This window comes from Hyperolius riggenbachi, chromosome 3, assembly GCF_040937935.1.
Source record: "Hyperolius riggenbachi isolate aHypRig1 chromosome 3, aHypRig1.pri, whole genome shotgun sequence".
Lineage (NCBI taxonomy): Eukaryota > Metazoa > Chordata > Amphibia > Anura > Hyperoliidae > Hyperolius > Hyperolius riggenbachi.
Genome location: NC_090648.1, coordinates 463011575 through 463299932, shown reverse-complemented (window position 1 = coordinate 463299932; position 288358 = coordinate 463011575). Strand labels below are relative to the sequence as shown.

General features: G+C 41.7%; 1 protein-coding gene across 2 annotated transcripts; it reads right to left on the bottom strand.

Annotated features, from left to right (window-relative positions):
* Positions 1 to 127068: 127068 nt before the first annotated feature.
* Positions 127069 to 285777, bottom strand: PCBD2 (pterin-4 alpha-carbinolamine dehydratase 2). Of its 2 annotated transcripts, XM_068273021.1 has the most exons (4): positions 285514 to 285777; positions 270565 to 270696; positions 139040 to 139120; positions 127069 to 127444 (listed from the first exon to the last, which is right to left on the bottom strand). In XM_068273021.1, exons 1-4 carry the CDS (start codon positions 285622 to 285624, stop codon positions 127352 to 127354), a joined length of 417 nt encoding a protein of 138 aa, XP_068129122.1. In that variant the 5' UTR covers positions 285625 to 285777; the 3' UTR covers positions 127069 to 127351. The 2 variants fall into 2 exon arrangements, with proteins under 2 accessions (XP_068129122.1, XP_068129123.1); XM_068273022.1 differs by lacking the exon at positions 139040 to 139120.
* Between the last annotated feature and the right edge of the window lie 2581 nt (positions 285778 to 288358).

Below are 288358 nucleotides of genomic sequence, written 5' to 3'. Positions count from 1 at the left end.
ATTTTAAAAAATTAAATAAATCAGTGTACAATTTTGTGCAACTCCTATCAGTGCTGGTGCAACACTACGGAACATGTCAGTGTTTTAAATGATTAAATGTGCATACATTTTATTGCAACAACTATATGTTGTGATCAGTGTGGGTGCAATTCTATGTAACATGTCAGTGTCTTCAAAAAATTAAAAACTGAATGATCTATACTGGAACAATAAGAATGATAATCATTACAATCAAAAAAAAGTATATAGTGAAACACCTATTAAGTGCAATCAGTGCCGATGCAATGCTATGTAACATGTCAGTGTCTTAAAGATTAAATAAATAATGGTAACAAATAAATGAAGGAGCGTACAATTTTTTGCAACAACTATCTGTTGTGATCAGTGTGGGTGCAATGCTATGTAACATGTCAGTGTCTTAAACCATTACATAAATCATTGTACATTTTTTTAATACCTATCTGGTGTGATCAATGCTGCTGCAATGCCATGCAACACCCTAGTGTCTTAAACAAATAATTAAATGAGCATACAAATTTTTGCAACAACTATCTGTTGTGATCAGTGCTGGTGCAATGCTGTGCAACACTTCAGAATCTTAAACTATTGAATAACTGAACATACAATTTTTTGCAACACCTATCTGGTATGATTAGTACTAGTGCAATATGCAACATGACGCAACATGTCAGTGTTAATTATATAAATGAGTGTGCAATTTTTGCAACACCCTTCTGGAGCAATGCTATAAAACAAGTTTTTTAAACAATTGAATAAATTAGCATACCATTTTTTAATCCCTGTCATAGATATAATGTATGGGGTGCAACTTTGTGGAACGCTAAACGCCCCAAAATGTAAAGGTGGCCATACATCTATCAACATCTGATTATCGAATCCGATGAAAATCAGTGCCACCACAAGCATGCCCAATTGACATTTCAACTGATTTTGGTCTGAAATTGGTTGAATGTATAGATCAGACATGCTAGGAAATCTTGGTGGGTTGTGGTTGATCGAGTGCGTGGCAGTAACAGCGTGTGATAATTGCCAACAACGAACGCAAAGAAAATCCCCGGCTACTGTCCCCATAAATGTTTTATGCACCCCCTAGTGTCCCTGAATTTATTCTTTACCTGTCAAGCCATCCCATCCCTTGATTGTCTACGCTATATTTCTGCATTTGGGTCCCAGATGACTATCTGCATATAGTACATGGGGTGCATGAGGGTGCCACACATGCGCCCCATGTGCTATAATGCCGGTTGCAACATGGGACACCAATGCAGAAATACAGTACGTACACTTGGGGACAGCATGGGCACCGGTGAGCACATAAAACATTTCGGGAGACGTGGTCGGGGGCAGTGAGGCTGCGCCACAAGACCAATTCCCAAAAGTTTTCATGCCAAAATCAATTGGGATTTGGCCTGCGGTGTATGAGCAGCCAACAGATCACTCTCTGGCTAAATTCGATTAGAGACAGATCTGTCTCTTGGTTGAACCTGCCCATCATCATTAGATGTATGGACACCTTTACAGTCAGTAATCTTGAGTGAAAATGTCAAAATAGAATGAAATGAAGATAATTTTCATTGGGTTTGGACAATCATGACACGGTATAACACAACTGATTGCTTGGACTTGTACATTAAGTAAATATGTACTAAAGCAGCATTCAATAGCCCCTAATAATGACAGTTCATGTAGGTAGTACAATACAGCTAGTTAAGGGGCAGTGTGACCCTGCAGTAGTAGTGCAGTATGTAAATAGTTGCACATACAGTTCTAACTAAGTTACTCAGTACTGAAGGAAAGCTATAGCTGAAAGTTCTTCTAATGGTATTAGGTGTAGTACAGCTAGCAAACAAGGTGGAAGACTACAAGTACCTTGCTGTACACATAGTTCTAACCTATGTAAATCTGCACTGTTATAAATCCTGTAGCTGACAGTTTTCACACTTTTATCTATCTACTTCAACACACAATTAATCCTACAAATAGCAGCTAAATCCTGTCAATCACAGTTCTCAGTGGGTTAAAATAATCCTTACTACCTGCTCTTCCTGAAGCATACATTTCTCTCCCTGTTTCTCTCTCTAGCTTCTCACACAGACAATGCAAGATGGAACGAAAAAACGCTCCCTCCACCCCCTGTGGTGAGAACTGTTCTCACTGGCTGCTGATGTTTTCTGTGCATCATTGGAGCAAGTGATTTGCCCAGCAGACTTTCATTCCACGCTTCCTGATAAAATGTTGGCACCATACCGCCCCCAAAGATTTGCCTGTGAATGTTCAGGAAGAGAGGGACTGCATGGCGAATCACTGTACCTTTCTCGCTGAAATGCCCAATTCACTGTGAGAACAAACCTTGAATTCTTGCTCACTCATCCCTACCCCACACTTCATTTACCGCAATGTTCTATCAAGAGAATATTAAAAACGAAGTTTTATAAAAAAAAAAATATTTAGTATTTAACAGGTAACTCCACCCTATTTTTTTAACACTTTAAATTAGAGATATATTCAAACTGGTCCATTGAACTGACCTACCTGCCGAAGCTTCTTATTAGTCAGGTTGATGGACCAACAGGAAACTCCTGCTATTACTGGGGTTCCCATACAGTTCCCCATGGTGGCAGTGTGCAGACTAAAGGAAGCCCTAGCATAAACCATCTTTGAATTTATTGCAGTGTGCCAGTGAGAATACCACTCAGGGAGGATTCTCATTGGTCCAGAACAGTTGGCAAATGGGCAAATTTGGGGGGCAAGTTGTGTGCATATGTTGTGTTGAAGATGCTTTTGCCAAGGCTCCCTTCAGTAAAGTATTGCGGCAGTACTGTAACAGAGCAAAGTTTGTTGAGGGTCTTTAATTAGGATTTTAAGAAGTCACCAAAGAATTACAAGGACTGGGACAATTAATTGTACATGAACTGCAGGCATGTTAAAGCGGAATATAACCCTGCATTTCAACTTTGCTCTAAAACATTATTTACAGCATATTATATGCAACCAGCATTTTTTTTTACTAGACCAGCATTGGAAGGGTTACACACAGAGCTTTAAAGTTCCGTGGAGAGAACTGCTCCCTGCAGCCGAAGTTTAGATAGATACATTTAAGTCAACAGAATGTAACAAGTGAGGAATGTTACACACTCTTTGGCTGTCCTCCAGCTCCTGCACAGTCAGAGAGAGTGAGTCACATTCCTCACTTGTTACATTTAAGTAAACAGAATGTATCTATCTAAACTTCGGCTGCGGGAGCAGTTGTCTCCAGGAACTTTAACGCTCTGTGTGTAACCCTTCCAATGCTGGTCTAGTAACAAAATAAAATGCTGATTGCATATAATATGCTGTAAATAATGTTTTAGAGCAAAGTTGAAATGCAGGGTTATATTTCGCTTTAAAGAGAATCTTTAAAAAAAAAGAGCCTCTGAGGGTACTTACCTTGAAAGAGGGAAGCCTCTGGATCCTGAAGAGGCTTCCTCCCTCCTCCTTGGTAGAAGAGATCCAGTGCTGGCTCCCCCCAAACACAGAGGAGCAATAATATTTACTATTGCCGCTGCGTACATGCAGAGTAGTGTCTCTCCGCTAAAGCTGGAAATAGCTGAGCCTGACTGGGTCGGCTCTACTGCGCAGTCACATACGGCTTGTGCTTGCGAGATGAGTGGACCCATTCGGGCTCAGCTGTTTCCGTCAGAGGGAAGGGTTTCGAGGGAAGCCTCTGGATAGACTCTTGAGGAGCTGGGACCAACAAGTGCTTGTTAGATTTTCTGGTCGCATGCTGCACTAGCATGGAGCTTCATGTGCATGGCTGTTACCTCCGTACATGAAAGGCTTTGTGCCAGTGTGGAGATGCCATGAGGAAGAAGAGAGTCATGGCTAGAAGCAGAAGTCTGAGGAGGACAAGGCAAGCCCCGGTATCGTCCAGAGGTTTTACTCTACCTCTGTAAGTACCTAGTGTTTTTTCACCACAGGTTTTTCACCACAAATATCCTGAGCGATACAGTGGAGATGCTAGGCAATGACTGAGCAAGATATTGTGGTTTGGAGTTGTCTTCAGCACCACACTGCTACTTTTTTAACCTTAAGTTAAACATTTAAAAAAAATAATAATATAGCTTTCCCCATGCATTTTAACCCCTTGTGCCCCATGCAGGCTGGCATGGCCACGGTGGTTGAGTCAGACAGCATGGGGCACTACTATACTAAACCATACCAGTCGGCATAGAAATGACTCAACAGAGAGGGGTATAAATACTTTCCCTCTCCTAAAAATCAGCCATACATGTCTAAAGTTACGTGCACACCTGCGATTAATGTCCGGGATCAGGACCTGATCCTCTTAAGTGTCATTGTTGGCCAGGGGTGCACAGACACATGTCAACTGTGTAGTTGATGATGAGCTGTGTTGTTATGCAGGAGGACAATGGAGTGTCATGCAGCGGGCGGGGGAGCAGCATGAACAATAGAATCAACCATCACTGGTGGTGACAAGAAGATCTGCCGGGTGGTCTGGCGCTGCTGTACACATGCCTGGTTATCAGCTGAAACGGATGTTATTGGCCACCCCAGCTGACTTGAGTCAGCAGTGTGTACGAGGCTTAAGACAAGGGGCTCATCCCCACCTCAAGCTCAGGGAGGTAAGGTTAACTATTCCCACACATTTAGGGGTAGGTCATAGGGTAAACGTATGTTAAAATCTGGTAGCCCCTTTAAAGGGATGGTTCAGGGAAACGTTTAAAAAAATAAAAATCCATATCCACTTACCTGGGGCTTCCTCCAGCCCGTGGCAGGCAGGAGGTGCCCTCGCCGCCGCTCCAGAGGCTTCCGGTCGTCTTCGGTGGCCGACCCGACCTTGCCAGGCCGGCTGCCAGGTCGGGCTCTTCTGCGCTCCAAGGACGGGCTCTTCTGCGTCCCACGCGGGCGCGCTGACGTCATCGGACGTCCTCCGGGCTTTACTGCACAGGCGCCGAACTACTGCGCCTGCGCAGTACAGCCCGGAGGACGTCCGATGACGTCAGCGCGCCCGCGTGGGACGCAGAAGAGCCCGTCCTTGGAGCGCAGAAGAGCCCGACCTGGCAGCCGGCCTGGCCAGGTCGGGTCGGCCACCGAAGACGACCGGAAGCCTCTGTAGCGGCGGCGAGGGCACCTCCTGCCTGCCACGGGCTGGAGGAAGCCCCAGGTAAGTGGATATGGATTTTTATTTTTTTAAACGTTTCCCTGAACCTTCCCTTTAACAATAAGGAGTTCCAGGTAAATAAGGACAAAAGGATCAATGGGAAGTGTTGACAGCTGATTCAAAAATGCTTTATGCTGGGGCTCCCCACACTGTAATAATGTAGCAGTAACAGGAACCCCCAAGAAAAAGAATCTTTGAAATTGTGAGAGTGGTTTCCTATTGGTCAATATACCAACAAAAGGTATTCTTTCCTTCTATAGTACAGGATTGGGTTGCTGTGCCGTTGGGAGGTCTGTCAGAGGTTCGGTGGTAGGCCAGTGGGGAGTGGTGGCCCCAGGGGTAGGAGTAAAATCAATCATAACTCAACCCCTCTGTTAATGCTTAACCCCTCCACCCATCTAAAGCCTAACCATAACCCCTGGTAAGTGCCTAAAACTAACCTGGAAAACCCGGCGCTCAACCAACCCGATAATTGTAGCCAGGTCATCTAAAACTGGCTACAACCATTGGCTACAATCATAGCCAATTGCCTACTAGCCGCATTGGACACCCACATTGCCACATGGGTGTCCGATTGATGATAATTAGCACAGGCTTCTATAAGACTCCTGCTAATCGTGGCACCCAATTGACCTGATCTGGTAAAATCAGACCAGCCTCAAAGCATCTGATCTGCATGCTCATTCTGGGTCAGGGCTTGTTCACACTACAAGAGCTTTTTAAGCGCTAGTGATTTTGCAATGCTAATGCAATGCTATGAGGGATTTTTACAAAATCACATTGCTCCAGTGAGAACACACACATTGGGTAACATTAGCAAGAGCTTTTAAAATCACAAAGCTCTTAGAAAAGCTCTTGTAATGTGAACAAGCCCTTTAAGGGCAACTAGCATGGCAAGGTGGTGGGGTGGCCATCCCATGCATTTTTTTATTCTTAGATTCGTTTTGTGTTATGTAATGCAATATCCAATAAGTTATACATTGAATACGTTTTGATGAGATTCTTATAGTTTATTCATTATCACCATATAAGTCAACCTACTTCCATCCACTTCTTACAATTAATAAAATCTAGCTTTACTTACCTGGTTCTTCTTTCAGCCCAGTTGGCAGCCTCGGACAGCCCGGTGGGTCGACGTCTTCTGCGCCTGTGCGGAAATGTGTCTGCACCATGTGCAGCCACGCCCATGTCATCGCGCCCGCGTCATCTGCCTATGCAGGGATCACCACTGGTGCTGGAATCTTCAAGACACGTTAAAAGTGGGTTATTCAACTTGAAAATGAAATTCCTTTTGTGTGTCCTTTACCTTTCACATCATTGTTCTGTTTTTTTTCTTTCACAGATGTATGAATCACTGCTGTTTGCTTTACATGAATGTGAACCACAAGCCTACTAATGTCGGAGACTTGTCCTGTAGAGGATAAGCCTGTAAACATGAGAACAACATGAGAAATTTCAGTAAACATCAGATGTCAGAAATAAGATTACTCATCAGCTGAATTCTTTGTCTCTATAAAGCATAAAAGGTGCACACAAACAGCTCGGGTTCAAAAGACAGCGGTCACAAAAAACTTCTGTTTATTTTACTACACTGTATTGTTATATTTACCGTCAGTGATAAATATGTTCCGTTGTGTAACAGATGCAGTTCTGGCCTCAGTTCACAAAAGCTGTATTTATCACAACTGTTCATTCCTTATTCTGAGTTGTGAGTTTTGACTTACCGGTATTGATTCATTTGGTATATGTTTTGTAATTCACAACAAATTAAACACCAAAATAGTATTTGCTTTATATAATATCGCAAGCAAAAATTGTACAATTTAAAATGCATATAAAACTTACATTTCCCTCCAGAGTCAAATTCACTACATTTTTTCTATGCTTCTGGCACTTACAATGGGCACTAAGGAAATGACAGATCTGACAGATTTTGGACTATTCCATCTCCTCATAGGTAATTCACAGCATTACCTTTATTCTATACAACAACATTCCCTGCAAATGATCCATACAAAGATGTCAGCCAGCTTCCCTATTCGTTTGTACTCTATTTTGGCAGTAAGACTGAGCAACTATAGTTCAGTAAGTGTTTTTGTAAATAAAAAAAAAACTGAGAACCCCCTATGAGGTGATGAACTAGTGCAAAACCTGTCAGATCTGTCAGATTTTTACTGCCCACTGTAAGTGACAGTGACATAGGAACAAAAATGTATAGTGCATTTTACTCTGGGAGAAATTTACATTTATATGTATGTATTTTAAATTAAATTAAAAATGTTTATGATAGTTGACTTTTAAGTTTTTCAGAATTTATCTTAAAAAAAGTCTTACTTATTTCAGTGGTGTTTTATCAATTTCAGAAATGTAAAATGTAAACTATACAGTACATATATACAGTACATAAAAGCTTATACCATTTCTGGTATTGGTATTACTGGTATTACAGGATTGTAGCCCGACGAAGGCTGCAAAGCCGAAAGCTTGCTTATTCTTATTCTTTTGAGTTAGCCAATAAATGGTATCATCCTGATTTAAAACTTATTACCATTCCTGGCAGTGCATGTCTTCTTTGAGTGTTTAATTCTACAGTATTGTTATTATTTGGTGTTTATATACCACTGACATCTTCTACAATGCTTTTAAGAGCATACTATATAGTCTTGTCACTAAAGGTTCCCATACATCAGAAGATGAGATTCAATTGAGAGAGATCTGTTGCCTTCCCATACACCACAGTCCAATTCCTGTTCAATTTCAGCAGAGCCAGGACAAGGTCCTCCAGCACACAAGGCTGAGACACCAAATTGCGCCCCTCCATCCCTCCCACCCCAGCCATCACACACTAAAGGCCCGTACTCACGGGCTGCAAAACTCGCCTGTCGCCAGCACACGTGAGCGTGTGGGCGACAGGCCGGCGACAGCTTCTCGCCAGGTCCCTCCGCGTACACATGCGGAAGAGGGACCAGCGGCAAGGCGGAAGCTGTCGCTGACGTTCCTCCTCCCCCCGCCGGAAGGTCTGTGAACCTCAATGGAGGTTGCTGTCGCTAGTCCGCGTACTCACGCGGACTAGCGACAGTTGCGGCGGGGGGGCAGCGGCGACTGTCGCCATGCGATTGAAAGTTTCAATCGCATGGCGACATAGCGACGGGCGACAGTTCGGGGGCGCGCGGGCGTGCGACGGCCCATACTCACGGGCGACCTGTCGCCGCAACACGCGCGCGCCGCGTGTTGAGGCGACAAAAGTCCCTCGTGAGTATGGGCCATTAATCTCTAGTTATCTGGCTTGCAGCCACTGCCATGTATCCCTTTTTCTTATTTCTCTATGCTTCAAACACAATAGGGAAATGATAGCTGAGTGAGTTGTGCGCCTCTCCTACACCGCGCCCTGAGGCTGGAGCCTCTTCCGCCTCTGCCTCGACCAACCCTGAATTTCAGCATGAAGTCTCTTTGGAATCAGCCTTGTGACACTGCATCCGCTGCCTTGCTGCCCTCCATGTTGTGCCCCTTAAAGTAAAATGTTGCCTCACCCCCTCCCCCCGGTATTAAGTGCAATATACTTTACTTGTCCGTTGTTGGCTCCAGGTTTCTCCATATACATGCCCCCCATATGGTTACTAGGTTGCCAGCATATACGTAGGCACATGTGTGTTACTCATCCCGATATTGTACGCCGTTACAACCGCGCACCCAATTGAACAAGTTGGCCCTACATCTTGCAGCGTGTCCGATCGATACATGCGACCAATTTTGGCCCAAAATTGGTCGCATCGTCGATTGGGCATGCTCTTGAAGGCACCTATTTTCATCTGAATCGGATGGTCGATCAACAAGTCACCTAATGTATGGCCACCTTAACTGTTCCTCAGAGGGGGCTCACAATTCGAATCCCTACCATAGATATATATCCATCGTAGTCTAGGGACAGTTTATTAGGGGGAAGCCAATTAACTTATCTGTTTGTTTTAAGGATGTGAGGAGAAAACCAATATTTCCAGAGGAAACCCACACAGACTCAGGGAGAATATACAAACTCTGTGCAGGTAGTGGCACCCTAGCTGGTAACCCAGTGATGCAAGGCAAGAGTGCTATCCACCATGCCACCGTGTCACTTATGCAACAGGTTTAAAGGGATCCTTAACCTGCTGGGCGGTCTGGACGAGCTCAGCTCGTCCAGTACCGCCGGAGGCTGCCGCTCAGGCCCTGCTGGGCCGATTTGGGTGAAATAAAAAGCAGCACACGCAGCCGGCACTTTGCCAGCCGCGTGTGCTGCCTGATCGCCGCCGCTCTGCGGCGATTCGCCGCGAGCAGCGGCGAAAGAGGGCCCCCCTAGCCGCCTGAGCCCTGCGCAGCCGGAACAAAAAGTTCCGGCCAGCGCTAAGGGCTGGATCGGAGGCGGCTGACGTCACGACGTCGGCTGACGTCGATGACGTCACTCCGCTCGTCGCTATGGCGACGATATAAGCAAAACAAGGAAGGCCGCTCATTGCGGCCTTCCTTGTTTATTCTGGGCGCCGGAGGCGATCGGAAGATCGCCTCCGGAGCGCCCTCTAGTGGGCTTTCATGCAGCCAACTTTCAGTTGGCTGCATGAAATAGTTTTTTTTTTATTAAAAAAAAACCCTCCCGCAGCCTGCCTGGCGATCTTAATAGAACGCCAGGCAGGTTAAGTCAGAAAAAAAAATGACTTTTACTCACCTGGGGCTTCCAATAGCCCCCTGCAGCTGTCCGGTGCCCTCGCTGTGTCCCTTCGATCCTCGTGTCCCCGCCGACAGCCACTTCCGGTTTCGCTGTCAGGAGCAGACAGGCTGGGAACGCGAGTGATTCTTCATGTTCCCAGCCACAATTGCCCCCTCTATGCTGCTATATGCTTCATGCTATATGCTATAGCAGCATAGAGGGCACAATTGTGGCTGGGAACGCGAAGAATCACTCGCGTTCCCAGCCTGTCTGCTCCTGACGGCGAAACCGGAAGTGGCTGCCGGCAGGGACACGAGGATCGAAGGGACGCGGCGAGGGCACCGGACAGCTGCAGGGGGCTATTGGAAGCTCCAGGTGAGTAAAAGTCATTTTTTTTCTGACTTAAGTTCGCTTTAAGTTTCAATTTCAGAGTTATCCTTAGGCACACTGGTGGAGAATGAAAATGACATAAAAAATAAAATGATTCTACTACCCTACCTTGCCTTCCTTTAAATAAGGCAATGCTCAACTAAAAGGCTCTTAAATAGTTCCATTATTACTATAAACGTTCCAACATTTCTTCTGCTATGTGATCTCTGACTACCAAGAGAAAAATGACTGTACCAGGCAATAAATACTTGTATCAGTAACACAGAGGTGCCAAAAGGATAAAAGAATGTTTGAATTAAAAATAGGGGAAGCGGTACTCACCTCCCCATAGAAGATTCTACAAGATAAATGTTTCAAAAATATTCAGGAAGTGCCTTAGACGTGGCACTTCCCGGCGGAGGCGCCACTCTCGCTTAGATAACGGATCAGTGGCTCCTGTTCTACTGCCTGAGGAAGTGGGCTGGAATGTGTTGCATTTATTGGAGTACATTAATAAAGAATATTTTTGAAACGTTTATCTTTTGGAATCTTCTATGGGGAGGTGAGTACCTCTTCCTCTATTTTTAATTCAAACGTTGTTTTATCCTTTTGGTGCCTCTGTGTTTCTGAAACAAGTATTGCTATTCCACCTTTGGTGGAGGGGTCGACTCCTGTTCTTCCTGCCTACAGAGAGCAAAATCTTAATCTACTCTGATGGGATGGGTCAAGTTCCCCTAACACCTTGAATGTAGTTGCTTGTCAGCATCCTACCTTTGAAGGTATATCTTATATTGTTTTCTTTTTACTATATTACATGAAAATATTGCATTATAGTGGGCTCTCGATTTCTCTATTGTTTTTACACGCAATAAATAGTTACTGTTTCCTTTTTTTGTGTGGATTGTCTTTAACCACTTCCCCTCCCCTGGACGAGTATCTACATCCCTGCAAAACACCACTTTACCTTCCAGGGATGTAGATACTTGTCCCTTGCCGCCACGCACTCCTGCTCACTCCCTCGCACGCTTCCGCGTTCGTTCTCGCTGCCAATCGTTAGAGGGGAGATGAATGAATAGGAACACAGTTTTCCATTCAGTCCCTGTGTCAATGATCACCTGCATCAATGAGATCATTTGCATAATTTGTAACTTCCACAGTAACACATCCACGCATTACTTCCTATTTGCGTACTTATAGTACACTAATAAGAAATAATGTGCGAGGACATCTTGTGGTAAATTAGTAAAAATACACCTACATACATTCATTTTAATAAAAAGACCCACACATTCATTTAAAACTAACCCGTTACCTCCCACACTCTACCATATTTACCCAAATAAAGTATATGCATATTACTAAAAAAAAAAGACATAAAAAAATACATAAACAGTTACCTTAAATTATGGGCTTGTAATTACAGTAGTGATGGACGCAAAACTGAAAAAAATGCACCTTTATTTCCAAATAAACTATTGGCGCCATACTTTGTACTAGGGAAATATTTTAAACGTTGCAATAGCTGAGACAAATGGGCAAATAAAATGTGTGGGTGTTAATTACGGTAACATGTATTATTTTAAAATTATAATTGCCGAAAACTGAGAAATAATGAATTTTTTCCAATATTTTTCTTATTTTTCCTGTTAAAATGCAGTTAGAATAAGATAATTCTTAGCAAACAGTATCACCCAAAGAAAGCCTAATTGGTGGTGAAAAAAACAACAATATATATATTGTTTTATTGTGAAAATTGCTCTGGTTTTTAAGAGGAGAAACCCTTGGAGGTGAACTGGATAACGTACATTTCACTATCTCCTTTCGTATGTATGGCAAGCGCCATTTCTGAATAGCATTTTGGTGTTATTTAAGGATTTCATTTGATAAAGGATTTCATATTTGACAATGGCTTTGTGAATTAACGCCACTGTGTTTTCAAAGTAAGCATATCATTTTTCTGTTTTTCGTAGTACTAAACAAAAGTGACAAGTTACCTGATTTACTGAACAAAATCATTTGCAACAACTGAGAGGGCCCTTTTCCACTGCACAGCTGAATCGCAAAATAGCAAATCACTAGATTGTTAATTCTGCATATCTAATCAGTCTAGGCCAAGCATCACTGGGAGGGTGGGGGTACATACCAATATACAGCAATATATAGATATAGGAAGTGTTTGTGATGCTACAACCAGTAAAATTACTGTGAAAGTGGATATCCTGAATAATTTACTGCATTCTGGGATATGTTCCTGTAGTACCTGTATAACCACTTCCCAACCACAGTTTTTTTTTCCCTTAAAAACCAGAGCAATTTTGACATCCCGCTCCTCCTATTCATTCGCCAATAACTTTATTGTTACTTATCACACAGAAATAATCTATATTTTTTTCTTTGCCACAAATTAGGCTTTCTTTGGGTGGTACTTTTTGCAAAGAATTATTTATTTCATATGCATTTTAAAGGTAAAAATAAGAAAAAAATTAGAAAATGATTATTTCTTAGTTTTCGGCCATTATAATTTTAAAATAAAACTTGCTGCTGTGAATAAAACCCTCTCATTTTATGTCCCGGTTATTGCAATGTTTAAATTGTGTCCCTAGTACGATGTATGGTGATATTAGTTTATATGGAAAAAAAGCTGTATTTTTTCCGTTTACTCATTTTTAATATTATAACATTAATTACGAGCATTTATTTGCAAAATTAACAGTAATATACCCTCATGACATACATATTAAAAAGTCCATAAGGTAACTATGTATGTTGTTTTGTTTTGTTTTTAAATTGTGTCCTTAATTTTTTTATTTTTACAAGTGTTTTACTTTGGTAACTATAAGGCAGGTGTGTAAGGGGTTAAAATGTAATAAAAATTTACATTATGTATTTCTATACATAAAGCGTATGTGTGGGTGCATTTTTACTTTTTGGCCACAAGATGGTGCTACACTTAATGGCCGTGTACAGTAAACAGTACACGGAACTAGTAAAAGTAATTGTTTACTTTCAGTTTTGTGAATGAAAGCCTGCGTCTCGGTGACGTCGGCCTTATATTCATCACAGGGACTGTGATTGGGTTTGGGAACTAGCTTTTCCCAGTCACCAATCATGGAATGGTGGGATTGCGGCAGAAACGAATGACAGTGGCATGGCGATTGGGAACAGCGAGGTAAATAAACAAATATGTGTATCTACAGGGGCAAGGATACATGATACAGCAATCGGGGACAGGTTAAAAATTAAAAAAAAAAATGTCAACAGCAACAGATGATCTGATTCTCTTTCTTGCTGCACAAATTAAGACTTTTACATTTTCACTATCACGGTAAGCATAGAAGTGGTAGGCTGACTTCACTCTAAATAGATCCACAACAACCGTAAAACCTGAATTTCTTAGATGCATTGACTGTATTGACTGTAACACTATCCAGGTCAATGCCTAATGCTTGCTAAGAAGGTCATTATAATTGTGCTTTGTGAAAGATGACTGGACATTATTGAAATGTGGGGAGTTCTGTCTCTATATAGTGTTCACTACTGCAGAAAATACACATAAACATATATTCAAGTGCAGCTGTACTTCAAGCAGCAACTCAGAAATATAAGTTTTCCAGGAAGTTATGAGGTCTGACGTAAACGACACACAAGACATCCGAATGAACCTGAGTGATTGTATTTCATGTTATTTCTTACATTTTCTCGTACGGCAAGTGAACAAGAACAGGACAAGCAAGCTGCCATTATGGAATTCTAATGACATTTTTCCATAGAAAGAGTCAAACGTTATTTATGAACTCAAGACGGTGACCTTTATTTAAAAAAAGAGATTGCATGCTACTAAATCCATCTCTCTACAATAGCAATGTAAATGCACATGAGGGTTCTACTTCAGAAATAATCAGACACTCGAAGAATGTCCATCTAATGACCAAATTCCACCCGAGGAAGGAGGTAACTTGGGCACCTGAGGCGCGAAGGAAGTTTGGAGGCCAGCTTAGGCACCCATGTTACTTGGAAATTTAAGTGCCAAGATAGGTGTCTATGGTGGCACTCAAACTTCCCGGAGAGTATTTAGCGGTGAATTGGCACAGATATCAGCAGGGATGGTTAGAGCTACGCATTGTTTGAGGGGTCGTTTGGGTTAGGGTTAGGCATTTTGCGGTGGGGGTATCGTTTGGGGTTAGGCATTGGAAGAGGAAGGAGTCATGTGAGAGTAGGTTAGGCTTAAATTACAGGGGCGTAATTACAGGGGAGCAGCCACTACAGAGGGGGGCCAGATCTGTAAGGGGGCCCCAATCACTACTTCATTTTCTCTGATAAAGCGACCCATTCTTCAGATCAGGTGTTTTTGAGGCTATACTTGTTATGGGTGTGATGGTGATGATGTCCACACTTGTTTTATGACCCTGGCAAGATGGCCTATCAGGCTGTGGGTGTCACCAAGGGTAGGCAAGAAAAAGGGTGTAAACATTGGGGGTCCCACCAAAGTTTTGCTGGCTGGGCCCCATCATTTGTAGCGATGCCCTTGCTTAAATATCAGCTAATTTTGCGGTGGGGGATCGGTTAGGCATCGGTAGAGGGAGTGCTCATCAGAGAACAAGGTTAGATTAGGTGTTAGTAATAGTTACTATTGGAATTAAGTTGTGGACTATCCGATAGGTAAGTTTACTGATATTTCACTAGCGGCTTTCTCTGGCACCCAAATTACTTTGGCGCCCTTTTTAAATGTACACCTGCCCAAAACATTTTGTGTGTCTTGTGACGGAGCAGAGTGGTCTGTACAAGCAGATAGACAGCCAGTATAACAAGTTAGAACTCTTTACTGAAGAAAAACATGCAGAGATAAAACAAACATTACCTTCGGGTAATGCAGCTTAATTATGACACAGAGAGGAACACAGAGAGAATACAGGAAATCACAATACCATAGAGATCATTACCTCATTTTGCAAACAGTGACATCTTGCGGTTTCTTTACTATACTGCAGTTTAAAATAATCCTGTTGATACAACCAACATCTTGTACCTCCATTACAGCAGATCGCTAAAGCCAATGCGGTGCCGTCTCCTTCTTTGTTCTGCTTGATGGCGTAGTAGATTTTTAGACCAGAGGTTCACTTTAAGCCCATTTTGCAACCTTGGTGAGGCTTGTTTTGTTCTTTTATTTCACCCCCACCTCCTAATCAAAATGTATTTGTTTTGCTGGTACCATTAACACATCGATAAATTATATACAGTCAAAAATGATGTTATTTCTCAAAATAAGTCTACACAGGATACATAAATTATTACCAGGCCAGATACACCTCACCAACCTCACCAACCCAAACTCATTGAACCTACATACAAACCCTTCCTATAATTGTTATGAGGGGTGTGTAGCCACTTTATAATTATAGTGTTTATGTGCAGCCTGGGTCTTCATAGGTCAGAAATGCAAAAATCAATACAAACCAAGCTTCACACAATTACTGCTTAATTAGCAGCACCTGTCATATCATTGCTATGCTCACAAGCTGTGCCAATTTATGTGTTAGAATAACCATTCACACACTTTTTAATTGAACTAGAAGTGTGTATAAGAATTTCATCTTGCACAGTGTTCTAAAAATAGCTCTGTGGTGCCCCCTCCTGCAGGTGTCGCTCCAGGCATCTGCCTGGTTTGTCTATGCCTGAAAAACGGCCCTGCCTTGTTGCTCGTTCTCTTTGAAACTTTTTTGCTTTCTCTGCAAACCTTGTCAGACAGACATGCAGTTATATGGATTGTTTGCTAATTAAGATTTGTAAATGAATTATGCTGGGTCAGTCATAGACATTTATTCTGTATACACAACAACAAAGTGAACAACCTTTGCTCAGCCCTGCAAATATTTACCAGTTTGCTATAAATCTATGCATGTGGCAATAAACAGTTCCGATGTTAGGAGGTGCTCCACATCTCTCAGATGTGAGGATCTACAACCCCACATAGACTTCCCTTTTGCAAATGCTGGGTCATATATTGCCCCGCCCTTTGACAGGTGATTTCAAGTGATGACTTTTGTAAATATTTGAAGTGCTTCACACGATTGCCAGAAAGAGCAACAATTTGGTAATTTCAGTGTTATGTTTTATGGACTTCACATCCTACAAAGCACAGATGTCAGAAAACTGTCTCCCAGTTCAAAGCATTTTAGGAGGCAATTTGGGAAGGAAAAAGTCAAGGGAAGACAGACATTACAACTGCCAGCTTCCTTTTTAAAAATGATACTAATGTGGATATTTCGCTGATACTTTTGCATCTAACACTTTCTGCATCACTGGCAAAAAAATGGCAAAAAAAGTGATCTATTTGGTCTCTATTTCCTCATCTGTTTCCAGCATGGAGAAGCAATGCTTGGCCACAGACTCTGTCCTGCCAAAAAGGAGGCCATATATATTGCTATACACTGTGCCAGATCAACAGATCAATCTCTCTTTGATTGATTGGAGAAGAATTGGCTATTAGGCACCCAAAGCAGAAATTGTGGTGCACGATAATTATTGTTTTGAAAAATTACGTTATAGTTTTTTTTTTAACTATATCATTTTGAAAATTAGAACTTTATAGTTTTGGACATTTTTAATATTTTGCATTTACAAATTATTAATTTGTGAACATTAGCATTTTGAAATGTATTATTTTGAACATTATAATGTTAGGAAGGGGGGTTTTAGAGTTAGGCATTTAGAAGGGGGTTTAGGGCCCTTTTCCACTAGCAATCGCTAGCGTTCACGCTAATCGCTAGCGATTGCTGAATCACAATTACCGGCGATTCCCCGACGTTCGCCGACGCGATTTTGCTATGCTATGCACTGCATAGCAAAATCGCGGCAAATATTGCTCCGCCGCGCGTTCGCGTTCCTGACAAAAACGAATCGCGGTAGTGGAAATGACCTACCGCGATTCCTATGTTAAAAAGCAAACCGTAGCGATTGTAAAATCGCTAGCGGTTCGCGTTTTTGCGATTCAGCCAGCGCAAACGCGCTGGTGGAAAAGGGCCCTTAGGGTTAGGCATTAGGAAGGGGGTTTAAGGATTCGGCATCCAGAAGGGGGTTTTAGGGTTAGGTGTCAAGAAGGGGGTTTTAGGGTTAGGCATCAATAAGGAGGGTTTTAGAGTTAGGTATCAGAAAGGGGGGGTTTCAGGGTTAGGCGTCAAGATGGGGGGTTTTAGGGTTAGGCATCAGGAAGTTGGTTTTACGCTTAGGAGTTGGAGGGGGAGGGTTCTGTGTAAGACTTGGGTTAGGTTAAGTTGTAGTCAAATATTGTTAATATATATCAATATTTCATTACGATTTACACTTTAAAAATTAAAAATATTGGTAGATATTAATGATAATTTTATTAACAGAAATAGGAAATGGGATTTTTCCGCGGCTGATTCCCTCTATATAGAACACACTGCAATAGAGTTCAGTGATGCACTGTTAAATACAGTGCAATGCTATGTGCCATTGGTCTATTGCTGCTCCACCACTGCGTCAGATCTCCCAAAACGTACCGCCTGGTCCAATCATTATTTTGATTGATTTTTGCCATGAATCGATCGTAATCACGAGCGATGCAACTCATTGCATCACAGATTACCAGCAGATTTGATCACAGTGATCGGTAAAAATCGGCACATGTATGGCCAGCTTAATCCTGCTGATTGGCAAATGAAGGGCAGCAGTATGGTTATCAACTTATCATCCAGACCTTACTTCATGTTATCAAGTTTTCACTACAGAAATTTTTGATATGCTAAAACTGAATTGGTTTACAGTAGAAGCAGATATACAATATAAACATAATCAGGATTATTTTTGGTGGGTGTTTTGGTAAGGTTTTCTCAGGTGTTTTTTTATACTGCAAGTGGAAGTTCGAACCTCATTGAGTTTTTTTCTTTAACTTGTGTCCCCCACTGGGGAAATTTTCTCTCCCTTCTGTTTCTTATGACAGACTTGTAACCAAGGCAGGGAGTGAATTCCAAAATATTATAGTTGTCATCAAAACAACAGTTGGGGAATGGGGATCAGTTTATACACTATGGACACTTACCACCTTGAAGAACTATCATCAACATATTTACCTTTTAGAAGGTTAGCTCGCCTAATTCCGTGTTCTGCCTCTGGTACAATAAAAACAAAAATACAAACAGCAATAAAAATGTTTTTGTCAGACTTTAAGTTTCAGTTTTGTTAGTATCCTAATTTGAGTTACTTTATTTCAATTTTTATTACCTCCTAGGGAGGCCATGAACCTCCCCTCCAGTATATCAAATTGGAAGGGTTTTGGCGAGAGAAGTGCAGGAATAAGGGCATTCCAATGTTGGCATGATGCAGAGGTTCTTGGGAAGTGGCAGGAGGTTGTGTGATGAGATGTATTGGGACAGAACCAATCACAGAAAAAGCTGCTCAGAATATTCGTGGCTACATGGACTTATATTAGGATCACTTGATTCAGTTGAGGAATGAGGAGATAAAGATCCTCAGAGGTGAACATTTTTGGGGGGAGGGGAATTCGGGAACATAAATAAGCTGGGTAGCAGGCAGGGAGAGGGCATAGTTTAAAAAAAATCCTGGACAAGGGCTTTAAAGGGGTTCTGTGGGGTATAAAAAAAGACAAAAAGCATCACTTAATTGGGGCTTCTATTGGCCCCCTGCAGCTATTAAGTCCCACGCCATTATTGAAGCCCCCTCCATTCGTCACCGCCAGTGACCTACTAATTTGTCATCTAAGTAGACGAATAGCACTGCGGCTGCATGGCCGTGGCGCCGCGCGTCCTCGCGCGCATCTTCCGGAGTTTACTGCACAACCGCATTACAAAGTTTTCTTGTACTGCGCCTGCGCAGTAAGCTCTAGATGCCATGCGCAGGAGTGAGGACGCGCGCGGCCACGTCTATAATTACCGAAGCAGATGGTCAATCGGCCATCAAGTCACCTGATGTATGGGTACCTTTAGAAAAGATAGATAGATAGATATAGACAGATTTATGTTGCTACATCTCGTCACACCTACATTATCTTGCTTTGATGAGCATAGAAGACTGAATGCATTCCCAGACACAAAGTAACGAGGCCATGTGGAATATGATTTCCATTGTTATAGTGAAACTGGAGGGATTTTTTCTTTGCCGCTTGTTCTGACCTCACAGTTTGGAGAATTCCACAGACTGCATTGCAGAGCCTTTCTCATTGTTAACTTGCTATAATTGCAAAAATAATTCAGCAGTAACTCATTTCAGAACGCCAAGGCTTGTCAAGAGCACTGCAAATCTCACACATTACAGTATGCTTAGCTCCAGATTTACTGCTATATAGAGAATTAGTATCTCATACAGATACCGTTAGCATTTGGAAACTATTCTTAGCTCGTACTTTAATAAAAATTACTTTTAAGGACAAAATAATCTTGGAAAGTCTATATCATTGCCATTTCTCAAGTCAAGTCAAAGAAGTGCAATGAATATTGTGACAATTTTGGCACTCAGACATTACACTTAAAACACGCCTGACCATACATAACTCTTTATCCGTTCAAGTTGGGTGTCCATGCCACATAGATTTATAAGGGGTTGTTGAAAAGTTCTAGGCCTGGCCAAGCAGGGGATTGCCTAAGGCCATGAAACTTGCATGCTATTCCCCATATGTATCCCAAAGTCCAACACTCTTGACAGAGGAATTTTGTTTGTTTTAAAGACACCCAAGGCAAACAAAAATGTTTAGACTCAGGGTTGAAACTACAGGGGAGCAGCATTTGTGACTGCAGGGGGCCCAGAGCTGTAAGGCATGCATGAAAATGGGGTGCGACATGAAAAAATATATTGGTAGGTGAACAGAGGCGCCAGAAGGATAAAAGTCCATAACATTTTAAAAAAATTGCTGGGAGGAAGTGGTGGACTCGCCTCCGTTAAAGCAGACACCGAGGACTGTAAATATATAGATATACACATTTATTGAAAATACCCCAAAGATGCAACGCGTTTCGCGGGCACAGCCCACTTCTTCAGGCAATAAGCAGGGGATAAACAACAGCAATTCCGTTATAGCAAGCAGAGCACCTCTGAAAAAAATGGCTGTCCATTTTCATTAAAGGGACCCTGAGCTGTAGCTTAAAACACAACCTATGCGAAGTCCCCAGCATCCTCCGTGGTCCTGCTAATGGCTCCGGTATCACGCTGACTTTGGATGAAGTCGCATATGCTCACCCCCGCTGCGTACCCATCACATCCTGCAAGCTTGCAAATGCTGCAATGCAGGGAGATCAGGAGAGTGTCTGACTGTGGTACTCAGCTGATAGCCACCTGTGCAGCAGCCGCCCCGCTCTCTGTGCATGTTTGCATTGTGGCCGGCGGCAGTGGATTTGGGCAGCATTGGAGACGGAAAAGAAGAGGAAGCTTCTGCATTGGAGATGAGTGGAGAAATGATTAACACTGATGGCTGCTGCAGTATGAAGGTGAGCTGGCTACCTATACTGAAAGGGGGGTGGGAAAAGGAGGGATTAAGTGAGTCATATGGCTACCTATACTGGGGGAGGGGGTCATCAAGCTACCTATACTAGAGGGAAGGGGGGAGAGGAAATCTCGCTACCTATACTGAAGGGGAGCAGCTGATGACAGTGGCCTTGGGAGGTAAAGAGTACAAATCCGGCCCTGCATGGCCATGCATGAATGCATACTTACTGGGCTTGCTCATGTTCAGGACCATGCACGCCCAGTTAAAAAATATAAGTGTAAACTGCATACAAAAGAAAATAGAGGTGTGTGCTCAAACCAGGTATCACCTGACATATACTAGCTGCCTAATGTCTATTGACTAATTAAAATGGCATAGCAAATGCATGTTGCATCTGCTTGCCTGAATGTGCATATCTAAGGTAGAAAGCTTTTTTCCCCACTTTGATAGCGAAGAACACCATAGTAAAGAGTGGAAATGTCTAAGAAACATGCACCAGGCAAACAGAATAATGCACTTATATGTTACTGTATAGCCAATGTAATATTTAGATGGAAAATGTATTTCGTATAGTAGATGGTGAAGATGATTGTTGCTTATAAAATAGAAAGGAACCCCCTTTTTCGAAAGTAATTTTGGAGTTTGGTAAAACATTTTGATTTTACATGTATTATGTGGATCTATATATTTGGAGCACAGTAAACCCCAAAGAAACATCTAAAAGGTGTGCTGCAAATACATTATATCCAGGCCTCTTGCATTTTTTATATCCAGGACTATTTTGAATTTTATCCTATTATCCCTCTAATCGTGGCTATACCTTTCATTTATAGGGGTACCATAGTGTGTTGTAGTTAAAATCAGTATTGTAGACGGAATACCAAGAGTCAGATAATGGGCCATATCCTATTCCCGATTCTAAAAGTCAGGCAACAATAATGTTGTCTGATTCACTTAAAGTTAACACTCGGAAGGCACCAGCCAACTGAACAACCAACTCATTTACATACCGCGCATGCAAGCAAAACGACAGACTGCACAACATGGCTGCATTCAAAACAAGTACATCCTTTAAACGATGTTGTATGCACTTGGCCAACTGCACTATATCAGTCCAACAGTCCGTGAGTTGATCTGCCAGATGGATCGGGCAAAGTGCCTGTTATCAGCCGCTCGGCTAGTCGTTTGCCACCTGTACACACGCCTGATTGTTGTCCAACACACCAAAATCAGACGACAAACAGGGAGTGTGGTTGAACGTGTGTAACGGCCTAAGCTGACTCACATAACCTCCTTCAACCCCATCTACTAACTCTGTAAAATAGAGCCAAACTCATCTCTAACCCTGATCAATACCTGTTTCTACCAATGTTATTTCCTGGTGTTTCCAACGACAATGCAAGACACTGGGGCCTAGCACACATAAAGCGATGTAGAGAGGGAGGCGAGGTATAGCCAGCACTGCGATTCAAATATTTGTTTATTGAGACAAAAAGATGGTGGAGCACTTACAGTTAAGTCAGTTGATTCAGGTGGGATGCGATGCGGGTGTGGTGGGCGCCAGGTCTAGATGATCTAGATCTGGCGCCCACCACACCCGCATCGCATCCCACCTGAATCAACTGACTTAACTGTAAGTGCTCCACCATCTTTTTGTCTCAATAAACAAATATTTGAATCACAGTGCTGGCTATACCTCGCCTCCCTCTCTACATTGATTTGTTGTCCTTCACCTAGCCTGTGCACGCCCTTCTAAGAGACTGCACTTATACACTATACAGCTCATCAGGTCTGAGTCTTATCTCCTACTGCAGTCGTGAGAGTGCTGGAACTTTCCTTTTCTTGGCTTACCGACTAGCACACATAAAGTGTCGCATTGTGCCAGAAGTGCCTACACCGCCGCAAAGTCAACAACGCATTGTTGCCGTTGGCGGTGTAGTACACTTGCGCAAAACAATGAAAATACGACGGGGAAACACGGGGATCCCAGTAACGTACTTCCTGTCCAGCAGCAAGTGCCGGTGAGGGTCGTGTGGGGGCGGTGCTATACATAAGACCATGCCGGTGCACTCTGACGCAGGGTCACATGAATTACTTTTTTGTGTTGCGTTGCAATGTGATGGGGCGGAGCATCACGAGACAAACGCAATGGTCAGGTTTAAAACTGGCCTTAATATCATTGCTCAGCTGCTGTGTAACCAAGCACCGACCCTTCTCACAAACTGCTAGGAAAATAACATTAACCCAAAAGCCCAAAATCATTCTGGCTATTGACAAATCGCTGCCTAGTCATGTATTTCTAGTTGTTATTTTATTCATATATTAATTCATAAATTGATTCCTCTCAATTAAATTAAGAGCTACATTTCCCCACTATAGCTAATATTAAAGTGAACCTCCGGACTAAAAATCTACTCAGCAGAACTGAAAAGGCTTGGTGTTTCTTTAACAGTTTCACAGCATCAGAACTTTGTTTTTCTTACCAAAGCATCATTTTTAGCTGCATTTTTAACTAAGCTCCACCCATCAAAGAAAAAAAGCCCAGGCTTTTTTTCCCTGATGCTGTGCAAAGCATGATGGGATTTCCTATGTTGTTATTCACGTTGCCTAGCAACTGGGAGAGGTGCTCAGGACACAGGACAGTTGGAACTGTGTCTCATGCTCCCTGTCACTTCCTTTCAACCAAAAAGATGGCTGCCCTCATGAAATCAAACATTTGCCTGTTCTTTGAAAACAGTGCGGGTAAGAGATTATATTACCCATCTATTTTAATTAACATAACTAATGTAACTTAATGACAGTATGTTTGTTTAGGCTGGAGTTCCTCTTTAGCTTAACACATTGGATCAATTGAATGCAAAAAAGAAAAAAAAGAAAATACCAAACTTGCTAGTTATGATTAGTAAGCTCGCTATAAGCGTACCATATAAAAGGCAGTCAACTTTCTGCTAAATCAAATTAACAAAACACGCTTGAGCAAAACAATGGCGCTAGCTCACCTCCTATAGAACGTTTTAGGGAAGTAATTAAGAGGTGTTTTATAAGTACAGGTTCCTGCTGTTCAACAGACCAGTAAAAGTTAACTTTCGGGTTTTTTTTGATTGAGGTGTGTAAGGATGCTTAATGCAGGTGGTCAGATAAGTGTGTTTAAGTTATTACCTGTTGAAGGATTTCATTGTAAAAATTTCATCTCATTTTCAGTGTCACTGGAAAGAGAAAGGGCTTGAGACAACTGTACTTAAGAGCCTTGGCTTGCTATTTTTCAAAACTCGGAAGGCACTGGAGCATGCAATGCAACCGTTCAGCGTAGCATGACGGCGGCAGCTGTCCTCGATGTTTTAATAGTGCAACGGCAGCTTGTAAAAGGACTGAGTGACTTTCCCATGCATAAGCAATCATATACCAAACACTCTGCTGGAATGCAGTCATTTTATTCACTCAGATTAATACGTTGCTCATGCAAAGGATTCATTTAAAAGTGAATTTTATTTTTGATCATTTGTCCTTTCATAGGCCAAGCAGCAGGATGAGAAAACAGGCTCTGTGTAAGCACCTACCAGTCATCAGGAATATGTGATGATCTGTCGGGGTTGACATAAAACTGTTAGGCTACGTTCACAGTGGTCTGTTGCAGTGCGACTTTATTGGGCATCTTAACGTTGCAGTGATGTGAACATGTCCGGATTTCAGGCAAGGCCACATAGGCCATGGCCTGGGGCACCAGGAAGCAAGGGGCGGGCAGTGGGCTGGCACATTCATGTAGTCAAGCTGCCAAACAAGTGAACTGCAGCAGTTGGGCATGTGTCTGGGCTTCGGGGCAGCAAACAGGGGCAGCTTACCGTCTGTGATCTGAGCTGTCATTTACCACCACCGTGGCCACTCTTTGAGTCTGACTCCGCCCTCCACCCAGCTCCAACCTATCAGAGCTATGGAGGGGTGGGAGAATTTGATACATCAAACTATACGTGACTGGGGGATGGCTGGGGAGGTCATGAAATGCTGTTGAGGCTGTCGAATAGGTCAAAGAACCCCCACTAGGATATCGGCAGTAGTGCAATAGATGCAGACAGTGGTACTTGATAAGTAACAGCAGCCATCGGTTAGTATTTGTAAGGTGGTGCCGGGCATTGGCAAGTAATTGGCAAGCAGTGGAAGTGCTTGGCAAGTGGGAGAGAAATATCGAAAAGTAGCTCCAGATTCGGTAGGAAAGTTAGTGTTAGAGAATAGTGTAGGGGAGGTTAGAAGGCTACTTTTGCCACACAGGTAAACACAAGCCAAAATAGTAAGAAGGGATTCCAGCAATAGCATTTTTAAATCTTTTGCCAAGACTTCATGTTGGCCATTTTATTGGACCAATGAGAATCCTCTTTAAAGGGGAACTTCAGCCTAAACAAACATACTGGCATTAAGTTACATTAGTTATGTTAATTAAAATAGATAGGTAATATAATGTCTTACCCACCCTGTTTAAAAGAACAGGCAAATGTTTGTGATTTCATAGGGGCAGCCATCTTTTTCATGGTGGCAGCCATCTTTTTGGTTGAAAGGAGGTGACAGGGAGCATGAGGCACAGTTCCAACTGTCCTGTGTGATCACCCCTCCCAGCTGTGCACACTAGGCTTCAAATCTCAAATTTAAAATTAAAAAAAAAATTGCACCAAAGCAGCAAAACGAGAACAACATCAGAAATCCCATCATGCTTTGCACAACATCAGGGGAAAAATGCCAGGGCAATTTTCTTCTGTACAGCTAAAAATGAGGCTTGGGTAAGAAAAACAAAGTTCTGATGCTGTGAAACTGTTAAAGAAACACCAAGCCTTTTCAGTGCTGCTGAGTAGATTTTTAGCCTGGAGGTTCACTTTAACCACTTGAAGACCACAGTGTAAACCCCCCTAACGACCAGGCTGTTTTTAGCTCAGCTGTGCTGTGCAGTGTCTTCAGCCTCCTGCACAGCCCAGCTATGGAGCCCAGCGATTGGACTCACCTCTTTTTTTTGTCCCTAAGGGGACATGCCGCCGGATGTGTCCGATCGCTGTGGCCGTTGTTTTTTTTTTCCCTCAGCCTGTATCAGGCTGTTTCTCCTTTCCTCCCTCCTCCCTCCTCTTCCCTCCTCCCCTCCATTCACAGAATTGAACAGGACGGCGATCCGTCCTGTTCCACCTCTAATAGGCATCAGCCTATGAGAGAACGGCAATACCTGGCCAATCAGAGGCCGTGGGTCGTCGATCGTGTACAACGCTGCCGGAGACCGCAGCGCTGTACAGTTGTAAACAAAGGGGATTTCTTTACCCTTTCATTTACAAACAGCCTGCTAGCCGCGATCGGCGGCTAGCAGGCTAATCACGGAGATCCGCACCGGGAACTGACAGGGAACGATCGCGCATGCGCACGTCCGTTCCCTGCCAAACTGCAGCTCCAGGACTTGACGCCAATTGGCGTTAGGCGGTCCTGGGGCTGCCACGGTGGCTACGCCCATTGGCGTGGAGCGGTCGTCATGTAGTTAAAGTGAAACTAAACTCAGAATTTCCTCTCTGCACTTAAATATTCACAGCATAATAACCTTAATGGATAATATTACATCATCATCATTACAATTTGTGGAAATCCTAAAAAAACTCTGAAGTTTAACCTGGTGTTACTTTTGCAGAGGGTATTGATGAGCACACATTTCACATAGACATAATTTTGCATTGAAATTCTCAATTACGATGTGAAATCGTAAAGTGAAATTTCAGTAAAAATCATAATTAATGTAATCTGTAAATGTAATCATTAAACATTTTGTGTAATTTTCACGTCATTTTCTGCCAACTTTAGCGGTTAATAGCAAATCCCTATACATCCTATTGCCACATATGTCAAGGAGAACAGTGGGTACAAGTCAAAAAGCATGTGTGGGGTAAATTCAGCACTAAATTACACAAAAATTACATGAAAATGTATGCAAAATTACAAATGATTACATGAAATCAATTTAATTTACAAATCGTAATTACATATGGGTGTAATTGTGAAAATGTATGTGAAATTAGCGTAATTGTAATTAGTTGATTACGATCATCACTAGCAGAGGGCACTGAAATGGTTAAGCCTCAGTGCTTACTGTATGAGAGCTGGCTTGGCAGAGCTCTCCCGCAGTCTATTCACAACTGCTGAAAGACAGTTTGATCTGGCTAAACAAATACAAATTAATTAATTTCTTTGGCAGCTATATGTGGGATAAACACTTTTCCATATATGTGGAATAAACACTTTTGTCTGCTTTAAAGGATACCCGAACTGACATGTGACATGATGAGATAGATATGTGTATGTACAGTGCCTAGCACACAAATGACTATGCTGTGTTCCGTTCCGAATTTTTAATCCACACAGAGGCGCTCAGTACAGACCCGGACAGCCAATGCTATATACTCCTATCTGAATTGCCTGAAGAAGTGGGGTCAACCCTTGAAACATGTTGTATTTTTGTGGAGTGTATAAATAAACTTTTTGTTGCTTTACTTGAAAAAGTACTTATTTCATTGTCCTTTGGAGTGGCTAGGTTTCACCTCTACCACATCCATGATTTAAAACTTTTAGCATATTGTTTTATCCTGTTGGCGCCCCTGTTCGTCTGCATCTATTATCTGTCCATCCTGGGTGGAAGGGTGGAAAATGTTCTACATTTCCTTTCTACAGAGAGCGGCTTCTTAGTCCTGAGTGGGGACAGGCTTGTTCTCCCCACCTGCCGTCACAGTGGTTGCCTGTGAGGTAACCCTGGTGTGTGAGTATCCTATACTTACCTTTCACCTATCCTCCTTTGATCCATACATAATACACTATATTGGGCTCTCGGTGTCCCTGTGTTCTTTTTGTTCAACGACACTGGGAGGGTTGGCGACTTTTTTCAACTAATAGCAGACTATTTTTTTTAATTCAGTCTGGGTTCTCTTGTTCACTTATCTACTACAATTTTCTCCATTAATAACTGGTGGATTAATAACTGGTGTGATTACCGGTAAAACCTGTTTAAAATGGAGAGACATGTTTGGCTTACCTCTCCGTTATAACTAAAAACAGCCACTACAACTCAACAATAGTCCAACAGTTTTGTGTCACACAAAGCATTTTGTAGGTACTAAGTGCTTAATCAGGTCAGTAAAAAACAAAAATCTGCCACTGGCCACGGAGTAATCAAATTCGATCACCTCAGTAGGTAATTTGGACTATAAGTCAAAGTGGCTGTTTCAAGTTCTAAAAGAGAGGTAAGCCAACCATACCTCTCCTTTTTACTATCAAAAATGTTAATAAAATGTTTAACTTTACATGGTGTTGTATAACACATTCTCAAAACATATGACACATAGGCATACCTCTCCTTTTTAAACTGCATTTAATAGTTTCATACATGCCATCCACAAGTTATTTATGTTTACACCTCTGTTGGGAGGTTGTATTTTTAGTGTAGCTCTATTTTATGGACCCTACCTCACTATCAGGAGAACAACCTATTGAGGACCCTCGCAAGCCCGAACAGAGGCAGGAATATCTCTGTAAGCATTATTGGTGGATGCATTTTTATTGCAAGCAGAAAATTGTGAGTAAGTCTCTTTACTTCATACATCTGGTGCTCCAGCATATTGTAAAATTGGCTTCTGGCTTTGGTCTCATTTTGTGTTTTCTCGGCCCACGTATTACCTTGGTCCATTGTAGCAAATTTTCTGCAGTGTTCCCCTGCCTTAGTTAATCACTCCCTACCCCCTGAATACTACATTGATTGCATAACATAAAAATCAAGAGTCTCATCTCAAAACAATGGTGTCTTCTTGCTTCTTAGAACAACGGGGACAATTAGTTATATTCCAGATCCTTTTAATGAGTTTCACTGCACACAGGTATATTCTCGCTAGACCTCCCATCTTAGTGGGCCCAAGAAAATTGGCCTTTTATCCTTTATTAACATTGCCTCTTCCCCAAGGTTCTGTAGATTTTTTGTTTTATAAATTAGTAAATGCATTATGCATTTCCTGTCTACGTTTTATAGACAGCTTGTTTTCTACGTGTAAAAGTCATCTGGACTATTTAGTTAAACAAACACACAGGGAGAAGCAGCATGAGATGAAATGGTTCACTAACATTCTTGTCAGAGTCTTCAGAAAAGCTTCAGGCGGTGTGTAAAGAAATCCAAGGTACAAGCATTAAAGTCATTTATTAGGTTTTGGAACAAAAACCTGCTAAGATTAGAGGCAAGATGTTGTCTGCGGGTGCACAAGGCTGTAATACAACAGGTAAAACAGTAGCTGCCTCCGAGCTTAGCACCTAAAGGTTTTGATATTGAATGTCTGCCTCTTTTACAGCAAACATTTCAGTCTAGAATGACTAAATCTCCTTGCTAAGTTGATCCGGTTTTCCTCAACATTGCTAAAACATGTTACACGGTAAACAAAATAACATGCGCAAAGTCTTAAAGTACAACTGAAGCAAGAGGGATATGGTATGTATCGCCAGCGGAGGGTGAGTTGTAACAGCTATGCCTGCTTCCCCCGCTTCAGCGGGGCAGCTACCTATCTAACCTATACTGCGGACACCTATCTATCTAACCTATACTCAGGACACCTACCTATCTAACTTATACTGCAGGCACCTACCTATCTAACCTATACTGCGGGCACCTTCCTATCTTACCTATGCTGGAGGCACCTACCTATCTAACCTATATGGGGCACCTACCTATCTGACCTATATTCAGGGCACCTACCTGTCTAACCTATACTGAGGGGTACCTACCTATCTAACCTATACTGTGGGCACCTACCTATCTAACCTATACTGGGGGTAACTGTACTGGCTACCTATATTGGAGGCAACTATGCCTCCGCTGTGCAATTGGGTGTGACTTGCAGGTGTACGGCGCCCCACAATCTTCTATTGCCCATGAGTGGTCAGTCCGCCCCTGGTCATAAATCAACCAAAAACCTCTCAAGACCCCATTTAGATGTTCTGATTCATTTAAGGCCTCTTAATGGCATGTATTTATGCTTGCAAAAAAATCTATGCTTCCCTTTAGATGCTGCATGTACAGTGGCTTGCAAAAGTATTCGGCCCCCTTAAAGTTTTCCACATTTTGTCACATTACTGCCACAAACATGAATCAATTTTATTGGAATTCCACATGAAAGACCAATACAAAGTGGTGTACACGTGAGAAGTGGAACGAAAATCATACATGATTCCAAACATTTTTTACAAATCAATAACTGCAAAGTGGGGTGTGCGTAATTATTCAGCCCCCTTTGGTCTGAGTGCAGTCAGTTGCCCATAGACATTGCCTGATGAGTGCTAATGACTAAATAGAGTGCACCTGTGTGTAATCTAATGTCAGTACAAATACAGCTGCTCTGTGACGGCCTCAGAGGTTGTCTAAGAGAATATTGGGAGCAACAACACCATGAAGTCCAAAGAACACACCAGACAGGTCAGGGATAAAGTTATTGAGGAATTTAAAGCAGGCTTAGGCTACAAAAAGATTTCCAAAGCCTTGAACATCCCACGGAGCACTGTTCAAGTGATCATTCAGAAATGGAAGGAATATGGCACAACTGTAAACCTACCAAGACAAGGCCATCCACCTAAACTCACAGGCCAAACAAGGAGAGCGCTGATCAGAAATGCAGTCAAGAGGCCCATGGTGACTCTGGACGAGCTGCAGAGATCTACAGCTCAGGTGGGGGAATCTGTCCATAGAACAACTATTAGTCGTGCACTGCACAAAGTTGGTCTTTATGGAAGAGTGGCAAGAAGAAAGCCATTGTTAACAGAAAAGCATAAGAAGTCCCATTTGCAGTTTGCCACGTCATGTGGGGGACACAGCAAACATGTGGAAGAAGGTGCACTGGTCAGATGAGACCAAAATGGAACTTTTTGGCCAAAATGCAAAACGCTATGTGTGGCATAAAACTAATACTGCACATAACTCTGAATACACCATCCCCACTGTCAAATATGATGGTGGCAATATCATGCTCTAGAGGTGCGTCTCTTCAGCAGGGACAGGGAAGCTGGTCAGAATTGATGGGAAGATGGATGGAGCCAAATACAGGGCAATCTTGGAAGAAAACCTCTAGGGCGGAGGTTCACCTTCCAGCAGGACAACAACCCTAAACATAAAGCCAGGGCGACAATGAAATGGTTTAAAACAAAACATATCCATGTGTTAGAATGGCCCAGTCAAAGTCCAGATCTAAATCCAATCGAGAATCTATGGCTGAAAACTGCTGTTCACAAGCACTGTCCATCTAATCTGACTGAGCTGGAGCTGTTTTGCAAAGAAAAATGGCAAGGATTTCAGTCTCTAGATGTGCAAAGCTGGTAGATACATACCCTAAAAGACTGGCAGCTGTAATTGCAGCAAAAGGTGGTTCTACAAAGTATTGACTCAGGGGGCTGGATAATTATGCACACCCCACTTTGCAGTTATTGATTTGTAAAAAAAAATGTTTGGAATCATGTATGATTTTTGTTCCACTTTCTCACGTGTACACCACTTTGTATTGGTCTTTCACATGGAATTCCAATAAAATTGATTCATGTTTGTGGCAGTAATGTGACAAAATGTGGAAAACTTCAAAGGGGCCGAATACTTTTGCAACCCACTGTATATAGCTGTCTGCTCCAACATCTTGTAAGCAAACAGGATTGAATCTGACGCAGACGGCACAGCCGGAAGCTTACTCAAATTCTTTTAAGTTAGCCAATAAAGGGTATCATTCTGATTCAAAACTTCTTGCTTATATTGCTTTAAGACAGATAAGAACCACTAGTTACTTAACTTTTCTCCTGATTTTTGCCAATGAGATACATTTTTATCTTATTTATACAAAATGTATTTTTTTAGCACATGGCAACTAAAAAAAAAAAAAAGTAAGTAAAACAAAAGTATCAAACATATTCAGACTATTGTCTTGGTTGCTGGGGGCTTACAATATGTTTTATTGATCAGGTATGAAAACATCTTCAGTGGGAAAACTCAGAAGAAATGTTAATTGAATTCACCAAACAGCAGTAAGATTGCTGCCCAAAGGCAGCACACAGCAATTTTACAGGTACCGGTACTAATGCCAGAAATGCACTGTCCATTAGCCAAGGCCCGGATTTACCTCACAGGAGCCTATAGGCACAGAGGTCCTGGCACCCTAGACTTCATCCTCCAATAACCTACAAACACCCACTGAACCACACTGCAAATGTGCTGACTGGCCAAGTTGTCACTACTCCCTTACTCCCTTTGCCCATCACAGGTAGCCAGGGCCGGGCCGAGGCAGAGGCGAGAGAGGCTCCAGCCTCAGGGTGCAGTGTAGGAGGGGGCGCACAACTCACTCAGCTATCATTCCCCTGTTGTGTTTGAAGCAGAGCGAGATGAGGGATACATGGCAGTGACTGCAAGCCAGATAACTAGAGATTAAGGAGTTTGGGGAGTGTGGTTGGGGGCCCTGGGGAGGCTCTTATTCTAATAGCAATCAGTGTGTGACGGCAGGGAGGGATGGAGGGGTACACTTTAATGTCTCAGCCTTGGGTGCTGGAGGACCTTGTCCCTCCTCAGCAGGTAGCTACAGGTGTCCCTTAGTATTATGTAGCCAAAGCTATTCTCAGTATAAAGTAGCTAGAGGTGCCCCCAAGTATAGGTAGCAAGAGGTGCCCCCGACCGAAGGGAGATCTGGACAGTGGAATGCCGAGATCCAGGTGAGTAACCTTTCATTTACACTCTGCTCGGGACTCTGCATAAGTAAGGAGGGAGGACGGCACTTGGGGAGGGGCATGAGCTGCCTTTCCATCATCAGGCGCCTGTAGGCACGCACCTACAGTGCCTACAGTGCCTTATGTTAAATCTGGCCCTGCATTAACCTATTTAAGCCCAAAATAATGTTGGAAAAACATTTCTGAGTAGTAATGGAGTCGTCCTAAAAAGTTTATTTGGGTAAAAATATACTTGCGATGGTCTTACCCAGAATGTGGTTGATGCAGAAAACCTATCTCCTGAATTATCTGCCCTTGGACTGTATAAATATGGTGATGGTAAGGTTTACGTGCACCGATAGTGCACAGGAAGTTTACAGGGAGTTATGCACACTACAGTGTATAACTGCCACAATCTCACCTTATCCTGGTTCCAGCGACGAGTCAGCTGCTTCCAGGAACTGTCACTGGTGATTGTGTAGCTCACAATGTGCAGATAGCATTTCTGAAAGTCCTGCGAGCTTGCATGGATGGGTTTCCACCAATGTTGCCAAGCAACAACAGCATGTAAGACGCTCGGCGTACGCTCTTCGGCATCATTGCTAATCAGGAAGTGATTGGCTCTTAGCTTCAGAGTCAATCACTATTGGGCAAACTGTACTTTCTATTGGCTGGCTGTTTGGGTGTCTTCTTCTCATTGGCTGATGTCAATATTTAAGCCAGGTTGTCAGACCTGTGGTATCATAAGTCGCTAGATCTAGCTGCTGGGTGAATCTCTGTATCTCCTATTACCTTGTCTGTGCATCTGATTATCCTTCTGACCGGACCGATCCTTTCTAAATTAGACCACTCTATTGTCTCACTCCTTGTACCTAATATTGTCTGTTTGTAAACAACCTCTGGCTTGTTGACTACGGTATTGCTTACTCCCTTGATTCACTGCCATCTGATTACTGTGTATGTGATTACTGTGTGTGACTCTGGACTGTTATGACAATGATCTTTACTTGTATCACAGTCTTTGTGGCACTCCAGTTTTCCCGACCATTCTGCCTAACTTTTGAGGGGCACTGCCTAATTGTAGGGGACTCTACCTAACACTTTGGGGTTACTTTGCCTAATATTTGGGGGCTACTGCCTAATATTTGAGGGGATTCTGCATAAGATTTAGGAATCACTGTGTCTAATTGGGAAGAATATTTCAGGATCACCCTGGCTAGCTTGGGGAATCTATAGCAAGTTTTTTTTTTGAGGATCATTGTGCCTAACATTCTGGGGTCTGCATATTGCCATTTAGGCCATTCTGCATATTATTGTTTGGAGGGGAGGGGGGGGGGGGCATTTTGTCTAAATATGTTTTGATGAGGCACCCTGCCTAATTATGCTGTTTGGGTAAACACACTGCTTAATTATATTGTTTGGGGGAGATACTTTCTGTAATTCTGCTATTTAAGAGGTGCAGACACTAGTTATGTTGTCTATTGCTAAAATGGTATTTGCGGACATGTAGAATTCTTCCTCTGTGCCACAATTTACCGATCAACCAATTACTGGTCTGAGCCATGCTTATGCACTTTGAGTCCTACTGGAGAAAAGTGCTTTACAAATGTTGTTTGTTGTTGTTGTTGTATTTGACATTTGATATCTGCCTGGCATTGTTGGTGTTATATACACGTTGGGATTTCCTGTCATTTTGTAATATCTACTTGTCATTAATAACTCTTTCTTATTAGCATTATTTACATGTTATGACAATTTGCCCAAATACAAAATAGACCATTTTTTGGGAGTAATTAAAGAGACACTGAAGCGAAAAAAAATATATGATATAATGAATTGGTTGTGTACTATGCATAATTACTAGAAGATTAGCAGCAAAGAAAATATTCTCATATTTTTATTTTCAGGTATATAGTGTTTTTTCTAACATTGCATTATCCTATAATATGTGCAGATTACACAACACTCAGCATTCAAAATGAGTCTTTCAGAGCAGTCTGTGAAGTAATGAACTCTCCTCTAGCAGAGGAAAAGTAAACAGTTCAATTACAGTTGAGATAATAAAAGTCAGATAACAGCCCTCTCCACGACTAATGCTGGGAATACACGTTGCGTTTTTGCCTTCGTTTTAGCCTTCGATTCGTTCGGTAAACGAATCGAGTGTTGAAAACGTATGTGAAAATAGTCATAATCTCATTATAGTTTCGATTAATAGACCCCAAAAACGAACGACTAGTGATCGAACATGTTTGATATTATCTCTCTTTATCCATCTAATCGAGCCATTGGTAGGCTTGATGGCTGTTCAGATCGATTATATATTCGTTTATGCTAGTCCGTCCCTGTAAAAAGGGATTTTCGTTTCGTTTCTTTGCAGCCTTCGATCATTGGAAAAACGAAACCATCAGAATCGAAAAAAAAAAACTAAACCGTGGGTGGTGATATTAACCGTATGATCGATTATTTCGGGATCGAAAAGGACAAAAGGCACAATCGAAACGAAGGTTTAAACGAAGGCAAAAACGAACCGTGTATTCCCAGCATAAGTTAGTCGGAGAGCTTAATAGCTTTTTTGCATAGAGATAACAACTGGAGTTTCTCAACTCTTCCTGTACTGGAAACAATTAGACTGATGTATCTGATCTTGATGTTTTTTTTCTTAGCTGTACTACACATACAAATCATAATATCATCATTTTTTTTCCGCTTCAGTGTCTCTTTAAGTACTTTAAAGAGAATCTGTATTGTTAAAATCGCACAAAAGTAAACATACCAGTTCGTTAGGGGACATCTCCTATTACCCTCTGTCACAATTTTGCCGCTCCCCGCCGCATTAAAAGTGGTTAAAAACAGTTTTAAAAAGTTTTTTATAAACAAACAAAATGGCCACCAAAACAGGAAGTAGGTTGATGTACAGTATGTCCACACATAGAAAATGCATCCATACACGAGCAGGCTGTATACACCCTTCCTTTTGAATCTCAAGAGATCATTGTGTGTTTCTTTCCACCTGCATCTCTCATGCACTGAAGTTTCAGGCTGCTCTTTTCTTCCTGCAAACAGCTTTGCCCTTGTCTGTAATTCCTCAGTATGTGAAAGCCCAGCCAGCTCAGAGGACGATTTATCCAGCTTGTAAAAGATAAGAGAGAAGAGAGAAGCTGCTCTAATCCTAAATAACACACAGAAAGTGTGCATACAGAGGCCTGGAAGGGGGAGTTCATAGCAGAACCACAACACTGAAGAACTTGGCAGCCTTCCAGACACAGGCCGACAAGTCTGACAGGGGAAAGATACATTGATTTATTACAGAGACTGTGATAGCAGAAAGTGCTGCAGTAAGCCAGAACAGATTAGAATAGCTTTTGGAACTTGTAGGATGATAAAAAACAGGGTGCAATTTTTGTTACGGAGTCTCTTTAATGTTATTCTCAGCTGCACTGGGAACATGATGACTGCACCTATTAAATGGCACATGCAGGGGTGTAACAACAGACACAGCAAGGGATGCAGCTGCACGGAGGCCCAGAAGCTGCAGGGGGCCCCTTTGGGGAGAAGTTTCTTTTTCCTGTCCAGAGAGACTGACAACTTAGGGCACAGAGAGAAAAACACTTTCTGCTCTCTGCACAATTGTTATAATCACTGAAACTGCTCAGCCACTGATAACCAATCATACAAAGGTTTGTAGACAAAGATTTGTAGACAGTCCTTATTTAGTGTGCAGCAGGCTCTTCTGCATGAGGAAAACACATTAAAGTGTGCACTAGCTAACTGAATAACATTGGTTCTCAGTTTACCTGTGCAGAAAGCAAGGGGGCGGGGGCCACATCCAAGTTTCGCAGGGGGGCGCAGTGATCTCTAGTTTCACCTCTGGGCACATGGTTTATTCCATGTGGGATATGTTTTATGTGACTAAATATAATAGGAGTAGTGTACCTAAGGGCAGTCAGCAAAAGCTGTGTTTGATTTCACCATTTCAGCCCCTCAACTGTCTCAATGGTGAACCTTCCTTTGGTCTAAAAATTGTGAATACCCGAGATGTAAACAAACCCTCCCTTATGGAAAGTAACCTAGTTTATTTTTACAGACTTGGAAAAATCAAAACGTAACATTTAATCAAGAGCACAGTCTTTGATGTTTTTTTTTAGTCTGAGTTGATGTTCTTTGACTTTGGCAGTAGTGTGATTCATCTCTGGCCTAACATTTGCATAAGAGTAACCAATAGCCAAACAACTCGTTTTTTTTCTTTTACCTTTGGCCACATGAAGTTAAATTTTGGTTGATGTAGTAATGTTGGGTGACAATTACGATCCTGGACTTCAGCGGCTTGATGACGTTCTCTAAGTTACTTACATAAATTACTCAAGTAAAATGAATATGCAATATTTTCAGATTCTTGTCTATGGTTAAATGTAGTGTTAATAGGAAAATGTTTGAACATAGTTTTCCATGGATTAGCGTATTTGCCGCTGTGTAAGACGCTCTAGAATATAAGACGCAGTTAGGTTTAGAGGGCAAAAACCATCGTCCAAGAGTGTCTTGTCCATGTTTTCCCACAATTATTGTGTCCTCCTGTGTCCCCCTCTGTCCCCAGTGTGTCCCTTTCTGTCCCCAGTGTCGCCTCCATTGTTCCTCGTTTTGCCTCCTCTTTCCCCCTGTTTTTCCACCTATGTCCCCCTGTTTTGCCACCTCTGTCCCCTATTTTGCCTCCTGTGTCCCCGTTTTGCCTCAGATGTCCCCAGTTATGCCTCCTGTGTTCCAGTTTTCCCTTCTCTGTCCCCAGTGTGGCCTCCTGTGTCCCTGTTTTGCCTTCTGTGTCCCCTGTTTTGCCTCCTTTGTCCCCCGTTATGCCTCCTGTGTTCCAGTTTTTCCTTCTGTGTCCCCCATTTTGCATCCTCTGTTCCCCCATGTGTCCTCCAAGCCCCCGTGCAACCTGCTCCTACCCCACGTGTGGGTATGAGAAGCAGCAGCATGTCTCACCTCATCAATGACTTCAGCGGGAACACAGACCTCTCCACTCCTGTGCGGCTCCCCTAGTGATGGCTTCTGCTGATGAAGTACAGGGAATCCGCGATGGGTCGGCAGTTTGTATCAGTTTTCCATTTTTGGGGAGAAAAAAGCGTGTCTTATACGTCGGCAAATATGGTACATTTTATATTGAGGAACAATAGGTAATACTTCTTCTGAAGGCTGCCACTTTTATTCCATATTAACCTGTTAATGGATTCAGTACAGTATATCTACACCCATTGAGACTGCATCTTAACCTCAGGGGCGTAGATATACATACCTCACTGTGATCGCCCACTGCTCGTGCACGCTCCCACGTTCTCACATACACTCCCATGTGCGCCACCCGTTAGTACACTTATCGGTGAATGGTAACATATGTTCACTCCTCGATACCTTGTATACAAGGTATCGAGGAGTGAATTGTTAAACGCTTGTTGCTGTCTGTTGGCCAGGGCAGCCTGGGAAGAAGGTGAGCATGCCACCCCAGATATTTTGAGCACCTGGTGACGGGGGTGACCCTAAAAGTGTGCCTTCCCTCACAGTGGAAACCATCCCCAGGGTACTGGCCCCCCATTCAGCAAGTTTTGCAGACTAGGCTATGATCGCTTGTTTTTTTCTGTTTTCCGGTCTTCTGTCCTGTGATCTTAGTTATGCAACCCATTCCCCAGCTTGGAGGCCCTGTCAGATGGTCCAGTCCAGAGATTCAGAGGTGTGGGGATTAAGCTGGGGAACGCTGCCTGGTGCTCTGCAAGGGATACAGGAGACAGCAGAGGCAAGAGATGGACAGCTGGCTGTGTTTCATGGCTGCCACAGGTGACTGTCGTGTTTTAATTTTAGTCCCTGACTTTGCTGCCTAAGGTGGAACAGCCAGACAGGACTCCCAGAGGTGCCGATGATTGACCGAAAAGAGACTTCCAGTGCACAGCAGAGGTGGTGAAAGGGCACCAATGACGGACTGGGGGTGAGGATGGAGGAAGATATCCAGGAAGTATGGAAGACTGGAGGAGAAAAGGAGTGCACCACCTGGATCAGATGAGAGCTACCATAGTTGTAATGTAGTGCAGTGTAGCTTGGAGCTCAGCACGGGTTTGTGTAGTGTAGCCGGGGAGTCAGCAGTGGTTAGTGTAGTGTAGTGCAGCTGGGGGGGGGGGGCAGCAGGGGTAAGTGTATTATAGTCTAGCTGGTGGGTTCAGTTGGAGTTAGCATAGAGTAGTGTAGCTGGGGGTCAGCAGGATTTAGTGTAGTGTAGTGCCGTGCAGTGTAGCTGGGTGCTCAGCAGAGGTTAGTGTAGCGCAGGCACGTGCACAGGGGGGTGCTCTGGGTGCCCAGGCACCCCCCTTTTTAAAATCTTCAAAAAAGGCCCCTCTCGCCTGCGCAAAATAAGCCCCGCCCCCGACCGCGATAAGCCCCGCCCACCCGCGGGAAGCTCTGCCTCCGCCTGGGACACTTTCAAGTGAAGAGGCCCAGACAGTAATCCTAGTGTGGCATACTGACCTCTCCCTCCACCTAGGACCCATACTGACCTCTACCTCCCCCAGCACCCATAGTGACCTCTCCCTCCACCTAGTACCCCGTGACCACTCCCTACCCAGTACCCACAGTGACATCTCCCTTCACCTAGCACCCACAGGGACCTCTCTCTTACCCAGCACCCACAGTGACCTCTCCCTCCACCTGGGACCCATAGTGACCTCTCCCTCCCCAGCACCCACAGTGACCTCTCCCTCCACCTAGCACCCACAGTGACCTCTCCCTCCACCTGGGACTCATAGTGACCTCTCCCTCCCCAGCACCCACAGTGACCTCTCCCTCCCCCAGCACCCACAGTGACCTCTCCCTCCACCTAGCACCCACAGTGACCTCTCTCTTACCCAGGACCCACAGTGACCTCTCCCTCCACCTGGGACCCATAGTGACCTCTCCCTCCCCAGCACCCACAGTGACCTCTCCCTTCCCCAGCACCCACAGTGACCTCTCCCTCCCCAGCACCCACAGTGACCTCTCCCTCCTCCAGCACCCACAGTGACCTCTCCCTCCACCTAGCACCCACAGTGATCTCTACCTCCACCTAGGACCCATAGTGACATCTCCCTCCACCTAGCACCCACAGTGACCTCTCCCTCCCCAGCTCTAGCAGTGATCCTGCCTACCCCAGAACCCACACTGACCTATCACTCCCCCAGCACCCACAGTGATTTTTCCCTCCCCCAGTGGCAACCCTCCTGTCCCCTGCAGCACCCACAAGGACCTCCCATCCCAAAAGCAGCACCTACAGTGACCTCTCCCATTGCCAGCGCCCACAGTGGCTTCTCCCAACACCCAGCATCCACTCCCTCCTCCAGTAACCACACTGACTTCTCCCAGCACCCACAGTGGCCTACCCTTCCCCCAGCACCCACACTGACCTCTACCTCCCTTAGCAGCAACTATGCCATTCATAGCAGCACCCATAGTGACCTCCCACCCCCTGCACCCACAATGGCCTCTACCTCCCGAGACCCACAGTGATCTCCCCCAAAGGACCCACAGTGACCTCCCTTTCCTCCAGCATCCATACTGACCTCTACTTTCCACAGCACCCACAGTTACTTATCCCCCCAGCACCCACAGTGACATACCCTTCCCCATCAACCACACTTACCTTTACCTCCCTTAGCAGCAACTATGCCATTCATAGCAGCACCCATAGTGACCTCCCACCCCCTGCACCCATAATGACCTCTACCCCCCGAGACCCACAGTGATCTCCCCCCAAAGGACCCACAGTGACCTCCCTTTCCTCCAGCATCCATACTGACCTCTACCTTCCACAGCACCCACAGTTACTTCTCCCCCCAGCACCCACAGTGACCTACCCTTCCCCATCAACCACACTGACCTCAAGCTCCCCTAGCAGCAACTATGTCATTCATAGCAGTACCCACAGTGACCTCAAACTCCCTGCACCCACAGCAATCCCACCAATATTCAGCACCCACATTACACTCAACCAGTAACCCCCACTATAGCAAGCACCCAGTACTTGCACCAAGCACCCTGCACCCAATACTCACATCCGGCCTCAATATGGCACTTAGTACTTGCATCAAACAGCCACATGATACCCAATACCTGCACCCCTTTACCCTATAGCTGGCACCCAGTACTCAAACCTACATGGCACAGTACTTGCACCCAGCTCTGACATGTCACTCACTACTCACACCTGCACAAAGCCTCCACATGGCACCCACTCACATAACCAGTACTAGCACCCGAAGTACCTGCACTCAGAACCCACGTGACACACAACACCCACCCAGAGCTAGCACCCAGTACAGGCATGGCACCAAGTATTTGCACCTATGTGATACTCAGTACCTGCACCCAACACCCACATGCTTAATCTGCAGTAGTTCCAGTTGCACTAAGCCTCCACTTAGTGCCCAGCACAAACACCAAGCACTCACAATATGACATCCATTACTTGCACCCAGAACTCAAAAGGGACTGAGTACCTGCAATCAACACCTACATGATGGTTGATACACACCCATACAGCCAGAATCCACACGACACCCTGTGCCAGCACCTAGAACTCACATGGCACCCAGCATCTTCCTTTAGCACCCACATGACAACAAATACCCCAGTAGCCAGCACCCATCACCCATATGTCACCATGTACTCACTCCCAGTACCCACTTGGCACTCAGTATTTGCACCTAAGACCCACATACCCCCATAATCAACACCCACATGGCACAGTACTCGCACGTCACCAAGTTCCAAAGTCATTATATACACCTAGTACCCGTCCATGGCCAGCACCCAAATAGTACCCAGTACCCATCCTTGGTCCGAACCCATATGAGACTCGGTACTCTCCCATGGCACACATCCAGACCACGCATGGCACTCCCTACTCACTCATGTACAACACTCACATGGCTCCCTGTACCAATTAGCACTCACATGGCACCCACTATTGTTTATCACCATCTGCTACTCATTCAGCACTCAATACTGCATAGCACCCACTGCAAATATACACCCAATACAAACTGGACCTTGGTACCCAAAGCAGCTTGACACAGACTTTACGTTGGCATCTCGGCACCCACTGCAACTTACCACAAAGTGAACCTTTGTGTCTTACCATCCACTGCATCTGGGCACCCGCTGCACCTTGGCACTTACTGCAGTTTTGCATCTACCAATGCTTAGTAACCACTGCATATTGGTAACCACTTGTTTGCCTGAAAAGAGGTTTGGGTGCTGATCAAGAGGGACAGAGGTCCCAGTAATGAAAGGTGAGTCTGTGCCTCCACTGTGGGCTCCACTGTGCCCACTCTGACCCACTAACAGTGGGCACCTATCACTGCTGATTTGAGGGTGGTAGCACCAAAAGAGTTGGAAGGAGACACAAAGTCTGCCTGATACTGCTATAAAGGTGTGTGTGTGTGTGTGTGTGTGGGGGGGGGGGTTAAGACTGCCTTATTGCTTTCTGGAGAGGGGGTATTACATACACAATTTAACACGATTTATCGATTTCAAATTTGAGCACGACACCCTTGAGGATCTTCTGCATGGCCCTGCCCCTTCCTGAAGCACCCACACTGACCTCTACTTTTCCCATCAGCCACCCCTTCCCCTCATAGCTGGCAACCAGTACTCACATTCACATGACAAGTATCTGCACCCAGGCCTAAAATTGCACCCAGTACTCACACCTGCACACAGCTTCCACATGGCACCCACTATCTGCACCAAGTATCCACTTAACCCGTACCTGCACCCAAAGTACCTGCATTCAAAACCAATGTGATGCCCAAAGCCCACCCATAGCCAGCACCCAGTACAGGCATGTCACCAAGTATTCGCACCCATGTCACACCCGGTACCTGCACCCAGCACCCACATGACATCCAGTACATGCACCCAGACCTTACATGGCACTAAGTTCTTGCAATCAACACCCGCATGACACTCGATATCCAACCATAGCCAGAACCCACATGACACTCAGTTCTTACACACAGAACCCACATGGCACCCATCATCTGCATTCAGCAGCATGACAATCAATACCCCCCTATCCAGAAACGAGGAAGGGGGGGGGGGCATGCGGGGGAAGGCATTGACAGGCCCCTTTTTTAAATTTGAGCACCCCCCACTTAAGGACCCTCTGCACGGCCCTGGTGTAGTGCAGCTTAGATAGATATGCCTGACTTGTTTGGAGAGCTCCTTGGCCTTTGTGGTGTGATGAAGCTTGCGAAGAGGTGTCGGGGCTTTTCTAAATAGTTGTGTTTATACTGACATATCAGGCTTGATTCACAAAAGCGTGATCGCACGCAAATGTTAGTTTATCACGTGACAACCCTTTACGCGCGCAAACCTTTGCGTGTGGCAGATCGCTTGATAACTGCAGTGATAGCGGTTATCGCGCTTTTGTGAATCAAGCCCATCATGTGACACTTAGATTGCACACAGGTGGACTTCATTTCATGAATTATGTGACATTTGAAGGTAATTGGCTACACCAGGATTTTTAGGGGCTTCATAACAAAGGGGGTGAATACATATGCAAATGACAATTATCAGTTTATTATTTTTTTAAATTCATTTTTATATATAATTTTCTCAGTTCACTTTTGTGCAGGTCCATCATGTAAAACAATTAAATAGCAATAAGATTGAAGGTTGAAATTTAATAAAAATAAGTACAAAGCCAACTTAGAGGTGGATACTTTTGCAAGACACCTTGGGCAATATGCAATCAACTGTGTATTAAAAAAGAAAACTGGACTTACCTGGGGCTTCCTCTAGCCCACCGTAGCCCACAAGGTCCCCCGGCATCCTCCTGGCCCCCAACGCTGTCCCGCTGGTGGCTCCGGGAAGTCGCTGGTGGCTCCGGGAAGTCGCGAGTGAAGCCGCGTTTGCTCACCCCCGCTGCCTAGCTGTCGTGTCATCACAACGGCCACCATAAGAGCCATGCACATGTGTGGTTCAGTATTTAGAGAACTGTGCATGCACAGGGCTGTTACGCATTACCGGAGGTGTCAGCGGGACAGTGGAGGGGGCAAGGAGGATGCCGGGGACCTCGCGGGCTATGGTGGCCTGAATGAAGCCCCAGGTAAGTCCAATTTACATTAATACACAGCTCAGGGTCCCTTTAAAAGGCATTTTACTGACAATTTGAAAATATTACCTAGGAAAAAAAGGAGAAAAAGTTAATTGCATATGGGCCTGTATATCCTCTCTTTGGGTATTCGAGAGAAGAAGACATTCCAAAAAGTAAAGAATGTTCAGCAATTATCCTAAGCTGTGAGCAATCACTGTTAGGTGGATACTAGACATGTTTTCTTTGCTATAACCCTGAAATCAAAACCTCTGCCTTCAGGCAAGTCTATCAGACATGGGTGTGATTCGCAGCTCATAATGGGCTGGTACACTGGAGAAAAATATTCACAAACGTTGGCAGTTGACACAACCAGCCCTGATTGGCTATTACCACTTATATCATATAAAAGGATTAGAGGATTGTGCAAAGGACTGTGGGGCAGCAAATGTCACATTTGGCAAGAAGAGACTGTCACTATGACTTTCAATAATCAAAAATGTAAAAGAAACTTTGGATGAGAGAAATAGGCAGTCTGTCATCTTTATTTCACCTTCTGTATTACCCGTTGGAACGTTTCAGGGATAGTGGCTCCAGGTTTTTAAGTCAGAGGTTCAGAATAATAGTGAAGCAGCTAAAAATTTTGACAGACAGACGACAATCTCACCAGGAGGAAGCAAAGCCTCGGAGGAGAAAAAGAAGAATGGCATCCCCCGGGAGGTGAGTTAAAACACTTTCTGCACGCATTGCTATGCACAGACCTCTCGTCGGCTACCAGGAGCAGATTCAGGGTTACTGCTCCTGGCATGTTTTTTCCACCCCAAGATGAACTTGTGATTACCACTAAGGCCTCAATTCACAAAGCTTTATCAAACACTTTATCAAACGTTTGATAATTTACCTCATGGGTAAAATCTCATTTTGAATTCACTAAGGTGTTATAGATTGATTGAACATTTTATCGCTAAAACATTCGATAAATCTATAACACTTTAGTGAATTCAAAATTAGATTTTAGCCATGAGGTAAATTATCAAACGTTTGATAAAGTGTTTGATAAAGCTCCGTGAATTGAGGCCTAAGGAAGTTAAAGAAAGCTGCTGTAAACTATTCATTATGATGAACACTAGCCTTGTACACATGCATAAGTTCTATCACCAACAGGGATTGGGACTTGATCCATTTGGTGAACTTCAGGGCTGAGTGCTATACCTAAAAAAGCTGGTGTAACTATAGGGGGTCCAGTGGGAAGGAGTGGCCCAGACTTCCTCCTCTTCCACCTGATACTCCTCCTCTGCTCCCCTGGTTGTGTCCTTTCATCTAGACCTACAGATCAGTGTGGCGCCAGTGACAGGGCTTACCTCTGCCCTGTCGGGTCTCTCCAGTTTCTCTACTGCAGCCACTAGGTGTCCCTGTCCTCCACAGTCCTAGCCTTCTTCTTGGCTTGCAACATAAAAAATTCAGACTGAGAGGAATGCAAAGAAGACAGTGACACCAAGTGGCTGCAGCAGAAGCACTGGAGAAACCCGATTAAGGAAGAGGTAAGCCCCGTCACTGCTGCCACACTGATCTGTAGAGCCAGGGGGAGCATGGGGGGGGGTGTCCCTGTGGAGGAAGGGATAATCCAGGCTCCTCCTTCCCACAAAGCAAAGGGGTAAGGGCAGGTCTGGATGTAGGAAGGAAGCCCTCCTAGAAGTTTCAATGGGGGGATCCGTCAAGCGTAGTTATGAGACATAGTTACGAGACTGCCTAGAAGATAGTGAACCATTTGTTGCTACAGAAAGAGAAGGAGGGGCGATGTGCACTCAATGACAGAGCAGCTTCTTTCAGGCAGGACGAGGAGGAGAACAATGCACTCAGGAGTCAATCAGGACCCTTAGGTTATCTCGGGGGGAGGAGGAGGGGGGACCCTGCACACACCCAAGATTCTAGGCTGAGGCAGTCTTTAACATCTGCTTCGGCCAAGTGTCATTTTAGCATGTGTGTCTAGCTTAAGCTAATCATATAAGTTAAATCAAAGTTCAAAAGGCTATCCTCTGATCTCATAAAATGAGTTTACCGCTGTTGGTCAAGAAACACCAATGCCTATGTTTTGTCTTATTTTCTTAGAAGTTATTCAAAGACAAAAGAGGCCTATAATTCACTTTTGGCAGCATCGTCAAGAGCTATTAGCCCCGCAGTGTCTCTTTCTCAGTCACACTCAAAATCGCGCATGAAAATTAAAAACTGTAAAAACATATGCGTTATATATACTGTAACTATAGAGGGTCAGGTGATTTTTATGCCACAAATCACAGTTAAGCAGCAAATAAAGACAGTTTTATAATCTAGAGCATGTGGTGGAAACAAATAATTACTCTAAGCCATATGTTTAGATCCACTTGAAATTTGGACTTGGATTTCAGCTTTGTTTCTGCCTGTAAACTTTCCTCTGCATGTACATCTACCAGCACTTAACCTCTTCTCTGCTTTCACAGCCATTTGTACTTAACCCTTTCTTAGATTGTACAGCTACCCTGTGCTTAAAGTGAACCTGAACCGAGTAAAATTATTTAAAAAAAAACACATGATGTACCTTCTAATGAATATTACATACTTCCCTCGCCGTCGATTCCTCTCAGATGTTCACCATTTTCTTCTAACATTGATTCCTTCCAGTCCTGACTTGTCTCTCTGGAAGCTGATAGCCTTAAGCTCCATATTCGCCACCCAACGGGTCCAGAGACGTCCCCTTGACGACGGTCATTCAGAGATGCCTCTTCCTCCCGGCAGGTATACACGATGTCACGTGACGTTACACATCAGTAGCGAACGAGACTTCAAGTGATCAATGTACTTTGCACAGGTGTCATCGGGGATCTTAAAGATCATATCTGCTGTGATGGTCGTTATTGCGGCGCAACGATAAGCGATGTTTGCGTGGTCGCGCATCTGTACCCACGTCATGATGAAAAAAAATGCCAGTCGAGGGAAAATTGTTGGGAAAATCGCGATGTGGGTACATAGATTTAGGGGCTTTTTTTACTAAATCATTTTTTTACAGCGTTTTTACAGCGATTAGCGTTTTGCGATTTATAGTTCAATTCAAATACTTTTATTAAATCGCTAATCGCTCCAGAATCGCTCAGAAAACGCTGCATGCAACGCGTTTGCCTTTCAGCAAATCGCTAAACGCTTAGATGAGAATACTTCCATACACTTTCACTGTGCACACGTTTTTCAAATCGCTAGCGATTTTCAGCAAAGCTGAAATCGCTCTGAAAACGCACAAGTGTAAATGGGCCCCAAGGGCCCGTTCACACTTACAATAGCAGAATTGCGGGAGTGATTTTCCCGCGATTAGCGCGGAAAAATCACTGGACACTGCGGCGGTTTTTGAGCAATCGCGATCGCTAATCGTGGAACGCTCGTCGCCAGCAAACCGCTGCATGCAGCGCGTTGCGGTTATCGCTAACCACAACCGCGGCAGGGAGAACACTGCCACTCGCTACATTGTGTAGCGTTTTTTGCTAAACCGCTAGCGGTTTGCCGATTCCCGCTCAGGTGAGAACGGGCCCTAAGGGCAGATATCACATCACGACTGGCTTCAAAATAGCCACAGTAAATATGGAAACTTTAAAAAGGTGGAGAGGCGCTTAGGTGATATGGGAGTACAGATGGGGATAGTGTGGTTCTTTTCACCCGCTGCTGTTCACTGGCCAGGGGTTCCCAACCACCTCTGGTTGTGTTATAAATGGAGTCTATGTAGGTATGAACAGCGCTGAGAGTAGTAGTTGGATAATATAAGCTTTAATGGATTGTTATGGTCTGTATATATTCAGGATAGATTTCAAAGCACAAGGTCAAATGTTAAAAATACAAAATTTGAAATCTGTAAAAAGTCTCACAGCATATAGCTAGAGTGCATATATTGCATACACGTACCCTGTATGTGTTTAGGATTAATATTCAATCAAAAAAATCCCTATTCAAAGGTACAAAAAATATATAAAATCGCATAGCATGTAATTCAAATCCATATATTGCATACAGTTGTGTTATAAATGGAGTCTAGATAGGTATGAACAACTCTGAGAGTAGTAGTTGGATAATATAAGCTTTAATAGATTGTTATGGCTTGTGTATATTCAGAATAGATTTCAAGGCACAAGGTCAAATGCTAAAAATACAGAATTTAAAATCTATAAAAAGTTGCACCGCATATAGCTAGAGTGCGTATAATGCATACACATACCCTGCGTATGTTTAGGATTAATATTCAATCAAAAAAAGATCACTATTCAAAAGTTCAAAATATTTAAAATCGCATAGTACGTAATTCAAATGCATATATTGCATACAGCTAACTGGGTTGTTATAAAAGTTGTAAAAGTTCACACCGCATTGGGAGTATTCACCATAAATTCTGTGACAAAGAATGCAATATTCAGTCTACATTCAACAATCAACCCCCATTCACTCCTGAGCCACCCGATGCTGTTTATGCACAAAAATGTGCTAAGAAAAAAAAAAAAAAAAAAAAAAAAAAAAAAAAAAAAAAAAAAAAAAAAAAAATTGGTCAGATAATTCTAGGACCAAAATGTCCGAAAGCAGGGGGGGAGGGGGGGGGGGGATGATAAATGATGGATGTTCTAGCAGTAGAGACTGAGCTTAGAGTACTTCTCGTGGTTGCGCTTCAATTGCGCTTGCGGAATTCCGCCGGATGTAGATAATGGTGGATCACAAACTTGATGAACGGATCTTTTCCCCGATCAGCGGGGGTACTTACGCTCCTGCAGCTATCCAGGTGTACAGCGGTTGGTGTCGTCCTGTGCGGGGCTCCGAATGTCCTTGTCCGCAATCCAGGTGCGTATCTTCCGCTGGTTGCAGCGCTCCAGTTCCAGTGTAAGTGCTCCCTGACAGCGTGAGAGCTGTGCAGTGTGACAAGAGTCCTTCCGGATCTGCCTAGACGCCGGTGGTATGCTTCCGGGTATGGATGGTGACGTCACCCTTCTAGCGTGTTCGCAAGCGTTGGGTCTTCTGGTCTGCAGTACCTGATGGCCCTGCTCACACGCTATATCCCTCCAGCTGACGCGTTTCTGCGGTCCCGGCCGCCTTTATCAAAGCTTAATGGAAGTATACCAGTGTCTCAGCAAATCCTGGATATATTGTCTTTTCTGGTCACATGTCTTTCCCATAATGCACTCCAGTCTTAAAGAGACAGTAGTCCTTTCTCTTCCTCAATCCCTTTGTATTAGTTACATAGTTCTTTGTTTATGGAGGTAACTTAAACACCACTCAAAACGTGATTTTGACACCATGCATAGGGGCATGAGGCCAGGTTATCACACATGTTGTAAGTTCAACCGAAGATGGGACAAAGTACAAGCAAGGGGGGGGGGAATTGAACTTACAACATGTGTGATAACCTGGCCTCATGCCCCTATGCATGGTGTCAAAATCACGTTTGTGTGATAACCTGGCCTCATGCCCCTATGCATGGTGTCAAAATCACGCTTGCGAACACGCTAGAAGGGTGACGTCACCATCCATACCCGGAAGCATACCACCGGCGTCTAGGCAGATCCGGAAGGACTCTTGTCACACTGCACAGCTCTCACGCTGTCAGGGAGCACTTACACTGGAACTGGAGCGCTGCAACCAGCGGAAGATACGCACCTGGATTGCGGACAAGGACATTCGGAGCCCCGCACAGGACGACACCAACCGCTGTACACCTGGATAGCTGCAGGAGCGTAAGTACCCCCGCTGATCGGGGAAAAGATCCGTTCATCAAGTTTGTGATCCACCATTATCTACATCCGGCGGAATTCCGCAAGCGCAATTGAAGCGCAACCACGAGAAGTACTCTAAGCTCAGTCTCTACTGCTAGAACATCCATCATTTATCATCCCCCCCCCCCCCTCCCCCCCTGCTTTCGGACATTTTGGTCCTAGAATTATCTGACCAATTTTTTTTTTTTTCTTAGCACATTTTTGTGCATAAACAGCATCGGGTGGCTCAGGAGTGAATGGGGGTTGATTGTTGAATGTAGACTGAATATTGCATTCTTTGTCACAGAATTTATGGTGAATACTCCCAATGCGGTGTGAACTTTTACAACTTTTATAACAACCCAGTTAGCTGTATGCAATATATGCATTTGAATTACGTACTATGCGATTTTAAATATTTTGAACTTTTGAATAGTGATCTTTTTTTGATTGAATATTAATCCTAAACATACGCAGGGTATGTGTATGCATTATACGCACTCTAGCTATATGCGGTGCAACTTTTTATAGATTTTAAATTCTGTATTTTTAGCATTTGACCTTGTGCCTTGAAATCTATTCTGAATATACACAAGCCATAACAATCTATTAAAGCTTATATTATCCAACTACTACTCTCAGAGTTGTTCATACCTATCTAGACTCCATTTATAACACAACTGTATGCAATATATGGATTTGAATTACATGCTATGCGATTTTATATATTTTTTGTACCTTTGAATAGGGATTTTTTTGATTGAATATTAATCCTAAACACATACAGGGTACGTGTATGCAATATATGCACTCTAGCTATATGCTGTGAGACTTTTTACAGATTTCAAATTTTGTATTTTTAACATTTGACCTTGTGCTTTGAAATCTATCCTGAATATATACAGACCATAACAATCCATTAAAGCTTATATTATCCAACTACTACTCTCAGCGCTGTTCATACCTACATAGACTCCAAATATGGAAACTGTCTAGAGTAGGATTCTATACTTCTCCTTTATAAAATTCACAGGAATCATAACGTGCACAGTGCAATACATGTGTTATGTAAGTAGAGCAAGTATTTATCTACTCATATTTATTTTTTTCTGAGATAGTATGGCTGACAGCTCCTCTTTAAAGCTGAACTCTGAGCCCAACTAAAAAAGCCTGTATTTTATGACACTCCATGTTTCAATTAAATATAAAAATCTCATGAGGTACATCATAATATAGACAATGGTTTACACAAAATACAGAATTGGTAGATATAGTAATTACAGCAACAAATGTAACATGATAAACAAAATGTATAACAAATTCCAAAACAAAAAAGTGTACGAGGGCCCTGCCCTTGTGAGCTTACAATCTAAATGAATAGGGAGGAAACAAAAAGTGGGGTGGTATGCAATATGCATAAGATGCAGTGTGTTTATAGGTTACATTTAGTAAATGGTACAACTAGGCCAGAGGTTGAAGGGTAATGGCCTAAAGTAGACAATATGCTTGTCTTAAAACGTGAGTTTTAAAGGAAGCGCTTAAAGAGAAACCGTGACCAAGAATTGAACTTCATCCCAATCAGTAGCTAATACCCCCTTTTACATGAAAAATCTATTCCTTTTCACAAACGGATCATCAGGGAGGTCTGTACAGCTGATATTGTGGTGAAACCCCTCCCACAAGAGGCATTCTGGGAAATAGCTGTTTACAGCTGTTTCCAACTGCCAAAAAAGCAAGCAGCAGCTACTTCCACTGACATCATCTGCCAGCAGTAAAAATGTCGCCATGTGATAAATGTCAGAATGTAAATCAGGGAGAGGAAAGATTTTACAATGGGCAAATACTGACTAAATCATTTATACATAATTAATGTAAAAATTAAGCACTTACATTATTTTCACTGGAGTTCCTCTTTAAAGGGATACTGTAGGGGGGTCAGGGGAAAATGAGTTGAACTTACCCGGGGCTTCTAACAGTCCCCCGCAGACATCATGTGTTGGCGCAGCCACTCACCGATGCTCCGGCCCCGCCTCCGGTTCACTTCTGCAATTTCAGACTTTAAAGTCTGAAAACCACTGCGCCTGCGTTGCCGTGTCCTCGATCCCGCTGATGTCATCAAGAGCGCACAGCGCAGGCCCAGTATGGTCTGTGTCTGCGCAGTACACTCCTGGTGACATCAGCGGGAGCGAGGACACGGGCATGCAGGCGCAGTGGTTTTCTGACTTTAAAGTCAGAAATTCCAGAAGTGAACTGGAGGCGGGGCCGGAGCATCGGTGAACAGCTGCGCCAACACAGGATGTCTGCGGGGGACCATTAGAAGCCCCGGGTTCAGCTCATTTTCCCCCGACCCCCCTACAGTATCCCTTTAAAGATGTCAAAGGCTGGAGAATGATGGATGTGTTTTGGAAATTAATTTCAAAGATGGGTGAAATCTTGTATCTGTGAATGCAAGAAGGTGATTCTAGAGGAGGACAATGCTGTACAATAAATTAGTAAGGGGATATAAGTAAAAAGCACAAGATGAACATTTACGAAAATATGACACAATGTTCACAACATGGTGGTTTGAAGGCTTCAGATGTGTCAGCTGTGTCTGGCCCGATGCAGGGGGCTTCATAGGTCATTGCATCCCCTGGGCCGCTACATGCTGGCAATGAATCAGGAAGGGGGCTTTTCCAAATGTAGAAAACAGAAATGGAACAATGACATCATCACTAGCATTTCCAGGTTACATTCATGGTGTTTTAGGTAATTGTTTTTTTTAAATAACATATATATTAAAGAGACACTGAAGCAAAAAAACATGATATAATAAATTGTATGTGTAATACAGCTAAGAAATACATATTAGTAGCAAAGAAAAGCGTTTCATATTTAGATTTTTCAGTTATATAGCTTTTTTTTTTATTACATTTGACCATTTTCTAATATTTGCAGTTTACAAACTTTTGTATTTTAAACTATTATTATTATTTTTTAGTATTTATATAGCGCCGACATATTACGCAGCGCTGGACAGTGTATATATATATATATATATATATATATATCTTGTCACTAACTGTCCCTCAAAGGAGCTCACAATCTAATCCCTACCATTGCCATATGTCTATATTATGTAGTGTAAGTACTGTAGTCTAGGGCCAATTTTTTTAGGGGGAGCCAATTAACTTATCCATATGTTTTTGGAATGTGGGAGGAAACCGGAGTGCCCACGCAGACACGGAGAGAACATACAAACTCTTTGCAGATAGTGCCCTGTCTGGGATTCGAACCAGGGACCCAGCGCTGCAAGGCGAGAGAGCTAACCACTATGCCACCGTGCTGCCCAAACTATGAAACAGAGCCTTTGAACTTCCCTGCAGTAAAACCTTATCTGAAGATGTCTTTCCCAGTTTGTTTGATGTATAAGTGCTTCAGAAAATAGCACTGTAGCCGACCAAGTTTGGTGGGAGAGTTCAGAGAAGCTTTTTTGCATAGATAACAAGTCAAGTTTCTTAACTCTTCCTGCTACTAATGTTCTATTTCTGAGCTGTACTGCACATACAATTACTTGGCTTATATACAATAACTTTTTCACCTGCGTTTTCTCGTAGGAGAATATTTTTAATTTTCTATTTAAAATGATTTTCTGGCACTTATCAGCTGAAAAAGTACCGAAAAGTAGGTGAAAAGATACTATCAGAATTACCGTATTTTTTGGACTGTAAGACGCCCCTGACCATAAGACGCACCTAGGTTTAGAGGACAAAAACCAGGGGAGAAATATACTAAACCTGGTACATCCATGGTGAAGGCATCTTGTAGATTATGCCTCCTTCGTACCTCATGTCCCCTTGTCTTGTGTCTCCCTGTGTCCTCCTCTATGCCCCTTTGTGTCCCCTATGTGTCCTCCTCTATGCCCCTTTGTGTCCCCCTGTGTCTTCCTCTGCATGGTCACACTACAGGAAGTCCCGACATTGCAGCGGGTCGGAGGTTCGTACTGGCAGGTGTACACAAGTCAGGAACTCCCGGCATTTGGACTATAAGACCCAGTGACTTTTCCGTTAACTTTTGGGAGAGAAAAAGTGAGTCTTATAGTCCAAAAAATACAGTACTTTTAGTATGTTCTTGCTTGCTGGTATCTTAAAAGGTATTTTATTGACAAGTTTAAAAATATCAGCCAGGAAAGAACTCTGGAGAAAAAGTGCACCTTTATATCATAAGTTTATTTTCACTTAAGATTCCCTTTAACAAGAAAAGGCAACTGACAGCATAGGCTTACAGCTACTGACACTGCTATGCAGCGTTTTTATGCTTTCAGTGTCCATACTGCCAATTAGTACTTACCCCTGTTCAATGACTTAAAATGTTGAGTCAACAAAAGCCTATCTAATGCTGGGATACACGGTTCGTTGTTAAAGAGAACCTGTACTGAGTAAAAATATTTAAAATAAACACATGAGGTAACTTCAAATGAACATTACATAGTTACCTTGCCATCACTTCCTCTCAGAAGCGCACCATTTTCTTCTGATAATGATCCCTTCCAGTTCTGACAACATTTTGTCAGATCTGAAATATATCAGTTGCTGTCAGTAAAACATCAGTTGCTGTCAGTTATAGCTGAGACGAAAACTGATGTACCCGGTAATGTCCATGTTTCACTATGGCTCAAGTGGGCGATGTTACAGTTTAACTGTGTGCTGACCAGAAAGCTGTGATGGGTAATGGCCATTTTCAAAATGGAGGACGGGAAATTGCCTTGATCACAGTGAACAAACAGGACGCGGGACAAGAGAAAGACACTGAGGAGTAGACTACATGGAAGGTAAGTATGACTTGTGTATGCTTATTTTGACTTTTAATGTTCAGTTCAGGTTTTCTTTAAGCTGATAAGATGGTTCGATAGATAATTTCTGACATTTCCGATCTCACTTTTGATTCTTTGGCTGCTCGTTTTCTGATAGAAGTGAATGGAAAAAGATAAGAAAAACGAGCGGAAGATAAGAATCGAGAGCTGAATCGAGAGCTGAATCGAGCAGCAAAAACGATCGAGAGCAGAAACGCAGGGCAGAAACGAACTGTGTATTCCCAGCATAAGGTGTTATTCTTTATTTATTTTATTACCACCCCCAAACAGTAAGAAGAGTAAAAGCTGGTTCACACGGGCAACTGCTGGCTTTTGGGGACATCATTAATCATTGGGATTAACCGACAACCACATTGCGATAAATGGAAGCGTTCATCTCAATGTGTTTACCTTTGTTTGCCAGCAATCGCACAAATATCATGGACAATCGAAATTCCTGAGATGCTGCATGTAGCGTTCTGCGGCAGATGTGTTTGCCAGTTCCGTGCTCCTCATGAGGCTCAAAACGTGACGAGACAACGGAAGCATGGGAACCATATCAAATGCTTTTCTGTTCAGTTGTAGGAAAGCATTTAACTTTGGCTGCAGAAGCCTGTGTAAACCAGCCCTAACCCTCACCTCAAAATGCCCCCTTGTACTGACCAAAACCTTTGAAAGTTTCAGTGATGACATCAGGCAGTGATGACATTAGGCAGCTGCCTCCTCCCGGCTGTCCTTCAATTCCTTGAGATAGGCCTCAAAAGCATCCTCACAGCATTCTGGACTCCCACAGTTACTTTGAGAGGGGTTTGGTGCTTACGTCACCCAGGTCCTCCCGCCTTCACTACTAACTTGAGGTGAGGGGTGGTTGCTACAGCTTCTAACCTCCCAAAATATATCAATAAGCAGAGGGAGTGGTTTCAGTAAGTGCTGCATTGTGGGGATTGCAGGAGGGGGAGGACTCAGGGCAGTACCCAATGATTTTGGTTGTCTTAAAGTTATCTCACTGTCCACCAGGATGGTGGGGTCATGTGATCCTCCTGAAGTTGAAGCTCCTCAAAGGTGAGATGGGGGAATTTGGAGGGTGGAAAGGGTGGAAAGTATGTAGTTAGTAAGAGGAGGAAGTTGTGTAGTAGTGTATAAAAACTTATTTCCACCTCTTCTCTACATAAACTTGGCTACATTAGCTAACTTCATAGCTCAGCCAAGTCTATTCCCAAGCTGCTAGTGAAGCAAAGCAGTTTAAAAAGGATTAACCTCCTCTAAAGATAAAAGACTGGAAGCAACATGTGAGAAGCCATCGATCAACAAGACAAGAACCATACTCTCGTTATAGCTGCTGACGAAAACAAATGGCAATTGAGTTTTTCTCCTGGTGGACTCAAAGCACTTGAGCTGCAGCCACTAGGGCACGCTCAGTAGACAGCAGCTGTTTTAGGGAGTCTAGCCCAAAGACTCCTTGCTGAATAGGTGCTGGCTTACTGAACAGGAAGTTGAACAGGAAGTTGAACAGGAAGCCAAGTTTTGAAGCCCGGTTTCCTGTGTCAGAGGCAAAACTCTTAACCATTACACTATCCAGCCACAGGGGTCTGGAGAAGAACTTCAGAATAAAACATGGCTGAGCCAGGTAAGTATATGAACCGATGAGGAGTTGATGGCAAATTATGAAGTATAAAGAAGAGTTTGAACAGAATAAACTTTCTACGGGCATTCTTCAGGCGATGCTATATAGCAGCGGGTGGCCACTGTCCCTGGCTATCACTGCAGCTGAAGAAGAGGAATGTGTTGCTGGGACCCGGAGCCAGTAGGAGAGGATTGCTGCAGATGAACAAGAGGAGCGCCTTGCCAGGATCCGGGCCAAGGGGAGAGGATCATAGCGGCGGCAGCAGCCGGTATAGTATTAAAGTAAAAGTGTAGTGTAGTGCAGTGTAGTGCTAGTGAAGTATAGTTAAGTTTAGAGTAGTGCATTGCTGTGTAGCTTAGTTGGTAGGGTAGCAGGGATAAGTGTAGTGTAGTGTTTTTTTTCAGATTTTTGCCCTCTAAACCTAGATCTTATACGCCAGTGCATCTTATATTCCCAAAAATATGGTAAATCTCTCCAAAGGGTACTATTCTCTAAAACTAGACTGCATACACAAACTACGGTATATACTGTATATAATTTGGGTATTTACGTATTATCTTGTCACCTGAGTTTAGCAGCCTACTGTTTAAATTATATTTACTCTCCTGGTAACAGCAAAGCATCGTTGAAAAGTCACGAGTCTTGAAGTTTGTTTGCATCAGGTTCTGGGTCAGTGTGATGCACTGTTCCTGAGTGTTGAAGAAGGGGTGTCCCCTGCAACTGGCTGCAGAGAGCGCGTTTAGAGGAGTATTGGGTGAACCCGACATGATCATCCCGGACGAGCATGATATGATGATCAACAAAACACCCAGGAGGCCATCTTCCTCATCCTCAGCATGAATCAGTGCCTTCACAAGTCTTGAGTACCCAAGGTCACTCATCACAACAGAAGAGGGAGCAGCCCAACTATGCACCCTCATCTCCTCTTTTTGCTTGTCTTACTGGACAGGGCTGGAGACTCAATTCCGCTAAATGTGCTCTCTGCAGCCAACTGCAGGGGACATGCTTCCTTCAAAAATCCCTAACTTTGGATCAGGATATCGCATCAACTCAGGACCTGAAACAATGGAAAACCAGGGCTCTCAGATTTCCAAAAATTCTGTTAATAGAAAAATAATTTTAACGGGGCGCTGCCAAACTCAGTGGATGGGATAATACTGTAATTTGTAAATATGTAATGTCTCTCAATCTCCTGGGTCCAGAATCTGGCAAATCCACAGCCCCATCAAAAAAGCTTCCACCGTCAGAAGTTGGACATAACTTCTACCGCAAAACTATTTAAGGCTCATGGCCTCGGTGACATGTCGGCTACCTAAGAAGAGTTTCTGAGAAACTTTATAATCTGACCCTACCTAAGGTAAAATATTTAATTGCAAGACTCTTCTGAGCATCTGAATCACAGTTAAGTGTGAGGAAAAATGAAATGATTTGAAGGTGCAGATAATGCATGTCTTCCTATAGGAAAGAAAAAATGGGCTATAGGTCATTTGAGTAAGGAGGATGAAAATAGTAAACCAGTCACACAACCTTTATGCTCTGAAGGACATGTGTACAATGGCAGTGAGCTGCCAAAACCTCTACTTGTGTTTGTTGGGGGAAAAATTGGCAATCACGTTCAATTATGTGTAATGTCTCTAATTATATCATCACAGCTCTTTTCAAGGAAGTTCTTTGCACTCTGTAGCAAGGAGTAATTGAACACAGATTCGTTAGGGGAACATCGGGTCATTACCAGACTTCGGCAAAAAAATAACAGAACTTACCAAAAATGAAAAATAAAAATTAACCGGAAATCGTGTTCTGTTCAGTGTAGCAGTTCTCAATCACATCTATAACACTTTGCATGTGTGGAACGTAAATAGCTACTCATGCTGAGAAAACATTACCTTCAAATGAAAGGGACACTGAAGTGAAAAAAGCGTATGAAACAATGAATTGTATGTGTAGTATGGCCAATTCATAGACCATTAGTAGCAAATAAAAGAATCTCATATTTTTATTTGCAGTTTTTATAGCTTTTTTTTTATAACATTGAATCGTTCTGTAATTTTTGCAGTTTACAAACTACACTCTGTATTTTAAACTATGAAACAGAGCTTAGCTAATGACCCTTTGAACGTTCCAGCAGTAAAACCTTAAACAAAACAAGAAATAGTGAGAGACAGGTTGAGATAAGTGCTTCTGAAAAAAAGCACTGTAGCTGACCAAGCTTGGTCGGAGAGCTCGGAGAAGCTTTTGCATAGATAACAACTGAAGTTTCCTAAAGAGAACATGAGGTAGTTTTTACTAAAGATAATAGAACACAGAGGCATGTTCTCTGCACAGTGATATGCCTCTGCGTCCTTCTTGTGCCGCTGCCAGTCCCCCCTGGGCTCTACTGTCCCCCCTGAATAATAGTGCTGATTGTCGCTAGCCTGCTGTTTACCTGGCATGTGTCAATCTCTGCTCCTACGCCTCCCCCTGCATTGCCTTCCCCTGCCTCCTCCATTGCATTGCTCCCCGCCTCTATCAGCTTCCTCCAATCGGAAGCTAAGCCGCGATGCAGAAGTACTTCCTGGGTCACAGCTTAGCTTCCAATTGGAGGAAGCTGGCAGATTCGGGAGCCATGCAATGGAGGAGGTGGGAAGGCGGAGGAGCACAGAGATTGACACATGCCAAGTACACAGCATGCTAGTGACAATCAGATTGTCTCTAGCCTGGCGCTATTTTTCAGGGGGGGGGCAGCAGAGCCCAGGGGGGACTGGCGGCAGCACCAGAAGGACAGGCATGTCATTGTGCAAAGAACATGCCTCTGTGTCCTATTATCTTTAGTAAAAACCACCTCGGGTTTTCTTTAACCCTCTGGGGGATAATCCCGAGCTGAGCTCGGGGTAAGCCGCCACAGAGGTTTTCTCAGGCCCTGGTGGGCCGATTTGCATAATTTTTTTTTTGTTGCACGCAGCTAGCACTTTGCTAGCTGCGTGTATATACCGATCGCTGCCGCTCCGCGCTGATTCGCCGCTACTCGCCGTGCCGTGCCGCTCCCCCCCCCCCAAGACCCCCTGCGCAGCCTGGCCAATCAGTGCCAGGCAGCGCTGAGGGGTGGATCGAGACTCCCTCTGACGTCACGACGTCGTTGACGTCGATGACGTCATCCCGATCGTCGCCATGGCGACGGGGGAAGCCAAACAGGAAATCCCGTTCTGAACGGGATTTCCTGTTTGCTTTGTATGCCGGAGGCGATCGGAGGGGGTGGGGGGATGCCGCTGCACAGCGCCTATCATGTAGCGAGCCCTGGGCTCGCTACATGATTTAAAAAATAAATTTTTTTTAAAAATAGTGCTGCGCCACCTCCTGGGCGATATAATTGTATCCCCCAGGAGGTTAACGCTTCCTGTACTGGAAACAATATGCGACTCATATCTTTGCTACTCATGCTCTATTTGTTAGCTGTACTACACATACAAATAATTATAATTTAAGTTTATTTTCACTTCAGATTCCCTTTAAACTCTTGTTCATTTACCATTATTTTTATTCTGCTTGGGGCTATAAGTGAATGACATCCAAACCTTGACTCACTCTACTAGTTCTTGCTCTATCTCCACCAACTTCATGTGTCTTAAAGTAATGGCACCACGTTATATTGTAAGCAAAGGAAATGTCGATTTCTTCCATCAGCAAAGCACATAAACAGCCTCTGAGACAAATAAAGGTTTTGAGAGCCTTATTGGATGACATCTGTTATTGTGGCTTCATTTACAAAAGACATCAGAAATTTAAAACAGAACTTCAGGGGGATATAAAAAACCCTTTGTCTGATTAGGTTTCCATTCAATATACATTAAATGTATTTTATATATTGCTCATAAAACCGCCCAACATCTGTCTTCTTATTAGCTTTCCATGATCACTGTGAGCTGGAGCTCATGGAGGACCTCAACTTCTCGGTGATGCTCATTTATGGTCAAGCATTGGATGACACGGGAAAGTCAAAAGCTGAAAGAGGAAATAGGGGAGCCACCGATAAGATTGTATAGTACGGTTTGCCACAAGTAAAGTGGCTTAACATAGTTACAAATACTTTGGAAGATAAAAAAGTTTACAAATATTTTACCTCTGTATTTAAATGTTTGCCTGAAGATTTATTTTTACCCGTTAGCAACTTCAATAGAGCTATCGCATTTGAGATAAGTGCACTGCTTTTGACTTCAGTCGGTAGAACATGTTGTGCTGTAAATTCTTAGAATGCTTTGACTTATCTCTTTACTAGCAGAAAATATAGAAACTTAAAGCAGAAGTCCTCTGTTATAGTATCGCACTGCCCCTAGTGACAAGTGGCCATAACTACACATTACAGCGGTACTAATTAGAAGGAGGGAAATGTAACTAATAAGACATTTTAAAAAATGTACTAAAATAAATAGTTTTGGAACACTTGCAAGCCGCTAAATAAATTGGCTGCTCAAGGGTATTTAGATACTTAAGGCCACAGTTACACTTGGAGCATTGCTAAGCAGTGTACACTACCTAATAACAGACCTGAAATCCTTCCCTCATCAGTTCCCACTGCAGGATTAAGGTGGCCATACATCAGATGATGGGCACCAGATTGACCAGAGAGATCCCTCTCTGATCAAATCTGAGAGGGATCTATTGCCTGCCTACACACCGCAGACCATTTCCAATAGATTTCAGCATCAAGCCTCTTCCGGTGTCTAGCATCTTTTTGAATTCCCCCCACGAGCACGTGTAGCAGTGCCTCGTGGTACAGCATGCCCGATTGATTGTTTTGATCGATTTCTGCCAGAATGTGATTGAAATGGTCAGTCAGGTGGCTATATTGGGGCATCGATCTCTGTCAGATTCAATCATTATGATCGAATCAGTCATGTGTAGGCACCCTTAAGGCAACTAAATCAGCTTATCTTAGGGTTAACAAGTGACCAAGAGATAGGTTAGGAATCATCACCAGCATTAATATAAGGTTTAAAGAAAATTTGAAGAGTAAATAAAAAACAAAAAAAACAAACAGATATCACTGGGAGGGAGAAGGCGCCCCAAAAAATAACTGCCTGGACCCTGGAGCTTTTAGGCGCTCCAAGCTCTGCACCTTGGCTACCCAGACACTGTTTTAGTTGATCTGAGGAAGCAGACTGTGCTCCGCGGACCGCGATATCATTTTTGTGTCTCATTATTAAAATTTCTTTCCTATATTGGTGTTGCCCCTTCTTCTAAAAGGTAAGCCATTTTATATTTATTACATCCATGGTTATTTTTTGGGGCACCTTCTCCCTCCAAGTGATATTGTTTACAGCCCCCTAGCTATTAGAGGTTGCTGTAAATTGTTTGTTTTGTGTACCCAAACAATACCCAGGTAACATAAATTGCACTAATTGGGCAATGTGCTTTGCATAGTAATTTTGCTGAAAGTTAGTGCATCAGGCATATCATGTCTTAAGGCCCGTACCCATGGTGCCATTTTCCCAATTAATTTTCCAAAGACCGGTGATACTTTGAGTGATGAGCAATTGCTTCCACAATCTTGCAATGACATTTGCGAGATTGCGTGCCTGCGTAATCACACGAATTTCATTTAGCGTGGTGGCGGCGACCAGATCTTTAAGATGATGACTCCCACAAAGCATCGCTATCGCTTGACTTCTTGTTTGTCCCTGCTGTGTGCCGTCGTGTGGTGTCCTGTGTACCCGCCAGCCAAAAAATGAATCATGGAATGGTTGTCGTGAGGAGACGTTGCTGGAACCATCTTCAGTGGTGAGTATTCAACTTTAAGGTTAAAATTAAGTGTTAAGTAGAGATGGCCCGAACGGTTCGCATGCGCGAACTTTATGGCGGTCCGACTCGCCTCCTATACTACATCAATAGGGTCAAGTTTGACCCTATACATCACAGTCAGCAGGCACAGGGTAGCCAATCATGCTACACTCCCTCCTGGAGCACCACCTCCCCTTATAAAAGGCAAGCAGTGTCAGCCATTTCACTCACTCGTTTGGCTGTAGTAAGGGAGAGCTTGCTGCAGAAACATTAGGGAAAGCTTAGTTAGGCTTGTTAGGTTGCTGATCCTTATTGCTAAAAAGCACTCCTCATCCTCAACAGCTCTTTTGAGAGCTAATGTTGTTCTTGTGATCTATTTTTTTTGTGTTGCATATACAGTCCTGTCAGTCTGTCTTAGCTGCTGGACCTTGGCACCTTGGTAAATCCTGCTGTTTTCTACTGTGCCACAGCCAGGCCCAGCACATTCATTGACTACCTGTGTGTGTGACAGGCAGCTGCACATTTGTAATACCCATCACTGCATATACCTACCTGTTGTTCACAGTGCACCCACCTACCTACGTAAGCGCACGCAGTGTGATATTTAATACCACCAGTCACTGTACCTGTTCACGGTACCTGTGTGTGTGTGACAGCTGCACATTTGTAATAACAATCACTGCATACCTACCTCTTCAGTGCACCTACCTACGTGAGTGCACACAGTGTTATATACCACCAGTCACTGCACCTGTTCACGGTACCTGTGTGTGTGACAGCTGCACATTGTATTGATACCAGTCACTGCATACCTGTTCACTGCACCTGTGTGACTGCACATTGTATTAGTCAAGTCAGTGCATACCTTTCTCTTCATCCCCCCCCCAGTATGGGCAAAACAGGCAGAGGCAGAGGCAGGCCACCCGGAAGGTCTGTTCGAGGTCGTGCTGTTGTGATTTCCTGTGGCCATGGACCAAAGTACAGTGTTCAGAAGGCGCGTGCCATCAACCCCCAAGATTGTCAGGATGTAGTTGACTATTTAACACAGAACACCTCATCTTCCTCAGCTTCCGCACGGAAGCGTGACATATCTTCCTCCTCCTGCTCTGATTCTGGCACCCCACTTAACACTCAGTTAGCCGCCACCACCAAAGTGCCATCACCCCAGGGCTCAGCGGTGTGGAAATTTTTGTGTGTGTCTGCCTCAGATGAGAGCAATGCCATCTGTACTCTCTGCCACCAAAAATGTAGCCGTGGAAAGACCAAGACCCGCGTAGGGACAACTTCCTTACATAGGCACATGATGACAAAGCACAAACTGCAATGGGATGAGCACCTGAGGAAAAGCAGCACACAAAAGCACAGCCACACACCGCAGTGGAAGATACAAGGCCGCAATTATTTCTCAAATAAGGCGATACCCAAACTGTACCGTTATGTTGAAAGGCAAGTGGTGTCATCTCTGGTACACAGCGTTGGGTCAAGGGTCCATCTGACCATGTGGTCTGCAAAGCACGGTCAGGCCTGCCCAAAGACTAAGTCAGTCCCCACACACAGCATCTCTGCCTGCATGCCGTGTGACTGCCTGCTCCAAGACTAAGTCGCTCCCTACACAGTATCTCTGCCTGCAGGCCGCTTGACTGCCTTCTCCGCCACCACCAACAGGGTCCAGGACTCCAGGTGGATTCCTGAATTTGTAAGGCCGCTGCTAGCTAGCTAGTAATTTTTCTGGTGCGTGTACATGCCTGCCTAATTTTTCTGGCTGCACTGCAGCTGCAACAACAAAACAAAAGGCATGTACATGTGCCAATTCCCCTTCTTGATCGTTACCTTGCCGCAGTGAAGGGGCTTGTGTATCACAATGAAGCAATGACTGCCGGCTATATGAGTGTCTCGGGGGGGGCACACCCAAGATAATAAGGGCGTTGCTTCATTGTGGACAGACCAAATTCGATCAGCTGGACACTCACTGTTGTTCTATCATTGAGCTACCACAGCCCGGCGACCATATGGGCTTGAAAACTGCCACGGCCTGCACTCTCGCCATGGTGCACACCAGTCCAACACGGCCGTCACTACACAAACAGCTGTTTGCGGTGAATTACACAGTGAGTTTGGTGTGTCAATGTGAAGCAGTACACTAATTACACTACCTGATTGATGAATACACATGCAAGATGTTTTAAAGCACTTTAGGCCTCCAATTTAGCATGCAATCTGATTTCTGCCCTTAAAACCCTGCTGTGCGTCAAATCTAGATTTTTCCCCAGGACTTTTGGCGTTTATCCCACTCATCCATGCAAAAACTCAGATGTTAGACCCCTTGATACATCTTTTCCATCACTTTTGTGGGCAGCATAAATGTTTCTAGTTTTCAAAGTTTGTCTCCCCATTGAAGTCTATTGTGGTTCGCGAAAGTCTGCGCGAACCAAACTTTTGCGGAAGTCACGTTCGAGGTTCGTGAACCAAAAATCGGAGGTTCGAGCCATCTCTAGTGTCAAGGTTCAAGCAGTTTAGTTACTTTTACTGAATTATTTAGGTGAGTTTTATTTTACCTAAACAGTGAAGAGAGAGAGGGCGGGAGAGAAAGGTGAGGTCCCAGGACAAATTAAAATAATATCAGGACCAGCTTTCTGTAAATTGGTCCTCCAGAGGTTCCGTAGCCACGAGCACAACATACCAGCCCTACATATGGGTGTGTCTGAAGCAAAGCAAATAGCACTGCCAAATGTAACACATCATTTTCATTCATCTGCAAGACTGCAGGAATCAAATCACTGATCAAGTGGACAAGTAAAATAGAAAGGTTTTCATAGTATTATCCACAGTGATGTATATCATGTCAAAGCTTGTATTTTGTGCTTTTTTTCTAGTTTCAGCCCAGAAACATATATGGATTTTTTCTCCTTTTGCTATATTCACACACAGTGACTGAGCAATAGGTTATGCAGAGGTTGTGACTGCACTGAAGCACTAGACCAGAGGGGCTCTACAAAGGCCATTCTTCAACCACTGTATATGCTTTCTATTGGTGCTGTGCTGATTGGCAATTTTCACTCAATATGTGCTTTGAATAGTGGTAATCATTAACAAATTGTTCCCCTCCCCTGCTTAACCACTTGACCACTGAGGGGTTTGTACCCCTTTAGGACCAGAGCAATTTTCACGTGTCAGCACTCCTCCCATTCTTTCGCCAATAACGTAATCACTACTGATCACAATGAAATGCTCTATATCTTGTTTTTTGTTTGCCACCAATTAGGCTTTCTTTGGGAGGTGCATCATGCTAAGAATTATGTTATTCTAAATGCATTATAATTGGAATAATAAGAAAAAAATGGCAAAAATTATTTTTTTCTCATTTCTCGGCCATTATAGTGTTAAAATAAAACGTTCTACTGTGGATAAAACCCACACATTTTACTTGCCCATTGGTCCCGGTTATTGCAACGTTTAAAATATTTCCCTAGTACAATGTATGTTGCCAATATTTTATTTGGAAATAAAGATACATTTTTTCAGTTTTGCATCCATCACTAATTATAAGCCCGCAAAAATTAAAAAATAACGGTAAGATACTCTCTTGACATAACTATTCAAAAAGTTCAGTCCCTAAGGCAGCTATTTATGTATTTTTTTATGTACATTTTTTTTTCTATATAAAAAAAGTTTGGGTACTATGGGGGAGTGTGAGAGAGAAATAGTTAATTTTAGAACTAAGTGTTGGTATTTTTATTCAATAAAATGTGTTTAGACCTAGTTTTACTATTTGGCCACAAGATGTCCTCCCTCAATATTTCCAATTCTCATACGTAGGTATGTGAATCAGAAGTAATGCGTGGCATTGTAACGTCAGAAAGATACAATGATGCAGGCATCTGATGATGATGATGCCAGCGTTCATTTCCACAGGGACTTAGATTAATGAATGGGACCTGCATTCCCATTAATTCATCTTCCCGCCAATGGGTGATGATGGGAGCGTGGGCAGGTGCATGGGACCGCACAGCATCTGCCCACCCATGAAGACGCGTATTAACGGCCCTGGGACTTCAAGAGAATTTTTCCCAGGCCGTGATTATACTGCACCAGGTGCAGTAAGTAGTTAAAACTCTCTGACACAGTGGCTGTCCTTTTGGTGCTACATATTAATAATGAAGTGCTAGAGGAGGCCCAGTCTGAAATTCGCACTGCATCCCATGGATCCTTAGTTACCCCACTGAGCACTTCATATTAGATGATCATAATCTGCTAAAATTACAATTATGCAAATTTTTTTTTAATTTTTGGCAATTATTGTCATACATAATAAGGATTTGGACATTCAATAGATTTTGCGTTATTAATTCATAATTTCCTGTAATTATGCAAAATGTGTGTAAATTTGTGCTGACTTTAGTGGTTAATAGCAAAGCTCCCATATATGCTATCATCACCAAAAATGCAACATACTGTATGTTAAAAGGAATATTGGGAACAAATCAAAAAAGGAATTTTTCAAAAATAACTTGTAGTTTACATATATAAAAAAAAAAAAAAAAAGGGGAAGGCGTCTGCAACACAAGCATGAAAATAACCAACCAGGTGTGCTAGGGCTCAGATACATATGACACAAAGGGGAAGGTAAAGAAAGCCCATATAGACAGCACCACTTGGGAACGTACAAAAAAGTATATATTTTATTATAATTCAAAAGGTAAGTATATTGACACACTGAGATTCAACATGATAAAAACAGTTAAAACATACGGCACAAATGAATCACTGCTGCAACAATATCAATAGCATATTTAGTATGAAAAATAGTAGCATCACAAATATATATATATATATAAATATAACTCAAGCATTCAATGGATGGCTTGATGATTAAATGATTAAACACAGTGGGCATCTGAAATAGAGCCCAACAGTGTTATGAACCCGGGTTCAGTAAGAAAGTGCAAGGTACAATCACATGAATATATAACTGAAAAACATCTGTGCAAAAAAGCTGAAAACCATCTGTGCAAATAAGCAAATATATAAACACACTTGGTGATGCAAATGGCTGCAAACACTCAATATCGGAGCAGCCTCTAGATAGAGTGCATAGAGAAAATGAAGAAGTGTAAAAGTAGAAGATACTTATCCCCGGAAGGTGATGCAGGCAGCAGGAAAAAGACGGGTGCCCCCGGACAGCCCCGCTAGCTCCGCGGGCGTCACCCCGCTTTGAAGGAAAGGACACCGCAGTAATTGCACGCCAGAATGGCGTTTAAATGGAGAGGAGGAGGAGGGCGTGCACAACTCACCCAGCGACGCGCAGGCCGGATGCGCGTCACCGACTGAAGGAGGCCGGAAGGAGGAAGAAGAAAAGAACCACAGTGGAACGCAGCGGCAGAGTCCGGAAGCCGCTAGGTGCATAGTTTACTGGCCCGGAGGGAGGAGGAGAAGAGCACAGAAGAGCTGCATAGCAGTACAATCCCAACCAGCACAAAGACCAATATGCTGGAAGGGGAGAGAGGACATAAAGTCCTATGCCACATATCTATAGTATTATAATAATAAAGCGCATATACACATACATTGAGCCCCAAGGAGGAATGACTACAATCACATTGTCAAAGTCACAATACACCATGCAAAAAACTTTCCACAATATAAATAAAAATGAAAAAAAAATAATAAAAATAAAAATAATAATAATAATAAAGTCCCAAATTACATGCAGTCCTTGTGACGTCCCATGAGAAACGGAATGTATCAATTAAGGCACATGTACAACGACGCACAGCGGCCGCAAATGTTCTCCCAAACTGAAGCAAATCCAGGTCCCAGATCACATGCAGCCCTTGTGACATCCCATAGGAGACGGAATGTATCAATCAGGCACACATACGACGCACAGCGGCCGCAAACCGAACTTCCAAATTGAAGTAAATCCAGGTCCAGAACAGCAAATATGTAGATAGGGTCCAAGAAGTCCACAATGCAACATCCATATCTTAAAGGAGTCCACATCCAATACCCACAAGTTATGCACATATATCACACTGTACAATCAATTGGCTGGTTGTTCTGGACGTTTGATGGAGGAGACTCGGTCTTTCAGTGGATCTAGCCCTCTGGTAGGCCCTTGATATCACTTTTTTGGGGTAACCCCTGTCTTTTTATCATGTTGAATCTCAGTGTGTCAATATACTTACCTTTTGAATTATAATAAAATATATACTTTTTTGTACGTTCCCAAGTGGTGCTGTCTATTGTAGTTTACATATGCAAAGTAAAATGGTTTTTAAAATAAGAAAAGTTGCAATTTTAAAAACATTTTTCCTTTGCATTTTCAAAATCGATTATCTCAAAAACTACAGGGTCTTTTTAAAAAATTCCCTTTTTGACTTGTACCCAGTACTCTACTTAACATATGTTGCAATTTTGGTGAAAATAGCATGTATAAATTCGGCACAAAATTACACAAAATTTATGTGAAATGGCAAAATTACGATTCCTGATTATGTTTACATATGAAATTAACTAAAATTTTTCCCGAAATTTGACATTACAATTTTGCATTGTGATTGCGAATTAGGATGTGAAATTACAATTGTGTAAAATGTGTGCTCATCACTATTTCATACATACCACAGTTAGCTGTTGCCATCATTGGTCAATCTGTTCAGTGTACAGTGTACATGATCAGGAAACCTTATCACAATATATGAAAGCAAAATTGTTTCACCAAGCAACAGGATAAATGAATGAACAGAATAAGGCTGCTTTCACACATGACAAAGTTCCTATGCCAATTGCATTTCTGCGAACTTGCGTTTGATGCAGATCAAATACAAGTCAATGGTATCACATTTGTTGTGCATTTTAATTTAAAAAAAATTGCATCTGAATTTTTTGCTGAAAAAAAAGGCCTTCATGTACGCATTTTTTCTTTGTGAATCGTGTACAATGCAAGTCAAAGAGAATGTAAATGAATTGCTACAGACAATGGACTGATGAAGGAGCACCCATTCAGTAGGTCAGCGTGCCCAGACCCCCACCCCAGTGACTCCAAGGGTACAGCAATGGTAGTCAAGAGATGGGTTGGCACCACCAGAAGTGGGTATTAAAGCTCTTTTATTGTGACAAGCAGTGCTGCAGTCCTACTTCTCACAATAAAAGAGCTTTAATACCTACTTCTGGTGGTGCCGTCCCATTTCTTAACTTAGAGAGGAACTCCAGTGAAAATTATTGTAATGAAAAAAGTGCTTACATTTTACAATAATTCTCAATTCACTAAGATCATGCTGGAGATAATAATGCAAGAGAAAACTTACCTCCACACAGTGAGAGAGTTATCTTAGCTCTTCTTCCTTAATTTACCTCCTCTAGTTAATTTACCTCCTCTGTAGTTATTTTCACACGCAGTTAATAAACAGCCTGTCTTTAACTCTGGAGTTATTTTAGGGATTGGAGAGTTAACTTAAAGACAGAAAAGTTAACTTTAGGTTTGCCTGAGGTAAAATGTTTCCTGAATACTACATGCCTCATCACCATGTTAACAACTCTAGATACGTTATTAAAGACAAGAGATAAGCTTAGTGAATTGAGGCCATTGCCTTGGTGAAAATGTCAAGGTCTCCCTCACAAGAGTTTGGAGATTGGTGTCTTTTGTGACATATTATGGACCTGTTTCAATAATTCTTTTTCCTAACAGGATATGTTTTCACTCTGCAATAATTATCTTTTCCCCCACAGGCCCAACATGCAAATTGTTAGAGATGTAATGTAATGTATATAACGTCGTATCTGTCCTCATTACAGGCTCTGTCTATTTCAACATAAGTACTCTTTAAGTTTGTGTAGTACAGGATAGATTCGGTGCTGTTTTCTGTCATTATCGCCCAAGTAATATCTCTCTAATCTACATATTTATTTGTTGCATGGAAATAATTTTAACAATAGCTATGAAGTCTTTTTGACAAAACACGTCCATAATGGAATAATGTCAAAAAAAGATGAATGACACAGGAACGGTAACAGCATAATAATTGAGTGCTAGATTGTTTTTTCTTGTGTTATTTTTGGTCTTGCTGCAAGATATTTATCTTCCATAATGCATCCAAAAACAATAACTGTTAGCGTTGGACAAGACAGACTGGACCCATGGCTATCATTCCACGGGCCAAAGATTGATCCAATAATTACAACACATTAAAAGTGAATTAACGTTTTAGCTCATAAGACTCCGTGGGATGGATTTACTAAGCCGAAGGATAGCTATTTGCGATCCTCTGGCTTAGCACACCTCGTGGGGCCGTGATCATCAGGTGGGATGCCCAGGTGTCAATATGGCTAAGGTGTGGCGCCCCACGGCACTTTGCACATCAGGAGCCACAACTGGCTCCACTGAAATGATTAGAAAAAGTGCACTCTTGTATGTTTCCATTTTATTGTCAGGCATTATATTCTCTTGCTGACTGGCCCCAGGTACACATTATTCATGACATAAATATGCTGCACCCCAGTAGTGCAATGCCCAGAAAACACTTTTTTCAAATAAAAAAAGATATTATTTAAAAAAAAAACCCACTCCTATTTCCCAAGCCTTCAGTTTCAGAACAGAAGGGGAAGCCAGCACATGTGGTGTGACAATAATCAAATGTGAGTACCTAAAGGCTCATACACACGCTCAACAAAAGTCTTTTAAATGCACAATTATCAAACAACTTTTGTTATTGAAACAAACCAAAAAAAGTTGTTTGCTATTGTTCAAACTAATAAGATGCAGTTTAAATCAATCCAACAGTTGGATTGACTTGAGCTGCGTCTTATCAGTTGTTTGAACAATAGCAAACAACTTTTTTTGGTTTGTTTCAACAACAAAAGTTGTTTGATAATTGTGTATTTAAAAGACTTTTGTTGAGCGTGTGTTTGAGGATTAACTTAGTCAGAAATAGTACAGTGCTATGTAAGGCATTTTTATGCTTACAGGTCCACTATCACAAAAAATTGCAGAATTCAAAATGCACAATTTTGCATATTTATAAAATGTTCCCTTGTTCTTGAGTAAAGTACACTTTAAAGAGGAAATCCAGCCTAAACAAACATACTGTCATTAAGTTACTTTAGTTATGTTATTTAAAATAGATAAGTAATATAATGTCTTACCCACCCTGTTTTAAAAGAACAGGACAATGTTTAATTTCATGATGGCAGCCATCTTTTTGGTTGAAAGGAGGTGACAGGGAGCTGTGTGCTGATCACCCCTCCCAGTTGCTAGGCAACATGAATAACAACATAGGAAATCCCATCATGCTTTGCACAGCATCAGGGAAAAACCGCCCAGCAGTTTTCTTTGTTAGGTGCAGCTTAGCTAAAAATGCAGCTAAAAATGATGCTTTGGTAAGAAAAACAAAGTTCTGATGCTGCGAAACTGTTAAAGAAACACCAAGCCTTTTCAGTTCTGCTGAGTAGATTTTTAATCCGGAGGTTCACTTTAAATTACCCTTTTCCTATTTTGCTGTCACTTACAATAAATTGTAAAAATGTGACCAATCTGACAGTTTTTGGATCAATCCATTTCCTCTATGGGGAATTCTCAGGGATTTCTTTATTTTCAAAAGCACTTTCTGAACAGCAGTTACTCAGAACAAATAGGGAGGCCGACCAGCATCTTTGTATAGATCCTTTTCAATGAGTGATTTTGTAATGTGTATAGAAAATATTGAGAATCCCCATGAGGTGATGGACTAGTCCAAAACTTGCTAGATCTGTCAGATTTTTAGTGCCTACTACAAGCAACAGCAACATAGAAAAAAGTGGTTCATAGTGCATTTTACATTGTGGGAGAAAAGTCCTTCTTTAAAGTATGCACTGTATTTTAAACTGAAAAATGTTCACGATAGTGGTCCTTTAAATTCATGAACATCCATTGAAGAACTATAAGGCCTCTTGCACACTTCAAGCGATTCCGATTCAGATTCCGCTTTTTAATCAGTTTTTACATCCGATTCCGATTCCGATTTGCAGTTTGCTCCCTGCACACTGCAAATCTGAATCTGAATCGGATGTAAAAACTGATTAAAAAGCGGAATCTCAGTGTGCAAGAGGCCTAAGAGAGAAAAATGCAAATTTTAGCCCCTTATCAGTGCACTAAGGTGAAAATATAAAAACAAAAACAAAAATAATGAATACAATTTTAAACCTGTCATGTAAATAAAATTTATATTGTAAAAATAATTAATGCCCATTTTTTTTTAATAAGCAAAATAAAGTTCCCAATGGACATCTGGAGCAGCACATTATGCTATAGGACAGTGATGGCTAACCTTGGCATGCCAGCTGTGATAAAACTACAAATCCTGTCATGCCTCTGCCTCCCTGAGTTAAGCTAAATACACACGGGCTACAACTGTCGCCGCAACCACGTGGCACGCGCGTGTTGCGGCGACAGGTCGCCCGTGTGTATGGCGCGTGCGCCCCGAACTGTCGCCACTCAGAGCTGTTGCCGGGCGATTGGCGCGGCCAATCTCCTGGCAAACTTCACCGCAACTGTCGCTAGTCCGCGTGTGTATGCGGACTAGCGACAGCAACCCGTAGGCAATACATGGAGCTTCCGGCAGGGGGGGAGGAACGTTGGCGACAGCTTCCGTCGCATCACTAATCCCTCTTCCGCCGTATGTGTGCGGAGGGACCTGGCGACGATCTGTCGTCGATCTGTCGCGCACACGCTCCTGTGTGCTAGCGACCAGCTACATTTGTAGCTCGTGTGTACCCACCATTATGCTTAGAGCTGTCAGTGTATTGCAATGTCTCATGGGACTTGTAGTTCCACCACAGCTGGCGCTCCAAGGTTAGCTATCACTGTTATAGTAGAAGCAGAGCAGGATTAAAGCAGTAATTTTGTGTATTGTAAAATATTCCTCTATGAGGCTGTGTATAGTTGTTATTATTATTATTATGCATCAATATAGCACTAACATCTTCTGGGGTGCTTTACATAGTCTATAGCTATATTACTAAATGTTTCTTAGTAGAGCTTTCAATCTAAACCCTATCATAGTCTAAGGCCAATTCTGGAGGAATTAATTTACCAGTATGTTTCTGGAAGGTGGGAGGAAACTAGAGTACCCAGAGAAAACCCATCAAGCGTGGGGAAACATACAATCTCAATGCAGATAGTGTCTTGGTGGTGATTTTAACCTGGGAGGTTAGAGTGCTATCCACTACAATGTCATGCTACCCTAGAACCATTTTGAAATCTTTACCCCTTATGCTAACACAGAGAAAATGAACACAGTGGGAGTGCTAGTCAACCATAAGGGCCAGTTCACACCTATTGTAAAAACATATCCGTGGATCCGTTTTTGGGCCCAGACCAAAACAGAAGCCACGGATACCAATGTTAAAAATAGCAGCTGCCTTCACCCAATTCAATAATTAATCCATGGGCGATCCAGGGGATCAATTTTGAAAAACTAAACCGAGAGTCAGGACTTCACGGACCCCGGATGGGACTTCACGGAGCCCGGATGCATAGACGGAAAGGCTACACAAAAACTGATCTCCCTCTACACAGAGAACTTTTGCACACAAAACAGAGGCAAAAAACGGATTGCCTACTGCCTGCTCCCTCCTCCCCTCAACATCATCTCTTATCCAATAGAAACACACATGAACAAAGGACATACGTTTAAACGGACTGGAAACGTATGCTACAAAAGGACAACATTTTGAAAAACATCAGTTTTGCATCAGTTTTTAGAAAAATGGATCCGTTTGAAACGCATCCGATCTGCAACTGGACAAGTGTGGACCGAGCCTAAAGGATGCTCAAATCTAAATAAACTCAATGTCCCTGATTCAATTAGCGTTTCTCAAGAGTTTTCTCCCAGGAGGTGTTTTTTAATTTTTACTGATTCAATATTTTTTCATCTAACAAGTGACAACGTATTTCAAAGTAGGTAAAAAAAAAAGTTATTTGAAATTCCGATACAACTTATTTTAAAGAAATCCTAAACTCAATGTTTTTTTTTCTTATTAAATAATAATTTAATGTGTTTATAGAAGTCTCTGAAAACCCTTAACCCTCGTACACATGCTAGCTGAAACTTGGCTGAGGTGATGGATAATAGCCGTTTCTGCAGAGAATCCAGAAAGTATACAGCAGCCGCCGACACCCGTCAGCTGCACGAACAGTGATAAGCCTGGTGGATTGTTTCGGCAAGTGACATCTAAGAGTATTGTTCCCCCCACTCACCCAGCTCCCTTATGACATCACTGCACCATTCAATTGTCACTTTATCCCCCCCCCCCAAATAGCAATAGGAACACATTGCTAGCCTGAACACTAGTGACACACCTGCACAGTCATGGTCCCACAATGTCGCCCAAGGTATTGGGTCTCGATCCCCACTGGGCAACATGCCTGCTACATGTGTACAATGCTTAACACCTTGTGGTGGCTTCTCTGTCTGACAGATTTAATTGATTCTGTATACCAGAATACCAATGAATGAGGACCCCTGTCCTTGCATGAGTTCACAATCTACGCATGCCCAGTAAAAAGGATCCCTTGCGCACGAAAGACAGGAGATGTGCTCAGTCATGGCCAAGGATTCTCTCAAATATAAAGGATATCATTGTCCAAAGAGAGTCCATACACTTCTACAGACACCCCTAGGTATGCAACTGAAAAATCAGGCCAGGTATGCTTTTAGTGCTTTTTTTTTGCTGGCTTGGGGGTAAAAAATGATTTTATTGATTAGGTGCAAAAATTTTCCAATGAGAAAACTAAGCAGAATATCAGAACCTACTACACAGCAAAATAAGACCCTCCTTGAACTTATAAAATGTGCCCTCTAATATTAATACACATTTATGAACATTTACAATTTTTATAGAATTTTTTTTTAATACAAGTACTTAATTACAGTAATAAGTATTACCTTGCAATATTTTTGCTATATTTTAGTAATCTATCAATATTCATAGGATATCACAGGAAAATAAGAAAATGAAAGATAATAATGATTTTGTTAACACATTTTTAACTCCATTAGCTGAGCCAGTTCCTAGGATTTCTGAGAAAGACAAATGACATAAATATTTTATATAATTTTTTCAGTGAACGTTTAGCTTTAAATAAAACAAAAAAAAAATCAGTTTATTGCAAAAAACCTTTTGAGTAATTAAAAATTAATTTTAATTAGATGATGCAACCATTTTAATATACAATATTATTTTTGATTGAACAAGCGTTGATTTTAAAATAGATGTAGCAGTTAACTAAAATTTCTTTAAGGATACATGAGGTGACATGTGACTTAACCACTTGAGGACCTAGGGCTTTCTACCCCTTAAGGACCGGCCACTTTTTTTCCATTCAGACCACTGCAGCTTTCACGGTTTATTGCTCGCTCATACAACCTACCACCTAAATGAATTTTGGCTCCTTTTCTTGTCACTAATAAAGCTTTCTTTTGATGCTATTTGATTGCTCCTGCGATTTTTACTTTTTATTATATTCATCAAAAAAGACATGAATTTTGGCAAAAAAAGGATTTTTTTAACTTTCTGTGCTGACAGTTTTCAAATAAAGTAAAATTTCTGTATACATGCAGCGCGAAAAATGTGGACAAACATGTTTTTGATAAAAAAAAACCCATTCAGTGTATATTTATTGGTTTGGGTAAAAGTTATAGCGTTTACAAACTATGGTGCCAAAAGTGAATTTTCCCATTTTCAAGCATCTCTGACTTTTCTGACCCCCTGTCATGTTTCATGAGGGGCTAGAATTCCAGGATAGTATAAATACCCCCCAAATGACCCCATTTTGGAAAGAAGACATCCCAAAGTATTCACTGAGAGGCATAGTGAGTTCATAGAAGATATTATTTTTTGTCACAAGTAAGCGGAAAATGACACTTTGTGAGAAAAAAAAAAAAAAAAAAAAGTTTCCATTTCTTCTAACTTGCGACAAAAAATAATGAAATCTGCCACGGACTCACCATGCCCCTCTCTGAATACCTTGAAGGGTCTACTTTCCAAAATGGGATCATTTGTGGGGTGTGTTTACTGTCCTGACATTTTGGGGGGTGCTAAATTGTAAGCACCCCTGTAAAGCCTAAAGGTGCTCATTGGACTTTGGACCCCTTAGCGCAGTTAGGCTGCAAAAAAGTGCCACACATGTGGTATTGCCGTACTCAGGAGAAGTAGTATAATGTGTTTTGGGGTGTATTTTTACACATACCCATGCTGGGTGGGAGAAATATCTCTGTAAATGACAATTTGTTAATTTTTTTTACACACAATTGTCCATTTACAGAGATATTTCTCCCACTCAGCATGGGTATGTGTAAAAATACACCACAAAACACATTATACTACTTCTCCTGAGTACGGCGATACCACATGTGTGGCACTTTTTTGCACCCTAACTGCGCTAAAGGGCCCAAAGTCCAATGAGTACCTTTAGGATTTCACAGGTCATTTTGAGAAATTTCGTTTCAAGACTACTCCTCACGGTTTAGGGCCCCTAAAATGCCAGGGCAGTATAGGAACCCCACAAATGACCCCATTTTAGAAAGAAGACACCCCAAGGTATTCCGTTAGTAGTATGGCGAGTTCATAGAAGATTTTATTTTTTGTCACAAGTTAGCGGAAAATGACACTTTGTGAAAAAACACAATTAAAATCAATTTCCGCTAACTCTGTAAATGGACAATTGTGTGTAAAAAAATCAAAAGATTGTCATTTACAGAGGTATTTCTCCCACCCAGCATGGGTATGTGTAAAAATACACCCCAAAACACATTGTACTACTTCTCCCGAGTACGGCGATACCACATGTGTGGCACTTTTTTGCACCCTAACTGCACTAAGGGGCCCAAAGTCCAATGAGTACCTTTAGGATTTCACAGGTCATTTTTGTTTCAAGACTACTCCTCACGGTTTAGGGCCCCTAAAATGCCAGGGCAGTATAGGAACCCCACTAATGACCCCATTTTAGAAAGAAGACACCCCAAGGTATTCCGTTAGGAGTATGGTGAGTTCATAGAAGTTTTTATTTTTTTGTCACAAGTTAGCGGAAATTGATTTTAATAGTTTTTTTTCACAAAGTGTCATTTTCCGCTAACTTGTGACAAAAAATAAAATCTTCTATGAACTCACCATACTCCGTACGGAATACCTTTGGGTGTCTTCTTTCTAGAATGGGGTCATTTGTGGGGTTCCTATACTGCCCTGGCATTTTAGGGGCCCTAAACCGTGAGGAGTAGTCTTGAAACCAAATGTCGCAAAATGACCTGTGAAATCCTAAAGGTACTCATTGGACTTTGGGCCCCTTAGCGTACTTAGGGTGTAAAAAAGTGCCACACATGTGGTACCGCTGTACTCAGGAGAAGTAGTATAATGCGTTTTGGGGTGTATTTTTACACATACCCATGCTAAGTGGGAGAAATATCTCTGTAAATGACAATTGTTTGATTTTTTTACACACAATTGTCCATTTACATAGAAATTTCTCCCACCCAGCATGGGTATGTGTAAAAATACACCCCAAAACACATTATACTACTTTTCCTGAGTACGGCGGTACCACATGTGTGACACTTTTTTGCAGCCTAGGTGCGCTAAGGGGCCCAACGTCCTATTCACAGGTCATTTTGAAGCATTTGTTTTCTAGACTACTCCTCGCGATTTAGGGCCCCTAAAATGCCAGGGCAGTATAGGAACCCCACAAGTGACCCCATTTTAGAAAGAAGACACCCCAAGGTATTCCGTTAGGTGTATGGCGAGTTCATAGAAGATTTTATTTTTTGTCACAAGTTAGTGAAAAATGACACTTTGTGAAAAAAAACCAATAAAAATTAATTTCCGCTAACTTTTGACAAAAAATTAAATCTTCTATGAACTCGTCATACACCTAACATAATACCTTGGGGTGTCTTTTTTTTCTAAAATGGGGTCACTTGTGGGGTTCCTATACCGCCCTGGCATTTTACAGGCCCAAAACCGTGAGTAGTCTGGAAACCAAATGTCTCAAAATGACTGTTCAGGGGTATAAGCATCTGCAAATTTTGATGACAGGTGGTCTATGAGGGGGCGAATTTTGTGGAACCGGTCATAAGCAGGGTGGCCTTTTAGATGACAGGTTGTATTGGGCCTGATCTGATGGATAGGAGTGCTAGGGGGTGACAGGAGGTGATTGATGGGTGTCTCAGGGGGTGGTTAGAGGGGAAAATAGATGCAATCCATGCACTGGGGAGGTGATCGGAAGGGGGTCTGAGGGTTTGGCCGAGTGATCAGGAGCCCACACGGGGCAAATTGGGGCCTGATCTGATGGGTAGGTGTGCTAGGGGGTGACAGGAGGTGATTGATGGGTGTCTCAAGGTGTGATTAGAGGGGGGAATGGATGCAAGCAATGCACTGGCGAGGTGATCAGGGCTGGGGTCTGAGGGCATTCTGAGGGTGTGGGCGGGTGATTGAGTGCCCTAGGGGCAGATAGGGGTCTAATCTGATAGGTAGCAGTGACAGGGGGTGATTGATGGGTAATTAGTGGGTGTTTAGGGTAGAGAATAGATGGAAACACTGCGCTTGGGTGGTGATCTGATGTCGGATCTGCAGGCGATCTATTGGTGTGGGTGGGTGATCAGTTTGCCCGCAAGGGGCAGGTTAGGGGCTGATTGATGGGTGGCAGTGACAGCGGGTGATTGATGGGTGGCAGTGACAGGGGGTGATTGATGGGTGGCAGTGACAGGGGGTGATTGATGGGTGATTGATAGGTGATTGACAGGTAATCAGTGGGTTATTACAGGGGAGAACAGATGTAAATATTGCACTGGCGAATTGATAAGGGGGGGTCTGAGGGCAATCTGAGCGTGTAGGCGGTCGATTGGGTGCCCGCAAGGGGCAGATTAGGGTCTGATCTGATAGGTAACAGTGACAGGTGGTGATAGGGAGTGATTGATGGGTGATTGATGGGTAATTAGTGGGTGTTTAGAGGAGAGAATAGATGGAAACACTGCGCTTGGGTGGTGATCTGATGTCGGATCTGCGGGCGATCTATTGGTGTGGGTGGGTGATCAGATTGCCCGCAAGGGGCAGGTTAGGGGCTGATTGTTGGGTGGCAGTGACAGGGGGTGATTGATGGGTGATAGGTGATTGGCAGGTGATTGACAGGTGATCAGTGGGTTATTACAGGGAAGGACAGATGTAATTAATGCACTGGCGAATTGATAAGGGGGGGGGGGGTCTGAGGGCAATCTGAGCGTGTGGGCGGGTGATTGGGTGCCCGCAAGGGGCAGATTAGGGTCTGATCTGATAGGTAACAGTGACAGGTGGTGATAGGGGGTGATTGATGGGTAATTAGTGGGTGTTTAGAGAAGATAAAAGATGTAAACGATACATTTGGGAGGTAATCTGACGGCGGGTTTGCGGGCGATCTAATGGTGTGGGTGGGTGATCAGATTGCCCGCAAGGGGCAGGTTAGGGGCTGATTGATGGGTGGCAGTGACAGGGGGTGACAGGGGGTGATTGATGGGTGATAGGTGATTGGCAGGTGATTGACAGGTGATCAGTGGGTTATTACAGGGAAGAACAGATGTAATTAATGCACTGGTGAATTGATAAGGGGGGGTCAGAGGGCAATCTGAGCGTGTGGGCGGGTGATTGGGTGCCTGCAAGGGGCAGATTAGGGTCTGATCTGATAGGTAAAAGTGACAAGTGGTGATAGGGGGTGATTGATGGGTGATTGATGGGTAATTAGTGGGTGTTTAGAGGAGAGAATAGATGTAAACAATGGATTTGGGAGGTGATCTGATGTCGGATCTGTGGGCGATCTATTGGTGTGGGGGGGTGATCAGATTGCCCGCAAGGGGCAGGTTAGGGGCTGATTGATGGGTGGCAGTGACAGGGGGTGATTGACGGGTGATTGATGGGTGATTGAGGGGTGATTGACAGGTGATTGACAGGTGATTGACAGGTGATCAGGGGGATAGATGCATACAGTAAACAGGGGGGGGGTGGTCTGGGGGGGGGTCTGGGGAGAATCTGAGGGGTGGGGGGTGATCAGGAGGGGGCAGGGAGCAGGGGGGGGATAAAAAAAAAAATAGCGTTGACAGATAGTGACAGGGAGTGATTGATGGGTGATTAGGGGGGTGATTGGGTGCAAACAGGGGTCTGGGGGGTGGGCAGGGGGGGGGGTCTGATGGGTGCTGTGGGCGATCTGGGGCAGGGGGGGAGAAATCAGTGTGCTTGGGTGCAGACTAGGGTGGCTGCAGCCTGCCCTGGTGGTCCCTCGGACACTGGGACCACCAGGGCAGGAGGCAGCCTGTATAATACACTTTGTAAACATTACAAAGTGTATTATACACTTTGTATGCGGCGATCGCGGGGTTAACATCCCGCCGGCGCTTCCGTATAGCCGGCGGGATGTTGCGGCGAACGAGCGGTGACAGGCGCCGGCGGAGGATCGCGTCACGGATGACGCGATCGCTCCGCCCATGCCCTTAAATGGACCGCCGCCTCTGTGGGTGAGGCCGTCCTGCAGGGCTCCACTTCCCCGCCGCCCCTGTGTAGTGGGCGGTCGGGAAGTGGTTAAAGAGATATTAGACTTGATTCTACATTGCCAAGCACTGCAGATATGTTGTGTTCCTTTTTTTCTTTCTCTACCTTCAAGGACAGTTTCTGTCCAGGTCAGGTCTTGGACTATAGCATAGCCCTTACTGATAAGGAATTACAGCCATAAAACATTTTTCTAGCAGATAATGGCTTCTGAGAGCAGGAAAGAGATACAAAGGTTCAATAGTTCATAGATTTTAGCTCAGGCATACTTCAATGAATGTAGGACATCTAAAAAAGTAATTTTTAGGAAAAGGAGGATAGATAAAACTGTTGCCTTGTGGAAGGGCATAAAGAGGCGCCCAATGGAGTATACAAGAGTTAAAAACACTAAAACTAAAAGGTTGAGGTGGCTTACCTCATAGATGACAACTCACTTTGAGTAGAAATGTTTATTAATAAGCACAGGCAACGCGTTTCGTGGGATCCAGCCCACTTCCTCAGGCCAAACAAAGTGCCTACAAACATCAGAAAAGAGAGGCGCTCAGTGCTCCATAAAATTTGGATGAGTATACATACACATATACTATACAATACAATTCAAAAAATTGTTGTAGTCACACACAATATAACATATATCTCACAATACCATATAATATAATATAATAGCTACACACATGTATATAAAAATATATATCAAAATCACTATACGCTCCAGCACAATGCAAATCTATCTATCCATAAAAGGAAGTACATTAAAATAAATAAATACATAAATGCACAAATGAATGCAGCTGCACCTGCAGACCCATCTGGTATGTACGTATCCGCGAGTATTCCCTTTTCAAACACTTTATTTATCCATCTACCTGTGATATACTGCACAATTTGGGCTCCCGTTGTCTGTGTTTTTTCCCAGTACTTTTTTTCCCAGTACTCTATATTTTTACCTTGTGTTTCCTTGAAATCTAAGATTTGGTTCAGGTAACGTAGATATCCAGCATTCTTTTCACTGCTGTCATCCTATTAGATTTCAATCTCTATTATAGGTTCAGTTTACTAACACACTGAATATTTACATCTTTTTAAAAAGAAAAAAAATCTTTGTTTGTAAACATGCTACTGTTAGAAAAAAAAAGGTAAACCTCTAAATGACATCACTAGTTGAGAAAGAGAATAACTGATCGTGAGTGAAACATGACAGGGAACACCTGGTGAACCTAGCAACCAGCGAATAGCATCTGAGTTCTTGTTCGCTTCATGCTGTTCATGTAATTGAGTATTTTCTCTGGCTCAGGTTCATTCTTGGCTTCTGATGCCAAACGTAGAACTTCTGGCTCTGCTCTCTCTTTGAGTTTTACAATTTGCCGCAACTAATAAGACTTAAAGCAGCAACTGTGTCTTTTTTTTTTTTGGCATGAACCTTGTTTGCTGCCAGAGAGATCTACAGGTTGCTTCATGGCAATAACTAAGTAAAAACAAAATAAAATCTATGAACTCATAAAGTTCATGCCATTTACTGATATTTACATGGCCTGTATACATCTGATAAGCATCTGGGTCAGGCTGACAAAAGTGATATTTCTATTTCAGCTATTTGGCATCTTGTCCTCCTAAGTCATACAGATGTAAAATTCTTGTGTTAGTATAATATCAAAACTGTATTATGTGTCAGTCATAAAAAGACATAATCCTATTTATATTTCAACACACCGCAATATTACGGAGTGTAATGTTTTGACTCCAATATAGTACAGATTTATAAAACTAAAAGCCTTATTAATGCTGCAGCTTACAGAGGTTCACTGGCCAAAGTGTTTTTTTTTCTCACTCTGAGTTGTCAGTAAAACGGTCTAGGTGGGACAATTTTCTGTCACTATTTATGTCCTTTTGCCTCATATTTCCTGTGATGTCATTAGAAACAGGAAGTGAGGTAATCTCTCTAAAGAAGACGCAGAAAACAACACATTTTACTTTCCTAGTGTGGGGAAGAGAACCTCTTGTCAGTTTTAAAAAAATTATTTTAAATGTTTATTAGCAATTTTTCAACATTTAACAGCACAAAAAGTTATTTTTTTTCTCAACAAAAGATTTTTATTGTGCAAGTTATAAATACAACCCATAATAGATCTAACACTATCAGCATACAAAAAATACACAGAAAAGCACAAAAAGTTCTGACGTAATATTCAGATAAGAAAAGATCAGAACAAGACCATATTTCTATAAAATTATAAGAATATAATTCGGTACTACCACGTATCAGATCTGAGGGCAAAAAACCTCAGATCTGTCTCTTGACCATTTGAACAATCACCGTCCCAAAACAGCAGAACCACAAAGTTATTGTCTTGCAGAAAATAAAGCACACAAAAAAGAGAAAGAAAAGGAAGAAAAAAGTCTAATAAAAGATAAGGGAAGCAGGGCCTAATGCTGGGAATACATGGGTCATTTCTGGCACTCGATTCTGCACCCGATCGTTTTGCCGCTCGATTCCCACTCGGTTCTCTTATCTTTCACTCATTTATCTTATCTTTCTTCAATTCACTTCAATGACAAATCAAGCGGCAAAATTGTGATCGGACATGTCGGAAATGATCTATCTAACCATCTAATCAGCTAAAAATCGAACCGTGTATTCCCATCATTACAGGAGTGCCTTCCTCCCTCTCCTTACACTGCACCCAGATCCCCAGAGAATCAGATAACCTGCCTCTCAAAAAAGGAAAGGCCTCAACCCTTCAAGCTAACAAAAGTTTCCCTTCTTCTGAAATATTCCCAATCTCATCCAGGTGGCATGGTAAATAATTTTTTGAGGTGCTCCCAGTCCATGCATGTAGCTGAATAAGACACTGTACTGTAGACCTGAAGAAGCTGGCAGGTTCTGGAAAACGCATTGTCTTTTCCTGTGTCCAATAAAATTATTTTTGTTAAACCTTCCATCTGAGGTAAGATTGATTCATCACCCACATTTACCCATTGCATACTACACTGGGGTGCCTCTTCCCATTTTGTGTTTAAAGAGTATGCATATATCAGATATATCCTATGATAGTGTGTTAAATAGTTTTTTAACCACTTGAGGACCCAGCCTTTACCCCCCCTTAAGGACCAGCGCTGATTACGGAGATCTGTGCTGGGTGGGCTCTACAGCCCCCAGCACAGATCAAACATTAGGCAGAGTGACCAGATCGCCCCCCTTTTTTCCCCACTAGGGGGATGATGTGCTGGGTGGGTCTGATCGCTCCTGCCTGCGAGTGGCTGGCGGGGGGGGGGGGCACCTCAAAGCCCCCTCCACTGCAGGATTCCCCCTCTCCTCCCTCCCTTCCCCGGAGATCGGAGGCTGCACAGGAACGGATCTGTCCTGTGCAGCCTCTAACAGGCTCCTGCCTGTCATGTGACAGCGATCCCCGGCCGCTGATTGGCCGGGGATCGCTGATCTGGTACAACGCTGCTACTGTTAGCAGTGTTGTACAAATGTAAACAAAGCGTATTATTTCCGCTTGTGCTTACATTTAGCCTGCAAGCCGCGATCAGCGGCCCGCAGGCTATTCACGGAGCCCCCCGCCGTGAATTGACAGGAAGCAGCCGCTCGCGCGAGCGGCTGTTTCCTGATTAATTAGCCTGCAGCCGGCGACGCAAATATGCGTCGCTGGTCCTGCAGCAACCACTTTGCCTACGCGCGTTATGAGTGCGCGGTCGGCAAGTGGTTAAAAAATCCTTTTCAAAGTAGAAATTATGGTTCTGCTGTATTTGTTGGTGACTGCACTGTACTGGGATCATGATTATTTAGTAATTCTAGGAATTGTAATCAGCTCAAAATTAATCAACAGTTTTAGAAAAAGAGGTCCTGACAAATAATCATTCAACGGTGTATTTTTTTAAACCTGACTTACACAGATAGAGCTGACATTTGAATGTGTTGCGTAAATAATTCTATTTGCATTAACTATCCAACCCAGGAGGACCATTATTAGCTCTGCTTCTTCTTAATTGAAGCTTGAAAAATATTTCCCCGGCATAAGCAGATACTGAGTGTAGTGTGTGATAATTAGCAATGTACTATCAAAAGCGTAATTTGCCATTATGCTGTAGGTCCTGATAACCAAAGTAATCAATTTGGGTACCGGAGGCACCGCGGTAATTTGGCTATGTCATAGGCACTTATGTAAATGGCTGTGATTAGTGGCTATAAGTAGTCATTTGGATGCCGGGGTCGCCCACTGTAAATTGCGGCTTCATATAGCAGGCGATTCATCCACACCCGCTATAAACGGTGGCTACATGTGGCAGGCACTAGGTATGGCAATGCTTAGGAGAACTCATGGAAAAGCATGTGATCAGGTTGATCAGCTGATAAATTTATAATGTTCTGATTTGCTGTGATGACTTCCTGGTTTAACATATGATCATGACCAGCAAATCTGAAGCTTAGAAATCTATCAGCTGATCAAACTGATCACATGCTTCTCTATGAGTTATCCTTAGCATTGCCTTTCCTAGCGAGCACTTCAACCATGCTCAAACATACCTATTTGTAGCTGCAGTCAAGCCCGGTCCGCCCATGATGCCAAGTGAGGCGACTTCCTAAGGTCCCTGGTCCGCCTATACTGGGGGGGCAACTGTACCTGGCTAACCTACACTGGGGGCAACTGTACCTGGCTACCAACACACCAATACTCGGGGCACCTATACCTGGCTACGTACCTATACTGAGGGTGTTTGGGGAGAGGGGGGGGCTCACCACAGTTAGAACGTGCGGTGTGCAAATTGTCAAGTGCTGTGTAATCATTCCAATTCGGGGGGGGGGGGGGGGGCACATCCTCACAGGCTTGCCTTAGGCAGCAAAAAGTCTAGAACCGTCTCTGGCTGCATTTAGATAGTTAGGATTAGGTATGGGTTTGGATGGGTCAGTTAGGGTTAGACATAGGTTTGGGGGTTGTTTAGTGTAAGGCGCAAGTAAGGGCAGGGGCCAGTCTGACTGCACAGTGAACAGAATGCTGAGAGTAGCATCAATGAATATAGCAGGAGGCTGGAGATAAACAGCCTTCTGCAGCCATTCTTACTGATGTCACCTGGTGTCTGTAATTTGTAATGCAGCAGAATTTCTGTCTGTATGGACACCAGGTGGCAGCAGTGAGGATGACTGGGATGCTCTGGCCCCTTGACTGCCACAGAGTTCCATCTGCATGAGATAAGGTAAGCAGCTGATGCTGAAAGTTAGTGTGGGAAAAATGGAAAGCTGAAAGTGTTGGAAAGGGTAAAGTGAGTGTGGGAGAAGGGAAAGGTAAAAGTGAGTGAGGAAGCAGATGAGGGCAAGGAAAGCTAGAGGTAACTGTGCCAGTAGAAAAGCCGAAGCAGTAACGGCAGGAACGGCAGATGCGAGCAAATGCAGAAGTTGAAATCTACGCCCTGGCAGGAATAAGCGGCCACAAACAGGGTGTAGATTTCAACTGTGGCAGTCCGGAAGAGATACAGTTATTAGGTTCCTCTTTAAACAACAAAAAGAGACGAAACTGGTAAGATTCCACTGACTAATTCAATTTTGTCCTAGAACCGTAAAAGTAATTGTTCACATTGCCACATTGATTGACCTCAACACAGAGCTGGGCTGCAAGTTTGTATGTGCTATTTTCGCTTAGATTATTGACGAGCACATTAAATAAGGTTTCCCAAGAGAGACCGTACAAGAAAACAAATTTGCTGTTGACAGAAAACATCATTCCAAGAGAGTTTTCACAAAGGATCCAGGCCACCAAGTTAAGAACTGAGGGCAGGAAAAAGAGGCGTTTAGGACAAATTAATGTTTTCGTGATGAAGTCAATGGAATAGACACATTCAAAGCTTTTTAATAAAAATGATAATATACAAGATTGCTGCCAATTGTCCTTTCAGTGGGTAATAGGAAGAGAAAGGATGAGATTCCCAGACAATTGTTTAGCTTGATTATACATCAGAATACAGAGTGAAAGTAAAATACAAATATATCGAAGCAGTTCATTTTGGCATGTGGTGCTGAGGGCCGAAGCTGGGCGCCGTCACAGCAGCAATGCCATGCTGCGCGCACCATGCAGCGGTAATTCTGGCTGTTGCCAGACCTCAAATTACATCTCCTTCCAAGTTGTGACAACTTGGAGGAGGAATCATATTTGACGCCACCTCCGAGTTTAGCAGCAGCAGGGAGAGCTGTCATTCGGCTTGCCCTGTGCGGACTACCCGGCGCCCGGATGACTTGCACTCCAAATATAGGGCTTGATTTGCAAAGCTGTGATAACTCATATCACGGTCGCGCTATTTGCATGCACCATAACACACGTAATGGTTTTCATGCGCAATCGTGAATTTTCACACGCAATCGGGAATTTTCAAGCGCTAACACAAATTTTCGTGCAAAAACGAGTGCATTTTCATGTAAATTCATGTTAGCGCATGCAAATTCACGATTGCGTGTGAAAACCGTTACGCACCTTATAGCGCGCGAAAACCGCTAGCGCGACCATAATATGAGTTATCACGGCTTTGTGAATCAAGCCCTTATGTCTATGATCACTATTATTTGAGTTCTCAACATGTAGTACACATACCCCAATGGGTGCTTTCAATGGGCATAGTGGGTATTTGAGCTTGATACACTTATTTAAAGGACTATCACAAAAAAATAAACCATTTAAATGCATACATATAAAATGTACATGTAACCCAGGGTGAAATGCACTATAAATTACTTTCTTCCTATGTTGCTGTCACTTACAGTAGGCGGTAAAAAGCTGACAGATCTGACAGGTTTTGACAGATCTGACCAGTTTTGGACTAGTCCATCTCTTCATGGGAGATTACCAGTCTTACTTTTATTCTATACAAAGGACTCCCTGAAAAGGATCTATATAAAGATGATGGCCAGCTCCCCTACTTATTTTCACACTATTTTTCCAGTTACATAGTTATTTGAGTTGAAAAAAGACATACGTCCATCGAGTTCAACCAGAGAACAAAGTACAACACCTGCCTGCTCCCTCACATATCCCTGTTGATCCAGAGGAAGGCGAAAAACCCTTACAAGGCATGGTCCAATTTGCCCGAAAAGGGAAAAAAATCCCTTTTGGGGCACTGTCAGAAACACTGCTATTCAGGCTTTTGTAAAGCAAAAAAAAAATCCTGAGAATCCCTCATGAGAAAATAAACTAGTCCAAAACCTGTTCAATCTGTCATATTTTTACTACCTATTGTAAGTGACAGTGACATAGGAAAATAGTAATTTATGTTGCATTTTACTCTGGAAGAAAGCTATATTTGTTATGTATGTATTTTAAAATTTACAATTTTTGTGAAAGTTTTTCCTATAAATATTGAAAACTTTAAGATTTAGAAAAACATCATATAAACAAAACAGGATACATGTTTTAGTTTTCTTAAACCAATTTTTATTAGGTTTTCCATAAACAAAAAAATAAAGGAACACTGTCCCCAGGGGAAAAAGAAATTATACAGGATTATAAAAGTCACATTGTACCAATAAATTAGGAGTTGAAGACCATGCCCATTTCCTTTCCCCTCCTCCCTGCCCCCCCCCCCCACCTTGCCCCCCAAATCAACCTCCAAGTTCCACTGTGCTTGAAGAGAAAGAAAAAAACCATCAAGTTCTACACTTGTCCATTTATGACCTGGGAGTAACCTTCAGCTTTCCCAGGGTGTCTCCGATAGTACCATGAGGTGAGTGGGAAGTCACTCATAATTACCTTCATCCGTTGCTGAGAAAACTTTGGATTTGGTCCTTTTTTCCTTAGCCTGTAGTGTATTCAGTTTTTTCATCGTGAAAACATAAGACAGTTACTTTTGAACTATTCCAGTATCTGGCCCAAAAGGTTCCAGCCATTTACACGGAATAGCTCTCCTAGCGCTATCAAAATTATATGGTATAGAGGTGATGGATTTCCAAAAGTAGGAGCAGAAGAAACATCATAATAATTGAACAACAGAAGAAGCTGCAGCTTGGTGATTATTTTCTTTCAAATCTTATTGCCATATTTAACCACTTTGACCCAGAAGAATTGGATCTTGGGACATTCCCACATACAGTATACTAGGTCCGCACTTGGCAGTCGTCTTATATTTAATATTGAAGGCATATTTGCCTCTGTGGATGAAAAGCAATCGGGAAAATGTCCATTTCTCATCCTTAATAACCTCTTTAACCTTCATATTGCCTGCAAATGTATCTGCCTGTGTGACCTCCATCCCTATTGACCATTCTGAACCCAGTTGACCATAGTTTAAAGGACATATTAGGCATTATGGGAAAAAAGGTCACCTTTGGTGAACATGTCCAATAGTTTGCGTTCATGTGCAAACATGCAAACTTAATCTATATTTCCAAATCCCCACAGTCAAAATAAAAAATCTAGCAGCGTCCCTGTAATAAAAAGTTATATTCACCTGCACAGCCTTGCCCCGCAAAGCCGTCCTGAAGAGCCTGCATCACGCCACTTCCTGGTCCCGCCTCCTCTCTCTCCTCTGGGAAAAACGACAAGCTTTTTACCATTGTAAAGAGCTTGGCGTTTTTCTCAGAGGGGAGAGAGGAGGCGGGGCAAGGCGCCGGAAGTGGAGTGATGTGTGGTCTTCAGGGTGGCTTTTCAGGACAAGGCTGTGCAGGTAAATATAACTTTTTATAACAGGAACGTTGCTAGATTTTTATTTTTACTGTGGAGGTTCTCTTTAAGAATATTTCTGTTGGGTTTTCTTTTTTTATATATTGATTAGGGATGATGGAGACATATACTTATTGTCTAAAGCTCAGCAAGGACAGAATATATACCAAAAAATATTTGTTTTGTGCTTTAAAGTGGACCAGAACTCTTGCACATCCCACAATGAAAAATCTTTATTCCACCAAAGTTCAGAAAGATATGGGGTAGCGCTCTTTTGCAAAAAGTGCACAAATATAAGCATACACTTGTTGCCTTACTCAGCTAATAGATATATATTATTACTAAATTCTTAGAAAAGCCTTCTTACCTCCACTCTTGGCCCTATAAGATAAAATCTGGTGGCTTTACCATATGGAGCATATCTCCTACTAATTGCAGTCCAGACTCGATGACCCATATGCAATTCACTTTCTCATCCAAGTTTTCTCCTAGGAGATAATCGCCATCTTCTGTTTAAAAATAACTTTTCAGCATTCTGCAATTGAAAAAATACTAAAATTAGGTGAAAAAGTGCTGTCATCATTTATTCGAAGTATTTGCTTGTCTGCTGGTGGCACTGGCTTAAAGGGCATTTTATTGATGTGAAAATATCACCCAGGAGAAAACATGAATTGCATATGCAATTAACTTTTTCTCCTGGGTTTTCTCCTAGGTGATATTTTCCCACCTGGAAAAAAAATGTTATTTTAACCCCAGCAAGCAAATACGCCAAATTAATTTTTAATAGTACTTTTTTTTAAATACTTTTTAGTACTTTTTCAATTGCAAAGTGATGACAATGTATTTTAAAGAGAAGATGACAAAATATTCCCTAGGAGAAAACTCAGGAGAAAATGTTAATCACTGAATTATGAAATTCCCCTTAGTCCAACCGGTTCACTTATGATATGTCACGCTTTGTTGCCTACCAGCAAACCAGCTTGTTGCTCCTTGGTTACAATGTTGCTATTATTAGCTGCATTCCTACAATTGTATATGCGATTTTGCTCTGGTCATATTGTACTGGATTATAACATTTTTATTTGTCTGTTGTAAAACTGTTATTTTCCTGTTTTGAAAAATCTCAAATAAAAAAAAATCAAAGTAAAAACAAAAATAAAGTCTTTATTCCACATATACAGTAGTTGCAGAAGAAATTCATTTCTATTTGTTCTGTGTTTGTTTAGCCAGATCAAGTGCCTTATTAGTTCTTATCAGCAAAAGTGAATAGATTGCAGGAGAGCTCTGTCTAGGCAGCTCTCCATACAGTTAACACTGAGGCTTAAAGGGACTCTGACCACCTCTCATAGGCATGCCTTTAAGCCAGACAACTTCCAACAAAGTTGTGCTATGACCCCTCTGGAGGAGCTTCTTGCAATGGCTATGCGTGTCACTTCCTCTTCCTGCTTCATTCAGTGATGCATTTCTCTAACAGAGAAGACAGGGGTGCCCTAGAAGTTATAACATAGCCAAGATGGCAGCCACGATTTTAAATTGAAATCAAATGAAAACTATTTGGTGTAGAATTAAATTAAAGAGGAGAGCACAAGCTACAGAAAGGTATGCATCTTTAAGTACTTTGCAGTACTGGTCAGAGTCTTAAAGGCATACCCATGAGAGGTGCTCAGAGTCCCTTTAGGGCTCGTTTCCACTGTTGCGGTGCGGAATCGCCTGCATTCCACCGTGGACGAAATCGCATGCGGGTGCGATTCCGCATGCGGTTTTTGCCGCGATTTCGCATGCGATTCCGCATAGGTAAGGGTATGTGCGCATTTAACTATGTCACTGCCTGTGTAAATTAACATTATACCTATGCAAAATCGCATGCGACTTCGCGGCAAAAACCACATGCTCAACCCGCATGCGGTTTCCCTATTTAAAAGCATTAGCGGCGATTCGCATGCATTCCTCTCACACGCGAAATCATTGCCTATGCGAATCCGCATGCGGACACCGCATGCAGATTCGCTATAGTGGAAACGAGCCCTTAACAATTTCAATGCTCATTGCAAAAGTGACCACATTAAACGGCAGGCTTTTTTGGGGGGATTTTTACAAATTGTAATGGGAAAATGTTTTTCCCATAAAGAGTTATCATGCTCTGGCTAATCTTTTAGACCAGAGAGGAAGTCCAGAGTTCAGTTCCACTTTAAGCAGTTTTAGGACCCTAGTTTCAGGATGCAATAAAATCAATTTAAGTGATTTTACACTACCTGGAACTCAGCCTGGTCACATTGTAATATCTGACTTGAGATACTTTAAAATCCTTTCATACTTTTCCCTTTTTTTCCAAAGTCAACACCCTAAACTTAACTTAGGAAAACTTACTTTTCCTCACTTTTATATCAGTACTGGCATACTCCCCGTTTCCATGGAGCCTGCATCAGTGACACAGACGTTTTGGAGGCTGTGTTTAAACAGCAGTGATTTCACTTACAGCTGTAAAAGGGCTGCTCACATAGTAAATCAAGATGTTACACCGTGTTTCTCATTTGGCAACTTAAATGAATCGAATAGAAAAAAAAAGCACCACCTGTATTTTCTTCGGGACTCTTTTAAACAATCTTCTCTACTACAGCCGAGGGGGGAAGAAAAAGCAAATATCCCTACTGCCCTCTCTGCAGTCCTACATCCTTGACCCCACACATAAGTCAGCCTCTTTGCAAGTATGTTAAACTGCTGCCAAAATTATACGTTTCTGATTTCATCTGGCAATTGGCTCCATCTGTCGAAAGGGAAACGCCTCACAGTTTTGGATAGTGTAGGAACATTTTTTTCTTAAACAGTGGAGTGATTTTCTTGAGCGCCTGGTCTCACATCTTTTAGCACAACTTTTATTGATGTTTCCCTAACTTTACAGTCTTTAGCAAAGCAGAATGTGTCTGATATACAGTGTGCATGAATACAGAAAGATTTCTAGGTTCACAGTGGGACGTTGCGCTGTGGTGCGCCGTTAACGGCGCAATGCAAAATTACAACACAGTGCAAAGTTGCACATAATATATTGCTTGGACACACGTTAATGATAACACGTCTTTTATCACACATGCACCATTAAAACCATGGAGGTAATGTATGAGTACTCAAGAGTAATTAGAGGTTCCAGTGATTGCCAGACCCCAAATTACATCTCCGGAGGGGGGATAGCATTTAATGCTGCCAGGGTTGAGTGGCAGCAGGGTGAGCCATCATACGGATTGCCCTGCACCCAGCTCACTGGCGGCTCAAACATATATACACGGTTTAACACACTGCATGCACTACTTTAGCCTAATGCAGCACGTTACAACTCAACACAACGTGTGCACTGTGAACAGAACATAGGTTTTTCATTGAAGTGTGCTGTTCTGCGTTATATATGTTTATAGCCATATCGTCCCAATGTGAAACTAGCCTTAAAGCCAAAACACAGGGTGCAAAGGGACCACCATTTTTCAAAGGCATAAAACACCTTATTGCTGCTGCTTCAATGTATCTTTATAGCAAGCCACCTCTTTGGTATACTTAGTTATTTATTTAATCAGTACTTGTGTATTATCCCGTCTAGCAGAACGGGCTTGGCAGTTAGACAGGCTGGAAAAGTGTGCACTGTGCTTCTTGAGCAGCTGATTCACCACAGATCAGCTGCTACGTTCCACACAGCTTTCCTCACTGCGCTGTGTTGGCTTTTCCGTCAGCGATCAGACCGCAGAACAATAGAGAGCAATAATGAAAGAGGCATGAAGCCTTCCAGCCTGGAGGAGGGGAATTACAAGTTATTCTAGCGGCATACCAACTCGGCCTAATCACATTACAGGGAATAGGACTTGCTGAGCACCAGCACAAGGTGATCCACCTCACACCTCCTGCTATGTACAGCGCTGTGCCCTGCAGCAATCTGCCCGCTATCATACAGCTTGTCTATAAAAGGGTCTCGCCCCTAACCACAGCCCACCAGGGGAGAGCTGACCTAAGCGGGGATCAGTGGCTGCTGTCTATGGAGCGGAGGTCACTGCATTCAGTTTGCTGTACAGCCCCTCTACTCACATCTTACACAGATAAGTGCTGTGACTTCGGGACGGACTACAACACTGCGCAGTGAGGAAAGCTGAATGGAACGGAGCAGCTGATCTGTGGTGAATCAGCTGCTCAAGAAGCACAGTGCACACTTTTCCAGCCTGTCTAACTGCTGAGCCCGTTCTGCTAGACGGGATAATACACAAGTACCATTTAATCTTTTTCTATCGTGCTGTAATTTATGCAGATTTTTTACAGAGTATTGAGAATGAGAAATTCATGTTATTCCAATTCACAAAAAGATACTCAGAGTTTAATGTCCTTGCCATGCTCTGAGGCCAATTTTGGTGGCAAGTCAAAAAACCTACCCCCATGTTCTTGGAACTGGGGATGAAATTGGAGCTACCAAAGAAAATCCATGCAAACACAGAGGTTTATAGTCTAGTTGGGAATCAAAATCGAGACTGAAGAGTTGCCAGGCAAGAGTGCTTACGTGCTTACCACATTTCCAGTGCTGGCTATCCTTTTGTGTGCTCTTATTCTTGTTTCCAAAGAAAATAAACTCTAGTGTAGTTCCTTAGAAGTACCATATAGTGTCTATTTTAGTTCCTACCAGGTGGCATGCCGTCATAGAACTAGTGCTATGCTGTGCGCCCCACTCAAGAGTAATTAGAGGTTCCGGTGATTGCCAGACCGCAAATTACATCTCCAGAGGGGGAATAGCATTTAATTCTGCAGGTGTTTCGAACGGCAGCAGGGTGAGCCATCATACGGCTTGCACTGCACCCAGATTACTGGCGGCTCAAACATATATACACGGTTTAACACACTGCATGCGCTACTTTAGCCTAACGCAGCACGTTACAACTCAACACAACATGTGCACTGTGAACGGAGGATATGTTTTTCATTGAAATGCGCTGTTCTGCGTTATCTATGTTTATAACGTGCAACCATATCGTCCCACTGTGAGCCTAGCCTTAAAGCCAAAAAACAGGGTGCAAAGTGACCACCATTTTTCAAAAGGCGTAACACACCTTATTGCTGCTGCTTCAATGCATGACATTTATAACAAACCATCTCTTTTGTATACTTAGTTATTTATTTAATATTTTTAAATCATTCTGCCTTTTATGCAGATTTGTTACACAGTATTGAGAATGAGAAATTCCTGTTATTCCAATTCACAAAAAGATACTCAGAGTTTAATGTCCTTTCCATGCTCTGAGGCCAATTTTGGTGGCAAGTCGAAAAAACCTACCACCATGTTCTTGGAACAGGGCAGGAAATTAGAGCTCCCAAAGAAAATCCATGCAAACACGGAGGTTTATAGTCTAGGTGGGAATCAAAATCGAGACTGAAGAGTTGCCAGGCGAGAGTGCTTACCACATAGCCAGTGCTAGCTATCCTTTTGTGTGTTGTCTTATATTCTCATTTCCTAAGAAAATACACTTTAGTGTAGTTTGTTAGAAGTACCAAATAGTGTCTAGATTAGTCCTTACCAGGTGGCATGTGAGGAGCATGGGCAAAGGTACAGTCAAGCATAAAATCAGGCAGTCTGAATAACACCAATGGGCAGACACATAGAGCTATTTAGGTTTAAAGCCTATGTTTGGGCAATTATCTAAAACCACCATTTAATAAGCTGTAAGCAGAGTGTTCGCTTTTTTTAAGGGGAAAAAAAGCATTCTGCTGCTGAAAATCCCAACTCTACATTTTTGTCACATGACCTGAAAATTTTATGAGAAAGAGTCATTTTTTAGTCCCTGTGGGTGTGGGTGTGGCTGCTCCTGGTGTTGTATCATTTCCACAGTTTAGACTAGAAAGGACTGGCACAGTCCAAATCTGACTCAGTGGATTGCAGCTTAAAGCACTGACAGTTAGTGGTGCATGTGGTGGTATGATGAGGGCTTTCAGTATAACTATTCAGAACACTATTTTAACATTATTACCTAAGAGGATTAACAACAACAGTACATACCTACAGCCAACAAACTTGAAACATTAACATTTGTATAACTAGTCTCATGGAGCAAATGTACAAGTACGATTATGGAGCATGGAGATAACCTCCTCTCATGTACAGGAACATCATGTTAAGGCTAGATGCTTTGGAGCCTGAAGTTTTTGACTAAATTAGTCATGCAAATAAATGTCTGGTTATTCCTAAACCTCACTAAAACGAGGAATCCACATAGTTAATAGAAATTATAGCATCTCATAAAAAAACACCTCAGCATCCTTAAAGGATACCCGAGGTGACATGTGACATGATGAGATAGGCATGGTTATGTACAGTGCCAAACACACAAATAACTATGCTGTGTTCCTTTTTTTTTCTTTATCTGCCTGAAAGAGTTAAATATCAGGTCTGTAAGTGGCTGACTCAGTCCTGACTCAGACAGGAAGTGACTACAGTGTAACCCTCACTGATAAGAAATTGCAACTACAAAACACTGTCCTAGCAGAAAATGGCTTCTGAGAGCAGGAAAGAGATAAAAAGGGTCAATAGTTTACAGATTTTAGCTCTGGCATACTTCAATGAATGTGTCATTGAGCAAAAACTATAAAACGGTTACAACTTAAAAAGTAGATTTAAAGATAAAATAAAACTGTGGAATATTTTAAAAACTCATTTTTAGGAGAAGAAAGATAGATACAATCATTTATTTAATTCATTTATTTTTTTGCAATACAAGCTTAACCAAAGATCCATTGTGCAGTGTTAGAGTAAACCCAAGGTGAACCTAATTTAAAAAAATATACAGGTCCTTCTCAAAAAATTTGCATATTGTGATAAAGTTCATTATTTTCTGTAATGTACTGATAAACATTAGACTTTCATATATTTTAGATTCATTACACACAACCGAAGTAGTTCAAGCCTTTTATTGTTTTAATATTGATGATTTTTGGCATACAGCTCATGAAATCCCAAAATTCCTATCTAAAAAAATTAGCATATTTCATCCGACCAATAAAAGAAAAGTGTTTTTAAAACAGAAAAAAGTCAACCTTCAAATAATTATGTTCAGTTATGCACTTAATACTTGGTCGGGAATCCTTTTGCAGAAATGACTGCTTCAATGCGGCGTAGCATGGAGGCAATCAGCTTGTGGCACTGCTCAGGTGTTATGGGGGCCCAGGATGCTTTAATAGCGGCCTTAAGCTCATCCAGAGTGTTGGGTCTTGCGTCTCTCAACTTTCTCTTCACAATATTCAACAGAATCTCTATGGGGTTCAGGTCAGGAGAGTTGGCAGGCCAATTGAGCACAGTAATACTATGGTCAGTAAACCATTTACTAGTAGTTTTGGCACTGTGAGCAGGTGCCAGGTCGTGCTGAAAAATGAAATCTTCATCTCCATAAAGATTTTCAGCAGATGGAAGCATGAAGTGCTCCAAAATCTCCTGATAGCTAACTGCATTGACCCTGCCCTTGATAAAACACAGTGGACCAACACCAGCAGCTGACATGGCACCCCAGACCATCACTGACTGTGGGTACTTGACACTGGAGTTCAGGCATTTTGGCATTTCCCTCTCCCCAGTCTTCCCCCAGACTCTGGCACCTTGATTTCCGAATGGTATGCAAAAGTTGCTTTCAACAGTCCAGTGCTGCTTCTCTGTAGCCCAGGTCAGGCGCTTCTGCCGCTGTTTCTGGTTCAAAAGTGGCTTGACCTGGGGAATGCGTCACCTGTAGCCCATTTCCTGCACACGCCTGTACACGGTGGCTCTAGATATTTCTACTCCAGACTCAGTCCACTGCTTCCGCAGATCCCCCAAGGTCTGGAATCGGTCCTTCTCCACAATCTTCCTCAGGGTCCGGTCACCTCTTCTCGTTGTGCAGCGTTTTCTGTCACACTTTTTCCTTCCCACAGACTTCCCACAGAGGTGCCTTGATACAGCACTCTGGGAACAGCCTATTCGTTCAGAAATTTCTTTCTGTGTCTTACCTTCTTGCTTGAAGGTGTCAATGATGGCCTTCTGGACAGCAGTCAGGTCGGCAGACTTACCTATGATTGCAGTTTTGAGTATTGAACCAGGCTGGGACTTTTGCAGGTGTTTAGAGTTAATTAGTTGATTCAGATGATTAGGTTAATAGCTCGTTTAGAGAACCTTTTCATGATATGCTAATTTTTTGAGATAGGAATTTGGCGTTTTCATGAGCTGTATGCCAAAATCAATATTCAAACAATAAAAGGCTCCAACTACTTCAGTTGTGTGTAATGAATCTAAAATATATGAAAGTCTAATGTTTATTAGTACATTACAGAAAATAATGAACTTTATCACAATGTGCTAATTTTTTGAGACTGTACTTACCCAAGAAGATGGTTTTCGTGTCCTCCTGGAGACAACCACTACTGCCTGGGACCTGGGCTCCTCTTCATGCACATGATCGGCCATGCTGCTCCCCCACAAGCATGGGCACACCTGCGCATTAGCACAGAGCCACTTATCACAAATCTGACAAGCTCTTCAGGGTCTGAGCGCAGCAATGGTGGGGGCCAGGACATGGGAAACTTCTGCCGGATCCAGAGGCTTTCCTCTTCCTATGTAAAAGTATCTATTTTTTTTACATTAAATTCACCTCGGGTAGACTTTGACTACAAGAGAAATCCTTAATATGCAGTCCGCAAACGAAGTATGAAAAAAGATAAGTCTGGTAGCTCCTTTTATAATAAGACAGCCCCACATGTATGCCCTTGCTCAAGTTAAAAATGTACAAAAAATAAAAAAACACCCAAACAATATGAATAAAAACATGTGTAATGACATCTTCATTTTTAATTTTTCTGTTGTGCCTCTGTGTACTTCTACTTTTCATCTATAAATCTTTATTTTTCAATCTATAATTCTTCACTTTCGATATGCATCTCTACGGTCTTTGTGATTCTTCCTCTGTACTTCTTCAGTCTTGCCTCCAATGCCCACGGCCCACCTGACCATCTGTGCCCATTACTTGGGATGAAGCTTCAAGTCTGTGAGCTCCTACTCCCCACTTTCATAGTCAATTTGAGGGATGAGGCCACCAAATATACATATATATATATATATATACGGTATATAGATAGATAGATAGACATATGCAATAAACTATTTCTCCTGAGTTATCTTCTAGGAGATAAGTTCATTTCATGTTCTCTTTAAAATAACTTTTAAGCATTTACAATTGAAAAAGTGCCTAAAAGTTGGTGAAAAAAATACTATCAAATTTATTTTGAGTATTTTCTTGCTTGCTGGTGGTTTAAATGGCATTTTATGACAAGGGGCCATATGCAATTGACTTTTTAACCTGCGTTTTCTCCTAGGTGATATTTTCACAACTTGTAAACAAAATACTTTTTAAACCACCAGCAAGCAAACAGATACACAAAATAATTTTCACTTAATTTCACTTGCTTGTTGGTACTTTGTTAAAAAGTTATTTTAAACCGAAGATGAAAAATTATCTCCTAGGAGAAAACTTATGCGAAAAAGTGAATTGCATATGGCCCCTTGTAAAAAAAAAAACTTTTTCCATCACTAGCAAGCAAGAAAATGCTCAAAATAAATTTGATAGTACTTTTCCACCAACTTTTGGGTACTTTTTCAATTGTAAAATGCTCAAAAGTTAGTTTAAAGAGAATGTGAAAATGATCTCCTAGGAGATATTGTAACTCAGGAGAAAAAGTGAATTGCATATGGGCCAGAGAGAGAGAGAGCTTGTGTTTATAAAATTCCCATTTTTAAAATCAGAGACTAAGGCCCATATGCAATTCACTTTTTCTCCTGAGTTTTCTCCAAGATGATATTTCAAACTTGTCTATAAAATGCCTTTCAAACCACCAGCAAGCGAGAAAATACTTCAAAAAAAATGATAGTACTTTTTCAGCTAATTTTTGTTTGTTTTTTCAATTGCAAAGTACTGGAAAGTTATTTTAAATAGACAATGAAAAATTATCTCTTAGGAGAAAATGAAGGAGAAAAAGTGAATTGCATATGGGTCTAAGTGTTGTCACCCCCAGCTTGTTTGTCAACTATCCTGATTGCTGCAAGTCCTGACCCTAGATTGTCTACTTGTTATCCCTATGGCTCTCTACTGTGACCCATTGTCCAACCATGATCTCACAGTCTGCCATTCTTGTACTGTGCACTCAGTCCTGGTACCTTCAGCCGTCACCATGACCTTGCCAGCCAGGTAGATGATCTGAACAGGCTCCACCTCCACTGCACAATCCAGATACTCAGAGATCAACATCAGCCAGGTTTATTTCCAGTCTTATACGTGCTTTTTAAAAGGTCCCCAAAAGTGTTTACAGCAGAGCAGCAGTGATGGAGTAAGCCAAACCCAGCATATTAGCTCTGTAAATTGCTTACTGATAATTAAAAGACAAGACAAGAAAATTACATTTATATTGCGCTTTTCTCCTGGCGGACTCAAAGCGCTTGAGCTGCAGCCACTAGGCCCGCTCAGTAGGCAGTGGCAGTGTTAGTGAGTCTTGTCCAAGGACTCTTTACTTATGAGGTGCTGGTTTATTGAATAGGAAGAGCCGAGATTTGAACCCAGGTCTCATATAGGCAGAGCCCATAACCATTACACTATCCAGCCACTCAACAATAGTGTCTCCAATGTATCGATGTTTGCCTTCCCTTTTGACTTTTCAAAAAGTCTCTGAAAAATAAAAAGTAAAGCAGAAATGGAGAGGGAAAATAAAGTATCCCTGTAGCGCTTGTTTATAAGACTGGTATGCGGAAAGCAGCGAGCAGTTTGTAAAACACACAAATGTTTCAGTTTCCCGGTGGCTAACAGTTTGTGGTATGGGAAATGACTGCACCAAAACAAATATTATCCAAAGATAGTCCAATGCCTGCCTCGAACATATGTGTGAATAGTTCATATTTTTTCTTTCCTTCGACCTTTCTTCTTAAATATTTGCTGACTCCGACAATGTTTATGACTTCAATCATTTTCTTACGTTTAATTTCGATAATTACGCTGCTATAGAGAACTATTTGTTTAAATGTCCTTATTTTTGCTTATTTGTAATGATGATACTCTGTAAACCCAAAAAGTGGTTTTGCATTTCCATTCTCGTGCCCAGACACAGTTCCCGATATTTATACTGGGCACAGACAGGTTCTCCATGGGGGGGGGGAGGGAGTGAAATTCTCTCTTAAAATGAAAATACATGGTACCACCATAGATGCCAAGAACAACACTGAAAAAGGAAATAGCTGATGCCTTGCCTACACGGGACTGTGGCGGTATATGTTTCCAGAATATGATGAACTGGATTCTGTTACAAAAGAGGGTTTTAGTGCTTGAGAACATGTAGACTGTGAATGCTTTTTAAGAATATTTTACAATGTCATCAAAGAATGTGGCGCAAAGAGGCGTGTTCCGATTTTCCCGTTTCTTCTCAGCACAATACCATAAAGACTCAACCACAGACCATCATGGGAAAAAGAAAGCTTAATAAAAATAGTAATACTAGTTAGTGGCAATCGCCACGCTTCATGGAAGACTGTGAACATTACTGATGAAATAATTGCAAATTCATTATTTGAGTTTTATATTCCATGAGCCCATTTGTTATGTATAGTACTCAGAGGTTTCTATGCTCATATCCATCAAAGTAATTTGATATCCGGCTAATAACAGATTTGGGGATCAATTCAAAAACTTTGAATATCCTGTGGTACCCAGAGTACAAATGACTGGCTTGCCAAATGAAAAAAAAAATTGTGAGGGTTCCCATACAATTTAGTGCATTATGACTACACACTGCACAATATGTGGCAGCTGACCTAACTCACTCAATGACCTTAAAGCGGATCCGAGATGAAAAACTAACTATAACAAATAAATTGTCTATATATCTTATCTAAAGTTTAGATAGTTTACACAGCATATCTAGCTGCAAACAGCTTCAAAAGTTTATGATTATTTATTCCTGTGATACAATGAGGGCAGACATGTTCTGTTTGACACACTGTCACAGGCTGAGGGCTGGAGATGCTATCAGCTTGCCTGTGTAAAAATTCAGTCCCCTCTCCTCCTCCCCTCTGCCTCTGAAATCAATGGCTAGTAACCTACTCCTCCTCCTGCCTAGACTGAGCTCCCATAACCCCTTGCTACAGTGCCAAGGCACAAAAGGAGCTGTGGGCGAGGCTTGTTTAGTTTATAGGGAATTAGAGTATTAAAACAAAGCAAAAAAAGTATTTGGCTTGAGAAATGCCCTATAAACTATATGAAAGGAACACAATTATGCAATGAGTAAAAGTTTATCTTGGATCCACTTTAACTTAAGAAGCTTCCCATGGTGCTAAATGTGTTCAGCTCTGTGGAAAGCTAAAAAATGAGTGTGGCCCCTCTCTCTTAAAGAGCCCCAAGCCCATCAAAAGTACAAAAATGGGCACAGTTTCTCTGTTTGTTGGCCGGTGTCTTTTTGAATGCCACTGGGAGAGACATCACTACATGCAACAGAGTCACATGGTAAAGGCACCTCTAGTATGAAATTCACCAAGGCCCTGGCAGGCACACATACTCTTGGAAGGGGGGGGGGGAGAAACCATCCAGTGGACCACCGGTCATTGGGAAACTGAACGCTGTTAACATTGCAGAACCTTGCGAGCGAAATTTTCCACTATGCACGATCAATCATTTGTACCGATTTCGGCCAGAAAGCAATAAAAATGACCAATCGAGTTGCCATGTTGCAGCATCAATCTCTGCCACATTCAATCATTATTATCAATATTGATGCTAAAAATGGGGTAATGTATGGGCACCCTAACTGTTTGCACAGAAAGCATTTGAATCCACCATTGGCATGGGAACCACAGAGTGAGACTGGCATTGCTTCAGCTCCAATGTTTGCCCTCATATCTATGGTTGTGTAGAACCAATAATATCTATTTTGTGGAAGTGTCAGGTGTATCTGCTGTCTTCAGGTATGCAGGGCCTGGGCTGTCACACTTTTGCTGGACGCTACAATAAATTGTAATTAAGTTAAGAATTGGTGATACCAAAAAAACTTACATCTAACAAAAAGAAAATGCTTGGACGAATTCAAATTTTTAGGAGCAATTTATTTGTATAATGAAAGCTATGCGATATAATTTAAAATTAAAGTAAGACTATCTGCAGTAAGCAAGCTCTTTTATACTTTACGAGGACTAATGAAATCAGTTCAAGACTGTTGACCTGAAAATGAGAAGCACAGATACGTTCAATCATACAAAAACAATATGTTTGGGCTGTATAGTAGACATTAACAAAAAGAGAACAAAGTTTATTACAAACTGGGACAGCTGCATTTTTTAGAAAAATATTTAGACCTGTATATAATGGTGATGCATAGAACATAAGATCTGTAGTTATGGAGCTACAGAGGAAGATAGACCTAAAGGACTACTATGGAATTTTTTTTCTATGCTGCACTAAGGACATCACAAAGAACATTCAAGGACTTGATTAAGGTGGCCATACATCAGGCAACTTGGCTGCTGATTGACCATCCGATTCGATCATTATACTCAAATCGGATGAAAATCAGTGCTGCAAAGAACATGCCCAATCAATGATGCGACCAATATCGGGCCAAAGTTGGTCACATGTATCGATTGGACATGCTGCAAGATGAATTCATGCACAGGGCAGCGGGGAGCACATTTTACAATAAGGGGACATCGCCGGGGACAACGAGGCAGCGTCACTAGGCTAATTCCAGCAACATTTCATGCTGAACTTGATTGGGAATCGGCCTGTAAGTTTATGGCACCCAATAGATCTCTCTCCGATCAGATTCGATCAGAGATAGATCAGTCTCTTGGTCGATCTGCCTGTACATCGTCTGATATATGGGCACCTTTAGACTTCCACAAGTGGAATTTCCATATTAAAATCACAGAGGTATGCTGATGCTGATAAGCTAAAACTACCTGGCACACCATCTCTGTAATAATCTTAACCAGAGTCACGAATCAGCCAGGCTGTGACATATAGCTTTAGAAAGGCCTCGGAATTTCTATATATATCACATACAGAAAGGCTGCTTCCATATTGGGCAAGGGGACAAGGGTAAGCACCTGATTTGGGACTCTTTTGAAAATTATTAAAAGGATGGCATGACAGATAAATAATAATAATAATAACCAGAGGTGCTATTTAAACATCTTCCGACCACCTAACGCCGATGGCTGATAGGAGTGTGGCTCGCTGGGGAATGCTTAACCCCGATTGGTGTCAAAGTGAAGTGGGCGGGATTAGCAGGGAACATGCGCTCACTCGCTCGTGCGTTTCCCGCAAAACAACGGAGCGGGGATTTGTTATCAGCCTGCCAGCTGCGCTCAAAGCTGGAAGGCTGAATTAAAGAAAAAGACATATACATTTGTACAGCGTTGCGATCTAGTGCAACACTGTACAGGGGACAGCCTAGTCCCTTATCTGTCCCCAAGAGTGGCTCACAATCTAATCCCTCCCATAAGCTGATGCCTATGAGAGGGTATGGAAGTGTATGGATCACGGTCTAAGGCCAATTTGGGGGTGGGGGGGGAAGTAATAGGGTTTTTTTTTTTTTTTTAAACTTAATCTTTTATATGTTTATGGAGCGGGAGGAAGCCGCGGGTAAGTATCAGAGCTTTACATCATTTAGTCTCGGAGTCTCTTTAAGCCAAAGACAAAGGAGAAATTCGGGCACCAGACAATACCAGATTATTGTTTTTTGCAATTTTCTGTGCAGAGGGGCCGGTTAGGGTTAAGCATCAGAAAAGTTGTTTGTGCGAGTTGGGGGCTGTTAGGGTTAGGTGTTGGGAACAGGATTTGTGCAGGGGGGGGGCAGTTAGGGTTAGGTGTCAGGAAAAGGTTTTGTATAGGGAGGGGGAGTGGATAGGGTTAGGCATCAGGGTTGGGTGTCAAGAAAAGGTGTTTAAGAGTTACGCATCGGGAAGGAGGGTTTTATGGTTAGGCTTTGGAGGGGGGAGGGTTCTGGGTGAGAGTAGGGTTAGGTTTAGCCATAGTAAAATATTGGTTATTACAATTACCAGTATTTTACTATCGAAAATTAACACTTTAAATAGTAGAATATCGGTAAATGTACCGATATTCTACTATCCACAGTGTTCTTGCGCCCGATTTTCACGTACGCCGAGTTCTCTCCTAGGTGATATTTTCAGACTATGTCATAAAATGCCTTTTAAGCCACCAGCAAGAAAGAAAATACTCAAAATAATTTTGACAGAACCTCTTCACCAACTTTTGGGTACTTTTTCAATTGTAAAATGCTGAAAAGAGGATAATCATCTACTAGGAGATAACTCAGGAGAAAAAGTTAACTGCCCATGGGCCACTTTATCAATGTGCTTTGAAACCTATAGGAGAAAAACACTTTACTAATGCTATTGTTATTATTGTTCAATTATTTTTGCACATTTAGAGATATTTAACAAATTGCGTACATCTTATAAGCAACTCTGGTTCTTGTCGGCATAAGTGAACATGGCTGAGAGAAGATCTAGTCACGGAGTATGTTGTGATGGCCTCAGGGTGGGGAGTGTCGGCTGTCAAAGTAGACGTGTGAAGGTTTGGGTGGCCCTTAGTCAGTCAATGTGTGTGCAGATGCCGCAGGTCAGTCATACGCTTTCCTTAAGCTTGTACAAGTCAGAACCCGAACACTTAAACAAGTATACCAGTTGTGTCTTTGTGATAGATGAAATAATACGCTGAATATTGCTGTCATTTATCAGCTTACAGAAGGTGTTTCCGGGTCAGTAATTATCTAAAACGGAATTATGCAAAGAGTCTGCAAATTTGTAAGCATTTCCAAAAAGGGAACAAATCATTTTCACTTGATAAATTGCTCAATCCTACGGCTAGATTCACATTGGAAGCATGAATGTGTGTATAAGGGAAAGTGAAATATTGACGATATTTGCTGTTCAGATGGCACATGACCTAGTGCTGCTTTGTATAATGTGTGCATGAAAGAGAATATGTTTATTTTTGGTTAGTTTGCTTTAAAGCTATAAAACATAATTGTAAATGATAACCAATGTCAAGTGATACTAATGCAGGTAAACACAGTTAAAGTACATCTGTCATTGGTTTGGCCCCATGAAAGCATTGTTAAGTTCCTTAAAGGACATCCGAGGTGAAAATAAACTGATGAGAAAAACAATTGTATGTATCTTTCGTCTCCTAAAAATGACTTTTTAGATATCCCACAGTTTTATTTTATATTTAAATCTAGTTTTTAATTTTAACTGTTTCATTGTCTCGGCTCTATGGCACCTTCATTGAAGTATGCCAGAGCTCAAATCTATGAATTATTGACCCTTTATCTCTTTCCTGCTCCAGGAATACTCATGTCTATCTCATCATATCACATCACCTTGGTGTCCTTTAAAGTAAAGTAAACTAAAACCCTGCAATGTCACCCCCATGTAGGGCACTAAAGATCAATTAGATAGAACCAGCTCAAAGCAATACACAATGTACCTTTTAAAGTGGACCCAAATTAACCATTTACCGCCATCCTAACGTATTAAAACGTCATGCTTACCGCTATTAACAGCAACATGACGTTTTAATACGTCGCGCATTCCCGCCGCTGCTACCGCCGTGTGTCCGCCGCTACCGCAGCCATTACCGTCGGGATCCCGTGCTGGGCGATTGGGGAAGAGGACTGAACAGTCCTCTACCCAATCGCAGTGCCTGGAGTGAATGGACGTGACCGCGAACAGCGGCTACGTCCATTCACATAAACAGGAAATGTAACAGTTTAATAAAGTGTGTAAAAAAAAAAAAAAAAAAAAAAGTGAACACGTCCTATGAGTGTTCACCAGCGCCATCTTGTGGCCAAAAAGTATATTACACTTACAAAATACATACATTTTCAAGTATATACACATCATTAATAAAATTACACTTCCAACCCTCCCCCCCCAAAAAAACACTTGTAAAAAAAAAAATCAGCTTAAAAAAAAAAAAAAAAATAGTTGCCTTAGGGACTCAGCTTTTTTTATTCTATATTTTATGGGGGAAAATTAATTTTAATTTATTACATAGGGGCTTGTAATTATGGCCAGAACAAACAGAAAAATAACCACTTATATTTCAAAATAATATACTGTCGCCATACATTGTGGTAGGGACATAATCTAAACGGTTTAATTATCGGGACCACTGGGCAAATACAACGTGTTTGTTTTATCCACAGGAGAATGTTTAATTTTAAAACTATAAAGGCTGAACACTGAGAAATAATGATTTTTTTTCTTTTTTTTTTCTGTTTTTCTCATTAAAATGCATTTAGAATAAAAAAATTCTTAGCAAAATGTACTATCCACAGAAAGCCTAATTGGTGGCGAAAAAAACGAGGTATAGATCATTTTCTTGTGATAAGTAGTAATAAAGTTATTAGGGAATAAAAGGGAGGAGCGCTGACAACTGAAAATTGCTCTGGTCCGTTAGGATAAAAACCCTTGGGGGTGAACTGGTTAAAAAGACAAGATTTCAGAAATAAAATCAATTTTCTAAATTATAATAATAAATAGCAGACTTTTTTCAGCTGAATGATGACAAATATAAAATATTTTACATTTATTGGAGGAAGCCCTCCCTTCCTTTCATATTGCCGGGACAGAATCCGGCAGACTGGTGGAGTAGATAGTGTCCAGCAAAGGAGGAATTGCTAATGGCTGCCACCTGTATAACCCTAGTTGTGAAAAGAGAAGGGTGAAAAGTATGCACTGAAATGCTCATAGGCTTGAAGGAGTGTTTATTTATCTTCGTATGTGTCAGGGTGGTGCAACTAAATATTTTTAATAAAAAAAAATGTTTGGTTTGGGTCCGCTTTAATGGGATAGATATATATATATATATATATATATATATATATATATATATAGATATATATATATATATATATATATATATATATATATATATATATATATATATATATATATATATATATATATATATATATATATATATATACAGAGGGTACTGCAGCACACAATAGGAAAACAGTGACAGGGGCTCTTGGTTACGCTTTAACGCGTTTAAGCTCACCAACTGCGCCAAAGTGTCCCCGATCTGGTGAGTCCTACTCTAACCAGGCAAAAATGCTAGTTTTTATCAGCGTTCTAGTGGGAACCATGCCAAAAGCCCAGGGGTCAGCTAAATGGGAGAAATGAAATTAAAAACACCTCACCTTCTACTCGGTTTATATTATTTTCCCCTGTGAGAGTGCATAACCACACCCATCTCTAGCACAGTTAAGCATATAAATGAGCGGTGCTCATAGTTCAGTTAGTAGCTAGTAGAAGGTGAGGTGTTTTTAATTTCATTTCTCCCATTTAGCTGACTCCTGGGCTTTTGGCATGGTTCCCACTAGAACGCTGATAAAAACTAGCATTTTTGCCTGGTTAGAGTAGGACTCACCAGATCGGGGACACTTTGGCACAGTTAGTGAGCTTAAACGCGTTAAAGCGTAACCAGGAGCCCCTGTCACTGTTTTCCTGTTGTGCGCTGCAGTACCCTCTGTATTTATATATTTCTTATAGAGATTGGGGTTCTCCAGTGCTGTGTGCATGCTTTGCATAGTATTGCATAGTGCATAGTGCTGCTCATCCCTCGGTTTATATATATACACACATATATATATATATATATATATATATATATATATATATATATATATATATATTTTTTTTTTTTTTTTTTTTTTTTTTTTTGCCAGTCTATTGTGGACAACTACTGTGAATCTTATCAGACATTTAGTCAACCAGTTATGCTTTTAAATTTTATGATGTGTTTAGGCTTTATGTTTTATGATAGTGTTACTTTTAGCCTGAGTATTAGTCCTTGTTTTTCTAAAGGCACAATACTTGACCCGATGAAGCAGTTTTTACTGTGAAATGCATTGTCCTATGTGCAGAATAAAGCTAAGATTGTATTTTAACTTACATACTGTACATGTATCTCCTCCTTAAAGGTAGGATTACCTAACTCTTGTTTACTAAAACACGTATTTATTTATTTTTACTGTTGTTGTGCACTGTGCAGGGGTGAATGCAGCCAGAGATTCAGGCTGGATTCACAGTGGTCAGTTGAATAACGCATGCGATATAATGAGTGTGAACTGCAATGGAGACTGGACATAAACTTTAATACAAAGCTTGTGAGTTAGAAAAACCCAATCAGTCACAATGCGGTACAGTGAACAGACCCATAGAATTGTATAGGCAGTGAGTTGACATACAGAATGATTTTGCAAGCAAATCAGCACTGTGAACTAGTCCCAAGGTAAAAATAAGAATTAGCTATTCAGTGGTAAACACTTCTGGCAGAGAGGTAACTGAGGTAATACTATATGTAGCTGAATAGAGTACTGGTTAAGGGCACTGCCTTTGACATGGGAGACCAGGGCTAGGCTCAGTACCTATTCAGTAAGGAGTTCAAGGCAAGACTCCCTAACACTGCAGGGTGGACTCCCGAGTGCGTCCCAGTGGCTGCAGCTCTTGAGCGCTTTGAGTCCGACAGGAGAAAAGCGCTATATAAATGTTCGGATTATTATCGGATTATTATGTACTGTATATATGTATATATATATATATATATATATATATATATATATATTATACAGTATACATTTCCAGCTTGACAACTGGATGACTCAAATGACTCACAAGTAACATTTGGTCCATTTTCAAGCTGTAACATTTGCATAAAATGTGCATACACATTTGCATTACCACGTTTATCTCTAGATTGGGCTGGTGTTGGCTAGAGCTATAGGATTTGTTCCCCCTTTAAAAAAAGAACCTGAAGTGAGAGACATGGAGGCTGCCATATTTGTTTCCTTTCCATCCCTACCAGGCAGTCCTGCTGATCTTTCTGGTCAGTAGCGTTTGAATCACACACCTGGAACAAGCATGCAGCTAAGCCAGTCAGATTGCAGTACGATCTGTTTGCTTGTTGAGGGTCTATGGCTAAAATTATTGAGAGGAGAGGATCAGAAGGATAGCCAGGCAACTGGAATTGTTGAAAATTAAATAAATATGTCAGCCTACATATGTCCCTCACCTTTGGTTCCCTTTAAACTGCTTATCTTCTCCCCTCCAAGGACATGTCCACTCCTCCACATTACAGTTCTATTCATTAAATATTTGTTGCTGACTTTTCACTTTTTTGCTGCAAAGTTCATACACAAGTAGTATTAACAATGGAGATAACCGTAAACCTGATTTCATTCCCTTTAATTACCAAGTTACTCCAGAATCTTTTTTCATTCAGCTCATAACTCAAACTGCATTTAATTAAAAAAAAAATATATGTAATTACATTTTATTACATTTTATTATTCCGTATTTATGACATTCACTTAGCATTTATATACCTCAACATCTGCAACAAAATGAAGACAACTAGAACCTTTCTGAAAGTAGCGCATGTAGACTCTCATGGGGCAACACTGCACTGGACAGGAGAGTGGATGCAATTAGGCTAGAAAACCTTCACATCAAAGTTTCTTGCAAGTAGACAGTAAATGAAAAAATGAAAAAAAAAAAAAAAAAAGAGAAAAAGTCATGAGATTCTGAAAATCAAACCGTTATGCTTGGAGGTTGATAAGCTGTCACACGTAGATGTTTTTCATTTGCTTTAAAGATTTATTCATGTAAGATCAGAGAAACAAAAACATTTTCAAGCCCAACTCTACGTGGGATAATGTATTTTCATTTTGGATAGTTTGAGAAGGTGTCAGAAATAGGGATCGAATTTGCCATTGCATGGGCTCGCCAATGGATAATGCCCAGGGCGACTTCCCACCTGAAGTCATCTGGCCAGTAGGGATGGAGTTCGCTATGGTGACTGCATTTGTAGACCTGAATTCCCATTGAAACATGCTAGTTCATGAATGCCAGTGGCCTGCAATAGCTCAGCTTAGTAAATTATCACCGATATTATGTTGTGCAGTGGATATGTATAGGCTCACCGGAAACTTGAGATGCATCAAATAAAAAAAAATAATCATACCTGGGGCTTCCTCAAGCCCCCTTTAGGCTGATCAGACCCTCACCATCCTCCCAGGCCACCTGGATCCTCTGCTAGGTGGCCTGCTAATTCCTCCAGTCCCGTCCGCACCTACGCCCCAGATGCTGTGAGCATACTGCTGAGGTGAAGAACAGTCCCCACCACAGGAGGCTATGGCGGCAAAGAGGCGGTAATTTGGTAGCGGGAGTTCCCGAAGTCTGGCAGTAGTGGCTCTGGACAGTGCCCACTGTGTAATTTGGGTTCCGGTGGTGATATGCAGCAAAAATGGCCACTGGCCTTTCCAAACTCCAGCCGTAGTGGTTATGGCAGTTTGGCTATTATAGTACAAACTATTATACTGCTATTATAGCCGACCTCTGGCGGGATTGCAGAGGTGAATTGCAGCAATGATGGTTGCCGGGAGTTCGGCTAAGTGCGATTGCAGCATGGTGTAGTGGCAATGGGTGCAAAGGGTTCAGATACATTATCTGTGGGTGGTAATGAGGTAATAGGCACCAGGCATTCGGGAAATTAGGCTACATCACCTGTAGGGGTTAAACCCCATTTACCCTTAATTGGTTGCTCTCAGTTATAACTCAAAGGACAACTGATTTTCAAAGTAATGCCCATGTTTTCCTATGGCTCAGTTCACAGTATACGTGTTTTAAGTGGAAGATTTTTCCTAATGCACTGCTATGGAGAAGAAAAAAAACAAATACCAACTGATTAAGTGTAAATGGAGCGTTAGTGTTAGACACAGACAGAGGGGATGCTGGTGTTAGGATTAGGTGGGGATCGGTTAGTGGTAGGCATAGATTGGCCGAGGCCTATCAGATTCTGCTGCTGGTCGCTGATAGCGCAGCCAATCGGGAGGAGAGAGGCGCGGCTGAGAAGCCAGGGGCGGCTCTGCCATATCAGTGTCATGGCTGGGGGCAACGCCTGAAGCAAGACTTCTACCTCCACTCACGCTGCCCGCCGAAGCCTCCCTCAGCCGCCAAATTGCATATCTGCCCTCCAGACAGCCGCGGCTGAGGGAGTGAAGCCAGGACGCCACCGCTGGAGGGAGGTAAGCGTGCCCGCCCTACACTAAAGGCACTGCTTACCTCTACTGAGGCACATATACCCAGCCAACCTATACTGAAGGCACATAGGCCCAGTCAACCTATACTGAAGGCATATATGCCCAGCCAACCTATACTGAAGGCACAAATACCCAGCCAACCTATACTGAAGGCACAAATACCCAGCCAACCTATACTGAAGGCACAAATACCCAGCCAACCTATACTGAAGGCACATATACCCAAACCTATACTGAAGGCACATATGCCCAGCCAACCTATACTGAAGGCACATATACCCAGCTAACCTATACTGAAGGCACATATACCCAGCTAACCTATACTGAAGGCACATATACCCAGCTAACCTATACTGAAGGCACACATACCCAGCTAATCTATACTAAAGGCACATATACCCAACTACCTTTCTGGGGGGGGGGGGGGGTCCGAATGCATTTAAATGTTGGTAGATCTCCTGGCCTCAGCAGATTTTGAAGTAGCTCGCGAGCCGAAAAAGTGTGAGCGCCCCTGCAGTACACTATCTAGAGTCTGGTAATGGAAACAAAGGGCCCCTTTACCAGTTCCAGAGACATAAAAAAATTGAATAAGTCTGTATAAACTGATGTTTTTAACAAAATAAGGAAGTGTCTTTATGCTAGGTACACACAATACAATTTTCTGACTGATTTGCTGTCAGATCAACTATTTCCAAAAGGTTTGATCCAATTTCCGATAAATTTTCCACAGAAGTGAATGGAAAATCGATTGGAAATCAGATCAGACCTGTTGGAAATAGTTGATCTGACAGCAAATCAGTCAGAAAATTGTATTGTGTGCACCTAGTATTAAAGGGGGCCATACAATGGTTGATTTTTTTACTTGATGATTATTATAACCAATAAATTAATCGAATGGATCAAAAATAGAGCTGTCATTTTGATTCTTATATTCGATCAAATTCTTAAAATGAATCGATTGAGTATATTGGGTTATTTTAAATCAATGGAACAAGAATGGAGAGCTTTTCATTGTGTAATCGATCAACCTTTACTCATGCTTATTTTGTGATCAAAAATAGCCTCCAGTCGACTAAAGGTGGAAAAATGGAACAAAAATCGACCCTAGTGTATGGAAAAAAAAAAAAAAAAAGAAAAGATTAATTTATTTTGAATGGATGCTAAGAAATGATAGGTCAAATCGATCATCCTATAATCGACCAGTGTATGGCCAGCATAAGGCAGCGTCAGCCAAACAGTGTAGCACTAGCAGAGAACGGTGTTTCCATTCTATGCTGTTTTTATACAAAGCAAGGCAAATACAACAGTCACTGGCAGAAGAAAGCCGGCACAGAGACTGCACACTTTGCTTTTCCAGCTCTTTCATGCCATAGCATACGAGAGGCTTGCATGAGCGTTGTTGTCGAGAAGCGCACTATAGCTGTCGTATTTGGTGTCCTGCATTGAAAACAAGGTGCTAAGCTTTGGGCTCCATTTTTTACGCTTTTGAGCTAAGTCATTTTAAAGATTAACACCTTGTAGAGAATCAGGGCCAATAGCTTTATTACAATCCCTTTCGACGTTTCTATGTACAATTTCAAAAGCATTTTAGTTCAAATTTCATGTTAAACGGCTATAAAACACCACACCGTCAGCCTCTTTTCCTCTCAGCTTTTCAAAAACTGACTACGCAACTAGTCCGAGACACAATTTAAATCACATTGAAGTGATTACTGGTAATACAGGCTCAGCTTTTTTTAGCTAATGTTTGTGTTTTCTTTAGTAGGATTTTAACTTCTCTTCAACATGAGTGTTGAAGGCCAAGATATTTGAAGCCACACAAAGACCACATATTAAGGCTCAAAATGATGGGCATTTACGAACGTCTTGCTTTGGTAAAGTTGGCTGTTTTCCCCGTTCAGGGAATTTATTTCTACGGGATGCAGGTTGTTTCTTCTCACCTTATGGTTTTATTTTCATATCTATGCAAGAGGGGGGCATGGAAAAATGGATGCAAAACACTAATTATAGCACTTGTTCTATTAAAACTGTATTTTATTGTAGTCAACAATCAGTAAAATTACCAATATTCTACTGTTTTGAAGTGCAAATTCTGTTATAAAATGATACCGGCAAATGATAGATATTTTACAGCTAAACCTATTCCTATTCTCACACAGAACCCTCTCTCTACTAATGCCTAACCATAACTCCTGCGGATGCCTAACCCTAACTCCTCCCCCGACACCTATCCTTAAAGCCCTCCCCTCATGCTTAACATTAACCCACTACACCCCCCCCCCTAACCTTAGCAATGTTTTAAAACAAAACAAAAAATACACCATTTTTTGAAGCGGACACTATATATATTTTTTTACATTTATAGAGAATTTTAACATTACAAGAAATATGTAGACTGTAATCTCATGAGCCAGTTGCCAAGAGTTTTATATTAACCACATGAGGACCTTGGTCTAGCGACCAGGCTATTTTCTACAATTAAGGCCACTGCAGCACACAAGTGATCCCCCCCCTTTTCTGCCCACCAACAGAGCTTTCTGTTGGTGGGCTGTGATTGCTCCCAGGATGTTTATTTATAAATATTTTTTTATAAATATGCCCAATTTCACTTCCAAGATGGCGCCGACGAGGGCTGCCTCGGCACATGGCTCCTGAAAATTCCTTAAATTTCCTCTCTTTCCAGCTGTATTTAGCTTTTTTAGCAATCTTTTTGTTTTAGTTTTAGTTTGTTTTAGTTTTAGTAGTAGTTTTAGTAGTAGTAGCTGTGTTCCAGTCGCTGCAGAGTCAACAGCAGCACTGGAAGAACTAGGTCAGTTAGCTCAGCCGGAGACTGACCGCGGACTGGAGATACCCCGAGGAGGACACAGCAGCCCCACATACCTGCTCTGCCGCTGGTACCCCTCGATCCACCAAGGCGTGAGGTTCCAGCACACCGCTGCCTGGGCGAGCAGCACGGGCCCCTTGCCACCGGGCATAAGCCGCTTCCCTCCAGCTGCCGCAGCTCCTCCATCCTCCCAGCGCTCCCAGCTGCGCCGCATTCTGGCTGATCCCCGGCAGCTGACCCTCCACCGCCAGGCTAGAGACACCGCCGACAGCCCCCATGAGGAAAGCCCCTGCCATCTGAAGCTTCTCCGCTCCTCCACCGCTGCTGAGCGTGCCGACAGCCACCACGTGGGAGGCCCGCCATCCGAGGCTGGCTCTCCGCTCCCCCGCCGCATGCTGAGCGACACCACCGACATCCACGTGTGAGGCCCCTGCCATCCGAGGCCGGCTTCTCCTCTCCTCCTCCGCTGCTGCCGCCAGAGAGATCCCCTGAGGCTTCTCCGCTCCTCCACCGCTGCTGAGCGTGCCGACAGCCACCACGCGGGAGGCCCGCCATCCGAGGCTGGCTCTCCGCTCCTCCGCCGCATGCTGAGCGACACCACCGAACTGGTACCACGTGTGAGGCCCCTGCCACCCGAGGCTGGCTTCTCCTCTCCTCCGCCGCTGCTGCACCACACCGCCAACGAGATCCGGGAAATCAGAGGTGCTCCGCAACACAACCTTGCTCACCACGTGGGGGCCCCGCCATCTAGCTCCCTTGGTCTCTCCACGGGTCAACTGCTGCTCCCTCCTGCTCCCGCTGACCTGCAGTTCCAGGAATCATAGGCTGTCCCCTACTATCACCTGACTGGGCTCCAGGGCTGAAGGGCTCCCACCTGGCACCAGGAGACTTCAATGATCCCCCAAGGTACTCTGCTGCTACCCCTCTCCACCACTGCCAACCATTACCTGCCGCTGCCCCCTCTGTCACCTTGCCTGCTTGCTGCCCTCTCTGCCACCTTGCCTCTTGGAGGGTGTCCATTGCCTGTCGGCCCGCTGCCCTCTCTGTCTGCTGGTGCCCTCATTGCGGCCACCCTGCTTACCCACTGGCGGTTGCCCCTCCCCACATCAGAGTGCCCCACATCGATATGGCTGCCCATTACCCCCCTTCACCACACCTCATGCCTCGCACTACGTACACCAGGTCGCAGCTCACCCTCTGGGAATCCAGCTGCTGTGCCCTCCCTGAGGGTGGCCTTCTTTACAGCTCCGTCTGGAACCACATCCAGAAAATCACCCACTCCGACCCACCAGCCCATTCTGGTCAGCGCCGTAGGGGTTGCCGCGCAGGTGCTCTTGTGAGGCTGAGAAAAAGGGGTCTGCGCTCAGCCATTCCCTCGGCCCTCCTGGCGAACGTCCGCTCACTCCCCAACAAGCTGGATGAACTTCGCCTTATCAGTAACAAAAGGGAGCTCGGCAACAATACCCCAGTCATCTGCTTCACGGAAACGTGGCTGCAGGAGGACATCCCAGACAACGCCCTCCTCCTCCCAGGCTTCAACATTATACGGGCAGACCGCGATCCCTCCCTCTCGGGGAAAAAGAAAGGTGGGGGAATCTGTTTCTATGTTAGCTCTGTATGGAGTCCAAGCACGTCACTACTAGCCAAAAAGTGCACCCCGAACCTCGAACTACTACTCATCAATTGCAAGCCTTCATACTCACCCAGGGAGTTCACCTCCTACGTCATCGGGGGCGTGTACATTCCCCCCGATGCCGACGTCAAATCTGCTCAACGGGACCTCAGCGACATCATCATGCAGTGGGAGACGTCCCTTCCTGACTCTCTGTTTATCATTATGGGCGACTTCAACAAAGCCAACCTCCGGCGCGAGCTTCCACGCTACCACCAGCACGTGGTCTGCCCCACCAGAAACGCTAGCACTCTAGACCACTGTTATACGCCTCTAAAGGACGCCTACAAGGCCGTCTCGTGGGCAGCTCTCGGTTCCTCTGATCACTGCCTCATCCATCTGGTTCCAACCTACAGACGGCGCCTGGAGTCAGCGAAACCAGTCCTGAAGTCCACTAAAGTGTGGTCTAACGAAGCCAAACTCCAACTCCAGGCGTGTTTTGACTGCACGGACTGGAAGGCGCTGGAATCACCCGACCTAGATGAGTGGGCCGATGCGGTCTCATCCTACATCAGCTTCTGTGAGGAATCCTGTGTACCCACCAAGTCCTTTAAGATCTACCCTAACGACAAACCGTGGTTCTCAAGCAAGCTGCGCCAACTGCGGAAACGTAAGGAAGTCGCCCACAAGTCTGGCTCCCTGGAGGACTTCAGAGCGGCAAGGAACTCCCTCAACAAGGAACTGCGCACCGCTAAACGGTCCTATGCTGAAAGGATTCAGAACAATCTCCGCTCAAACGAACCTCGGGCTGTCTGGAAGGGCCTGAAGGCTGCCACCGGCTATAAGCCCCCACCCCAACAGGCTACTCCCTGCCCCAAGCTAGCCGAGGATCTCAGCAACTTTTATTGCAGGTTTGAGGCTCCGGGTACCTCTGGGGAGCTGCCGACCCCTTCTGCCCGCCCCTCTTCCCCTGAGAGCTTGGAACCCAGCTGGAGCACAGGCCCGTCCCCGACAGTATCCGAGGCCGATGTCCTGCACCTGTTGTCCTCCGTGAACGCCAGGAAAGCATCCGGCCCTGACGGTGTGTCACCTGCATGTCTGAAGTCCTGCTCACGTCAGCTGGCCCCCGTCCTGACCTCTATCTTCACCAGGTCCCTCACCGAAGGGAAAGTCCCTACCTGCTTCAAGGACTCTATCATCATTCCTGTCCCGAAAAAGCTTGGCGCTTCTGACTTAAATAACTTCAGGCCTGTGGCCTTAACATCAGTGGTCATGAAGACCTTTGAAAGAGCTGTCCTGCCGCTGCTCAAGTACGCTACCCTGGACCGACTGGATCCTCTCCAGTTCGCGTATAGGGCAAACAGGTCCACAGACGATGCCATTAACATCGGCCTGGAGTTTATCACCGACCACCTCGACAGGCCGAACTCATACGCTAGAATTCTCCTCCTGGACTTCAGCTCAGCCTTTAATACGATCTGTCCCCGGATTCTGCACGACAACCTCACAGAGCTAAATGTCCATCCAACCCTTGGTCTCTGGATCGTAGACTTCCTCTCGAACAGGTCCCAGGTTGTTAATCTAGGTGACATATCCTCCAGACCCAGACTAACCAATACTGGAGCCCCTCAAGGCTGTGTCTTGTCACCATTCCTGTTCTCTCTATACACGAATAACTGTATATCCGCAGAGGACTCTGTCAAAATCATCAAATTTGCGGACGACACCACAATTATTGGCCTCATCAGTGAGAACGACGAGCAGGCTTACCGCAAGGAGGTGGATAGAATCTGCAATTGGTGTAGCGAGAACGGGCTGGTTCTCAACACAGCCAAAACAGTGGAGATGGTCATTGATTTCAGGAAGCACGCCAGCGTCCCTCCCCCGTTATACATTGAGGGCACTGAGGTCGCTAGGGTTCCCAGTGTACGCCTTCTGGGAACAACCATCTCTGATGACCTGACCTGGAGGGCAAACACTACCGCAACCCAGAGGAAAGCGCAACAAAGACTCTTCTTCCTTCGCCAACTAAAGAAGTTCGGCATGGCCCATGAACTTCTGAGGTCCTTCTACTCAGCTACAATCGAGTCGGTCCTCTACTCATCCATTCTGGTCTGGTTTGCCAGCTGCACCGCCAGCGACAGATATAAACTCCAGAGGGTCATCAGCTCAGCGGAGAGGATTATCGGAAAACCCCTCCCCCCTCTAGATCTCATCTATAACACCAGACTGCGTAATAGAGCACTGAAAATTGTGGGCGACCCCTCTCACCCTGGTCACAGGTCTTTCAGCCGACTCAAACTGGGCCGGAGGTTTCGGTCCATCCCTGCTAAGACCACCAGGCGCATGAACACTTTCTTTCCCACAGCCGTTAGACTCTTGAACTCTTCTCACGCCTCTAACCCCCCCACCCTGCTGCCATCTACGGCCTAAGACCCGACTTTAGCTGCGGCTGCTCTTGCTTGCTTGCCTGCTTACTGCTGGCCTAGTTGTACTAGCTTCAATACCCTCTGCTACACACTAACTCCTGATGGAACTGTAACTGCGCTACTGCAAATGTTGTATTACTCTTGTTCTGTTATATCGCTCGTGTTCTGTTGTACTTCTCTGCATTATTTTGTTGTTGTTGTTGTATTATTATTTTTCTGTGTTATTACCAACTCTGTGTTACTACTATCTCTGCGCCAATCAATGTGCCAAACCCAATTCCGGGCACGGTCCAACCGTGCTTGGCGAAATAAATTCTGATTCTGATTCTGATTCTGATGTATTATTTTCCAAAGGTCATTATTGGTCATCATTTCACCTAAATGAACCAGATTTTAGATCACACTTAAAATGCACGGGTTTTCTTTAAATGTTTTTAATAGATTAGACACTTAAATTCAATTAAAATATTTGCCTAAAAAAAAAGAAACTATTAAATCAGACCTGAACTCAGAACTTCCTCTCTGCTCTAAAAGATAAGCCACAGCATAATAACCTTTATGGAAAAACATTATTTGTTACAGCTCATACAAATCCTGCAATACATCTGCAGTGTGTCAATTTCCTGCTTTCATGGTAGCAGACATAGGGTTAACATTCTGTTAACCCTGACACAGCTGAGAGATCAAATTACACTCGTGATTAGTCACAGATGAGGGGGAATTAGATAGGCTAAACTCTCTAAATACATACAGGGTGTGTTTGTCTGTTTTCCTTCTGTCCTGTGCAAGAGTTCAGGCCCACTTCAATGGCCATGACCCTCTCGATCACTTTTTGGTGATACATTGAGAGTACATGAAGTAGTAAATAGACAGTTCTCCTATTCTCTCCCTTCCTACCAGCGGCCATGCAGTCAGCGACATATAGCCAGCGTCTGAAGCAAAACATCACCTTTGAATCGTTCTTTGAACTATTCCTAGAGTATTGAACGCAAGCATGTTATCTTATCACAGGGCTTTGCATTTAGATATTTGCACTTGTAATAGTATCCTTTATCACCTCAACAGCTTTACCTACTAATCATCCATTGTCCATTAATTCTTGCTGATAACCACCTCCAGATAATGCAGCAATAGGACAATAACAGAAGCACACAGTGCGGTTTCGAACAAAAACCACTTTAGATAACAGAGACATTTTTTTTAAATGTTGTAAAAGGGACGATTGGTGGGAATGTACAGTTTTTACCTATAGATATACATTGTGCATGACCACTTCAGCCTTCAGTCGTTTTTCACCTTATACATCCGAGCAATTTTCACCTCCCATTCATTCGCCAATAACTTTATCACTACTTATCAGAATGAATTGATCTATATCTTTTTTTCCCATCACCAATTAGGCTTTCTTTGGGTGGTACATTTTGCTAAGAATTACTTTTTTTAATTGCATTTTAATCGGAATATTAAGAAAAAAAATGGAAAAAAAAGAATTTCTCAGTTTTCGGCCATTATAGCTTTAAAATAATACAGGTTATGATGATTAAAACCCACATATGTTATTTGCCCATTTGTCCAGGTTATTACACCATTTAAATTATGTCCCTAACACAATGTATGGCGCCAATGTTTTATTTGGAAATAAAGGTGCATTTTTTCAGTTTTGCATCCATCACGACAGGGTGGGTCATTTATATGGAGAACACCTTAATACAATGTGAATGGTTGGTGATATTAACTCCCTGTTTGTGGCACATTAGTATATGTCAGGGGGGAAACTTTTCAAGATGGGTGGTGACCAGGGGGGCCATTTTAAAGTCGGCCATTTTGATTCCAACGTTTTTTCAATAAGAAGAGGGTCATATGACACAAACTTATTGGGAATCTCACAAGAAAAACAATGGTGTGCTTGGTTTTAATGTAACTTAATTCTTTCATGAGTTATTTACAAGTTTCTGACCACTTATAAAATGTGTTCAATGTGCTGCCCATTGAGTTGGATTGTCAATGCAACGCTCTTCTCCCACTCTTCACACACTGATAGCAACACCGCAGGAGAAAGGCTAGCACAGGCTTTCAGTATCCATAGTTTCAGGTGCTGCACATCTTGTATCTTCACAGCATAGACAATTGCCATCAGATGATGGTGTGGTATATGGGGTACAAAGATAGTGGGGCCATTCTTCATCAATGGAAACCTCAAGGCCACTGGATATGCAAAATTGTTACATGATGACGTGTTTACCTCTTTATGCACTGAAGTTGGCACGTTCCCTGAGTTTTTCCAGGAAAATGGTGCACCACCACATTATGGGTGTCAGGTCCGGGCATTCCTAGATGAACAGTTTCCTGGAAAGTGGATTGGTCGTCGTGGGCTAGTTGAAGGTCTACCGATCTGACCCCTTTAGACTTTTATCTTTGGGGTCATCCGAAGGCAATTGTCTATGCTGTGCAGATGTGCAGCCACTGAAACTATGGATACTGGAAGCCTGTGCTAGCCTTTCTCCTGCGGTGTTGCTATCAGTGTGTGAAGAGTGGGAGAAGAGCGTTGCATTGACAATCCAACTCAATGGGCAGCACATTGAACACATTTTATAAGTGGTCAGAAACTTGTAAATAACTCATGAAAGAATAAAGTTACGTTAAAACCAAGCACACCACTGTTTTTCTTGTGAAATTCCCAATAAGTTTGATGTGTAACATGACCCTATTCCTATTGAAAAAAACAAAGTAGGATTCAAAATGGGCAAATTCAAAATGGCCACCATGGTCAACACCAATCTTGAAAAGTTTTCCCCCTCATATATACTAATGTGCCACAAACAGGAAGTTAATATCACCAACCATTCCAATGTATTGAAGTGTATCCATATAAATGGCCCACCCTGTATTTACAAGCATATAATGTAAAAAATAGTAATATTCCCTCGTCACATGCATATTAAAAAGTTCAGACCCTTAGTTAACTATGTTTTGTTTTTTTATTGTAATTTTTTTTTTCATTAAAAAGTGGGTATTTTTTGGAGTGTGGGTGGTAAACCGTTAATTTTAAATGTAAATTTGTATTTATTTAAAAAAAAAATGTATGTAGATGTAGTTTTACTATTTGGCCACAAGATGGCCACAGTCCCAAAAATGTTTTTAGTCCTGTAAGCGAGCTCTCTCAGGAAGTGAAGGGAAGACTGGGAACTTTTTTTTTCTTTATGAAGATCGGGGCTTCTAAAAGAAGCCCGTCAGTCTTTCTAACGGGGACTAACTGTGTTCCCATTTATTGATCTCTGGGCTAACTAGTGGCGGCACGGGAGCGCGTGGGACCGCGCAGCCACACGCAACACAGCAACATAATAGCAATGTCCAAAAGGCCAAAGTAAAGTTTAATGTAGTGGTCTGTAAAATCCCAAAGTAAATCTGTGCTCAGAATCGCATGGAAAAATGGCAGCCACAGAAAGCAGATAACTAAACATTAGCTTACCTGGTAATTTTATTTTAGGTAACCCTCCAGGACAGGTATACATCGAGATTTGGCCCCTCCCAGGAAACAGGAAACATCCACAAGCCTCTCTATAAATAAAAAAATCCGTCAGGTGGTCGGCAGTATTATACAAGAAAATAACCAAACAGGTCTCAACTACCTGACACCTAACCATTTACACCATGTAAATATATATATATATCCACATTTATAGTAAATTATATCATACACAGTTATAAGTATACGCCTATATATGGGTGGGTTACCCCACCTGTCCTGGAGGGTTACCCAAAATAAAATTACCAGGTAAGCTAATGTTTAGTTTTTTCCACTAACCCTCCAGGACAGGTATACATCGAGATGATGAACAAGAAAAAACTAACCTTAGGGTGGGCTGACCGCCTGCAGGACTTTTCTACCGAAGTCCTGGTCAGATGACGATATATGATCCAATCTGTAGTGCCGCATAAACGTCCCCAAATTCTTCCACGTTGCTGCCTTACAGATTTCCACAGGGGAAGCACCAGCTCTGAACCCAAGTTGTCGCTGTCCCTCTGGTAGAATGCGCTTTAAGATCCTTAGGAGGCGTGGCCTCCATAACCTTGTACGCTTCCAAAATACACAACTTTATCCAGTTTGCTATTGTTCTTTTTGAAGCCCTTTGACCTATCAATTTACCTGTAAAATTTACAAATAGAGCTTCTGTCTTCCTTATACTTTGTATTCTTTGTAGATAATCTAATAGCATTTGTCTTACATCCAAATGATGTCGTTGTTCCTCCTTGTCACTTGACGGCATCGGGTAGAAACTTGGTAATACAATTTCTTGTGAACGGTAAATAAATTCTGCGCTAGTTCTTAATACTACTCTGTCGTCATAAAAAATACAGTAAGGTTCTCTGCAAGATAATGCTTCCAACTCGCTTACTCTCCTTGCAGATGTAATAGCTACCAAAAATATAGTTATAAACGTAGGTCCATGTCTGGTGAAAACTGAAATGGAGGTTTGGTCAAAGCTTTTAACACTAATGATAAGTCCCATTTTGGAAATGGCTTAACCCGAATCTGTCTGTTCCTTTCTACTGACCTGATGAACCGAGCAATTAAAGGATGCACAGCTAACTGCCTGTCTAAAAAAAACTGAAAGAGCTGAAATCTGGACTTTAATAGTGCTTAAAGCCAATTTTTTATCAACCCCACTTTGTAAAAATTCAAGTACGGTAGCAATTTCATTTGACTTAAAACCTGTCTGTTCTTTCCACAGATTAAAGGTTTTCCAATATTTCATGTATATCGCTCTTGTATTTTTCTTACGACTTCTAATTAGAGTGTCTATTACTTTATTTGATAATCCATAACTCTTCAGAATTAATTCCTCAGTAGCCAAGCTGTTAATTTCCATTTGTTTAATTGTGGAACAACTTGCCCCCGAATTGACACTAGTTTCTCTTGAAATGGAAGTAGTACTGGTTCCGCTATTTTCAAATTGAGAAGCATGGGATACCATGACCTTCTCGGCCAATTTGGCGCAATCAAGATTAATGTTATCTTGGACATTGCTACCTTTTTCAGTACCAATGGTAGAAGATTCAGTGGTGGAAAAGCAAACGCCAGGTCGAAATCCCATGTCTGTGCTAAGGCATCTATCGCTGTTGGATTGTCTCTGGTATTCAGGGAATAGAACTGATGACATTTGGTATTTTCCCTGTTGGCAAACAAATCTATGCTTGGACTGCCCCAGATTGTGGTTATCCATCGATACACCTCCTAGTTTAATTCCCATTCCATGTTCGACAACTGTTTGCGACTGAGCAGATCTGCTAGTGTATTCATCGATCCTTTCAGATGAATTGCTGTAAGTGACAAAAGACTTTGCTCTGCTAAGTTCAATATCTCTAGTGAAAGATTCATCAATTTCTGTGACTTTGTTCCACCTTGGCGATTTATGTACGCTACTACTGTGGAATTGTCTGTTCTTACTTGAAGATGTTTTGCCGCCACTATGTGCTGTGTTGCTATTAGGGCTAGTTTCACGGCCATCAACTCTCTGTAGTTTGAAGACTGACCTTGCATATGACTTTGCCAGAGACCCTGTACTTTGAAGTCCTGAACATGAGCCCCCCAACCTGACATACTTGCGTCTGTAGTTAAGATCATTTGAGTTGGAAAACTCCAAGGTTTTCCCTGAGTAAGTGTGCAAGGATTCACCCACCACTGTAAGTCTTCCTTTACTGACTCCGGTATTAGTATCGAGTGATCCAAAGACTGGATTGACTTGTTCCAGTTCTTTAAGATCCATGTCTGTAATAGTCGAGCATGCTTCATCGCCCACTGGACTGCTGGAGCTGCTGAATTTAGCAGTCCCAATAGTCTCATGGCATCTCGGATCGATATCCTTTCTAGCTGTCTGAAACTCTGGACTCGTTGTATTATTTTCACAATTTTCAATTCTGGTAGAAACATCTTTTGGTGAATTGAGTCTATTAGGAATCCCAAAAACAGTATCTTCTGAGTGGGATCCATCTGTGATTTCTCCAGACTTATGATCCATCCTGCTTGCTGGAGAGTTTGTACCACAATCTCTCTCTGAGATAACAATATTTGTTTTGATTCTGCGAATATCAACAGGTCGTCCAGGTAAGGGACAATCATGATCCCTTTCCTGTGGAGATCTGCTATTATCTCGGCAATCACTTTGGTAAAAATCCTCGGAGCGGATTTTATGCCAAAAGGGAGGCAACGGAATTGATAATGGGTTATCCCTGAGGATTCCTTCACTGCGAACCTGAGAAATCTTTGAGATTTCTCCTCGATCGGGACATGCCAGTATGCGTCCTTGAGGTCTATGCTTAGCATAAAACAATTGGCTGTCAATAGGTTTCTGAGAGAAAAAATTGACTCCATCCTGAATCTCTGATGCTTTATGAATGGATTTTAGGGTTTGAGATTTAGAATGAGACGGTAATTCCCCGATGGTTTTTTCACTAGGAAAATCCTCGAGTAAAAACCTCTCCCCTGCTCCAGGATTGGAACCAAAGTGACTACCTTCCTTAGAATCATATCTTGTAGAATGGAACTTATAGCCGTCTGTTCTTCCACTGCCTGAAAACGTTTTGTCACTACAAATCTTGTCAGGGGCTTTTGCTGGAACACAATGTGATACCCTGACTGTATTAGACTGAGGATAAACGGGCTGGTTGCAAATTTTTGCCACTGTGGATAAAATAGGGCCAGCCTTCCCCCCACAGCCAGTTCGTTGTCACTGCTGCTTTTTTGTTGAAGGGTCTGAACTCCCAAACAAAGCGTTTGGTTTGTTCTGTTCCCTTGAAAAAGACCAGGACTTACGTTTGTTTTGTGGCCTGGGTTTATTGACTTGACGGTTTTTCCGAAAAAACCTTTTCCCTGGTCTGATTTGGGTTTTCTTAGGAAATCCCTTCTTTTTATCTGAGGTCCTTTCTAGTATTTCATCTAGTTGAGGCCCAAATAACAAATCCCCCGAAAAGGAAATGGTACATAATTTACTTTTGGATACATTACTACCTTCCCAGGTTTTAATCCAGATATTTCGTCTGGCTACATTAGATAAAGCTGCAGCCCTGGCGGTTAAACGAATTGACTCCGTTGCTGCATCAATTATAAAATTTATAGCTTTAAACATTACTGTGAAGGAATTAAGAATAGTTTCTTTACTAGATCCCATTTTGATATGGCGCATCACCTGATGCATCCACATATCTAATGTACGACCTACACAAGTGGTTGCGGCAGCTGGACGAAAATTCGCACAAATTGCCGACCATGTCTTTTTCAATGCGAATTCTGCTTTCTTATCTGACTGATCTTTTAGGAATCCTAGATCTTCAAAAGATAGTTCGTTTTCCTTATGGACCTGTGAGAAGGCTGCATCCAATTTGGGACATTTATCCCATTGTTTGCAATCCTCCTCAGCAAAAGGAAATCTTCTTTTGAATCCCCTGGATAGAAAAACTTTCCTATCTGGGTTCTTCCATTGACTATCAATTAATTGTTTTGTAGATGGATGAACGGGGAAGACCATGGGCTTCAAACCTTCCATACCTGTGTATAAAGCATCGTGCGCAGACATGGAAGCTGGGGAATCTTGTTTTAGACCTAATGAATCATAAATAGCTTTTAAAAGCTCATCTGTTTCATTAGCCGAGAATCTGAATTTTGATGGTTTATCCTGATCCTTTTCTGATAACTCATCCTCAGAATCACATTCAGAAATCTCATCTGAATATTCCTCCGGTTCAGGATCAGATAACACCGGGCGATCTGTCTTAGTTCTAGCCTTTCTGTGACCCGTCTCAGCTGGCATCGGCCCCTCTACCGGTGTATCAATAGGATTAGAAGAAATTGCCACTGGTTGTTCCACAGGTATAACTGGCGGTTGTAAATTTGTATTTGAAGCCGCTTGATCAATATTTATAGGCTGAAATATTGTTTGTCCCCCTGGGGTGGCTGGGAACATTGTTCCAGTACCACTGGGTACTTGGGTAATAACAATTGGAGGTTGACTGACTACAGCTTGAGCCGACATTGATTCCCTAAAAACTTTCATGGAGTCAGACATTTCCTTCCGAACCATCCTAAGGAAATCCTTATAAGCACTGCAGATTCTTCATTCAATACTCTAGCTGCACATTGTTGGCATAGTAATTTACTCCAAGACACTGGCAGTTTTATATTGCAAGAGGGACAGCGTTTTTTAGGCCTAACAGGTTCTGATGCTTCCGTTGATGCTGGAGCTGAACCAGAGCCTGAAGCTGAAGTTGCCTGAAAGAAAACACAAAAGCCCAAAAAACTACTGTCACTAAACTAGTTTCCAAGCTGAGTTATACCAAACAAACATCAGCATACTAAGCATACTAAGTGATACAATCTTCCCCAGTCAGATTATCACTCATAAAAGTTCCTCTAGCAGCAGTCAGCATTAACATATCTCTGCAGCATTGCAGCATAGGCATCACATAAACCACCGTTTGTTTGTGATAAATACCTTGCTGGAATTCCTTGATACCGGTCTCAGATCCTCCTGAGGAGCCGCCTGACTCGCTCCGGATCCTGGTGCTGACTGCACCTCCATACTGCGTCCTGCACGAGTGCAGAGACGCAAGGAACGCCGCTGGTTCTTAATTCCGGCGGGCGGAAATGACGACACGCGGAAGCGGAAGTGCTCCGTCCGCCATCTTAGCTTCTGGCACGCTGCGCCCACTTCAGCCTCCGCCTACTCCCGCAGCGTGTCTGTTTGTCAGTCCAGCCGGTGGCGTCTGCCATGTAGGAAGAAACCACAGTTGCGGCCCTCTCTCCCCCGAAAACACAACAGTGCCCTTCAGAGAGGTAAGCGGACACCCCCAACTCCACCACAGCTAGTCGTATTCCAGGTTCCGCCGCGCCAACAGCCCCTAGCCACCCAGGCTCTCCAGGACATGCAGCGCAGGTATAGAGAGACCTGTCCCTGGAACAGGAACATCCATACTGCCGACCACCTGACGGATTTTTTTATTTATAGAGAGGCTTGTGGAGGTTTGTTTCCTGTTTCCTGGGAGGGGCCAAATCTCGATGTATACCTGTCCTGGAGGGTTAGTGGAAAAATAATAATAATAAAATTAATAAAAAAAATCCATCTCTACATATACACAGACAGTCCCCTACTTACAAGCGATTAGAGGTTTCAGAAATACAAACAGGTAGTCTTCATGTTCAAAATATATACATAGTTTTGTTGTATAATGTTACAGTATTATATAGACTGTTACAAGTTTACATTGTAATCTTGCAATGGCAGGCCACTCTCACCTTTCGTGTCTTGGAATTTGTTTTTCATATTGTAGCTTTCTGCTTATGAAAGCACCAAAGTTCCACAGCACGCAGCAAGCAAGTTAAGCGACTACAATAAAATACCAGACAACATGGAGGATATTTTAATTTCATGGCATTCCACCTTTAATAATCCAGACATAAGTAGTGAAAAATCAGCAACAAGTAAAATATGGTAACCCACAGCAACTGGAGTTGACCTCTTAGCTCATCTGATGGTACAAAGCTGACATTATTTTGCCACAGGTTATTGCAGTTTACACAGTCTATCTGGTTTATGCACAAACGCATCAAAGAAATCATATCAAATCTACCTCTACTATAGCTGAGCAAACATACAAAGATCTGTATCAAGCTAGAAAAGAGTTTATGGTTTGTCAAGTAGTTAAGAAGCTACAGATTTTTCTATAAACTGAGCAAGCTTGACATCTTTCTTGGTCAATTGTCCACAGTCATGTGTCGTCAGCGTTATCTGAACCTGCGTAGACAAAAAGAAAGTCATTATAACCATTTTTAATGTGACTGCATTTCATGTACCTATTGCTTTTTTTTTAATTTATTTTTTTATTATTTTTATTAGATTTTTAAGAATATCAAACAAAAACAGACTCACTCGCAGGTGAGTACAAAACAGAAAAAAAAACATGCACACAACTTACTAAGCAGAGAATATTACTTATGCAGTACATTTAATGAACCCGCTTCCTCCCCCTCCCCCCGTCCGTCACACAAATCTTTACCAATATATCAACACAGACATAATGGTTGATACTGAATCACTGTAGTTTTACAGATTAGTTATGTACATAGCAGACTATAGAGATATGTCAGGTAGTGTATTTTGTAACCTTAGTTTGTGTCCTTAATACTGGTCCATGGCTTCCAGATTTTTAAAAATTTCTGACGACACCCTCTTGCTATACAAGCAGCCTTATATAGGTGCAAAGATGTATTAATTCAATTTTTCCAATATTGTATTGAGGATGGATCTTCTTTTTTCCAGTTTAAAATAATTGCTTTGCGGTAGTAATATAACAACAACCCCAAGAGTGTTCTTTGAGCTGGAGTATTGGCCAATTTAGTGGTGTCACCCAAAATACAATATAGAGGGTCATTGGGTGTGTGGATCTTGGTGACCTTGGTGATATATTCACATATAGATTTCCAAACAGGGGCTAATTTGGGACACTGCCATAATATATGGTCTGTGTCAGCTTCTAGTGCAGCACATCTCCAACATAATACTGGGCTGGATGCATTAAATTGTGCAGGTGTTAGGTAGGCTCTATGGAGTATTTTAAATTGTATTAACCTGTCACGGGTTGCTATCAGATAATTGAAGGGTTTAATCCAAGCATCCTCCCATTCCACATCATTGAGGTCTGGTAATAGGCTAAGCCAAGGCTGTTTGTAGGTTGTAAGATGGAATTCAGTAATCAGTATAATATTTTGATAAATGTCTGATAAAGCTTTAGAAAGATTATCTTTCACTAGGATATCCTCAAGTTCCGAGGTATTTATTTGGAGTGGTGCATTACCAAATTGGGCCGTAAAGGCATGTCTTAGGCCCGGTTCACACTTGCGGTGGCCCTCCGGAATCGCCGTGCCGGAGCCGCACCGCCTGCAGAACGGACGGAACGGACGCACGGCATAGCAATTAAAGCCTATGCGTCCGTTCACATGGGTCCGTTCTGCAGAACCGGAGCCGGGCCGGATCCGGACTCCGGCCTCCGTTCCAACATGCGCTATTTTTTCATCCGGCCCCTCCGGCAGCCGTATCCGGGGCGGAGCCGGACTGCACCATCCGGCCAATACAAACAAATGGGAACCGGAGGCCGCACAACACACTGGCTGAGAAATCCGGATCTTCTACCCCACTTCCTATGCGGATTTTTGCGGCGATATTGGCTGGGGACACATGGGCAAGCATTTTGGAGTGGAGCAGCACGAGCTGGAGGTGTTGGCAGGATGTTGGCAGCATGTCGGAGGTGGAGGTGAGTGCTAAACAGCAGAGGGCCTGATTCCACAGGTCCCCCTTCTGCTGACCTCCCAGACCCCAACATTTTTTTTTTTTTACGTATATTTTGCCAAACGGATCCGGATCGCATCCTGATTGCCACCTGATGCAACCTGACCGGATCCGGATCGGATCCGGATCAGAACCGTACGGTTCCGATCCGGATCCGGATCCGGTCAGGTCATCCGGTCCGTTTGGCAAACAACCGCTAATGTGAACCGGGCCTAAACTGTAAATAGCGGGAAAAATAAAAATTTGGAAGAGTAAAGGCTTCTTTTAGTGCATTGAATTCAATAATCGCCCCATTGCAGAAAATATGTGTTAGAGGTGTTACTCCGTTAGATATCCAAATGATAGGACCAGGAATAGAGTAAGAGTGAGAGAGAGTTGAGTTGTTCCAGAGAGGTACATTAGAAGAGAACTTCTTTTTAGGTGGGCGACTGCATTTATGTGTTAAATCCCAGGCTTTAATAACCACCTTCATATTATCAGTCAGACAAATTCTATATAGAGGGGTCACAGCTTCTTATCCTCTAAGAGCCTCAAAGGATCCAAGTGTTGCAGCATCTAATATCATTGAAGCATTGGAAGAATCTTGAGATAGCCACCAGTTGGCTGTGACTAGCTGACTGGCTAAATAGTATTTAAAGAGGTCTGGGAAGGCCAGTCCCCCCTCCGTCCATGGTCATCGGAGTTTTCTCATGCTTATTTTAGGGTTTTTATTATACCATATGAAGCTAGTAAGTAGTGAGGTAAGTTGTACGAAGAATTTATGAGGAACCCATATTGGGCAGTTTCTGAATATATATAAGTATTTAGGAAAGAGTTTTATTTTTATGAAGTTGATTCTTCCTATCAAAGATAAGGGAAGACATTGCCAGCTCAGGAGTTTTTGCTTGGTGTACTGGAGTAGTGGGATCATTTTATCATCTAGGAAAGTATAAGTGTTATTAGAAATCCAAAATCCTAAGTATTTAGTTTTAGTGACTACTTCCATTGAAATTTGAGGTATGGAGGTGGGATCCAGGAGAAGAAGTTTAGATTTAGCCCAGTTTACTTCGAGGCCCGTAAAAGGAGCAAAGGTCTTAAATATTTTGAGGGCACCTGAAATAGAAATTGCTGGGTTAGCTAAGTAGATTACTAAATCATCCGCATAGAGTGATACCCTCTCTTCCAGCCCACCAACACAGAAACCAAGTATATCTGCGCTTTGTCGTAAGGTTGTTGCTATAGGCTCCATAGCTAATGTGAGTAGGGCTGGAGAGAGAGGGCATCCCTGTCTAGTACCATGATGCAATCTGATCTGCCCAGTGACCTCTGATCCAATTTTAACTCGTGATGAGGGAGATTTGTAAATGGTTTGTATCCACGATATAAGCTTGTTGCCAAACCCTAGCATTGCAAGTGTTGCCCACAGGTATGATCATTCAACAAAGTCGAATGGCGTTTGTATATCGACAAATGCCAGGTCATTAGGAACATCAGCAGTAATGGGGGACTGAATTTGTGTAAAAATTCTTCTAAGGGTTATGTCTGTAGTTGTGTGGCAAAAAGCCAGTTTGGTCAGGGTTAACAATTTCTGTAATGTATTTATTTATTCTAGTTGTTAATATATTAGTAAGTATTTTGAAATCATTATTCAATAAAGAAATGGGTCTGTATGATTGACAATCTAAGGGATCTTTATCTGGTTTCAAAATAAGTACAACATGGGCCTGATAAAGAGAGGGAGGGTGGGAGCCATTAGTTAAACAGTGATTGAATATCCGCTTTAGATAAGGGGCCAAAATACGAGAATACCTTTTGTAAAATTCAATAGGTATACCATCTGGGCCAGGAGATTTGTGAGAGGGGAAGGAGGACACAGAGTCTATAATTTCTTCTTCCGAGATTTCTGTTTTCATTTCAGTGGAAGTTTCATCACAGAGGAGAGACGGCATTGTTAAATTTGTTAATTGTTTGGTAATTTCATCTGCAGAAGTTTTTTTTAGTAGATTTATATAAGTTTTCATAATATGTATGAAATACTTGAAGAATTTGGGTAGGGCATGAGGAAATCTCCCCGTTTGGCAACTTTATTTCAGGTATATTAGATTGGGCAGTAGGGCTCCATGAGAGGTTAGCCCAGGCATGGGCAAACTTGGCCCTCCAGCTGTTACGGAACTACAAGTCCCACAATGCATTGCAGGAGTCTGACAGCCACATTCATTACTCATAAAGGCAAATGCATTATGGGACTTGTAGTTCCGTAACAGCTGGAGGGCCAAGTTTGCCCATGCCTGGGTTAGCCAGTAGTTTTCCATTTTTGTCCCCTTTTTTTGAACACTAATTGTTGCCATTCTATTAGGGAGGCCTTTGTAAGGTCTGTCATATGAAAGTTAATATCACGCTTGGTTTGCATAAGGTCATTAAATGTAGATTCATTAGGGGAGTTGGCATAAACTTGGGAAGCTTTATTTTCAATGTCTTGTAAAGAGGTTAGAATGGTACTAAAATTCTTCCGTACCTATTGCTTCTTTAAGTTTTTAATTACACATGTACTTTAAAAAAGAACTTTAGCAAAACGTGGAAAAATATAAATACATTGCAAAGTGAGAAGTTAAAAAAAAATAGAGGAGAAATCAATAAATCATTGGTATTCGTCATGAAATTTGGTCATATTGTTTGATCCATAATCAGCCAGCACAATCATCTTTACTACTGGCAGACATGCAAAAGTTCAGACAGCACCAACTGCCATTATCGATAATCACACCACCTAATAATGCGATAGGCTAAACAGGTTGAATTTTTTATACAGTAGATATAAAAATGCACAGAGGGAGATACTGGTTGCTTGGCAGTTGGAAACAGTTGTTATTCCCCACAATGCAACAAGGCTTGCAGACAGGAAACGGTCAGGACCAAGGTCTGACATCGCACTGTTGGAAGGGTTTCACCACAATATCAGCCATACAGACTGCCCTGATGATCGATTTGAGAAAAGGTAAAGATTTCTCATGGGAAAGGGGGTATCAGCTACTGATTGGGATCAAGTTCAATGCTTGATTACAGTTCTATTAGAGCTACATACATAACCTTATGTAATTATAATCCAAACCCTTTGTTAGGGATGGTTTTGAGTGGCAAGCCAGAAACAAAAGCTGTACATCTGCTTTATGGAGAGGGTAAGGCAGAAGACAGGGAGCAGTGGCCAGTTTCAGGAACATCAAAGGATGCTCCCGTATGGAACAATACACACTGGTGCAAACCATCAGTCTGTAGAAATGACGAAAGGGGATCCAAACAATGTCAGTGGGCTCCTGTCTGCACTTTAAAGTGAACCTCCAGACAAAGAAATACCAAGCCTTTTCAGTGCTGCTGAGTAGATTTTTTAACAGTTTCACAGCTTCAGAACTTTCTTACCAAAGCCTCATTTTTAGCTGCACAGCAGCTAAGCTCCACCCCATCAAAGAAGTTTGCCCAGAAATGTTTCCCCTGATGCTGTGCAAAGCATGATGAAATTTCTGATATCGTTGTTCTTGTTCTTCTGTTTTGGCGCAATTTTTTTTTTACATTTTGAATTTGAGATTTGAAGCCTAGCGCGCACAGCTGGGAGGGGTGATCAGGACACAAGAACTGTGTCTCATGCTCCCAGGTCACCTCCTTTTAACCAAAAAGATGGCTGCCCCTATGAAATCACAAACATTTGCCTGTTCTTTTAAAATAGGGTGGATAGGAGATCTATTTTACCCATTTCAGCCCACATGTATTTTTCACCTTATGAACGAGAGGAATTTTCCCATTTCAGCGCTCCTCCCATTCATTCCCCAATAACTTTATCACTACTTATCACAACAAAATGATCTATACCTTGTTTTTTCCACCACCAATTAGGCTTTGTTTTGGGTGGTACAATATGCTAAGAATTACTTTATTCTAAATGCATTATAATGTGATTAATAAGAGAAAATGTAAAAAATTCATTATTTTTCAGTTTTCAGCCATTATAGTTTTAAAATAATGAATGCTACCATAATTAAAATCCACACATTTTATTTGGCTATTTGTCCTGGTTATTGCAAAGTTCAAATTACACCCCTAGTATAATGTATGGTGACAATATTTTATTTGGAAATAAAGTTTTACATCCATCACTAATTTTTAGCCCATTATTTAATTATAGGCCCTTTTGACATAGATATTATTATTATTATTTTTTCCTAAAGTCAGTAGGTGTATTTTATTATTTGGCCACAAGAAGTTCCCGCTGAGCAAAATTCTATGTAGTATACAAGTACACTACATAGGATACAATGTATTGCTACATTGTAACTAGGGAAGTGACGCAAGGTTTAAATGGAAACCTGAGATCACAGTGTCGGCGGGGAGATTTGTTCCCATTCATGAATTTAATGATCAGGCAGTGGAAACCATCGGAAATCACGGCAGGAGATAGCGCAAGCAAAAACAGTATTTATTCTCGGTGGTAAAGTATAGATTGGCACAGGGGACTTTTGTACCCTGAAGCCAATCTCCCCTGCTCCCGCTAACATCACGATTGCGGGTATCTGCCCGTACAATCGCCTGAAGACGACCTAAACTGCAGGGACGTGACTAGCGCGTCCCTGCAGCTCTAGCAGCTGCCACTGTGGATGTGAAGCTCACGTCCTCGCGCCATAAATGGTTAATTAACATAACTTATGCAACTTAACGACAGCATGTTTGTTTAGGCTGAAGTTCCTCTTCAAATTTGTGACAAACTATTAGGGCCCTTTTCCACTGGCATTTGTATTTTCGGATTTCTGAGATTTGCCAATTGCAAGACCACCACAATTAACATGTTAAAGGGGCACTATTGCTAATTTCATCTATTTTGGCCCCCTTAACATACATATGCCTTATTGGAGTTATGCTAATTCTCAGTTTGTAGTCCTATCAAAATGCAATTTTACACTTGTAATAAACATTTACAGCCAGGCAGTTACGTCAGTAGTAAAACCTTTCCGACGCCAGTTCAGCATAAACCATTCTGTAGCAGGGAGGCATCTGCTACTGGTCCTTGAGCTGCCGTTATTTTCAACCCCTCTGGCCAGCTCATTTATTCTGCTGTCCGTTTTATTGCCAGCTTCACAAAAGGGGTCCTTAGCAGCCGGGCAGCGTATCATCACATAGCCGTACAGGTACATCCTGCACTGTACGGAGGAGGCTGCGTGCTGCACATTAGTGCAGTTACAACATGGAAAAGAATAAATGAGCTGGCCAGAGGGGTTGAAAATAACGGCAGCTCAAGGACCAGTAGCAGACGCCTCCCTGCTACAGAATGGTTTATGCTGAACTGGCGTCGGAAAGGTTTTTCTACTGACGTGACTGCCTGGCTGTAAATGTTTATTACAAGTGTAAAATTACATTTTGATAGGACTATATACTGAGAAATAGCATAACTCCAATAAGACATATGTATGTTAAGTGGGCCAAAATAGATGAAATTAGCAATAGTGCCCCTTTAATCACAGTGTCCCCTTTCCACCTCTACATTTTAGTTTTTTTGTTCTGTATTAGAATTTTCAGTACCCACTGCAAATTGCCGCCAGAAACGTTCTTGGTTTTATCGTGAAAATTGCAATTGGCATCGCAGTGCATTGGAGATGCTGATCACAATTTCTGGTGTAAAACAGCATTAAGGAACAATTGTGTAAATAGCTGTTAGTTTTCCACCAAAGTTGCACTGAAAATGAATATCCCTTTCTTAAAGGGGCACTATGGCGAAAAATTGTAAAATTTGAAATACCTGCAAACACGGACAAATGAGAAGTACTTTTTTGCTTATAGTAAAATGAGCAATACATTACTTTTCACCTATGTTGCTGTCACTTACAGTAGGTAGTAAAATCTGACAGAACCGACAGGTTTTGGACTAGTCCATCTCTTCATAGGGGATTCTCAGGGTTTTATTTATTTTCAAAAGCACTTCGTGAATGTCAGTTGCTCTGTCCAACTGCCAATAAACTGTGTAGCGAGCAGGGAAGCTGGACGGCATTGTTAAAATCCTTTTTAGGGAATAGCTTTATAAAGAATAAAAGCCATGCTGAGATCCCCTATGAAGAGATGAACTAGTCCAAACCTGTCGCTTCTGTCAGATTTCTACAACCTACTGTTTAGTGACAGCAACATAGGAGAAAAGTAATTTATGGCTCATTTTACTCTGGAAAAAATATACTTATTTGTCTATGTTTGCACATATTTTAAATTTGGCAATTTTTCGCTATAGTGCCCCTTTAATATAAAAACATGCGGAACATAATAGTAAGCTCTGATGTAATAACTCTCTGGCTATAGTAAACTCAATCCCTAGGTCCCAAAAATTAACCTGTGTAAAATGTATGACCAATTCGGATATAGTAAACGTCTGATATAGTAAACGGCTTTTTCTGGTCCCTTGGAGCTTACTATAAAGGAATTTTGCTCTAGAAACTGTAGAGAAGAAAGCGGACTGAAAGTAGCTTGGTGGGAGGGACTTTGTGAGACAATCACTGATTAAGCTACAGAGAGTATAAGAGGTGGGGCACTCACTCAAGACAGAGGTTTTCTGAGTGTCCAAGTGTGGTCTCCAGGCCGCACTCCCCTACAGCATAAACTGAGGCGCAAGGTCAGTCCGCCAGAGCACCAGGACACACAGTATAAAGTCCACAAGGACCAGCACACTCAGGGACTTCTTCCAAAATGCATAGAAAACTTTATTACAAAATCTTCAACATCATAAACATTAAAATACGCGAGCCTTCACAGGGACAATCCAGCAATACTATAACCGCCAAAGACGGTCAATGTCCATCAAAAGCCTAGTCCCCAAGCAGACGGAGCATTTATAGCAGTCGGATAGATAAAGGTCACAATCCTATAGAAAGTCCAAACATCACGGTGACAGACACCGGACAAGAGTGGTTTTGGGCGTACAGGCCGTCTTCAAGCCAAGTAAAGTGCACAACCACTTTACTTGGCTTGAAGACAAAATCTCCTAGGAGAAAACTCAGAGGAAACATTAATTGCATGTGGGCCCAGGACCCTTATTCAACTCCCTCCCCTTTTCTTCCAAGTTTTCTCCTAGGAGATAATTTTATTATATTTTGTTTAGCATAACTTTTCAGCACTTTGCAATGTTGAAAAAGTTCTAAAAAGTAGGTAAAAAAATAACATATTTTTTCGCTTGCTGGTGACTTAAAAGAAATGTTATTGATGAGGTGTGAAAAATATCACCTAGGAGAAAACTTAAAGTGGACCCAAACTAAAAATACAAGATTTCAGAAATAAAATCTATTTTCTAAATTATAATAATAAATAGCAGCCTTTTTTCAGCTGCATGATGACAAATAAAAAATATTTTACATTTATTGGAGAAACCCCTCCCTTCCTTTCATATTGCCGGCAAAAAAAATTGGCAAACTGGTGGAGTAGATGGTGTCCAGCAAAGGAGGAATTGCTAATGGCTGCCACCTGTATAACCCTAGTTATGCAAAGAGGAGGGTGAAAAGCATTCACTGAAATGCTCATAGGCTTGAAGGAGTGTTTATTTATCTTTGTATGTGTCAGAGTGGTGCAACTAAATATTTTAAATTAAAAAAATGTTTGGTTTGGGTCCGCTTTAAAAGAAAAAGTGAATTGCCTATGGCCCACGGTGTTCTGGAATACTAAAGGTATTGGCAAAACATAAACCTCAATGTTTCAATTCAATCAATTCTAAATGTGATCATTCAACAATAATTTAGTCTATCGGTAGAATTTTTTTTTTTAATAATTGGTTATGATGGATAGAAAGAACAGATTAGGCAGTAACAATGTAATACCAATCTGTAAACACCTTTGTCTACTCCCCCAGTGTTTCAACCCCACTAACCTCTAGATTGTAAGCTCACGAGCGCAAGGACCTCTCCGTTTTAGTTTCTGGTTTCTGTGCAATTTATTAACCCCTTCACTTCCAAGGTTTTTTCTCCTTAAAAACGACAGAGCAATTTTCACCTGTTAGGGCTCCTTTCATGCATTCGCCTATAACCTTATTACTACTTATCACAATAAAAAAAAAATCTATAGGTTTTTTTTTTTTCACCACAAATTAGGGTTTCTTTGGCTGGTACTTTTTTGCTAAGAATTATTTTATTCTAACTGGAATTTTAAAAACTTTAATGGCCGGAAAACTGAGAAATAATATTTTTTTTCCCATTTGTTTCTTCTTTTTCCTGTTATAGTTAATTATATAGTTTTTAAGATAAAACATGCTGCCATAATTAAAACCCACCCATTTTATTTGCCCATTTGTCCCGGTTATTGCAACGTCTAAATTTTTTTCCCTAGTAAAATGTACAGCGCCAATATTTTATTTGGAAATAAAGGTGCATTTTTTTCAGTTTTGCGTCCTTCCCTAATTATAAGCCCATAATTTATAAAGTAACAGTAATATACCCTCTTGACATACATATTAAAAAAGTTCAGTCCCTAAGGTAATTATGTATTTTTTATTGTAATTAAAAAAAAAAATTGGAGCAACTATTGAGGTGTGTGGGAGGTAAGGGGTTAATGTAAAAAGTAAAAATAGGAATTTTTATTTTAAAAACGTTTTTGGATGTAATTTTACTTTTTGGTCACAAGATGTCCTCGCACATAACTTCCGTATGCATAGTATTACTACGCAGATAGGAACTTATGCATGGATGTGTAAGTATCGGTTTTGTGAATGAAGGCACCATCTTATAGACAGAGGCATTCATTCATACGGGGACTTAGATCAATGAATGGAAACGGTGTTTCCATTTATTGTTCTCCCGGCTAATGATCGGCGGTGGGAGCCTTAACCTCCTTAGAGGTAACCACGAGTCAGGTTCAGGCCGGTACCCACAGCTCAGAGCAGTAACCTCAAACCTTACTCAGGGTAGCCACTGGGAGGCATTTGCAGAGCCTGTGCACAGCGGGTGTTTGCAATCTCACTATAGGGGTAGAACGCCGCCCGGTGGACAGAGAGAATTTCAGAACTGGATCCAGTGGAGGGGAAAATTGTGCAGGGCTGCCGCAGATTTTGTAAAAACTATTTCACAGCTTCTAGATCCTAAACTTCGGAAGTAATCATACCGCTATGGAGGTTAAGTGCCATTGAAGGATGATGATGATGATGATAATAATAATTCCAGTATTTGCATAGCGTCTTTCTCCTGTTGGACTCAAAGTGCTTGCGAGGCAGCCACAAGAGTGCACTCAGTAGGCAGCAGCAGTGTTAGGGAGACTTGCCCAAAAAACCCCTTACTGAAAAGGTGCAGCTTACTGAACAGGCAGAGCCGAGATTTGAACCCAGGTCTCCTACGTCAGAGGCAGAGCCCTTAGCCGGTACACTATTCAGCCACTTACAGGATACCTGTACCAATGTGGCAAAAGCGATAGGAAGTGCCCCCAAAAATGATGAAATAAAGTATCTGAAGCCAGTATAATGTACGTGGTATAAATAAAAAAAATTTAAAAAAATCATGGAGAGGACTATTCTCTCACTAGGACCTGTACAAGTGCTAAATTCTTGGCCAAGATGTCCCCAAATGGTCACCTTGGCCCAAGTTCCACCTAGAGCATGTCCAAAGCTAAAATTTACTTATAGAAATACCCACTGCAACTCCGTCCTACAAGTGTAAAAGATTAGATACATATACACACACACACACACACACACACACACACACACACTACGGTCAGTAATACTGCCTCTGTTTAAAATATTAACAGGCTCTCAGATCCCGTGCATAGCTTTAACAGCACTGTGCCACTTCACTAAGTGCTAGAGATTGCTTCTGTGCCGTAATGTTCTCTGTGATCGTACACACTGATAAAGCGGAGGTGGCAAATCCATCCTGACACATGACAAGGATTCCTAGGTCATAATCTTCCAGAGTGGCGGCCCACTACCTTGCAAGTCTGAGCACAAGTACGTCTTAGCAGGAAGCCCTATTCCCCTCAGAGCAACAAACCCCGGTAAAGCGATACCCTGAAAAAACGCATGGTGGTTTAACGCTCAGGTGATGGAATATAAATGTAATGAATTACCTTGTTGTACACATTATACCATTCTGGGTGGTGATTCATTTTCTCTGCTTGCAGGGCCACACGAGTCATAAATCCAAAGGCCTGGAGGAAAAGGAACGAAAATAGTACAGACGTTAGGCTAACATTGGGACAGTGTTAACGGGAGTGTTTTTACCTGCTCGGATTCTACGAGGGACATGTACAGTTTTTCCACAGCCTACAGGAGATGCATTCTAGAGCGGTTATGCAATCTCTCGGTAAATGCCCTCCATTGCTGAGGTTATGGCGTAAATTACATACATTTTCCAGACAGTGCTGACAGCGTTAAAAATCTAGAGTGGTTCCATAGTTGACCTGTCTATGTTACATCTATATGGTATCTTCCAATTTTTCTATTTTCATTTTTGTTTAGAATTAGGAGTGGAAGTGAACACAGAATAAGCAATTTTATTAAAGAGACACTGAAGTGAAAAAAACCTCATGATATAATAAATTTGCTGTGTAATATGGATAATTAATTGAATATTAGTAGCATAGAAAATCGTGTCATTTTTATAACATTGCATCATTCTCTAATAATTGCTGTTTCCATAATACACTCAGCATTTTAAATAATTTCACAGAGCAGGCTAATAACCCTTTATGTTTTTTTTCTGCAGGGAAAAATTCAAACAAAGAAGAAACAATGAGAGGCAGTTGAGATTAGTGCTTCAAAAGACATGACTTTATTAACCTCTTGACGACTAGCTAACGCCGATTGGCGTAAACTGGTCGTCTGCAGGTTACCATGTCAGTTCACGGAGGGTGTCTCCGTGAACAGCCGGAGAGCCGCCGATCGCGGCTCGCTGGCAAAATGTAAACCGGCGGGGAAGAAATCCCCGCTGTTTACATCATACGGCGCTGCTGCGCAGCAGCGCCGTAAGGCAGATCGGCGATCCCCGGCCTCTGATTGGCCGGGGATCGCCGGCATATGATAGGCTGAAGCCTATCCTTCAATGCGCAGGACGGAAATCCGTCCTGCGCAGGTGAGAGGGGGAGGGAGAGGGAGGGAGCGGCAAGACGGCGGAGAACGCTGCGGAGGGGGGCTTTGAAGAGCCCCCCCCGCTAAGCAAATGCAGCCGGCGGCGATCAGACCCCCCCAGCAGGACATCCCCCTAGTGGGGAAAAAAGGGGGGTAGTCTGATCGCCCTGCTGCACTCTTGATCGGTGCTGCGGGCTGTAGAGCCCACGCAGCACCGATCATTGAAAAATCCCCTGGTCGGCAAGTGGTTAAAGCAGACCCAAACCAAACATTTTTTTAATTCAAAATATTTAGTTGCACCACTCCTTAAATTCTTGCTGTACTGGAGACTATAGGAGACCGATATATGTGCTAATAATGTTTTATTTCTTAGCATACACATACAAATCTTTATATCATAAGTTTATTTTCACTTCAGATTCCCTTTAAAAAGCTCTAGAAAATGATTATTTTACAGTTTTATAGAAACTTCTATATCTGCTCAATACAGGTTTGATAATAGTCCTGCTTTCACGTAGAGTCCAAGCCCCTACTAAAAGGACCACTATTGTGAAGAATAGAAAATGTTGAATGCATGTTAATTTGATGTGCATTTGTTTCAGCATAAAATACTCTATAAATTACTATGTTCCTGTTACTGCCACTTACAGAAGGTAATGAAAATCAGACATATCTGACAGGTTTTCGACTAGTCCATCTCCTCACAGGGGATACTCAGGGTATCCTTTATTTTCAAAAGCACAGTTTCTAGGTCCCCCTACCCTACATAAGGAGTGTATTGTGCAGGCGCAGTATGGTCTGCGTTTGCGCAGTACACTCCTGGTGATGTCAGCGGTAGCGAGGACACGGTCGTGCAGGCACAGTTGTTTTCCAACTTTAAAATTGGAAATTCCAGAAGTGAACCGGAGGCGGGGACCAGAGCATCAGCGAGTGGCTGCGTGGGCATAAGGGGGGGGGACCATTAGAAGTCCCAGGTAAGTTCAACGCTTTTTTTCTACCTAGCCCCCTACAGTAGTCCTTTAAATAAAGTATTAAAAAGAGAGATAAAGAGAGACCCAGAGAGACTCAGAGAGACACAGGAAGGCTCTATGGGATCCAGAGCCATCCCTCTCCATAGGCGAGTATCTCACTCTTTTTTCCAGGTTCCGTCAGTATTACTTTAAAGGACATCCGAGGTGAAATTAAACTAACGAAATAAACAATTGTATCCATCCTCCTTTTCCTGAAAAATGACTTTTTAAGATATTCCCCAATGTTATTTTATATTTAAATCTACTTTTTAAATTTTTTTACTGTTTTATTGTTTTTGCTCAATGACACATTCATTGAAGTATACCAGAGCTAAAATCTATGAAATATTGAGCTTTTTATTTCTTTCCTGCTCTCAGAAGCCATTTTCTGCTAGGAAAGAGTTTTATAGTTGTAATTTCTTATCAATACGGGTCACACTGTAGTCTGACCAAGTCCTGACCAAGTCCTGACTCAAACAGGAACTGCCACTTGCATACTGTACCTGATTAACTCTTAGGCAGAGAAAGAACAAAAAGGAACACAGCATAGTTATTTGAGTGCTAGGCACTGTATATACACGTCTATCTCATGTCACATGTCACCTCGGGTGTCCTTTAACCCAGTGGTCCTCAAACTAAGGCCCGTGGGTCAAATGTGGCCCCCTGAGGCTTTTTTTACCGGCCCCCCACACACTGTGCTGGCACCACCCATCCACATGGAAGTCAGAAAGCAGTAATTCTCTGGTTTCTCTGTCTGGCCCCAAAGACATATTGTTACGGATACTCCGGCCCCCCAGCAGTCTGACGTATGTTGACCCGGCCCTTCACCCAAAATGTTTGGGGACCCCTGCTTTAACCATTTCAGCTCGCGTCTATTTTTCACCTTAGGGACGAGAGGAATTTTCTCCCGTCAGCGCTCCTATTCATTCCCCAATAACTTTATCACTACTTATCACAATTAAATGATCTATACCTTGTTTTTTCTGCCGCCAATTAGGCTTTGTTTTGGGTGGTACAATATGCTAAGAATTATTTTATTCTAAATGCATTATGATGGGAATAATAGGGAAAAAAATCATTTTTCAGTTTTCAGCAATTAGTTTTAAAATAATTCATACCATAATTAAAATCCACACCTTTTATTTGGCCATTTGTCCCGGTTATTGCAACGTTAAAATTATATCCCTGGTATAATGTATGGTGGCAATATTTTATTTGGAAATAAAAAGGTGCATTTTTTCTGTTTTACATCCATCACAAATTTGTAGCCAAATATTTAATAATTATATGCCCTCTTGTCATAGATTTTTTCCCCCTAAAGCCAGTAGGTATATTTTACTATTTGGCTACAAGATGTCCCTGCTGAGCAAAAATCCTTGTACTTTGTACGCTAATAGGATGCAATGTATCATTACATTGTAAATAGGGGAAGTGACGTAGGCTTTCATCGGAAGCCCCCAATCACAGTGGCCGCGGGGAGATTATGAATGGAAAAATTTCAAGCCTTTGTTATTTTGAGGATTATAGCTTACAGCTTATGAAAACCCCCAAATCAAAATCTCAGTCCTTCACAATATTGTGAAAAGGTTCAATATTCTAGGCTCAAAGTGTCAGACTAATCAGCTAAGTAATCCAAAACACCTGCAAAGGGTTCGTATTCCATTTATTAGTTGAATTACTGAAATGAATGGACTTTTTGCACGATATTCTACTTTTTCGAGTTTCAGCTCTTTAAAGGCTTACAGTTCCAAGACGTAGATTCTACTTCCTAAATTAGTGCTGCTGTAGGTTCTAGGACAGAATCTACATCCTGCATTAAAGGGACTCCGAGCACCTCATGGGCATGCCTTTAAGACTCCGACCAGTACTGCAAAGTACTTAAAGAAAACCTGAACTGAAAATGAAAAGTCAAAATAAGCATACACAAGTCATACTTACCTTCCATGTAGTCTACTCCTCAGTGTCTTTCTCCTCTCCTGCGTCCTGTTTGTTCACTGTGATCAAGGGAATTTTCCGTCCTCCATTTTGAAAATGACCATTACCCATAACAGCTTTCTGGTCAGTACACAGTTAAACTGTAACATCGCCCACTTGAGCCATAGGGAAACATGGACATTACCTGGTACATCAGTTTTCCTCTCAGCTATAACTGACAGCAACTGATATTTTACTGACAGCAACTGATATATTTCAGATCTGACAAAATATTATCAGAACTGGAAGGGATTATTGTCAGAAGAAAATGGTGAGCTTCTGAAAGGAACTGATGGCAAGGTAACTATGCAATGTTCATTTGAAGTTACCTCATGTGTTTATTTAAAATATTTTTACTCAGTACAGGTTCTCTTTAAAGATGCATACCATTCTGTAGCTTGTGCTCTCGTCTTTCATTTAATATCTGAATCGCTATTCTACACCAAATAGTTTTTGTTCCAATTTAATTTAAAAATCGCGGCTGCCATCTTGGCTATGTTATAACTTCCTAATCACCCCTGTCTTCCCAGTTAGAGAAGTGCATCACTGAATGAAGCAGGAAGAGGAAGTGACATGCATGGCCATTGCAAGAGGCTCCTCCAGAGGGGTCATAGCACGACTTTGTTGGAAGTCATCTGTCTTAAAGGTATGCCCATGAAAGGTGCTCGGAGTCCTTTTAAAAACCTGCCGCCTGCCACTAGTGTTGGGCGAACATCTAGATGTTCGGGCCGAACAGGCCGAACATGGCCGCGATGTTCGGGTGTTCGAGCCGAACTCCGAACATAATGGAAGTCAATGGGGACCCGAACTTTCGTGCTTTGTAAAGCCTCCTTACATGCTACATACCCCAAATTTACAGGGTATGTGCACCTTGGGAGTGGGTACAAGAGGGAAACATTTTTAGCAAAAAGAGCTTATAGTTTTTGAGAAAATCGATTTTAAAGTTTCAAAGGGAAAACTCTTTTAAATGCGGGAAATGTCTGTTTTCTTTGCACAGGTAACATGCTTTTTGTCGGCATGCAGTCATAAATGTAATACAGATAAGAGGTTCCAGGAAAAGGGACCGGTAATGCTAACCCAGCAGCAGCACACGTGATGGAACAGGAGGAGGGCGGCGCAGGAGGAGAAGGCCACGCTTTGAGACACAACAACCCAGGCCTTGCATGAGGACAAGAAGCGTGCGGATAGCAATTTGCATTTTGTCGCCATGCAGTCATAAATGTAATACAGATGAGAGGTTCAATAAACAATAAACAGTAATTGGTGTTGTCCAGAATGCGCACAATGCGTGGGTCGCGTTCAATGCAGTCCTAGGCCGAAGAGGTCATAGCCTAGGGTCACAAAAACCTGTTTATTTGGGCAATTTCAATGGTAGTTATGCTGACGTACATAAATCTCAGCCATGGCCGTTAGCAACGTCTGAATTTCACGAAATGTCTCATGCAGGTAGAAGACATATTGTTAGACTTGGGCTCCAAAGATGGGTTCCCTACATCTCTGCAAACCAGAGTTACAGGGCTCCAAATTTGGTAAAATCCCCCATAGGCTTTCAGTGGGCCTCCTATTTACAGTTCCAAAATCTCACATCTTTTCAAAGGGCAATTGCTCAGCAGTGGCAAATTTTCTAGCATTGTAGGGACCCTTAGGGGGAACATGACTGGTGAGTTTCGGGCCCCTAGGCCAAAAAGGTCATAGCCTAGGGTCACAAAAACCTGTTTATGGCTGAACAGTTTGGCCCATATGGCCGAACAGTTTGGCCGAACACCATCAGATGTTCGGCCGAACTCGAACATCACCCGAACAGGGTGATGTTCTGCAGAACCCGAACAGTGGCGAACACTGTTCGCCCAACACTACCTGCCACCATAAAGTTAAGAGAAAAAAAAAAGTTTTAAAAGTAATTTTTTTTTACTTTTAAGGGGTCACACTTGTTGGCTTTCGTGCGCGTTTTCAGCACAGAAAAACTGTTTTCAACTGAGAACTCATGTTAATCAATGAGCTAGGTCACACTTGAATGTAGATCTTGCACAATTTGTCAGTTTTCTCTATAAATTACATTAGCTGTTGTAAGGTAGAGGTCACACTTGTCTTTCAGTTTTCTGAAAAGTGTAGAAACTGAAAGACAAGTGTGACCCCTGCCTAATATTTTTTTTTAAAGTGACATGCTCAACTCCCAATAAAATAAAGTTGTTTTTTTTTTTACATCTCCAGTTAATTTGTAACCCTGTCCTAGCCTGTTAACTCATAATTAATGTTTGCAATACCTACACCGGTTTATAAATTTGTAATTACTGCCCCAGTAGCGATTGGATGCAATCTCTAGGGGAAAGCCCTATGCTCTACAGATGTACCGCTCTGCCATTGCCTAGCAACGCATCTGTACAGCACCATGGCCCCCGAACTATCGCCCTAGCAAACACATGTGAACGCATCCAAACGGCACAGTCCACCACATGCTCAGCTAGAAATAAAATATGTCATATATGGTATTGTTTTAACCTGGAAGGGCCAAGAATTCTTTTTTTTGTGTTTTATAACTGTGGGGCGTGGCATGTAAAAATTAGGAAGGGTGGAAAATGGAAAAAAAAAAGGGTGTTTTCTTAATTTTTGCCTAAATTTTCTCCATAAAATGACTATAAAATAAAATAGTTTTTATAGAAAAATATTACCCAAAGAAAGCCTATATTGTACTGAAAAAACAAGGTATAAATCACTAAGGCCCAGTGCACACCGAGCGGTTTTTGGAGCGATCCGCCGGCCGCATCCGCCTACAAAAACGCTTGTCTAATGTATTGCAATGGGATGGTGCATACCGGCGGTTTGCGGTTTTTGCCAAGCCGCAAACGCGCCTCCTGCTGCGCGTTTGCGGATTTCGGAAGCGTTTCGTCCTCAATGTAAAGTATAGGAAAAACGCAAACCGCTCTGAAAAACGCTACTTCAGAGCGGTTTGCCAGGCATTTCTGTTACAGTAGCTGTTCAGTAACAGCTTTTACTGTAACAATATGTGTAATCTGCTACACAAAAACGCACCCAAAACCGCTAGGTATGTTTAGAAAACCTCTCTAAACATACCTAGAATCGCTCTGAAATCAGCTCCCAAAACCGCTAGCGTATTGCGGATCTGCTAGCGGTTTTGGTGTGCACTGGGCCTAAGATGGCATAAGAAATTAAAGTTATTGCTGTATCAAAAACGACACAGCTCAAGTGTCAAAAATGTCAAGAACCTTAAAGAACAAGCGAAACCCATGCGAACCTAGAAATAAATAAACACATATATAAGTAGATAAATACTACTTCTACTTACATAACAGATGTATCGTGCTATCCACGTAATGATTCCTTTGAATTTTATAAAGTAAGAGCAGAAAATCCTATTCTAGGCAGTGGCTATTTTGCCAAGCTAATGGTGGGCACTAATGATCCAATCTTTTTCATCCAATCCTACCAAATCTATGTAGTATAAGGGTAAAGTGAATGAATATACTGAATGGATACTTCAGGCAGTTACCTTATATTACATAGAAATGGTAAGATTGGATGAAAAGAGTGGATCATTAGTGGCCACCTTAATGTGGACATCATATCCTCCCTGACTCTTGTTTCCCCCCCTCCCTTCACAAGCTCATTGTGTATTCATTAGCTGCCCTCCGCCCAGTCTTCAGACACTCTTACTGAGGTGTATACTAGGAACTGCACTGTCCTTTTTTTATTTACTCCTCCAATCGCTGAGTTACTTCAGCCTTGCTTGTAAACACAAGTGATCAGAGGGTGTTTCTGATAAGCAGCTAGGCAGGGAAATAAATGGAAGAGGAGGAATATATTATAGATAAAAAGAACCCCTGTTTGGCACGGACTACTAAAGGGCTGGTTCTCCTAAAGTATGTGATAACTCCAAATCATAACAGCAGAAAAAGTTTTGCAAGTTTTGAATGTAGGATTAGCATCATTATCACTTAATACACTCAGACCAGTTGCTGTTGAAATTTTATTTTTATGGTGACAATACCGCTTTAAGGGGTAAAAACCATGGAACGCAAACTAGTTAAAGTGTACCTGAAACAGGGAGAGGGGAAAAATATATACATACCTTGGACTTCCTCCAGCCCCCTCCGAGCTTGTTGCACCCTCGTCGCTCTCCTCAGTCTCCTGGATCCTCAGAAACTGGTCATGAAAAGTCGTCCAGTCAGGGCCAATCAGCACATGCGCAGTCCGGCCGTGCAAGCTCCCACGTCGCTCTCCCATAGCCGGGAGCGTTCTGCACCTGCAGGGTGCTCGCATAGCTGGACCGCACATGCAGTGTGCCACAGACCGGAGGACTTTCCGTGGCCAATTTGAGAAGATCCAAAAGGGGGAGGACGGCATCAAGGGAGGGATCTGGGTGGAGGGGGCTGGAGGAAGCCCTAGGCATGTACAAAACTTTTCTGTCCATTCATCTCATGTTCACTTTAAGGTGTCATTTACTTCTATGGAAATAGATGCTCGGGAAAAATACACTTTGCTTGTCTACATCTACTTGAAATGGGTGTTTTTAGTTAAAGTTTTTAGGTCTAGAGTCGACGAAGATATAAACGCAATAGGATGCACATTCATTCAAGGAGTCTTCAACTTCTCTCAGCAATATTCACCAGCACTTGATAAATACCATTTCATCCAGCCTGGCACAGGTTGGTATTGACCAGGCCAGAGAAACTATGATCGGCCAAGAGGCTGGTGGAGGGCCAACATCATCACTGCTTCAGCTGCCCGAGTCATAGCAAATATCTTTTGCTTACCAGTTAAATCTAGCAAACAGAAAATTGTCTGGAAATTGTGTGAAGGTCTGTGTCTTGACTGTACACAGTACTACTTAGAAGACCCCCGGAAAATCAGAATGCCACACACTATGGAGCACAGCATTCTGCCCACCCAGCAAGGCCCATTTTAAACGGATTTTCTGTTCATTACAATAAAAATGTAAAACTGAAGTGATTAACAGTGTTTTTTTGTAGAGAGGTAATGCTTTTAAACTGAAGTGAATTTGTTTTGTACTATCTAACCATACATAGGAGGATTAACTATAATTGTGCTGTGTTGATATCAGTGTTCTGGAATATTCCACAAAATCAATTACTTGGCAAATGAAGTCTGTGAAGCTCTCAATTCTGGTTGGGTTTTCGAACAAAATTATCTAATGTACGATTATTTACCTCATGAGGTAATGATATTTAGCAATTCTGGTAGGTTTTAGTTATGTTTTACCTCATGCGGTAAATTATGAGGTAATTTGAGGCAATTTGCATTAATTTTTCAAAAAATAGCTATTCTTATAGAAATTAGGGGGCATGTTGGCACATAATTTACCGATCAGTTTAAAACCTGCCTGTACCTGGTGGTAAAGTCAATTTGTGTTCTTTTGCAGTTTTTAGTGGAGTTCCTATTGCTGTTTTAGTGGAGTTCCTATTCAGGCTGTGTAAAGAAAAGAATAGTAGAAATAAAATTCCAAAAATATTTACTGGAATTTTTTTTTTATAGGGGATGCCTATAAATATACTTTTCATAGGTTGCTACATAATTAAAAAAAAACCTTCCCCCTAGTAAAAAAAACACTAAGTTATGGAAGACAATTAAAGTCTACTATTATTTATTTACTGCATGATAACCGCTGAAATACCACACCTTATGCATTTACCGCATGTTGTACTGCATTTTTGGAAATGCTGAAGAATCTTTCAGAAGAAAAAAAAAAAAAAAAAAAAAAAGAAGAGGAAAATACTGCATGAGGTATTTCACCTACAAAAAAAACTCTATTGTAGCAGACCCACCGGTAAAAGTTTAAAAACAGCAGCGTGTAATCTCCAGCCGCGTCCGCCCGTCAAACACGCGTGACGTTACGCTGTAGCTCCGCCCACGGTCTGCTACAATAGAGTGGGTTAGCTTGCACTGGCAGGGAGCTTGAATTATCAGCTTCATACAGTCCTGCCTTAAGCATTCCCCACACGCTCATACAGAGCTAAGCTGCAAGTGACCCTTGCTGTGTTTTTTATATTGAAGACTTTTTATAATAAAGTGTATATAATTAAAGTGTATTAAGACTTTTAATCGATGAGGAGCCTTTGTCTGCTATATTAACAGCACTATACGTTCGGGAAACCCATCTTAGTGGAAGGAGACTTGCCGGAGAGGCTGTGGGGTGGCCTATACCCCAGATGCGAGATTTGGCGGTGACGGTCATTATATCTGGTGAGTTCACACCTGATGGGGGATCCTCCTGATGGTTTTGCCCATCTGTTATGCTAAAGGTTCCTTGTATTGACATCTATTGAAGCGCTTACTGCCTTATATGAAGATTTGATTATCACTGCTATATACTGTGATTGCATAATAATAATAATAAAATTGTAAACAGAATTTAAAATTATTGAAATTATTTTACAAGTCTGCAACTTACAATGGGGCAAAACATGGGTAGAGGTGCAGTAAATATACACTGGTATTAATAACTGAGAAGTAATAAATGAGAGGTGGTGTGCCTCCCCTCTCTTGAAGGACAACCAATATAATTGGGAAAAAAAAAGTATTTATGCACAAGGACAATGCGTTTCACAGGTGCTGGCCCACTTCTTCAGGTCAACACAGTGCCTTAAAGAGAACCCGAGGTGGGTTTGAAGAATATTATCTGCATACAGAGGCTGGATCTGCCTATACAGCCCAGCCTCTGTTGCTATCCCAAACCCCCCTAAGGTCCCCCTGCACTCTGCAATCCCTCATAAATCACAGCCACGCTGCTGACAAACAGCTTGTCAGAGCTGGCTGTGTTTATCTCTATAGTGTCAGTCTGCTGCTCTCCCCGCCTCCTGCAGAACTCCAATCCCCGCCTGCATCCCTTTCCTCCCTGCTGATTGGAGGGAAGGGACGGGGGCAGGGACCGGAGCTATGCAGGAGGCGGGGGAGCAGCTGAGACTGACACTACAGATGTAAACACAGCCTCACAGCATGGCTGTGATTTATGAGGGATTGCAGAGTGCAGGGGGACCTTAGTGGGGTTTGGGATAGCAACAGAGGCTGGGCTCTATAGGCAGATCCAGCCTCTGTATGCAGATAACATTCTTTAAACACACCTCGGGTTCTCTTTAACAGCTGTGTAAAAGAGCTAAGCACTTCCTTAACAGTTTATACTTACATTTAGGGCACCTTTACCAGTGTTTTGTAAGACAGTCCTACACCCCTGCCAAGAGGTGAAAAAAAATGTAAAGAGTTTTTTAAAAGAAACTTTAAGGAGAGCAACTGACTCGATACCTGCACAGCATTCCTGGAATACCGAGCGTGGACGTTTATCTCCTGCAGTCCCTAATGGTGGTTGCAGTTTTGCAACCCACCTTTGTGAGTATATTTATTTCTCTACACCACACCGGTTCACTAGCGATATCACACCATAAGACTCCTGGGGCCATATGCAATTCACTTTTTCACCTGAGTTTTCTCCTAGGAGATAAGTTTTCATCTTCAATTTAAAATAACTTTCCAGCACTTTTCAACTAAAAAAGTACCAAAAAGCAAGTTAAAAAGTACTACCAAAATTATTTTGAGTATTTTCTTGCTTGCGTTTGGCTTAAAAGGCATTTTATTGCCGATGTTTAAAAATATCACCTAGGAGAAAACTCAGTGATATTTTCTTAAGTTGTCAAAAAATGCTATTTAAACCCACCAGCAAGCAAGAAAGTGCTCAAAATAATTTTGATGGAACCTCTACACCAACTTTTTGGTACTTTTTGAGTTGTAAAATGCTGAAAATTTATTTTACAGAGAAGATGAAAATTATCTCCTAGGAGATAACTCAGGTGAAAAAATTAATTGCATATGTGCCCTGGTCTCTCTCATTCTTGCAGATTCTCTGAGCTACTGGTAACCGCCAGGAATCAAATATCTACTACTGCTGTGACTTACAATGGGGACACAGGTAGCAACGCAATAAACCACCCAAAAAAACTCCAACTCATTACCACAATTTGTAAAACTAAAAATGTATCCCGAGACTGGCCTCCAAAATAGCTCTTTAGCTCTTTAACCTCCCTGGCGGTTTATTTATTTAGCCAGGGAGGCTGCAATGTGGTTTTTTTTTGAATAAAAAAAAAAATATTTCATGCAGCCAACTGAAAGTTGGCTGCATGAAAGCCCACTAGAGGGCGCTCCGGAAGCATACTTTCGATCGCCTCCGGCAATCGAAAGTAACAAGATAGGCCGCAATGAGCGGCCTATCTTGTTTCGCTTTCCTCGTCGCCATGGCGACGAGCGGAGTGACGTCATGGACGTCAGTCGACGTCCTGACGTCAGAGCCGCCCGATCCAGCCCCTAGCGCCGGCCGGAACTGTTTGTTCCGGCTGCGCTGGGCTCGGGCGGCTGGGGGGACCCTCTTTCGCCGCTGCACGCGGCGGATCGCCGCGGAGCGGCGGCGATCGGGCAGCACACGCGGCTGGCAAAGTGCCGGCTGCGTGTGCTGCTTTTTTCAGAAAGTAAATCGGCCCAGCAGGGCCTGAGCGGCGACCTCCGGCGGCATACCCCGAGCTCAGCTCGGGATTACCGCCAAGGAGGTTAAAAGGACTCCGAGCTCAAAAACATAAAAGGAAATTGGTACTTACCTGGGGCTTTCTGAAGCCCACCGTAGCTCGGGAGGTCCCTCAGAGTGGTCCTGGCTCCTCTCTTGCTCCCTCCACCGCATACAGCACCGCCGACACCTGGGCCGGCTGTCGGGCTCCCACTTCCTGAACCGGGACACTGTTTGTGATGACGTTGGCCGCTGCGCGTCATCACGCCGGCCGGCGTGACAGTACTGCGCATGCGTGATTTAACCGCGCATGCGCAGTACTGTAACGCCGGCTGCCCTGATGATGCGCATCGGCCGACGTTGTCACAAAGAGCGTCCCGGTTCAGGAAGTCGGAGCCCGACAGTATGCGGCGGAGGGACCGGGAGAGGAGTCAGGACCACGACGGGGGACCTCCCGTGGGCTGCAGAAAGCCCCAAGTACCAATTTCCTTTATTTTTTGAGGTCAGGGTCCCTTTAACAATTTAGTAAATATTACTGATTGCTTAAGGCCGGGTGCAGGCATGGCAGAAACGCTTGCGGAGTGGGAAATGCTGCATTTTATGCAATAAGGTTAGTCAATGGGACGCAGAAGGACCAGTGTTGCACTTGCGATTTACAGTAAGCGTTCTGCAGACATTTGTAGTGTTGCATAATATGAAGGCTGGCTGCCAAAATGCACATAATGAAAGTCTATGGTAACGCATATGCGTTTTCAATGCATTTTTTTAGTGCGTTTTTAATTAAACATTTAAGATCTGACGCATTTCCGCTTCCTGTTGTCTTCCTATTGATTTGCATATATGTAAATGTAAAAATGCATACCAAACGCATAAGCGTTTAATATTAGAAAACCGCAAACGCAATTGAATGCACACAAAATGCTTGAAAAACGCAGATGCACCAAGCCATTACATGAACACAAACGCACCTGCAGAAAAAGCCGTATTTTCACGCTATGTCATATGTGAACCCAACCTCAAAGAGGAACTGTTGCGAAAATCTTAAAATTTAAAACACATACAAATAAGAAGTACATTTCTCCCAGAGTAAAATGAGCCATAAATTACTTTTCTCTTATGTTGCTGTCACTTACAGTAGTCAGTAGAAATCTGACATTACTGACAGATTTTAGGCTTGTCCATCTCTTCATGGGGGATTCTCAGCATGGCCCTCATTTATAAAGACATTCCCTGAAAATGATTAATACAAAGATGCTGGCCAGCCTCGCTGCACACTATTTTGGCAGTTGGACGGAGCAACTGCCATTCAGTGCTTTTAAAAATAAAGAAAACCCTGAAAACCCCGTATGAGAAGATGGGCTAGTCCAAAATCTGTTGGTAATGTCAGATATCTACTACTTACTGTAAGTGACAGCAACATAGGAGGAAAGTAATTTATGGCTCATTTTACTCTGGGAGAAATGTACTTCTTATTTGTATGTGTTTTAAATGTTAAGATTTTCGCAGCAGTTCCTCTTTAAGCAACACTAACATTTACTGCCCATACCCATTGTGTGTTCTGTTTAAAGTGGGATAACACTGACAAAACATTCAATAAAAATGTGCTATCCTACTTTTTATTACCCATACAGTTCTCATATTTGCGTTTGTGTACAAGTAATATTGGCTGTCTACAAATTCCCAAAGTACAGTTTAGCTGCTTTGAAAGTTGCCATTGCATTTTACTGCATAGTGGCTACATTTAAATATTAGAATGTATCTAGCGATCATTTCTCAGCTCTCTCTAGTTCTACAATGTGTGCAGTTCAGTGTCAACACACTGCTGGCTGGATACTAATTGTAGCAAGCAAAGGAATGTAAACAAAATATTATGTTATCACAGAAACTTAATGAGCCAGAAGCTTAATGAGCTTTCCACTGAATAACAAAGTACTGTGTTTAACTTTTTGAATGCTGTTCTGCTACAAACTTTTTTTGTGGTGGTACATTTTATGCTGTAAATCTTTTAGAAGAAAGAGTTTCATACCACTTTAATAAAGTAGCAAGAACACAGTAAATCGCATTGGAAGGCCATTTCCTGCAGTAGGGAAAAAATCAACTAAATACAAAATCAAATCTGACTTCCTTTTAGAAGCTAGTGGTCATTTAACATCTAGTCTGATTAGACAAACAATCCCCTCGCTTCACTGAGACATCTCATGTTTTGTGGCATCTAACATTTCTTTTTATTAAGTATTAAATGACAGATAGATCCATCTGACAGTAGCAAGGACACTGCACCATGTTACCATGACAGTTAGATGTCAGCAATTTTTAAACAGACCCATAAAACAGCTAATACAGCCATTTATCTGTCATTGGCTTAAGCGAGGCAACAGATGTGGCCTGTGAAACTGATATAACATGTTACACAAGGTGAATACTATTTTTAGTCATTACTACAGATAATTAGACCTGCTCCTAGAGAGTCAACACAATATAGGAGATCCCAGCTCACATGCACCATATCAGATAATTAATCAGGCATCAAGAGCCAGGAGGACAGAGTGCAGATTCTGTCTCCCCCATACCCTCTTCCAGGAAGCACAGGAAACATCACGGCACTAGAGAAGCCCTGCTGTCTCCAGCAAGTGGATTTCACAACGTTTACGGTCATAGAGAGGATGTAGACGCCACCTTCTGTTAGGAAATGCTACGTTTTAAAGTAGACCTTAACCTATTTTGGTTCCTGGACGTAGAGACTACGTCCAGGAACCATGTGCGCTCCCGCGGCCGATCGCGCGCGTGCACGTTAGCCAGGCAATCAGTGAATCGGGCTATGGTGCCCGATCACTGATTTCTCTCCCCCGCTGAAAAAGCGACAGCTTCTCTCGGAAGCTTCGCCTTTTCTGGCTGTTCCCTCCCCGATGCGTCACTTTACGCGTGTGTTACACTTAGAGTGACGTCATGTAAACAAACTCATGGCCGCCATCTTGTGGCCAAAAAGTAAAACTACAACAAAAAGTAAAAAAAAATTAAATCAACACACAATTACATTAAACAAATATGGTTTACATCCCACCCTCCCAAAAATACCCAAATAAAATGTTTAATATAAAAAAAATAAACCATTACAATAAATAAAAACAAAAACATGTAAATATTTACCTAAGGGTCTAAACTTTTTCAATATCAATGTAAAGATGAAATATTTCTATATTTTTTTTATTTTAAACTTGTAAATAGTGATAGATGCAAAACGGAAAAAATGCACCTTTATTTCCAAATAAAATATTGTCGCCATACATTGTGATAGGGCCATAATTTTAACGGTGTAATAACCGGGACATATGGGCAAATACAATACGTGAGTTTTAACCACCTTAGCGGTATGGACGAGCTCAGCTCGTCCATTACCGCCGGTGGCTGCCGCTCAGGCCCTGCTGGACCGATTTGCTCCCTGTAAAAAGCAGCACACGCAGCCGGCACTTTGCCAGCCGCGTGTGCTACCTGATCGCCGCTGCAGCGCGGCGATCCGCCGCGTGCAGCGGCGAAAGAGGGTCCTCCCAGCCGCCCGAGCCCTGCGCAGCCGGAACAAACAGTTCCGGCCAGCGCTGAGGGCTGGATCGGAGGCGGCTGACGTCAGGACGTCGGCTGACGTCCATGACGTCACTCCGCTCGTTGCCATGGCGACGAGCAAAACGAAACAAGGAAGGTCGCTCATTGCAGCCTTCCTTGTTACTGCGGATCGCCGGAGGCGATCAGAAATACGGTATAGGAGCGCCCTCTAGTGGGCTTTCATGCAGCCAACTTTTAGTTGGCTGCATGAAATAGTTTTTTTTTTATTAAAAAAAAACCCTCCCGAAGCTGCCCTGGCGATCTTAATAGAACACCAGGGTGGTTAATTATGGAGGCATGAATTATTTTAAAACTATAATGGCTGAAAACTGAGAAATAATGATTTTTTTCCGTTTTTTCTTATTCTTCCTGTTAAAATGCATTTACAGTAAAGTGGCTCTTAGCAAAATGTACCCCCCAAAGAAAGCCTAATTGGTGGCGGAAAAAACAAGATATAGATCAGTTCATTGTGATAAGTAGTGATAAAGTTATAGGCTAATGAATGGGAGGTGAACATTTCTCAAGTGAAAACGACGGAACGCGAATGGGTTGAAGTGAACCTCCGGACTAAAAAACTACTCAGCAGAACTGAAAAGGCTTGGTGTTTCTTTAACAGTTTAACAGCATCAGAACTTTGTTTTTCTTACCAAAGCATCATTTTTAGCTGCATTTTTAGCTAAGCTCCACCCATAACAGAAAACTGCCCAGGCTTTTTTTCCCTGATGCTGTGCAAAGCATGATGGGATTTCCTATGTTATTGTTCACGTTGCCTAGCAACTAGGAGGGGTGATCAGCACACAGGACAGTTGGAACTGTGTCTCATGCTCCCTGTCACCTCCTTTCAAACAAAACGATGGCTGCCCTTATGAAACCAAACATTTGCCCGTTCTTTTAAAACAGGCTGAGTAAGAGATTACCGTATTATCAATCAATTTTAATTAACATAACTAATGTAACTTAATGACAGTATGTTTGTTTAGGCTGAAGTTCCTCTTTAACACTTGCCCAGGACAGAAGGAAGACATAGAGAAATGCACCCTGTATGTATTTAGAGAGTTTAGCCTGTATAATTCCCCCTCATTTGTGTCTAATCACAACTTGTAATTTGATCTCCCCGTGTCACATGACTGCCTATGGCAGATGAGCAGATAAGCCCATTTGAAAGCACTGGCTGTGAATCAGGCAGTACAAACTGTGCAGATTTATTTTAGGATTTGTATAGGTTTATGTTTTTTTTTTTAGGGTTATTATGCTGTTGTGTATCTTTTAGAGCAGAGAGGAAGTTCTGAGTTCAAGTCCACTTTAAAAACAATAAAATGATCAAAACAAAAGGTGTATAAAACCTACATAAATTCCCCTTACACTATGCCAAGAACCCTTGCTGTTTATATAAAAGTAAATGTATACCGTAGTTTAGGTGATTTAGGTGATTGTCTATTTTTTTTCCACATAAGGCTTAGCTACATATTTATTAAAAATATACAGTGCCTTAAATAGGAACTCCAGTGAAAATAATGTAATAAAGTGCTTTATTTTTACAATGTATAAGGGCCCGTTTTCACTATCGCGAATCCGCATGCGTTGTCTGCATGCAGATTCGCATAGCCAATAGAAGTGGATGGGACTGTTTCCACTTGTCAGTTTTCCTGAGCGTGTTTCTGTGCAGGATTTTTCTGCACGGCAGAGCCCGCAAAATTCGCTTGTGTGTGGAATGCATGCGAATTGCACACAATGTATTTAATAGGGAAATCGCATGCGGTTTTGGCATGCGTTTTGTCCCGCAATTATGTGTGCGATTTCGCATATAAACGAATGTATATTCACACAGGCAGTGACATGGTTAAAATCGCATATACCCTAACCTATGCGAAATCGCGGCAAAAACGCATGCGGAATCGCACTGCATGCAATTTCGTCAGCGTTGATTATGTGGAAACGGGCCCTAAATGATTTAGTCAGTGTTTGCCCACCATTGTAAAATCTTTCCTCTCCCTGATTTACATTCTGACATTTATCACATGGTGACATTTTTAACCTTCCTGGCGGTATGCCCGAGATGAGCTCGGGCTATGCCGCGCAGGAAGATATCTCAGCCCCTGGTGGGGCGATTTTGCCCATTTAAAGTGCTGTGCGCGCAGCTAGCACTTTGCTAGCCGCGCGCACAGCTTGATCGCCGCCGCTCTGCGGTGATCGTCCGCACGCAGCGGCGGAACAGGCCCCCCCCGCCAGAGCCCTGCCCGGACCAATGAGTTCCGGGCAGCGCTATGGGCTGGATCAGAGAAGTCTGACGTCAGGACGTCGGCTGACGTCCATGACGTCATTCCGATCATCGCCATGGCGACAGGAGAAGCCAAACAGGGGAACTCGTTATGTACGCGTTCCCCTGTTTGCTATTGATGCCGGCGACGATTGCACTAGAGGGACACATGCGCCCTTTAGTGGTGTTTCATGTAGCTACCACTATGGTAGCTTTACATGAAACAAAAAAATAAAATTAAAAAAAAAAATGGATTTCTGCCTATTTGGCAGAAAAAATAAACCGCCAGGAAGCTTAATGCTGGCAGGTGATGTCACTGGAAGGAGATTCTTCTTGATTTTTTGGCAGTTGGAAATAGCTGTAAACAGCTATTTCCCACAATGCAACAAGGTTCACAGACAGAAAACTGCCAAGACCATGGTCCTCACAGTTTCCTGTGGGAGGGGTTTCACCACAATATCAGCCATACAGAGCCCCCTGATGATGATGATTTGTGAAAAGGAAAAGATTTATCATGTAAAAGGGCTACTGATTGGGATGCAGTTCAATTCTTGGTCACAGTTTCTCTTTAAGCAACAGATCTAGAGGCATGACTTAATGTAATGCTATGTGAAGTAGTGTTAAACTAATTTGCCTATTAATAGCTCTGAACGGTTATGCAAGAAAGCACAATTTCAAATTTAGGCATTTCTGTAAAAAATTAACTTGACATTATATAACCAGTGGGAATTTTTGGGACTGAACAGTATTTAACTGTACTAATGAATCTAGTGCATTTGTATTCCAATATAGCTTTTATAAATATTTGCAAACCATTAACAACAAAGTACATAAGAAAAACCCTAATTCCCCCCCTCCCCCCCAAAAAAACAGTTATTCAAAGTGTAATTTGGTCCTACAAAGTGGGTAATTTGGTCCTGGATAGCAAAAAGGTTAAGAATTGTCTGCCCCACCCCCATGCATCTTAAATGACAACTGAAGAGGGATATGGGGGCTGCCATATTTATTTCCTTTTAAGTAATACAAGTTGCCTGGCTTTTCTGCTAATCCTCTGCTTCTAATTCTTTTAGCCATAGACCCAGAACAAGCATGCAGCAGATCAGGTGTTTGACATGTTAATAAAAATTTGACAAGCTTACCTGCATGCTTGTTTCTGGTGTGATTTAGACACTACTGTAGCTAAATAGATCAGCAGGGCTGCAAGTGGTATTGTTTAAAAGGAAATAAATATGGAAGCCTCCATATACTTTTCGCTTCAGGTTCTCTTTAAACTTAGGGGCAACGTAGAGACATATCCATAGATTCAAAAGTTCAAAACTTCAGTTGAAAAAAAAACAACAAAAAAAACCAGAACCCTTCGGGCTTGTTTCCACTAGTGCGGCGTGCGTTTCGCAGACGCACGCCAGCACTGAGCGGGTGGGCCGGATCGCAGGCGAATCCCATGAGCCGTGCCATGCACGGCTATGGGATTCGCAGCCTCCACCGCGAATTCTGCGGGGGTACCGGCCGAATCGCTCCCGCAAGCGATTCGGCCGCGGCGCCGTTATCCCCTATGGCAGAGTTTCCCCGTGCAATTCATGTGCGGGGAAACTCTGCGGAATCGCGGCAGAAACCGCGATAGTGGAAACGGGCCCTTAATGAAGTTGATTAGCAAAGTCCTATCACTTCTGCATGCTGGCATATTTGGGGATTCTCTGCATTACCTGATGAAACAGATCTAACAGTGCACACCAAAAACCGCTAGCAGATCCGCAAAACGCAAGGTTTTTGAAGCATATTTCAGAGCGATTCTAGGCATGTTTAGAGAGGGACGGAGAATGGGGGAACCCAGGATAGGATCCAGAGCATTTCCCCTCCCAAGGTAAGTACCCAACCAGGGGCACTTTTTTTTTTTTTTTTTTTAATACAAAAAGTCTCTTTAATGGATTTAAACTAGAGTCACTGACCACTTGCCATCGGATCATCAATGACCACTGTGTGGCTAGAATACAGTGTAGATGAAAAGCTGCAAAGTGGGGCGGAAAAATAAACAAGGGGATGGCAGATCGTACCTAAAAAGAAACTTCATGGGGTGTCAATGCGAGAGTATGGCGGAGATTCAGCGGACATTTGAGGGCAGCGGAACATATTCACATGCACAGGCACCTAGGGGACATCAGCCAAGGATTCCATTTGCTTTCATTAGGATATTGCATGCTGTTCTCCTGATCGACCAGGTCAGCATGAGATTTCCCAGCACGCGTTTATTCGGAACTCTATTTTTTATCGCAATTTGAGTGCATTTAAAAGCCTCTGCCACATGAAATTGAAAATCGCGTATGATTCCCATGATCTGCCAGCAGGTGTCACAGTCTAAAGTGTATAACGTGTGTTAAAATGCACACTAAACGCCCAAAACCGTACATGGAAAACCACAGTCGTTTTCCGCTAACACAAGTGTGGTCCCTCCCCATCAGATATAGATGCAAACATACAATTGCGAGGTTACACAACCACAATATAATATTGTTATTTTATTTTCCTTTTCAACCTGACAAAAACACTGCAAAGTAAATGTGTAATCAAGCTGGGAGAAATCTCAGACGAGACCATCAATGTGCTATTAAGTCCAAACACAGCCTAACTATTTGTTTACATTTACACAGCTGCTCAGTGTAGCAGCACAGACTTAATTGGTTCTTTATTGAAAATTAGCCTTTTCCCACATGCTAGCCGCAAGAAAATAATGTGTAATGGTAGATAATGATTTCATGCCTCTGCATGCAGGGGGACTCGCACACACTCTGTGCAGGAATGAATCAAGAATCAATTTGCCAGAGAGAAGAGAGGGGTGGACTCCGCCAATTGATCCCAATGAAGTTTGTCATTTGTGTCAGCAATTAAAATGTTTCCCAGTATGAAACAAAACTGATCCATAGGCCACTGGGGAGTACAAGTTGCTCATTCACTAAATACAACACTCACAGTCTGGCAATGGTGCTTCAAACAAAATTGATCACAGAACTCATAAACGGAGGAAAAAAGTTATTACCTAAATTCCAACCTGGCCATTTTTTTTATCCAAGGAAGCAAAAAGGACTAACAAAATATTACATTACAGCTAAGAGGAGGTTTATTACAATTAAATGTATAGTGGACTGGAACAAGGAAGAGGCTGACATGTATAATTTTGGTGCTCTTGGTTGATCACGTAGAATCTTGTAACCTTCACTGTAAGACGTCGGGCGGAGACTTGTGGCACAGTAATGGTGCTTTTAAAGAGGAGCCGTCAGCCATACTATCTCAGAAAAAACCCACGTATATAAGTAGATAAATGCTTGCTCTACTTACATAACAGATGTATTGCACTGTCCACATTTTGATTTTAGTGATTTTTCTATATTAAAAGGAATTTTTATTTTGACTGTCTATCTTGAAGCCAATCCAGATGTCATTTCCTCCCTTACTCCGTCTGTATTTATCATTGCCCACCCTCCTCCCAGTCTTCAGGCACTTCCACCCAGCTCTGCAGTAGAAAGTGCATTGTCTCAGCATGAGAAATATTGGCCAGAGAGGAACAGAGGTGTGGGAGGGGGAAACAGGAGGGAAAGAGGCGTCGCCAATCAGGTTGCATTAGCTATGTCTGACTGGAAAGTAAAGATGAAAAAAAGAAAATCCAGCATGCCCTGCAAATTCCTTTGCATGGCAGATGTACCAAATACGAGCCAGGGAAACTGCAGAATTCTGTTTTATGGAGAAGAAATGTAAGAAAGATTTTTAACTTTTGGATTGCCTGGTTAGCATCCATATTACTTGTTTACCAGATAAAAATAAATTATTTTTGATTTTATGCCTGACAGTTACACTCTAAAGAGGAACCATATCATCATAAAGTAGAATGCAGTAAATTATTAAGGATACCCACTTTGGGGTTAACTATCCTGGTTTAAGCATCGGAAACACTTCCTACAGCTATACATTAGTATGTAGTTCCCCCACACCACGAGGCTAAAGCTAGCCACTAACGGTCCAATTTCTAGCGAAAAATCGTTCGAGCGATCAGAAATTCTGAGCGGACGAAAAATCGTTCACTACACCATCAACTAACCAATCATTGCTTCCTATCTATCACGACCACCAAGAAAATCCAAATTTTCGTTCGACGAAAATTCATTCGGACGACATTTTTTTTCACTCATTCATAATCGATTGTGTCCACCAATGGAGATTATTTACAACCAATCCGATCAGAATTTCTGATCGCTCGAACGATTTTTCGCTAGAAATTGGACCGTTAGTGGCCAGCTTTAGCCTAGGCTGTTTTATTATGTGGAATTCTCAGCCAGAGCATTCTGGGAGATCAGATATCTTTTCTACTGGTTTTTGAACGTTAAGTAACCAGACATTCCACAAAAATCACCTGCCAGTACCAAAGAACCTGACGCCTGTAAAAAATTTAAGAATGTAAATCAGGCAGAGGAAATATTTTAAAATGGGCAAACAAGTACTTATTTTTTACAATATTTATTTGTAATTATTAAATTGTATTTATTATATTATTTTGACTACAGTTCCTCTTGAAATAAATTAGATATTAATTAAACAAGTTAATGAATCGACGACAGTATATCTAAGTCCCTTGGAGACTTCATTTCAGCTCCAGAGGAATAGATATACGTACCTTGCCACGATTGCCATTGTGCGCGCTGATTCGACGCTGCCCATTAGATCAGTGAATGGGAACTGATCCGTGTACTAAGTGCTTGTGATCAATGATCACCAGCATCAATGAGATGCCAGTGGTCACTGACAAAAAGTGAAAGTAAAACACACAGACACACACACAGACACACACACAGACACACACACAGACAGACACACAGACACACACACAGACACACACACAGACACACAGACACACACACAGACACACAGACACACACACACACACACACACACACACACACACACACACACACTTTCCTCTCTGTACTCACAAGGAATAAAAGGGAGGGGGGACATCTGGTGGCCAAATAGTAAAAATTACACCTACAAACATTACATTAAATAAAAATACATAAAATAACCCATTAATTAACTCCTTACATCCGCCTCCCATAGTTACCAATGTGAAAATTGCTCCGGTCCATGAGGGGAAAAACCCCTTAGTGGTGAACTGTTTAAATAAAAATACCAAATCAAATAAAAGTCCATTAAAAAAACTTTAGCCAAGAAAAGGATAAAAGGAATAGACAGGTGGAGGCACGTGAAGTGAGTGGCATGCCATTTCTGGCAGCATAGTGCATGTGTGCTGCTTTGAATTATACTTTAGCTAGAGATGCAGACTGCTTATCGATATTCAGACTTCTACTGCAATCTGATTGATATCAAGCAGTGCAAACATGTAATAACAGAGCTTGCCTACACAATCTTTTCATAGTATTAGGACAACAGATGTTAGAGGGATTTAGAGGCTGACTTTTGTATTTCCCTTTAATCAATGCACATTGCCTGGCTGCCCTGCTAATCTACCATAATACTTTTATTTAACTCATAAAATACTTTAACTACACTTAAAAAGGAACTGTGCTTAAAGAGAAACTGTGACCAAGAATTAAACTTCATCCCATTCAGTAGCTGACACCCCTTTTTACATGAGAAATCTATTCCTTTTCACAGAAGGATCATCAGGGGGCTCTGTATGGCTGATATTGTGGTGAAACCCGTCTCACAGGAAACTGAGGACCACGGGTCTGGCAGTTTCCTGTCTGAGAACCTCATTGCATTATGGGAAATAAAAGCTGTTTTACTGTTTACAGCTGTTTCCAACTGCCAAAAAAAGCAAGCAGCATCTCCTTCCACTGACATCACCTGCCAGCAGTAAAAATGTCACCATGTGATAAATGTCAGAATGTAAATCAGGGAGAGGAAAGATTTTACAATGGGCAAACACTGATTTTATACATAATTATTGTAAAATTATTGTAAAAATGAAGCACTTTTTATTACACTATTTTCATCGGAGTTCCTCTTTAAAATGTAATGAACAAAGAATGCTTTTTTTTTACAATATTCATTCATAATTTAGTGTTTGCCCATTGTTAAATCTTTCTTCACCCCAATTTACATTATAAAATTTATTGCTGGTAGTGACATCTTCAGTCCTGTCAGGTGCAGCTTTGAAGAATGTTTGCTATTGAGAATTCCGAAGCCAGTGTAAATAATTCCTAGTCTCCCAGCATGCTCCGGGAGGAGAATTCTGCATAGCTAAGCTGCTTAGGTTAATAATCACTTCGAGGCGGGGCAACATACAGCAAATTTTTGATAGAGGAATTTTTTCTGATGCTGCAATCAGGAAATTTATTGTAAAGTGGACATCCTTAATAATATACTGCATTCTACTATATGTCACTTCAGTGCCTCTTTAAAACTAGTGTTAAGTTAACCTGTATTTTTGTGGATTTTTTTTTTTCTTCTCGTTTGGTCAAACCCCATGGACAGGTCTTATTTATCAATCAAAGTTACCAAGTGGTATACAACTGCCCTAAATAAATACACTTTGCTACTGAGTTTTCTTACGCTTAACCAATAAAATACCCTTTCAGCCCCAAACAGCAGTCAGAATAACTTGTGTTAGCATTTTTCTTGCCATGTGTGAAACTAGATTTTGTTGATAACATGAGAAAAAAAATCTCTTCAGAGAAAACGTGTTTAAAAAAAAAAAAAAGTAACTAAAATCAAAAACAATGTTGTGTAATGGAAAAAAAAAAAAACTACTTTTAAGCATAATCCTCAGTGGCGTAGTGGGTATCACAGTGGCATAGTGGTTAGCGATCTCGGCTTGCAGCACTGGTTTAACGGTTCGAAACCCAGTCAGGGCACTATCTGCACAGAGTTTGTATGTTCTCCCCATGTCTGCATGAGTTACCTCCGGGCACTCCGGATTCCTCGCACATCCCAAAAACATACAGATAACTTAGTTGGCTTCCACCTAAATTGTCCCTAGACTATGATACATACACTACACAATATATTCATAGACATAGAACTATGGCAGGGATTCGATTGTGAGCCCCTCTGAGGAACAGTTAAGTGACGATACAATATACGCTGTACAGCACTGCGGAAGATGTCGGCGCTATATAAATACTAAATAATCATCATCTCTCATATACATTGTTAATGGCATGCCAGTTACATTAATCTAAAATGAAAGCAACCTAAAAATGAGAGCTCAGTATGGAAAATCTATATGAAATGAGATGCCTTCAATAAAAATCAGGCCGGCCTGAAAAGGTCTCTTCAGCCTTTAAAGTAATCATTTGTGCGTAATAACAAAAGGAACATGTTGTACCGCCTGAACTCAAGAGTTCAACAACGTTAAGTCGTGTGCTTGATGAACATTAGGTGTCCTATGAAGCATTTCAAAAGAATCTATTACTTCAATATTTTAAAAAAAAACTAAAAAGAAAAAACAGCAGACGTGAGTCCAGCAATGGAAAAGAATACTCATGAGTTGGAAGTAATTTCTTCAGTGCAATCTCCATTAAACTCTAAATACTTCCCCTGTCATTACATTAATTGAAAAGTATTGTATTTGCCCAACTTTACATGCTTAAAAGGTCTTCACCCTTCTTACTCGCTATGATACAACTGGTGATAAAAGGAAATGATATTTATGTTACACTATGTAATCTTGTTTTTATTCCTCATCAGCCACGGTATTTATACGTGTCTTGAAATCTGATCGCTAATTTAGTGTAATTGGTGATCAGGGAAACTATCTTATGATCAATTAAAGTAATTTTGAGTTTCCGGCTGCACAAACCATGTTAATGTTGGCAGACGTCTGTGCTTCTTCAAGTTTAATTAACAATAATGAAAATTATCAAACAGTTTTGCAAAAGCAATATTATTGTCAAACACATTTATGTCACCCAGCATCAGCTAAAGGTTTATCCAGATCACATTTGTTTGTGGGATCATATCCTAGATAATTGCATCTTATATATACGTAAAGCAAAGCCCTTAGGAAAATACATGGAAAAAAATACCTTTAACAATGAATTTAATTCATGACCTTTCCCTGAAAGTAGGAGACCTGCTCGTAATTCATAGCAACATCAGAATAAATAAAAATGACCATGATGTTCAAATAACTTTGTGAACGAGAAACTAGGAGGTCGTTTTTGAATTTTGAGGTTATTGTGATATTGATTTAAGACCTCAAGATTTCTGAGGATACTGTTCTGCACTTTCTTTAGAATCAGCAATTGAAAATAGAATATATTGATCGTTTTGATCGAGCCATGGAGAAATGTAGTTTCGACAGCTAGTAGAAGTTTTACCCGTGATGGTCACCCATGGGGCTGGGGCAAAAATGAATGTGGTTCCCCTTGCATTTATATGCTGTGCTGACAGTTAACGTGGGATGGAACTGCAAATTGAAAACTCTTAAAGGGACCCTGAGCTCTGCATAAAATTGCAATTTGGACTTACCTGGGGCTTCCTCCAGCCCCCCATAGCCCGCAAGTTCCCCCGGCATGCTCCTGGCTCCTCTCCCGGTCCTGCTGGTAGCTCCGTTAATCAGCGACTTTGGGCTGAAGTTGGCCGTGTGGACCCCGCCGTCATCACATTCATCCTACAGAACTGCACATTCGCAGGGCTCTCAAGCTGACCGGCGTGATGACGCTTAGCATGCACAGCAGGGGAATGCACGGTCGACTTCAGGCCAAAGTCGCCAATTAACGGAGCCACCAGCGGGATCGGGAGAGAAGCCAGGAGGATGCCAGGGGACTATGTGGGCTGGAGGAAGACTCAGGTGAGTCCATTGTGATTTTATGCAGAGCTCAGGGTCCCTTTAAGGTACCCATACATCTAGCAATGATGGGCAGATTCGACCAAGAGACAGATCTCTGTGTGATCAAATCTGATTTGAGAGAGGTCTATCAGCTGCTCATATGCTACAGGCTGAGAAATCCTCTGTACAAAGAACAAACTAATGATTGTCCTAAACAAAACAACTGGAACAGTCTTTACCAGCACAAATTTGCAAGTGTACCTTGCTTGTTCTGTTTGTGATCATTACACACAGGCAAGCTAATCTGCATCTCCAGCCCTCAGCCTGTGAAAACTTCACTCCCCTCTCCTTCTCCCTCCTCCCCTCTGCCTCTGAAGTCTCTGGCTAGTAACCTCCTCCTCCTCATGCCCAGACTGAGCTCCCATAAGCCATTGCTACTAAGGCTCAGAGTGCCAAGGCAGTCTGGAGAAACTGTGGGTGAGGCTTGTTTAGTTTAGTTTATAGGGAATTAGAGTATTAAAAACAAACAAAAAGTATTGGGCTTGAGGAATGCCCTATAAACCATATGAAAGGAACACAATTATGCAATGAGTAAAAGTTTGTGTTCCACAACAACCTTAACCACTTCCCAACTGAGGGGTTTTACCCCCTGACCACCAGAGCAATTTTCACCTTTCAGCGCTCCTTCCATTCATTCGTCTATAATTTTATCATTACTTATCGCAATGAAATGAACTATATCTTGTTTTTTTCGCCACCAATTAGGCTTTCTTTAGGTGGGACAATATGCCAAGAATAATTTTATTCTAAATGTGTTTTAATGGGAAAATAGGAAAAAATGTGGGACATTTTTTTTTATTATTTTTCAGTTTTCGGCCTTTATAGTTTTTAAATAATGCATGCTACTGTAATTAAAACCCGTTAAATGTATATGCCTATTTATCCCGGTTATAAAACCGTTTAAATTATGTCCCTATCACAATGTTTGCCGCCAATATTTTAGTTGGAAATAAAGGTGCATTTTTTTCAGTTTTGCGTCCATCCCTAATTACAAGCCCATAGTTTATAAAGTAACAGTGTTATACCCTCTTGACATAAATATTTAAAAAGTTCAGTCCCTAAGGTAACTATTTATGTGTTTTTTTTTAATTGTAAATTTTTTATTTTTTTTTTAATTACAAAAAAAAAAAAAAATTGGGGAGTGTGGGAGGTAAGGAGTTAATTTTTTGTGTAAAACAAGTTTGTGTGTAAAAAATGGTTAGGGTGTAGTTTTACTATTTGGCCACAAGATGGCAACATTACCAATTTGTTTCATGCGACCTGCAAGCGTCCTTCCGGACGCTTGCAGGAAGTAGAAAGAGGCTGGGACTGTTATTTTTTCACAATGATTGCGCTGCTCAGCCGAGCGGCAGCAGATCATTGCGGGGCTTAGATCAACGAACGGGAATGGATTTTCCCGTTCGTTGATCTCTGGGCGAGCGGGCGGCGGCGTGTTTACTAGCGGCGGGCGGCGTGTTTACGAGCGGGAGCGCGGAGAGCGGCGGGAGTGCGCAAAGTACGGATTTCTCCGTCCCTGGGGGTGAAAGGATGGAAAAAGGGGCGGAGAAATCCGTACGCGCGGGGGTAAAGTGGTTAAAGTGGATCGGAGATAATTGATGATGTCTGATTGATAATACTACCACCCATTATACATTGTGCATAGTGCTGATAGCACCAAAAATACCAAGCGAAGAGAATTCACAGCAATTTTTAAGACTCTAGACGTCTGTGCTTTTTGTCATCTTAACCTGTCAGTAAGAATCAAATATTGTTTGTAATCCCTGCTCTATTTGTAGGCTCACTGAAACCCATCCTAACGTAAAAAGAAAATAACCAAAAAAGGTATTAGCTCTTCACCTCAGCACATAAGCTGCACCAGTGAGTTAATCGGCATCTGTGTATTTAATGTTCTGTCTTTTCTGAAAAATAAAAATATTTCTGGAATAAACTTACTGCCAGCAAAGCTATATCAGAGCAGACACAGATGAAGACTAAATCTTAAATTGTTTTTGCCGTTATGCAGCAAAATCAACAATCATATCCGTTCATTTGTAACGGAATTACTTTACATTGTGCAGAACCTTTTTAAATTGCCTCATAAACCAGAAATATAATTAACCCAAAATGAACAGATAAGTGTTTATCATGTTATGTTTTAAAGATAATTTTATACTTAACAGAAACCTATTGGTGCCTTTTGATCTTTCATGTTGAGTTTATTCTTGGGCTTATTGTGTTTTAACCACTTGAGGACCCAGCCTTTACCCCCCCTTAAGGACCAGCACTGTTTTTTGTGATCTGTGCTGGGTGGGCTCTGCAGCCCCCAGCACAGATCAGGTGGCATGCAGAGCGATCAGATCGTCCCCCCTTTCCCCCCCCCCTGGGGATTATGTGCAGGGGGGGTCTGATCGCTCCTGCTGGCTGGCATGTTGCGGGGGGGGGCACCTCAAAGCCCCCCTCCGCGGCAAAATTCCCCCCCTCCCTTTCCTACCTGTCCCCCCTGGTGATCGGTCCCCTGTCACATGGCGGCAACCCCCGGCCGCTGATTGGCAGCAGCGCCGGTCAATGTAAACAAAGGAGACAAACGTCTCCTGCGTTTATATTTAGTCTGCGAGCCGCGATCAGCGGCTCGCAGGCTATTCACGGAGACCCACTCCGTGATCTAACAGGAAATGGCCGCTCGCGCGAGCGGCCTTTCCTAATTAGGGAGGCACCTGGCGACGCAGATGTGCGTCGCTGGTCCTCCAGTTACCACTTTGCCGCCGTATGAGTGTGCAGTCGGCAAGTGGTTAATTAAATAAAAAACCCAGATACAAACAACAAAAAAAAGCAAGAGCTTAAAGAGACACTGAAGTGAACTAATTTTGCCCATTTTACCTTATAATTCGCTTCAGTGCTCTCATGACAAGTAAACTGGTGTGTCCCCGCCGCAAAACAAGGGCTGTAGAGCCCCCAAATCCCTCTGCAAACATCCACGACCAACTTGGTAGTGAATTTTGCTTCTCTGAGAGGCAGAGCTATGAGCTGTAGCTCTGCCTCTTTTGCCATCAATCTCTCCCTGCCCCTCTCTGTAAAGGAAGAGTGAGAGGGGCGGGGAGAGGCGGCGATCCTCCGCGATTGACATCAGGAGGGGCAGGGAGCCGAAAGCTCTGCCCCTTCCAGGAAATGCCGGCTGGATTGTCTCCCAGGGATTTGGGGTCTCTGCAGCCCTCGGCGGGGATGCGGCAGTTTACTTGTCATGAGAGCACTTAAGCGAATTATAAGGTAAAATGGGCAAAATTAGTTTGCTTCAGTGTCTCTTTAAAGCCAACCTGAAAAGAAAATGAAAAAAAAAAAACTTATTATATAATGATATTATATTGTATGTGTAGCACAGCTAAGAAATACAATAATATTGGCAAAGAAAAGAGTCTCATATTGATTTCCAGTACAAGAAGAGTTAAAAAACTTCAGTTATGCAAAAGCTCTCTACGCTCGTCGACCCACTGGGTGGAATACAGTCCTGTTTTTTGAAGCACTTCAACAGCAAAGAAACTTGAGATAAGGTTTTACTGCAGGAAAGTTCAGAGGGTTATTATATCTCCTCTGTTTTATAGCTCAAAAGACAAAAGTGTGGTTTTAAATCTGCAACTGTGACAAAATGATAGAATGTTATTTAAAAAGCTGTATAACTAAAAATAAAAATACAAGACTTTTCTTTGCTACTAATATTGTATTCCTTATCCGTACTACACATACAATTCATTATATCATTTTTTGGGTTTTTTCTTTGCTTCAGGTTTGCTTTAATGAAATTTAGCACACTTGAGACCACTAACCGATTTATTAAAGGGGAACTTCAGCCTAAACAAACATACTGTCAATAAGTTACATTAGTGATGTTAATTCAAATCGATAGGTAATATAATCTCTTACCCACTCTGTTTTAAAAGAACAGGCAAATGTTTATCATTTCATGGAGGCAGCCATCTTTTTGGTTGAAAGGAGGTGACTGGAAGCATGAGACACAGTACCAACTGTCCTGTGTCCTGATCACCCCTCCCAGCTGCGCGCGCTAAGCTTCAACTCTCAAACTCAAAATAAAAAAATTAAAAATAATTTGCCCCAAAACAGCAGGAGAACAACATCAGAAATCCCATCATCCTTTGCACAGCATTAGGGGAAAAATGCCTGGGCAGTTTTCTTCTGTGCAGCTAAAAATGAGGCTTGGGTAAGAAAAACAAAATTCTGATGCTGTGAAACTGTTAAAGAAACACCAAGCCTTTTCAGTGCTGCCGAGTTGATTTTTAGTCTGGAGGTTCACTTTAAATGCACATGGCACTCAAGTGATATTTCTTAGAGATTACATTTATAGCTCTACAAGGATAAGCAACAACCTGGAAACAAATTAAGAGGTTAATCCAAATTCAAATGAGCTGTCATTTTGGGTCCCCTATTCACACTAGACTGCCATTTTTACTGTATGGCTATTAGGTTAATTGCTTCTATCCTTCACTATTACTATGGTTTCCTTTCACATACAGGGACATTCAATATCAAGTCCCTTTTTTAAAGATGTTCACAGTTGAATGGTTAATGATAAACACCAATTGTAATAAATAAGTCCCCTCATATTACTCTTTGTTGTACACTTGATTACAGGCTACAGTGTGCAGTGTGGGAACGATTAGGAGTAACCTATTCAGGAGTTACACCCCCTCCAGTTACTTACAATCGAGCTTAGGCAGTCACGTGGAAGTACGACGCTACAAAATGCATAATCTGCTTTTGCATTTATTCTGCGTACTTACAGAAATTACAGAAAGTTTATTTCATACAACCATGTAAATTATTTATTGTGGTCTTTTTTTACAACCTTTTAGAACATTATCCATAATTCTATATCTTAAAGAGGAATTCCAATAAAAATAATGAAAAAAGTGCTTAATTTTTTGAATAATTATTTATTAATGACTTCGTCAGTGTTTGCCCATAGTAAAATCTTTCCTCTCCCTAATTTACATTCTGACATTTATCACATGGTGACATCTTTACTGCTGGCAGGTGATGTCATCTGTGGAAAGAGATGCTGCTTTTTTGGCAGTTGGAATCAGCTGTTATTTCCCACAATGCAACAAAGCTCCTACAGTGTGGTGTCAGCACCATGGCCCTGACATCACACTGTGGGAGGGGATTCCCCACAAAATCAGCCATACAGAGCCCCCTGATGATCCGTTTGAGAAAAGACAAGACAAGGAAAAGACTTCTCATGGGAAAAGGGGTATCAGCTACTGATAGGATGAAGTTCAATTCTTGGTTACGGTTTCTCTTTAATGTCATTATTAGATTGGTGCAAAGACTAAAAATGACAAGCATTGCTTACAGAATACTAAATTGTGTTGCCCTCCAGGACAAAGTTTTAGGGCTGGTTCACACGGGCTTCTGCAGAGCTTTTACTCAACATCTCTTTCAAAGGCCCTGTTTTGGTTTTCTTCAAGAATGCCAGCGTTTAACAGCTAGGCTTTCTCCATTTTGAATGTGTCTATCTTGAAGCCAATCCTGACATTTCCTCCCTTCTTCTTTCTGTGTATGCTTTGCCCGCCCTCCTCCCAGTCTTCAGACACTCCCATCCAGCATTGCATTAGAGGTTTCAGCCAATCAGGCTGCATTTGTTTTGTCTGAGGGGAAAGAAGAAAAAAAAGAAAACCCAGCATGCCCTGCAATTTCCTTTGTGCAGCAGATGTACCAAATAAGAGCCATGGGAACTGGGGAAAGCTCTTTTATAGAGAAAAAAAATAAGAGTGATTATTAACTTTTGGATTGCCTGGTTAGCATCCTTATTACTTGTTTACCAGATAAAAATAAAGAATTGATTTTTGATTTTATGCCACAGAGTTTCGCTTTAACGTTACGGATATTAGAGTGAACTCAGCAGTTTGTGGACGTTCCTCCCAAAGCATCTGGTGTGCTACTTAAGAAGACACCATCCTATAAAGAGTAAGCATATTAATTAAAGCGGTTTATTACATTTTATTCAGTTGAGGTTAGATTTTTAGGTAGCAAATTTTTAGGGGTTAAATCAGCCATTTATTAATCCTCACAAATCAAGCTTGAGGGTCAGTAAATGACAATACTCACACGCCAAACCATTTTCTTAGAATCCAATTTGTTAAATTTATAGGACAGACAACAGGGAGAGGACTACAAGACCAGATGAGGTTTCTTCATGTGGTGGCCTGAGGGGCAGCTCTGACCCAGATTCAAGAGGTTTCTACCAATTTGGCAGGTTTTTTTTTTATCTAAAAGTAACTACAGAAAATTGTAAAGCTGTTACTCAAAGATGGGTAGACATTTAAACTATTTGAATAATTAATAAAATTGCTATTTTTTTTTTATTTTTTATTTTTTTTACAATATTACTTATAAATGAATTAGTCATTTTTCCCATTGTAAAATATTTCCTCTCCCTGATTTACATCCTTACATTTATCACAGATGGGGTAATCTTTCGGGCTGGCAAGCAATGTTTGAATGCTACTTGTGAAGTTAGCAGGAACAGAAACAAGCTTTCCCAGAATGCTCTGGGGGAGACGGCTACATGACATCATAGCCAAGGATAAACATCACTGGAGGGGTGGGGGTTACATACCAATACACAGCAATATATAGATCTAAGAAGTGTTTTTGATACTAAAACCAGGATAATTAATGAAAAAAATAGTAATGAGTAAGTGGAATAATGTATTACAATCTACTATATGTCATTGCTAATGGTTCATATATGTGAATAAGAAAAACTGAGAAAAGATGGTAATTAGGTCAAATTAATATCCTCTACAGAACAGCTATGAAGAAAAACAGGACATGGGTCATGTTAGATATCAGTTATCTTTGTTTAAAAGAAATCAACATGTGGAGCCTGCCTAATCCAGTCAGGGAGAAAGAAAAAAAAAAAAAAAAAAAAGTTTACCTCATGGATTTTTCTTTTTCTGGATTAAAAGGTACAAAAGTCCCCCCCCCCCACACACACACACCCTCTCCATACCTAGGAATGCTGGATGCCCTTTCAGGTGAGAAAAGCATGCATACCCCTTTTAAATGCAGATACAGAATTTGCCATAATGATTTAACATTGTAAGATATGCCACTTTTATTTTGAAGCACTCCTTAGGTCATAATATCCCCTTTCCATCATATTACTTTTTCAATGGCCTCAATTCTGGTAGCTATGCGAGGTAAAGTATATTTATAGGCATCCCTTATTAAAAAAAAGTACATTTTAGGACTTTTATTTCTAGTATGCTTTTCTATTACACAGCCTGACTAGGAACTCCACAAAAACAGCAATAGGAACTCCACTAAAAACTGCAAAATGCATACAAATTGACTTTACCACCAGGTAAAGGCAGGTCTTAAATTGATGGGTAAATTAAGTGCCAACATGCCCCCTATTTTCCATGAGAATAGAGATTATCAGTAAAATGAATGCAAATTACCGCACTAATTACTGCATAAGTTACCACATGAGGTAATTCATAACAAAAATGTACCGCATGTGGTAAAACATGACTAAACCCTACCAGAATTGCTAAATGCCATTACTTCATGAGGTAAATTACCATACATGAGGTAATTTGTTTGAAATCCCTACCAAGAATTGTTTATTGCGTTTATAAGTGCGTACAATACAAAAAGGCATAACAGAGAAAGTTCATCTTATAACAGTATGCAACTACTGAACATATAATTTTTTGTTAACCTTTACCATAGTCCATATCCACTTCTACTTTGTACAGACCTTGGGATAGAATGCTAATATTCAACCAAGGGCAATATAAAATCTATGTATATTATACATGTTAGATCACATATAAGTAATCTTGGATCCAAACTAAATAAACACAGTTTGTCTATCCATTCTTAGTAAGACCTTTAAACACTGATTAATGTATTTGCCCATTTTTGTATTCACTCAAACTCTAGAGGAAGTACATTAAAGGGGAACTGAAGAGAGAGGTATATGGAGGCTGTCATGTTTATTTCCTTTTAGACAATACCAGTTTCCTGGCAGCCCTGCTGATCCTCTGCCTCTAATACTATTAGCCATAGCCCCTGAACAAGCATGCAGCAGATCAGGTGTTTCAGTGGTTCAGACTTATAAGTCTAAAACCAGAAACAAGCATGCAGCTAGTTTTGTCAGATCAATCAGATACTACTGCAGAGAAATAGACCAGCAGGGCCGCCAGGTAACTGGTATTGATTAAAAGGAAATAAACATGACAGCCTCCATATACCTCTCTCTTCAGTTCCCCTTTAAGGTGTTGAACAAATCTGTACTCCATACTCCAGAGAGGCTGTAGTATACGTCCATCATATTTTATTTCCCCCCTTTATGCATTCCAGAATTGTATTTGCTTTAGCGGCTACTGCTTGGCATTGAATACAATTGCTTAACCTATCATCAACCATCACTCCCAAGTCCTTTGCCTAGTGTGATGTCCCTAGCTGCTTCCCATTGAGTTTGGCAAGGCCTTACATATACCTACATTAAAATGTATCTGCTAGTCCTCCCCACTCACCTCACCCACTATGAAATGCTCCTTTTGCACCACTTCATCGAGCGAGCGAGCACACACAGCAATTGTTAGCATCATATTGAACATCTCAGATCTTTTGCAACTCCCCTGTGGATTTTGTTAAATTAGACCATTTTTTCTACTATAGCAGTTAAAAATTAATTAAGAGCCTGTTAATTAAAAGAAAAAAATCACAAGGATTCATCTAAACGATCATATTTATAAACGGATATAAACTAATAAAGATAAAATTATAAATGAACCAGTTAGATTATGAATATATTAACCAGTTCAGCCTTCAGTCGTTTTCACTTTATGCATCCGAGCAATGTTCACCTCCCATTCATTAGCCTATAACTTTATCACTACTTATCACAATGAACTGATCTATGTCTTGTTTTTTCAGCCACCAATTAGGCTTTCTTTGGGGGGTACATTTTGCTAAGAGCTCCCTTACTGTAAATGCATTTTAACAGTAAGAATACGAAAAAAAATGAAAAAATTCATTATTTGTCCGTTTTCGGCCATTATAGTTTTAAAATAAAACATGCCTCCATAATTAAAACCCACGTATTGTATTTGCCCATATGTCACGGTTATTTCACCGTTTAAATTATGTCCCTATCACAATGTATCGCGACAATATTTTATTTGGACACAAAAGAGCATTTTTTCCGTTTTGCATCCATCACTATTCACAAGCTTATAAAAAAAAAAAAAATAGAGAGAAATATTTCATCTTTACATAGATATTTAAAAAGTTTAGACCCTTAGGTAAATGTTTGTGTTTTTTTTTTTTTAATAGTAATTTTTTTTTTTTATTAAACATTTTATGTGGGCATTTTTGGGAGGGTGGGATATAAATAGTGCTTTATTTGGGGAAATATTTGTGTATTGCAATGTATTTTTACTGTTACTTGTAGTTTTACTTTTTGGCCACAAGATGGCAACCTTGAGTTTGTTTACATGACGTCACTCTAAGCGTACAATGTACGCTTAGAGGGACAGAGCTTCAGAAAAAGCGTAGCTTCCGAGAGAAGCTGTCGCTTTTCCAGCGGGGGAAAGGAATCAGTGATCGGGCACCATAGCCCGATACATTGATTCCTGGGCTACCGATCGGCCGCAGGAGCGCGCGGACGCGCACGTGGCCTCCTGGACGTAGGAACTACGTCCAGGAGGCATAAATGGTTAACAAAATCAAACAATGCTGAGGTTTGTTGACTTGGGCAAGGAGTTCTTTAATAATATAGTTGAGCATGACCTAAACTCACAGGAAGTGACATCAGACAGTCTGTCTGGGGAGGTCAGAGGCTCTTCAAAAGTTAATTTATCGATTCTCAAGTTTATCTTACAGTTATGTCCTCTGGCGGTAGAGACAAAAAACAGGTAAAACCTACCTAAATAAGTCACAACTCCAACCCAATTCAAACAACAAGAGTATAACGAGGTTTAGCTATCCCCACATCCAAATAAAGATGCTAATCTTGTAACAGAAAATACATTTGTAAGTCAAGTCATTAAGTCAAAAATTAAAACATTTTATTAACATTAAATAATTCAAAACTTTAAAATGGTATATATAAGAGAAGAAATGACTGCATGTACAACCATCACAAGATAATAAAAATAATGAAGTGATATACACACATAAATTAACTGCCCAGTCGACTACTCAACTGATCAGTCGCCTAGCGACACAACAAATGGAGAATTCTCCTATAAAGCAAGAGCAGCTCCCATTATTCAAGCTGGCCTGCAGAGGAGTATTTTTGTGCCTGCGTGTTTTCATATATTTCATACAGAATTAAATCTCATTCAGCCAAAATTAACCTAGATCTTGAAATGTTTTGTGCACATAAAACAAAATGAAGTTCACTTCCTCAGAAGTAAGTTTCCAACTTAATAGTTTAGTTTGAGATGTAGCCTGGTATCTAAAAAATAAAAGCAAAGGAAGCAACCAAATTAAGTCTAAAACTACATATTAAATCTTGACATTAATCTACGATGCGGTTGACAGGTGAGTGGTTAGGGAGGGGACCGTGTGGGAGATGTGCCTACACGGGGCGTCCCTGTTAAACGATGCAATTCACGATTGCGTCCAACCGAAGCCTCCCACCTGAATGCTAATCTATGTAATTCCTGCTAGGTATGGTACAGCAGGCAAAGGGTGTATGACAGTGCACCTGATTGGCTGACAAGTGTCTGCTGGCCAGATAGAGGCAGGATATTGCTCTGACTATAAGTTAGCAATTGTGTTTGTTGCAGTTGGCATTCAGTTTAGAGGTGGTGGGGTGAGTTCCCTGGAGGTGAGAGGTCCAGGGCTTGCCCGCACTTCCCTCTAGGTGTCGCATGGTGGTTTGGGGGCCCCAGTGAGTGAGAGAGACCTGGGGCCCCTGGGCTGTCATGTGGACCAGTGTTTGTGATTATTATAGAGCCAGGAATGAATTTCAATATAATTTAGAATATTATGGAAATAATTATCTCCAAAGTTTAATTCTAACAATCCCTGCAAATTGTTTAGGCTGGAACAGTATAGAAGTCGTATGTATGGGGTAATTGCCCAAGGCAAAGCGCTTCTGAAATCTTGCCTTCTCAAACTGCATTAGAAGTATTCCAAACTCAAGGAACTTCAATGCTTGGACCAACTCATTGCATAGTCCCTCATCCCACCAGCATTGTCCACAAAAAAAAGGTAGTTTCTAGATATTAGCAATTATTTTTTACTTGATTTTTCTACAACTATAATTAGAATCAGAAGGAGTAAACGTGATATATCCATTTCCAATGTAGTGTCGTGTTGTGCACTATGCCAATTTAAAAAAAAATATTTAAAAAAAATCCAGGTGTGGCATTCCATAAAGAAAATCAAACCATCATCCACCAAGAGGCTGAGGAGTAGAACTGTGGATGTTTTGTATTTAAGGCTTCATCACAGGAAGTAATTAAAGCAACTTTGATTTTATAAACAGAAATATAATTTTAAAAAAGGTTGCGATCAAATAAAAACAAAACGGGGAATTCCTTGACTTAATGGCAGCATAGTCCCTTTATGAATAGCCCAAGTGAAGCAGCATAGTGATTTTTTTCCCCAAATTGGAAAGGTGAAATGTTTTTCACCAGTTTTTTGCCAAATAGCCACACCAGACTTTATATTCGGCAGACCTGGACGATGACCGGATTTAGCCAGCTCAGAGATGTGTTTAGCTGCTGGCAGGCGAGTCTTCAATTTGGTCATCCTGCGGTATCCCACAGGGTTTTTTTTTTATAAGGCTTGCTGGGTCTTACGGGCAACAAAAGTTATTTTAATGCCACAAGAAGCCTAGCAATAGCTTGCTCTGCGGGTGAAATATTCTTAACTGGCAACTATGGAACATGTGTTAGCGGGCATGATATTCTCATAAAAAGTTCATGTTATGTACCTGATGATAATATAATCACGCCTGTGGGGCTTAGCAGATTAGTTTGGTGTCTCAAGCTAAATCTATAAAATACCTAAGTTGTCAAAGTGTAGAGCAACATATCCTGCTTCTTAAAAATCATACTCAATATTATAGAAGTTTAACGGATGCCAAACAGACATGTTTGCACTCTGTTGATTAAAATGCATCTTAAGCAATACATTTGACCTAAAGGAGAAGGTAATTCCAGGTCTTCTACGACAGCGTGCTTAGACTTAAGACAGGCACTTTGCTAACTAGGAAATCTTTCTCAGAGCTAGAAGTTTCTAGGATAGACTTTTAGATTAATTTTCTAGCTATGTCAAAATGAGGACACTTTGATAACCGAAACTTGCCCTTTTATTTTATACATTAAGTCAAAAGGGTTTTCAGGTTTTAATCATCTTCTTGTTCTAACAACAACAAAAATGTCCAGAAGATGATCATCATAAGTGCCAATTTGGTGCTTGTAAATCTACAAGTAAAATGTTCTTACTTTTTCAGGCGCTTGAAAAAGAAAAGGAATCGAGAGCCCAAATAGTGCGGTATGTTAGTAATTTTAGTTTTGGTATTATGTACATGAAAAGATACTCACAAAGGTGGATTACCACTAAGGCAACCACTGTAATTGCAGGTGGGTAGATTAGACCCGACCACACTCAGGTTCAGATGAGGATAAAACAATTTAAAAAGAAAAAAAAAAAAAAGAGTTTAAGAAGTGAGGTAGTAGTGGACTTACCTCCCCAAAATAGACTTGTCAAAGATCCACTGAAAATATTATATTTTAATCAAATTACTCCAAAAAGTATGCAACACGTTTCACAGGCTACAACCCGCTTCATCAGGCAGAAAAAGGAGCAGCTGAACAGAAAGTCTTTGCTTCTCTGGAGGCACTAACGCTAATTTAAGCCACGGACACATGCATTGAAAAATAAACTTTTTTTTTTTTTAGCTTTGGAAAATCTTGGTGTGCTAACTGCTCCTTGGACTTTGGACTTTCTCTGATCATAGAGAGATCTGTTGGCTGTCTATACACCACAGGTCGATTCTTGATTAATTTCAGCATGACATCTTTTGGGAAAGAGCCTTGTGAGGCCGCTTCACTGCCCCCAGCCACGTCCTCCCAAATGTTTTATGTGCCCCCGGTGCCAATGCATTAATATCCTTTATCTGTCTGCCGTACTTCTGCATTGGCGCCCCACATGGCTGCCAGCATTATAGCACATGGAACGAGTGTGTGATGTCACATGCGCCCCACATGCTAAATGCCGGTAGTCACAAGTGACCTTAATGCATAAATGCAGCAAAAACAGTGGCCAATGGCATGACAGTTTAAGTATCTTGATGCACAGGCACCAAGGGGTACATATAACATTTGGGAGGGACAGCAGCCGAGAGTTTTGTTGCTTGTAATATCGCATGCTGTTACTGCCACACACCCGATCAACCTCGTCGGCTCAAGATTTCCCAGCATGTCCGATTGATGAATTCAACCTATTTCAGCACAAAACTAGTTGAAGCGTCGATTGGGCATGCTTGTGGTGGCACCAATTTTAACCCAATTCAATAATAATTATCAAATTAGATGGTTGATCGATGGCCAAACCACTAGATGTATGGAAACCTTAAGGAACCACATGAGATAACTAGAGCCCATTATTTTAAATAAATAGCCCTTTGGCAATCACCGGTGATAGCCCTGCATTGCAGTAAAAGCACAAATTCCGGTTCTTTGGAGACTAAAAGTGCACATCATGAGGTTAGTGGTGAATAATTCTAATAAGATGGGTGTTATACAGTTAAAATCTGTAATGAGGAGATTGATTCAAGTTCACAAAAAAAAATACACTAATATAATTTAATTGTAATCTTATTTAAGGCATAAAAACAGGAAATACAGGTATAGCCTATATTTGGGTCACCGGTAAGAGGAACAGTTCAGAAGGGTGCGAGATGCCTCCTGAAAAGGGCACCTGATAAAATAGTGGGTGCCAGGTTGCCTGTTGGTTTATCAGGCGTCCTTTTCAGCGGGACTTAGGTGGGCATGACAGGGTTGACATCAGGGGGGGGGGGGGGGGGATGACTAAGGTTAGACAGCACTGGGGAAAGTTGAAATTAAGCAACATTACGGTGCCTGATAAAGTAGTGGGTGCCAGGGCCACCTGCTATTTAATCAGGGACCCTTTTCAATGGGACGAGGGTAGGCATGATAAGGTTAGACATCAGCGGAGAAGGTTAAGGTTAGGCACCACCAGCGGGGGTATTCGGGTAAGGCATTGGTAGAGGGAGGGTTATGTGTGAGAGCAGGGTTAGGTCATAGTAAAATATTAGTAAATATGGCACCATTATTAACTGTTCGCCCTGCAGAAGCCGAGGATGCTGTCATTTGTGTTCTGTGTATATGCAATGACTGAAATCACCCACTAGCGCTAAATAAAAGATTGCAAATCTTTCCTAAGCTTAGTAAATTGCTCAGTAAAATCCAATTCACCTTTTGGAAAAGATATTCCTGTAAAGAGGCTGGCTGCAAAACAGCAAATCTGCTCCACAGTGTTGTAATGTACTAATTCCTTCCTACCGTTACCACACCATATTTTAGAGGATTCATTTAGGACTTGCTATTACGCAATGAAAAATTTAACTTCAAAAACTGACCATGCTTGGGTAAAGCTCTGATTTTTTTTTCAGGAATGGGTGTGACAAACCAAACACTGTCCTTCAGATCAAGTAACTTGGAAAAGCTTAAAGCAGCTTGTGAAGTCTTTTTACTAATCTCATAATATCTCTGGTCTCACACTTCCTTGAGGGTGCAGCCAAAAATCTATTCCCTGCCTGGTAAGAGATATGGTATTCATCACACACATCTAGGCTAGCACGGTCTTATTAAGTAATGCATCCGAATAATAATCCTATTTAAAAGTGCTCTATCAACACCGTATCTCAGTCAGCAAGCCAATGCTATTCAATAACACACTATAATTGTACGCCTAAGTACTTAATTGGATTGGCTGAGCATTTTATTGTAACACTGTGTGTTAAATTTACCAGAAAGGGCAAAAGGGCTAATCTTGAAAAAATATCTTTAATGCATGCACAAGTATAGCTCAAATGTAAGTTAAACTAAATAGTATATGAAAAGGTCAGCTCACTACCTCTTCTAAAACTTTCAAGTACAACTGTAAGTACCCATTTTCAGTGTATCTTAATAAATATGATCTAGTGAGTGGCTGGAAAGTGTACAGGTTAAGGGCTCCACCTCTGACACAGGAGACCATGGTTCAAATCTCGGCTCTTCCTACTTAGTAAGCCAGGACCTATTCAATAAGGAGTCATTGGGCAAGACTCTAACATTGCAGGGTGTCCTAATGAGTGCTTCCTTAGCAGCTACAGCTCAAAAGTACTTGGAGTCTGGCAGGAGAAAAGCCCTATACAAATGTTAGAATTATATTACTATTAAAAGATATGAGCAATTTTCCATGCAAGTCCTAAGACTAAATGGCAAGAGCCCAATTAAACAAATTATTCCACAGTTTACGTCCAAAAAAATGATGCTTGTTTAGCATTAAAGTCTTTGCCTTTACCAACAGGTGTTCCCCTGTTGGGCAGCAATAACTGCATCTACGCATTTCTAATAATGGCTGAACTGTCCTGTATATCTAGGAGGATATCTGGCTGGTCCAAAGAACTTTCCAAAAAGGACACAAAGACCCCGGGAACCCTGTATAGTGTAGTAATTTGTAACACCAGGTAAGGCAAGTGGATGTAGTAGAATCCGTTACAAACGTGGGTTGCAGTACTAGCAACCACAGTGTAAAGGCAAGTAAAGATAGCCCATCCTCACTCTGGTTCATTCAAATCATGGCATCAGCCGGGTGGCACTCTTTTTTTGGGAAATGACTGGGAGGGAAGAGGCTTCCTCAAAAAATAGGAAATGGATAATCCAAAAATGCTATGGAAATTGCTTACCTCAAAAGGAAGAAGAGATCTGTTTTAAGTGTTCATTAATAAAAAGGTAACACATTTTGCAGATCTCTGACCACTTTAAACAGAACAGCTTCATCTCAGATGCTGGTCAGCTTCCTCACATTAAAAGCCCACCACAGGACCGCCAAAAGCATTTCTATGGGATTAAACTCAGGATTTTGATGTGGCTATTCCAAAACATACTTTTTCCTGCTTTAACCCTTCTTTGGCAGTGTATTAAGGGATGTAATCTTTAAGCATGATCCACTTTCTTTTAAGCTACAGTTCACAGATTAATACTCTCTATTTTCTTGCAGAAGTACTTATAATATATAGTTTCATAAATGACAGTAAACCATATTGGTCCAGAAGCAACAAAGGCCAAAGGCAGTGCAAAATTATCGTAATACCATCACCATGTTTTACAGATAGTATAAAGATTTATTTAGAATGCAGTGTTTACTTTGGAAAAATGTAATGATTTCATTCAAGCCTAAAAAAGATTTTAAATTGTATTTAATCAGCACTTTTCAATAGCCTTTTGACTGTTTTTCAATAGGCCTTTGGGTCATTTGCAAACTAAATGGGCAGCAACTTTTTGGGGGCTAGTAATGGTTTTCTCCTTGCTACCCTGTCTTTTACAACACTGTTGTACTCCCCCTTCTTTGTGGTGGGCTTATGAACACTGACATTTGCCAATGTATGAAAGGTCTTTGTAGTCATTAGCCTGGGGGTCTTTAAGTTCTCCAAAAGTATGGGCTCATGCACACCTAGAGCGCTTTTTAAATCATTTCATGGGATATGGGAGGTGTGTGTTGTAGGGTTTTTACTAGTATGCCAGAAAATCAACAGGGCTGCTAGGCAACTGGCATTGTTTACAAGGAAATATATATGACAGCTTCCATATCCCTCCTACCTTTGGTTTCATTTAACACCTATGCCAGTCTTGACTTTACCCCTACCCTATCCCTCATACTCATCTAAAATTGCACATATAACATCTAATGCAGATAACATCAGTAGTCTTTTACACCAAAGTCAACTATGCCAGGATTTTAGGGCCCCAGTTGACCCACTTGTCAGGTCCTAAGAGTGCCCTACACAGCCTGATTATTACTTACAATAGATGCATCACCTAGATACAATGAACTGCGTTTGGCAAATACTCTGCCATGTGTAATAGCTTGGCAGGCAAACATTTTGGAACTTTGGTACAATAAACTTTCTACATAGGAATGATGACAACAAAAAACAGAAATCCTCACAGGCCTAGGTTTTCTCCATGTAATATACGTGCAGCTGGTGGGCCGCACATTGGCAAGGCCCACTATAAAAAGTACAAATACATACCGAAAGAGCAGAGGACAGCTTTGAAGTTCTGCAAACCTATCATGGCTTGTTAGTTGGACAACTTCTCCAGCTTATATATCTTCAGCTTCATTTTTCCTTTCATTCAAATAAACAGATTTTTAGCCAAACTGTTTTGATTTTTACAACCGGCCGTATGCAAATAATAGTATGTGTATTAAGGAACAAAAGATGAACCACGGCTCATGTTAAATTTAATATGGCACAGGCCTCTGCCAAAATGCTGCGATATGCCCGTAAAAAAATATTCCAATTTGTTGTTTCTACATTGGATGAAACATACTGTAGCAATCTTCATAATTTATATCCTGCTGGGACACAATGATTTCAAGTAACTTAATACAGAACAGCATCATGACTAATCTAAACCACCTGACTAGATAAACAAAAGTTTCCCTTTTCTTTCTGCAGACGATACTTCTGTTTATTGTCGTGTCATTTGTTAATTTGAGGAATCTTGCCAATAATTGCTGTCAAACCACCGGTCAATAGGCTCAGAGGTTTGCTCACGCTGTGAAGCACAGTGAAGACATGCACTGGATGTGCTCGGCTACTAAGGATCTACCCCAAGGTTCTTCCTGTTCAGGCTCAGACAATCTCATCATTAAAATCCTTTGGTGGTTCATGGTAAATCTCAAATTCATCTTCAATTTAGACCAGGTGCTGTGTCATAAACTACACACTTCTGCTGACACCATAGCAGCACCGCTTGAAAAGATATTATGGAACCTCGAACTGACAAGCATATAAATATTTAACGTACATGGCAAGCAAGTGTTGGATAGGGAACAGATATTCTGAAATGTGTTAAAAAGAGATTACGTCCACACATAGGTCTCGCCCATGTTCACCAGACAGCATTTTGATGGGTCCCTTCTTAGACCTGTCCTTCACAAAAATGTACACCGATATGCTTTCAATATACTACAGTATTAAATTACACATGTCATCTTGGCTAGTCTTCATAAACTGATTAACTAAAATATTCAAATCACCTGCCCAGCATTGCTTAGGCATATTTTTTTGGGCCAGCAAAACAGCTTTAACCTGCTAAGATATGGACTTGAATATTTTGGAGGTGTCCTATAGCATCTGGTACATCCTTCAAGTTCTCTACCACCAGGCAATATTGTTGCCATCAATGGCTGAACATTAGGGACAACTGAATGGTTTTCACAGAATTCTGAATTCCGACTTACTAGAATTTTGCAATGTCGCATTGAAAGTCGGAATTCAAACATGTAGATTGCAAACGTTATGTGAATTTATGTTTATGTAATGCATAAACTTTTTTTCTTAAAATAAGTAGAAAAAAAAATCGCTACTGAGCATGCTCAAGGGACATAATTGAGAAAATGTGAAAAAAATTTAAAAATTCTTTGTGAAAAAGGGAAAATTCTAAGAGAATGTGTAATTTGTCTCTTGCCTCCTAATATGCCCTCCTAAAGATTCCCGAACATGAAAGTCATGTGCACACTCCTATTTCATGCACGCCTCCATCGTCGCTGCTCCTGCACGTGCATGCACATGTTTGCACTGTTTAAAAGCAATAATTCATTCTAAGTAAATTAATAAAAGGTTTAACTACTTAGCGCACGCCGTGCAGTATATTTATGGCCTGGAAAAGGTCACCGGGTGCACTAGGGCTGTGAATACAAGTCTGCAGCGGCGTGCGGCTGCCGCTCGCTCCTGCACGCGCCGCAGTTACTGCCAGTTAGCAGGGAGATGAATGAATGCGAATGCAGTTCCCATTCATTAATCTAAGTAACCGACTCAATGAATGCCGGCATCCATGAGACGCCTACATTCATTGCATCTTTCCTGTTGTTAAGTGCCATGCATTACTTTCGATTCATGTGCTTACGTACGTGAATTGGAAATGATGACTGAAGACATCTTGTGGCCAAATAGTAAATTACACCAAAATTTAATTTTTATTTAATAAAAATCCCCACACTTTTATCCACAGTAGAACATTTTATTTTAACACTATAATGGCCAAAAACTGAGAAATAATGCATTTTTTAATTTTTTTCCTATTATTCCAATGAAACTGTGTTTAGTATAAAATAATTCTTAGCATACTGTACCTCCCAAAGAAAGCCTAATTGGTGGGGAGAAAAACAAGATACAGATCATTTTGCTATGATTAGTAGTGATTAAGCTATTGGCGAAAGAAAGGAAAGGAACATTTTTCTGTTCCACAAGGGGAAAAAACCACTCAGTGGTCAAGTAGTTAAAATCACACTAAAAAAAAATAATAAAGTGCTCTTCCACCACCCGTGATTGGGTTTTAACCCCTATCCAACAAATTAAACCCTGTACCACGCCTTAAGGTGGCCATACACTGGTCGATTTGCCATCAGATTCGACCAACAGATAGATCCCTCTCTGATCGAATCTGAGCAGAGAGGGATCGTATGGCTGCCTTTACTGCAAACAGATTGTGAATAGATTTCAGCATGTAACCAATCACAGTCTGTGGTGGTGCTACCGCTGCTGCCCCCCGCCCCCCATACATTACCTGCTCCGGCCAGCGCTAGTCCTCCCGGTCACCGATGTCTTCTTCTCCGCTGGGTTCCGGACCGGCAGGCTTCACTTCTTCCTGTCTGGGGAAGTTTAAACATTAGAGGGCGCTCTACTGTTTAAACTTCCTGCCGGGACAGGAAGTTCAGTGAAGCTGCAGCCCTGGAGCCCAGAGAGGAGAAGAGACAGTGGTGACCGCGTGGACTCACGCCGGCCAGAGCAGGAAATGTATTGCCGCTGTATTGCGTCAGTCGTCGGGCATTTGAACGCCGCTATTGATGCACTCCTGACCCGCCGGCGATCGAGCAAAATCTTCCGCATGGACGGCTCGACGGGAATGATTGATTTTGGACGGAAATCAATCGTTTGCGCAACGATTTCACAGCAGATTTGATCACAGTGATGATATCTTCTGTATATATCGGCAAGAAAATCGTTAGGTTATGGGCCCCTTTTAGATTTCATGGACACCTGTAATGGCTGCCACCTGTAGTGATCAGATGCAATCGCTAGGGCAACATTCCGGGACCCAATGCTGTATAGATGCATCACTGTGCAGTTCCCTAGCAATGTATCTGTACAGCACTGGGGTCCCCCAACGTTATGCTACATACTTAGCGAGATGAGATTTGGCATATGTGGCATTGGGACGAGTCAAACAATATGTTTTGAGGTGTTTTATGACTGTGTCACTTGTCATGTGAAAAATTAGGAAAAGTGAAAAATTTGCATATGTGTATTTCCTTTATTTATGAATATTTTTCCCTTGTAAAATGCCTAGAAAAAAAATTGAAACATTCTTGGAAAAAATAATAGCCAAAGAAAGCCTTGATTATCCCGGAAAAAAACAATATATGTATTACTTTGATGATATAAGTAATAAAGTTTTTTCTGTATTAATAGTGACAGCTGAAATGCCAATATTGTCAGGAATCTTTATCAAGTCATCCCCAATACCTTCCCCAAGTTCCTGTTACAATAACTTAATATTCATGTTGTGCTGGTAGCGATGGCAAGTAAATGACTTCCATTTTAATGAGGCAATACCCACTGGTTTTAGAAACTTTAACTTGAAATTTACAGTTTAATTTTCCAAACTTATCAAAAGGGATTTGTGTGCCCCTACTAAGATACTATTAGTATTATTGTATTTTCAAAATTTTTCCTTAATTACTGTAAATATAGGTGACCTAAAAACTCAAACAGTGATATTAGGAGCAGAAATGTAACCTCTTAATACTTTTCATCTTACATATGAACCAAAGAAGCTGCTAATCACTATTAGGGGAAGCATTCTCAATACTTTCTGGTTTTGAAAAGATCTGACCTAATGATGGGAATACACCATGAGTTTTTTTAACAGATAAGATAGATAATTTCCAACAGGTCCAAACTGATTTTGATCATTTTTCTGATGGATTTTCTGATAGAAGTGAATGGAAATCTTTTACAAAATTTATCAGAAAATCGATCAGAAAAATGGTCGGAGGAATAGATCAGCCAGTAAATCTGCCGAAAAAACTCATTGTGTATTCCCAGCATAACAAGTTTCAACATATCAATACAGTGCGTAGGTGTTTAATTCCAGTCCTTGAGAGTGATATCCATGCCATTATTTAGGATGGACTGAGAAATAGAGAAATGTGTTCTAATTAAAATGAAATGAAATTAACCACATCTTTCCGAATTTAATTCCATTAATTAATTTTAGCTGAGCCAAAAATGCGTGAGGACCTTGCCCCTTGAGGACTGGAGTTTAAGATCTCTGATATAGAGCAAGGATAGCTGTATCAATTTAGGGTAAAGCATAAAAGGTTTTTACATGCCACAGTTGTCTCAATCTCAATTTTAACACTCCAATATATGTGTATTTACCCTTAACCACTTCCCCACCACACGTTATTACCCTTAAAAACCACATTACGCTCCTCCCATTCATTTGCCAATTATTTTATCACTACTTATCACACCAAAATTATCTATTTTTTTGTGTGGGACAAATTAGGCTTTCTTTGGAAGCTACTTTTTGAAAGCAATTTTATTTGATATGCATTTTAAAAGGGACCAACAAGGTAGAAAAAAAAATAATCAAAAAAAATGTATTAGATTTCAGCCATTATAGTGCTACTGCCTACTGTAGATAAAACACACACATTTTATTGCCCATTTATCATGGTTATTACAACATTCCCTAGTCCCTAGTACAATGTATGGTGACAATATTTTACTTGGAAATAAAGCTGGATTTTTTTTAATTTTACATTTCTTTATACTATAGCAATAATTAAAAACCCTTATTTACAAAAATAACAGCATGCATATTAAAATAGTCCCTAAAGTAGCTATTTATGCTTTTTTGTTTTTTTTAATGTCACTTAAAAAATGTTTTATTTTGGTAACTATGGTGTAGTGGGTAGAAAGGGGTAATCACACACATACATACACACACATATACACATATACATATACATATACATATATATATATATATATATATATGAATACAGTGTGATAGGATCCTTAGAGTCAGAGGATGAGTAGGACAAGCAGGCCATTAGCATAGGTTACAAGTAAATAAATATGGCAGCCTTCATATCCTCCTTACTACATGGTTACTTTAAAGGACACCTGAATTTCCTTTTAAACCATACCAGTTGTCTGGCGTCCTTCTGGTCTTTCATACATCAGTAGTGTCTGAATCAGACACCTGAAACAAGCATATGGCAAATACCTGATCTGCATGCTTGTTTGGGGCTACAGCTTAAACTAAATTAAAGGAACATGATCAGCAGGACAGCTCGGCAATTTGCATTATTTAAAATGAAATAAATATAACAGCCTCCTTATCCCTCTCAGATGTGATTTAAGGGATACCCGAACTGAAATGTGACATAATGAGATAGACGTGTATGTACAGCGCCTAGCACACAAACTATGCTGTGTTCGCTTTTTTCTATCTCTGCCTGAAAGAGTTAAATATCAGGTATGTAAGTGGCTGACTCAGTCCTGACTCATACAGCAAGTGACTACAGTGTTAACCGAACTGATAAGAAATTCCAATTATAAAACACTTTCCTAGCAGAACATGGCTTCTGAGAGCAAGAAAGAGGTAAAAAAGGGGAATTTCTTATCAGTGAGGGTCACACTGTAGTCACATCCTGTCTAAATCAGCCACTTACATACCTGATATTTAACTCTATCAGGCAGAGAAAGAAAAAAAGGAACACAGCATAGTTATTTGTGTGCTAGACACTGTACATACACAGGTCTATCATTATGTCACATTTCAGTTCGGGTATCCTTTAACCACTTAAGGACTGCAGTCATAAAACCCCTTAAGGACCAGAGCCTTTTTTTCCCATTCAGACCACTGCAGCTTTAACGGTTTATTGCTCGGTCATACAACCTACCATCTAAATGAATTTTACCTCCTTTTCTTGTCACTAATACAGCTTTCTTTTGGTGCTATTTGATTGCTGCTGCGATTTTTACTTTTTATTATATTCATCAAAAAAGACATGAATTTTGTCAAAAAAATTACTTTATTTACTTTCTGTGCTGGCATTTTTCAAATAAAGTAAAATTTCCTATACATTTGAGCGCGAAAGTTATTCTGCTACATGTCTTTGATTAAAAAAAAAACATTCAGTGTATATTTATTGGTTTGGGTAAAAGTTATAGTGTTTACAAACTATGGTGCAAAAAGTGAATTTTCCCATTTTGAAGCATCTCCGACTTTTCTGAGCACCGATCATGTTTCATGAGGTGCTAAAATTCCAGGATAGTATAAATACCCCCCAAATGACCCCATTTTGGAAAGAAGACATCCCAAAGTATTCACTGAGAGGCATGGTGAGTTCATAGAAGATTTTATTTTTTGTCACAAGTTAGCGGAAAATGACTTTGTGACAAAAAAAAGGGAAAAAAAAAAAAAAAAAAAGTTTCCATTTCTTCTAACTTACGACAAAAAAAAAAAATGAAATCTGCCACGGACTCACTATGCTCCTCTCTGAATACCTTGAAGTGTCTACTTTCCAAAATGGGGTCATTTGTGGGGTGTGTTTACTGTCCTGGCATTTTGGGGGGTGCTAAATTGTAAGCACCCCTGTAAAGCCTAAAGGTGCTCATTGGACTTAGGGCCCCTTAGCGCAGTTAGGCTGCAAAAAAGTGCCACACGTGGTATTGCCGTACTCAGGAGAAGTAGTATAATGTGTTTTGGGGTGTATTTTTACACATACCCATGCTGGGTGGGAGAAAATCTCTGTAAATGACAATTTTTTGATTTTTTTTTTTTTTTTTTTACACACACAATTGTCCATTTACAGAGATATTTCTCCCACTCAGCATGGGTATGTGTAAAAATACACCCCAAAACACATTATACTACTTCTCCTGAGTACGGCGATACCACGTGTGGCACTTTTTTGCACCCTAACTGCGCTAAGGCGCCCAAAGTACAAGGAGTACCTTTAGGATTTCACAGGTCATTTTGCGACATTTAATTTCAAGACTACTCCTCACGGTTTAGGGCCCCTAAAATGCCAGGGCAGTATAGGAACCCCACAAGTGACCCCATTTTAGAAAGAAGACACCCCAAGGTATTCTGTTAGGTGTATGACGAGTTCATAGAAGATTTATTTATTTTTTGTCACAAGTTAGCGGAAATTGATTTGTATTGATTTTTTTTTTCACAAACTTGTGACAAAAAATAAATAAATCTTCTATGAACTCGTCATACACCTAACAGAATACCTTGGGGTGTCTTCTTTCTAAAATGGGGTCACTTGTGGGGTTCCTATACTGCCCTGGCATTTTAGGGGCCCTAAACCGTGAGGAGTCTTGAACCCAAATGTCTCAAAATGACCTGTGAAATCCTAAAGGTACTCATTGGAGTTTGGGCTCCTTAGCGCAGTTAGGCTGCAAAAAAGTGCCACACATGTGATACTGCCGTGCTCAGAAGAAGTAGTATAATGTGTTTTGTGGTGTATTTTTACACATACCCATGCTGGAAATATCTCTGTAAATGACACATTTTAGATTTTTTTTTTTACACACAGTTGTCCATTTACAGAGAGATTTCTCCCACCCAGCATGGGTATGTGTAAAAATACACCCCAAAATACATTATACTACTTCTCCTGAGTACGGCGATACAACATGTGTGACACTTTTTTGCAGCCTAGGTGCGCTAAGGGGCCCAACGTCCTATTCACAGGTCATTTTGAGGCATTTGTTTTCTAGACTACTCCTCACGGTTTAGGGCCCTTAAAATGCCAGGGCAGTATAAGAACCCCACAAGTGACCCCATTTTAGAAAGAAGACACCCCAAGGTATTCTGTTAGGAGTATGGTGAGTTCATAGAAGATTTTTTTTTGTCACAAGTTAGCGGAAATTGATTTTTGTTTTATGAACTCTTCATACACCTAACAGAATACCTTGGGGTGTCTTTTTTTTTTTAAAAAAAGGGGTCACTTGTGGAGTTCCTATACTGCCCTGGCATTTTACGGGCCCAAAACCGTGAGTAGTCTGGAAACCAAATGTCTCAAAATGACTGTTCAGGGTATAAGCATCTGCAAATTTTGATGGCAGGTGGTCTATGAGGGGGCGAACTTTGTGGAACCGGTCATAAGCAGGGTGGCCTCTTACATGACAGGTTGTATTGGGCCTGATCTGATGGATAGGAGTGCTAGGCGGGGTGACAGGAGGCGATTGATGGGTGTCTCAGGGGGTGGTTAGAGGGGAAAATAGATGCAATCAATGCACTGAGGAGGTGATCGGAAGGGGGTCTGAGGAGGATCCGAGGGTTTGGCCGAGTGATCAGGAGCCCACACGGGGCAAATTAGGGCCTGATTTGATAGGAAGGTGTGCTAGGGGGTGACAGGTGGTGACAGGAGGTGATTTTTGGGTAATTAGTGAGGGTTTAGAGGAGAGAACAGATGTAAACAGTGCACTTGGGAGGTGATCTGACGTCGGGTCTGCAGGCGATCTAATGGTGTGGATGGGTGATCAGATTGCCCGCAAAGGGCAGATTAGGGGCTGATTGATGGGTGATCAGGGGGGATAGATGCATACAGTACACAGGGGGAGGGGGGTCTGGGGAGATTCTGAGGGGTGGGGGGGGGTGATCAGGAGTCCCCAGGGGGCAGTTTAGGGACTAAAAAAAAAATAGCGTTGACAGATAGTGACAGGGAGTTATTGATGGGTGATTAGGGGGGTGATTGGGTGCAAACAGTGGTCTGGGGGGTGGGCAGGGGGTGGTCTGAGGGGTGCTGTGGGCGATCAGGGGGCGGGGGGGGGGAAGATCAGTGTGTTTGGGTGCAGACTAGGGTGGCTGCAGCCTGCCCTGGTGGTCCCTCGGACACTGGGACCACCAGGGCAGGAGGCAGCCTGTATAATACACTTTGTAAACATTACAAAGCATAGGCGGAGCCTATTGCCGGCAGATGCGCGCGCTGGATCCCCGGCAAAACAGTGCCCCAGGACCCGACGCCATTCTGCGTTACGTGGTCCTGGGGCTGCCACTTTGCCACCGCCAATATGCAGTAGGCGGTCTGCAAGTGGTTAAGAAGTGATTGATTTGATAAGATGATAAAATTGTTCTTGTATAGTATAAATGAGCACAGTCAATTCATGTTCATTAGTTTTCCCATCAAAGTCAATGGGATTACCAAATGATCAAGCCTTAAAAAAATTCTATTTTTTTTTTTAAATCAAGGCTAAAATAAGCCAATTTTTAAGTTAAAATGAACCTCCAGACTAAAAATCTACTCAGCAGCACTGAAAAGGCTTGGTATTTCTTTAACAGTTTCACAACATCAGAACTTTGTTTTTCTTTCCCAAGCCTCATTTTTAGCTGCACAGAAGAAAACTGCCTGGGCATTTATCCCCTGATGCGGAGCAAAGCATTTTGGAATTTCTGATGATGTTGTTCTGCTTCTGCTGTTTTGGTGCAAATTTTTTTTTTTATTTTTAATTTGAGATTTGAAGCCTAGCGCTCGCAAGCTGGGAGGTGTGATCATGACTCAGGACAGTTGGAACTGTGTCTCATGCTCCCTGTCACCTCCTTTCAACCAAAACTATGGCTGCCCCCATGAAAAAGATGGCTGCCCCAATGAAATCACAAACTTTTGCCTTTTCTTTAAAAACAGGGTGAGTAAGAGATATTCCCTATTTTAATTAACATAACTACTGTAACTAATGCTGCATACACACTTCAGATAAAAGTCTTTGGAAAAGGCAAGATCACAGACCAATTTTACCCCCTTCCATGTAGTATGTGAGCCATACTCTACAGTCTATTCTATGGAGCTGCACTCCCCATCAGATAAAATCTTTGCAAGATGCTGCACACAAAGATGCCCGTACACATTCAAAAGATCATTATCTGCAAAAGATCTCTTCCTGCAAAAGATCCATTCCTGCAAAATGCATTCATAGTCTATGAGATCTGCAGATCCTCAAACACCTTGTTTAACAGACTTCATCTGCATATCTGACAATCATCTGCAGATCTGAAAATCCATCCGGGTGGATCTGATCTGCAGATCTGCAGGTGATCTGCAGATGATTGCCTGTTAAACAAGGTGTGTATGATGATCTGCAGATCTCATAGACTATGAATGCATTTTGCAGGAATGGATCTTTTGCAGGAACAGATCTTTTGCAGATAATGATCTTTTAAATGTGTACGGGCATCTTTGTGTGCAGCATCTTGCAAAGATTTTATCTGATGGGGAGTGCAGCTCCATAGAATAGACTGTGTAGAGTATGGCTCTCATACTACATGGAAGGGGGTAAAATTGGTCTGTGATCTTGCCTTTTCCAAAGACTTTTATCTCAAGTGTGTATGCAGCTTTAATGGCAGTATGTTTGTTTAGGTGGAAGTTCCCCTTTAACCCCCCTGCGGCACGACTCTTTCTAGGTTTCAGGGTCTAAAAGCATTCCAATTTTTTCATTAGCTCAGTCACTGCACATTACTCACCTCCCTGGAATCCAGCGCTGTAATTCTTCCTCCTTTCCTCCAAGTGGCACTCTATTCCTATGCTGAGATTGCGGGATGTCGTCATGTGCCAAACAGCTGACTCAACCGAGCGATTAAGAGCCTTTGAGGATCCAAAGAAGTCGGCAGCAAGTGCCCAGTTCCCGGGTAATGCAAGTAACAAACACAGCTGCACTGTCTGCACATACCTTCTGGCGGCATCCCCGAGCCAGGCTCAGAATTCCCACTCCTAGCATTCTTTTTCACCCGAGCCAGGCTCATGATTACTACCAAGGAGGCCAATGAATTCATGTCAATTATTCTTTGCTCTATACTAAAATCTATCCAAGTGTAGCAATCCTAAAACAAAGAAGTATCCTCTGCTGTAAACAATATATGCAGCAAGGCTAAAATAAATTCCCTAATTAATATTCCATGTGCAAATCAGTTCCATGATCCGGAAAACATGCATTGTCAGAGCAACCCGAGGACACGTTTGGAAAGACTTCCACAAAAAAAAAAAAAAAAAAAAAAAAACACGACATTGCGAGTCTGCCTAATTGTCAAAGACAAAATGTCAGTAACTATCTAATCACAAGTATGATTCATTAAGTTCTAGCAGTATTTTTTTGTTTGTGGCATATGTGGTTAGATTAAAAGCCTCTTTGATGGAATGCATGCAATTACCCAGAATCCTCAGGAAATGATTTCACCTGGGCTTGGCTAAAGCCTCGGTAAGAGGAGAGGCTATCTTTAGATTGGTGACAAAGCGAACATATAGCTTTTTATCATTATTATCTTTCCATTCATTTTGTTCAATGCTAAAATTTTCTTTCAATGTCTAATCATAGAGCACTTTCCATATTTACCCAATTATTGTATATTCCCCACCTGTAAACATCTGGTACATTAAAAAGCAAAAATCAGTTTTTCTGATTTTGTTTTTTCTTTTTTTACTAGGATCTACAATTGTGGTTCTGACTGAGATCAGATTGCATAGAAAGCACCCTAAATCCTAAAGGATGGACACTTCCTCCTAAATAATAAAAAGTTAACTTTTATTAACATTAACCACTTGCCGACCGCGCACTCATGACGCGCGTCGGCAAAGTAGTAGCTGCAGGACCAGCGACGCACATCTGCATCGCCGGCTGCAGGCTAATTAATCAGGAAACAGCCGCTCTCGCGAGCGGCTGCTTCCTGTCAATTCACGGCGGGGGGCTCCGTGAATAGCCTGCGGGCCGCCGATCGTGGCTCGCAGGCTAAATGTAAACACAAGCGAAAATAATCCGCTTTGTTTACATTTGTACAACGCTGCTAACAGTAGCAGCGTTGTACTAGATCAGCGATCCCCGGCCAATCAGCGGCTGGGGATCGCTGTCACATGACAGGCAGGAGCCTGTTAGAGGCTGCACAGGACAGATCCGTTCCTGTGCAGCCTCCGATCTCCGGGGAAGGGAGGGAGGAGAGGGAGAGGGGGAATCCTGCGGTGGAGGGGGCTTTGAGGTGCCCCCCCCCGCCATCCACACGCAGGCAGGAGTGATCAGACCCCCCCCCCCCCCCCCCAGCACATCGCCCCCTTTTTTTTCCCCACTAGGGGGATGATCTGGTCCCTCTGCCTGGTATTTGATCTGTGCGGGGGGCTGCAGAGCCCACCCAGCACAGATCAGCGAAATCAGCGCTGATCCTTAAGGGGGGGGGTAAAGGCTGAGTTCTGAAGTGGTTAAGGCCCCTTTCACAGTGGGACGTTACGTTTAATGCGACGTTAAAGTCGCACAACGTGCCCCTAAGGCAGCGCATGTAGATTATAAAATTGGACATTGTTTTGCACTGCGTTATGTGTCTCTTGGTGCGCTGTTTTTGTTGCATACTAATAGAACGAAAACGGCGCATGCATTACATTTTTTTTTTTTAAACATTACTGAGCATGTGCCACACACAACGCAGCAAATGTATTGCTAAACGCACAGCATGCAGCACTTTCTAAATATTGCTACAGGTTACACACAACGCAATGTGTGCACTATGAATGTCGCACAGACTTTGTATTGCTGTGCGTTAGTCTGTGTTATTTTTTATAACGTGCGACTTTAACGTTCCACTGTAAAAGAGGCCTAAATTACAAAGGTTTGTGAAGAAATGATATGCTGTATCAAGTATGTACCATGAGTTTATATTACTTAGATGTTATTATATATTGTAGAGGAGTTTTAAGCTAAACTTAAATCATGAAATACATTTTGGGGGGTTGATTGTACCAAAAATAGAGATCGCAGTGTGCCATTTTCATTGTGGTCAATGATATACAATTCAACTTTGCCCCAAATGGAATTGCAGTGCCTGCTGCCTTTTTACTGCAATTGTATTTGATGTGCAGTGGTTTTGCAGACCCATTTTCTTCAACCCAAATGCAGATCCAAGCAATTTTCCTGCGATTTCCCAAATTTTTGATTTATTTTTTTTTGCTAAAAAAGTTGAAAAAGTTGACAAACACAAATGCAATTGCACTATCAGAAATAAATAAATAATCACTTGAAATTCATACAAAACCAAATAAAAAATATTTATGTTACAATTTGAAAAAATAAATTACAATTTCATTGCAGTGTGTGTGTAAGTGGAAAATAACTTTTATACAATACAATAGTGTTTGGGAGAACATTATGTTCAAGCTTCCATTCAACACAATGACCTCCTATCCTCTGCTAACACTGCTAGCAAATACTTGCCTCAGATGTTAATCCAAAATTAGTGGTCACTGCCACATCCTCCATATGTACAGCAGTCATTTCTCTCCCATAACACTTCACTGGAGGCTTTTATGACATTCAGGCAATCTCCAGTTTCTTGCATTACCAGCAGTAATCCAATAAAACCAGCCTTGGATGGGGCCAAGAAGCTTGTTGGTTTTTTAGACTCCTACATCACAATTGGATGTCTCAATCTGCTGGATGGGCAGCAGACAGACTGCACAAGCCAATAGCACTGGCAGGAAGGTAACGTCACTGAAGAGGCCTTGGGAGCCTTAATGTAGTGAAGAGTGTGGAGAGGTGGAACTAGAGCTGCATGGGATAGTTTGTTGGTAAGAATATATAGTGAGCACTCAAAGGTCTGCAGAAGAGGCATGGAGAGGGCATCAAGTGGACAAAAAGGGGACAAAGGAGGAAAAATAAGGAGTAACAGCAGGCCACCAAAGAGGGCAGATGAAACACATTAGGCAGAGAGGTAGAAAAGGACCCTGGTGTACATCCACCACTGATGTTACAGTAGCTGAACCAATATGGAATTATTGAGGCCACATGGAACAGAGGACCCATAGCTGTATATCAGCAGGTGGGGTCATTGCACAGCTATATCGGAAGATTCTGGAGTAGAAGAGGAACGTGTGGCAAAGCAGGACCAGAGTGGGGCAGGAGAGGAGTGTGGCGCTGGATGGTTAAGAACTGAAGTGTTTGTGTAGTGTAGCTTAGTTGGGAGGGCAGCAGGGGGTTAGTGTAGTGTAGTGTTGCTTAGCTGAAAGGACAGCAGGGGTTCGTGTAGTGTATTGCATTGCAACTGGTAGGGGCAGCAGGGGTTAGTGTAGTGTAGTGTTGCTCAGCTGGAAGGACAGCAGGGGTTAGTGTAACGTAGCTTAGCTGGAAGGACAGCAGGGGTTAGTGTAGTGTAGCTTAGCTGGAAGGACAGCAGGGGTTAGTGTAGTGTAGCTTAGCTGGAAGGACAGCAGGGGTTAGTGTAGCTTAGCTGGAAGGACAGCAGGGGTTAGTGTAGTGTAGCTTAGCTGGAAGGACAGCAGGGGTTAGTGTAGTGTAGCTTAGCTGGAAGGACAGCAGGGGTTAGTGTAGTGTAGTGTAGTGCATTGTAACTGGTAGGGGCAGCAGGGGTTAGTGTAGTGTAGCTTAGCTGGGAAGACAGCAGGAGTTAGTGTAGTGTAGTATGTAGTGCATTGTAACTGGTAGCAACAGCATCGGTTAGTGTAGTGTAGTATGTAGTGCAGTGCAACTGGTAGGGGCAGCAGGGTTAGTGTAGTGCAGTATGTAGTGCAGTATAACTGGTAGGGGCAGCAGGGTTAGTGTAGTATAACTGGCAGGGGCTAGCGTAGTATGTAGTGCGGTATAACTGATAGGGGCAGCAGGGGTTAGTGTAGTATGTAGTGTAGTATAACTGGCAGGGGCAGCAGGGGTTAGTGTACTGTAGTATGTAGTGCAGTATAACTGGTAGGGGCAGCAGGGGTTAGTGTAGAATGTAGTGTAGTATAACCGTGAGGGGCAGCAGGGGTTAGTGTACTGTAGTATGTAGTGCAGTATAACTTGTAGGGGCAGCAGGGGTTAGTGTAGTGTAGTATAACTGGTAGGGGCAGCAGCAGGGGTTAGTGTAGTGTAGCTTAGATAGAGTAGCTTAGAGACAGGTTTGGGTGGGAAAGGTTCATAAGACGCCCCTGCACTACAAACACACGAGGTTTAGCATTTTTCTTTTTCTCTGTTTTTGTTTACCTCTAAATCTACATGCGTCTTTATAGTCCGGACCATTTTATATTTCGAAAAATACAGTAAGTAGCCATATGCCGCAAGGTTGAGGGCTCTTTCACACTGGTGCGGTGTGGCATTTTGCCGCAGCCTAATGCTAGGGTAATGAAAGTCTATGGGGTAGTTCACATTACATGCGGTGTGCCGGAAGTACCAAATGTAAAGTGAGCGCAAACCTACATTCCCGTGCAACTCCTACAGTGACGTGAGTCAGACTGTAAGTCATGTACGTCTATGGCCCAATTAATACCCAAAGTGAATAAGATTTGCTACAGTCTCATAAATAAAACATCTCAATAAAATGATTAAAGGACATCTGAGGTGAAAATAAACTAATGAGAAACAATTCTATCTATCCTTCTTCTAAAAGTGACTTTTTTTGGTTACCCCGCAGTTTTATTTAAAATTTAAATCTACTTTTTAAGTTTAGAACGTTTCATGGCCTTTTCTCAATGGCACATTCATTGAAGTATGCCAGAGCTACACTCTATGAACTATTGATCATTTTTCATCTCTTTCCTGCTATAAAAAGCCATTTAGTGCCAGGAAAGTGTTTTATGGCTGCAATTCCTCATCAGTGAGGGCTACGCTATAGTCCGACCCAGTCCCGACCCAGACCAAAACTTTCACTTGTATACCTGATTTTTAACTCTTTCACGCAGAGAAAGAAATAAAGGAACACAGCATTTGTGTGATTGGCACTATACATACAGGTCTATTTCATCCTGTTACATGTCATCTCAGATGTCCTTTAATTAGAAGTTGCATTAAAAAAAAAAATATATCCTTTAACCACTGCATACCCATATAACATAAAATCATATTGAAAAAAAAAACAAAAAAAAAAAAAAACCTAAATATTCCCTTTAAGACCAATGGTTTTCCATCTAGTCAAGCTTTATCAAAAGTTTAAGAAAGTATATTTCTCACAGACGTCTCAGTTTCTGTAAAGTTGCTGTACCGGCTTACCGGTTTGAATGAGCTCATTTTCATGCACCTTGGCCTCCGGCAGAAAGTATGAAATAAGCAAGATCCCCCTTGTTCAAATAAACAGGATTATCAAATCCACAAGACAACCTCAAATGACTGGAAGCGACAGGAGCGGAGAAAGGGGTTTTATCGGTTATTCACTCCAGCAAAGTCTGAAGCCTGCAGCTATTTCTTCATGTAACATACCGTAGTAAGTACCTATTTTTGTACTTGTTAACAATGCTGCCTATCGTTACAAGGTATAACCTTTGCAGGTATCTTTCAAATGGTCTGCTTGAGGAAATTTTAGATTGGAACCAAGCTCAGAACTTCCTCTCTGCTCTAAAAGATTAGCAACAGCAGGATAACCTTTATGGAATAAAAATGTCTTCATTATAAATGCCCCCCAAAAACTTTTGTTTTCACTTACGCAAAATGCATTGAAAGAGTTACACCTCAGTGTTTACTGTATGGAGAACTGCCTGGGCAGAGCTTTCCTGCAGTCTATTCACAGTTGTAGATAAAAACTGATTACACAGGTTGATCTGCTTAAACAAACACAAAACACAGAAGTGAATTTCTTTAGCAACTGTATGTTCAATAAAGAGTTTTTATTGTGTGCTGTGCAAGAGTTTGAGACTGCTTTAAAGTTCAACTATAGCCAAAACTGAAGAAGGCATATTTCACTAGCATTTATAATGGAATGTAGAGTAGATAGTGTATAGAAGCCTTAGGGACAACACTTTTTATAGGTGGAATTGTGCTTCCCACTACAGCACTGCTTGCTTCCTCTCCTCTCTGAATTCAGCTGGTTGGCAAGTTAATCAGATATTACCATGTGACATCTAAAATAGGAAGAGCAATAGATGCCAGATTGAATTTTCCAGAATCTCCATACTACAGCAGAAACAATGTTTCTACATAGGGATGAGCTCTCGGAATCTGAACAGTTTAATTTTCATGATTTCACTCAGAGCGAATGAATTCTAAAGCAAAAATCTGAACTTCTGAAACTGCTCTGCTCCAATTGAAGTCAATGGACACGATCCACAAAGCTTTTTCACCTGTTTGCCTCTGTTTTCCTCTGATCTATGTTACATTTTTAAGCTTCCAAAGAGTGAAATTATAATATAATTAAGGCAAGTAAAGTAATATTGAAATGAAGTTAATCAGGAACTTACTTTGATAAAAATAACCTATCAGCACATTTACAAGGAAAATATTCACTCAATTAGGTGATAAGTCATTTTTGAGAAGTTTTGTGAACAGAGCCCAATGAAGCCGACTTTATGATAACCCCAACTCCTCCTGGGCACCGGAGGTGCGGTAAGGGTCCCTTTTTTAGGAATTCGGAATTCAGCTTTTTCGATAATCCCTACTTCTAGATGAGGCACAAAACCTGTCCAACCTACATCTCCAATCTTACTCAGAGGAACACACCTAGCCGCTCACTCCGCTCCTCCAATGAACCTTGAAAGGCCACCCCCTGCATCACCCAGGACTTCCCAAGAGCTGCTCCAACACTACGGAACTTCCTACCTCCACTCATTAGGGCAGCCCCCTCCAACATTTTCAAGAAGGCCTTCAAAACTCACCTTTTCGCTCTGGCCTACCACCCCTCACAAGTGCTCTAAACCCGCAGCTGAACTCTGGTCCCCTACCTTTCGTGTCCCTACCTCTCCCTCTAGATTGTAAGCCTTCAGGCAGGGTCCTCCTCCTTTTGTGTCCTACCTGATCATGCACCTCCATAACTGTGCACCCATGCTATGCGTTTGAGTGAACCTAACTTGCCTAATCTCCATGCTCCCGTCCAGTGACTGACTAAGCATTACCTTGTACTCCTACTGTGCTGCGTGATCTGTTTTTTCTTGTATTCCTGTATTGTCGTATTGCTGTATGTCACCCTAAATATTGTCTGTAACCTAAACTAATGTCCAGTGCTGTGTAATAGTAATATGTTGGCGCTTTACAAATACAATAAATAAATAAATGAGGCAATATAAAAATTGTTGTCACAGTAGGTAGGTATTGAACACCTAAGTCCCCAGTTTGGTAACAGAGGATACCCTAACCTTGTATGAACTGATGCACAGCTACAGGCAATAGGAGCTGCAAAATGCCCCCCCCCCCCAATATTCAAATAGGAAGCTGTAGTGAGTACAGGAGAAAAAAGAAACCGCAGGGACACCGGGAGCCCTTATCATAAATCAGGAGACTTCACTCGTTTTGCGGCGCAAGCTGCTTTCTCGGTTCAAATTAGAGTGCTGAGACAGTGTTACCAAACGTCTGGGCGTCCAGACGTTTGGTAACACCATCTCAGTACACTAATTTGACCTGAGGAAGCAGCTTGTGCCGCGAAACTCCTTGTCGGAAGTGCTTATATCAATTAAGCTACTTTATTCATCTCATTAAGTGAAGTCTCCTGATTTAAGGTAGGCAAACTTTCCTGCATAATTATACACAAAGAGCGAATATAGAATACACCACAAGGGCGCCTCCTACCTTTTACGATTCCCCAATATTCAAATAGTTACGTTTACAAAGTTAATACTTGTGAACTACACTAATTCACATAATTGCTTTGAGAGTTTGCCTGATTCAGTTTGGGTTTATTTGGGCTATTAAAAAAAAATACTTAAACATTTTTACTAACTAGTTTGCCCCTGTCGCATCAGGGAAGTCGAAATATTGGATACTAGAAGTTTAAAAAACAATGTGTCTACAATATGGGCAGCTCTAATAGAAATTACAATATAACCACTTTCTCACTGCCAAACTAACAACATTCATCCTTCCCTTGGCAATTTGGCTGTGTACAAATTTTCAACATAAGGGTTTCTATATAAAGTAAAAATGATTTGCATATAAAGTAAACTAAAAACGGTTTATATAATGAATGATAACCATTTTGTCAGCTGTAATTATATTACCATTACTTCAAGTATGTCTATAAAATATCAGGGTATATCATTTAAACTTTTGCTTTTTCAATTTGCGGCTTTTCTATATTCATAAACTTGATGGGTAACTCCATTAAAATAAAAATAAACCAAGTGCAGCTAGCATGGAAAGTGTAGATTTATGCCAATGGCTTTGCAAAATGCTAGTTTTAAAGAACCCCTAAACTGAGAGGGATATGGAGGCTGCCATATTTATTTCTTTTTGAACAAAACAAGTTGCCTGACGGTCCTGCTGATCTTCTAAAATCAGTAGTGTCCGACTCGCACACCTGAGTCAGAAGATCAGCAGGACTGCCAGACAACTGGCATGGTTTAAAAGGAAATATGGCAGCCTCCGTAACCCTCTCTGTTCAAGTGTGCTTTAACTCTAAAGGCGGCCATACATCTAGCAATGATTGGCAGATTCGACCAAGAGATAGATCTCTCTCTGATAGAATGTGATCGGAGAGAAATCGGTCAGCTGCCCTTACACCGCAGGCCAATCCCCGATTGATTTCAGAATGAAATCTTGCAGAAATTGGCCTAGTGACAATGCCTCGTCGCCCCCCAGCGCTGTCCCCCATAATGTAAAGTCTACATCCTCCCCCTGGTTCCCATGCGCGAATACTTACCTGTCATTGCCCACAGCTGGCTCCATCTCCCCACTCTTGCTCACATACACGCACCCCACGTGGTTGTCTTAGTAACGTGGGATTGTGTGTGACGTCACACAAATTGCCCACATTTAACCGGCAACCACGTAGGGCATGTGTATATGAGCAAGACTGCAAAGACTGAGCCAGCGTCGGGCACGGTCACCAAGGGACATTTAACACTGGGTGGACAGGACCAGGGGTTCAGTCGCATTTGTTGCTCATCCAGATATCACTCACGGTTACTGCCATGTAACTGATCAAGCTCGGCGATCCAACATCTTGTAGCATGTCTGATCAATAAATGCAACCAATTTCAACCCAAAATTGGTCGCATTCTCAATCAGGCATGCTCTTGGCGACACCAATTTTCATCAAATTTGATTAGAATTGTCAAATCGGATGGTCGATCGGCCACCAAGTTGCTAGATGTATACCATCTCAAATATCGTACATGTTACTAGGGGTTGACTGCTTTTTAATTGTTTTTAATATTTTTTTTAGAAATAAAATGTAGATAAATACTAGTTCTACTTGCATAACATGTATTGCACTGTCCAGGTTATGATTCCTGTGAATTATATAAAGGAAAAGCAGAGAATCCTAGACAGTTTCCGTCTCGGTTACCTTTGAATGAAGCCAATCTTAACAACATTTCCCCCTCACTCTTTTTTTTTCTCCTCTTGCTAATTGTGTATTCTTTACCCACCCTCCTCCCAGAGTCTTCAGATACTCCCACTGAGGTCTATACTAGGAAGTGCACTGTCATTAGAAGGTGGGGGGAAAAGGGAAGAGGAGGAATATATTAAATATAAAAAATACCCCCTAGCATGCAACTGTTTTGCCAGCTGATGGCAATAGCAATTAAAGGGCCAGTGCTCCTAAGATATTTGATAACTCCAAACCATAACAGCAGAAAAAGTTATGAAAGTTTTGAATGCAGGATTAGCAGCTTTATCACTTAATACATTCAGACCAGCTGCTGTTAATTTGATTTTTATGGTGACAATCCCACTTTAAACTGGTGTGTGGTCAGGTCATAAGCTCCCCACCTGCTGTTTCAGAGATTGCCTCAGTGGTAACCAATATTTGTGAGTAGAACATCTCAAAATTCCTATTGCCTAAAAAGTACCTTTAAACAATCTACACTATTAGGGGCTCCCAATCTCCCTTTTCATAGTTACATATACTTCACCAAGTTAAAAAAACAAAACAGGTTCAACAAGGTCAACCTCTTAAGCATCACTGTGTGACTTATTATAGAGGAAAGAATGGCCACAAGCATAAAACTTATTTCCCTGTCTGGATCAAGACATCACCTTCATCATGTAATCATAGCTGTGGTGGTTATTCAAAGTATGGAAAGCATCCAAGCAAGTTTTAAATGCAAGGATGGAAATTGCCATAATAGCCACCCTTACTAAGATTACTAAACAGGTGGTAAAATTTCCTGTCTTCCACGCATAGTTCATGTTCTCTTGTCCTTTGTACAGACCTAGGGATAAATAGCTCATTTGCCAAGCTTTTAGTATACCCTTAATATAAAGGTTAATAAGGTCGCCTCTAAGTTGTCTCTTTTCCAAGCAATATATCCAGTTTGTCTAACCTTCCTTGGCAAGGTAGACCTTTTCATTCTTGGTGAATTTAGTTGCCAGTTGTGTGTACCGGTTCTAAAACTACAATGTACACAAGTAATATTTTTGATAAAATCTCGTCATATCTACTTGTGCAAAATAATAGACCAGGTTACAGGGCCAACATCTGGAAGATATACTGGCAACTTGCTCTACCACAAATGTCAATACTATGGTACAACAACCAACACAAAAAAGTACAACAATGGTACACATTGACCAACACGCAAAGTACAACAATGGTACACATTGACCAACACAAACAAAGTACAACAATGGTACACGTTGACCAACACGCAAAGTACAACAATGGTACACATTGACCAACATGCAAAGTACAACAATGGTACACATTGACCAACATGCAAAGTACAACAATAAACATGCAGAAAGTTAGTAATTAAAAAAAAAAAAAAAAAAAAAAAAAAAAGATACAAGAATCTGGTACAGACAAAGAAAATGCAGCAGATGAACAGAATGTTTTAGCTTTTTTATGAACTGTAGTAGAATGTCGATTTTGAGGTCTAATCACCCTGATGATTAAGCCTTCCTGAATGTCCTTATTAGGGATGGTAAATGAGATGCAAATTTATGCAGGATTTTGTATGCAAATTTATGCAGCTTGAAAATGGACCAGTCGAATTCCACCTTGGAAGGATTCTAAAGATCCATTTTCAAGCTACATTCATTTGCATGCAAAATTTGAATATTCAAAAAGCACTTCAGAATTATTTGTATCTTATTGATGATCCCTAGTTCCTATCTCAATCAAGCAAAATTATCTATGCTATTAAAGGGAACCTGAAGTGAGAAGCATATGGTGGTTGCCTTTTTTATTTCCTTTTATACAATACCGGTTGCCATTGTCTTGTTGATCTTTCTGCCATCAGTAGTGTCTGAATCACACACCTGAAACAAGCATGCCTCTAATCCATTCAGACTTCGGTCAGAAACTTTTGATGTGCATGCTTGTTCAGGGGCTGTGGCTAAAAGTATTAGAGGCAGAGGATCAGCAGGATATGCAGGCATTTTGGATTGTTTAGAACACAGGTGTCGAACTCCAGGCCTGGAGGGCCAGATCCATGCCAGTGTTTAGGATGGACAGAGAAAGAGAGGACTGTGTTCTACCTGATGGACCACGCCTTTCCTGATTCAGGCCCATCAATTAATTTGAGCTGTGTCAAAAATGTGTGAGGACCTCGGCCCTTGTAGGACCGGTTTGACAACCCTGGTTTAGAAGAAAGAAGTGAAAGCCTCCATATCTTTCTCACTTCAGGTTTATTTTAAAGATTACCCGGAGTTTAGATCCCAGGTCTTCTGGCAACAAACTGTAAAAATATTTAAAAAAGACTCTGTAAACAAAATTTTCAGCCTTATTTCTTCTATCCTATAAGTTCCTATACCTGTTCTAATGTAGTCTGGATTGCTGCAGCCTTTTCTAGTTGCACTGGCTCTGTAATATATCTAATCTTTTCTTTGCCAAGCTTTGTCGACCCAGGGAGGAATGGGCTGCCTCTGTTGTAATGAATACAATGAGCACGCCCCACCTGCAGGCTCTGTGTGGTTTGTTTACGCCTCACTCTTTGCTCTCAGTTTCAGCTTGTCTGTGATCCAGTTTGTGAGGCTGAGGGAGGAGGGAGCTGCCTGTCACATGCTGAGAAACTATGAGAATCCCAGACAGGAGTGCAGATACAGTTATTCACTGTGTAATAAAAACTTGTATACTGTACCATGAGAATAATAATAATAATAATAATAATAATATATACATATACACGTACATATACACACCCGGTTAGAGTAAGACTCACCAGATCGGGGACACTTTGGCGCAGTTGGTTATCTTTAAAGCGTAACCAAGAGCCCCTGTCACAGTTTTCCTGTTGTGTGCTGCAGCCCCTCTGTATTTATAGATTTCTTATTTCCTATGGAGATTGGGGTTCTCCAGTGCTGCGTGCATGCTTTGCATAGTATTGCATAAAATTTGGTTTGTGCTGCTCATCTCCCGACACACATATATACATACACACGTGTGTGTAATAATAAATAAATATATATCTATATACACACACACACACACACACACACATACATTCATACATACATACATACCTCACACAAACATCACTTCCTGGTTAGCGGCCATGTTTTTTGTTTATAAACACTGCCTAAAACTGGCGATTGAAAGCCAGGAACGCGGCGGGGAGCAGCGGAAACGGCAAAGAGGGATCCAGGAGATCACAGTGACCTGATTGGTATGTGTTTTTATTGTATAAATCGGACAGAACAGATTCTCTTTAGAGCTAGTCCACACTAGGTCTGGAAACGTATCCGTGGCTGCGTTTTTCAAACCGGATGAGAAACGGAGTCCCGGATACTAATGTTGATAATAGCAGCCAGCCTCACCCAAGTAAAAAACGGATCCGTCTGCGTTTGCAGGGATCAGTTTTCAAAACCTGAACGGAAGGTCCGGATCTGCTGCATTTTCACGCAACGGATCAGGACCACGGATACACGCAGGGGGTAGTGAAAGCAATGAGAAAACGCATCTCCAGCTCCACAGGCAAAAACCGGATGTTAAAACTGATAGCCTGAGCTTTATGATTGGCCCAAAAAAATCCTCCCACTCCTTCCTAATGATGGAGACGTTTTCTGTCAGGGAAAAACCTGAATGGAAACTGATGCAAAACTGATGCACTTACTGCAGTTTGCAGTACGGTGGGTACTTCCCCTAATCTTCCCCTGATCCGGACTGCAGTGTCCGTCCTGCAACTGTGTCTAGTGTGGACCAGCTCTTAAAGAAGACATCCCAAGTCACTGGATGGCACTTTACAGTCATGTCCAAATTATACATTTCCAGCAGGAATTTCCAATAATTTAGCAAGAAAGACTTCCCATATCAGGCATGATTCACAAATTTTTCACATGCTTTCCTTTGTTTTCATCTTATCTATGTTACATTTTTAAGCTTCCAAAGACCAAAAATATAATAAAATTAAGGTAAGAAAAGTAATATTGAAATGAAGTTAATCAGGAACAACTTACTTTGAGTGATTATTTATCATAGAGGCGGCAGGGCAGCAAATTGCGGCGGGGACAGAGTGGCGAGAGCGGTGGGGACGGGCTGGGGCGCGCGGTGAATGGGACGTAGAGCTTACGTCCTGTCAGAACCGCAGCACCACCCGCCTGCCGTAGATTTAAACTGTGTCGGTCCGCAGGTAGCTAAAGAGAAAACGTGACCAAGAATTGAACTTCATCCCAATCAGTAGCGGATACCCCCTTTTACATGAGAAATTTATTTTCACAAACAGCTCATCAAAGGGCTCTGTATGGCTGATATTGTAGTGAAACCCCTCCCACAGGAAACTGTGAGGACCATGGTCCTGGCAGTTTCCTGTCTGTGAACCTTGTTGCATTGTGGGAAATAACAGCTGTTTTACTGTATACAGCTGTTTCCAACTGCCAAAAAAGCAAGTAGCATCTCCTTCCAGTGACATCACCTTCCAGCAGTAAAGATGTCGCCATGTGATAAATGTCAGTATGTAAATCAGGGAGAGGAAAGATTTTACAACGGGCATCCACTGACTAAATCATTTATACATAATTACTGTAACAATTAAGCACTTTTATTACATTATTTTCACTGGAGTTCCTCTAAGTGCAACACACCTTTCCATCCACCTTTACAGCAGGACCACCAGTGCCTGGTCAGGACCTTCCTTGTGACATAAATCACCATGGTGTCCTCTGTGATCTGTGGTAGATTGGTACATGTATGTGCATGCTCCTCCAAAAAGTTGTCCGACCCCAGCAAGTCAGGCATTACAACTCCAAAATTGCTAATCTAATGAAGTACAGTTTCTGAGGTGTCTCGTCAGTAGCATGACTCAGGAGCCCCTGATGGGTTATTCTGAATAAACACATCAGGCAAACCCATTTTCTGGTATTGGTAGGAAAAAATAGAGCTAAAAACTTTTCTTTGCAGAGAGGGTGTGTGTGAGGGTGTGGGTGTGTATGTGGGTGTGTGGGTGTGTGTGTGTGTGTGTGAGGGTGTGTGTGTGTGTGTGTGTGAGGGTGTGTGTGTGTGTGTGTGTGAGGGTGTGTGTGTGTGTGTGAGGGTGTGTGTGTGTGTGTGAGGGTGTGTGTGTGTGTGTGTGTGTGAGGGTGTGTGTGTGTGTGTGTGTGTGAGGGTGTGTGTGTGTGAGGGTGTGTGTGTGTGTGTGTGAGGGTGTGTGTGTGTGTGTGTGTGTGTGTGAGGGTGTGTCTGTGTGTGTGTGTGTGTGTGTGAGGGTGTGTGTGTGTGTGTGAGGGTGTGTGTGTGTGTGTGTGTGTGTGTGTGTGTGTGTGTGTGTGTGTGTGTGTGTGTGTGTGTGTGTGTGTGTGTGTGTGTGTGTGTGTGTGTGTGTGTGGGTGTGTGTGTGTGTGTGAGGGTGTGTGTGTGTGTGTGTGTGTGTGTGTGTGTGTGTGTGTGTGTGTGTGTGTGTGTGTGTGTGTGTGTGTGTGTGTGTGTGTGTTAAATTCTACAGCATCAAAATCAATTTACATAAAAAAAAAAAAAAGAAAAAAAAAAATCGGATTCTTCTTCCTTCTAGATAGCTGTCAAGAGTATCTCGGTGCCAAAGATCTTGGCTCAAAAATGCAGTACAAATCATCTATTTAGACACTATCACTATCTTTGCCAAAGACACTTCTCAAATATACAAACAAACCCTCTTTGCTATAGTAAAACAAGATTCTACAGACAAAATCCAGAAACCTTCCTTTTTCCAAGACAGAAATAAGTCATCCTATTAAAATGTTTGGTTTTGCTAGACTCCTACCCCCTATAACAAACTATCCTACTCACATTGTCAATAAATTCAGTTATGCTTTCATAAAGTTAATTTGTATGCTTTTCAGTGCCCCCCTGGGCTTTCCTGAATTCCAAACAGGTAAATATTCCTAACAAAATTCTAAAATTCAGCAAACCTTTCCAGGCAAAAAGAATAAGAATAAGGCCCATTTTACAAAATAATTCTAGAAGTTAGTCAGACTCAGACCATGGTCACTTGTAGGGCACTTTTCTTACCATAGAACCAACTCATTTCAGATACCATAATCTTTTGGTCCAAACTCGGGAACTTTTTGATCTCCCAGCTTCCAAATTTCACTTTCTCCCTTTAGTTTCCCATCCACATTCCCCACAGGGGAATCACATAAGAGTATTCTAGATCTGAAACAAAAGGGCATAGCTACTCTAAAGCTACATATAGAATGTCAATGAATATCACCTATTGGGACTCGATCCCTAGGATGACCTAGGGATGCACGAAACAGACACACCCCTAGGTTACAGACAAGTATGGGGGAAAAGGAGTGATTATGACTCAGCTTACAATGGAGTAGCTTCCAGAGAATGTGGAAAGGAGCAAAACAATTAGTTTGACCTTGTGGTTCTTTAAAAATCTTTTGTGCCAGATCTTTAAAGAAGCTCAGGGACACCTGACCACATGCAGGATTTTAAGCCGAGATGGCCCCGAATGGGCACCTTGGCTGAGTTCTGTGTGATGTGGGAAATAGATATATTTATGCAACTACCTGTGTCCCTGCAGTGCCTGCGTCAAGTGATAGGAAGAGGTCTTCTGGTTATACACTGCCTCCTTGCTCGTAGTGACGCATTGCCTTGGCAACTGAATTGCGGCCATGTGCCTAAAAATGCTGACATCACAGTGACTGTGGCAGCCACGCAGCTCAGGTCTATTTCCAAATAATGCGTCAATATGAGTGAAAAAGCAGGGAGAAGAAAGCTTTTTCTGCTGTTATGGGTTGTAGTTATAACATACTTTAGGAGCACTGGCCCTAGTGCCAAAGAGTTGAATGCTGGGAGTTCTTTTATCTATAATAGATTACTCCTCTTCCATTTATTTCCCGGTCTAGCTGCTTATCAGAAAAACCCTCTGCTCACTTGTGTTTACAAGCAAGGCTGAGGTGACTCAGTGATGGAATGTGTAAATAAAAAGACGACAGTACAGTTGCTCGTATACACCTCAGTGGGAGTGTCTGAAGACTCTGGGAGGAGGGCAGCTAATGAATAGACAACGAACAAGAGAAGGGAGGGAGTAAAAAAAGAGGTAGGGAGGATATGATGTCAGCATTAGCTTGGCAAGATGGCCATTGCCCAGAATAGGATTTTCTGCTTTTCCTTTATAAAATTCACAGGAATCATTATGTTGATAGCACAATACATCTGTTATGCAAGTAGAAGTAGTATTTATATATGTGTTTTGTTATTTCTAGGTTAGCATGGGTGTCACTTGTTCTTTAAAGGAAAACTTCAGCCTAAACAAACATACCGTCATTAAGTTACATTAGTTATGTTAATTAAAATAGATAGGTAATATAATCTCTTAGCCACCCTGTTTTAAAAGAACAGGCAAATGTATGCGATTTCATGGGGGGCAGCCATCTTTTTCATCTGGGCAGCCATATTTTTGATTGAAAAGGAGGTGACAGGGAGCATGAAACAGTTCCAACTGTCCTGTGTCCTGATCACCCCTCCCAGCTGTGTGCGCTAGGCTGAAAATCTTAAATAAATAAAAATAAAATAAAATAAAAAAATTGCACCAAACAGCAGAACGAGATCATCATAAAAAAATCCCATCATGTTTTGCACAGCATCAGAGGAAAAATGCCTGGGCAGTTTTTTTCTGTGCAGCTAAAAATGAGGCTTGGGTAAGAAAAAGTTCTGATGATGTGAAACTGTCAAAGAAACACCAAGCCTTTTCAACGCTGCCGAGTAGATTTTTAGTCTGGAGGTTCACTTTGAAGCCCACCTGAACTGAGAGAGATATGGAGGCTGCCATGGTATTCTGATTTCTTTCGCTGCAGCAGTATCTGTTCACACATAAATAGGCATAACGATTTAACAGAATATTGTGTATTTTTAGAGTAAATTAATTATATTAACTGCTTCAAAACAAGTGAATTTAACAAAATTATACAGGTGCAGAAAATATCTACCTATTAGAAGATTGGCGGGGGCGGCACATTAACGACCGCCAGCACAGAGAAACGGGAAATCTGTGGGGTGTCCAGAACCTCCCCTCTGCTTAGGTAAGTATATAGCCTGAAGTGAGTTATCTTAGTTCAGGTTAATTTTAACCACTTCACCTCCAAGGGTTTTTCCTCTTAAAGCGGCGTAAAACCCTGAAATAATATTCAATAAAAACATGTTTTTCTACTTTTTATATGCCATACGGTTATCATATTTGCATTTGTGCATAAGTATTTGTTTTAGAAATTATAGGTTCCCAAAAGTACAGTTTTTTGCTTTGTGAGCTGACTTTGCATTTTACTAATAACTGGTTTTATTCATTATGTATGCTTTCAGTGTCTTTCTGTCTCCAGCTGCTTCTGCACAGTCAGAGAATGTGTCACATTCCTCACTTGAAAAACAAGTAAACACAAGATAACATTATCTACAACTTCAGATGCGTCCAGATTTCAATGCACTGAACTTCCAAGCTCTGTGTGTAACCCTTCGAATGCTGGTCTAGTAAAAATGCTGGTTGCATATAATATGCTGTAAATAATTTTTTAGAGCAAAGAAGAAATGCTGGGTTATATTCCACTTTAAAAAAAAATAAAATAAGGAATTTTCACCTGTCAGTACTCTTTTACTACTACTTGTCACAACGGAACAATCTATATCTGTTTTTTTTTCGAGTACAATTAGGCTTTCTCTGGACGGTACTTTTTGCTAAGAATTACTTCATTCTAAATGTGTTTTAACAGGGGAGAAAAAAGGGGGGGGGGGGGGAACAATTAATTGCTCAGTTTTTGGCATCATAGTTTTAAAATAATACATGCTTCTGTAATTAAAACTCACATTTTATTTGCCTATTTGTCCCTGTTATTGCAACGCATTTTCCCTAGTACAATGCATGGCACCAATATTTTACCTGAAAATAATGGTGCATTTTTTCAGTTTTGCATCCATCCCCAATTACAAGCCCATAATTTATAAAGTAACCGTAATATACCCGCAACATACTTAAAAAAAGTTTAGTCTTTAAAAAGGTAAATATTTTTAAATTGTATATTTTTATTTTTTTACCTCAAATATTTTTGGTTAACTATTGGGGAGTGTGGGAGGTAAGGAGTTAATTTTAAATGTTGAAAAAGGTCATTTAAAAAAGAAGAAGAAAAAAAAAGTGTAGATGTAATTTTACCATTTGGCCACAAGATGTCCTCGTACATAAATTTCATATTATTACTACGCAAAGCAGAAGTAATGCTTGGATGTGTAAGCATCGGTTTTGTGAATGGCAGCGCTGTCTCAGACGGCTGCGCTCATTCCCACGGGGACTTATGTGTGTTCCCAGTCACTGCTCTCCTGGCTAACGATTAGCGGCGATAACAATTGTGGGAGCGCATGGGGGGCGAGGGGGAAGGGATGTAGTAGCTATGTCCTTGCACGGAGATAAGTCCATAAGTCATAGACAAAGAAAACACAATATTTACCTTGTTCCAGAGGCTTCCTGTGTCATTGTACACTGTACCATTCCAGTTTTGGGTCCCTCTAAACATATGAAACCCTGCCAAACATATTCAAGTACACTTTGCACAGGCCCAGAGGAACAAAGGAAAAAAAAGCTGTGCACAAGTGTCTTTGTTCTACTGGGTTTCCATGGGCGTTCTCATACATGCGCAGTATGTCCGTGCCCACCCATGGCCATGCTTACCCTCTGAAGTCACTAAGGCCCCGTTCACACTTGCATTCTGGGATGCAAAAGAACCAGATCCGGATCCGGTCCGTTTGCATCAGGCATGAATCAGGCTGCCATCCGGATCCGTGTGAAAAAAATAGCGAAATAAACTAATTGTTGGGGTGTGGGAGGTCAGCAGAAGGTGCACCTGTACAATCAGGTCCTCTGCTGTTTAGGGCCTCACCTCCACGTCCGACATACTGCCAACAGCTCCAGCACAAAGTCACTGCTGCTCCACTCCAGGAATGCTGGGCCCGTGTGTCCCCATCCGAAATGGCCGCTAGAATACGCATAGACAGTGGGGTAGAACGTCCGGTTTTGATAGCCAGTGTGTTCTGTGCATTCCGTTCCCCATTGGTTTCTATATCCTGATGATGCAGTCAAGCTCTGGTCAGGGTGCGTGGGCAGGATGATCCGGACCTGAAAAATAGCGCATGTTGGAAAAGTGTCCGGAGTCCGGTTCCGATCCGGCTCTGTTCTGTACGGAACGTACGCATGTGAACGTCCGCATAGACTTTGCATTGCTATGCGGAACGTACGTTCCATTTGTACAGTATACGGTCCGGATGCGATCAGGCGGATCCGGACAGCGAACGCTAATGTGAACCAGGCCTAAGGGACTCAGTGTTGGAATGGTTTGGGGTATGAAGATACGGGAAGCCTTTGGACTATTCGGAGGCTTCCTTCTAATGAGCAAAGTTTTTATTTTTATGGTTTCAGGGTGGCTTTAAATTCAATACGAAGAAACATGTCTTTACACTCATTTGAGAAACAACAAAGCTTGTGTACAATAAAAGCCAAGTTTATAGAAATCTCTTAAGAGTAAGAAGTAGATGAATATGTCAAACAGATTCAAGTTATATTTTGATGTAATGAAATATACTTTTATAGGTACCATGTTAATACATAAGGGGCTTGAACTAACCATAGTTTTGATAATGTAAGAAGATACATAGATATGGACTTCAAAATCTGTTTATTTTAATAACGTTTATAAGTATTCTGGAATAGAGTTGTGTGCTACGGGTAGCTATGAGTACGCAGCTACTCGTAATCCAAATTTTAAATTAGATAGCGCTGCCTTCAGCAGAAAGAAGTTAACCTACCTATGCAGCCGCCTATAGCCGATGCATTCCACTCGCGATCCTTGTAACTCCACTACTTCCGGGATTGCTATAGGTATCGACATAGGCACGTTAACTCACCTCTCTGCAACGGGCAGCGATATCCATTTATTTTAAACTTCAATTACGAGTAGCTACGTATTCAGTGCACAACACTATTCTTGATCTATCTTATAAGATTTATGTACCTAGATGTGCTTAAAATGCTTTAAATGGAACCCTGATGAATAATTCTTTGTACAGTTATTATTTTATGTCCTATTTAAGAAAATGATGAGATACTCCTACTGGGAACAGTACAGCTGTTACTCTGTACTTGCTCTCATAATAAACAAAATGCAGTATGTTGATCCCTGTTATGCCTACAGCTACTCCCTCCTTCCTGACTATAAATTATCGCTCTCCACTCCCCATCATCCCTATACAGAGGTTATCATTGCACACTGCAAGCAATAGAAATTAACCACTTCACCCCATAGGAGTTTTTACCCTAACAGACAAGAGCAATTTTCACCTGTCAGTGCTCCTCCCTTTTATTTGCCAATAACTTTATTACTACTTATCACAACAAAATGATCTATACCTTGTTTTTTTGCCACCAATTAGGCTTTCTGTGGGTAGTAAATTTTGCTAAGAATGTTTTTATTCTAAATGCATTTTAACGGGAAAAACAAGAAAAAAAATAGAAACATTCATTATTTCTCAGTTTTTGGCCATTATACTTTTAAAATAAAACGTTCTCCTGTGGATAAAATACACATATTTTATTTGCCCAGTTGTCCCCATTATTAAACTGTTTAAATTATGTCCCAATGTATGGTGACAATATATTATTTAAAAAATATAGGTGTTATTTTTCTGTTTCTTTTTTTTTTGTCTGGTCCAGAATTACAAACCCCTATATAGTGAAGTAATAGTAATATTCCATCATAAAATATAGATTATAAAAAGCTGAGTTCCTAAGGCAACTATATGTATTTTTTTTAACTGATGTATTTTAAGTGTTTTTTTTTTTTGGGGGGGGGGGGGCTTTGGAAGTGTAAATTATTAATTTTATTAATATTTTAATAAGTGTATGTGTATGTATGTGCCTGTATTTGTAATTTTACTTTCTGGCCACTAGTTGGTACTAGTGAACACTCCTGTTTTATAGGACGTGTTCACTTTTTTGTTTTTTACATTTTACTTAACTATGACGGTTTCCTGTTTTATGAATGGACATGGCCGCTGATCTGGGTCATGTCCATTCATTCCAGGCATTGCAATTGGGTAGAGGCCGCTCGGTCCTCTTCCCCAATCACAGAGCATGGTGTCCCGACTGTTAACGGCGGCAGGGGGACGCGCACACGTGCAGAGGCGCAGCGGGAGCGAGCGACTTATTAAAACGTCCTGGAGCCGTCAACAGGCTCAAACAGGATGTTTTAATAATTCAGCATGTCATAACGTGGTTAAAAAGTGAATATTTTAAAAACTGAGCTAAATGCCTTATTTCTATACATTCCAGGCACATTTACAAGTACAGACAGTGTCCTACTTATAAACCACTCGAGTTACATAGTTTCAGAGATACAAACAACGCTGTCTTCGTGTACAAAATATACAATAGTCTGTACAATACATCAGTCTGATTATATATTTATATTGTTAAATGTTACATTATTGTATAAACCGTTCTAAGTAGTTAAAAAAAATACATTAAAAAAACAACCAAAAATACAGGTTATACAATAAGTCCAAATACAGTTGTTCAAAAGTACCGGTAAAAGGCAAAATATTAGAATATCATTCAAAAGTCCATTTATTTCAGTAATTCAACTTAAGAGATGAAACTAATATATTAAAAAAAGAGGTTTTACTAACTGTATATATAACTGTATGCAGTGCAATGAGCGGATAACATGCTGTGTCGCTTTCAGATCGTGTACTGATGGCAAGACCAGTTCGCGGCAAAAAAACGGCAAACGTTACATAATGTTCACCGTCGCCCATACTTTAATGGGGAGAATGTAACCTTTGCATACGCTCACCATTGTTTACCATGAACTGTCCCACATATGAACAGTTCATGCCATCACTACCATTGTGCTGCGTTGTCTTCCTGCAGTTACAGGGAACGCAATGCCCATTGTGATCTTAATGTGTCATTTCACTCCAAAGCCCTAATTAACTTTTAAATTAACTCTACTTTTTTTTTCATCTTCTCTACGAAATACAGTACATTTAAGCATCCATCAACTGCAAAAGTGCTGTGAAGTTTGTAATAAAAGTAATATCAGACTTAGAGACACTGAAGCAAAAAAAAAAAAAAAAAAAAAAAAAATTATGATATGATGAATTGGTTGGTAATACACATAATTACTAGATTAGTAGCAAAGAAAATATTCTCCTATTTTTATTTTCAGTTATATAGTGTTTTTCTTTATAGCATTGCATCATTCTCTAATATATGCAGTTTACACACTACTCAGCATTCTAAATGATTTTACATAGCAGGCCAGTTAACTATTGACCTGTCCCCTGGAAAGAAAAAGAAAAATACAGTGACTGACAGTTGAGATAACAACCTTCAGAAGACAAAAGCTCTCTGCGACTTTGAAAGTTGTGGAGCTCAATTGCTCTTTTGCAAAAATAACAAATGGGTAAAAATGATTGAGTATATTTTCAGTTACTGAGAAAACGCTTTGAATCAGGGCTCAAAACTTTCTTTTACAACTCTAATCCGGTGTCTGAACTCATCGAGTATTTCAGTGTTATACTGAAAGAGGAACTTTACAGAGTAATGCATAAAAAAAAATGTTTTCAGTATTACTGAGCCAATTTTTTCTCATTGTAAAATCTTTCCCTACCGATTTCCATTCTCAAATTTATTACAAATGACAACATCTTAAGTGCTGGCGAGGAATGTTTGTTGTGAAGTCAGCAATAACAACACCTGGGCCCATATGCAATTAACTTTTTCTCCTGAGTTTTCTCCTAGGTGGTATTTTTAAACTTATCAATAAAATACCTATTACGGCACCAGCAAGCAAGAAAATACTTAAAATAATTTTTATAGTACTTTTTCATTTACTTTTTGGTACTTTTTTAGTTGAAAAGTACTGGAAAGTTATTTTAAATAGAAGATGAATAATTATCTCCTAGGAGAAAACTCAGGAGAAAAAGTGAATTGCATATGGGCCCTGGGCCCTTTTTCAATTCAGTTTTTCTCCTAAGTTTTCTCCTAGGAAATTACTTTTCATCTTTTGTTTAAAAATAACTTTTCAGCACTCTGCAAATCAATAAAGTAACAAAAAAATAAATGAAGTACTGTCAAAATTATTTTGAGTATTTTCTTGCTTGTTGGCAGTTAAAAGGCATTTTATTGAAAAGGTGTGAAAATACTACCTAGGGGAAATCTTAGATGAAAAGGTGACTAGAATAAGGGCCTTGGTCTCCAGATTGCTCTAGGGCAGAAGGCTGCGTGTGACATCATTGCCTAGGCTAAGCATCGCTGGGTGGACAGGGTCAAACCAAAATAATTATCAAAAGAAAAATAGGTATCATGCAGAATGTATACTATATGCATAATTCAACTACATGTTATTACAGTTCATCTTTAGTTGAAAAACTTAAGCTGCCAACTCAATATTTTGCATGTTAGCATTTTAGAAATAGGTGTTCCTTAAAGTGCATTAAAGCAAAAATTATTTCAAAATGCATTTGATTTATAGAAACAAGTGTAGCTATCGCATTCAGATGATAATGGCAACAGAGAAGCAGGAAAAAGATGATTGGCTGATATACATGATCATGTGATCAGATAAAAAAAAAAAAATACTTGAAAATTCTAAATTGGATTCTTCTCTTCGTAGAATGACAAGCACCAGAAATTTCCAAAATATGCAACAGACAGAAATATGCCAGACAAAGAAAAAATGTGAAATACATATACAGTAATTAGATTTTTATGAAAAACAAATGAAAAATTACATGTGCCTTGACTGATGAACTGAGGATCTGCCAACATTTTTTCTTCTAAGGAGCAGATGTAACATTTTAGCCAATGTGATTGTTTGTGGAAGGAATAATTCTGATCAAGAACTAAATTGCAGCCAACGCGGGCCCTGCATTTTGTCATTGTTAATCCGTTCTGACAGGTCTCAGTAAGTGGAGATTTCTACTGTGGAAAGTGCAGATGTGAAGGGTCAGCATTGGACCAAGACATCAAAACTCTTAATGTGTAAAACAATGTGCATTAAGGCTTGAAGCAACTAGCTGATGGATTAAAAAAAGATTTTTGTATAGAAATGGAGGTGGTCTTAAGTGGTGTATGTACACAGAAGGTGAGCTAATGTGAGCTCAAGTCTACCAATGCACCAGGAATTGCTGACATCATTGCAGCATAACTGATGCCATAAAGGGAGTCTGAAGTGAAATTGAAAAAAACAACAACAACAGATACTTACCTAAGGAGAGGGAAGTCTATGGGTCCTATAGAGCCTTCCTGCACTTCTGCTGGCTCCACCGTTAGTCTCCGACCAATTGGTCGGAGACTGCTCTTTGCCACAGGCTTCAGAAGTCTATAGGAGCCCTAGTGCTCCCAAAGACAGGCCACTGCACTCTGTGCATATGAGAGTATGCTCTCTAACGCACTTGCGCATGTGCAGTACATAACCTACCGTCTTTGGGAGCACTTGGGCTCCCAAAGCCTCCTGTGGTGGGAGATTTGAATGGAGGAGCCTGCGAGGGAATGAAGGGTCCAGGAGAGGCACAGGAAGGCTCTATAGGATCCAGAGCCTTCCCTCAAGTATCTTTTTTTTCAAATTTAATTTGCACATCAGATTCACTTCAATTACAATAGTAGTATTTAGTGCACTGATAAGTGTAATGATCTGCTCTGCTGTCTGCACAGGCAGGCAGCTTTTTGACCCTTTTTCAGGTCTGCATGCTGCAGGTCCCTGGAAAGGAGACCTGTTTTCACTCTGCAAGTTTCAGACTTGCTGTTCTGGTGAGGGATTTGCATTTACTCATCTGGTTATTGATAGCTCTGCCTCTTTTGAAGGCTTGCAGTATAAATGCCATTTCCTCCCAGAATTCACAGCTGGTCATAAAGGTTTGGTTCTGCTGGACTTACCTTGAGTTTCAGCCCCTCTACCAATTGTTTGCTAATATTGTTTTAGAGTAGTTATCCTTGGGAGTGCAATAGCATTCCTTCTAGTGCAGTCAGATTGTTTATTATCTATGGCCTAGTTCTGTTTTGTCTTATCTGTTGCGATTGCACTTTCTCCAACGGCGGCTGATGGTGAATCGTTCTGTCTGTTTGGATCGCATTCGCCCTAGTGGTAGAGGCGGTGGATCCTTCTGTACACTGTCTTGGAGTGTAAGCCAGAGCAGCGGTTGCTACTGGTTACTCCTGTCTGTCTTATCTGGTCCGTGCGATGGTACTGTCGCCAGCGGTGGCTGACAGTGAATCGTTCTGTCCTGTTCCTAGATTGCATTCGCCCTAGCGTTAGAGGCGGTGGATCTCTCCTGTCTGAACCATGGAGTTTAACCTTAGCTGCGGTTGCTATTGGTTACTCCTTCTGTCTGTCTTGTCTGGAACGAACGCTTGCTGTTGTCTGGGTGAGGCAACCGATGAGCAAGCGTTCGCGTTCTCTGTTTATTTTCATTTTCCGTGTTTCATATGTTAGTAAGGGGTGGTACGTTTTATCACTGTTGCGCTTAACGTGCGGTGACCGTGCCCTGAACGCGCTTTGTCGCTATTGCGCTTAACGTGTGGTGACCGCGTTTAGCTAATCCTGTCAGTTCCTTCATGTTGGATTGCAGTTTGCTAATTGGTTCTGTCTTTATTCATTCTATGTTCTGTCTTTACTCCGTCTTGTGTCTCTGCTAGCAATCGCCATTCTTGCGATTGCTTTCTCACTTTAGTCTTCACTGTTGTATGTCAACCATCGCTGGGTGGCGACTAGATTGGTGGACATACATACATACATTCTGTCTCTGTGCTCACTCGCTCTCTCTCAAGAGGCTATCTTGCCCTGTATCGCTTCACTTCGTACAATTTTTACCTGGCATCTGTGGCTGTGCAGAGGGTTTATTCCTCTGCACTCCACAGCTCCATCTGCCGGTTGGAATTCCTCTCTACAGGTGCATTTGCACCAAAGCTGAGTTCCCTTATCTAAATGCTTGTGGAGGGTTTCCGCAGTGTCAGCGCACATGTTGTGCGCTGACCACAGAGATAATTCCGCAAACGTTACAATAAGTTCTTTGCTAGTTTAGCCCACAAATATGAAATTACCAATATTATTATGTCCTCTTATACCTGTGCAGGTGCTTCAAAATATCTATGAAGTTAAATAAAATTGTCCCTAGGTTAAGTTGGAATTGTGAACAGAAAATGTACTGCGCTGATAGGAACTTGCCATCACCGATTTCCGAGGTACCATTTGTTTTGCATTAGACATGAGGGCCCCTATTCAATTAACTTTCCTCCTGAGTTTTCTCACAGGAAATCATTGTTCATGTTATCTACAAAATATATTTTCAGCACCTAAAATGGGAAGTAGACAAATTGTTTTGATAAGGTATGAAAATATCTCAATGGAAAAAACTCAAGAGGAAAGTTGAATAACTAGGGATAGGGAGCAAGGGCCCTAATTCAATACACTTTCTCCTAAGTTTTCTCTTAGTAGATAATTTTTCATCTTCCGATTTAAATAACTTTTTAATGTTGTGCAATTGAACATGTACCAATAGGTAAAAAAGTACGGTCAAAATTATTCTGAGTATTTTCCTTCTTGCTGGTGGCTTAAAAATCATTAATAAGTTGTGAAAATATCACCTAGGGGAAAACGGCTCATATGCAATTTACTTTTTCTCCTGAGTTTTCTCCAAGGAGATAATTTTTCAACTTTTATGCTCTTTGCAATTGGAAACATAGCAAAAATTAAGTGAAAAAAGTACTGTCAAAATTATTTTGAGTAATTTCTTGCTTGCTGGGGGGGGGGGGGGGGGGGGGGGGTGTTAAAATACATTTTATGGACAAGGTGTGAAAGTGTCACCTATGGGCCCTTACCATAAAACTAATTTTAAGCCACCAGTAAACAAGAAAATACGCAAAATAATTTTGATAGTACTTTTTCACCAACTTCTAGTCACTTTTTCAATTCTAAAATGCTTAAAAAATAATTTTAAAGAAAATATAAACGTGAAATTGAATAAGGCCCAAAGTATGTTATAAAAGAATACACATTTTAAATAAATCAGTAAACAAACATTTATGTTCCCTTTTTAAAATCTCTCAATCTTTTAAAATAAAAAAATGAAGTTTATGAATTTTATTTCCTAAAATAACATTCATAAAATATTAAATGTACACCAAAAAGAAGAACACAAAAGCAAGGATATTCTTTTCTTATAAAAAGGGGTGTTTCTTTAGGTCAGTCTTTCCAGAAAATATGGATGGAAATAGCAATGTTTGGGAAGCAACTTGCTGTTTTGTGCTTGGAGGATCAGTATGCTGAAAATACCTTACAGACCTCAAGAGATGTCATAGCTGATTAGAGAAACCTAACAGCCACCCCTAAATTGCTTGAAAAGCAAGAGTGTTCCTTAAAATGGTTCTAAATTGCTCCAAATCAAGATATTTTGGGAAAGCAGACTGCAGATTAAACTCATTTTCCCCATAACTCCAGTGCAGGGCAGTCAGATTATGGCAGCAAGTAGGAGACTTCTGGTTGTTGGGGAGGCTCATCTGCCCTGCCTGTAATCAGCTCCAAGTCCTAATTACATTGTAGTTGGAAGAAGCCAAAATATTTCCTTTTTAAAGAATGAGAAAGCAGCCTTACTGGAAATCAGACTTAGACGCAAAAAGATAGCTCACTAAGCCTCTATGTAAGGTAGCATTTTTTTAGTCATTTCCATGCATTTGGTCCACAGAAACCCAGAGAGACACACAGATCAAACAAGAGGCTAATCACAAAAATTAACATCTTTGTTTAATTATTTTTTACGTATTTTAAAACTATGGTTTCTAGAGGTTTTATTTCTGTTGCCAATTATTTGCTACCATTCTACTCTGAGACATAGATCCCGATCCCACTCATTTTTTCTCCTAAGTGTTCTCCTAGGTTAAATTTTCATTATTTTATCAATAAAATAACTTTTAAAGTGGTTCCAAGATAAAATATGGGGTCATGACTAATGGCCTCCTCATATATATTAGTCAATTTCTCCCCCTACATTTTTTCCCCTCTCTTACTACCCTCTAAAGTAATTAGCCTCTTCCCCTAATCTATCTACCACTGTGGCTACCACTCTTGGTTCCAAGATTGCAAGTGCTCCTCTCCCAGCATAGTTTTGCGTTTGGGCTTTTTAAGGCTGCACTTGCGTTTTGCATTTTTCAGACTGCGTTTGGCATTTTTTAGGTTTTGTATTTTTCAGATGGTAGTAGGCTGTATTTGATACAAAAAGCAAACTAAAGTGTAACTGTCGGGCATAACATCAAAAATCAATACTTTATTTTTATCTGGTAAACAAGTAATAAGGATGCCAATCCAAAAGTTAAAATCACCATTACTTTTCTTGTTGATAAACTATCATTCCCCAGTTTACCTGATTCTTATTTGGCACACACAAAATTTGTTACACAAAAATGAAGTTGCAAGGCATGCTGGGTTGTCCTTTTTTGCTTCTCTACTTACCCTCAGACTTAACTAATGCAGCCTGATTGGCTGAAGCCTCTTTCCCTCCTGTTTTCCCCTCCCACACCTCTGTTCCTCTCTGATTGACCAATATTTCTCATGCTGAGACAATGCACTTTCTATAGTGAAGGACGGACAAATCAGACAGAGGAGAGTAATGGAGGAAATAATATCAGAATTGGCTTCAAAATAGCCACAGTTAAAATGGGAAATGCTAAGAAGGATTTTCTGTTTTTTTTACTGTAGAAAAATCAATAAAATCAAAACATGGACAGTGCAATACATGCGTTATGTAAGTAGAGCAAGTATTTATCTACTTATATATGTGTTTTTTTCTGAGATAGTATGGCGGACAGATCCCCTTTAACAGAAATGTTCAATGGTGGGTAAGGTTTAGCTAGGTAGCTTGGATCCACTTTAAGCCACCTGCAAGCAAGAAATACTCAAAATATTTTTTTCAGTACTTTACTTACTTTTTGGTACATTTTTAGTTGCAGAGTGTTGAAAAATTATTTTGAACAGAAGATCAAAAAATTAGGGCTCATGGATTTATGTGACGCAGGAGAGCACAAACATTTTTTTTCTGCTTTGGAATCTATACTGCATGTTCCACTAGTTTTGAGTAGACGGTCCAAATACATTCCCCTTCCTGCATAAGCAATTAGCTTGCACAAAGCAGGAGCCGCAATTGCTTATTTTCCATGCCTGTATAAACAGAGTGATTGGCAGCTGCTCAGACACTTACAGTCTTGCCAAAGTCTGATTCAATCAATGTGAAGTAGCTGAAGCTTTGAAAGTAGGATATCACTTTCAAACAGCTACTGTGATCACACACACAATTTATTGCTCTTACAAAATAGTAAGGTGATCATTCACACAACACAGCATGGCAGAAGATCCTTTGGATGAGAATACCCTCACTGTGGCCAGTAATTGGAGTAAAAAAATGAAAACTCCAGTCTTGGTCATAGCTCCACCATTATGCCCTCAAGGTGCACGAAAGTATTTCAATACTATCTTGTACACAACACACTGAAAATGCTGTACACACCAAATTTTTAATCATACTGCAGAGACCTAGTCAAAGGAACTATATGACGTATAAAAGTGAAGTGCACGAAAAGGTTGAGGGGAAATAAAAAAAATAAAAATAAAGAGCATTAGCTTATAGTAACCAATCAGGCTCCTTGTTTCACTAAACCATTTGAAATGTGTTGGTTGCTGTAGGCAACTGCTCTACGTTTGTTCCCATTATGACCAGATTTTCTGCCTGTTATGTGGTGTGCAGTCATTCACAATCTTGTAAATTCGAGGGACATGAACATGCCTTTGAAGTACAGTACTGGAAATGAATGGATGCCATATCTAAAAAAGTAAGGCGTTTTTGAAGGTAACCTGTTGAATGTGGTATTTTCATTACAGGTCTTCCTCCCAAAGGAAACCCACATAGATATGGGAAGAACATACAAACGCTTTGCAGCCAGGGCACTAATCTGCACAGAGTTTGAATGTTCTCCCAGTGTGTGTGGGTTTCCTCTGGGCACTCCAGTTTCCTCCCACATCCCAAAAATATACAGATAAGTAAATTGGCTTCCCCTAAATTGGCCCTAGACTATGATGCATGCACTACATGATACATACATTGTGAACTCCTCTACGGGACAGTTAAGTGACAAGACCATATACTCTGTACAGCGCTGTGGAAGATGACGGCGCTATATAAATGCTAAATAATTATAATAAAATTGTGAGAGATTGGTGAACTACCATTTACAGGGCAGATAGCTCTGAAACAGATTTTCAACCTATTAGTAACAAAATGTAGCCAACATATCATTGAGCTCAGAAATATACATGCAACTACAAAAAAATTTAAAAAAAATTAAAGAAATTTCTCAGTTTTACTAGCACATATAAACATATTCCACATCATTTTAATTATCTAGATTTGATAAACCACGAGCAGGGCATGGTTCCTATAGCTCCAGGTATAGCATTACACTTTCAGTAATTTGAAACACAAAAAATTACAAAACTAATTTCACTTTCTGGTGGGACAACTGCTGTCATCAAAATAGAAGTAATTTATTCCTGGTGCGTCTATAAATAAACTTCCTGACTTGATCGCAAATGTTGCAAATAAAGCGCTATTAAGCCATTAACATAACAGAAGACAACCTGAAGATAAAAGTGTCAGATTTCACAAAAAGGTATTTGTATTCAATTACTTTTAACATACTCGAATGTGTGTTTTAGCATACTAATTGTAATAAGATACCTGGTGTAGAATCCATTTATTTTAGACCATTTTTTTCCCAAACACTTTTGATCAGTTTCACTGTGGAACATAAAATACCTTTGATTTAACAGCAAACCAAACCAAAAAGTCAGACTGCAAACTACTAGAATACACAACATGAACAGAGTTGCAGTTTACACATTCATACTTGAAATTTGAAGATTAAAATTCACGGCACATTTGTCTGTTAAAAAACATGTTCCCACGAAATGTAAGATTTTTAAATTTTGAAAATTTATAATTTTAAAATAAATAAAAGTGTGAACATTCAAACATGCTTAAATGCTGTAATACATTTATGTAAAATATATTTGGTTATAATTTTCCACTTAATGGTCAAAGGGATGTTTGTTTTAATTAAGGATGGATAACATATTCATCAATAACTGGGAATGTATGTTATTTTGTACCTTTGATAGTTGATCTGCGGAAAGGTAGAATTATGCAAAGGATGAACTTGTACCTTTTCTTATTAATAAAACAAAAAAACTAAAAGTTTCTATAAACACTGGAAAATTTAAATTTTCTTTATTCCCCATCATATCTACAATGTTAATGTTACATTCATGTATTTTTTTTAAATTGAAAAATTCCCTGTACATCTTGCTTATTCCCATGCTATTGCAGCAAGTTCCTCATTCCTACTTTGGAATTAAATTAAAAAAAAAAAAAAAAGTCCTACCTAGGTTGGATGGGCAGATGATTGTTACGAGAGAGGATTTTATGCTGGGTACACATGGTAAGATTTTCCGTCCCGATTGTTTTTTCCGCTCGATTCTGCACTTGATTCTCTTATCTATGCTTGTTTTTCTTATCTTTTTCCATTCACTTCTATGAGAAATTGAGTGCATAATCGATCGGAAGTAATATTGGACATGAGGAATTTTATCAATCAGATCCATCAGCATTACACTCATTTTATGCAAATGTATGTAGATTGAAAATGGCTTAAAGGACAACTGTAACGAGAGGTATGTGGAGGCTGCCATTTTTATTTCCTTTTGAGCAATACTAGTTCCCTGGCATCCTGCTGATCCTCTGCCTCTAATACTTTTTAACCATAGACCCTGAACAAGCATGCAGCAGATCAGGTGTTTGACAGTATTGTCAGATTTGACAAGATTAGCTGCATGCTTGTTTCAGGTGTGTGATCCAGACACTACTGCAGCCGAAGAGATCAGCAGGGCTGCCAGGCAACTGGCATTGTTTCAAAGGAAATAAATATGGCAACCATATCCTTCTCACTACAGCCATTTAAAATACCCATTTTAAAGCTGCATAAATTTTTCTTTTAATTGCATAATATTTGCATCAATTGAGAGCTATTTGCATCTTATTGAACATCCCTATCCCTACCTGTTATAATGCCAGGGCAATGGAGATCCCCAGCAGAGTCTGAGCAACAACCTAATTGATGTGAGCTATAGCTTCAACATAGCAGGTTATATGGATCAAAACAGTCCTATTGTGTTTCACCAAGTCCAAAGTTGCTTAACCACTTCAGTCTTCAGTCATTTTCACTTTATGCATCTGAGCAATTATCACCTCCCATTCATTAGCCTATCACTTTATCACAATGAACTGCTCTATATCTTGTTTTTTCCACCACCAATTAGGCTTTCTTTGGGTGGTACATTTTGCTAATAGCCACTTTACTGGAAATGCATTTTAACAGGAAGAATAAGAAAAACGGAAAAAAATAATTATTTCTCAGTTTCCGCCATTATAGTTTTTAAAATAATACATGCCTCCATAATTAAAACCCACATATTGTATTTGCCTAATAGTCCCGGGTATTACACCGTTTAAATTACGTCCCTATCACAATGTATGGCGACAATATTTTATTTGTAAATAAAAAAAGTGCATTTTTTCCATTTTGCATCCATCACTATTCACAAGCTTATAATTAAAAAAAAATAGAAATATTTTTTTCTTTACATTGATATTTAAACAGTTTAGACCCTTAGGTAAATATTTACGTGTTTTTTTTTTTTTTTGTAATGTTTTTTTGTTTTTTTTTATTAAACATTTTATTTGGGTATTTTTGGGAGGGTGGGATGTAAATTTTTTTTATGTAAATATGTGATTTTTTATTTTTTTACATGTAGATGTAGTTTTACTTTTTGCCCACAAGATGGCAACCTTGAGTTTGTTTACATGTACGTCACTCTAAGCGTAACATGTACGCTTAGAGGGATGTAGGGGGCAGAAAAAGCGAGGCTTCCGAGAGAAGCAGTCGCTTTTTCTGCCAGGGAGAGGAATCAATCATCGGGCACCATGTCCCGATAAATTGATCCCTGTGCTAACGATCCGCGGCCAGGAGCGCGTATACGCACGGGAGCGCACATGGCCTTCTGGATGTAGCCTCTACGTCCAGAAGGCTTAAATGGTTAATCTGGACCTGAATGCAGAACATCCTTTCTGCTCTAAGATAGGCAACAGCATAATAACCTTTAAAGAAAAACATTTCTTTGTTACAGCTGATAGATATCCTGCAATAAATCTGCACTTTAACTACTCCCTGAATTTCATGGAAGCAGACCTATTGTTAACAGCCTGTGCTTTTAAATGAGCTTATCTGCCATGGCAGTCATGTGACACAGGGGGAGATCAAATTACAACTTGTGATTAGACTGAAATGAGGGGGAATTAAACAGGCTAAATGCTCTAAATACATACAGGGTGCACTAATTCTCTATAGTTTCCTCTTGTCCTGTGCAAAAGTTCAGGTTCACTTTAAAGGGAACCTTAACTGAGAGGGAGATGGATGTTTCCTTTTAAACAATACCAGTTGCTAGTCTGTCCTGCTGATTTCTCTGGCTGCAATAGTGGCTGAACCACGCACCTGAAACAAGCATGCAGCTAATCCAGTCTGACTTCAGTCAGAGCACCTGATCTGCATGCTTGTTGAGGGGCTGTGGCTAAAAGTATTAGAGACACAGAATCAGCATGAGAGTCAGGAAACTGGTATTTTAATAGGAAAAATCCATATCCTTCTCAGTTTAGGTTTCATTTGAGTGACAAATGTCCCATCCACTCTTGATCTTCAGCACACAAAAAAATAAAATAAAAAAATAAATAAAAAATAGATAACTAGAAGCCCCAATGGTATAGTATGTATGGATAATGTCCCCCCTTGTGCAAATGCAAACCGCCAACAGGGGATATAGTGCCATCACCAGGGTATTCCGCAGGAGCCCTCCACTGATCCCCTACTAGATGCTTCTGTGATATGTAGGAATGCAACAACCTCTGATATGGATAGATCTGCATATAAAAGATAAATGGCTTCTCATAGTGTTGAGTCTGAGCAGGCACTTTTCTAAAGTTGTGTAGAAACTCTAGATTCTTCTGTCAAGGCATTCATTCATACTAGTCATGGGATACATGCTTGATTATCACTTGAGACAAGATTTAACAGAATACTCAAGTGCTTCATGATGACTCAGGATGACATGATTTAGCTATACAGATTGTTACATCACTGAATGACAAACAATGAACACGTACTATTGCTTGGTGCATCCTGACGGGAAGTCTTTTTGTTTTGTTTTTTTATTGCCTCCTCTCCGTCTACAGAGCCAAACTGGCATGTATGTACAGCAACCATGAAAAGTTACCAAGCATTATTCCAAGCAACAATCACTGATTGGATGTAAAGGTCTTTAACTATTTTCGCCTTTTGGACGTGACTGTCACGTCCAAAAGGCTGCTGCGCTCTTCCAGCCCTGCGCACTCCCGCTTTTTTTTCACACATAACACAATAAATTACATTTAAAATTAACTGTTCACCTCCCACACCCAAAAAATGCCCAAATGTTTTTACTAAAAAAAACAACAAACAAAATTACAAATTTTTGTCCAAATGCCTGGCCTAGGTTCTTTTATTTACCCAATTGTGTACAGAATATTCCTTGCGTTATTCTTATTATTTAGGGGATGTAAGTGTACCTTTTCACCACAATGACTCTTTTTTGAAAACACAAATGAAAAAATATTAACTTAAAATCCTGTTTTAACTTAGTCATCTTCAGTAATATTCCCCAATTTATTCATTACAAGGCCTACATTATCAAAATTTTTGTTAAACAAAATTTTAAACTGAATCCCAATCCAAGACTCTTGAATCTTTCAAATTTTGAATCTAAACGAATCCTGTACATACACGGATCACACAATTCTTTTGTACAGGATTCATGAAATTCAAAAGATTTGAGAAAATGAGAATCTTTTTGGATTCGGATTTGAGGAAATTTGAGATTCGGCCCATCTCTACAAAATATACTTAAAATTAAAAATAAAATTCCTCAAAAAAAAAATACAGTCCCCTAAGTTCAGCTCTATGCATTGTAAGGAGCTTGTCAGGTATTGATTGAAGTTTAAGAAAATATGCTCACTGGACCACCATCTGCATACATGTAAAAAAGTGCACCACTGTACTTTGGGTGCTCAGGAAAGGCGCTGGTAGAATATCAGTAAAATTACCTATATACGACTTTTGGGCAACGGGTAATCTGATAGTATAATATTGGTTATTTTTACCAATATTTTTTAAACCCAACCCTAGTCTTACCCTAATATATAGCGCATAGTACCGCCTTCATCACTAAAAACTCACCTTTGACTGATATCTGTGGCCCTACATTCCAATATTTTTTAACATTGCAGTCTATGGGGATCCCATTTTATTGAAACCGTTTCCCAGATTACTTGCTTCACCCCCAGCCCACCGCTGATATTCACCTGAAGGTCTGTGATATGTAGTGTGGGCAGTCCTAATGCCATTAACCTCATCAGGGATGAGTCATCGACGTCATGGCGCACGGGGGAGTCCCGATGCACCCTTAGTGCTGCCTGGCGGCGATTGGCCAGGCTGCGCAAGGGGTCTGGGGGGGGGGGGGCGGCACGGCGGGTAGCGGTTTGTACACGCAGCTAGCAAAGTGCTAGCTGCATGTACCAAAAATTCATTCTGGGTATTATATATGTCTAAGTATCACATTCCTATAACAGAACCACCCCAACCCTATCCCTACCAGCCTTCCCTCCCACCCTCCTGTAATCTCCGAATACATGTGTCATTATCAAGTCACTTGACTTCTAACCATCCCAACGTGCCCTGGATCTGCTCCATTAGGTACCATTTGGTAGTGGCACATCAGATCATCAAGATCTCTTTTTGTGTAGGAGGCCAAATGAAGAGCTTCCATATTTTTTATTTATTTATTTTTTTAACTCTTATCCTTGAATATAATGGCGTCCAGTTTATCTTGGTGTAAAAGGTGAGAGCGTTCCTCTTTGACTTCCCACACTCTGGGTGCACTAGGATAAATCCACTTATTAAAAATAACTTTACGAGCAGCCAGTATAATGAGATGTGTCAATTGGCTTAGTGGAGCTGTCGGGGCAGTTAGTGGGGGCTCAGAGGTTGTCTCAGATGGGGTGTAATTAAACAACATTAACAATTGAACAGTTTCAGATCATACCTTACATGTGCTTTCAATGTACGTCACTCTACTCCAAAACACTGCAATTACCGGGCAGGACTACAAATAGTGAAAGAGATCTGCATTTGGAAGTGTACACTTCAGGCAATTAGGTGTATAATGAGAGGGTGGAGACATATTTAATGTTAAAGGCATATTTAGCCATGTGAATAAGCTTGAATGGAGATTTCCTCCAATTCTCCCCAGGGATCAAATTAAACGCTACCCGGTAACCCTCTAAAAATGTTTAACTCTGCATCATCTTCAGGTATGTCCTTGGACCACCGAGTGAAGTTGCGCAGCGCCTTGGTTGATATGTTTATACGTTGAAGATTCAACTGAACAGTGAACAGAGAGACCCTCGAAATATGAGGAGCCAAAAAGGCATCAAATTCATTTAAAGGATACCACAACTGACATGTGGCATAATGAGATAGACATGGGTATGTACAGTGCCTAGCACACAAATAACTATGCTGTGTTCCTTTTTTTCTTTCTCTGCCTGAATGAGGTAAATATCAGGTATGTAAGTGGCTGACTCAGTCCTGACTCAAACAGGAAGTGACTACAGTGTGACCTTCACTGATAAGAAATTCCAACTATAAAACACTTTCCTAGAAGAAAATGGCTTCTGAGAGCAAGAAAGAGATAAAAAAGGGGGAAATTCTTATCAGTGAGGGTCACACTGTAGTCACTTCCTGTCTGAGTCAGGACTGAGTCAGCCACTTACATACCTGATATTTACCTCTTTCAGGCAGAGAAAGAAAAAAAAGGACCACAGCATAGTTATTTGTGTGCTAGGCACTGTACATACCCATGTCTATCTCATTATGCCACATGTCAGTTGTGGTATCCTTTAATGAGACTAGCAAGGACAACTTGCCTACATTCTTGACGACAACAGATCGAAGCTGACCATAAAATATATATATATATATATATATATATATATATATATATATATATATATATATATATATATATATATATATATATATATATATATATATATATATATTTTTTTTTTTTAAAAAGTGTTTAGGTATGGAAAATTGCAATTCCTTATTCAGATTTAGCCTATGCTTTCATTACCTCTTATTTTTAATTTCTGTATTTCCTTAAACTGAACCAGATTCCTAGAACAAGAAAAAAAAGCCAAGTGATTATTTGTAATTGCAGCCACAACCCTACAATACTTGCTGTCCCTTTCACTTGCCTAATCTAATATCCCCCATGGCCACTACTGGACTGAATTTTGCTATGCTGACAAAAGATTGAGCTTCCTGAATTGCATAGGATCCCATTGCTCTATGTTGCCATGCTAAGCCTAGTATGTTTTAACGTGTCTGTCACGATCTGCATCTACTGGTGACATTATGAATTGCCGGTATGAACTTCCTCCAGTCCACCAGCAGATGTCATTGTTTTCCTCAGGTATCTTGCAACAAGAACTTCTCCCTGCCCACCAGCAGAGGGCTCACTACTTCAGGAACTGTGTAGGTTTACAGACTATTGCTGGAAGGAGACCTGTCATCTATCAGTATTTAAACCAAGCCTGGGCACTAATTAGTGCAAGTTCATTGTTGCTGCCTAGCGTGTGTGCTAGCCTGTCCTGGTTTCCTGAGATCCTTGTATATTGCTTTCCTGTCTTTTGACCTGTGCTTGCTATTGACGATTCTTTGCGTAAGCGACTACATTATATGATCTGTTCTCCCGGTTTATGTCTTGCCTGTATGACTACCCGTTTGCTTGTCCCCTGTGTACTGCAAATTGTCCTGTAAACATCTATTGTATATATTATGCAGGTTCCAGGATCCGTGTGCACACATTTGTTGTATATACACGGGGTTGCTCTGCATTTATACCTTATACAGGGTAATCTAATTGTATATACCCTGGATTGCCTGTGTATGCCTGTTGAATACACCTGCTTGCAGGACTACTATCTTGTGTTTTTTGGGTATCATTGCATTTATTTCTGCTGTTGTACATGAGGTTAATGTACACTGTTAAAGAGACACTGAAGCGAAAAAAAAATGATGATATTATGATTTGTATGTGTAGTACAGCTAAGAAAAAAAACATTAGGATCAGATACATCAGTGTAATTGTTTCCAGTACAGGAAGAGTTGAGAAACTCCAGTTGTTATCTCTATGCAAAAAAGCTATTAAGGTAGCCATACACTGGTCGATTTGCCATCAGATCGACCAGCTGACAGATCCCTATCTGATCGAATCTGATCAGAGAGGGATCGTATGGCTGCCTTTACTGCAAACAGATTGTGAATCGATTTCAGCCTGAAACCGATCACAATCTGTTGAGCTGCTCCTGCCGCCTGTGCCCCCTCCCGTATACATTACCTGACGCTGGCTCCCGGGCGTCTTCTCCACGCTGCACCGCACCATTCTTGCTCCATCTCGGCGCTTCCTGTGTCACTCCGTGACCAGGAAGTTCAAATGGAGCGCCCTCTATTTGAACTTCCTGGTCACTGCAGTGACACAGGAAGCGCCGGGATGGAGCCGGAACAGAGCGGTGCAGCGCGGAGAAGACGCCAGGGAGCCAGCTTCAGGTAATGTATACCTGATTGGATCGGCCACCGCTAGCGACGCACACCCTACCCGCGGGCGATCGAGGGTAATTTCCCGCACGGCACGATCGGGAAGGAAATCGGATCGGCAGGTGTGTTTAGCGCGAACGATTGGCAGCAGATTCGATCCCAGGATCGAATCTGCTGTCGAAACGGCCGCGAATCGGGCCAGTGTATGGCCACCTTTAAGCTCTCCGACTAACTTGGTCGTGGAGAGGGCTGTTATCTGACTTTTATTATCTCAACTGTAATTGAACTGTTTACTTTTCCTCTGCTAGAGGAGATGTCATTACTTCACAGACTGCTCTGAAAGACTCATTTTGAATGCTGAGTGTTGTGTAATCTGCACATATTATAGGATAATGCAATGTTAGAAAAAACACTATATATCTGAAAATAAAAGTATGAGAATGTTTTCTTTGCTGCTAATCTTCTAGTAATTATTCATAGTACACAACCAATTCATTATATCATATTTTTTTTTTCGCTTCAGTGTCTCTTTAATAATGCTATTGTTTACTTTCCTTGCATTGCTAATAAACTGCCTTTATTCATTTATTCCTGGCCTTGTCATTTCAGTTATTACCCTGACAGTGATTTCCATTCGGTTGCAGGTCTCGTGCATTGTTCTTGAAGTGCAATGCACTATTCCAATACACTCATAACAGTGTCAGAGTGGGAGGGGACCCACCAAACCAGCCACACTAACAGGGATCAGTGTGGTGTGTGCGTGGGGGGGGGGGGTCTCAAGCAAACAACAGGTGACACTTGAAAACCATTTCAAAAGTATACCATATGTTGTTGGAGGATTTAGGAAAAAATCTACACAGTATACAATAACGTCAGAGCAATAGGTACACCGACAACTGGTCAGCAATAAAGCCCGGTAGCACCACCCTTTAAGAAGCCATCTTAAGAGACGGCATGTTAGCAGGTCCAACGCAAGATCCTTTCTTAAAGCATGGTGCTACCTGGCTTTATTGTTGACCAGATTTTGGTGTACCTGGTGTGCTTTGTCATTATTGTATACTGTGCAGATGTACATTGTATTTATAAAGGCCTAAAGAACGGTCCCTGTGATCTGAAACAAGTTAACATGGTTAGAGTTAGTGCACTTTATTCTAGGCTTGTATTTATTGATTGAAGATTTGCCTGTATTTTGGCACTGTATTGAAATATGAAAATAAGCTCATTTTTCAATGCTGGTTTCCTGAAATTTTATTTGATGTACAGATCTATATCCTTGTTTTTCAATCACAATATTGTCAGAAACATCTGATCTGCTGCATGCTAGTTCAGGGTCTATGGCTAAAAGTATTAGAGGCAGAGGATCAGCAGGACAGCCAGGCAACTGGTATGGCTTAAAAAGAAAATAAATATGGCTGTCTCCAAATAACTCACCTCGGGTTCACTTTAACCTCCCTAGCGTTACGGACGAGCTCAGCTCGTCCATGAACGCCGGGGTGATCTTTTTTTACTATTTTTTTTTTTTTTAAAACATGTAGCTAGCACTTTGCTAGCTACATGTTATATCAGATCGATGCCGCTACCCGCCGATCCGCTGCTACCCGCCACGAAAGGACCCTCCCCCCCGGGACGCATAGCGCAGCCTGGCCAATTACCGCCAGGCTGCGGTATGGGGTGGATCGTAACGTCGCATGACGTCAATGACGTCATGTCCGATCATTGCCATGGAGATGACAGAAGCCCAGGCAGGAAATTGTGCTCATCACGGGATCGCGGACGCGCAAGTATTGCCAGAAAAAAGTTAAAACACACGGGGGAGCCGAGCCAATGGGGCAAGTCCTGTAGCTAGCACTAGGCTAGCTACATGACAGAAAAAAAAATATTGACGTAAAAACATACCCGCGGCCGCATGGACACGGAAATCAAAATGCCAGGGACTTTAAAAGCTACATTCCTTGTTTCTAGGCCATACTACAACTCCCAAGAAATCCGCAAAGTATGTTTTAATCACAACAAAATACCAATTAATAAAAATAAATAAATAAAACAACCAAAAACCTCAACTCACAGGAAATGAAAAACACGAGCAGTTGCAAACATTCATTAAACAAAACCAAAAATATATATTTTTGTAATTGAAATCTGGTTGCCGTGGGCAACAACTCCCCTTTTCTTCCGTTTTTATTAATGTGCTCTATAATGACAGCATAAATCGAAGCACATTCATGCGTGTGCAATAGCTCAGGACCACATGTTCCAGTACAAATTTATGAAATACATTTAAGACACAATTTCCTTGGGTGATTTTTATAATTAACCACATTTCTCTTTTGAGCTCTGTTACATATAAAAGATGATAGGACAGTGACGTTACCATGTAAAGTTATTAAGTCGATCAAAGTCCACTGGGGTTTAAATAAGGACAATGGTAAAAGATCAGACAGTGTACAGTGTCATACCAGACCCTCGAGCAGCGAACGATTCAGCAGATTTAGGCATTAGCCCAATCTATTTTTATGTTTCTTGACATATAATTGCAAACACTGCAATGCAATACATAAGGAAGTGCTTGATCTGTAGAACTCTACATACAAGTATTGTCATGATATCTCTACAATATATCTCATTATGTCTGCACAATATATTTCATGAGGTCTATACAATATATTTTTAATCCCGTTTCAAATTCCATCAATTACACTTATCAGTGTCTATATAAAATAATGAAGTGTTCTCATTGGGATGGTTCACAAAGGCAACTGCAGAAATGAATATCAGGGACCCGATTCATTTGCAGAAAAAAAAAAGTACAATTGTTTGACCACATGAATAGATAATTATGTTATCTCAACAACCCTGAAGATAAATCACCAAACTATTTTCTTCTTGGTGACTGACCATACAAATCGCTATCCTACCTCATTACACAGACTATATTTTTTGATCATAGTTAAAATTTTGGTTTAAATAATTACTTTGAGCATAACGTTGGGTGTTGCATTGCTGTGTTAATAGTCACTCACTTTACATTTTAGCAGATTTTTCACCTGCTGCCAAAACCTTATTGGAAATATGTAGTCTGATCAATTGAAAATAAATATATTTATTTTTCATTAATATTCTCAATAAATGTAATCTAATTTAATCATTAATAATTTTTGTACATACAGAATATATCTGGCTGCTAAGCCTAAAGCTATATACACACGCTGAACTAAAGTCATTTGAAACGTCTGACAAACGACAGATTTTATGCCATATTGGATGACAATCTTGTGCAAAAATGTAGCCAAACTACAATTACGAGCGACCAGCATAGGACATTTTGCCCAATTCATCTGTCGGGTCAACTCAGACTGGTGGGTAAAATATTGTGCAGTCGGTCATGTGTGTACAATGTCAGTTGAATGCAATTTCCATTAATGAATGCGTGTATGTCATGCATAAAATAATGTCATTTCCAGTTTTTAAACACTTACTGTATATACTCGAGTACAAGTCTAGAAAGTTAAGTCTGATTCACTTCATAAAAATGTAACGGTCGACTAATACACGGGTCATGGGCAACACTGAGCACACTGAGTAATGTGTGTACTAATAGTGGCATTCCCATTTGCAGTAAATTTACCCAGTGGTAAGTGACACTAAGTAAATGCCAAGCACAGGTCTGAAAGTCCTGGCTACAACAGTTAAAGAAATGGGCAGTGGGGAAATGCTGGGCTGCATAAAAGGGAGTGAATAATTGCAGCACTTGGGGACCTGGAGGAGGTATTTGCGCACTTATGGGACAGGAGGGGTAAATGTCTGCAACACTGTATGCAGTACAGTCATTAACCCCTCCTGGTCCCCTAGTGCAGCCATTAACTTTTCCGAGTAGACTTGTACTTGAGTCAATAAAAAAATTCCAGCTTAAGAGGGTTGAATATTGGAGTCAACTTATATACTGTACGAGCTTGACTTGTATTCGACTATATACAGTAACTCAAACTAGATGCAGTTATTCAAACTGGATGCATATGTGTCTAGTGTTGTTGCAGCGGGTGCGTCAGGATTTACATGTCACGTCAGGATTTACATGTCAGTGATTAGTGAAAGGGAACAGGTTTTCCCCAAGCCAATCGAAGTGCCTTAAAATGAATAAACATGCCTGGAATCACAAGGCATGCTCATTCATAAAAGTCAAAGTAAAAAATTAAGTTACAAATACAATTGAACACTTTCTGGTATTCCTAAATACAAAAAACACTAAAGTAAAAAAAAAAATTATTAAAACCTTATTAAAGTGGTCTGACATAACATTCAATAAAAATGTGTTTTCCTACTTTTTATTACTCATACAGTTATCATATTTGCTTTTGTGCAGAAGTAATATTGTTATCTACAAATTACAGGTTTCCAAAGTGTAGTTTATCTTGCCCTAAAAGCTGCCATTGCATTTTATTATTTTTCCATTATAAATGCTTTTTATTATATATTAAAATCATCTAATGAGCTATTCAGAACTGTGTGTATGCCTGAAGCAGAGACAGTTTCTCAGAGAGTGTTTACATTCAAGTGTTGATACATTTGTATTTAACGTTAAAAAAAAAAAAAAAAAAAAAAAAAAGATACTGTTATCTCCAGTTTGGATGCGTATTTAAAGGATACCACAACTGACATGTGGCATAATGAGATAGACATGGGTATGTACAGTGCCTAGCACACAAATAACTATGCTGTGTTCCTTTTTTTCTTTCTCTGCCTGAAAGAGGTAAATATCAGGTATGTAAGTGGCTGACTCAGTCCTGACTCAGACAGGAAGTGACTACAGTGTGACCTTCACTGATAAGAAATTCCAACTATAAAACACTTTCCTAGAAGAAAATGGCTTCTGAGAGCAAGAAAGAGATAAAAAAGGGGGAAATTCTTATCAGTGAGGGTCACACTGTAGTCACTTCCTGTCTGAGTCAGGACTGAGTCAGCCACTTACATACCTGATATTTACCTCTTTCAGGCAGAGAAAGAAAAAAAGGACCATAGCATAGTTATTTGTGTGCTAGGCACTGTACATACCCATGTCTATCTCATTATGCCACATGTCAGTTGTGGTATCCTTTAAAGCTGAATAGCAGGAGAAAGTGCTTTGTTTAACCATTTCAGTGCTGTTCTACTAGAATTTTTTTTTTCTAGGATAGTAGGCTTAATGCTATAAGGAATCTTTTAGAGCTAAAGTAGAAATGCTGACTTTTGGACCACTTTAACCCACCTCCCCTGTAGTTACGAAACAAACACGTGTTAAAAAAGTGACAGTTTAAATTATGTCCCTAGAACAATGTATGATGACAATTTTTTTTTTAAACATTGTAATAACCGGGACAAATGGGCAAGTAGCAATTTTTATTTTAACCTCTTGCCGATCGCGTCACGCCGATTGGCGTGGCGGCAGCCCCAGGACCGCCTAAGGCCGATTGGCGTAAAGTCCTGGGGCTCTGTTTTGCAGGAGATCGCGCGCAGGCTGCGCGTGCATCTCCTGCTTGGAGGGGGCGGAGCTCCACCCCACCTTCAGTCTCCGAGCGACAATACTGTTAGACGGCGTGATCGCCATCTATTTACATGGTGCAGCGCTGCACTGGGGACAGCTGTGTGACACGGCTGTCCCCCTGGGGGACAAGAGAGCGATCGGCTCTTATAGGCATATTTGGCTGGCTGTGGGGAGGGAGGGTTGATATTTAAAGAAACAGGGTTTTTTTTAAATAAAAATAGAAACAACATTTATTAAAAAAAATAAACATGGGGGAGCGATCAAATCCCACCAACAGAGAGCTCTGTTGGTGGGGAGAAAAGGGGGGGGGGAATCACTTGTGGGCTGTGTTGTGCTGCCCTGCAGCTTAACCTTAAAGCTGCAGTGGCCTATTTTACTAAAAATTGCCTGGTCACTAGGGGGGGGAGGGGGGGGGGGTTAGCACTGCAGTCCTTAATAGGTTAAAACTATAGGGGATGGAATTGAGAAATACTGTATTTTTTTCATTTCTGGTTTCTTTGTCTTTGCCAATAAAATGTATAGAAAATAAAGTAATTATTGAAAACAAGTATTGCCCCCAAAAAGCATAATTGTGGCAAAAAACAACAAGATATACAGTAGATAAGTTATGGCCAAAAGAATAGGAGGAGCGCTGACCGGATATTTTACCCTTCCTGCCGAGAGCCATTTTCTCATGTCAGGTGGAATGGTTAAATCAGTTGGTTGTTTGTAATATGGGTGTGCTGAAATTACAAGTCTTTCCAACAATGTCGCCAGTAAAGTCGTTTCTGCGATGTTGGTTGTCGGTCTTTGGCAACTTTTGTTGGCCTTGCGTAAGGACAGGAAATTCCCCAACAACATGATGGGAAAATTGCATGGTGTGTACTAGGCATTATTGTGTGATATAAGACTAAGGTGTATTTCTGCATACATTAGGATACAGAATTTTTTAGTGGTCTAAACCTTTAAACAATAAAGTGCAACTTAGAGTGAGTAAGAATGTTGTGGGATAAAGGGTTACAGAGGCCCTATAGCAACCACCCAGACTTTTACTACATCTGTAGACATAGGCATCCATCAATAATTACACAGCAAGTCTTTCAGCAAATAAGTGCCCTATGGAAAAATGGTCCTGATGCAGAACTATTTTCTACATCATTCCTGTAAATCTTTTGGAAATCAAAGAATAAAATGCATTGTGCGCACAGATGGTGCCACCTGCTGCTTATTGCTGCACAGCTGAAGTTTTTATGGGTTCTAAACAGCACTGTAGATCTAAGCACCGATATTATAAAAAGCAGCTCATTAGGATAAAGATGAATCATTTTAAGTATAATGTTAAGTGGATCTCTGGGCCAGAGGCTTTTGTCTTGAGTCTGCACAACAAACACCCTTATTCTGACAACTGAACAAATTAACTGTGGCCACATTAACCAGCTTGAAAAGGTTTAAGTCATGTGACTGCAATCCTTGAATCTGTAGGTAGATTTCCACAATCCACCTGAATGTCCACTGATGTCTATATGGGAAACATTCATACTGTCTTCTTTCGGAACAGTACAGTGTATCCGTTTGTAGAATTGGAAATGAAGCTACACAAAGCAGGTAGACTTGTTTAACTCTTTGTAAAACTGGCTTTAGTGATCCAGTGATAACAGCAGGCTGACAGACCCGCTATGCATATTCCACAGGGAATCCTTTGCAGTTGTTGATGCTTTTGTACATTAACACAAAACAAGATAAGATTGTGAACTAATACTGTTGAAAGAGCTTGCAATTTAGGGCCCACTTCCACTAGCGTTGTGGATGCGAGGCGATCTTTCCATCGCCTCGCCTCCCCCCGCGGGTACTTCCGGTTGTCATCCGTACAACCGGATGCATATTCCGGGCCGGCAGCTATGGGGGCATTGGATGCATGCTGCAGAAAACTGCAGCATGCTATCCATAAATTCCTCCGCGTCGCATCTTGCCGGATAGCGTAGGTCAATTCGCGGCAATGGAAACTACTCCATTGACGTAGCAAAGAAATGAACAGCGCTACTTAAAAACAGATGAGTGCTTACCTGCAAAAAAGTGCACACCCCATTCATGGGATTCAAATACACAATGAGCATACACATGACCTGTCTACCACTTGGAGGATGTTAGTTTCACTAACAATTTGCAATTTGTTAGGTACTTGTCCCTCCCACTGTCGAAGAAGTCTTTCCTCCATGGGAGGGGACCTAACACTAACTAAATTCTACCTATGCATATGCATAGCCTGGGCGCGCTACCAGTAAAATTGAGAATTGCGCAAAAAAAGTGGGATCAGCGCATCACCAGGCCGCCTCTGAATGGCCTCAGCTCAGAGATGCGCTGAGCCCCCCCAGGAACTACGAACGCACCTTGAACCAAACAGAGGCTCTGCATATACACCAAAGAAAAACTAACAAGTGGGAGCGGCCTGGTGATGCGCTGATCCCACTTTTTTTGCGCAATTCTCAATTTTACTGGTAGCGCGCCCAGGCTATGCATATGCATAGGTAGAATTTAGTTAGTGTTAGGTCCCCTCCCATGGAGGAAAGACTTCTTCGACAGTGGGAGGGACAAGTACCTAACAAATTGCAAATTGTTAGTGAAACTAACATCCTCCAAGTGGTAGACAGGTCATGTGTATGCTCATTGTGTATTTGAATCCCATGAGTGGGGTGTGCACTTTTTTGCAGGTAAGCACTCATCTGTTTTTAAGTAGCGCTGTTCATTTCTTTGCTATGTTTGATTGATTTATTTCTGGTCAGCTGCTCCCACTTAATAGTTTTCCTTTGGTGTATATGCAGAGCCTCTGTTTGGGTTCAAGGTGCGTTTGCAGTTTCTGGGGGGGCTCAGCGCATCTCTGAGCTGAGGCCATTCAGAGGCGGCCTGGTGATGCGCTGATCCCACTTTTTTTGCGCAATACTCCATTGACGTGAATTGGTTGCAGTTTCTTTGCGTTGCAATGCAGTGCGGTTTCCGCATAACAATGCATCTAGTGGAAACTGGCCCTTAAAGAAAACCTTAAAGAGACTAACAAAATTTTCAGCCTTATTTCTTCTATCCTATAAGTTCCTATACCTGTTCTAAATGTGCTCTGGCGTACTGCAGCCTTTCCTAGTTGCACAGTGGCTGTGTTATCTTCGTTATATAATCTAATCTTCTTTCCTCTGTCGGCTCAGTCGGGCTTAGGCACTCAGGATGGAATGTGCAGGTCTGCTTGTGATAGGATAGAAGCTATACACACTCTCTCCAGGCCCCCTCCAAGCTCTGTATGACTCACACACTGAGCTACTCTCAGCCTATCACATGCTGTTAGCAGCCATGTCTTTTGTTTGTAAGCACTGCCTAAAACTGGCAATTACAAGCCAGGATTGCAGCAGGGAGTGGCAGAAACAGCACAGAGGGGACCAGGAGAACATAATGAATAGAATGGTATGCTTTTTATTGTACTAATGAAATATAGCCTTGATCCAAAATAGAACTTTCCTAGAATATCACAGTCTTATTTCAGATCTGAAAATAAATAGAGTAGGTTTGAAGTTTTGAAGGTAAATGACATTTTTGTTTTAGCCCCAGGTCCGGACGGCGTGTCTCCAGCCTGCTTGAAAACCTGCTCCAGGCAACTCACTCCCATCCTCTCCACCATCTTCACCAAATCACTAAGTGAAGGCACAGTCCCCAGATGCTTCAAGAGGTCGACCATCATACCTGTCCCGAAGAAACAGGGAGTCCCTGACCTGAACAACTTCAGGCCGGTGGCCCTTACGTCCATCATAATGAAAACTCTGGAGCGAGTAGTCCTATCCAACCTCAAGATCTCCACCTTGCCCCTTCTAGACCCCCATCAGTTCGCGTACAGGGCGAACAGGTCCACTGATGACGCTATTAACATCTGCTTGGAGTCCATTTATGAGCACCTTGACAGACCAAGCACGTATACCAGAATTCTACTCCTGGACTTTAGCTCAGCATTTAACACTATCTGTCAACGCATCCTACAGGAAGAACTAGCCACACTTGGTGTGCACCCAAGCCTGCGCCTCTGGATCACAGACTTTCTCACCAACAGGACCCAAACTGTCAGGCTGGGTGGCATCTACTCACAAACCATGACCACGAATACAGGTGCCCCCCAAGGCTGTGTCTTGTCTCCACTGCTGTTCTCCCTCTATACAAACAACTGCAGATCCAAGGCAGACTCGGTCAAGGTCATCAAGTTCGCCGACGACACCACCATTGTCGGTCTCATCACCAAGGACAACATCCAGGAGTACAGTCAGCAGGTGGAAATAATCTCCCAATGGTGCAAGGAGAACAAGCTAGTACTGAACACTACAAAAACCGTTGAGCTAATCCCACCCCACCACCAATTCACATTGACGGTACGGAAGTGGCCAGAGTGCAGTGTGCTCGCCTCCTGGGCACTACCATCTCCAGTGACCTCAGCTGGAGGCCTAACATCACTGCCATCCAAAGGAAAGCCCAGCAGAGACTCTACTTCCTTCGTCAGCTGAGGAAGTTCAGCATGGCCCCAGAGATCTTGACCAGCTTCTACTCCGCCACCATTGAATCGATTCTCTGCTCCTCCATCCTGGTCTGGTACACTGGCACCACCGCCAGTGACAGGCTCACACTTCAGAGAGTCATCAGGGCAGCGGAGAGGGTCATTGGGAGACCTCTTCCCCCACTTGACCTCCTACACAAGAGAAGGCTGAGATCAAGGGCGCCGAGGATCGCTAACGATCCCACTCACCCGGGCCGCCGCTACTTCTGTCAGCTCCCACCGGGACGGAGGCTTGGGGCCATCTCCACAAGGACTTCCAGACACAGTAACTCTTTCTTTCCCGCGGCCGTTAGCCTCCTAAATTCCCTCCACATACTCCCATCTGCACACAATAACTAATGATAGGCCATTCTATGTCTTTTGACCTGTCACGGGTACTGTTTAATTGCTGCTCTTGCATGTAATGCAAATGTTAGTGCAATATAATGTATTTTTCTTTGTAAATGCTTGTCCTCTGCTGTAAATGCTTGTCCTCTGTGTATAAGTGTAATGCAACTTCTGTTCTTCTGTTCTGCTGTTCTACGCTACCTATCGCTGTCTCTTCGGAGCTATATGTACTGTGCCAAACCCAATTCCGGGCATGACCCAGTTATACTTGGCGAAATAAAGATTCCTGATTCCTGATTCTAGCTCTCGCTCAGACAAATCTTAAACAATTGGACTGGTTATCTGTTTCCTGCACCCAGAAGTGTTTCTTGGACACACTAAAGTTTTATCAGCTCCGATTAGAAATCAATGGGAGTTATGCTGAGAATACATGGTTCGTTTCTGCCAGGCGTTTCTGCTCTCGATCATTTTTTGCTGCAAGATCCTGTAGTCGAGTCTCTTTTCTGCTCGTTTTTCTTATCTTTTTCAATTCACTTCTATCAGAAATTGCGCAGAAAAAGAATCAATAGGGAGATCGAACATGTTGGAAATTATCCATCAATACATCTAATCGGCTAAAAAACGAGCCGTGTATTCCCAGCATAAAGGTGGCCATACATCAGGCGACTTTCCGGCCGATCGACCATCCGATTCGATTATTATAATTGGATGAAAATTGGTGCCGCCAAGGGGATGCACGATCGACAATGCAACCAATTTCGGGTTGAAATTGGTCACATTAATCAGTCGAACATGCTGCAAGGTGTAGGGCCGACTTGCTTGATCAGGTGCGCAGCAGTAACGCAGAGAGATATCAGGATGAGCAACAAAACCCCCAATGCTGCCCCCCCTAATGTGCAATGTACCCCCCTTTGCCTGGTTCACTATTACCTGTCCGTGTCCGCCGCTCCTCCTCGGCTGCCTCCAGGCGCTTTCCTTCGTCCATACACATGCGCCACGTGGTTACTCCAGCAACCACGCGGGCCACATGTACGGACGGACAGCACCCGGAGGCAGCGCAAGACAAGTGGCAGTCATGGACAGGTAATGTATAGTGCACTGGGCACTAAATCGGATTTGATTAGAGAGAAAAATTCTCTCTTGGTGGAATCTACCCATCATTGCTAGATGTATGGCTACCTTTTTATTACAATCCAACTGCAAAGAAACTGGCATTTAGAGAGGCACAGCGGCATTGCAGATAGCACTCTTGCCTTGCAGTGCTAGGGTTTCCCCGTCCAAGTGGGGACCATAGACTAGGATAGAATCAGGAGACTAACTATGGTAGCGATTAGATTGTGAGCCACTCTGAGGGACAGTTATGGGCATGACTATATACACTATGTAAAGTACTGTGGAACATGTCTGCGCTATATAAATACAGAATACTAATAATAATTTAGCACCCTGGGTTGTAAACATTTACACTGACACTTTGCGTTATTTTATGTCCGACAACAAACAGAAACTGAATAGCAAATGAAATGTAATTATATTGCAAAGGTACATTTACATTGTTGCATTAGTAGTGCAGTTCTGGCATAACCCAAGCATTCTGTGCATAATTGGCCAACGTACAGTTGCAGCAAAGGACACTGCTCATAAACTGTACGACTTTTACCCTCCATTGCGATCCTGTTTTTAAAGGGTACAGAAGGCCACAACGGTTTAAGGGTACACAATGTTTAGAATAGGTCTCTGGTACAATTTAAGGTGCCAATATTAGATTTGTAAATAATAGGTGTATTTTTTCCGTTTTGCGTCTGTCACTAATTACATGCCCTTATTTGCAAATATAACAGTAATATACCCTTATGACATACATATTAAAAAGGTGTGTTCCTAAAAAAACTATTCATGTATTTTTTTTTGTCACTTGTTTTTAATTTTTATACAAATGTTCTATTTTGGTAACTATGGGAGAGGGGATAAGGGGGTTAATTCATGGGGTATTTTAGGTGTTTAGAGGTCTGTGTACTACTGGGTGGCGACAAGAACGCTCACACAGCACTGATCGCGGTAAAATACGTATATCTATGCCCTTGAAGCTGAGATGAAGTCTCAAGGGATATAGATATACTGTAGCAAAACCAATAAGTGGTTAATCTCTACTTATCACACCTAAATGATCTAGATCTTGTTTTTTTGCCAGAAATTAGGTTTCTGGGGTGGTGGTATTTTTTTTCAGTAATTACTTTATTAGGCATTTTAAAAGGGGAAAAAAAACAAGGAAAAAAAAAAAAAAAAGAACAAAATACACTATTGTTCCAATTCCATCACCTATAGTTTTAAAAATGGACAATGTTACTGTAAATAAAACCCACAAAAATGTATTCACCCATTTGGGCCGATTATTACAACGTTTAAATTATTTCTATAGTAAAATGTATGGTGACAATATATTATTTGGAAATAAGGTGTTTTTTTCTGTTTTTTTTGTACCCAATCAATAATTACAAGCCCGTATTTGAAAAAATAACTGACATACCCTCATGAAATAAATGGTCCCTAAGGTAACCATTTATGTTGTTTTTTAAAAAAAAGGCTTTTTTTTTTTTTTTTTTTTTTACACAGGTTTTATTTTGCCAACTATGGTGGGCAGGGAAGGGTTAATTTATTTCTATTTATGTAATGTAAAATGTAGTGTAAATTGTGTATTTTGTGTGTAGTTTTTTTATACCACTAGATATCCTCACACATTTTATTCTGTTCAGTTCAGAGCACACAGGCAGTGTGTTAAAGGAATGATCATTGATCGTTGAAGCCATGATCCTTTACTTAGGCCTTGGACCCACTAGCAGTGCTTTTCTGAGCACTTGCTAATGTAATGCTATGGGTGTGATCCCACTTGAGGGATGTTTTATAAAAATCCCCCATAACATTAAACTAACAAGCGCTTTACAAATGACAAGCACTTAGAAAGCAATGCTAGTTTGTTCCAGGCCCTATAGGCACTTTGATTGGCTCAGGGAAAACCTGTTCTTGCTCTCCAATCACAGATTTGTCAGTCTCGGTGGGTACGAGCGGCGGGAGCGCGCGCACGGCGAAAGCGGCAAGCGACACATTAAAATGTCCTATTGCCAGAGGGTCAAACAGGAAGTTTTAATGTGTCTAGTATACAGTAAGTGGTTAATGAAAATATAACATTTTGAAATGCCTATTTACATAAAAGTATGTATCTTCTTCTGAATGGCAGCTAAGTCTCACTGTCTCATAGCTTCAGGGATTACTTCCTTGTCAAGTGTCACTACAGAGGCATGATAATGTTTTACTGTGAAGTGTCACGCTAAAGGTGTTGTATGTTCTCACCATGAACAGCCCATTATATAAAGCTATGAGTGACACTAATTAAAGATACATTTCTGTTTAGTGTACCTATATTGGTATGGGAGTTTTTGTTAAGTCTATCGAGTAGGATGTTATAAATCAATCACCCAATTAAAAATATTAATAATCTCGGAATCTGTATACGCAGTTTAATTCCTGGGATCTTGGTTCCAGCGCAGATACGCAAGCTAGTCACTGAAAATTGTGATCAAATTATTGTGGGAATTAAGTTTTGCTCATTTTTTCCTTAACATGTCTAAGCCACATCCTGGATGCAATGACACCCATTTATGCAACATCTGGAAATATACATTCCAGAAAAGAAAACAAAACAGGTTCACTGATCTAATATCTTCAATTTAAAAACTGCACCTGTGCCGAAGCTCATGTACAAAATCACACTTACCTAAGAAAAAAGGAAACGCCAATTGGGGTGCTGCATAGCGGGCGCTCTGCAATACCGCAATTCACATTTTCGCAAGCTCCCGACCTCTCATCAATTCTACTGAGCGCCAAAATGTAGTATTCCTGCTGCTAATCAGGCGCCTGCTTGATGCCGCCAAATTTTTTAGGCACCACCAGGGGGGGGGGGGGGGGGGGGTCTTACGGTTAGGCATCAGTAGAGGGAGGGTTCTGTGTGAGAGGGTTAGGTTTAGCCATAGTAAAATATTGGTAAACATTACCGATATTTTACTGTTTAAATCATTGCAACTGCTGAGTCACTTTAGTGGATGAAAGAGGGGGAGCAGAAAGCTTCTAGCTTGGCAATGATTACATTTTCCAAAGAGCAGAGATCAGAGCAGTATAAACTTTTTTTATACACAGGGAATGCTTTCAAATGTTTTTTATGTGCATATAATTTTTCCCTATTCAAGATGGTTAAATTGCATTTAGCATTGCTTTTTAGAAGAGGGATTTTTGGTCACCTTTAGACTTGTATTCTTTCCTAGTGGTTCTTGGTCACCATGAGCTATCTTGGTATTCCTTTATGAACCCACCTCGAGCAGCCTCAGTACCACCAGGATTTTCTAAACTGCCCATGGATTACCCCTAAGAAGAATACTCAGATGACTGCTGAATCCCAAGAAACGGGGCTGTGGATGAAACCCATACCAGCGGAGGCGGACAGGCCGGAAGAGAAGGACGGACCTGAAGAGGGGGTCAAACCGGCAGACGAGGACTCCAGTTACTATATTGGAGCCTCAGCATCAGGCTATAACAACCGAAAACCAGACTACCCTGCCGAGGATAACAAGGAATACGGAGAACAAGCTGCATCTGATGGCGTTCAGGCCATGTTGGATTTTATCCAGCAGTTTATGGCTGCAAGATCTGCCAGCATCAATGCCAAACTTATTCAAGACAATGTTCTAGAGGACGATGATCAAAAGTAGGATGAACAAGCTGGATCTGAACCCATACAAGCCACCCGGGATCTAATTCAATATGTGCTGGCAAAAATTTTTGGGGAAAAAAAAAAAAAAAAATACAAATTCACCCCATGTCTTAATAGAAAAAAAAAAGGATCTGAAAGCTTTCCTCAATGTGGCCATGCTACGACATGTGCATTAGTGCAGAAGTCAGAGTATGATGACATCATAGAGGAAGAGATGGCACCACACTGCCTAGCGTTCCCAAAAAACAGGACTGTGGATAAAACCCATACCAGAAGAGGACAGACCAGTGGAGGACGACGGGCCAGATAAGGAGGACGTACAGGCAGATGAGGCCTCTAACTATCGAGGAGCCTCAGTACCACCAGGATTTTCTAAACTGCCCACGGATTACCCCCAAGAAGAAGACAGATGACTCTGCTGAAGCCCAAGAAACAGGACTGTGGATGAAACCCATACCAGCGGAGGAAAACAAACCGGCAGATGAGGACTCCAGTTACTATATTAGAGCCTCAGCACTACTAGGCTATAACAACCGGGAACAAGCCTACCCAGACGAAGATAAAAAGGAATATGAAGAACAAGCTGCATCTGATTGTGTTTAGGACATGTTGGATTTTATCCTGCAGCTTATGGCTGCAAGATCTGCCAGGAATACCAGCATCAATGCTGGGAGGATAAACAAGTTGAATTTGAACCCATACAAGCCACCTGGGACCTAATTCAATATGTGTTGGCAAGAATTTCTTTAAAAAAAAAAAGTAAATAAATACAAAATGACCCCTGGCCCATGCCTTGATAGGAAAAAAAAGGGGATCTGAAAGCTTTCCTTAATGTGGGCATGCTGTGACATTTTCATTAGTACAGAGGTCAGAGTATGATGACCTCATAGAAGAGATGGCACCGCGCTGCCTAATGTTCCCAAAAAACGGGACTGTGGATGAATCCCATACCAGAGGAGGACGGACCAGACAAGGAGGACGGACCAGCGGAAGACAAACATGTGGAAGACGACGGACCAGACAAGAACAGGCAGACGAGGCCTCTTACTATTGAGGAGCCTCAGTACCACCAGGATTTTGTAAACTACCCATGGATTAGCCCCAAGAAGAAGACTCAGACGACTTTGCTGAACCCCCAGAAACGGGGCTGTGAATGAAACACTTATCAGTGGAGGAGGACAGACTGAAGAGGAGGATGGACCTGAAGAAACGGACTGTGGGTGAAACACATACCAGCGAAGGGGGAAAAACCGGCTGATGAGGACTTCAGGTACTATATTGGAGCCTCAGCACCACTAGGCTATAACAACCGAAAACCAGTCTACCCTGCTAAAGATAAGGAATATGGGGAACAAGCTGCATCTGATCACATTCAGGCCATGCTGGATTTTATCCAGCAGTTTATGGCTGCAAGATCTGCCTGGAATGCCAGCATTAATGCCGAACTGATTCAAGACAATGTTCCAGAGGACGATGATCAGCAGGAGGATGAACAAGCTGAACCCATAAAAGCCACTGAGACCTAATTCAATATGTGTTGGCAAGAATTTCTGAAAAAAAAAAGTTAAACATTAATACATACAAATTTAACCCGTACCTTTATAGAAAAAAAAAGGATCTGAAAGCTTTCCTCAATTTGCCCATGCTGTGACATCTGCATTAGTGCATTAGAGTATGATAACATATAGAGGAAGAGATGACACCACACTGCCTAACATTCCCAAGAAACGAGACTGTGGATGAAACCCATATTGGAGGCGGACGAACCAGACGAGGAGGATGGACCAGCGGAGTACGATGGACCAGACAAGGTAATTGGACCAGACAAGGAGGACGTACAGGCTTACTATCGAGGAGCCTCACTACCACCAGGATTTCTAAACTGCCAATGGATTACCCCGAAGAAGAACAATCAGATAACTCTGCTGAATCCCAAGTAACGGGACTGGGGATGAAACCCTTACCAGCGGAGGAGGACAGACTGGAAGAGGACAGACCTGAGGAAAACTGGACAGTGGATGAAACCCATACCAGCAGAGGGGGACAAATAGGCAGATGATCAGCCGGAGGATGAACAAGCTAAATTTGAACCCACACAAACCACCCGGGACCTAATTCAATACGTGTTGGCATTTTTTGTATAAATACAAATTTACCTCCGGCCTGTGCCCGGATAGAAAAAGAGGATCTGAAAGCTTTCCTCAACGTGGCCATGCTGTGAGATCTACATTAGTGCAGAGGTCAGAGTATGATGATATTATAGAGGAAGAGATGGCACCACACTGCCTAATGTGCAGCCCTGGCAGAGTGCCCGCCAAGGATCACCCAACAATATTTTTTAGAAACAGTCATCAGGTATTAGGAAGTAAAGCAGCAAAGAATGCAGATCCCGATGTTGGAATTTTTTTTTTCAGGTTCAGATTCGCTTTAGGTCTATAATACTCCCTTATAAAGGGTTTACAGTAAATTAGGCAGAATAATTCTCTCTTTACGTAAGAAGGTTTGACGGTTTAAACTACGCTGTACCCTTCACTTCAATGCCACTGATAGGTTTATGGCTATTCGGAGTATCATAAAACACAATAAAGTCCATTTTTTCTGCATTTCGGCTTCATACTCACCGAGCCCTGAGCTGGATGTGTCTCACAACACTGGAAATCAAATTAAACGAAGACTTTTTTCTGAAAAGTCATGACAAGCCTAATCCTCCTTACCATGTAAATTTATGGTAAATGGCTGCAATACCAGCCACAGGTGTTGCTTTTAATATTCTGGGAGCAGCTGGCTGGGAATATCATTTCTCGCAAGTCTGAAAATGACATCACTATCAGACATTAAAGATAGCAGCAAAATATATATAAAGAAAAAAAAATAAAAAAAGAATGCACAAGCACACCTACATACACAAATGTATTCACAAGATTTAAATAAAAATCTAACCGACAGATTAAAGAGGAAAACAAACTCAAGAAATGTAAATCGGATACTGCATGTGAACGCACAGGATTAAAAATAGGGAAACAAATATAATATATACATACACATACACATACACATACACATACACATACACATACACATACACATACACATACACATACACATACACATACACATACACATACACATACACATACACATACACATACACATACACATACACATACACATATATATATATATATATATATACACACACACACATACATACATACATACATACATATATGCATACAGGTGTGTATATATATATATATATATATATATATATATATATATATATATATATATATATATATATATATATATATATATATATATATATATATATACACACATACATACATATATGCATATAGGTCTCTTTTGTCATTTTTAGTTTCATTGTGCGCCCGATGCTTTCAATGATCAGGTATGGACTGCATGCATGCAGGCTAGCTTAGCACTCAGATGTCTACTATGAAGTCATGCTATTATAACGTGCAGAATGTGCTTAGACACAGTCTTGCTAGGCCTCGGCAGTGGGTGGGTAGTGTACTAAGGGCACTGCCTTCAACACAGGAGACCAGGGTTTGAATCTCGGCTCTAAGGCTCTATTCACACCTGCGTTTTTGCAGGAGTGATTTTTCCGCGATTTCACGTGGAAAAAAAAAAATCACTGAACACTGCAGCGATTTTGCCGCCATCGCGTTTTGCGCTTCTATAGCACTGAAACACGATCGCCTGGAAATTGACTGAAAATGGTGCAGGCTACGGGTTTGCGTTTGGCGTTTTTGGCCGATTTGCGGCGATTAGCACAAATCGCCAAAGTAAGAATGGGCCCATAGGGTTTCATTACGCTAGCACTTTTAAAAAGCGCGGCAAAACGATCTAGTGTGAATGGGGCCTTACTGTTGAGTAAGCCAGCACCTATTCAGTAGGAGACCTTGGGCAAGACTCCCTAACACTTCTACTGCCTATAATGCTGAACACCGCACTTCAGCACCTGAAGCAGTGGACAGGGTCACAGGGAGTTAAAGAGACTCTGTATTGGAAGAAGAAAAAAAAAAAAAAAAACTGCCCCGGCGGGGAAGGGGGGCGGGGCCTGGGGGCTTCTCACTACTCACCTCGGGAGGGGGAAGCCTATCCTATTGAGGCTTCCCCGTCCTCCTCTATCCCACGGTGGTCTTGCTGCAGCCCACGGAATGCACAGCCAACAATTTGACAGGCTGTTCAATATTTACCTTTCCCTGTTCCAGCTGGGGAGCGGTTGCTCTCTGCTTGGAAATAGTCGATCTCAGTCGGGTCCACTCTACTGTGCAGACGCAGGAGATGTGCACCAGCGCAGGAGAGCGGACCCGACTGGGATCAGCTATTTCCACCTATTTCCAAGCTGAACGCTGCTACTGCGCCTACGCTGCAGCCAGGAAGGTAAATATTTACATCCCCGCCTTTTGGGGAGCTGTGGGATGGAGGACGACGGGTGAAGCCTTGCTAGGATCCAGAGGCATCCCCCTCCCAAGGCGAGTACCCCCCAGGAGCATTTTTTTCCAATACTGATCCTCTTTAAGTCACTTGCACCTTACGGATCCACCAAACTTCCTCCTTCCCCATGACCCTGACCACTACTTGGGTGCTGAAGTACAGTGCTCTGCATAATTTGGGTTTCTGAATGCACTAACACTAGTTACACAAGTTGGTAAATATTTGGAAAGGTGAAGTGCCCCATAGCCAACAAATAAATAGCCATCTTATCTGGTGCCTCCAGCGCCCACATTACTTTTTATAGCGACTTTTTATAGCTGCTAGTCACAGCTATTAGCATTGCCTACTATAGTGGCGCTGATTGACAAGGCCCTTTTTACCTGCTTCGAGGCTCTCACAATCACTCATAAGAGCAGTATCTGCATTATTGCATTTTCCTCTGCCACAACTAGCCTCCTATACATATTTTATGTATAAAATACAGATAAATTACATCAGCAACAAACACAGAACTGCATGACCTAAACCAGACCAATGCGCTTACCATCCCTACTCCATATTTCTGTAGAATAAATCATTGGAAGGGAAAAAAAAAAAAAAAAAAAAAAGGTAGTATACTGTGCAGGTACAGTATGGTCTGCAACTGCACAGTATGCTCTTGGTTATGTCAGCGGGAGCGAGGACACGGCCGCACAGGCGCAGTGGTTTTCCGACATTACAGTCGGAAATTCCACAAGTGAACCGGAGGTGGAGACCGGAGCATCGGTGAGTGGCTGCGTCGTGGGCACAGGGCATCTGTGGGTACCATTAGAAGCTCTGGGTAAGTTCAACTCTTTTTTCCCCCTACAGTATTCCTTTAAATGAGATGAAGTATATACTCTAAGGGCTGGTGCACACCGAGAGGCTTTTTGGGCGTTTTCAGATCCGCTTGCGGCTGCGGATCCGCTTGGTCAATGTATCTCAATGGGGTGGTGCACACCAGAGCGGGAGGCGTTTTGCAAAAACGAATCCTCCCGGTGTGAGAAATTTTTTGGATTTCGGAAGCGTTTCTGCCTCCAATTTTAAGTATAGGAAAGCCGCAAAACGCCTGTAAAACCGATTGATAAAGCGGATTTTGATGCGGATGCGTTTAGAAGAATGCGCACTTCCAGGTGTGCTTCACATGTGTCATCAATATATCGCACTTTAACCCTTTGTTTAAGGTCTTTCAACCTATTTACAGAAAAAACGAAAAACGCTTCAAAAAACACCAGGCCTAAGTGGACGAGGTTATTGAATAAGGAGGGGTGATGGGTTGTGCCTAGATGAGGAAGGTTGGGGCCCTCTTAAAGGGAACCTGAAGCAAGTAAAATTCAGATTAAATTATATATTATGTTAAAATTATATATCTATGATTGTTTTGATACTGGTTTGTACCTTTTGATGAAAAATAAAATTAAAGAAAGGCATTTAGTATATGCCTAACTGCATGAAACAGAGTGCTTACAGTAGCACTACTCACTTCCTGACTGAAAATAAAAGTTGCATTGAAATATTAGTCATCCCGTAAGTAGTACATTTAACAAAAAAAAAAAAAAAGGACACAAACACATGTACCCCGTTAGACTACAGGACTTTACCTCACAGAATTTAATGGCGCTCTTTAATGAAGGCCACCATGTGAAAAACCCTTTGTGCGGCTCTAATAAGCTAAGGCACTGATACCTTTGAAAAAGGGGGTTTAATAATGCCGTGATTCAGGAGCAGTTTCTTTTCTTTGGCAAGCAACGCTTGCGGTCGGTTCATTTTATAGATTTACCGCTGCTTTGGAAATTATAAACTGCAACACCATCTTTAGCATCAGAACGATAATAAGAATATTTCATATTATTCATAATTACATTAAAAGTATTTCTTATTGCCAGGGCTTAATATACTTCTGCTCTAATATATGATCCGAAAACCATAATCACCTTGAGGTTAATTGCAGGAATACGTAGATTTGAGGTGATGAAATTTAATGTGTGCCCATCGTCTGTACATTGGGAACGCAGCCATTTATTTTTTTTGTAAGTAGAATTAATATTCAGGAATATTGCGGATTTACTTGAACCTGGAAATATCTCTGAGGCACAAAACAAACACCACCTCATGCATCTGAAGGTTGCTTCTTCCTTTGTGGGTACCTCAGACAGCAGAGGGACTACATGGACCGCAACTGTAACTAGGGGAATCCGGGAAGACTGACACAACAGGGCCAGAAGGCAACAGTCAAGTAAGGATGTATTAGAATTACTAAATATGATAAACAACTCGATTTCCCAGCCTTGCTCTCTGATTCTCAGAATGGGGGGGGGGGGGGGGGTATGTCCCCCAGCTGGAAAAGGATTAAGGAGAAATCGTTGCTTTCCTTAACCACCCTGGCGTTCTGATTAAATCGCCAGGACGGCTGCGGGAGGGTTTTATTTAAATTAAAAAAAAAAAAACTATTCCATGCAGACAAAAAGGTTTTAGGATAAGCATTGAGGGGTTCTGAGCCAGACAACCACAATAGGTTTTTATGAAAAGTATCAAAAATTTATTTTATTAAACATATATAAAAAGAAAAACATATATATAAGAAGAACACACTATATTTTAAAAAGCAACCAGGTGGCCACCTCGCTCACCTCTCGCACCACAAACTCATACTCAAATTCAAAAATCGCCTCAAAACTGTATGCCAATGCACTTGCTAGCTAGCAAAAAGGCCTGAATATTGCTGACATTAGTCCAGATGCAAAAAATGCAGTTAAATGAAGCAAGCAAGCCAAAAGAAGTCCAGCAATTGTTGGTTAGTATAATATTTTTCTACGAACAGAAAAAAAGGCTTCAATGAGTATGGTATTTATAAGCAAATAATTAAAGAAATCTGTCTCCAAGAGTAGCATTAGCAGCAAAGTCTTTCAGCATAGGTGGGTCATCAAGCAAGTCAAAGCCAGTTGCATATACACTGTAGCAAATAAGCTATATAGGTAAGTTGGTATAAGCGCCCGTCAAAGGCGTCAGATGTAGCAAACGTCAGAGTAAACATCAGCTGTGCTTAGATGATATATGTTACCCATCCTGTGCTCTCTGCTCGACATCGGATCCAGTCATAGGTGACTACCGTCCAGAGGATAGGCAATGATGGAGTCCTTACAAGAGGAGATGCAGTCCTCGGTCGGTGGATCCGGCTTGCAAAGTCCTGTAGCTAGCTGGAGATAGAACAGTTTGATGGTGTCCACTGTGCTGCGATAAGGAGGCAGAGAGACGAGAGGTGGCTCGTGGTTGATCACGCCGGAGAACCCGACATGTTTCGCTGGCTAGCGGCCAGCTTTCTCAAGGGAGGCGTGGCTAACTTGCGTCACACTTGTGGTTAGAGTTTTTATAGGGCCAGGCTCCGGAACCAAAGGGTGACGTGCGCATCACAGCGTACCGCCCACCGAACGCGTCCCAGTCAGGCCGAGGGAACCACAGACACCCGCAGGCTGAAACTGGAGAGCAGACAGTGGAGGACGCATCCGATCCCACCCTGCAACTTCCGCCCGGTGGAGCGCAGGAAGAACAAAAACCTGCGCTCACAACATGGAGGAAGGGGGGAGGATCTGTGAAGCGCACCCAAACGAAACCGGAAACTGAATAACATCTCCGCAGAGCACAGCGTAAAGGTAATTCTAATAATTAAAATAAATCCTAATAGAGCATAGACTATTTATAACGCTGCTTCATGCACACATATATATAACCCCACATGCATAAACTCATACAAAAAATGGGGAGACCATAACAAATGTCACCCTTAGCAGCATGAAACCTTGCTGTCATAGTTGGTTAAAGGGAACAATATATATGCTTAAAGTCCCCATATGCACATGGCTGAACTGAAAGTTGGCTGCATGAAAGCCCACTAGAGGGCGCTCCGGAGGCGTTCTTCTGATCGCCTCCGGCGGCCAGAAGTAACATGGAAGGCCGCAATGAGCGGCCTTCCGTGTTTCGCTTACCTCGTCGCCATGGCGACGAGCGGAGTGACGTCATGGACGTCAGCCGACGTCCTGACGTCAGCCGCCTCCGATCCAGCCCTTAGCGCTGGCCGGAACTGTTTGTTCCGGCTACGCTGGGCTCGGGCGGCTGGGGGGACCCTCTTTCGCCGCTGCACGCGGCGGATCGCCGCGCTGCAGCGGCGATCAGGCAGCACACGCGGCTGGCAAAGTGCCGGCTGCGTGTGCTGCTTTTTATTTCATTAAAATCGGCCCAGCAGGGCCTGAACGGCAGCCTCCGGCGGTGTTGGACGAGCTGAGCTCGTCCAGACCGCTCAGGTGGTTAAAGGATACCCAAAGTGACATGTGACATGATGATAGACGTGTATGTACAGTGCCTAGCACACAAATAATTATGCGGTGTTCCTTTTTTTCTTTCTCTGCCTTAAAGAGTTAAATATCAGGTATGTAAGTGGCTGACACAGTTCTGACAGGATAGTCTACTGGTTAATGGCACCGCCTTTGACATGGGAGACCAGGGTTCGAATCCTGGCTAGGGTCTGTACCGATTCAGAAAGGAGTTCAAGGCAAGACTCCCTAACACTGCAGGGCGGCCTCTTGAGCGCGTCCCAGTGGCTGCAGCTCGAGCGCTTCGAGTCAGACAGGAGAAAAGCGCTATACAAATGTTCAGATTATTATTATTACAGTGTGACCCTCACTGATAAGAAATTCCAACTTTAAAACACTTTCCTAGCAGAAAATGGCTTCTGAGACCAAGAAAGAGATAAAAAGGGGAATCTCTTATCAGTGAGGGTCACACTGTAGTCAATTCCTGTCTAAGTCAGGACTGAGTCAGCCACTTTAAAAAACAGACACACCCCTTTAGAGAGGCGCACTACAGTGAAGCCACTTCACATTCCTGTGTTTTTACCCCTTAAAGTGACACTGAAGTCCGCTAGGGAAAAAAAAAAAAACACACCAGCCATACTCACATATGAGGAGGGAAGGCTCTTGATCTCAGTCTTCCTGGAACTCTCTTGGCATCCTCGATCCAGCGCTGTCACCCCTGTTGCAGTTATGCAACAAATCGGTCAAATATGAAACTACGCAATCTAATTTGGGGGCACGATGCACCGCCATAGGCCGTAATGAGAATTACGACTATAACGGCGCTCAGACAGAAATTTGGATGCGGTCAACAGATGGAGCCCAAATTACTCTAAAAACAGTGTAATTTGGCCACCAGCCTTTAGGGGTCCTAGGAAGGCCGTGGAAGCATTTGTGTCCTCAAGTGCTTCTGAAGACGTACAGCTCCTTACTGCACATGCACGAGCATGCCCTCATGCATGCGCAGTACAAAGCCACCTGTTTTCGGAAACACTTGGGGAGCAAGTGCTTCTGAAGACTCCTGGAGGTGACCAATTTGAACACAGGGTAGTGGAGAGACACAGAGAAGACAAGGAAGGCTCTGTAGGATCCAGAGCCCTTCCTCTCCATAATTAAGTATTTTTTTTTTTAAGCTGGCTTCAGACTTGCTTTAGCTGCTTCTGGACCAGGCCGATTGAAATTTACACCCCCTTTGGGACCAGTTATCCCTGTCAGGGTATAGATTTCAATCTTTGTGCCACACGATCGCTCTGCTACTGCTGAACGCACTGCTCTCCCGTTGCTGCAGCCTACTCGCCCTGCCATCACTATGACAGTCAGGGGCCGATTTCTGGTTCCTGACCCTGAGAGCCAATCAGCCAACCTTAGGGAATTTTTTTTAATATGTATGTCATTAGGGTATATTACTGCTATTTTTGCAAATACAGGCACATAATTATAGAGTATAAAGAAACACAAAAGCGAAAAAACAAAAAAACACATTTCCAGATAAAATATCGTCACCATACATTGTGGTGGGAACATAATTTTAACATTTTAATAACCAGGACAAATGGGCAAATAAAATGTGTACTTTGTAGCACTTTTTTTCCTTTTAAAATTCTTTAATATCATAGCGTGTTTTATTTAAAAACTATAATAGCCAAAAAGTAAGAAATACATTTTTCAGTTGATTTCTTATTCTTCCCTTTTACAATACATATAAAATAATTCATAGCAAAAAGAACCACTCGAAGAAAGCCTAATATGTGGCAAACAAAAAACAAGTGTATAACTCGTTTAGTTGTGACAAGTAGCGATAAAGTTATTGGCGAATGAATGGGAGGAGAATGAAATGGGAAAATTGCTCTTATTTTTAAAGGGGAGAAACCCTTAGTGGGGAAGTAATTAAATCAGAGCATGCCTGCATGGCGGCTTTCAATTTTGGGCAGAGCCATGATTGGTGAAAGAGAAGAAGTTATCCCTGAACCAAATATAGTGCCTGTTTAACAAAGATTATGGCTTCAAGGAGAAGCCAGTGTGTTTTGCTGTAACAAGCACTGTCTCCCTGCTTATCCTGAATCATGGAGAGACAGTGATGAGGACATATAGTGGGAAAAACAAAACAAAACCAAAAACACAAATAGCAAAAAAGCAGACTCCCTAACGTAACTATGTATGGCATAAGGGTACATTACTGTTATATTAGAATATATGGGCTTGTAATTGGTGATGGATGCAAAACTGAAAAAAAATGCACCTTTATTTCCAAATAAAATGTTGTCGCCATTCATTGTACTAGGGACATAATTTGTAATAACCAAATAGCCAGGACAAATGGGCAAATGAAATAAGTGGGTTTTATTCACAGAAGCAGGTTTTATTTTAAAACTATCATGGCAGAAAATTGAGAAATAATGAATTTTTTAAATTTGTTTTCTTATTATTCCTGTTAAAATGCATTTAGAATGAAATCATTCTTAGCATAATGTACCACCCAAAGAAAGCCTAATTGGTGGCGGGAAAAAAAAAAAAAAAAAGGAAAAAAGGGTATCAGTTTGTTGTGACAAGTAGTGATAAAGTTATTGGTGAATGAAAGGGAGGAGCTCTGACAGGTGAAAATTGCTCTGGTCTGTTAGGGTAAAAACCCTTGGGGGTGAAGTGGTTAAACAATCTACAAACAAGAATACTGTAAAAAAAAAGTGACAGTACTTTTTTGGGACTTTTTCAATTATAAAGTGCTTAAAATGTATTTTAAAGAGAAGATGAAAAATGATCTAAGAGAAAAGTCAGGAGAAAACTTTAATTGCATATGGTCCAAGAGTTTAACAACAGCTTCTTACTATTTTAGTCACGTTGGCAAACTTCTTTTTGTACGGGTGATAAAAATGTATTGGGAGGAAAAAAAAAATGCAATACCCTTCCTTGCAAGAAAACAAAAACGTATTCTACACATAGGAAAAAAAAAAAGGGAATGTGCAACAAATCAGTGGTTACTACATGACAATATGAAATATCTAAATTAAATTCAAGTATACTTAAATTGTGTCTATCACAATATCTACATCCCACAATAAAGTATTTCTCCAATTGTACGTTCCTCTCCAGCTTTTGAAGAGTCCTAGGCTACATCTGAAAGCATTTTCAAACAAATACCATTCAATGTCCATGATCTCAAGGCCCTGATCTTCCAGCATGATTAACATCTGTTGATGTACAGTTCAGAGCTTCTGAGGGTCTGGCAAGCATTTGAAAAATGACACAATTTTCCATGCGTGTTATCACTGACAAGTCAGCGATGAATTGAAACCAGTAATCAAATTGGCATTGCATGTGCAGCTCAAATGAGGAACGTCTACTGTATGATCTCCTCATTTCTTTCTATGACATAAGTTATGATGATAAGAGATGGAGGTCCATGGAACTAGCCCCAGATGGACGCAAGGCATGTAATACGAGTTTCATGCTTCCAATATAGGTCTAAGCATTTGTAGACAGCTTTTGGTCTTCCATATTTGAACAAGGAGACTCAAATATACTGTATATAGAAATGGATCTTACTTATATTACCCACAGCAATTAGAGAGACAGTTGAGACTGCAATAGGGTTGTACTCTAAATGTGACCTAAGATGGAAGGAGAAAAGTTATACGATCAACAAGATCCTTCCCCCATCTTAGTTAGTATTGTGAACTGTAAGTTGGAACAGAGGTGCCAGTACAAGTATAAAATTAATTAAAAACTGTAAAAAAAAAAAAAAAAAAAAAAAAAAAGGGAGGTATTGGTGGACCTACATCCCCAACTAGACAGTTCTGTTGATTATTGTCAACATGTAGCAGAGGCTTGGCTTCCTAACATACTGCAATAGTTTGTTACAATTACTGCCTGAAGAAGCAGGATTGAACCTGCAAAACCTGTTGCACTGAAGAGTATATAAATAAAGCTACGTGTTGACAATAATCAACAGACTTGTGTCTACTTTGGGGAGATAATTTCTCCACTACCTCCCCTTTTAAATGGTTTTTAACACATTTTATACTTGTACTAGTGCCTCTGTTCCTATATCATAGTCCACCCTTGGTGAAGGGGTGCAACACCCTTTTTCTCTTGTCTACAGAGAGCGACTGAGTGGGTTCAGGTCTAATCTCACCTGCCTATATAGTGGTTGCTGGAATTGTAACCCGTGTTTATGAGTAGAATTCATCTTTATTACTCAACATCTGTAATCTAATGTACTACACCAGGGGTCCCAAAACCTTTTCGGTCAAGGGCCAGGTAAACATACTTCAGACTGCTGGGGGGCCGAAATATACATAAATTGATGTTGAAAAACATTACATTGAGTCTAGGTATTGATTCCCCCTAATCATGCCCAGAGGAGAACTCCCAGCAGCAGCCATTCAGTCATGCGGTACCCGAAGAAAGTCTTTGTTCACCTGTAAAGCATACCCTGGTGACAACTGTGTCACCTGATGCAGAATTGGATTGGAAGCCAGTAAATGACTGTTTGCTGGCTTCTACAGTATGTGGATGGGTGGTGCCAGCGCTGCTATTCTATATGCGGGTTGCCAATATTTAAAAAGGTGCAGTGTGCCACATCTATACGTTATACATTTTGTGTCTGGGGGCCAGTGAAAAAGCCTCAGGGGGCCGAATTCGGCCCGCGGGCCTTAGTTTGAGGACCACTGTACTACACCATACTGGTCTCTCCGTTTCCTTTTTGTGTTTCCTGTTCCCGATAGTATTTTGGTGCTATCCGCTCCGAGAATCTGTACTCCAGACCAGAACTGACCAATGCAGTCAGTGCTGGCCAAGTGACCTAACTCTTCTTGTTGTCTTGCTGACCTATAAGATGAGGCAAGGAAAGGCAGGATTTATGTCATGAAGTAGGAGGAGGCTGGCACTACATCTACAGGATCTGCTCAAAAAATTAGCATATTGTGATAAAGTTCATTATTTTCTGTAATGTACTGATAAACATTAGACTTTCATATATTTTAGATTCATTACACACACCTGAAGTAGTTTAAGCCTTTTATTGTTTTGCTTATTGATGATTTGGGCATACAGCTCATGAAAACCCAAATTTCCTATCTCAAAAAATTAGCATATTTCATCCAACCAATAAAAGAAACGTGTTTTTTAAAACAAAAAAAGTCAACCTTCAAGTAATTATGTTCAGTTATGCACTCAATACTTGGTCGGGAATCCTTTTGCAGAAATGACTGCTTCAATGCGGCGTGGCATGGAGGCAATCAGCCTGTGGCACTGCTCAGGTGTTATGGAGGCCCAGGATGCTTCGATAGTGGCCTTAAGCTCATCCAGAGTGTTGGGTCTTGCGTCTCCCAACTTTCTCTTTACAATATCCCACAAATTCTCTATGGGGTTTAGGTCAGGAGAGTTGGCAGGCCGATTGAGCACATGAAGTGCTCCAAAATCTCCTGATAGCTAGCTGCATTGACCCTGCCCTTGATAAAACAGAGTGGACCAACACCAGCAGCTGAAATGGCACCCCAGACCATCACTGACTGTGGGACACTGGACTTCAGGCATTTTGGCATTTCCCTCTCCCCAGTCTTCCTCCAGACTCTGGCACCTTGATTTCCGAATGACATGTAAAAGTTGCTTTCATCCGAAAAAAGTACTTTGGACCACTGAGCAACAGTCCAGTGCTGCTTCTCTGTAGCCCAGTTCAGGCGCTTCTGCCGCTGTTTCTGGTTCAAAAGTGGGTTCATGCTTCCATCTGCTGAAAAGCTTTATGGAGATGAAGATTTCATTTTTCAGCACGACCTGGCACCTGCTCACAGTGCCAAAACCACTGGTAAATGGTTTACTGACCATGGTATTACTGTGCTCAATTGGCCTGCCAACTCTCCTGACCTGAACCCCATAGAGAATCTGTGGGATATTGTGAAGAGAAAGTTGAGAGACGCAAGACCCAACACTCTGGATGAGCTTAAGGCCGCTATCGAAGCATCCTGGTCCTCCATAACACCTGAGCAGTGCCACGGGCTGATTGCCTCCATTCCACGCCGCATTGAAGCAGTCATTTCTGCAAAAGGATTCCTGACCAAGTATTGAGTGCATAACTGAACATAATTATTTGAAGGTTGACTTTTTTTGTTTTAAAAACACTTTTCTTTTATTGGTCGGATGAAATATGCTAATTTTTGAGATAGGAAATTTGGGTTTTCATGAGCTGTATGCCAAAATCATCAATAAGAAAAACAATAAAAGGCTTGGACTACTTCAGTTGTGTGTAATGAATCTAAAATATATGAAAGTCTAATGTTTATCAGTACATTACGGAAAATAATTAACTTTATCACAATATGCTAATTTTTTGAGAAGATCCAGTAGATCAGTTCTTTTTGACCAGACAGATGGTCTTCTGGGAATAAAGACACCATAAGAGATACCATCAAAATAAAAAGGATGGGGCAGGGGGGAGTCCTCACAAATACAAGTACTTTTCCGCTCTTCCTGGGGCTGCTTATATTTTACCAATGTAAAATGTCAACATGGAATAACACTTTTACAGAACCTCAAAAGTAAATCCTTAAAGTTGTCTACCTTATGAGACTGTATGCAGCAGCTGTACACGAAAGAACATTGAGCACAAACGTAGTTAAGGAGGTGATTGAAGCGTAGAAGATTACCAAAAATCCAAAACATCTCTCTGTTAATACAACAAGTCCGTAATAAAACTGCGCGATAGGTGTTACCGCTGTAAGCAGGCCCATAGTGTGCTTTACTGTGACATATCCAGTGTCAGGTGTGGAATATTCTCAATGACTGCATAAGACACTTCAGTATGTGTGTTTATAACTCCAAGCTCCTAAAAACTAGATCACAAATCAAATTCCCACAGTTGTCTGCTAAATCAAAGCTATGACATTTATAGCCCTCTGCCTGCTTTTATATGCAAACAGTCATTATAATTGCCAAAGGGGGAAGAGAGCCATTGTAAATGTTTATGCTCTTTTTATGGCCTGCCATCTCTGAGTAAGAACCTTATCTATCTGCACTTTTGTATCAACACACTTAAAGGGATCATGTCCTCTTTGGACTTTACTATACGTGAAGTTCTCTGTGCTGTGAAAGATCTATAGAAGCAGCCATGGCTAACCTCCTCGTAGAAAATAAAGCAGAGTCCCCGTTATTCGGAACGCAAGCAATCAGAAATCTCAACTAACTGGCATGCCTGAGGGGGATAATGGGACGGTGCTTTAGATGTTTTGCAGGGCATTACAGGGCAGAAAGCACTTACCGAGCCTCCAGATGCAGTCTATCCTTCCTGCTGCTCCCTTTGGCTTTCCAGTGTCCATGCACGGCTCCTCGCTTGTCATCTGACTCGATGTGGGTCATGTGACACGCCAGAAGCTGTGTACAGAGGACGACGGAAAGCAGCTAGGAGCAATAGGAAAGGTAGAAGACGACGCCTGGGTCTCGGTAAGTATTTTCTGTGGCACATAAGAAAAATTATATAATCTAACATAATCCTCTATAATAATCTCCCTGTCTCCCTACGTCACGCTGTCCCTGTGTAGCTGGGTTTGTGCACTTTGCTACTGCGCATGTGCGCAGCACAGACCCAGCCTTAGAGAGAAAGGACAGGGTCAGGGAGTCATGTGAGCGGGCGGCCGGGTGCGCAGTAACATGCGGCGGGGCGGCGAGAAACACAGACCTACTGCCAGTTTTTAAATGGGCTGCTAGTACGCTAGTAAAAAGGCCCACCCGTTAAACAGGCACTAGGCCACGGCCGCTAAACCCCGGCAACACGCATACCGATGCGTCCTGCTCACCCATCTCCCACCACTGTCCGAAGTATATGCACACAGGGAGATGTTGCTTGCTTGGTAGTTGGAAAAAGCGGTTATTTCCCGCAATGCAATGAGGTTCTCAGACAGCAAAATGACAAGTCTGGAAGCAAACACACACACGGACAGGATACAGAGACACAGGGGTTTTTAACTATATAGAATATTTATATTATTACCCATACTCTACATAACAGGAGTTGGCTGGAGTTTAGGGACTCCCCATCCTGTAAGGCTATTATGGAATGACCTCTATAGTAGATGTACACTTTTCAAAAAAAAAAAAAAAAAAAAAAAAAAAAAAAAAGAGAGGAGGGTGGGGGTCAGTTTAGACAAGGGAAAGGTTCCCCTGGCATCTGAGTACTGTGTTTGGGTATTGCAATAGTTTAGCACTGGCCTCACATTCAGGTGGGGGTTTTCAGGCCTGCTGGTTGTCCGTTCCTGGTACGCCTCTGGTTCTTGGTTTCTTACTATTCACTTCTGCTCTACCCTCTTTTTCTGAAACCCTGTCTAATTCTACCCTCTCAGCCAGTAATCACAAGAATAATTTAAGCTGTCAGCTCTGTGCCCAGTTATGTACTAATATGTAAACACAGGAGGTTAACCCTTTCTGTGGTCTCATGAAACCAGGAAGTAGACCCTACAGATTCATTGCAAGAGTTCTGAATGCTGTAACAAAGAAATGTTTTTCTTTAAAGGTTATTATGCTGTTGCTTATCTTTTAGAGCACAGAGGAAGTTCTACCTTTAGGTCCGCTTTAAACTAGTGAAGGCTTTTAGAGAGGAGGCAGTTAAGAGTGAGTTACTGGCTATATAGAGAGGAGATGGGGTAGTTGTTTTGTTTAAAATGGACCTCAGCTTAGTTACTGCCCAGCCTAAGATATGCTCTTAATCGCTGTGCTCCTGTGGCTTTGGGCTTAGGTTGCATCATGGTCCGCTTAACTTTACCTATAAATTAATTCCCAGAAAAATTAGAAAGAAAATAAAAACAGAAGAAAAAAAAATTAAAAATAAATAATTCTGAATATTGTAAAAAATGAGTGACTGTATGAAAAGGCATATGTTAGCAGCCTCTAATTAACAAGAACACTCTGCCTTATCTCCCCCCCCCCCCCAAAAGAAAAAAAATCAGCTGAGTTCATCTGTATGCTAACCAATCCTCCATTCATCTTCCTACACCCTTTCATTCTTCATTCTCCACAACCTTCAACACTTGCAAGCTACCATTCTCTTATCATACACCTCCACCCACCATATTCTCCGCCCTTCTAATTCCATCCTTTCCACCCATCTGACATTTCCTCACCTCCACTTACACCTTACCCCCTTGTAGTTGACCTCCCTGCTCCTACATTTCCCTAACCCCTTTAGTGGATATGCCATTCCCTTGCTTAACATTTTACATGTCTCTGTTCATTAGATTAGTGAACCTCAACCTTTATCAGTGAACGCCATGCATTTCTAATGGAGATTGGACATCCATGTCCACATTTCTTATAGCAGTTTTTTACTTTATTGATAAGGTCTTCCTCTCCCTCACAAACACATCCATTCTTTCTATCCATTCTTCTAGTGTGGGAGATATTACATCTATCCATTTGTCAGCTATCATTCTTTTTGCAAATTCAGTGCCTATTTCTTTTATTAGTGTGCCATTTATACGATCAGTTCTATCAGTCATACTAAAAAATGGCTTCTACTCCAGATAGGTTGAAATTTACATTAGTCTGTTTTTTTTAGTAAAATCATTCAAGTTGCTCCAAAAAAAGTTTTCACCAAGGGGCCTGACCACCACATGTGGAGTATTGTTCCACCTTCCTGTCCACATCTCCAGCATTTGTCTCCCTGATGAGAGAACTTATTTTTTATACCATCTGGACATCATCTTGAATTGCATTAGTTGAAGTTTTAGGTTGTAAATTCCCCAGTTATTTACCCAAATTTGTGCCCAGTCAATGGATTGGTTCAGTTATTTTTTTCCCCATTTCACACAGTATGCTGGTAAAGGGTGGGACTGATAATCAGTAAGATTTAAAAATGTATTGAAGCAAGATGATTTGTTTTTATTTAGGAAAATATGTTTTTCAAGAACATTTAATCTCATCCTTATCACATTTTTTCTCCAATTCTAATAATCGAAGAAAGCTTTGTGCTTCCACTAACCCCCAATTTTTCTTCTGACTGTCTAGCAAACTGGGTATTCCCAACCCCTTGTCACCTCTGAGGTTGGCGATATGGGTTTCTACAGCTAAATTATTTTCTTCAAACCATATAGTTGTTGCAGCAGGAGGAAAGTCTGGGTTATCTCTTAAAGAAATATAAGGGGATGGGTCAGTATCTCTATTCCACCTTGTCAAAACTGTATGTATTTTTTTTAAGGCAGGTTTGATCAGTGGGTTAGTGGATACAGAATACTCCCTAAAGAGGTTTCTTGGTATCCATGAGAAGATAGCGTTGAAGGTGCATTCCTCCTCCTCCAACCAGGGCCAGAATCTATTTGTCTGGTTAGCAGAGGTTTCAATTTTCCAATCCAAGACTCTTGCCAGATGTATACTTTTATAATACTTCTGTATATTAGGAGCTGACAGACCATCAAATTCTCTCCCCCTTGCCATTAGGATATAATTTATTCGGCGATTGACCTGCTCCAGATAAGGTTTTTAAACAGTTTGTGCCAGTTTTTGAACCAAGTTCTAGGTATAGCTATTGGGATGCTCCGCAGGACAAAAAGCAGCTTTGGCAGAATTAGCACTTTAATAATAATACTGCCTATAATGTTAAAACATGGGCGATCCCAGGAAAGCAATTTCTTTTTACTTCCTTTAACCTCCCTGACGGTACGCAGATGCCGTGGCTGCGTCTGCGGGGATTTTTTTAATTGGAAGTGTTTTTTTTTTAATGTTAGCTAGCACTAGGCTAGCTAACTGTGGCCTCCAAGTCCCCTGGCACTGGTCTGACCCCCCCGATCATCACCGGCAACACTCACCCATCCGCGATCCCGGAGAGACCCGCAGCTTCCCAATTCGCTTCACTTGTCGCTATGGCGACAATCAGACATGACGTCATCGACGTCATGAGCAGTTCTGATCCTCCCCATAGCGAAGCCGGGTGCTGATTGGGAGGCTGCGCCATCGTGGGATCCCTGGGGGGTACTTATACAGGCGGGGATCAGAGGGGACCGGAGGCACTTGGGGAACATGGTTAGCTAGCGAACTGCTAGCTTAACCACATAAAAACCATTTTTATTAAAAAAAAATAAAAAATCCTCCCAGGGCCATGTGATCCCCTGCGGCGGCTAGCCCGACACTGTGTCAGGCTTACCGCCAGGGAGGTTCATGAAATTTTGGAAGTAACTCTTAAGTTAGCGGGGTTGTTACAAAGAAATGCCCAGATATTTGACTGTGTAATTATCCCATAAGAAGTGAGTCCGATCTTTGATTTCCTGTTCAGTTCTTGTCAAGCATCCAACATTAAGAAGGTTTATCACACCCAATTATTCTTACTATTTTGCTCCTATCCGATCCACCAACTTCAAGATTGATGACTTTTATCGGGTTTCTCTGTAACAACAACAACAATCTATATTTTATTGGATACAGAGCCTGAAAACACAGGTCTTCCCTAGCTCCTCCCCATAACATTTGTGTAGGCAGTCGCTGGCTGTCTTACGTATCCTCCCATTCAGGGATCTGCATAGGCGGCAGGTCAAGGACAGGACGTGTTGTAGCGTTTCTCCGTCTCTTAACATATAGCATTTTCCATTTACAGTGGCTCTCAAGGATAGCGGATGAACCCATTTGTAGAAGCAATTTTTTTAATGATTTTAAGCAGTGGTTTCAGTAGTCGTCTTCGATCAATAGTTCTCTTAGAGAGGTCCTGGAAGATCTCGATGTCCTAGTCATTAAATCTTAATTGGCTTATTGAGCGTGTTTTTGCAAGGATTCATCTGAAACAGATGTAATTTGCATAACACATCAATGCTCCTTATTTCATTTTCTCCTTTCGGATTGTGCATTTTTTCTATTATAATTTCTTTAGGGTTATTTTTGCCCAATATTTCGTTAAATAAGTTCAGTGCCATATTCTGTAGATCTTTTTGAGGGACTGTAGCTGGTATACCTCTTACAGTGGACCCAAACTAAAAATACAAGATTTCAGAAACAACATCTATTTTCTAAATTATAATAATAAATAGCAGCCTTTTTTCAGCTGCATGATGACAAATATAAAATATTTTACATTTATTGGAGAAACCCCTCCCTTCCTTTCCTATTGCCTGCAAATAATCCGGCAAACTGGTGGAGTAGATGGTGTCCAGCAAAGGAGGAATTGCCAATGGCTGCCACCTGTATAACCCTAGTTATGCAAAGAGAAGGGTGAAAAGCATGCACTGAAATGCTCATAGGCTTAAAGGAGTGTTTATTTATATTTGTATGTGTCAGAGTGGTGCAACTAAATATTTTGAATTAAAAAAAATGTTTGGTTTGGGTCCGCTTTAAGTTGTTTCTTCTGCTTCTATTTTCAAGGTCGTCTATCTTGTGTTGTAGAAGTATAAGTGACTGTGTTTGGGAAGTCATTTCAGCCAAATGACTCTACTGGGCTGCCAAAATTTGTTGCATTTTGTTCCAAGTATTCGACAGTGTCGGGTAATTGTGATATTTCTTATTTTATTTCCTCTCTGACCGCCTCTTTTATTGATGACTGTACCGTCTCTATCACCGTTTCTTTAATTTTGGTGGTGAAGGGGTAGTTTCTAGTGGGTAAGTAAGAAGGCAGGCAGAAGACAGATGGAGGGGATTAGATTAGTGTTTATGGTTGCATTTTTTAAAGTAAAGTATTGTATCAGTTTTGCTAGTAAAGTATGATACAAAGAGGTGGGAGGGTGTAAGAAAGAGTTGAAGGTCATGTGACTGAGGAAATGGGGGAGGAGAAGTATGACTGCTTTGCAAGGAAAGGAAATCCCTGAACTGCTGCAGCGCTTTTTTGTCATGATGGTATCTGTAGAAATCTGGTGCAGGAAGAGATTGATCACCAAGCTAAGCAGGTACATTAAAGGTGATGCGAACAATCCAATTATTCTTAAATAAATGCCATAATGAATATTAATATGAAATCACCTGGTTGAAGTTCTTGAAGACGAACTCCTTGTAAATGGCATCTCTCATGCTGACCTCCATCCACCCCACAGATTGCAGGTCTTGCAGAGCTTGCCTCCGCTCTTCGGGAGACAGCAAATGAGCCTCTGAAGTCTGCCAAAAAAATTAGATACGCAATTAGAATGAATGAATGAAGGTGCAACTAGGATCTCTTTTTTTCAGCTCAAGAAATATACAGATACTTGTTCTTATTAAAAACTGGGAGTTGTAGTTCAGACTTGAGTTTTAAATGCATCATGGGCTCAGTTCACTAAGACCTGTTCAGTAAAATAAAATCCTGTAAGGTTCTCACACATGCGGTAATAGTTCAGTAATTTATAGAAAAAACGGATTCAGTATGACCTGTTCGGTAAGCAGCTGTGGACTAAGTCTCACTTTAAAAGCCAATATGTACCGATTAAAAAAAAAAAGAAAAGTCAGATACTCACCTAAGGAGAGGGAAGTCTCGGTCCTAATAAGACTTCCCTCTCCTCTCTCGGTACCCGCTCCCGATCCCCTGTTGCAGTATTCGACCAGTTTGGTCACATACTGCCGCTTCGGAAGTCTTCGGGAGCACTCGGGCTCCCGAAGACAGGCTGCTCCATACTGCGCATGCACGAGTGCCCACTATGACGCACTCGCAGTAAGGAGCGGCCCGTCTTCGAGAGCCCGAGTGCTTCCGAAGTCCCCCGCGGCGGGGGATTTGAATGGAGGATCCGCCGGGCACCGGGAGAGGAGAGGGAAGGCTCATAAGGACCGAGCCTTCCCTCTCCTTAGGCGAGTATCTGACTTTTTTTTTTTTTTTTTTAAACGGTAACCATTCACTTTAAGTGAATGAAGGGGGGGGGAAAGGAATAGTAGGATGATAGGAGGAAACCTCACCGCAAGCCTGCCTCAAGGGATGATTACGGGGAGAAGGAGGAGAGGAATGGACAATGCACAGAGGTATGTAGATGCAGTATGACCATACCTCTGTGCTTATCTTAGGTAGATTTGCCTCGAATCAGAGCAATTTTCACATCGCACTCCTCCCATTCATTCACCAATAGCTTTTTAGTTACATATCACACCAAAATGATCTAGATATTGTTTTCTTCACCACAAATTAGGCTTTCTTTGGGTAATGCTTTTTTTTTTTTTGCTAAGATTTTATATTCATTTTGAAAGGAATAATAAGGAAAACAAAACTATTATTTCTCAGTTTTCAGCCATTATAGATTTAAACTATACATGTTCAATGGATAAAACACAGGCTGTTATTTGTCCCAGTTATTACAACCTTTACATTGTGTCCATGGTACAATGTATGGCGATAATTTATTTGGAAATTTAAAAAAAAAAAAAAAAAAACCCTTATATTTTTTCCTTTGAGAGTTTTTTTTTTTATACTATATCAATTACAAGCCTACAATTGTTTTTTTGTAACTCTGGGGTAGGGGGTGAAAGGGGTTAAAAACCATTATATATAAAAATAAATTCATTTTATTAGTGTATGTGGGTGAATTTTTACTTTTTGGACACAAGATGTCACCACTTAGTTCCTGTGTACTGTGAACATTACACAGGAATTGTTATGTGCATCAGTTTTACTTTTCACTTGGTGAATGAATACTGGCATTTCGGTGACGCCAGCTTTCATTCATCACAGGCTCTGTGATCAGCTTAGGGAAGAGCTGTTCCCATTCACCAATCACGGTACAGGGGGACGGAAACGAACACCAGTGGCATGGCGATCACAAGGTAAATACACATGGACGCATATCTACGCCCCTGGTTGTTAGGTGAAGTGTTCAGGGGCATAGATATGCATACCAAGGGGGAAGGGGTTAAAACTATTTTAATAAATGTAAAATTTAGAACAACATTTGTAAATTGTTTTTATTTCATCTGTTTAACCTCCCTAGCGTTCTGGATGAGCTGAGCTCGTCAAGTGACGCCGGAGGGCACCGCTCTATCCCTGGCGGGGCGATTTGAATATTTTTTTTCTTTAAACTTGCTAGCTGCGTGTTTCTCCCGATTGCCGCTACTCGCCGCCGATCCGCCACATAATAGGGCATTTTTTTTTTATTCTAAATGTGTTTTAAAACGGGGGAAAAAACAAAAATAATGGAAAAAATGAATTATTTCTCAGATTCTGGCCATTATAGTTTTAAAATATATGCTTTCGTAATTAAAACCGATGTATTTTATTTTTCTATTTGTCCCAGTTATTACACCGTTTAAAATTATGTCCTTATCACAATGTATGGCGCCGATATTTTATTTGGGACAAAAAAAAAAAAAAAAGTGCATTTTTTCAGTTTTGCATCCATCACTTACTACAAGCTATCTATCTATCTATCTATCTATCTATCTATCTATCTATCTATCATAAACCTTACTGCATACATCTTAAAGTTCATTCCCTAAGGTAACCATTTGTGTTTTTTTTATTTTTATGTTTTGTTTTTTTTACAAAAAAAAAAAAATTGTGTGTACCTATCGGGGAGCGTTTCATTATCTGGAAAAAGAAAATTTCCAGATGTAATTTTACTATTTGGCCACAAGAGGCCCTCGCAGCTCACTTCTGCATGGGGAAAGTTCCTCCGCAAGGCGGAAGTAACGAGTGGATGGGGCAAAAACGGAGCAGTCTTGTTGACGGTGTCTGTCTTTCATACGGGGACTTACACTCACCTAAAGGATTATTAGTAACACCTGTTCAGTTTCTCATTAATGATATTACCTAATCAACCAATCACATGACAGTTGCTTCAATGCATTTAGGGGTATTATCCTGGCCAAGACAATCTCCTGAACTCCAAACTAAATGTGGGAATGGGAAAGAAAGCTGATTTAAGCAATTTTGAGTGTGGCATGGTTGTTGGTGCCAGATGGGCCAGTCTGAGTATTTCACAATCTGCTCAGTTACTGGGATTTTCACACACAGCCATTACTAGGGTTTACAAAGAATGGTGTGAAAAGGGAAAAAGATCCAGTATGCGGCAGTCCTGTGGGCAAAAATGCCTTGTTGATGCTAGAGGTCAGAGGAGAATGGGCCAACTAATTCAAGCTGATAGAAAAGCAACGTTGACTGAAACCGAGGTATGCAGCAAAGCATTTGTGAAGCCACAACATGCACAACCTTGAAGTGGATGGGCTTCAACAGCAGAAGACCCCACCAGGTACCACTCATCTCCACTACAAACAGGAAAAAGAGGCTACAATTTGCACGAGCTATCCAAAATTGGACAGTTGAAGACTGGAAAAATGTTGCTTGGTCTGATGAGTCTCGATAGAGTCAGAATTTGGCGTATACAGAATGAGAACATGGATCCATCATGCCTTGTTACCACTGTGCAGGCTTTTGGTGGTTTAATGGTGTGGGGGTTGCTTTCTTGACACATTTTAGGACCCTTAGTGCCACTGGCTACCTGAGCATTGTTTCTGACCATGTCCATCCCTTCATGACCACCATGTACCCATCCTCTGATGGCTACTTCCAGCAGGATAATGCACCATGTCACAAAGCTTGAATTATTTCAAATTGGTTTCTTGAACATGACAAGGCGTTCACTGTACTAAAATGGCCCCCACAGTCACCAGATGTCAATCCAATAGAGCATCTTTGGGATGTGATGGAACGGGAGCTTCGTGCCCTAGATGTGCATTCCACAAATCTCCATCAACTGCAAGATGCTATCCTATCAATATGGGCCAACATTTCTAAAGAATGCTTTCAGCACCTTGTTGAATCAATGCCACGTAGAATTAAGGCAGTTCTGAAGGTGAAAAGGGGTCAAACACCATATTAGTATGGTGTTCCTAATAATCCTTTAGGTGAGTGTAGGTCAATGAATGGGTACTTTGTTCCCATTCACTGATCTCCGGGCTAACGGAAGGGGGTGGGAGCGCGCACCAGGCAGTGGCAGCAGTGCAGCCCATCTGGACGGATATGTACGTCCAGATAGGATTAAGTGTTTAAGGGGCCAGAGACAACGCATACGGAAGTGGTTAATGCTAGTTTCACACAGGGGATGGTTGGACATTTTATGTGAGCTAACATCTCTTCATGAGAGGAAGAAAGAATAGGAAGAGATTGGTAGTGAGCACTTACATGCTACTTATTTGTGAAAATGTATTTCCTTTGGGGAGAAGTTGTGGGTGGCTTTCCAAGGTGGAGGCAGCACTTGGTAGGGGAGGGGGGGTTGTTGGGGGAAGACTACCTGCACTCTTCTCCCCTTCCCCCTGGAGTAGCTGTGAATGGCGCTTCCAGGAAATGAGCATGCTTGTGGCGCAGCATACCCCTTCCTGGTAATGCAGCTCCTAAATCACATAGCACACGTATTCCTGTAGCTGGGATAACACTCGAGAGAGGTTAGGAGGAGCATTAGGCTACCTACACACAGCACCCCTGTCAACATGAAAGCATTTTTATGTGAACCAATGTCTCTTAGGCTACATACACACTTGAGATAAAAGTCTTTGGTAAATGAAAGATCACAGACCAATTTTACCCACTTCCATGTAGTATGAGAGCCATACCTTCACAGTCTTTTCTATTGAGCTGAACCCCTCATCAGATAAAAATCTTTGCAAGATGCTGCACACAAAGATGCTGCACACAAAGATGCTGTACACATTCAACAGATCAGTATCTGCAAAAGATCTGTTCCTGCAAAATGCATTCATAGTCTATGATATCTGCAGATCCCCATACACACCTTGTTTAACCACCCTGGCGTTCTATTAAAATCGCCAGGGCGGCTGCGGAAGGGTTTTTTTTAAATAAAAAAAAAAAAAACTATTTCATGCAGCCAACTGAAAGTTGGCTGCATGAAAGCCCACTAGAGGGCGCTCCGAAAGCGTAACTCTGATCGAATTAACAAGGAAGGCCGCAATGAGCAGCCTTCCTTGTTTCGCTTACCTCGTCGCCATAGCGACGAGCGGAGTGACGTCATGGACGTCAGCCGCCTCCGATCCAGCCCTTAGCGCTGGCCGGAACTGTTTGTTCCGGCTACGCTGGGCTCGGGCAGCTGGGGGGACCCTCTTTTGCCGCTGCACGCGGCGGATCGCCGCGCTGCGGCGGCGATCAGGCAGCACACGCGGCTGGCAAAGTGCCGGCTGCGTGTGCTGCTTTTTATTTCATTAAAATCGGCCCAGCAGGGCCTGAGCGGCACGCTCCGGCGGTAATGGACGAGCTGAGCTCGTCCATACCGCTAAGGAGGTTAATGGACATTTATCTGCAGATCAGATAATCATCTGCAGATCTGAAGATTCATCCTGGTGGATTTGATCTGCAGATGAATGTCTGTTACGGAGTTTGAAGTTCTCCCAGTGCCTGCATGGGTTTCCCTCAGGCACTCCGGTTTCCTCCCACATCCCCAAAACATACAGATAAGGTAATTAGCTACCACCCAAACTGGCCCTAGATTACTATGGACTATAGTAGGGATTAAATTGTGCCTGCATGGGTTTCCCTCAGGCACTCCGGTTTCCTCCCACATCCCAAAACATACAGATAAGGTAATTAGCTACCACCCAAACTGGCCCTAGATTACTATGGACTATAGTAGGGATTAAATTGTGAGCCCATGTGAGGGACAGTTAGTAACAAGACTATGTACGCGCTGAGGAAGATGTTAGCGCTATATAAATACTAAATAATAATAATAATAATAATAATAATAATAATAATACAGTGTGCTAAAGCACAGCAACTAAAAAAAACAAAAAACAAATTTTTGTTCTGTATTTTTCTAGCTCCCATTTGTCAAATAAGAAGAAGGAGTTCATTAGCAAGTGTTAAGGTGGCCACAATTTTTGTTATTTTGATTTGATTCAACTAATCCGGTCCAATTTTTCTGCTGATTGGAAGTTTTGATGTAACTGCTAGATTTAAACACACAGCAGCAATCTTTCACTCAATCATTTTGCATTTTCAGAGAACTACATTTTCTACTGTGACATTTATCACTATATTCCATCTCTGTACATCAATATCTACATCTCTAGATCTCATGCAATCAATCTTTATCGGTATATCAATATCTCATGCAATCATCATTTGCGGTTTAGCATTACAATTACCACCGAACACCACATTGCTTCTTACAACTGCATTTATCACACTTTATTTTGCTACAGACACTCAAACTAGGTTCACAGTGGTCAGTTGCATAACGCATGCGTTATAACATGTTAGAGTGAGTATGAACTGCAATGGAGACTGGACATGGGCATTAATCTATCAAGTAATACCGCATGCGGTAATGCTGAAAACAGCTGAGTTTACCGATCACTTAGGAAATTGTCAATTCATCAAGCCTGTTACCACATGGAAAGCTGAAATTACCGAGCAGTGAGGTAAAACTACAGACTTGTGCGGTAAACACCTCAACATGTCAGTAAATAGCAATTCATTAGGCTACACCATGCCGTAAAACACTAACATGTTCGATCATAACCGCCAGCTCTCCGCTGTCAGAAACCAGCTTCTAATGCCTTCCGTGTGGATATCCCCATGACTGACAGGAGTAGGGAGCCAATAGAAACAGCTCCTGTCTCCTTCAAGTCCTGTTGATAGGACCTGCAGGCTTCTCGGGGAGGGACAAATTTTTCTACTCCCCCCTCCCCCCAGGAAGCTAGTAGAGAGAACAAGGAACAAAATAGGTTTCCTCTGAAGCCCTTCAGCAATTTAACCCATTAGGTTCTTGTTCGAAGATGCGGAGGAGCTAGTGGGGATATCACCTAAGCAGGGCATGTTTAAAGTCTCCTGGAAGTTTATCTAAGCTGTAGCAATTAAATAAAATGTTAAGAAAGACTAAAACCGATTTAGAGCAAGCAGAGGAGTATAACAAACATGTACACCTAAAGGGATGTCAGGATGCCTCTTACAATTGTAATGCTGTCTCTGCATGGAGAACAGCGTGTAACAGAGACTCTTCTGCTGTTACTGAACAGGTTTTTGTCAATGGGCTTCAATAAAATATAGAATTTCTACCGCGCCTTTGAACATATTGATGAATTAGCAAAAGAAGAAGAGAAAAAAAAAAAAAAAAAAAAAAAAAAAAAGGAGGTCTAAAATACCGAATGCGGTATTTTCCCAACATGTTTTTATCGAACAGCCTTTGATGAATTGAAGCCATAGTCTTTAATACGAATCCTGCATGCTGCGAGTCAGGCTGCATTTCCACTTGTGTGGTGCGAATCGCCGCGGTAAAAATTCGTATGCGGATGCGAATTTCGCATGCGGGTCTATATGAATTTTCATGCGAATTCGCATGGATGACGATGTATGCGAATTTAACCATGGCAGTGCTTTTCCATTGTTTCTATGCAAATTCGCATGAAAATTCGCATGAAAATTCGCATGCCCAAACCTCATGCGAATTTCATATTAAATACATTGTATGCGATTCGCATAGCGTTATGCGGTATGCGAATTCTGATGGCTCTGCCATGCGAATTTTTTCTGCACAGAAAAACGCAAAGGAATCCTGACAAGTGGAAACAGTCCCATTCACTTGTATTGCTATGCGAATTTTCATGCGAAAAACGCATGCGAATTCGCTATAGTGGAAATGAGCCCTAAGAATAACGCAATCAGTTAGAACACTGTACTGTGAACAGGCCCATAGAATTGTATGGACAGTTCGTTGACATACAGGATTATTCTGCAATGCAACTGATGACTGAACTAGCCATCAATGATTTGTTTATTCATTACATAAATTCAGTTACATATGATCATTTTGCAAAAAAATAAAAAAAGTTCATTATATTATGGTTTCATATTACATACTCTTTCCATTATATACAGTTCACGCACACACTCTCTTTCATAATTCCATCCTTTTTGTTGTTTAAAAGGGACTCCGAGGAGTGCCCTAATTTAAAAGAATACACTTACCTGGAGCTTCTTCCAGCTCATGGTAGGCGACGAGGCCCCCGCGGCGTCCTCCTGGCCCCTCTCCTTCAGCCTCCGCCGGCCCCCCGTTAGCGCCATCACCCGGGCCTGGTGTCGGGCGGCTCTTCCTGGTTAATGACATAATGCATCATCACGCCAGCCGCCGTGATGACGCATTGCGTCATTAACCAGGAAGAGCCGCCCGACACCAGGCCCAGGTGTCACCGCTAACGGGGAGCCTGGCGGAGGCTGAAGGAGAGGAGCCAGGAGGACGCCGCGGGACCTCGTCGCCTACCCCAGGTAAGTGTATTCTTTTAAATTGGGGCACTCCTCGGAGTCCCTTTAAACAAAGTTTGGGTATGTAGTGAATAGTTTCAGGCTAGGTTCACAGTGGGAAATTATTTTCATGCATCAATCAAGTCAAATAACGCTGGTTACTTCACTGCAATGTTAACCCTATGAGACGTTCACAGTGCGACGTTAAAATCACGTTGAAAATGTTGCGTTATGGTAACGCACTTGCTTTTGTGCATAAGTATTATTATTCATTTAGAAATTACAAGTTCCCAAAGTACACTTTTTTTGCTCTGAGAGCTGCCTTTGCATTTTATTCATAAACTGCTTTATTCATCTTCTAACGTAAGCAGAAATGCTTTCTGATTGTCTGACTGTTCAGGAAAGTATGCAGTGTCAGAGTAGTGTTTACATTCCTCACTTGATACAATTAAGTAAACACAAGATAATGGTTATCTCCAGTTTGGATGTGTCCAGCTTTCCTGGCAGGGAGCTTCGAAGTCCTGTGTTTAACCCTTTGAATGCTGTTCTAGTATATTAAAAAAAAAAAAAAAAAAAGTGGTTGTATAATATGCTGTAAATAATCTATTAGAGCAAAAAAAAAAAAATATACTGGGTTTCATTCCGCTTTAACGCAGACATTAACAGATACAGGGAAGCATACTTTTCATTGCCTGTATGCTCCAGTGTTCTCCCCAGGCTCTTTTAGCCGGGTGCTCCACCCGGCTAATTTTGGTGAGCACCCGGCTGTCATCGGCTCACCTCCTCATCCGCCTCCTATGCTGTAAGCAGATTTGCACAGAGAAGCGATGGCCCTGCATTCTCTCATCTCGCCCCACCCGGCTACTTTTTCATACAACCCGGCTGGAAAAAAATTCTGGGGAGAACACTGTGCTCCACTGTATCTACTGTATGTGACAGTAATGCAGCGTTAAGGTGCGTTGCGACTTTTTTGGTGCATTTTGACTTTAACGCCGCATCACACCGTAACGTCCCACTGTGAACCTAGCCACATACAATTTATTCAGGTTGAATACGATTTGAAAATTCATCACACACACCATACAATTCTTGGTAAAATTTTCCAAAATCTCCAATCTCAAAAAATTAAGAATTGAAAATTCAAATCAGAAAGCAATAAGAAAAGAAAAACCTTTTGAATATTTGGTACAACCAATTATTTTAATTGAATTGGGGTAAAACTGAACAGAAAAAAAATGTAAACTTGTATGGCTACCTTAGCTAACACTCACAAAACCCCATAATGAACACATAAAACACAAAAAAGTGCATATAACCATCTGAGAAATTGCTGCAGAGAACCGATGGTTGTTATATTAAACATGGCCACTAGATGGTGGCACATACCAAATAATGACAACATGAAATGTAGGCAGAGGTTTTATGAGGAGGTTATAAGCAACCATTAACCACTGGTTCTCAAAAACCACAAATCTGCTGACATTGAGCGCACAGACTACTGGTGATGTGTCTGATCGTGCTGCCTGTAAATTTGCCCTGCCCCGCATGCGCAGTAGGAGCCCGTGCTGCCACATTTCCTATTTAAAGGATACCCGAAGTGTCATGTGACATGATGAGATAGCAAGAAGTTGTAAATCAGGATGTTGCTTTTACTGATGGCTAACACAGTACAATACCCTACTGCTACTGAGATAGACATGTGTATGTACAGTGCCTAGCACACAAATATCTATGCTGTGTTCCTTTTCTTCTTTCTCAGCCTGAAAGAGTTAAACATCAGGTATGTAAGTGGCAGTTCCTGTCTGATTCAGGACTGGGTCAGACTACAGTGTGACCCTCACTGATAAGAAATGACAACTATAAAACACTTTCCTAGCAGAAAATGGCTTGTGAGATCAGGAAAGAGATAAAAAGGGTCAACAGTTCATAGATTTTAGCTCTGGCAAACTTCAATGAATGTGTCAATTACCAAAAACAATAACAAACCCAAAGTAGATTTAAATATAAAACTGTGGAATATCTTAAAGTTATTTTTAGGAGGAGGATAGAAGCAATTTTAACTTTGGGGGTCCTTTAATTATGCTGCCAGCTGTAAACACACCAAATATCTCTGATTTCACACCTCCTACACTCCCCAAATGTCCAGGTTAGAGAGGGGATACCCTAAACTACTTCTAAGCCAAAATACGCTGGTTCCCAAGATAGGTTTCTGCAATTTCCAGAACCAGCAGGACTCGGGGGCTGTAATTTGGCACAGAGGTAGTTCAGGGGGGTCCCTTCCCTACCCTGAAAATTTGGGGAGTATAAGAGGTGTGGAATCAGAGATATTCCAGGAGGGGGGGGAGATTTTATGTTCCCATTGAGCATGCTTGAAAGGCAGCTTCTGGGCAGCACAATCAGACATTACATTGGCACAGTGGAATGAAGTAGCTGCTGGCAATGTCTTTCTGGCATTGTGAGTAGTGGTGGCGTTTGCATGTCACCACTGCCTGAAGATTGCACCTCGTATATATATATATATATATTTTTTTTTATTTATTTATTTATTTATTTATTTTTTAATTTTTTTTTAAATTAATCACAAAGCGCTTAGAAGAGGCACCAGCCCTTAGCTAGAGAGCTGTGCCTGCAGCATGGTATTTGTGTGTATTTTCTGCCAAATTCTGGAAGCGTTAGGTGGGTGTGACACCAGTGATGGAAAACTAACTGGCTCCCTAGAGAGTCTTGAGCCTGCACGATTTTTATTTATTTATTTATTTCTTAGTGCATTCTAGGCTTTCTTTGGGAAATACAATACTTTTTTTTCAGGTTTCCCCCTTTCTAACTTTTACATGACAAGTGCCACAGTTTTATAACACGTCAAAATACATTATTTGGCTCGTCCCGGTTAAAACGACACCATATATGCTATAGTTCATCACTAGTTGGGCATGTAGCATACTATTATCTCCAGTCTGAGTCTGTAGTAATTGCATGCAATCACTAGGGCGCACAGTTTGGGGGCATACATTTGAAAAAGTCACGAGCTAATTTATTTGCGACGTTAAACAACAATATTACTAGCAATATCAGTAAATAATTTAAGCGCAACGTTAACAAATCGATAGCGGTAAACAATTTAATTGCAGTATTACATTATCGGTAAATTTACCGATAATGTTGAACCTAACTATAACCTAACCTTTCCCTATTCTCACACAAAACCCTCCACTGGTGGTGCCTAACCCTAAGGGCTGGAACCCACAAGAGCGTTTTTTTGAGCATTTTGGCAGCGCTGCGATACGCTAGCGTTTTGCCAAAACGCTCAGCTGATGTTAATGGATGGGGCAACTTCCACAGGAGCGTTTGCGTTTCCCAGAAACGCAAATGCAGGACCTGCAGCATTTTGGTAGCGTTAGCGCTTCAATGTAAAGTATTGAAACGCTAGCAGAAACGCTCAGCAAAACCTAAACTGAGCGGTTTTGCTAGTGTTTTGCGGTTCAGCACACTGTAACAAAATTAAAAATAATTCACAGGACCAATCAGGATAAAAACGCGAAACGCAAAACACTACACAACCGCTGAGCAAAAAAATACACTTGCAAAACACGACCGAAAAAGCGCATGAATCCGCTTGCAAACCGCTCAGACAAAAAGCTAGCTGTTGCGTTTTGCGTTTGCGGATTTCAGTGGGTTCCAGGCCTAAGAGCCCGTCTGGTGGTGCCTAACCCGAAGACCCCCTTCAGTGGTGCCCAATGCTAACAACTCCCTGACTCGCACTAACAACACGATAAATTTCAATGTAATTGAAGCCACCCGCTAAATAGCGTAACGGCTTTCTATATTACGATAAATAACAATTGCGCCCATTTTTGGCCGTGACTTTTTCAACTACTCCTGTTTAGGGACGCCAGTGCTGTATAGATGCATTGCTAAGCAACAACATCTATACAGCATTGGGACCATGAGCTCTCGCCATAGTGATCGCATCCGATCGCTATGGGCGGCAGCCATTACAGGTGACCACAAATCTTAAGACCAAGTATAGGTGACACAAGGGGTTAATTAGTTTAGTAGGGGCTAAAACTTCACACCAAACAAAAAAAAAACAACCCTTTATTTTTTTAAATTTTACACTGTCACTTTTATAAAAAAAAACAAAAAAACAAAACAAAAAAAAAAACTCTATTTCAATGAAGCAATCATTTGCCATGGGATCAGTGCAAGAGTGTGCACAAGCGGCAGGGCGCGCGTGCACGACCACAGAGGTGGATTTTAGTGCTAGACGTAAGTCTCACCTTCAGGAACCTGCAGTGTAGTTAACTTGGACGTGAGACTTAGGGCTCGTTTCCACTGTTGCGGTGCGGAATCGCCTGGATTCCACCGCAGAAGAAATCGCATGCGGCTGCGTTTCCGCATGCGGATTTAGCCGCGATTTCGCATGCGATTTCGCATGGCAAGGAGCCAGGTGAATTTAACCATGTCACTGCCTGAGTAAAGCTCCATAGCAAACCATGCGAAATCGCACGCGAAATCGCGGTGAAATCCGCATGACAAAGCCGCTTGCGATTTCCCTATTAAATGCATTAGTGGCGATTCGCCCGCATTCCTCCCGCACGCGAAATCTGACGGCTCTGCCGTGCAGATTTCTGCCGCACCGAAAATGCTCCCGCCGCCGCACAAGTGGAAACAGCCCCATCCACTTACATTGACTATGCGAATCCGCATGCAGTGCCTGCATGCGGATTCACTATAGTGGAAACGAGCACTTACATACAGGGACCAAAAGTGGTAATCAAGCCACCGGTGATGTGTCGATTAGTTATACTTTGTCAAGCAGTACTACCAGGGAATTTATTGGGTAATATTACCGACTTGATGAAGTGAGGGGAATACCTTGGTGGTTCAGTGATTTCACCTTTACTAGCTCACCCCCGACGTCTGCCTGACACTACCACTGCTCCCCCTAACCTCCACTCTCCTAACACTAACCTGTCTATAACACTACAATGGGATACCCATCGACAAGCCGGCAGAGAAATAACAGCAGGGCGTGGCACTAGTCTATTTTATGGGACCAAGCAAGAAACCTTATAGGGAACCGTTCCCCAATCAGGCCTGGAACCCACTGAAATCAGCAAACGCAAAACGCAACCGCTAGCGTTTTGTCTGAGCGGTTTGCAAGCGGATTAATGCGCGTTTTTGGTTGTGTTTTGCAACATTGTATTTTTTTGCCCAGCGGGTGCGTAGCGTTTTGCGTTTTTATCCTGATTGGTCCTGTGAATTATTTTTCATTTTGTTACAGTGTGCTGAACCGCAAAACGCTAGCAAAACCGCTCAGTTTAGGTTTTGCTGAGCGTTTCTGCTAGCGTTTCAATACTTTACATTGAAGCGCTAACGCTCCCAAAATGCTGCAGGTCCTGTGTTTGCGTTTCTGGGAAACGCAAACGCTCCTGTGGAAGTTGCCCCATCCATTAACATTAGCCCAGCGTTTTGGCAAACTGCTAGCATATCGCAGTGCTGCCAAAACGCTGCCAAAAGCGCTCCTGTGGGTTCCAGCCCTCACAGCGTCCTCTTACAGCACAAAGCATTGTGATTGGCCAAATAGAGTGGGCGTATTGAAAACCTAGGAGTTACAAAGAGATTTGTAACTCAATGAGCTTTCCTGCTGGGTCCCCCTAGACTAGCGCCAATTATCCAATAGCTCCTGAATCTGATTAACCCTTTCCGTTCAGCCCTGATAATTCTATTTCCTGTCAATAAAGGAAAAAATTAAATGCATCCTTAAAAAGGTGATAGTTATATGGAGGCTGCCATGTTTGTTTCTTTTTAACCACTTGAGAACAGTAGTGTTAAACCTGCTAAAGACCAGGCCATTTTTTTAACAAATGGGCCACTGCAGCTTTAAGGCCTCGCTGCAGGGCCGCACAACTCAGCACACAATTGATTTCGCCCCCCTTCACCAACGGAGCTTTCTGTTGGTGGGGTCTGATCACCCTCAGCATTGTTTATTTATTTTTTTTATAAATAAAATATCCTTTTTTTTTTTTTTTTTTAAATTCATCAGTTCCCCAGCCCTCCCTCCCTCCGCCAGCCAATCAGCACGATTGGCTGTGATAGGCTTCAGCCTATCACAGCAGATCGCTTTTGTGCCACCAGAAGGGACAGCCAGGGGACACGGCTGTCCCCTGTACAGCGCTGCTTTAGATCGCAGCGCTGTACCGAGTAAATATTAACAGTCTCCTAGCGGCGATCGCTGCTGGGTCCACCATCAGAGCGGGGATGTGAGCTCATCGGTGCGGCGATCCCCTGCAAACTCCACCCCAAGGAACTTGGGCCAGCGTTAGGCGGTCCTGGAGCTGCTGTCATCGTAAAGTAGTTAAGCAATACCAGTTGCCTGGCTGTCCTGGTGATCCTCTGCCTCTAATTCTTTCAGGCATAGACCCTGAACAAGCACATGCAGCAGATCAGGGGTCTCTGACAGTATTGTCAGATCTGACAAGATTAGCTGCATGCTTGTTTCAGGTGTACTTCTAAAACTACTGCAGCCAAATAGATCAGCAGGGCTGCCAGGCAACCGGTCTTGGTTAAAAGGCAACAAATATGGCAGCCTCCATCTCACTCTCACCCTGGGTTCACTTAAACCTACTCAGCTGTTTCCCAGTATTAGAAACAAGTGATTTAAGTTCCATAAACCTTCAGAAACATACTGCAGTTATCATTGTAGCCTCTTTACACACTTGTTATACCTCCAGTTACTCCTGTTCTGGTTTAGAAAGGTTTCTACTCACCATCCTGGAAAGGGATCTGCTACAGAGCGGTGCAATCCCACCCCTGCTATGCACAGCACTGAGCTCTGCTGCCAGTCTAGCTGTGCTCCTAATAAACAGGAAGCTGCACATGGCTGATCCACCTCCCCCTGGATGTCAGCCTGGTCACAGGGGCTCAGCCTTTCTCAGCCTCAGAGCACACAAGCACCACAATCACAGCTCTAGGGGAGCCTCCATGTGACTTTCATTTAATGACAGACAGTCAGAGCACATGTACAGCAGAGTCTACAATACAGAGGAGGAGCTATGAGGTCACTGTGCTATCAGGAAGTAATAGTTCTTCCTACATCAATCCTCAGCAATAGCCAGCTAGAACTGTCTGTGATACAGAAATGTGACTGAGCAGTAGCTTTTGCTTTACTATGGCTTAAATATAAAGGACAACTGAAGCAAGAGGGATGTGGAGACTGCCATATTTATTTCCTTTCAAAGCAGAACTGTAGATACATATAAAACACACACAGTTTCACTTACCTGGTGCTTCTGCAAGCCCCCAGCAGCCGTCCTGTCCCACGCCGGTCCTCCACGAGTCTCCATTCTCCCGCTGCCGCTCCGTTCCATTCCTCGACTTGTAAAGGTGCGTACACACATGCGACTATAGTCATTTGAAACAATTGTTCCCCGATCATTTCAAACGACGATCGTTTAAAAAAAAAAGCAGCCAACGACCATTTAAGTCTAACGACGGACAAGCTAGATCGTTAAAAAATGAACGATCTAGCTTGGCGGATTTTTTCCAACAACGATCGTTTGCAAAAGTAGTACATCGTTGGAAAACGATCGTTCGTACTATGCTTGACATGTGCATTTCGCTATTTCTCCATGGAACTTTTCATTTTTATGCGCAACGCAATAGTTGCTTTATGTGATGCAACGTTCGTTCTAACGATCAGATCATTACACACCTCTAAAAGGTAACTTTACTTAGGTCGTTCCTTTGTCAATTAAAAGTTTGTTCGTCGTTCACAACGAACGATCGTTGTCATATGTGTGTACGTAAAGTTGAGGCCAGCGCAGCCCTGCCAAGTGTATCTTTTCTTTGCGTTCCCCTCTGCAATAGCACTTTTGCAGAGGGGAATGCGAAGAATGGATACGCGTGGCCAGAGCCACGCAGGCGCAGTGGCCCGGCGGGGAAACCGAACGTAGCTGGCAGTGGGAGAACGGAGGCTCGTGGAGGACCAGCGCGGGACAGGCTGGCTGCTGGAGGCTTGTAGAAGCCCCAGGTAAGTGAAACAGTGTGTTTGAATTGAAACGTATCTACAGTTGCGCTTTAAGCAATACCAGTTGTCTGGCTATCCTGCTGATCCTCTGCCTCTTAATACTTTTAGCCACAGCCCCTGAACAAGCATGCCGCAGATCAGAGGTTTCTGACATTGTCAGATCTGACAAGATTAGCCGCATGCTTGTTTCTGGCGTTATTTAGACACTACTGCAGCCAAATAGATCAGCAGGGCTGCCAGGGAACTGGTATTGTTGTGGTATTCTTCAGTTGTCCTTTAACCACTCCAGGACCACAGGCTTACACCCCCCTAGTGACCAGGCCATTTTTTACAATAGAGAGCTGTGCAGCTTTGTCAGCGTGCTGCACAGCTATACAACTCAGCACACAAATGAATTTAACCTCCTTTTCTTGTGCTTAAAGAGAACCCAAGGTGAGAATAATATGGAGGCTGCCATATTGATTTTCTTTTAAGCAATACCAGTTGCCCTGCTCTGCCTCTAATACTTTAAACCATAGACCCTGAACAAGCATGTAGCAGATCAGGGGTTTCTGACAATATTGTCAGAACTGACAAGATTAGCTGCATGCTTGTTTCTGGTGTAATTCAGTTCACTACTGCAGCCAAATAGATCAGCAGGACTGCCAGGGAACTAGTATTGTTTAAAAGGAAATAAATATGGCAGCCTCCATATCACTTATGTCATATGCAAACTGCGCCCACTTTACTCAACCTGTCCCTTTAAGTCAACAATGCAGAGTGTTCGCTATCAAAAGTCCACCGTTCAAGAAATAAATGTTATTGTATGACAGCGCTCCTCTTCTTAAATCCTTGCACCTAGAGAAAATAAACACATCTAGACATAGTGCATTACTGTTGATTATCAATTGTTCCTGTAAAAACACCCATCAAGTGCCAATCTTGTGTTCACTCGTGCTCCAGTGTGCGAATTTCACCAATTACCTAGCAAGATATGAGCTCACCAGATTTATGCCACCTCACAAACCAGGTGGGTCTAACATGTAAAATACTCCACTCCGATCAAAAGTTTTCAGTTTTCATACGGGTATTTTAATCCAATTTCCTCAATAAAACAGTAAACAAAACACATAGCATAAAATCCTTTTTAAAATGAAGTTTCCTGCGCTATCTTGCGCACTCACATAATCCTCGATAAGTTCACGGCATATAAGTAAGTCAGGCTACTGTCCCAGCGATGCACCCTCAATCACGGCGTCCCGTTTCCCATAGAGGTGATCTCACTGCACGATCTGCTAGGCCCGGCCGCTGCCCGCTCTGCTTCCTACTTCCTGTGACGTCAGACGCTCCCTGGTCCGCCTTACGCGTTTCGTCCCCTAGGACTCATCAGAGGCTGACGTCACAGGAGCGCCCGACGTCTTTTATCCCTATGTCATTACAACTGCGCATGATCAAATACCGCGCATGCGTACTAAAGTCCGTATCGGCTCCGCTCTTTTTTACGTTTATTCGCATGGTTCCAAGCTGGGCATGCGCATTATATCCCAGCCTGTAATCCTGCTCCGACGCTGCATCATATTAGTCTCACTCATGTGTAGGATGGTTAA

Excerpts from the sequence above, each read along its gene's own strand:
- PCBD2 (XM_068273021.1), bottom strand. The coding sequence starts at position 285,624 with ATGTGCAGCTTCCTGTTTATTAGGAGCACAGCTAGACTGGCAGCAGAG. Across the intron at positions 139,121-270,564 it reads TCTTCAAGAACTTCAACCAG|GCCTTTGGATTTATGACTCG; the intron begins GTGATTTCATAT and ends CTTTTCCTCCAG. Across the intron at positions 127,445-139,039 it reads GGTATAATGTGTACAACAAG|GTTCAGATAACGCTGACGAC; the intron begins GTAATTCATTAC and ends TTGTCTACGCAG.